The following is a 210,404-nucleotide window of genomic DNA, read 5'->3' as shown; positions in this document are numbered from 1 at the left end:
CATTAAAAATACCAATGTACACTTCATGGAGGTGGAGATTAGAGAAGCCAATCATGAAGATAGAGTGGATATTGGAAAAAGAGTAAATGGCCCAAAAGGTCACTAAATTATTAAAAATGGCATCCTTTGATCACTAAACTTTTTTTGTGGCCAAAAAGGTCACTAAACTCGCAAAAACTCTCCAGCGTAGTCATTTTACCGAATTTCAACGGTTTCTCATCCGGTGGCATGGGCAACGTGGAATGGAGGAATATAGTCAAAGGGCAAAAATGTCCAAAAGATTATTGAAACAGGTGAAGCCATAGATTGTCTCGTTCCCAAACCACTTTTGAACCTCTAGATTGACTTCGTCTTCTCCGGCGATAAAAATAGAGACTGTAATTTAAAATGAGAAAGGGGGAATGATTAAAGGCAGTGGCAATAATTATAGAGTATTATCGCTGACTTGAAGAGAAGGGGATGGGGATGGGGAATGGTGGTGGTGTGAATAATTGTTGTTCTGCACTCCCTCCTCCCCCTACCATTGAGTAGAAACTGGTACGCACACAAATTAGAGAGAGAGGTAAGGCCCTGAGATTCTTCTTTTACCTTTACCTTTTAGGCTTTATTCATTCTCTTTTCTCTGAGAAGAATGGGATAGCATAGCACTCCCTTCAACGACTGCCCTCGGCAGCCCACTGGTGATGGGTGAGAACACATGGTTGCGGAAATACAAAAAAAAAAAAAAGTATCATTCTTTTCTTTTCTTTTTCTGTAAAAGAAAAAAAACATTTTTCTGGGTAAATATATATGTAGTGGAGTCACTCTTCTTTCTTTTTTTTTTTTTTTGGCCGGGTGTAGTCATTAGAACTACCAAGACTCTTTCCAGCTCATCGAAGACTAAGCAAATAATGGGTATGGCTCAAAAGACCACGTTGAGAAAGCAGTGATGAAACTTGTGGGCTCAAAGGGGTCATCGTCGTCGGAGTTGGATGTGGGGTTGGGGTTAGTGGTGGGACGGATAGGGAGAGTGGGGAGGTCGGAAGTGACGAGACAGAGAGGAGAGTGAATCTCGGTCACAGTTAGTAAACTTCTGCACTGGGTCAAATTGGAAAGTGAAGTGTTCACAGCCAGTAAACTTCACTGGAGAAGACGAAGTGAATGTCGGTTGATTGGTCAACTTTGGGAACGAAACAGTCTGTGAGTTCACTTGCCCCAATAATCTTTTGGACATTTTTGCCCATATCAGAATATTTATTCAATTCAAGACCCTTGTAACCGGATGAGAAACCGCTGAAATTCGGTAAAATGACTCCGCTGAAAAATTTTTGCGAGTTTAGTGATATTTTCGGCCATAAAAAAAGTTTGATGACCAAAGGATACCATTTTTAATAGTTTAGTGACCTTTTGGGCCATTCACTCTTGGAAAAATGGATATTGCTATGGCTATGGGTATAGATGAAAGGAGAAATCAGAGGGATTAGAGCTTTCATCATTCTTCTGTCTAAATCTCATGATATATTTTTTAATATATTTAATATTTCTAATATATATTGATGTATTTTGACATATTAGTATTTAGTAATTATATATATTATTTGGATATGATTATATATAATAAAGTGTAGACATATTATATATATAATCATATATATGTAGGTACAAATTAACAGACCGGATCTATATTGGGTATGAGTCTAATAAAATTAAACTCGATTCACATTTAATTCGAGTCTAATATTTAGCCCAAAACTCAATCTATCCTAGGGGAGCCAATAGGGAGGGTTTGGGCCGGGGGAAATAGGGCGGGTTTGGGGTGTGAGGCCGTGTGTCAATTAACTCCCTCCGTCCCCCGCCCCATCCCCCACCCCTTGCCTCCCGTCCCTCCGCACCGTTTCTCCCGCGGGACTTATTATAAATGTTTATTTACAATAATACAATTATAAGTAATGTTAAATAAAATTAGAGAGCTGTCAATATGAAAATAAAGTATAACAAATCAAGATACATTTAGTGCGGAGGAAGGGAACCAATCGAAATAAAAAAGGGTTAAGAGCAAAACGGGTTGGGATTGAATAGCTTGATCTTTTGGGGGGGACGTTAGAAACAAATCAACAATAATCCAAGAAAATTCTTCAGTTGTTACGGCGACCGTTGACACTGACTAGCGTTGTACTTGTAAGTAATGGTGCAACTTTAGGAAATTTAGCATTGTATTATATATATATTTATATATATATTATTGTATGCCGGGGACGGGGCGGGTTTATGTTTCCCCACCCCAACCCCATTTTAAGGAAATGGGAAATATTTTGCCCCCGCCTCATTTCTGCCGCCGCGGACACCCATCCCTATTGTCATTCTTAATCTATCCCAATGAAAAATTAAATTCATAGAACTTTTTATTAGATCGAGTGGGACAAGTTCGAGTTGATATGATTCCATTGACAATCCTACTTACACGATGACTTATATCCATTGCTTTTATCCTTCTATTATTCTTTTCAAGATGGTCTGAAAAATACTAAGGTTTCATTTGATAAAATTGAATCTGAATTTTGAAATCTGAATACTAAAATAATTAATTTTTTGAATTTTAAATACTAAAAAAATATATATAACTATCTGAATTTTAATGTTAAACTTATTTATACTGTTTGATAAATATTTATAATTGAATGTTTAATGAGTTTAATTTTATAATTTTGCCCTTATATCTTTTTATTTAAAAAAGAAATAAAATCTATGATTTAATTACTTTAAAATTGTTAGGTATGAAAATAACAATATTTATTTTTAAATCAAATTAATATAAAAGATGAAATATATTATATGAGAAGTATAGAGAATATCTGAACATCATTAAAAATGAAGAAACGAGAAACTAAAAATCGTTAAATAGAAAATATCAGATTGTTTAATTAGATAAGAATTTTGAATATAATTAACAAAGAATGGTAGATTTGGTAGATAAGATAAGATAGTTGAAGTAATTCTATTAATTTTTATCAGAATTAAATATTCAGTTAGAATTCTTATGCGGAAAAAAATACATACAAGTTCAGCACAACTTAACAAGTTCAACAGATAGATTTTCATTTATTAAACATTCAAACACATCTAAATGTTTGAAAATGTTAAATTTCAGTACTTTTTATGTTATCAAACAGACACTAAAACAGAAACCGTATTTATATGTTTCTATCCTCTCGGGCCTTTAAAATTTAAAAAGTATGTCATATCTTCGACGGGTGTCTAGCATCATTTGCTTCTTCTAGCTCATACTGGTAAATTTTAAAAGTAATATTAAGTTTAATAAAAGGATAATAACTTTAAAAGTTATTAATTAAAAGAAAATTATGCTTTAGGACACTATAAATAAATGACAAATAGCAAGATCCGCTTCATGTTTGACGAGACTAACTTTGACTAGTCCAACATTTGTTTTATTTGTTTAACTCGTGGCATATATTCCAAACAATATGCATAGTAAGGAAAAATAAGTAGTTAAAAGAATGAGCAAATAGTATTGTTTTAACCAACAATAGTGTCTATGCTTGGATTGGTCTGTTTTTCATAAATAAGTTTTTTAAAATATAATACTATAATAATACGCAAATAAAAATAACTCAAAAAGCATTTCATTCATACAGTATATCAAAAAATAATTCACAAACAAAAAATAAAATAAAATAAAAAATAAATTTTACAATAATTTTCACTTATCACCCCCACGCCACCCACTACCGCTATCATCCCACCCTTCTCCTCTCTCCTTTTTCTTTTCCCTTTCCTCATTCTCCTCTTTTTTTCCCCTTCCCTCATTTTCCCTGCCACCCTCTATCTAGTCGAGACTAAATTGAGGCATTTGGTCTAGTCATGGTCTGATTGCGACAAGAGGCTTAGTATTTTTTGGTAGCAATTTTGCTGCGACCAAATTAAGGGGTGGAGGAGAAGAAGAAGAAAGGATGAAGATAGAGGAGGTGGTGGCGGTAGTTGTGGATAGTAGTATTAATTTGGAAAAATCGTCCAAAACGTCCATCACATTTTGTAAAATAACTTTTTTCGTCCCTCACTTTTAAAAGTGTAATTTTATGTCCCTTACATATTTACATCGGTCAAATTTAGTCCCTAACTAGGTTTCCGATCATTTTTTGCCGGAATCCATCACGTGCAAGACACATGATCATTTTTTAAAGGGTAAATTTGTCAAATTATATTTTACATAATCTGATTTATAGTCCTCTACATTTTATAAAACAAATTTTTTCGTCCCTCACATCTTATAAAATGATTTTTTCATCCCTCACATTTCATAAAATGAATTTATCCATCCCTCACATTTCAAAAAATGAATATTTCCATCCCTCACTAATTATGTATGTGAGGAAAACCCTAAAAAAAAATGTGTGTGAATACATTTGGTTTAAACACATGTATATATCTATTTGATTTTATTTAATAATACGAATAGCATAAATATATATATGTGTCTATTTGATTTCACTTAACAATACGAATATCATATATTATACGTGATCATTTGATTTCATCTGATATTAGTTAGTAAATAATCTTGCATTCATTGTCAAGTTGGCCAATAAAATTATTTTCGATCAAAATACAATAAGAATATGCAAATTAAGGTTCTATTGGTAAATATTAGTCATAATCATACAAAAATAGAAGATAGCCCACAAGTTGGGTCCAATTAAATACATGTGTTTATGCTTTATTATTAAGCAAAATCAAATAAACACATACATGTGTTTAAAAAAATGTATTCATACACATAATTAGTAAGAAATGAAAAATTCATTATTTGAAATGTGAGGGATGGGGAAATTCATTTTGTAAAATGTGAGGGATGAAAAAAATCATTTTATAAAATGTGAGGGACGAAAAAATTTATTTTATAAAATGTGGAGGACTATAGATCAGATTATGTAAAATATAATTTGACAAATTTACCCTTCAAAAATGATCACGTGCCTTGCACATGATGAATTCCGGCCAAAAAATGATCAGAAACCTAGTTAGGGACTAAATTTGTCCGAAATGAATATGTAAGGGATATAAAATTACACTTTTAAAAGTGAGGGACGAAAAAAGTTATTTTACAAAATGTGAGGGACGTTTTGAACGATTTTCCCTATTAATTTTTAAAAAATATTTTAATTTTAAAAGGTACTCCAAAGTATATTCCAAAAATCTCTCAAAAAATCTATGGTAAAAGTTTTTCATATACATTATTGTAATAAAATATTTCAAAAACACATAAAAAACAGTTAATCCAAACTAAGCCCGTTGTTTTCCCCTTTTTTAACTATCAAATGCATAATGGGAGATATTTAGTATGTACCTTTTTTTTGGTAGGAGGGGTTTTAAATTCAGAATATTCTATTTACAATAATTCCCATCTCACTATTCAACAAACCTTTTCGAGTGATATTTAACATGAATGTTATCATGTTAATAATTTTTTTATTACATAACAAGATATTGTATAATACGGTGGAAGGATTCAATCCACATTCCTCTATCTTTAATTCACATTCAGTACAAATCTAAATGTTAATGGTATGATTTAATAATGCAGAAAAAGAATATAGATTTAATGTAGAGAAGGGTGAATTTAGCTTATCTCATCAACCTATATAGTAAAAGCGTGATTGGGTTCGGTGGTTGCTGTGCTGACGTGGAGGTATTTTATTGGATGGAGTTTGGTCGTCAATCATGTGCGACTCGCGTGCCTTCGTTCGCTGGGAGGAGGAGTATAATTCTTTCTTGCTTTTGTCCGCTGGAGGAGAAGTAAGATTGGTCCTTTTGTCCGAGAGAAGTAAATGAGCACCAGCTGACTAAGTAGAACTGGTGCTTATGGCGGTTAGTCATGATTTGATTGATGATAAGTGTTGGGTGATGGGCTCAAGGTGGGTTTGCATGCTTTTACAATTGTGCCCTTTTTTAAAGAAAAAAATGCAGCGTCTTCTGTTTCTGAACTCCTTGCTTCACTTTGTCCTTTGTTGAGAAGAACTTTCGCCTCTGCAAACGAGAGCTGGCAAAAAAACGGCCTTTTTTACTCCTCTTTGATTGAGAGCCCTGAAAACTCTCTCTCTCCATTTGCCAGAGAGTAGGACGCTCTCTGCCTTCTCTTCCCGAGGACAGACCCATAGCTCTTTCCTTTGATTGAAGGGACTGGAGCCTCTTTTGTTCCTCCGATGTTTACAGAGGTTTCTAGGCTACTGGTGCCGTCTTTTCCCCGAAGCATCATCATGGTCCGCGGTAAGTGTGCCTCATGCTGCTTGTTCTTTTCTTTCCCCCCATCTGTTTGCTTGTATGTACTGTACTATTACCTCGTTTCTTTCCGTTTCCGTATTTCCTTTGCCGAAGCTGCTGTCTTGCTACATTCTTGTGTAAAACTTACTTCCCCAGCTTTTGTTAGATTTTGCCTCCTGGTGAGTTTGTTGTCTTCATTGTCATGTTTATTTGATTTTCTCCCCTAAATTTTATGCCCTGCCCTGCTGTTGCTGTTGCATTTTATGCTTGCTTTGCTTTGCCGCTCGTTTTGCTACTCCTGATGCTTTGCTTAACTTTGATTTCCTGCCGACGTTTTTTACATGCGCCTTTTCGTTTCCCTCCTGCCAATGGTGCTCACGCCCCCCTTTTTTTGTAGCTCCTGTTCTGCCCTGCTTAGCACCTTCAGGTTACCTTTCCCCACCTCCTGTTTTATGCTTTCTACCCATTTCTCATTAATTCTCTTACACCTTTTCCCTCTTTTGAACTCTGCTGCGTATTATAGTGTATTTACCCTTTCTCCTTGTATCTTCTTAATGTTTTTTCCACCCCTCGTTGTTTTGTCTGCTGCAGGAACAGGTTCTGCCCTCTTTCCTGCTGCTCTACTGTTCGCTGAACAAGCCTTGTTGTGTCTATCTAAGGTTAAGGTGACATTCCTTGTTCTCTCTCCTACAATTGTTCAGCTTTTTTGCCTTGCCTATTAGCTCCATGCCTTCTACTACGTCTAACTTTAAGCATTACAGATATTTTGTCAGTCATTTGCCTTCTTTACTTTTACCCGCTTGGTTTCATGTGACTTCCTAAGGACTTTGCTTTCCCTTTTGTTTGCTCTGCTTCCCCCCCACCCCCGATAAGAGACATTTGTCATGTGCCTTTATTATGTCATTTCTTTTAATTTAGCCTTTCTTGCTCCAGCTTTAGCCTCCTCTGTGCTTATTTCATTGCCTCTGTCGTTGTACATTACACTGATACTTTAGCCTTTCTTTCAATTTCGAACCAATGCTCAGTTCAGTGGTGCTGTATAAGTACTTTGCTTTAGCTTTAATTCCCTGTCTTTTTTCTCCTTTGATAGTTGGTATTTAATGCATACCTTTGTTATGGCATTTCTTTATGTTAGCCTTTTCCCTCCTGAAAATTGACACCTGCTATGCTTATTTTTTATGTGCATTAAAGGTGTATGTTAGCCTTTGTTTCACCTGCTAAAGTATGTAGTGCTCAAATGGATTGACTACTCAACTAAACGGTGTTGTATACAGACTTTTGGCCGATGAACTTCAAAACCATCCTGATGAACTTCAATTTTACTCGCCTCGATTTTTCCTATTCAATCTTTTTCTCAACAACATGATGAATGCAAACTTTTATTTACTCACTTGTTCTCTTGCAACATTGCTTACTTCAAAGCTTACTCATTTTTTTAGCAACTAACTCTAACGCAATACATAATTTATGATATTTTCGCTTGTAAATATGGGCATTTTTTCTGGGCATCATGAAATTAACACCGCGCATTGCGCGGTGAACCCCTCCTAGTAGCTAGTAATGTACAAACAATTTCATCCTTGATAAATTTTTTTGATTAATCTATCACTGCCCTTAAAAGTATCGTCAAAGTAAAGTAGTTCAACTATGGTTTGGTCCGAATGAATAAAAGTAAGTTAACGTTTGAAGTTGGTTCGTGTTTGCTAGTTCGATTAGTTGGATCATGAATTGAATGTGACACGGTCCAATTATGTACTCCATCGAATTTGGAAATTTAAAATAAAAGAAACAGAGTGTAAAAAATAAAAACCAAACCAAATAAATCGATTTTTACTAGCCTCTCTATCTCTCTCTCTAGTTCAATATTATCCAAATTATTTGAGATAAAAAATAATTTTACAATTTTGTCATTTTGACCTAGATAATTGAAGCATGATAGAAATAAAAAAACGAAGTCACTTATGGTCCTGGATTTCAAAATACTTGCTATAACTTAATGTGGGATTATATAAAATATTTAATGGTTCAATTTGTGCGAGATGATTACAAACATCCCAAGTACACTTACAGGACTCGGGTATTTTGGGCAGCAATCGACTCATTTGTTATGAATATTTTGAGCTACCCATTTCCGTGGGCGACTAGATGATATTTTTCTTAATAATATTCTCATGTACAACAATTTTAAAAAACTGTTGTTGTGAACATGATATTGGGAAATTGATTTGCATAAGAATTGGGAATATGTACAAACGATTTCCACAATTAATGATAAGATTTTTCAATTGCTCAATTGGTCGAAAATGTATCAAATGTTGTTCATCAAACACGAAAACTTACTTGTTTGGATTGTATTTTTCTAAATCTTTTTGAAGAAAAATTATTATAATAATTTGATGTATATGAGGCGCAAAAATAATTGAAAAATATATTCATGAAAAAACGCAATAATTTTTCAAAGAAAAATTACTGGCCAAACAAGGCCAAACACAAGACTTGTTCAAATTGCTACCTTACATTTTTTCCTTTCGCATTAGCAAATTGTGCGATCCTAAACCATAATAGGACAACAAAAGAAAAAGAGAAAGAAAAAGGAACAGTTGGCATTTCATCAGTGATATAAAAAACGGAAGAGGGGCAGGAGCGGTCATCAGATTTTGGATCGTTCCTAAATTGTTTATGGTCAGATTTTGATCAAAAAAATGTACGATTCAGATCACTAGTTGTATATTAATTTTTATAATAGGTGTGAAATTCACAAAATTTTATATTAAAATTATATATTATGTAAATAAAGTTATATCGTATGCAATCAAAATTACGCGAGATTAAAAATAATCAAAACCGCCGGGATTCCTGCCCCTTATCCATAGAAAACAAATCCGTTGGAGTGTTGTATATCTATATCCATGACAGTTCCTACCAGATAGTGACACGTAGCCGTTCAAACGATCAAAACTCCTGATGCAGAACTTGGAAACTCCCCTCCATAAACTAAACCACAATTGATAAAACTGGTTGGGGTCCGCTCTGCCAAATCAGAATCTCAGAGCATTCAAAGAGAGAGAAAGAGAGAGTCGTCCTCAGTCAAAACTTTCCGTTCAGAAAGCTCATTGAAAGTAGCAAAGCAAGGCTGTGGAGCCTGGAATTGCAATTGGCACTTTACCCTTTCCGCCTCTCTCAACCTTCTCACTTCGACGGAAATATATATATATTTTAAAATTTTATTATTTTGTATTTCTCTCTGTGGTTTCGTCTTCTCCGGTTCCAGTCCAGTTGGTGTCCATTGAAGTTGTTCAGATCACAAGCTTTCTCAATTCGCAAAATGTGATTAAACTCACAGCTACAGGTACGTCTCTTCTCGTTATTCTTAGTGTTACTCTTGAGACTTTCTCCAGTTGTCTTCTTTTTAACAAAGTAGTAGTTATTTCCATTTTTTCCCTTTAAAAAAAACAAATTTATCTGACGGGGAAAGGAAATTTGAGAAATATTAGGATCAACTGAGCTGCGCCTGGGTTCGACCTGAATTTCTGTACATTTTGTTACCGGAGACTTGTTTTAGGAAAGCGTATCTGACGTCATGTTTTAGTTCATGTGCTAGTAGTTTACTATATTTTCCCGAAGGCATCTTCTATTTTTTTTTTAAAATTAAAATAGTTTCTTCTTCTTTTTTAACCCGTCTTTGGAGTGATGTGAAACCAGTATAGAGAGCCTTGGAGGTTGTCTTTGTTCTGCTTAAGTTTAGCACAATTTGGGGCTAGTTAGTACTATTATCTGAAGAGAACCTTGGAGGTAGTCTTGCAAGATATCTAGGTAAGTCCAGTGCTTTTGGAACCTGACGTGACAACTGGAATTTTTGGATTTCAGCACATGTCATCTTGCTCCATTGGTTGGTACATCTGAGTTTTTTAGGAGCTGTTATGTTAACTTGGCACGAGTAATTGATTTGCTGAAGGTACGTACCCAGGTTAGGGATGAAGGTAATTTCAAGGATTTGTAGGATCATGAGAAGCTGAAATACTGGGTACTGGATAAAGTTATCTCCTTGTAATTTTTGGCTTCACTGCTCATCTTCTGAGGGCAAGGCGGTGGAGATGGGATCTGGGGGAATATTTTGGGGACCTTGCAGTTGGTTTTGCTTGCTTGTAAGCTAGCCCTGGGACATCTGTTATGCAATGATTTCAGTCTTGCTGTTGATAGCTGTCTTTACCATTCTAGCCTTTCTTGCCCGATTAGGACAGAACTGCGAATGTATGTGCATAATATCTGAGATGAGGAAACCGCACTGAAGGTAATGTGTACAGAGATGGAAATTTTTTGAGATTGTCGTCTTGCAAAAGGTCACCAAAGCTAAACTCACCAGTGAGATTTTAGCTTGGATTTAAGATTCTGGAAATCATGTCAGACTTTTGGATCCTCTATATCAGCTTGATAGCTGATGTATGATGGCAATGGTTTTGCTTGTTTGGTATTTCCTTCTTGGAAACAGTTATCTGGAGAATAAACGGTACTTGTTGAATGTATTCGTTGGAGCTTCATTTATGCTCCCTCCGTCCCACTTTGATAGTCCCGGTTTTTTTTTTTTCACACAGTTTAAGAAAAAGGAATTAACTTTATTAGAACAATAATTTAGGTAGCTATTTTCCTAAAATATCCTCACATTAATTAAAGTACAACTTTATGGGAACTTGAATTGATGGTAAAAAATGAATTAACTTTCATTAAATGGGGTAGGTTTATAGTAACAACAACTTACATTGAATAAAGGTATTTTAGAAAAATTAAAATACAACTACATTCTTCAATTGGGAAGTGGACTACAATTTAGGATAGACGAAAAAGGAAAAAAGGACTATCAAAGTGGGACGGAGGGAGTATTAAGTTTTGACACTTCTTTTACCTTGATATTTTAAATTTTATTCGGATGAGTGCTTCTATGACATGTTTCTTCTGAAAGAAAATGGTTGATTGACATATTAATTGTGGAATCATATTCGTTGGAGCTTCATTTATATTAAGTTTTACACCTCTTTTACCTTGATATTTTAAGTTTTATTCGGATGAGTGCTTCTATGACATGTTTCTTCTGAAAGAAAATGGTTGATTGACATATTAATTGTGGAATCATATTTTTTTTCAGAACGTTAATGTATAGTCAATGGAAAAACAAATTTCTGTGTAGTACTATTCTCTGCAATACATCCTTATCGTAGTTTCTATTATCAGTTCTTTGTCTAAATACATGTTTTTTTCCCCAGGTTTATGTATGCTTTTGCTGTATTATCTGGGCTGTGTCTATTAACCAAATAAAAAACATCTTATCTGGCTTAGTTCACCGTTATGGCTTCGGGTGGTGTGATGCCTTCAGCTGTTGGGAAACCAAAAATTGATGCAATGCTTGTTGACAAACTTCCTGAAGAAATCAATGAAATGAAGATCAAAGATGAAAAGGTTGAAAAGGTAAATTCAAGAAAGTATTCCAGGAATTAGTATAATGTCTTTTCCATTTATTGCTTTTCCTTGTATTGCATATATATGGTAATCCTTTATGTGCAGGAAATGGATGCGGCTGTGGTGGATGGAAATGGTACTGAAACAGGGCACATCATTGTAACTACTATTGGTGGTAAAAATGGTCAACCTAAGCAGGTAATAACTTTCAAAATCAGTTTCTCATGATTGAAAGGTCTCTGGTTCGTAATGGTCCAGCCACTCACATTTGCTATTGAGTAGAAGAAGGTGGAGCAGGGTTTCTTTATTTTATTTTTTTGTGGGTTGGGGACTGACCTCTGACCGTATGTTATATACCTTTGGATTAGATAACTTAAGTATCTATACAATAAATAATGTCTGAGCAATGGCAGTTGGTGTAACACTACTTTTGAACCTCCAATTTAACCCTTATAAAAATTAATTTTTACCCTAATCACCTAATCACATTTTGCCTATATAACTACTCATAACCACCCTAAATATTGTAAATACCAAATTACTATAATCATATAAACCAAAGTTTTTTCATGAAAATTTTATATAAAGTTTTTGTGTATAACAAACAAAATTTATACAAAAATGGTTCATTTTAATTGTTCCCTAATTGCACATACATTGGGTGTGCCCTTAACACTAGTATAGATTTATTGGTTGTTGACTAACCATATGGCTTGATCCTACACTACTTTAGTACCGCGCTTTCTGTAACTTTACTTGTGGAATGATCTTTATGTTCCTTAGGTTATTGTAGAATGTTTTACCTTATCTCACCCCATACTTTTTGCATTCAGTCCATCAGTTACATGGCAGAGCGCATTGTGGGACAGGGTTCATTTGGAATTGTGTTTCAGGTAATGTTCTATTCACATATTTAATCTTCCAAGTGCTTGTTAAATTTTGTTTAGTTGGCTTAGATCGATTTAACCAACAAGCAGAGAGAGATAATCCTGGTAATTTTGTTAAAATTACGGGTCACGGACCCAGTAATTTTTTCGGGTATGGTTTGAGAAATAATCCCGGTACCCAGATTCGGACCCGTATCCGTTTACTCTAACAAAAAAGCGGGTTGGATACGGAATATAGGATTCCTACCTGTATCGGATTCAGACCCGAGCAATAAATTAATAATTATAAAATATAAATATTTCTAAATACATTCTTTTACTAAATTAACAAAAGTACTCTTTTACCAGATTAACCAAATTCCCGTATCCCAGATGAAGCATCTAAGAAATTAGGATTTGGAAGAGCCAAACTTGTTGGAACTAGAAATGTATTCATCACAAGTTGCATATAAGTGCTTTTTGCTAAATATTTTGGGATCATGTTGGGCCTTTTTGCCAACATGGATAAAAGAAAACGAATGATACATGTTGGGCCTTTTCTTTCCGGGTAGACTTGGACCCGACCCGGGGATCCGTTGGACCTGGTTTCAGAATCTTAAGCACAAGACCCGTCGGGTATATGGATTGGATTCAGGTCTAACAAATTAAAATGGGTTTGGGTTCGGAATTTTCAATTCCGACCAGAACCCAACCCACTGCCTGGTTTTTTTTGGGGGGGGGGGAATTATTCAAACAAATGCATTAAAGGGAAGAAGTGGGCATTGATTAAGCTACCACATATTTTTGCTGAAGTCTTGTTTTTGTTAGAATAGCATATTAAAAAAAGGCTTTTATAGTATGCCCTTATTTTTCTGGTGTATTTTGGCTTTAAGTGGGGATTACCTTTTTTTTGGGTCTTAATCATAAACTTTCTTGCTTATGGAGGTAGGTGGCTGAACTGGTTTTTGACTTCTGCAATGAACCTTAACATGCAAAATATTGGCAGGCCAAATGTCTAGAAACTGGAGAAACAGTGGCGATCAAAAAGGTTTTGCAGGATAAGAGATACAAAAATCGGGAGTTGCAGACAATGCGCCTTCTTGATCATCCCAATGTTGTTTCACTCAAGCACTGCTTCTTTTCAACTACTGAAAAGGATGAGCTGTACCTTAATTTGGTTCTTGAGTATGTACCTGAGACTGTATATCGGGTAGCTAGGCACTATAGCAAGGCAAACCAGCGAATGCCCATGATTTATGTCAAGCTATACACTTACCAGGTTAGCCACATTGAATTTATCTTGTCTGTTTTCCTGTGGTTGTTCATGACAATAAAATGATAATGAAAGAATTTCATTGTTATTTTCTGCTGGTTTTCTTGTACGCTTTACCTGGATCCTCCTCCTGTTCAGTGCAATTCTGGTTAAGATTATTTCATTTGGTTAAGCTTGGACAATATTCATTCTTGAACTTGATGTGGTCCATCACTTGATCCTTTTTATAGTTTGTAGTCTCATTTTCAACTATTTTACTACAGATATGTAATACAACTACAACTTACTACAGAGATGTAATACAAGCATGTGTCTGGTCTGATGTACCTGTTGATAAAATGACTGCCCCTTTCACTTCTTTTGGCGAACTACATGTACCTTGTCTGAACGACATTAACCATGCTTGGTCAATCGTAGCTATTTTGTTGGAAATCCTTTTGTTCATATCCTAGTCCACTTTCCTGAAGTGAGGTCAACTTCTTTTATTTTGGTGCTTGAGATCCTTCCCCCGTCCCTAGGCCGATATGGTTTTGAGAAGCGACTATGAAATATGTAATACTGGCATAGTGCATGCTGAAAGTTGTGGTGGGGACCACTTTTTCTATGAAGTATTGCCAACCTAAGTCTTGGTTGTTTCTGATCGTATAGAGAAATTGACTTGACAGATATTCAGAGCTTTGGCATATATTCATGGTATTGGAGTTTGTCACAGGGATATCAAACCTCAAAATTTACTGGTATGTATTTGATTCTGGAGAATCTGTGCCGTTCTTTTTATGGGAATATTCACGTTCACTGTCTGTTCTGCAGGTCAATCCTCACACCCATCAGGTCAAACTCTGTGACTTTGGAAGTGCAAAAGTTCTGGTAACTATTGTATTTTATCTTTCCTCTTGGTGATTGAGTTTTTGAAACTGACACAGTAACATAGTTTTTGATTGATCCTTGTCAAGTTTATTTTGTTTCTCTTAACAAGAAAACATGGATGAGCCATTTCACAAAAATATTAAAAATCATTTATCATTGGTAACAGGTCAAAGGCGAGCCGAACATATCCTATATTTGCTCTCGATATTATCGTGCACCTGAACTGATATTTGGGGCTACCGAATATTCTACTGCAATTGACATATGGTCTGTGGGTTGCGTCCTTGCTGAGTTGCTGCTTGGACAGGTTCTAAAAGCATAGTTAAGCTTTACTGCTTAGTTGGAAATAGTGAACAATGCTGTGACAATATGATGCATTCTTAATTTCTTTGTTTGCCATACCAAACTCAATAGCCTCTTTTCCCTGGTGAGAGCGGAGTTGATCAGCTGGTGGAAATAATCAAGGTAAGTTGGAACCTGATGCAAGTATCCAACTGTCTCATTTACAACATAAGTGAGTTTAACTGGATATTTTTGGTGCCTAGGTACTAGGGACTCCAACTCGTGAGGAAATCAAGTGTATGAATCCAAATTACACAGAGTTCAAGTTCCCCCAAATCAAGGCTCACCCATGGCACAAAGTGAGGAACATTGGGCCCAGTTGTTTTCTTTGTTATGGTACTAAAGCTTTTATGATTCTGTCTTAGTTGTTGATTTGTTTCTGTTGCCTTTTGTTTCTTTTCTATTTTTGGGTAACTTAGATTTTTCATAAGCGGATGCCTCCTGAAGCCGTTGATCTGGTATCAAGACTTCTCCAGTATTCTCCCAACTTGAGGTGCACTGCCGTGAGTATATCCAAAACTAAATCCTTTCCTTTGAAGTTTGGCTTTGGGATGATTGTTGGAATATCTTTTCCCTGGGTGTATCAGTCTATGCATGAATGCTTGTATTTTCTTTGCTTCTCTAGTGGATTGTTTATTGCTGTCCTTTGACCTTGCTGCTAATTTGGGGACTCATTTGGGTAAAATTGCCAATCTTGTTATCATATTATATATTATAACCGTCATTGTGGATTACTCAACTGTGAGAAATGCTCATTCAGTACAGTGTAGGGCACAAACATACACCTAAACTACGTGAGAAAACCACTCCTGTTCTAATTTCCACCTGTTTATGCATTTCTTTTGTCTGAAGAGAATAAAAAACCAGCTTGGTACATATTAACTGACATACTTATTAGATCTTTTATAGTTGCACTGCCCCCTTTTATCTATTGTTGCTCTGGGAGTCCAGATGGGATAATTTTATGAAGCCATTCTAATTGATGACGTTGCTAAGATTGTCGTAACAAGGGAATTTTACTTTCGTGTAATTTTACAAATTTGAATTTCCACGGAAGTGTTGTCTTTGGAGACTGCGGGTTATGGGGGAGAGTTTCTAAATTTGTTGACGTACTTATTAGATCTTTTATAGTTGCACTGCCACCTTTTATCTATTGTTGCTCTGAGAGTCCAGATGCGATAATTTTATGAAGCCATTCTAATTGATGACGTTGCTAAGATTGTCGTAAGAAGGGAATTTTACTTTCGTGTAATTTTATGAAGCCATTCTAATTGATGACGTTTCTAAATTTGTTGATCTAGTTGTTTGTTGTAGACAAATCATTTACTAATGGTGGTAAAATATTTTCCATTAAATATTGATTTTCTTTGTCAGCTGGAGGCCTGCGTCCACCCATTTTTCAATGAACTTCGTGATCCTAGTACTCGTCTCCCTAATGGACGCCCATTACCTCCCCTTTTCAACTTCAGACCACAAGGTTTGTATTCCATTCCTCTCTTGTTAGCAGCCGAATGAGGGGTTGGGGTGGTATACCATCTCTGTCTTTTTTCGGTAATAGCTTTCTGACGGTGACCCTCCCTTTTTACCCTTTTTTTGGGGTTCTTTTTTTGAGTGCAGAGTTGAAAGGAGCATCTTTGGAACTTATTGCCAAATTGATTCCTGAACATGCTAGGAATCAGTGCCCTTTTATTGGGTCATAGGCTGTATCGAAGTTTCATGTAGCATGTGTATACTTGAATTAATATGTGATGTAGCATGCTTGTCCTTCATATGTTGACAGAAGAATCAGAATGTAACAGTGCTGTATGGATGTTGTTCTTCTTTCTGTTCTATTCTTGTCTACATGGATGATTAACGTCAGTAATATATGTAACCTTTTGTGCCTGTATGTAAGGCTCAGCGCATTGTTGCTAATTGCCATAATACAATTGAAGCTTGGTCCTGAAGTGAAACCATTACAGTTGTGTGAATGTTCCAGTTGAATTTACTTTTGTTCTGTTCACTTTCTGTTCTTTTGCTTTCGAAAGATTATGATGCCTGATTTAATTGGATATACAATTGCATTGCTGCCTCAGCTAGTTCAGGGTTCGTAAAGCACATTCTGCACTCCGGATGCATGTTCTAAGTTCTAGTGGGTTCACATCCATGGGCTAGAATGGTGACTGAGTGTGAAATCATGTGGTTCCCAACTAGGTTTTTGCTGATTTAATGGAACCGTACATGGGTGTGTGCGTTTGACGCTGAAGTCCTACCGAGCAAACCGATAGGCATTCCGGGCACGGAAAGATATGGAAGGGTACAGACTGCATATGGAAATCCCGAAATTGATCAGCTGCAATCGACTCGAGTTCTTAGCCAAAGTGGAATGGATGAAACATCTCAAGTGCAGATTATTTTAACTAAACAGAAATGACAACTGATTTTTCTATCATTATTATTATTATTACTATATTATTATTTGGGTGGGATGCCCCTACGTGACAATAGGATTAACCGAGACAAAAGTCAAACAGTGAACCAAGCTAAATTTTACGTGATTTGTGGGTAAAGGAGTGAAATTTAGGTGGCTTTACCTGATCGAATACTTGAAGCGAATCGAATAAGAAATGATAGTCCTGGTAATTACTCTCTCCATCATACTTTGATCGTCCTGATTTTCTTTTCACACAGTTTAAGAAAAAATAGTTAATTTTGTTGAAACCATCAATTTAAGTAGTTATTTTTCTAAAATACTCTCACATTAATTAAAGTACAACTTTTTGAGAACTTGAATTGATGGTAAAAAAAGAATTAACTTTCATTAAATGGGGTAGATTTATAGTAATAACAACTTATATTGAATAAAGGTATTTTAGAAAAATTAAAATATAACTATATTTTTCAATTGGGAAGTGGACTACAATTTGAGATATACGAAAAAGAAAAATAGGACTATCAAAGTGGGGCGGAGGGAGTATTACTAACTAGAAAGAAGGGAAGGATGTATAATCGTTCATTCATGCAAGAGGAAAGTGTTAAATCTCAGCCAGCGCCATTTATCTTTAGGGATAATTTCAGAAACCTCCCCTGAGGTTTCTGACACTTTCACTGACATCCCCTGAGGTTCTCAAAATTTCACTTACCTCCCTTGCTTTTGATTTTGTGGTAACAATCCAGTCCAAATCAGATTAAAATATTATTTTCATGTGTGAGAAGGTATTTTTATTCCATAGCTACCCTTTGCAGAAGTTGTATTAGTAGAAGATTCAAAGAAGAATAAATGATTTGGACTAATTAGTAAAGTTGAGGAGGGGTAAGTGCAATACAAAAAATTGCATGCACCAGATGTGCCATGCAACAGTTATTTGGCAGATTTTGCAACGGCTAGCTGCAAATTGCAACAGCCAGAAGGTTTGCTGTTTCAGTAGCAATAGCATATAAAGTAAAGCAACTTAACTACCTCTGAGGTTTCAAGCTATTAACATTCTTTGCTACTAATTTGGAGTGATAACAAGTGCATTTGCTGTGCTACAATTAGAGTTCTGAGTAAAAAGTTTTAGCTGCAACCATGGCCTCTTCAAGCCATAGGGGAGAATCATGGAATTTACCTACATCTTTCTCCATTAAAAACAGGTTTTGCCGCTGTAATCGCAAAGCAACCGTAATGATATCAGAGAGTGAAAGGAATCCAGACAAGTTGTATTTCTATTGAGAAATTTCCAACTTTGTGATGAATTTTAAAAAAATTCTACAAAAGGGGTGATTTTGGGTTTAATTTCCGTCAGGGGGGTCTTCGCATTTGTGAATTTCACAAATGCGAGCTTACAAGAGCTCGCATTCGTGGAATGCGAGCTCTGGTTATTGAGCTCGCATTCCACGAATGCGAGCTCTTCTCAATTTTTTTTTCCCTTTTTTAAGAGCTAGGGAATTATTTCTAGGAAGCAAATGCGAGCTCTTATCTTTTTTATTTTGGTATTTTTTGAGAGGTAGGGAATTATTTGCAGAAAGCTTCTAATTTTTGTTTTAAAAAATGTTGCAAATATTTAAAATTTTGCAAATAGCTCGCATTTGTTAAATTTGACCTGCAAAAATTGTATTTAACTTTTTTGTTAGATTTCGCATTTATAAGTATGACTTGTAGAAAATTAGATTCAAATTTAGATGTATTAGGGTTTTAAAAATATTATATAAGTGATAAAAATTTTATAAATTGTAAAAATAAAATCAAACTGCTTGGATAATTAAATGTTATATTTGCATAAGAAATAATACAATAATCATAATAATGATAATACAATAATATTGGTGTAATAAAACTGCCATTAATTTAAATATTTACTTATAATGCCCAAAGAGCCTAATTACCAATTTTTTCTTCTCGCGCTCAAATATAACATTAACCCGCATGCGAGCTAACCTTGAAATAGAAAAAACACAGAATCCCGCTTGCGGGTTTCAGGAGTATTCGGATATTCTCATATGCACCTATGCAAATCGAACCAACCGGATATCTTATCCGTATCCCATTTTTTTAAATAAAAATCTTATAAATTTGAAAAATAAAATCAAATTTAGATGTATTAGGGTTTTAAAAATATTATATAAATCAAGTTTCTATTATTGTTGTTAAGCTTAATTAATCATATCAGATGCCATTATGTAACTAAACGGTAGTAATTAACCCCAACTACTTGGGATATATCTGTAATTTTGGCCCTGATGACGTCAGAAAAGGGGCCCAATTTTTTATCAAGGGAGGTAAGTGAAATTTTGAGAACCTCAGGGGATGTCAGTGAAAGTGTCAGAAACCTCAGGGGAGGTTTCTGAAATTATCCCTTATCTTTACGCGGAATTGAGGGGCATGCGGATTCATCACTGAGGAAGCATCCAGCCTGGATCAAGCTTAAACCATTGCTGAAACTCGGGAGAGTCAAGCGCTAACTAGGGTTGGGAAAATAAAAGGATAATTTTAGAAATCTCCGTTGAGATTTCTAACAATTTCATCGAGTTCCCTCAAAATTTTAAAAATTATATCTACTTCTCTTATCCAACAAAATGACAATATTAACCTTACTATTTTAGTAAAACTTCTTTGTTGGGTGTGAATGCCTCCGCCACCTTGACTAAGAAAAAGTCTCGCTTAACATGAGTAGGACGATACCTCGACCCAATTGTTCTTCGTCGAGAACTCATCTCGGAATGACCTATTTGCGTGAGGTATTAAAAGTCTCGATTTATTACTATGATATGACTAATAATTGATATGATAGCTAACCCCCCTATAATTTAATCCTATTACTAACATCGTCGCCATGTCTTATTATACGAGATCAGACTACTAATAAACTTCATTATTCCATCATTTATATCCTTTAGTATAAATATCAGCACCTTCCTCACTTGAGAGGTATGCAATCCAACTTACTCAATATAACTTCCGACAATTTCTAATTTAAGCATTGGCGTAAAATTGGGGGATTTAGCCCTGACCACTTCTTATTTTGAACTCATCTTGCGTTTGGTCTCAGTTTGACACGTCAGTTCTCGCTTGTACATTAGGTATTGCATAAAGAGAAAATGGAATTTATAATTATTTTTTCTTTTCATTTTCATCTTTTTTTTTTTTTATGTTTTGCAAGTAAAATTATAAAACTATAAGCACAAACTCTAGTTGCTATCAATTCCAGATGGTTGAAGTAGTGATTTTTTTTTTGACAATTTTTAATGTGATCCAATTTTACTGTTGACCTTTTTTCTTTCTTTGTATCAAAAGCAACAATAATTTGAAAGGGCAATTGTTCAAAACTACTACTAAAATATGACAGTTTCAACAAATAAAAATTTCTCAAACTCTAAAAGAATTATGACAATACTTGCCCAATTTAGAAGAAATATGTATCACAAATAAAGCACCATGTACAGTAGCCTATCATAGCGATAAAATTATTGTAATAATTACTTATTAAACAATAAATATAGGTATTGAAAACTTGATGCATTTTCTTTAGTTTTTGCTGTATATTTTACAACTGTTTAAGAAAGTAATATAAACTTTATAAACTAAGCGTATTTTAGGGTGTTCATTTAAAATTTTGACCAAATCTAAGATTGGGTTATCACAAGTGTCAAATTAAGGGAGGTAAATATAATTTTTAAAACTTTAAAAAAGCTCATTAAAATTAGGGATAATTTCAGAAACCTCCTCTAAGATTTTTGATAAATTTATTGAGTTCTCCTGAGTTTTGAAAAATTACATTTACCTCCCTTGATTTGATAGTTTAGTAACAAAATCTTAAAATAATATTGACTTGATTAAATTTTAAGTGAATATCCAAAAATGCTCTTGTATAATGAGTTTTAATTTACTTTCCCTATACAATTATAAGATTATCTAGTATGATTATAAGGAAAATGTACCAAAAATTTCATGTCCATAACTACTATTTGATAAACAACTATAATAATAATAATAATTTTATCACTATGATATGATACTTTTGATAGTATTTTATTGTGAATTTAAACATATAAGATAGAAAAGAAAATATTGAACTAATTCATTTAGAATTTATGAATTTTTTGAGTAGTGGGATTATCATAATTTAGTAGTGGTTTTGGGTCATTTCTTTTTTATTTATTATTAATTTTAATTCCAAAAAATAAAAAACAAAGATCAACAAAAATATTGGATTACATATAAATTTAACTCATCAAATCATTAGTTCGACATTAGGTTACAATAGAAACTAGAGGTAATAGTGGTAATTCTACAGTTTTATTGGCAAAAAAATTAAAAAAAAATGAATAAGAAGGCAAAAGAATGAAAAAATAATTTTAAAAGTCATTTGAAATATAAGCATATTAAATAAGGGAATTTCATTAAAATATTTAAGGGTAGTATTATCATTTTAAATGATGGGGGAGGTATGTGTAATTTTTAAAATCTCAAGGATGCTAAATGAAATTATTATTAAAAACCTCAAGGAGGTTTATAAAAAATTGTAGTAGTGACGTCACCATTTAAGACCGGCTAGCTGACACGCCTTGGGGGCTTTGCCGCTTTAAATATCCATTGACATGCTGTTGAACTTTCCTCTTTCTAACCTACGCTTCTCCTTCTTCGGAAGCGTAGTTCTCTCTCTCGGCGCAAAGTCCATTTTACTGATAAATCTGTTTTCATATTAAGAGAGAGAGAGAGAGGGAGGGAGAGAAAAACAAGGTCGGTCGGAGAAAGTGGAGCATTTCTAGCCGCTTCTTTTGCATTGGTCTCCGAGGTCCCACTCCTTTTAACTCCCGAACCGACGTCGTCAGGTGATATTCTTGCAACCCTAATCTTTCATTTCTAGGGTAAACAGATCTGATAGAGGTCGTTCTTTATGTTACTGCAATCGTAGGCACAGGCAATCACATCTGTTCTAGGCACACGGATCAGGAGTTCTTCTCTTTGCATGTTGCTTCTGGGTATACAGATTGCAAAGGCATGAAACTTTTGTTTAAGTTAGGGTTTTCTAATTTCAAATTATGTCATCCTTTCTCTTCAATTGTTTCTTTTGATTCTCCCTATGATTTGGCTTGGTTGCATGTACATGCGGTAGAGTTCATGCAGGAGAGTTGTAAATGTGCGTTGATTGTATTGATTACGTGTAGACGCGGGTATAAGATGGCATTCTTGTGGTTTATTTTATTCGCCTATATCTGCTAATGCTTTGGATGATATGAAAATGGAGTTGCTTCGAGTTTTATCATCATTTGGCTTGTGATGAAAATTTCTTATTGTCGTTAACAAGTATTTCAATAGTTTCCCGTTTTATTTCTAAGGTTGTGGTGGCTCAATTGACTTTGGATTTAGCTGTAGTATGTAGAAGCTCGATTATCATTTTTTTAGCTGTTTGTGTTTTCTGTAAATTGTGTTTTTATTCTCATCCATGTGTTTCGTACTGGTTCAAAGTAAGTTATACTCATCTTCTACTGCCATGATGTTTAAGCATTTTGTAGGTTTTTTGCCTTTAGGGTCATTTAGTTCTCTAAACCTCATTGAAAACTCTTGCCAGCTGCACAGTTCGGAAGGAATCTGTTTTTAAGAACAAATCTTGGAGAATGGCGGCTACTGCTACTGTCTCTGCAGGCATACGGTATGCACCAGAGGACCCTACCCTCCCCAAACCTTGGAGAGGCCTAGTTGATGGTAAGACTGGATATCTGTACTTTTGGAATCCGGAGACCAATGTTACGCAATATGAGAGGCCTGTTTCCTCTTCGCATGTGGGATCTGCTCCGCTGCATAAACCACTTAGTTCATCTGTTCATGTTCAAAAATCTTCTCAAGGACAACGCCGTGAGAGTAGTCCCATAGATGATGATGATAGATACAGCAGAGGTGGTAATGGTGCTTCAATGAAGGTTTTCTCTGGAGTTGGAAGTTCTCAGGTTTTTTTTTTTTTTAATTTACTTAAAGCATAGATATTCATGATAATTCTTAGCCTGCTCTTGTGAAGTCACCCAATGACTTTCATTATTTTGCATTAGGATCTGCATAGTGGACCATATCATCCTCGTGATGTTGCAAATGTAACAGTGGGCACTGGTGGTGTGAAGGGATACTCATCATCAAGTGCAGGAACTGGCTTATCTGGAGAGGCCTATCGTCGTCGGCATGAAATAAGTGTAACAGTAAGCATTAAGTGCATAACATTTTGCTTATGTGTTTTTGTTCAATTAGTTATTTATAGTCCACCAAGATTTCAATGCAATTTACGAAGGGGAGGAATCGGGCTCAGCTGTGGGTCCCTGGCTTAATTCAATAAGTTGTGGGGCTGAATTGATTGTGCAGAGCCCTAGGTTCACTTGATGCATCTTTTAGCATCAATTCCTTTTTATCTTTATCTGACTTAGGTTGTTGTTAAGGTTCGCTCATAGTTGCCTGCGACAAATATTAATGAGCCACTGTGTAATTCAAATCCGTGATTCAATAATATTGCATCTACAAGTTAAACTTGAAGACCTTTACTTCCTTGTTAAGTGTGTACAATTACATTTGCATTTAATTACTCTATGCTAGCAAGTGTAATTTTAGGGCAATTATTCCTTAGCATGTGATTCTCTATTAAAAGTTTTGTTGCATAGTTGTCTTCTTTCCTATTGAAAGCTGAGGTATATGGTAAGTGTTACGTCTTTGTGACCGTTTTTCTCTGTCCAATATACCAGGGAGACAATGTGCCCCCACCTTTGACATTATTTGATTCCACTGGTTTTCCATCTGAGATTCTGAGAGAGGTACGTGTCTATTTTTCCTTTTCATGTGTCCTTGACCAGAACCCTATCTAAGATTTTTGCAATGTTAATAAATTATTCCTGTAAATAAGTCCTGTGATTGCTGGAGGTCCACGTTGAACTCCGGGGCTCACGTGCATCTTTTTTTGCATCTGTACTTTTTGTCGTAGGTGCGATATTTGCTCCAGGGAGGAGCTAAATGTCGTACATTGTGTTGCCCTCCTTTGGGGGCTCGCATAAATTCAGACTGCCTTTATTCGGTGGGCCAATTTTTGTGAAGGGCTTTCCGAATCATCTAAGTTCGTGGCGGACTGCTGTTGGTGATGATTCAGTCTGCCACTTGGTCTGAACAGAAGAAGAGGTGTCCTCCTTTTGTTGCTTGCGGCAGCAAGCATTAGCTGCCAATACTTTGGGGGATGATGCTTCTTCTTGGATGGGCCACTTGCATAAAGTCAAAAATGAACCAAACAGAAATCTTGAGGGCAGTCAGTACCTCTGCTTATAGGGGTGCGGATTTTTCTTTGCTTTTCCAGGTATACAATGCTGGGTTCTCTGCCCCTACTCCAATACAGGCACAATCATGGCCAATTGCTCTTCAAGGTCGCGATATTGTAGCAATTGCCAAGACAGGCTCTGGGAAAACGTTGGGTTATCTGATTCCTGGTTTTATTCATCTAAAGCGCAGACACAACAATCCTCAGTTGGGTCCTACTGTTTTGGTGCTGTCACCAACAAGGGAATTGGCGACTCAAATACAAGATGAAGCTATAAAATTTGGAAAATCATCAAGGATATCTTGCACGGTATGATGAAATTTTGATCACAGGGATTTTTTTTTGTTTTGCACAAATGCAAATCAAATTATGAATGTGAAGAAACTCAAAAAACAAGTAACATGTATAACATTTATTGCCAGTGTTATATGCTTGGTACTACAAATAATGAGCAAGTGATTAGGTGCTATGTTCACACCAGCCTGTGCAATTTTTCTCTCCTATGCCATTTCTTTTGTATGTTATTATTATTGCAGAGAATTAGTGCTGAAACTTGAATTTCTTCTGCTTTTAAGTGCTTGTATGGAGGTGCTCCGAAAGGACCTCAACTAAAGGAGATAGATAGGGGTGTGGATGTCGTTGTGGCTACTCCTGGCCGATTGAATGATATTCTGGAGATGAGAAGAGTTAGCCTGGATCAAGTCTCATATTTGGTACTAGATGAGGCTGACCGCATGTTGGACATGGGATTTGAGCCTCAGATAAGGAAAATTGTGAAGGAGGTGCCAACTCGAAGGCAGACCTTGATGTACACTGCCACTTGGCCTAAGGAGGTTCGGAAAATTGCTGCTGATCTCCTTGTTAATCCAGTTCAGGTGAACATTGGGAATGTTGATGAGCTCGTAGCTAACAAGTCTATCACCCAGGTAATTATCTTTAGTGATATATAATAACTAGTAACATCTTTTTCCCTGCCACAACTCCTAGCCCACAGGCTGGTTTATGACCCATGAATCTTGGGGCAGGAATCTATGGCGTTCGGATATGATGTGTTTTTGGAATATTCTATAAAAATGTTTTCCAATTATCCTTTTATCTCATGTACATCAAATCTCACAAATTGCTACAATATTAATTTTCTTTTTGCAAGTTCTTGGTTTATTGGCAAATTTTTGTTATTTTTATTCATAATTCATCTCATTTTTCAAATGCAGCATGTTGAACTCTTATCATCAATGGAGAAACACCGACGGTTGGAGCAGATATTGCGATCTCAAGAACCGGGATCAAAGATAATCATTTTTTGTTCAACTAAGAAGATGTGTGATCAACTTGCACGCAACCTAACCCGCCAGTTTGGAGCTGCTGCTATTCATGGGGACAAATCCCAGAGCGAGAGGGATTTTGTCTTGAGCCAGTTTCGGAATGGTAGATCTCCAATCCTTGTAGCCACTGATGTTGCTGCTCGTGGCCTAGATATTAAAGATATCAGGTTTGTAGCCACTGATGTTGCTGGATTTTTTTTTGGGGGTTACAATTGCATGAGTTTTTTATGTTGCATGAGTGAGTAGATGACTGTCAGCTCAAGTTTGGAGGGCCAGATTTTGATCTTGATATTAAATTGTAGCCATTTAGCTTTTTTATCTTTACAATTTTTGGTTGCTGTGATGTGTGAATACAAACTTTTTACATGATGATTGTGGCTGGTTTACCTCTCAGAGTGGTGATAAACTATGACTTCCCCACTGGAATTGAGGACTATGTTCATAGAATTGGAAGGACTGGAAGGGCAGGTGCCACTGGGGTGGCGTACACATTTTTTGGTGACCAGGATGCTAAGTATGCTTCTGATCTTGTCAAAGTTTTGGAAGGTGCCAACCAACGTGTTCCTGTCGAAATCCGTGATATGGCTTTACGCGGTGGTGGAATGGGAAGGTCTAGGCGTTGGGGATCTGGACCTGGTGGACGTGATGGTGGTCGAGGTGGCCGTTATGATTCTGATTACAGTAGCAGAGACGGACGAGGCAGTTGGGCAAACTCATCTGAAAGAGGAGGTGGACATGGTTATGACCGGGACTCCCGTGACAGGTCTCTGACTTTTTCATTTTGTTCTGTGTTGTTTAGTAAGGTCCAAGGTGAAATTCTCTGCCCATCTCTCTTGCTGCTGCCTTTGAGGTGGCATTTATTGCTGCCGTTGCTTTTTGACACTGCCTTTTTGGTCTTTTTCTCTTCATCCAGTGAGAGGTATGGTCGCAATTCCCGTGATGCTGAAGCCTCAGGAAGCTACCATTACGGAAGCTTTCATGAAAAAATGACTCAGAAGCATAGTCGAAGTAGAAGTCGTAGTCGGAGTAGAAGCCCCATCCGTGGATCTGGTTGGGGTGACAACCGAAGCAAGGGCCAAAGTCGTAGCCGCAGTGCTGACAGGTTTGATCAGGCTCCACCAGTACGTAGTTTTCATGAAGCTATGATGCAACGGGCCCGTTCACCTCCAAAATTTGGTGATCTTGATTTCCCGTCTTTCAATGGAAGTAAATCAAAAGAAGATTCAGACAATCATTGGGGGAGCTTGCAGTCTCCATCCCATGGTTCTGAGAGGGAGAACGTTGGAGGTTCATGTGAGCAGCAATGGGGGCATTCACCAGTTAAGCGGCAGGATAATCAATCAAATTTGCATATTGGGGAGGAAGAAGAGGAAGGAATGATTCAAGCTGAAGAAGCTTTGGCGCCTCACGATGAAGACGGGCTGTTTCCCAGGAACAAATAACTGTGTCTGATGTCCCTGATTATATGCATCTAGTATCAAACTTGCATGTCTCGGTTGTTAGATTATTTTGTAGCTCATGTTAGGGAGTTAGTGACTGAAGAATGAGGATGGCCTGTTGATTTGTCTTTTCACAAATCTTGGTGATTGGAACCATATGACGAGGGTCTAATTTTTTGTTAGCTAATCGTGCCCTGGGAAAAAGGGTGAACAGGGATATGTCCAAATTAGCGAGGAAAGATGCGCCGGAGAGCCTCGTTTGTTTTGATATCCTGTAAATGAATGGGCTGGCTTTTAACGCCAGCATATACATGCAAATTCATGTTTTATTTGATGTTGGGCTCGAAGTCTAATGCCCGTTTTACGTCTACCTTGGGGACATTTCAGGCTACTCCCGAGGATTTCCTATTACAGCAGAATGTGGAAGTCCCAGTGCTATTTCCAGCTGACGTATTGTCTTTTATTTTTCCAAGAAAATGAAAAACCAGAGAACCTCCCTTCTTCAGTTGGTGCGGTGCAGTGCAATACTGCGTCCAAATTCCACTTGCGTTACTTCATGTAATTTTCTTTTTTTTTTTTTAATACTTCATGCGACCTTAGGCGCTGCTTTTATTCGCTTTGCCCTTGAATATAGAAAGACTCCAGCAAGAGCAATACCAGTTCCTGAAACTCAGCAAGAGCGGCATTAGATCATCCGTCAGCAAATTTTTCTCAAGCAAAAACCAGACCATAGCAAGTTAGTCATCCCAAAAAAAAAAAGCCTCCAACACAAGCTCTCATCGAACAGGAAACGGAAAAAACACTACAAATATTATAAGCAGCAAAGAGAATTTACCAAGGGCGTTTATTGTTGAGGCAGATGTTTGGAAGAAGATCATCGAGGATACAATGACCACAACCCGCTTCACACAGTTGCCTACTGAATGAGTCACTGGTGACACCATTTGAAGTATCATGTAAGAAATCTGCACCAGTTGAAGTATCATGTAAGATCCTTACATGGGGATTCACACTGATTTAGACATGAAAGGTGATATTGGAGTGCACGAGAACAAATGTTTGTACTGATGATACGTCAAACGAACGAGATTTCATTAAATTTCCGGTGCTTCAGTCGTTATTTGATAAAAATAAAGTAAACCTCAAGACTATCAGCTTCAATTTGGAAGTTCGAATCTAGACTGCTTCGGATTTTAATGCCGTGCAACAATCTTTATTGCCAAATTTAAAGAATTTATTCAAGAACTTGGGATAGCTCCAATCGCGGTGACCAGACTGTTCAAGACCACTATAATCGTGTAGTATCTGCAATTCTGAAAGAGAAAAAAAGAGGATGCTGTAAAACAGGGAGGATCATACCTGTTGGTAACTGTGGAAGCAGAAACCAGCTAACAGAGATCTCACCAGAAATTCTCTAACATTCAAGCCCTGGCTCGCCTGAACACAAGGCATTCAAAACGACGTATGGAGAGCTATTGGAGAAAGATGGCAATGTAAAGCCCTAAAAACTCTTCCTTAAAGGTTACTATTACTTACAGCATATTGAAGGTGCGATGGACTAAGCTTGATCCCGTCAATCAAAACAGTTATGGGTACCAGAAGGATAAATGAAATGATAGTCATGACAGAGAAGAGATTGATATTGTCCAAAGCGTCCTGTTCAACAGGCCTGCTGGTTATTGGGTATAATACGAACCAAGAATCTTATGCGAAAGCATGGTAAACAGGGAGATTTCACTGTACCCACTGTTTAAGGATGAAAAATTACACTACTGTTGATCAAGAATATTAAACCAGAACTGCAGAAATGCAGACACGATGACAAATTCTCGCCACACTGGCAAGCATTGGACCATACCTCCTTAACCATGACCTTTTTGCTGTAGACGTTACGTGACTGGTTGGTCAGATTGGAGGCCATTGCGCTCCCAAAGCCTATCCTGGTTTAGATATTCAAAGTTATTAAACCAGAACATAATAATATGTGATGTGCACCCACCCCATTTTATGCTCTTCTATTATGACAAGGTCGTACCAATTAAAAGATGCCTCCGTGAATGATGCCAATGCCACTCCTCCAACTATAGGCACCAGGGAAGCAACTACCCAGACAGATGGCCGCTGTGAAATTTATGTCCAAGCTTAGAGTTAGGGTCTTCAGCCCAAAAAATGAAAATGGTAAGGAAATAGTGGCCATTTGATTCAAAAAGAAGTAAAGCACAACAAACAGGGCAAGATGAAGGATGCTTCTCTAGTCACATGACTGGAGTCTGGGATATGTTCAAAACATGGCACCTAGAACAAACGCAACCGACTATTTACAACACTGAAGTGAACCAAAAGGAGAAGAAACCGCAAGTCTCACTACTGGCTTCTTGGGCGTGCTAAATTACCAAAACAGCGACATCATAGTTACTAACAACCCGGTTGACAACATTAACCAATGAAGAGGTGAGAATTAAAGTTGGTACATACCTCGCCAAGAAAGAGGACAGAAAGAAGTACAGTGAAGAAAGGCTCCATGGCTTTGATGGTATGAGTGAAAGAAACCGCTACTTTTCCAAGACTGATGTTGGTCAGGAGGTTCCCCACAGTGTGCCCCACAGCCAGCAAGAATATTGCTTCAAACTGAAACATACAAAACAATGTGCGCATGTATAATCTTTACCAGTGACAAAAGATTGAAAGTTTCAAGTGTCATCAAGGTCAAATAAGGAACTAAAATCAAAAGAAAGAAAAGCAGAGCACACCTACCTGAGATCTGTTGATCGTCGGCCTTTTATGGAGATTCAGTGCCCACATAAAGAGTACAAGCATGGTTCCGCAACCAAATTGGAATGCTGAAACTGTTGTTGGGTGTGGAAATACCTTCAAAACCTGCAATGCACTTATAAAAGTCGTTTGTTTACAGAAAATGAAACACACATTCCACGAGTGAAGCTAATGACATGAGCATAACCATAGAAGAAAATTACTACTTCTGCTGTTACTACAATATGGGAAAAAGATATTAAAGATATCCAAAGCAAAGAAGAAAAGGGAACCTGCTTGTTGAAAATGTTGAAGTATATATTCAACGAGTACCAGACTACGAACATCACCCCGAGCTGCAAAGTCTTCAGCAGCTCATTCGGCTTGGCGGACTCGCCCGCATCATTATCAGGAACTGCTGTGGCTCTGAGCTTGACATGGCACGAGGTTTTATTTGCTGCAGAAAATGAGAAATGGGTTCCTATATTGGAGCCGCCTAATCCTAAAGCAGGGTTCAGTAGGAAAGTAGTCCTCTTCTGGAGTTTGCGGTCGCAGTGGAAAGATGTTGATTTTAGATTCAGAGACAGAGAGGAGTGGCAGTGGTATCTCGCAGCTGGGTTGGTTCTTCTGCTGTTGAAGATTTCATGCTTGAGTTTTGAAGGTCTTGTGGAAGTAGAGACAACCGAGAGTCGTAGCAGATGGCAGCTCGCCATCTCAGGGAATTTAGATCCCCGTGGCGTGGAGGCCGGAGGGGAAGTGCCAATTCAAGAACTGCCAAGCAATACCGCCAGTGTACTTGAATTCTGATTAACAATGCACGCTAGCCTTTCCGCGACGTACTCTTATGGTGGCTTAAAAAAATAAGTCATCGGCGGCTAAAAATTTTTCCGAGGCAGTGGGGGAAAAAAGGACGACCAAGCAAACCCGCTTCTGCCAGGACTGAAATGGCGGGACCAGAAGAAACAAATACTAATCGTTTATTGAAAGTGGAAAAATCAAATGTTACACACACATTTGGAATTTTGGATTTACGGTATTACGGTCACGTCACGTGCATTTGAACCGTAGGTGTATCATCTCCTCCCGTTTTCCCATTATTATGGGATAATTTCAGAAACGTCCCTCCAGGTTTCTATTCTAACGATTGCACTTCAATGCCCTTTAACATTGAAAACCTCTCCTTCAACGACATTTTTATAGATATTTCAGCCCTTATCAAGAAAAACTTCCTTAAAATTTGAGAAAAAAAATATTGACGCATAATTTTCCATCAAATTTGCCTTCATTCATTGTTCTCAGGAGAAAATATGTACTACCTTTTCATGAAATTGACAAAACCAAAAAAGGAAATAAGTTTTGCCCTCTAATGATTCTCTCAGGACATAAAAGAAAGTCAACTTTTAAACTGGTCATCACTGTATATAGTGGGATGGGAGGTCAAGGGTTCAAACCTTACCTCCCATCAATATGCCTCAATATGAGGAGTGTTCGAAATTCATGCGGGTGAGTGATGCATCCGTCTGGTCAGATGGCGAGTAGGTTAGATTAGGCTAAATGTGTTGCTAGTGAAAAAAAAAAAAAAACTCTTAAAGTGAGGAAGAGCAGTTGCACTTGGCTCTATTCTAACATTGTATATAAACTAGAGAAAATACGAAAAACATGCATTCCATTTTTCAAAAAGAAAGGATCCTTTTGTGAAGTGAGCTGTGACACTTGACAAGTATTACAGGTGCACATTGATCAGCGTAGCATGGCAGTTGAAGAACAAGTGTGTCTTTATCAAATTATCACATGAACTTAATTCACAGAGGAACATCATTGAGAATCAAAAACAGAATTTTTGGTCGCGGATGCAATGCAAAAAATCAGAATTTCAAAAAGTGAAAGAAATCCAAATAGAATAATCGTGAGAAAAGAATTGGAGAATAAAATAGTGGGCGGTGTACTTCAAAGCCAGCCAGTAGTAGTGTTTTGATGGTAAAATGAAATCGAATTCTTAGGCTTACTAGCCGTTACCGTTTCCACGGGTGGAGTATAATTTGCCACACACATCCACGTTCGAGTGACAGTCTGACAGGTGGACCTCGGTCTAAGGGCCCCGCGCGAGAAAAATCAAGCACCAGAGCCGTTTTAGGTCCACAATTTTCAGTTCGGCTTTACGTTCCATGGTCCAGTTTTCGTATTTTTCTGCGTAACGAACGAGACATAAGAATGACGGAATTCTTCGCTTTGGGGCCTGGTTTTGTCAAGGTGTCAATCCATCGGCCCAATACGCAAAGACAGAGAGAAATTATCTTCGAAGAAAATGGGGCTTCCACAGGATGAGATGAGGATTAATCCATTCAGATGCAGCTAATCAAATGTCCACGAGTAGGTATAATGGTACAACATATATACTTCTGGCATTATATGTTTTGTTATAGAAAAAAAAAAAAGAGTATCTCTTAAAGGAAACAAAAATAAGTCAATGGTCGATTTGCCTTTTTTTAAAAAAAAAAAAAATTTTGTTGGTTCTAAAATTTCAAAACAAACATAATAATTAGACGTCCGTCGCGTACCCTTTACGCATTATCTACCGTATTATACTAATTCAATTTAAAAAGCTCAGAAGGTATGGCACTAAAATTTTGGGTTGACAAAATCATGTGGTTATCGAATTAGGCGAGTCCCTGATACTAGTGGGAGTTTTCTCTTTCTTAATATTTAGGAGTGAGCCTTTTTTTTCCTGTCCCAAAAGTTTTTGTTTAATTTCTTGTTAGTATTTTTTTTCTCAGGGAAGGAGATAAACGTTATCCATTGGTAACTGACGAATCGGACCCGCTGTATCACGGCCAACGGGACCGATCAAAGAAAAAGGCGTAGGCCTTTTTGGCTTTTCGCTTTCGCCAATCCAATGGAGAGAGTGGAGAGTCGTCAATGATCACTAGGAGGAGGATCACCGCGCATCGCGCGGTGTGCGAATGCAATTATGCCCAGTAATGACCAATTTAATTGTAATTTATGAACAATATTAGCTAATTCAAACGGCAAGTAATATAACAAGTGTTACACAAGATTGAACAAATAAAAACACAAAAAAAGGAAACAGGTCTGTAAATGTCCAAGCTAAAATTAATAAGCAAGCAACGAGCAGGAAGATAAGAAATCCAACAGCTAGGAAATAAGCAGCAAACAAACGAAATGGACACATAAAATAAGTAACAAAAAATAGTTCAGCATGAAATGCAAGGCTGTCTATAATTTCCATCCTTCAGCAGTAATAGTACAGGAACAGGAGTTGAAAAGCTCCTTGTTAACCCAACAAAGTCATCCAAAAGTTTCGGGAAGTAGTAAATAAGCTCCCGCAATTCAAGTCAAAGAAGTGAGGCTCTAAGAAGATGCAACCAACCACATAGCAGAAAATACAAGTGATAGAGACGGAATATAGATAGCAAAATATAAAAGAAATAGGAAAGAGAGGAGAACCAGAAACACTAACCTGTCTGGCTGCAAAAAAAGCTTCGGGGCAGAATCAGAGAAAAGCAGGCGGTACCACGATAAAATCGAGCATACAAAAGCTAATAGCGAAAAGAAACAGAACAAGGAAAAATAAGCCCGTGCTAATAGACCGAGTGCAATGAAAAAAGTAAAGGCATTAAGCTGGTGCGCAAGAAAAGAAAGAAACCGTTGCTGGAAAAAGAAGGCAATAACTAAGTAAAATGACAAAGCAACAAGGGAAAAAAGGAAAGCAATTATTTTTTTGTAAAAAAAAGCTCAACAGATGCAGAGGGACTAAGTTAAACGTTCTTGGAGCAAGGCACTCACCAGCAAAACAGCAGAGATAGCAACTTTGCAAGCTGAAACAAAGTCAGGAAATTAGTAATGAAAAAGGCAAAAAGAAGCAAGAGCAAGAGAAGAAGGAAGTTGATAGCTAACCTCTATTCTGTCTAGAAAAAAAGCAGCCGAAAGGGATTAGAATGGAGGATGCAGCAGCTGTAGATCTACTGCCGATCATGATAGTAAGCCGCCGAGGTTCTGCTAGAACAAACCAGGTAATGGTAACAACCACTGTACAAAGGGAAAACACCGGATTATCCCTGAACAGAGCAAGGCTGAAAGGTGATGTTTGGCAGAAGGCAACAATGACGGTCACTTCATTTTTACAAATATGTCCATGAGCAGGAAATAAGGAAAAAAGAGAAACTGAGCAAACGGAAAGATAAAGGCTGGGTAGTTTAGTAAAATAGAGGTACCAACTTTCCCATCAAATACAACTCTCCACCAAATGGAAGTAATCAGAAGTGATGGCTGAGGATGTATTCGATTAAGATGCGCAGAAAGTAGATTGCAAAAATCGATGCCAGCAACGGAAAGTGCAACTCTTTAGACAAATATACGAAAAAAAAGATTTTGTTCAAGGAAAAAATACTAATAGAGAGGCAAATTTTATTTTGAACAGCTAAAATGCAGGCCAACTAATTAAGTAATCATTAACAATAACAAAAAAAAAAGTGACGAGGAAAAGGCAACAATTAACATAGAGAAATTGATAGGTAAATATGAATGTAAGTAGGCAAAAAGGCACTTTTTTGCTAACCCAATATATTGGGTCAGATCAGGCAATAAATAATTGTTAACAATCAACATTAAAAAATGATAATTATTATTTGTTTTGGCAAAAATATTTTTTTTCCTAATAACTAAAGGAACCGGTAATTAAACACGATCCATTAGATGAACAATAAAAAGCAAGACATTATTAAATAGCTATTAACAATTAATTGTAGCGTATTGGTAAATAGATACAGTTTGGTGGAAGAAAAAAATGGTCATTTTTTTTTTGTTAAGACGATCCACTGGAGCCAAAAAAGAAGAGCGGCCAAATAAACAACGAATCATCAAAGGGGAAAAAACGAAATTATTAATTAACCAACGAAGCATTAATGGCAAAAAAGCATTTATTTGATAAAAGAAAATAAAAAAAATAGATTCAATTTGTTTTTATTTTTGGAACAAAAATGGTTTTTTTTGGCTAACAACTGCAAGGGAGCACTAATTAAACACGATTTATTTGATGACCAAAAAAAGGCACTATTAAGCGCAAAGCGCCAGTAAATACATGCAGTTTGGTGAAGGAAAAAAAGGACACTTTTTGCTCATACAATCCGCCGGAGCATAAAAAAGAAGCTAAAAAACCAGCAAACCATTAATCGGGGAAAAAAATTGAAGTATTAATTAACTAACGAAACATTAACAACAAAAAGGGCATTTTTTTTTATAACATCCATAAAATAAAACAGTTGATAAATATATTTTTTTTGCTAAAAAATGTCCCTTTTTTTTTTGCCTAACAACTGCAAGAAATTGCTAATTAGACGCGATCCATTGGACAGCAAGGGAAAAACCATTATTAAGCAGCCAGCAACAATGAATTGCAAAGTATCAGTAAATATATGCAATTTGGCGGAAGACTAAAAAAGGCCAACGAAAAGCAATAAATAATTGCTAACAATCAACGGTAAAAAATGATAATTATTATTTGTTTTGCCCTAAAATATATAATTTTTTTGGTAATAACTGAAGGAGTCGGTAATTAAACACGACCCAACTCATCAAGCGCGATCTGTTGAATGACAAGAAACATGACATTAAATTAGTTATTAACAATTAATTGCAAAGAATTGGTAATTATATGTGATTTGACGGACAACAAAGAAAAAAAGGAATCCAAATTTTTTGTTAATGTGATTTGTTGGATAAAAAAGTAAGAAGCAAAATTTTAGCACAATCCTACATGCAATTAGAGGACTACCACCAATCGACGAATCAGAGGACGACAACTCATCAAATTGGAATCAATTGGAGGACTACCACCAATCAACCAATGGAAGAGCGCCACGTCAGCATTTGGGTTCAATTGGGACAATTGCATTCACACATTTACTATATATGTTAATGAGTCCTCCCCAGCCAATCTCCAATTGGGGTCCGCATCATTTTAATACTTATTATTGTTTTTTTCCATTGACAGAAGAAGCACACACATAATTAGATTAGAAACACTCAAAAAAGCATCGAAGATTGAGTTAGAAACTAATCTAAGAGAGACTCACAAATCAACACCATCCAACCAATTGGTGATAGGAGGTACGGTTGAAAACCTTAAATCTAAGTTAAAGAACTCACAATCTTTCGATGTGGGACGGAAATCCTACCCCTCCCCCCTCACAAGCACACCCTCACCAATAATATGGTTTTTTTTTTTCATTGACAGAAGAAACACACACACACACACAATTAGATTAAAACCACTCAGGAAAGCATCGAAAGATCGAGTCAGAGACTAATATAAGGGAACCCACGAACCAACACCATCTACCCAATTGATGACGGGAGGACCCACAAACTAATGCTTATTGTTGTTTGATTCATTAATTTTACCAGTACAACTACAAAATAAAGGGGCGAATCCAAGAATCCAAACGTTGATAATTGATTGGATAAGACTTGAGCAGAAAATGAAACAAGACCGATGCCTTGTATTGAACTCTTTCTTCTAGACAGCACAGCATCTTTAAGGCACACGTCGACCTAAAAATAGGCACCGATCATGCAGAAAAAACAAAAGAACAAAGAAACAAAAGAGCACTTAGCTTAGCGGTCGGTTAAGGGGGAAGTGGGGAACGATAGCCGAAGCGAAAGCACCTGCATTATCATCGCCTTTTCCTCTGTCGAGTCTTCTTTCTCAGGCCAAAGGTCTGGTTCAGGTAATGGTCTTTGCTCTTCTGATTTCTTCTTTACCGAGTATAAGTGCTTCTCTTTTTCTCTTTGCTGGTGGAGAGGTTTATTTATTTTTTTTATTGTTGATCCTGCTAGTTGATTGCTAGCCTTGTGTTTCTGATGCGTGCTAGGTGTTTGTCTGTAAGTCTGACAGAGTAATGCTGCCATTTGTATATTGGGGGTCTCGTATTGGACTTTGAAGATTGATTAGATTTAGATATTAAGAATTGATGTTTTGGAATGGATGCAATTGCAGTATGAGATGTTCAGCAAAACATAGGGGTTGTTTTGCAGATAACTGGGCATTGATTTTAGTGCCTTATTCTTTCTAATTGAGATAGAAAAAGTATTCTTTCGTTTTGCTAAGTGTGTTTTTTTTTTTTATTTTGCTTAGTAAAACTGTTTAGAAGTCCAATTGTTGAGTTTCGCATTTTTTTCAAGACATATATATTGTTAAAAGTAGATTTTCTTGTTGGATACTTGGATTTGGTTATACTTCATAGTTTGCATGTGGTTGTAAAGCAACCATTAACCAATAGAAAAATGACTCATTTTGTTTCTCTCCCAGAATGCGGTTGATGGTGACTGATGGTACTACAACCTTGAGTTATTGGTTAAATTGGAGGTTCTTACTCTGTGCAATATTGGTATTGACACCAATGGCAGTAGCATTCTATCTTATATGGAAATATGAACGTCCGACAAAAGATTCATGCTCCGACAGAGAAGCGTTGCATGATGAGAGATCCTGGATTTTGTGGAATGATGAAGCTTGGAGGCCATGTTTAAAGGAAATTCCCCCGAGTTTTTTGATGGTCTATCGGGTTATCGCATTCTGTTTGCTCTTAGTGGCCCTTAGTTTTGATGTTGCAGTTCACGGTGGTGAATTATTTTACTATTATACTCAGTAAGTCATCTTTGCTGATTGGCTGCATGATAAGCTAGCCTATGTGTGGTAGAATCAATTCTGTGGCTATTTAAACATTTTGCACTGTGGTTACCACTGAATTAATTTGATAAACATTTGAATTGCATAAGAAAAGATGAGACATAATTGTAAATCTTGAAGCAGTTTGTGAAATTTATTCTAGACTTCAGATTCTAAGTGAGGTCAAGCATTGCTGTACCGACTAGCAATTTTTTTCCTTACCTTACTACGAAGATTTCATCCCCTAGAGGAAAGAGGGCAGTTTACCAGTTTCGAACATTCTTTCTGGACTTGAGAACCTCAAAACTTAAAAGGTACAGAGTCTGGGTTCCTTGTGCCGCATGCTTGTGCTTTCTTGAATGCTAGTATGTTAGGTTACTAGAATACGCGATTGGCTTGCTTCTGACTTCTTTGCTTGCATGTTTAGTATGATATTTTTCCTACCAATTTATTTTGTGCTTTATTAAGGTAACATCAAGCACTTTTTCTCACTGACTGTGAGAAGTTTGGTTTCACTCCGTCCCTCATTTTATTCAGTGATGCTTAGCTTAACTTTAGCTCTCAGTCTAGGGAGTGGCTAAGCCGAAAAGGAGGAGGTGGACTTGCGACCATACTCTCAACTTTAGCTGAGAAGCACCCTCCATCCACTTCCCCTTTTCAGTCTGCCCAAAAGCCCACCCACCTGGTTTATGAGCCCCACTCCACTTTTACTTCCTTCTACTTTTACCTGCAATCACAGACAGTGGCAGAGTAGCTTACCTTGATCCTGGCTTGCATAATTTTGGCAAGTAAAATAAGGGTCAATACTGAAGGTCTAAAAATGTAAATGCACCCACCCTCACCCAAATACAGAGACGTTTTCTAAACATGTCACTAAAATTGTACAAATTAATGGGTCAACTACTATTTCAGCCTTGAGAATTTATCTTCTAAATGTGGCAGCTTGCATAATTTTGGCAAGTAAAATAAGGGTTAATACTGAAGCTCTCAAAATGTAAATGCACCCACCCTCACCCAAATACAAAGACGTTTTCTAAACATGTCAAATGGTTTTCTTCTGGAGATTTAGAGGACAAAACTTGTACAAATTAATGGGTCAACTACCATTTCAGCCTTGAGAATTTATCTTCTAAATGTGGTATGCTTTTATTTTTGACAGAAGTGGCTTTATTTCTCTCTGACTATGGGATTTATGATTTTTTTGGCTGCTATGCAGGTGGACTTTTACGTTAGTTACCATATATTTTGGGGTATGCATATGTTTCTCTTCTTTATGGACCTGATGGCAAATCTTACATGTGCCATCTGGTTGTACGGATATTCCAATTTGTTTGAACTTCTATTTTTTGCTTCTGCCAATACAAAATGCAATCTTTTCTGACGTTGGCTTCTCAAGTCTCTTTGCAGCTTGGATCTGTGCTGTCACTCTATGGATTTTGTAAGGATAACAGAATGAACAACAAGGTTAATGATCGTATCGTTGAAGACACAGAGAAGGGCTTATATATGCCACTTGCATGCGAGGGAACTTCAAATGGTAAAGTGGGTGGAAACTTGGATTACAAAGGGAAATCAAACACTCCATGCAGTGCTGCCCTCTGGTGTAACCTATTTCAGATTTTATTTCAGGTAAATCATCTTTAGGGGATTAAACATCCTGCTATAATAGGATGACCATGAAAACAGATGAAAAAATTTTACTCTTAGCACTAGAAAGACCTGGCCAGAGATTATGGGTTGCCTTGAACATTCTCTTGGACATCTAGACTTTTAATATATTCATTACTTCATCATATAATTGGCTTTGAATGGTCTTTTATTTTGACAAGTTGCTTTTTCGGCTGCATCTCTGTGTATATGGTATAGGTCTCTTGACGTTGTGGAGTTTTAGTTACAGAAATTACGCCTAGATGAAGAGAATGTTTTTCTTTTGTGACACTGTTAATGCCAATTTACTTGACCATTTCTTACTGTGGCAATTTTTGGTGTTAACATTATCAAACTTAATTATGTTGTGTTGGAAGTCCAACTTTTTCGTTTTCCAGTATTCAAGCTAGCTAATAACATTTTTCGATGCACAGATGACAGCAGGGGCGGTGATGCTTACTGATTCTGTTTACTGGGTCGTTATTTTCCCATTTCTTAGCATCAAAGATTATGAGATGAGTTTGGTAAGTACTCGAAGAATGACTTGTATGAACAATCTTGAAGTTGTATTATATTAGTGGAATCAATAATGATTGCGGTAATTTGTGAAGCTGATTACTGTGCCTGTAGTGTTTGTTAGTTTGTAAAACATGGCCATGCTTCGTAGCATTTGATTTTAAATTTGTAAATTACTTAGTTGCCTAAATGTTGTATTTACCTTCTATCAGACGCTTTTGTGGTGCTATTTGGTTTTAGATATGATATATCAGAAATTCTTCTGCACCCAGCATGGCTGTCTGAATTATATGTAGTGTGTTATCTCATTGATTGATTCTCAGATAGTGTGTATTACTTGGTGACAACTAGGGGAATGATGAAATACATTTTATAGTCTGTGGCAAAACTGATAGTTCAGTTCTACCGCTCACTGATTTGGTGATCTCTGACCTCAAGAAATTTTCTTCTTCACTTGATAGACAACCGTTTCAGTCTTCAGTGAAATGGATAAATATACACGTTTGAATAGTACAAATATTTTAGTTTTCCAATCTTTGGCACATGGTCTTGCTGCTGATATGGTGATTCTAAATGTTGGGATGCTAGTCATCTTCTAAAGTCGTTCTGCAGATATCTCTGTGTGTCCAACATTTCCAAGGCACGTTTCTGTTTCTCCAAAATCAGAAAATTCTACCTTTTTTTTTGGGTACAAAGTGTAGCTTGAAAGGACAATTTGGTCATTTCGATAGTGCATAAAAACTAATGGTTTGAAAAAGAAGATCCCAGATCTTCAGCATGCCATCAATTTACCCACAGTATGCAGCTATATGCTCCTTTTGTTATCCATTTATCTATTGTTTAATATGCTCTTGATACTGATTGGTTTTCATTTTCTGAAGATATTTCTTGCCTTCTTTATCAGTTGACAGTCCTTGCCCATTCACTTAATCTGATCTTGCTTCTTGGGGACACAGCTTTAAATTCCTTGGTAACTGCTGCTTATTCTCTTTTGCTTTTAGAATTTTCTGAAACAGCACTTTCATCTTTTTGTCCTTAATGAGCTTGAAACGCATTTTCAGCATTTTCCGTGGTTCCGGATTTCTTACTTCATATTGTGGACGGGTATTTATGTCATCTTCGAGTGGACCATTCATGCTTGTTTACCATTGTGGTAAGATTTCTCTTACTTTCTCTTATCCTTCTCTGGCAGCTGTTCTGTCTTGAGTCTTTTTATTGTCAATTGTCTGTCTTCAGGTGGCCATACCCATTTCTTGACCTCTCCGCACGATATGCTCCAATATGGTAGGTTGTTTCTGAAATTTTCTCTTTATGCAGCTACTTTTGGATATGGAATTTATCTTTTCTCAGAATGACTCAAGAATTTTGCTTATGCAGTTATGGCTGTTGCCTATTGTGCATAGAGCATCTATCCACTTTCAGCCCAAATATTCTATAATGGGATTTTCTGCATACCATTTCCATCATCTTTGTTTCACTAAACCAGCAACAGTTCTTTGATGTTAATCAAACAACTTCTTGTATATAGTTTTTCAAGATTGTTAAACAACTTGTTTGAGATAAGAGGCAGGGTAGCACACACTGAATCACCATTTAGTCTGCACTTTTCAACTTGTCTGCTATCAGAAATTGTTGATCAGTTAATTCCTGTGTTGTATCTTTTGATGCCTAACTGAGTTTTGAAGCTAAAAAACACTTTTGTCTGGACTTTTCTTCTTTATTTCTTATCCATTTTAGTTTTGTCTTCTGTATATTGGCAGGTATTTGTTGGCGGCAGTACTGCATGTCCCATGCTATAGTATTTTTGCATTGGTCGTTAAATTAAAAGAGTATGCCCTGTCTAGATGGTATTCGCAATCTTATTGGTGTCAGAGATGAGACCTTGATATTAGGATGTGTTGTTTTAAATCACATACCCACACCATCAGCATTTTGTCTGTTGAAGTTGCTTTAAGGGCATAGCAGAGGCGGCTTGCTCATTTGGAAGGTTTAATCTGAGAACTGAGGAATTGCGAGAGGGAAGACAGCTAAATAGGGATCATTGCTGATTTTAAGTCCATCTGATCTGGATGACATGGCAATAAAAGTGGTCATTGAAGAATTTCTTTTTATGTCTTCTTGTTGATTGTATGGGCTCAAGTCCCAGTTTTTATTTTAATACGTGTACATCATTTTTTGTCCAAAAACTTTGTATACGACCTGGTTTGCACAGATATTGCGGTAAATATATCAAATCTTCAACAAAATGAACCATGGGACTTGTTGCCAAAAGAAACAATGCTTGCGCCTGGCAGCAGGTTGGCAGAGTGCCTGGTTTTACACTTTTGTTCTCATCCTTTCCCTTTCCATCTAATTTGCGATTAATGTGAGCGTGTGGGAGAAAGATTGGCTGTTAGGCTGGGTAGGCACTATGGTTCAAAGACTTGGTCGAGTCGTCACCGTCTCAGGCTCTTACGAGATTAAGACGATACGATTTCGAGATACTTGATTCGTCGAAACGTCACCGTGAAGAGTTGAAACAGTCGAGTCATACCGAATCATTTCAAGTCATCTCGAGTTGATTCGAGTGATGTGAAATTGTCCGGTTTGCGATCACAATGATGACCGCGACTTTGAGCCATGGTAGGCACCCTCCCATGACCCGTTAAGGTCTTTATGAGGTAAACAAAAGCCAAGGACCCTCTCATCAATTTCATTCATCTCTTACATCAAATAGAATTTGTTGAGTCCCTAACTGTGAAAGGGAGTGAGGGACTGCCTACTACGACACCACCTAGAGTTTGTCCTAGCAGGCGGCCCCGGTGTGGGAGGGACATGGCACAAATTCAATCTCTAAGGCGAAATTGCATCAATTTGACTTGCCCAGAGACAACTGATGCTTGTCTTATTGTCTTATTTGATTTTGGTACTATTGTTTAGATAGACAGCGTCGGTTCTAATGTTACTTCCAATTTTTCTCACATTGATTTTCACTTTTTGAAGTTCTTATTGGTTTTTTAAGTAAGTAGATGTCATCTTTTGAAAATGCTTTATTTTTAAGTATGTGCTCAGTTGGAGGCCCTAAAAAAGGTCTAAAACTGACACTTCCGATCGACGGAAAAAAAGTTGTAATCATAATAGTAACAATGAACAAGATTCTAAATGTGGACTAAAAATACCATGAAAAGGAGAAACCAGTTGTTTCCCTCTGATATAATTTTGGACCAAGAGGCAAGAATTAACAAGGTAAAAGTCACCTAGGACACTGGACAGCTGGGTTTAGCAAACCCAGAAAATTGGAACACGCTACCAATATTGTTGCTGAGTTGTGGGGGCTAAGGGATGGAATGTCCTTAGCTTCCTCTCTAAACTTGCAATCCCCGTAAATAGTAACATTCCTTCGTCCAGGGGTGCATTACAAATATAAATAATAGTTGAAAGAAATCTATAAACGTTACGTTGTCCTTGTTTTCTTTCTTGTCTCTTGAACGGATGTTAGCAAAAACGATGAATCAACTTTACTGGAAACGTCTTTGGAGTAATTGCGGCCGGCGAGCTCCGAAGGATGCTAGCAGTGTCAATAATCATAACGAATTCCCGCCGTACGAACGTCCGTGCTCTCCCACCTTCCAGTGTTTGATCGTCGTTACAATTTTCACAATTCTTGTCGGCGGTGTCATCGGCGTACTGGTGCGCCTGTGGCCTCGTTCGCCAAAGTTCGAAATCATCTCAGCTTCTGTTTCTCCGTTCGACATGGTAGGCTCCAACTTGACGGCAACTTGGAATATAACTTTTGATGTCAAGAACCCTAATCAGGGGAGGCTTAGTTACGAAGACGTCGAGGTTTCCGTCTCCAGCGGAAACACAAACACGCTGTTAGTGTGGGCAAGCCAGAGCGGTTTTGATCAGCCAAAGAAGTCTCATGTGAAGTACGAAGCGATTATATCGACATGGCGTCTGCCGATTGCGGACGAGACCGTGAGTAATCCCTTGATCGAAGATCGGGTGCATGGAGTCGCGGCGTTCAGCTTCCAGGTGCATGCAAGGTATATTTACGTACCTGTGCCGCCGGTCTCAAGCACACGTCACATCACCGTCGACTGCAACAATGTCAAGATTGAAGTTGGTGCCAATAATTCCTTCAATGTCATTAGGGGACGCTTCAAAAGGTGCGAGATTGTTTGACGAATGCCAGCTACTGGATTTTGCCAGTAATTCATAGCCTAATTTATTTAAACTCATTAATTTACGGTGTAGAATAAGTTATCCACACACGTCCGTTATTGTTGAATTTTTGTTCAGTTATATAATTCTCACGACATTTGATATAAATTGTTATATAATTTTGGTCAAGCACGTCTAATATAATATGGTTTTTTTTTCTCTAAATTTGAATTTTCTAACCAATTTTCTCCAAATCTAACACTAATACGATGATATTGTTTCAAATAATCTGATAAATGATAACATGACTCGAGGAAGGAATGGTACAGAAAAAATAGTGAGAGCTTCCGAGTTCGATACTTTTTACTTATACTTAAAAAAGAGAAAAGAAAAGAAAAGGTGGCTCGAAATAAAAAGTTATATTACTACATAATTTTTGTTTTAAACGTCCTTTGTAATAAGATATCTAGAAGAACTATTAGAAGCCATCATCATCAAATCTTTGCAGTCAGGTCTTGTCTTTGCTTATTCTTGGTCCAGATTTCGGAACCTCTTCGCAAGAAAAGAAAGGCAGCGTATATAAAATCTCTTCACACTATATATTTTGTTAAAACTGAGAAAAAGGCTAGAAGAGTCAAATGTTAGTGGATGTAGACAGTTGCTTAATTGCACTATGAAAATTATGGCGTATATATAATTATTGTTGTAAAACTAATAAACTACTATAGCATGAATAGTAATATTAGAGGAAAAGTAGAGCAATGGAGAATGATATTCTTGTATTCCAACAAAATACAAAAGTCCTCACGAAGGGTTTTAATGTACCTCTATATACAGGCACTACAAGATTAAAGGTACATAAATCCTATTAAACATCCACTACTACAATAATATGAAAAAACTTATGAAACGGTTTCTCCACTACATGAATAGATTTATGAATTGTAATTTCTATACATAATGTAATCATAAATCATGAATTAACTCTCTTGGAAATACAAAGGGACATCTATACTTTTAATTGTTTCATAACAATTATATATATAAAAAAAATAGATGGATGGATGTAACTGTAATTTTCAGTGTCAAATTTTGTTATCTTAAGGTTCATATTTATTATGTTAATGCCTAGATTTATTTTGATGGTACTTAAATTGTATGGTGCAGCACAAGCCCCACCCACATTTTGTCTTGCTCACTGGGGTAAAATTAGAGGCGTAAAAAAATGGGTGATTTGGGCGGATTTGAATTCAAATTCAATTCGAAAAACGCAGCCAACTCTGCAATTCTTTGTAGAACACAACCGGTAATAATGGCCCTGAATTCCTGAATTCTGCAAGCTCATCTGCATCAGCCCACCAATGTCTTCTGCCAATTCCGAGCAATCACACTCGCCTGTCTCTGTGGTCTCTCCTACACAAACTGCACCCACGTTGATCTTCAAGAGATCCCAATGGCCTTTATCTAGTTCTAAGTCTTATCTACATAATTATGATAGCCTAAGATACAGTAATTGAAAAAGATGATGCTCAGTACGTTGTAGTTCAAACTGAAAAGGGCAAATTGTGCATTTATGGCGGCAACAACTTCATGCACCAGTAACTGCACCCCTGCGCACTTTATCTTTATGACGCAGAGCTACCAAATTCAGATTCATTGCTTCCTATTTTCCATTTCTGCCGAGTGCGAACAAACTGAAAGAAAGAACAAATTCTTATCAGAAAGCAATTCCATAATCCACGTCTCACAGTCACAGCCAAAAGTTAGTGGAGGCAAAGCATTGGTTCGTACAAACCCTCGATCGGGAACTGATGACGCCCAACTGACAATTGTGCTATTTTATGGACGTCATGATTGTCTTTAGATCTCCTTTTCTCTCCTGCAACAAGAAGCAATTGTCGGAAAAATCTGGGATTCGTAAGTTTTCCTTTCATCCACCGAAGGGTGCACGAATTTTGTTCCCGCGGAAATCAAACTCTGTGCGGTTCTCCCTTCACTTGCCATGCTGCTCTGGCTCCCCACTTGAACTACAACGGCCCATTTCATCCTCCAAGGAGGTATATCTACAACCGGCTTCTTTTTTTTTTTTTTTTGTAATTAATCACAACGTTACTAATTCACTACTAGTTGACTTTGATTCCACGAATTAGTGAAGGCAGACTTGGGGAAAGGAATTCTGATTTGCTTGTTTTTGCTGTAAATGTAGTTAATTGAGCGATTGTTGGCTCGCAAAGACCTGACTGAAGAGGAGGCTGAGGCTTCACTTAACTTGTTGCTGAATAATGGCAGTGATGCTTTGATCAGTGCTTTTCTTGTCCTCTTAAGAGCCAAAGGCGAAACCTTCGAAGAAGTAACATCACGTTTAGTTGACCTCGGGAATCTTACCAAATCCATATCTTGGCTCATACATACTTTTGTTCTGTCTGCCTGTTTAAGTACTAATTAGGAGAAGAATCCTTTGATCCAGTTTTGCTAATGGGTTTAAAATTATCTACATGTAGATTGCAGGATTTGCAAGAGCTATGATCAAATGCTGCAAAAAAGTGGAGAGTTTAGAGAATTCAGTGGACATAGTTGGAACAGGAGGTGATGGGGCTAACACGGTAAATATTTCAACCGGGGCCGCGATTCTTGCCGCTGCTTGTGGTGCTAAAGTTGCTAAGGTGAATAATTGTTAATATACCACGTACCATTGGTTGTCCAAGTGAGCATGGATGATAATTTGCATTGTGTATTACTGCTTCGTAAAGAAATTATGCGCTCCTTTCCAGCAAGGTAATCGATCAAGTTCTTCTGCTTGTGGAAGTGCTGATGTTTTGGAAGCCTTAGGTGTGGCCATTGACTTGGGACCTGAGGTTAGCACATCGTACTGGATTTGTTCCTTGGCTTTGAGCCATGCGAAAATAGTAAACTAAAAAATGTCGGTTTGTTGTCATTTGGCTAATAAAATAGAATTACTCGATTTGGTTATCTCTTTATGATTTGTTAGGTGATGATATGTCATGCTACTGCTCTAATTTCCAATTCGGACTTATATTGAGGATGTACAGTTTTAAGTTATTGAGTATCCCTATCCTGAAAGGATTACCCACGACTAAGCTAAAATTTCTTTCTTTCTAATACATCATTTTGACTAATTAATCAAGCTGGACCTTATGTTGTCAATCAAAACATCATCATTTGCTCCCCCAGTGATTGCGTTGAAACTCGATTGGACAGCATCTCTTGCATTCAACAAAATTCTACTTTATACATTGTTGTGGTCGTGAAACTTTAACTACAAGCCCCGCGATTCAACTTTTTTATGCCCTTAAATCTTAATTTAAGCTTTTTTTTCCAACGTGAATTTGATTGAGAAATTCTTGATAAGAAGTCTTATTCTACAGTTTCTTGATTGAGAAATTAAGTTTAGTTTTTTCCATATGAGATCTTTACATTCATGAATTTCATAATTCTATATCTGGGTTTCATGAAAAGTGACAGTTTTGCAGTCAAATACGAGTCTTATAACATTACTCACCAGTTATTTCAGACTAATACATTTCTTCTCTTATTCTATTGCCTGAATGTGCTTTGTTTGCTTAAACACCTCCAACGCACTGGTGACGGTTGTCTGCATTTTTCAATAATCCGAGATCCACATTCTGCTTAACTTTGGAAAAGAAAAATGACTTGTCTAGGAGCATATCAGTTAAATCGTGTTCTTGGAATTAGGGGGTGAAAAAATGCGTGGAAGAAGTTGGCATTGGTTTCATGATGTCTCCTAACTATCATCCAGCAATGAAGATTGTTGCACCTGTGAGGAAAAAGCTCAAAGTGAAGACTGTATTTAATACCCTCGGTCCATTGTTGAACCCAGCACAACTACCTTTTGCTGTGGTGGGAGTGTACAAGGAAGATATGGTAGGCTCAAAGTTTGTGTCCTGTAGTTTATGCTAGAAATAATTTACTTACTGGTTTCTTTTTATGCCTTAAGTGCGATATTCAAACTAGTAATAAGTGGTTGTACCAATTGACTGTTAAGTCTGAAAATATGGTCAGTAACTGCAGAAATCACAAACTGATTAGTTCACGCTTTCTTTAGAGGGTTTTTATCAAATACTGCATTCCTTAGTAACATTTTCATTGACCTTTTTGTCAAGCGTTTGATGCTTTCAGTCGGAAATTTCAGGAGTTGGCTGACTTGGTATACATTATATAAGTAAATCAGTTATACTATTGAGTGGCAAAGTTCATAAGACTTATAAGACCTCAATCCATTTGTAATTTCTGGAGCTGAGTTCTCGTAATTCTGAGATAATAAACAGGGCTCAAAATGTTGGAAAGTTTCCAGTCTCAGTTCTCTAAGACGCGCACCCAATTTTAGTAATATTCAGCAGATTAAACATAAGTCATACTTCTGTGAAAGCCCATTGATATTTGATCTATTCCTTTCTTTTTCTCTTTCCTTTTTGGGGTGGTCTCTTGACTTTACTGTCTATAGATTCTGTTGGAGGGAAGAATCCTACTCAAGTAAATCAGCTTTTCAGCGTCAATAATTACCCTCTTCCACTTCAATAGGTTAAAAAGATGGCCAATGCCCTGCAAAGATATGGCCTCAAAAGAGCACTAGTTGTTCACTCTGAAGGCTTGGATGAAATGAGTCCACTAGGTAAGTTTACCTCGTCACTTGAAATTGAATGCAGCAAAAACAGTTTCAGGTCACTGACGCCTTTGAATTTGTGTGCTTCATGTAATGCTTGTATGCTTTCTTTAGTTGTCGCAAGTCTTTCTCATCATGGATTTAGTTATATTGACAGGACCTGGACTGATGTATGATGTTACACATGAAAAGATCGAGAAGTTCTCTTTTGATCCATGTAAGAACCTTAAAGTCCCTCGCGTGTTTTAACTAAATGTAGGTTGCTTTATTCAAGGCTTTTACATTTAACATAGTTGATGCTTCAGTCAATCTAACTGATGCCAATGTTGTGGCTTGGCAATGCCAAACTGCTGCCTGGTTTCTTTTGAAATGGTGTTCTGTTGAAGAGTAGCTTATTACCTTGCTGGTCACAAACTAGCCATGATATTTGACCATAACTGACATGCATAGATGATCGATCTTAATTTCGAATTCGACTCTAGGCCTCGACTTGTATCTGTCCTAATAGAAATCCAAAGCCAAGCACGGAATTACCACATTGCCTCGTACATTTACGTATCTATATACACAGATGGGTTCTTAATAATGTACTATACCCAAAACTTAACAAACCAGCTAAATGCCAGTTCTTGATAATGCTTAAAACCAGAAGCAAGAACAATTTAAACCTCGTCAAAAGCAGGTGAATCCGTAACCGGGAATCCGGAAAGTTGCTTGTGAGTCCATGACCAGACAAGTGGAAGTATCTTTTTTGCAATAGATTCTGAATTCGGTATTCTTGAAAATCAGTAACCAATTCCTTGGGATAATCTATCATGCAGTGGAATTTGGTATACCACGCTGCACGGTGGAAAATCTACGAGGGGGAAGCCCCCAGTATAATGCTACTGTACTGAGGCGAGTGCTGTCTGGTGAAGCGGGCCCTGTTGCAGATGCATTCGTAAATCTCTCTTTCCCCTATCTGCATTTTTTACAATGTTTTGCTCCTCATTTTTGTGATGTCCCGGTGTTTGGAACAAAACCAATCACTTAATAACTTAGAGAGAGACATCTAGTCCTATCTTTTAACCAACTTCATCAGACAATGTTCAAGTCCATAACTTAGGTTCCCGGGTGGATAATTCAGGTCCTGAATGCAGCAGCGGCATTGTTGGTCAGTGGACACGTTAGTAACTTTGGCGATGGCGTAGCTTTAGCCCGCAAAAAACATCATTCAGGGGAAGCACTATGTACTCTCAACCGCTGGATTAACTTGTCAGCCGTGAGTTGTCTAATGATTTTTGCGTCTCAGATTCTAAACGCTCTTTTTTCCTCTAATTTCTGCTTCCATTTTTTTTTTTTTCCAATCTCAGTTGCTGTAGAATTTCAAAGAACCAAACAGTTTTGTTGCCTATTAGGCATGCTGAAAATCAAATTGTGCTTTTCATGTGCAATTGTCCACGACTCTCACGGTCATAGCAGTAAAATACTACCATTCCCGAGCTTGAACAAGAGAAGTGGGTATCTGATGGCTCCCCTGCGCAACAGGTGCCTGGTTGAGCTTATGCGATAGAGCTTATTAGAAAAAGGTCCAGAGCTATCTTTATAAAGATGCATCTGCTGACCATCATGTTACACCACCAAAACTTTTACAACTGGTATTCTTGTGAATTTGGTCAAGTACAAGCTAAATTGGTGTCCTTGGCGAATTTGATAATTTTGATTAACTGCGAGTGATGGAGACGAGTTCTGGCTTTGGAGAATTTGAGCCAGACTGAGACGTTCTTCAGCAAAAGATGGTCAGACTAGTTTATTTTGTTGACTTCCGCAATAATAATAATATAGTACAGGAATCCAGCGAAGCTTCTATTCATAATTTATTCTCAAACAGAAAAATGAAACGAAACACTAACAAACATTGCTTTATTTATGTATAATGGCTTCAGAAACATCCATAATTCATCCAACGTATGCTTGAAGGTCCTCTAAGCAGACACACTAGCAACAGCTCCGGCCTCAGTTAGCAAAGGAACAAGCTTGCCGTTCTGGTGCAGTGCAGTTGTTGCTGCAGATACAAAAACAAATGCAGAGAGGCAAATGAGATCCTAGCAAATTAATTGGAAATTACATCTCGGAAATAAGGTGACTAATGTACCATCACAACCACCAATGTGCTTGCCCCCAATAAAGACATTGGGCACAGTCTTTTGTCCAGTCAACTCAGCAAGAGCTGCCTGAATCTCACTTCCATCACCTTCACAAACGTCAAACGTACATTACAAATTATTAGTATAGACATTATCGAGGAAAGAGTTCGAGGACATAAAAAAGATTTTCAGAAGGCATCTGATCATATGTAGCAAATCACGGATGCGCATAAAATTGAACTGTGGATTCACCATAACCATTGCCCAGATCTGTGACTTCTCAATTCACCAAAACCAACAAGTTATGGATGTTTTCAATTACATGACTTGAAATTTTTTTTTTTTTTTTTTTAAAAAAAAGGAAGAAAAAAACTGGTATCATGTTCAACTTGAATTGGAATCGATTGGCAGTATGAACGCATTACCAACAAATGATCGCACTAGCAAAGAAGAATATCTCCAATTAACCATACATTTGTCACCTATTGACTTGGTAAAGAAACCCTACGACATCTTGAATTGTTGCAGCAACAATGAGTACGGCAGGAAGGGCTGAAAAACGGCTCCCTACTAACTAGAATTTAGGGCCACTAATCAGAAAAGTCAATGAAAATTGAATCCAATCAAATCAGCATCCGCCATCCATAAACCGTCCACAATCTAAGAATGGCCATTACATTAGAAGAAAAAATCTACAAATATTCCGTTGCATGATTGATAAACGACAGATGCAGGAATAAACTGAAATTGACATACGCATGCAGAAGTTTAACACTATATACATATATATGTGTGTGTGTGTGTGTGTGTGTGTGCAATTAATAAGTCTTCCGCCCAGAAAATGGATTAGGCGTCTTTGTCCCTTCTTTGGTATAAAACGACAGATCAATTCATGCAAATCCTGTTAATTTGTCCGCGAGATTTAAGAAAATTATTCGGTAAACAGAAAAAAAACGGCGTAACAAAAGGGGGGGGGGGGGAAATATAAGAAAAGGAGAGGGATGTAATGGAGAAAAAGGGAGAGGAGAACAGACTTTCGACATCCAGCTCGACGGCCTTGAAGTTGGCACCAACTTGACCCAGCAGCTTCTTCACGTTGACGCAGAACGGACAGTACGACTTGCTGCCCAATTTTCAATGTTATTAAACTCGGATCCCCCACCCACCATTCCAAATTAATTCCAAGGCCAAAAATATAACTCTAGCTAGAATTGCAAAACGAAAGATTATGTAAGCAAATAGAGGAGATAGGAGAGTGAGGGGAGGACCTGAAAACGACAACAGGATTGGCCGACACGATCTCCTTAGCCTTTGGGAGAGCCATATCTTCTTTCTTCTTCTTTCTCTTGATCGACAGAGCCCCGAGAAAACTAGCGAATGCAAAATCCACGCCAACTGACCTCTTCCTGCCCCCGGTTGAAAGTGTACCTATTTATATACACAAATAAATTTATAGGCGAGAGAGGCGTGTCTGAGACGCGTCAAAAAGTTGGGCTTTACTTTTTTTTTTTTTTGGTAGATGCCAGAATATCTGAGACCACGGAATTGTCTGACTCCTGTAGAGTTAAATAACAGCTGCATACATCCAATTGGAAAAATCTAACAATTGACACGTCCCGGTAAGAAATTCAATTCCCCGTTCAGTTAGTAATGCGTGGTCTGAAAACGAAGACTTCGGTCAACTCCAGGAGTAAAACAGCAACCGGCCAGAAAGGAACGGTTGTGCGTAAGTAAGATATGAAGGCGACAGAAATAGTAAGTATTATTTTGCTAGGAGTGGGATCCTTCGTCAACCATCAGCCTTAGGCTGATGACCACCAAGCCTTTAAGGCTTTGGTTCTTCAACAAAAATTCAGATGGGTGCGTGATACATCCGTTTGGTCCAGTGATGATTTTGTCCCCATCGATTTTCTTATGGGTCCAGTTAAATTTTTTCATAATTAGATTAGAATAGAATAGGATTAGAAGTAGGGTTAACGATTGAAAAAAAAAAAAAAAATCTTTCGTCAACATCGAACCGTAAAAAGATAAAGGGCATTAGCCATTATTATCTATGTTTTCAGAACCGGACCGGATAGCGACTCGGCCGAGGCCAGGGGTCAAGGGTTAATGGGTTCGACCGGGGGTCGATAGGGGGTCGAACCGAATGACGTCATAAATAAAAATTATTTAAAAATTAAAATATTATATATATAATATTTAATAATATGTTGATATTAATAAAGGTATATTCATATATATTTGATGTTTCAAATATATTTAATAAGAAAATACAAAGAAATTAGAACAATCAAGTAACAATTTATATTATTTAATAAATATTAATAAGTTTAGAATTAAAATTATGAATTAAATTGAAAAATAACATCAAATTTTAGGACAATATTTATAAAGTATCAAATATTTGAGGTATATCAATAAATTTTAATAATTTAGGGGGTCAAAACATAATATTAAAAAGTTTAAATTTTTTTTAAAAAAAACACTGTTGAACCGAAAAACCGATTTTTTCCGGTCAAACCCGATTTTTGACCGACTTTGACCGGGTTTTCCGGTTTTTTAGTATGACTCGGATCGGCTACATGACCGGTTCCCCAGTTTGACCGGTTCGACCGACCGGTCCGGTCCGAGTTTCAAAACAGAGATTATTATTAAGAAGCACTCCTCCACTGTCAAAAATTCCAAATGACCTTTTGAATATGTTCATTCATTTCATGCTCGCTCCCGGTGTGCTGTCTCAACCAACGACGTCTATCCAGAGCTACTACACATCTTTGAAATGAAGATGCTAGGCACAATTGCCGTAACCAATTAGTAAAAATACAATATATTATAATTGCATCAAAATCTCATTCATTCATCTCCACGATTATTAAGTAGCAGTCAGTAGCTATGACGGGGAAGCACTTTTAGGAACATCATGCAAATTTCGAATAGGATGAGCAGCGGACAAGAAAGTACGATTTCAATTTTTATTTTTTTTTGGTCATGAAATGTCGCAACCCCGTCTTCAACGGCACTTTTTTTCTGTTAGTGTTTGTCATGCTCCCTCGGTTCAATCCATAGCGAGCTCAATGCACCATGAAGTGACGCCTCCATAATGTCTATTGGGGCCAAAACAAGTAGCCCCGTCAGCCTGAACCAGAAAATTTTCCTAATTCCAACTCCATAGAATAGCTGCAGATCTCTCAGACAGATGCAGGTGCTTGGAGTTTCTTTTGAAGATGTGTTGCTACAGCACCGATGAACTCTCCAGTGTCCAAGTAAAACTCCCTTGATACCCTGCACATACACATTAACCTCCAGAAATTATGAACAATAAAACAACCCTTCTTCCACGGTGCTAACCGATTAATCCTAAAACAGAAGATCAACTTTATCATTCGCTTGTGCGGGGGAAGAAATTCAAGGCGAACTTCTATGCTCAATTAGGGTAGTACCATGACTTCGTGAACAAGTAATTCAAGGTAACCCAAAATGATCAACGATGCTTATCATGCATACCTTTAGATGTTAGGCCTCCAAATAATTCCTAACTATCACCCAAACCAAGCCCGCCCATCCATTCCCCACATACCCACGCACTCAAAATAAATAAATAAATAAAGGCCAAAAACACAAAACACCACTTACTTGGGTCCATGAATCAATATGGCAAGATCCTTTGTCATTTTCCCAGACTCAACAGTTCCAATACATGCAGCCTCTAGGTTGTGGACAAAATCCAACAGCTTCTTGTTCTCATCGAGTTTGGCCCTGATAACATATTCTGGCGTGCATCAGAATGTTAAGGACTGATAATTTACGGATCTAAATATTAGACAGCACTAAAATTTGTAACGAATATGGCAAACAAATAATGCATAGTAGCGCACAAAATGCATAGTATGTTATTTAACACAATAATTCCTGTTAAATGATGATTTGGACTGAAAAAGAAGTAAGAGATTACAGAAACATCAGACTCAGAGAGCAACAAACTAGTATGTTGGAAATACACCGTGTTCACATATGATTCACCAATGCTAGTACATGCATAAGACATCTCCATTAGTCAAAAATAACTTGCAAGTCCTCGAGTCAAAAGAAGGGATCCTTTAAACAGACCCGGTGCTGTCTTGAAAAGCAACAAAATGGGAGAAAGATCAAGAATCCTAAAGTTGGTGTGTACAAATCCGAGAACTCAAACAAAAGCTGCAACTTGATATAGTATTGCCAGTTGACAATTAACTAGCACATTAGATCAATCAAAGATCTAAAAGTAGGCATATCAGTCCCAATAAATACATAGCACCACCAAAAAAGGGCACCACAACTAACCGATGTTCCAGGCCTCTAGTCCAGGCAAAAATGGAAGCAATGCTATTTGTGCTGGTATCCTGACCCTTCTGGTACAGTCGAAAATGACGGGTTACGGTCCCATGAGCTGCTTCAGCTTCCAATGTCTTGCCATCAGAGGATAACTGCAAAGCACATGATTAGATAAGAACTAAGTTTTGAGACCAGCATTATAATTAGCTCCGAGGCATGAGCACCATTTAACTATATCATACCAATACAGACGTCATGAGGCCTAGAGAACCAAATCCTGCAGAAAGCAAATAGGATATCAAGGGAAGTCAAATGAAGTGTCTGATTTCTACTTTCTAAAGTTATAATCTATTATTCAACAGTTTCTGTAATTGTTACGGTTGAAGTTTAGTAATGACAATGAAAATTCCTTACCCAAAAAAAAAAAAAAAAAAAACCCTAAAGCAGCCACTTCCAAGTCTACTTCTACTTTATTCTTTTTGACCAAGTGGACAGTGGGGAGGGAAGGGAAACCAAAAGTTTCCAAATGGTACATAAAACATTGATTCCTTTGAGAAATGATCATGTCCTTTGCCTGAGTGAGCTATTAATCACAACTAATAAACAATCCAAAAAATCCATCACCAAACGGAAACAGAAAATGGCTCGAATGACAGTACTTAAAAAAAAAAAAGGCATATTTAGTCAGCGGGCCGTTACAAGTTTCTTTTTGGTTAAAAAGCACTGTATAAGCGCATCATCACAAACTTTCCAAATATATATGGGAAATAGTTGTATTGCATCCATCAAATGAAAAATTAATGACAGATAAATCACCTTGAGCAAGTAAATCACTCTGGACATCTCCATCATAGTTTTTGCATGCCCAAACATAGCCTCCATCACTCTTTATTGCATAAGCCACCATGTCATCTATCAAGCGATGCTCATACCTAGTTGAGTAATTAATTCAAAAGCCATGAGACGAACAAAAAGGAGGATATAATGAAGAACATGACAATATCAGCTAACCATATAGAATGTTCCTCAAACTTGTGCTTCCACTTCTCCTGATATACCTCCTCAAATATGTCCTTAAACCTGGAGAGGTTAATTTAGCATTAAAAACAGGGTTTGTTCTAGTACAAAAAATAAAGTGAAGGACCTCAAATGAGGTAAGTGAGTAGCAAAAGACCACCTGCCGTCATATTTCTTCAGAATTGTATTTTTGGTGCTTAGGTAAAGGGGCCATTTCTTTGAAAACGCCAATGACATTGAGGATTCAGCAAATGCTCGAATAGACTAGCAAATTTCACAGAACCGTTAGTTAGACAGGATACTATAACCCCTTTTCCAGGAGAACTAAAGAGACAAACCTGGTCAATGTTATACATGGCAAGTGCAACCCCAGGACCTTTGAATTCATAGACATCCAATTCCACTGGGGCTTCCCCACTTTCAGGCTCTGACAGAATTAACAGACTTTAGAAGGAGAACTATCCAAAAAACCACGAAGTCTTTCAATTTACAGCTTTTCTAACACGTTTTAAAAATAAAGCTGACTTACCAAAAACCATTTTCAGCCTTCCAGGTCCTGTAATGAGTGTATCAGTAGCACGATATTGATCGCCAAAGGCATGCCTACCAATGCAAATGGGTTTCTTCCAACCTGCAGATGATTCGTTTCAATCAGAATCAAGATGGAAGTAATTAATCTTTGCCACAGTTGCTGTGCCTTACACTTGTAAACTTGCAATATATATATATATATAATATATATATATATATATATAAAAACTTACCAGGAACAATTCTTGGAATGTTCTGGCAAATAATAGGCTCACGGAAAACAGTACCTGCCAAAAGTCTGATTAGCAACCAAGATTATTAAATTTATTCCAAAATGAATGACAAGAAAATATCAAGTTGATTAGATTCACTTTCATGAAAATGATGTTCTTGAAGCAGAGTAAAACATTAGAACTTCCCTGGCCAACGTGTATCACCAGTATATAATCCACAGAATACACAATACTTAAAGCGCAAAGAACCTAATTGTTACCATTCAATATATTCCTGATTGTGCCATTGGGGCTCTTCCACATAGATTTCAGCCCAAATTCCTTGACTCTGGTTTCATCTGTAGAAATACCAGCAAGTCAACCTGTGCTGCAGGGATTTTGCTGAAAGAGGATATTGCAAGGGAAAGAAACGTTCCTTGTAACTCAATTATCAAATAACCATGTTTAATGCTACATCTGTCGGTGAACAGAAATTGAAGGATAGATCCCAGGATCACCAGAAGAATCCATCATTTGCAAAAGCCAACATGTAACTTAGTACTACACTACAGTATCCCGTGTAAGACCATGCTCAAGGAATTCTACATTGTTTACTCAGCAATTCATGTGCAGCGCTACGGTTTTATGTATATTCTGTTATCAATTATTTAATTTTTGCTGTTGCGAAGCATAATATGGTCGTACCAAATAATTAAACCTGGAGAAGGCCATAAAGACTGTTTCTTTCAAGTAAGAAACGATAAACCGCATTATTTGACAGTGGTTCACTAGGCATGAAAGATCATGGAATCCAGTCAATACAAATTCGCATAGCAGGGAAGCTCTCTTAGTAGGATTAAACAATTCCACCAGCCATTTATCAGGAAAGCAGCCAGGGCATAAAGGGATAAGTATATTAGCATCACAATGCATCCCATGCATCAAGTCAGCACATCTTCAGATTTTTGTTACAGGTTGCTCTCAGAAGCAGGACATTCTTTTTCTTTAGTCCTTCTTACAGGTCAACAGATATGGTGCAAGATATAACCGAGATATATGAGGAGAGAGTGCCACTGACCTGGAGTAATAGTAGCACATTTTACGGCAACATTGTACCTGCAATTTACTTGGTAATGGAGTAAGTATGAACCATGGTAATGGAGTAAGTATGAACCATGGTAATGGAGTAAGTATGAACTCAAGAGTTCAAGAAAACGATTGCAACCCAGATACTAGGAGGTGGCTTAATATAGATATACAGAAAATAAGCAAATGTATCTGTTTGGGCTCAAAGTAGTAGATTGAAATGCTGCAAAACTTACTTAAGAGTAGCTTCGGCACTTTCTACAGTGACTCTATCATCAGTAGCATCACGATTGAGTATCCCTAAATCAAAATACTTAATATCCAATTCCAGGTAGGGAAATATTAACTGCAACATAGGAGTTCAACCCCGATGATTTTAGAAAAAGAAAGCCATGAAAAACGTCTCGAATTAAGACAAAAGAAAAGTGAATGTGCAGGCAGACCTTGTCTTTTATCATTTTCCAGATGACCCTAGCCATTTCATCACCTAAAAGCATTGAATCAAAGAGTGAATTAAAAAAAAAAAATTTTTATGAACGAAACAACTCTTTTAAATTGGGAAAATTTACCATCCATTTCGACAATTGGGTTTTGAACTTTGATTTTATCCATGGTGGCAGTTGGGGTGGAGGTAGAGGCGAAGCAGCGGAGGGAAACAGCAGGAAGGGTGGCGGGCAAAGAAAGACGGTTGTTGAGGAATAGTTGTTGATTAAAGAGCTTTGGATCGGTAGCACTAGTAAGGGGTAAGGTATGATGGGTTTTGCCGCATAGAGACGACGACGATGATGAAGAGATTGCGGCGGCAGCTGACATGGCTCTGTGATAAAAAAGTCTGGGTTTAATTGCAAGCATTACAGAGAGTTATGATGTGCGGTGGCGTCTAAGAGTTTTTAGCTTTCAGCGTTCGAGTTCTTGGCGGTGCTGCGGTGTCCTGCTTCCACTAATCTTCTGCAGCTTCTCAAGTAGGGAAGACGGCGGCAATTGAGAATCATCGGTTCCGTTCATTTTGTTGTTAGTAACATTTCCTACCCTCAAGGATGCATAATTCTCACCTTTCTCCCGTGGATATTCAATTAAGTCATCTTACCTCCCCCTGAGTTGTAAACTTTTTCACGTTATTAAATTACTCTGCTCTTTTCTTTTCTTTTTTTTTTTAAATACATTCACATTTTTTTGTGGAAAAAAAAAAAAAGAAGGCCTTAATATTTTTTAGGTGATTATTGGAGCTAATGTTTTTCTTGAAAGTGTGTAATTGCACGTTAAAGTGGATTTCAATCCTTAAATTTTCAAACTAAAAGTTATATTTAAGTATTAGACGATACTTACTTGCTTTTCCTTCTTTTTATAAATGACACTTTTTTCATCAATAAAGTTGTAATGTCAATCCATTTTTTTGCTCGTCCGCTTGGTATTTTTCAACCAATAAGTATTGTTTTTTGTATAAGTAAGAAAGATAAACACAATTAAATTGTAACGTCGATCAATTCTTTTACTCTTTTTGTCCACATGGTAATTTTCAAACCAATAAGTATTATTCTTTTTCTATATAAGTAAGAAAGATAAACATGTATTAAAAGATAGCATAAACAATTCACTACAATTATTCTTGAAATCGGTGAAAATGTTCATAAGGACAGTCACTATAACTTGAATAGGGACAAGTTTTTTTCTTTTTATAGCCATATTTGACTATTTTTAATTTTGATACACATTTAAAGGGATTGTAATTTGATACATAAAGACAAAAGTTTATACGTCTTGGTAATATTGTTAACCGTTTCTACCATTATAAAAAAGAAAATGAAGAAGTCAATAGAGAAAATATCTAATCTAGAGATAACAAATGCAAAAAATAATTATTGCTAGAGCCGAGGCTAATGTACTTCTAGTACATTAAACTAACTGCCCCTCTAGGGGATAAATTAGACATTGAGCAACAGAAAATGAAGAGTCACATAGTAGTACACCCGAACAAAATATAAATTAACAAAGTTAATTACCAGTATTCACAATAAACGGTTTATTCGATCATTAAACAAGGTTACCCTATTACATACATACATACATATATATATATATATATATATATATATATATATATATATATATATATATATATATATATATATATATATATATATATATTGTCAAAAACCCTATGAGGAGAAGGAATGAAAAGGGTTGAAGTCAGAAAAGGATGAGAGGACTTTATTGAAATTGCAGCAAATAGATAAAAAAGTGCGTGCTAGCGGTTTAATTAACTCGGTCCCCTCGATGACAACTCCTGTAATGTTATGTAAATTGGGCCGCAACGAATCTTCTGTCCCATATCATGTACCACTTTCTATCTCACTTTTTATTATACAACAGCTTCAAAAAAGCAATATCTAATAGAAAATTAAAAAATATAGCAGAAAATTCATAAAAAATCTCATTTTTTATACATTTTGATTTTTGAGTTTGTTAAATTTTGTGTATTACTCAATTAATAGTTATTGGATCTTAAGGAAACAAAAAAGAATAAAAACATGATACTTATGAAGAAGAAATAGCGATATAATAAAAAATGGGACAGAGAGTGACACGTGATATGAGACAGAAGATCCGTTGCGAAATTGGACTGATTCTTGGCAATGGGCAGTGGCCTTAGGCTTCATTTGGATATAGACAGAACAGGATAGAAAATAAAGTATATTGAAAGAAAGACTTGTCATTTCATTTCTCTCGGAGTTATATCAATAATGGAAAATAAATGAAATGAACGGATAAAAGCCCCTTTAATTGGCAAAAAATTTCCCACCCAAATTTGGGAAGAAAAGTACATAAACTTCATGGGCACCAAAAGATATTCTTAATATGATAATTTTGTCATTTAAAAACTGATACAAAAATTTATTATTTCTAATGTGCCCTAAAGCTGATTTGTGAAGGTATCGATATAGAGATATTTTCAGTCATATACTTTCAACTAGTAACAAAATATAAAGGAGTTCACTTGGCTTTTGTTATTCACCCACAGTCCAAGAATAAAACGTATATCTTTGGTTCAATCTTCTATAGAGAATTGTAGGAAATGTATTTATTATGTCCCTTATATCTAGACATGAAGGATTAGGCATCCGATGAGATATGAAAGAACTAAAAATACGTATTGCATGGGGAAACTGTATCTATGTCAGCTCTAGTTTCCCTTTTTTTTTTTTTTCTTTTTTTGTTTGATTTGGCTTATTTAGATAAAAATGCTAATCCCATAAAGGCATGCATACAGAGACACAAAAAAGTTTATCATTCTTGATTTATCATAAATTTGTCTTGCATCATTTGGAAACTCAACTTATTACTATTCGCATCGTGGGAATGTATATGCAATTATTTTAGAAATTTGTCTTGTCAAAATATTCTGTTTATTGAAACAAGAAAACAAATCTTTGGATTTTGATTTAAAAATTGAAAGGACAGATACGTAAAGTTGTATTTTCCATAAGATACTTTCTTTCCATATCTCTGCAACTCTCAAATATGAGAAATATGTTTCTTTTATTTTCTTTCATTGAACTGTGCATCTTTTCCCTTCTTTTCCTTTCTTTTCTTTTTCTTTTCTATTCCTTCATAAACTCCCAAACTAAGGGCCTGTTTGGAAGGTGAGTTTTTTTGGTGTTTGTATAAAACTTTACTGTAGATCACTGTAGAAGTTGTAGAAAAACTTTTATAAGATAAAAAGTTTTTTTCCTTTTTATTTTCTTTCTTTCTTTTTCTTTTTTCTTTTTTTTTCTCTTTTTCTTTTTTCTTTTCCTTCCTCCCTTCCTGTTTCTTCTCCTTCCCCCTTCCCTCCGCTGTTCCCTCTCCTGAGTTCTCTATGGCAGCAACTTTCCTTTTGCCTTTTTTTTTTTTTTCCTTTTTTTCTTTTCCATGGCAGCCACTTTCCTTCCCCACCATCCCTCTTCTCCCTTCTCCCTCTCCCTTCCTTCCCCTGCTGCCCCTCCCTTTCCCCTCTCCTCCCCTTCCCCGCCACTTTCCCTCTCCCCTTTCGCGACGCGTTATGGTCGCACCTCTCCCCATCCCTTTCCTTCCCCGGCCGCCCCTCCCCTTCCCCGCCACCCTCCCTCTCCCCTCTGGTCTGGCCCCTCTCCTTCCCCTCTCCGCCCCTTCCTCGCCACCCTCCCTTTCCCCGCTGGTCTGGCCCATTCTCTTCCCCTCTCCCCTCTCCCCTTCCCCCGCCGCCCCTTCCTTTCCCTTCCCTTCTCCTCCTTTGCGATCTGGTCGCGCGACCAGATCAGTCAGAGGGGGAGGGGGAGGCAGACGCTAAGAGGAGAGGGAGAGGGAGAAAAAAAAGGAAAAATTTTCAGAAAGGCACCATAGATTGGTCAAAGGGGGAGGGGAGAGGAGGAGAGGGGTTGAGGTAGAGAGAAAAAAAAAGTTGAAGGCCGGAACTAGCGGCCGGAATAATGATCGGCGCCGGAAGTGGTGGTGGAGTGGTGGCCGACGGCGGAGGATGTGGTGGGTTGGGTGGGGGAGGAAAAAGAAGAAAAAAAAAAGTTGAAAGGAAAGTTTTTTATGTATTTTTGAAGTGTGTAGGTTAAAAACTTTGATAAGTTTTTTGGGGTTCCTGTAGCAAAAGTTGTTAAAAAACTAGTATTATACAAACTTGGTAAAAACTTGAGGTGCAAACAGGCCCTAAACGTTACAAAATCGTTTGGATCGAACGGTCACAAATTGCGAATGGCACCTACGCGGTGCTAATCTCTCTGGAATCCATACTCCACGAAGTACCAGATCCAAGCTTCTTAAACCCTGGTGGGCGTCCTTCTTTCTCTAGCAAAATACTTTAAACCCTATCTAAACCAACACTGAACATTCCTTTCTAAACGCCCGGTAAGGCCTGGGCAGGGCGAAGATCCCCATCGTTGTCGGTGATGGCATCAGTAAGCAGCAAAGCCAACCCACTCATTTCGACCCTTCCTCACATTCTCACATGGCCCAGGTTCCGATTCCGCACCATGTGCAGCGGCCGTCTCGGCTTCGCTTCCTACTCCTCCTCATCCACATCAGCCTCTGTCTCACCTGTCACTTCTGAAACCCCAGTCGCCGGAACAAAGGTTCTTGAAACTTTCAAGGAAGAATTCGAAATCGGATCGCGCCCAATTACGCTGGAAACTGGAAAGATCGCTCGGTTTGCTAATGGGGCTGTTGTTTTGGCCATGGAAGAGACAAAGGTTCTCTCCACTGTTGCTTCGGCTAAAGGAGACGGCGTTCGCGATTTCTTGCCCCTCACTGTATGCTACTGATTCCTTACTTCGCCCACTATTGTCTACTTTATGCAAACTTTTCTTTTCTTAGCCTCGAAAATCCCTGCCGAAGTCTTTAATTGAGTAAGCTGTAAACCGTGCGTTTTTCATCAAGTTGATGCGTCGTTTAGTTAAAAAAAGATTTAACAGAAAGTGAACATTATAATAAGACGTAAATGTGAAATCAACTTGATTGCGATTACTCCAGCGTCATGGGTGATATTAGCGGGTGAAATCATTGTGATGGGGATTACTGTAGTGTCATTGGTGATGATAGTAGGTGAAATCAACATGATCGGAATTACTCTAGCTTCAGCTTTCATTGCTGATGTTAGTAGGCGTCATTGGTGTTGGCCTGTTTCGAGTGCTCAATTTGGTTGAAGAACGATAATTGATAAGCACCTTGCTGTGTTAGTATATACTATATATGGAGAATTCTCAGGAGGAGGTGGTGTTAGAAGTGTCTGATGTCGGTCTAAACTCTATGGTTAATTTTGTTTTGGGTTCTGCATGGACTTAATCATCCTTTATCACCTAGGTTATGGAGTGTTTTTTCATGTTTCTTCTTCTTTCATTTCCCCATGCTTGAATTTTTTCCTAGTTTCTACTATAAAATTTATCACTTCCTCAGCCTAAGGTGGTAAATAGATACCTTCATTGCCATTTGTTTTAAAAACTTTTCAGGCCTATTTTCTTAATGAACACTTTGGCTACTTGCAAGGTTGAATACCAAGAGAAACAGTTTGCCCAAGGCGTCATACCAAACACATACATGCGAAGAGAGGGCGCTCCAAAAGAGCGTGAACTTTTATGTGGTCGTCTTATTGATCGACCTATACGCCCCCTTTTTCCTCCTGGATTTTACCATGAGGTTCAGGTATAATGTTTAATGCGTCATATGTCCTATTTTCCCTCTGTTGAACTTGTATTCGAAACCTTGTGCTTTAGAATATCTTAACAAAATAATATGAACTTTTTTGCTTTTCCAAGGTAATGGCAAGTGTTCTTTCTACAGATGGGAAGCAAGATCCTGATGTAATGGCAGCTAATGCTACATCTGCTGCTCTTATGTTATCAGATATCCCTTGGGGTGGCCCGATTGGTGTGATACGTATAGGGAGAATTTGTGGTCAGTTCATAGTTAATCCAAGCATTAATGAGGTAATAACATACCTGTAATATTACTATCAGAATTTTCCTCTTTTGTACTGAATGTCATTTAGAGGTGTGCATGGATGTCTGGTGCATACAAATATGGCTTGGTTAAGTATGCTGTGATGTTTACTCCTATTTCAGGTCCCATATTGGACCTAAAAAGTAATCAAATCTTGTATTTTTGAACTCCTCAAGTTTTGAATACATGTCCAAACCTTCTTATTGTCTTGCAGCTTAGCATGAGTGATCTCAATTTGGTATATGCTTGCACAAGGGATAAAACACTGATGATAGATGTACAAGCGCGTGAAATTTCAGAAAGGGATTTAGAAGCTGCACTGAGACTGGCTCATCCTGAGGTGAGTCATTGGCTTTTCAAAACTTTTGTGTACTCCACTTCTATTTTACTAAGATGAATATCTTTCTGTGTTTAGGCAGCTAAGTATCTAGAGCCTCAAATCAGACTGGCAGCAAAAGCTGGTAAGCAGAAGAAGGAATACAAGTTGTCCATGGTATCAAAAGAGACTATAGAGAAAATCAGGAATCTAGCTGAAGCACCTATTGAGGCTGTGTTCACTGATCCTACATATGGCAAGGTGTGTAAAATGATAATAGGCTCCTCAGTTTTTGAATTTCAAATGAAGCTGTACAGTTATATTTCTTTGCTTCCACATCTCCTTATTTGTCGTATTTCCATTCCTTTACATTTAGTTTGAGCGTGGAGAAGCCTTAGATAGGATAACTCAAGATGTCAAAAAAACGCTTGAGGAAGAACGTGATGAAGAAGGCTTGAAATTTTTATCAAAGACGGTTGACACAGTAAGGAAAGAGGTATGCTTATCAAACAATGAAATTTTGTCTATCTTGCATTAGTTTCTTGAATTTCATGTATCCCAACTGCATTGTTAGTGCCGCTGCACTAGTTTTCTTAATTTTCTTGACTGCCATTTGTTTTTTTATTTCCCAGATGAGATTTTTCATGTTGTCATAGGACTTGTTAACCTACATGCTTTGCAAGTCTTTATGGTCTCTTCAATGTTGGTTGGCAGGTTGTCCGCAGAAGGATTATATCTGAAGGATCAAGGGTTGATGGCAGAGTTCTTGATGAAGTTAGGCCTGTGTATTGTGAAGCTGGTAACTTGCCTGTGCTGCATGGATCATCTTTGTTTTCACGTGGAGATACTCAGGTTTCAGGCAAATTAGTCTTTAAGTTAGTCTTTAAGTTTGTCGAGTGAAGGAGATTTTTGGATGTCATATGTCATGCATTTGCAGCTTTTTAATTGTACAGTTTCCAATGCAATAGATGTTTAATATGCAGGTACTTTGTACTGTGACTCTTGGAGCTCCTGGACAGGCTCAACGATTGGATTCCGTTGTTGGTCCTTCGACCAAGCGCTTCATGCTTCACTATAGTTTCCCCCCATTTTGCATTAATGAAGTTGGGAAACGAGTTGGGCTCAACAGACGTGAAGTAGGACATGGTAAGTTGATTGTTCTCTTCATTGCTACTAAACTATAAATAACTAAAGACAGTTTGATTTTTGCCTTTTCATGTTCACTTCTTGTTGGCATTAGAGGCGTAGTCCAAGTTGAGTCCAGTATTTGGCTTGTTGAGATCAAGCTCTTTAAATTAAAATTTGGCCAATTAGTGGATGAGCTCAAGCTTGACTTGCTTTGTTGGTATTCAAACTGGAGTTCTAGTCTAAACATGTTGTACTACTTGGCTGCATTAGTCAGCACACTCAGTGCAAGAAATATTAACTTATGGTGCTCCACTAGGTTGAGAATTTATGTACAAGAGTAGTTTGAGCATAACTCCTGCTTGTGGCTGAAAGGAAGCTTAAGGATTGTGTCAAGCCTGAGATACTCTTCAGAGGCTCTGCTCATTTGCATTCATACTCAGTGTTAAGCTTGTTACTTTGCATTGGTTGACTGTTTAATGTATAATCCTGTGTCTGCTTTCTCATAACATGTCATGACACATATATGCACACATAGATTGCCGACCACTAATTATAAATTGAGATGAAAGCTTAGCCTTTGGAAAATTCATATATATCAGAATCCTTGTGATGTGGATGAAGGCTCTTAGGTCGTTACATCTTACATTTGGGTCATGGATAATTATTTTCTTGGCTGTTTGAAGTAAATCAACAGCTTTGGAAGATCAATTTTATATTTACTTACTAGTTCAATTTTGCCATTGCACTTCTTTTATGTTCCTGGATGAAGGCTCTTAGGTCGTTACATCTTACATTTGGGTCATGGATAATTATTTTCTTGGCTGTTTGAAGTAAATCAACAACTTTGGAAGATCAATGTTGTATTTACTTACTAGTTCAATTTTGCCATTGCACTTCTTTTACGTTCCTTATGTGATAATGTTTACATTTGTAAGATTTTTAGGATGCTATGACTTGATAAAAGGCTTTGTCTTTTGTCACTTCTTTTCTGGTGGAAGTAGTTGCTTGAATCTATGCACTATGCTTCTTTGTGGTAATGAGTTGCTTCTGGTTCCTTTTTTAAGTTATATACTTCTGTTACTTTAGTATGAATTTCGCTTGAGTGGTGAGTTGATGTGATCATTTCATACAGGAACTCTTGCTGAGAAAGCTTTGCTGGCTGTTTTACCACCTGAAGATGACTTTCCATACACAGTTCGTATCAATTCTGAAGTCATGGCATCTGATGGTTCCACATCAATGGCAACTGTCTGTGGAGGTATACTGTTGATTCCCAACAATTGCTGCATATAATTTTCTGGCTTGCACTTAATCAACATGTATTTTGTTTTTGCTTTGCATTTTGTGCCTTAGTTGCTCTTGGCTGGTAAGCAAATACTGTTTCTCCTAGCATTGTAAGTGCACACACTTTTAGAAGTATTGTATTAGTTTGACCCAATATCAGACTGTTGCTGATGTTCTGAATTATGTTCAATTGGATTCATTTGAGTATACATGAAAATTTCTATTCTTCATGGCCCTCGGCTGCTAAATATATATATTTTCATTAGTTTATTCTGTTGTTCTAGGCAGCATGGCATTAATGGATGCAGGGATCGCGGTGAGAGAGCATGTTGCAGGTGTATCAGTTGGTCTTGTTAGCGAAGTTGACTCTGCAACTGGTGAAATCAAGGATTATCGTATATTAACTGATATTTTAGTATGATTCTTCTTTAGCTGTATCATAAGATTCTTCTTTAGCTGTATCATAACCTAGGGAAACTAATTTGCTGGCAAGTACAGTTGAATTGGTTAAATTGCAAATTTATCATATAATACATGATGCATATTGCTTGCCTTTACCTAACCTTACTTAGATGTTGATTTCGGCTCCAACTATAATATAGGATGTCCACAAGGGCTTTATTCTTCTAAGAAAATGTCAATCTTTTTCAGCTGGTAAAGAAAAAGAAACTATCAAGGGCTTAGTAAGTTCTCTGAGTGGTACAAACTGATTATTTAGTTAGTCTGTCTTAGGCCCATAGAGCATGGGTAGCAGGATTGCAGACAATTAGAAGATCCGAAGTTTAGCTTAAATCACATCTTCTGTGCTTGATAGTATATCTCTTAGAGCCTATCTGAAGTATACATCCTGATATTTACTAATTTTCTTCATACTTGTACTGGTTTGATATGCGGAAATCAGGGTGAAGTAAAATATGGATTATGAGATTGGATTGTGGAAAGTCATTCACTTATTTTCCGGGAAATGACTGCCCCCGATTGTCATATGAGTTTCATCAGCCAATACTTTTTGAGTTCCTTGGACATTTAAACACCAGATTTTAAACGGCTGGTGTCAAACTCAAGCATAAATGGTTGGTGTCAGAAAATTTTAACTTTTTCATCATAAAATTCTGAATCATGCTTGGTCAAAAGATGGACAGAAAGACACAGTTTTGTATACTCATTCACAAAGTAGTATTCTTTTCTATTTCTCCTTTAAGATGTAATGATATTAATCTTTTGTATTTGGTCATATGTTTTTAGCTTCCATTTCCTGAGCCTATCCTTCTATTGCTTTTATCTACTGTCTTTTAGGGGCTGGAAGATCATCTAGGTGACATGGACTTTAAAATTGCTGGCACTCGAAAGGGAGTTACAGCAATTCAATTGGATATAAAACCTGCTGGGATTCCATTGGATATTATATGTGAGTGCCTGGAACCGGCCCTTAGAGGCCGGCTTCAGATCCTTGACCACATGGAGCGAGAGATTGATGCACCACATGCTAAGGATGACCGGAATTCTCCTCGATTAGGTAACAAGCATTTTTGTGGTTTAAGTTTCATTTCTTCATGTCTTGTTGCTTTCCATCTCTTACCTGGTAATTTCAATTTTAATTTCTTCAACTAATCTATTTGTGTTATTTTCATTATATAGGAGTTAGGACTTGTATCCAGATAGGGTCTTGGAAATGACATTGCCCTTAAAGCTGTTACCTTCTTGTTAATCACATTTGGCTAATGCATATATAAATATTGTTTCAGCCACATTAAAGTACAGCAATGATGCTATTCGCCGCCTGATTGGACCTCTTGGTGCTTTGAAGAGAAAAATTGAAGAAGAGACGGGTTAGTTGTAGCTTGGCAATGTCGCCAATTTCACTTCATTACACTGTAGATTGTTTGTCTTAAAATAAACAATAGGGTTATGCCTTTAAAGCTAAGTTTTGCCTGAATTGGTTAGTTTCTTGAAAGTAGAGTTTTGGCATGTCAACTTGGAATTATACAGTTTAGGTTTCTACTTTTCTCTTGGTTCACACTTCTATTTGTTGCTCTTGCTGCACTATTTTCAATTTGAAACATGATAGGTTTATCTTGTTCTCTCCTACCGACATTTTCTCTGATGCTGCATTTTACATTCCCGTTCTAACTTGGGCATACCCTTGATGACCTGTTTCTATTCAAAAAGTGATGCCACATAGATATATGGAGTCTCTGTCTCTATTACATGCAGATACATCAAAAGGTTTTCTGCAAGTGACTGAATCTGGACTGAGTATGTTAATACAGAGTTAGTTTGCATGACATTAATTCTTTTGCCATCTAATCTCTGTGGTGAAGTAGGTGGAAAACCTAATTTCTTTGCACAACCTCTTTATTGAGTTTTTTTTGGGCCCGAATATTGAAGTAACAAAGGTTCATCACTTATTTTCTCCCTTAGTCCAGCACTCCAGCTGCTCAAGACAGGAATAGGATATTCTGAGCTTAATTGGCATTTTACATGTTTGATATACTTTTTCCATCCCTGATTTTTTTTTTGGTTGCCAATTAGAATATTTGGTACTTGTGTGATATTTTATTATGTAGACAGAGTATAATTCATGTACAATATCACTCTGTGTATCTTTTTCTACTATTGCTCTTCCTGCATTATTTCTCCTTTGTTATTGTTTTCCCTTCTCTTTTTTTCCTACTTTCATGTCTTCCATGCTATGACACTGTAGTAACCTTGTTTGCTGTTACGGAGTCATTACCTTTTGGAGTCCCAAACTCAAAACTTTGCGCAATTGTATTAACTTCTAATCTTGGAATGAGTACATCTACAGGCACATTTACAAAAAGAAATGAATTACTTATGTGCATGCTATTCTTGTTTTTGGAAGTATTGGAGTGTTTCTGACATTTTCAAATAATACAGGTGCAAGGATATCTGTAAGTGATGGAACACTTACTTTACTTGCTAAAAATCAAGCAGTAATGGAGAAAGTACAAGAGAAGGTACTTTCAACATTCTATCACCTAGTGTTTTCCTTTTGGTACTGGATTAAGGTGTTCCAGTCTCATGGCATTTTGTTGCAAAATTGATGTTTCTTGTTATAAATATTGACATAAGCTACAGGTGGAATTTACAAGTGGTCCAGTAATCTCCTCTCTCCCAGAAAATATATCAGGACTCTTGTTAGTTTGATTTCTTAGTTTCATGTATTAAGTATTCCTGTTAGGGATTCATTATGTTTGCTTTAGTTGTTTCAGATGTAGGTGATTTTAAACTTTTTGTAAGCTAATTTCTGCTTTTTAATTTTAATTTTAATTTTTTTCCTTCAATTAGGTTGATCTAGTAATTGGCCGTGAGATAGAAGTTGGTGGCATCTATAAAGGCACTATTACCTCAATAAAAGAATATGGCGCTTTTGTGGAATTTAATGGTGGTCAGCAAGGTCTGCTTCACATTTCTGAATTGTCAAATGAACCGGTAGGTTCCTCTCTCTCTCTCTCTCTCTCTCTCACTCACTCACATGCACACACCAAATGTCCAAACAAAGACAAAGAAGCATGAATATGTCACACAATCTTGAATGATGATTAAAACCCTGTTGTTCTCATTAAAATACGTGATTCTTTTTAGGAAAAGAAATTGGATTTTGTCTCCATTAACATTTGTTCCTTAGGTATAAAATTCTTCAAAGCTATCTCATGTGCCAAACATGTTCTAAAGTTCTTAGAAGCCATTTGCAGAATTCATCGAAGTTCTGGTTAACCTGTAATGTCAATGTTGCCCTTCTAAATTTCAAATTGTCATGTGCAACCTTCGCTGTATTACCACATTTGATATCGCATGTGTGTGCTTAATTGGTTTTTTAGGCAGTATTTGAGAGGTTTAAAAGCATATGTTGTACTGAACTCAGTTGATATCTTACATGGTTGCTTCTTGACCTTCTGATATCTTGCAATGATATAATTTTATATGTATTTTTTTATTTTTTTTACACTAGGTTACTCGAGTTTCAGATGTAGTATCAGTTGGCCAGCAACTTTCATTAATGTGCATAGGGCAGGATGTTCGTGGTAACATCAAGTTATCTCTTAAAGCTACTCTTCATAGAATTGGATCCAATGCAGATGATACAGTTGGAGAATTGAAGGTTTCAGCCCCAAAAGAGCCTAATGTTTTACCACCCGTTAATCAGCTGCACATTCAGCAGGAAAAGGAGGATTCTCCCTCAGAAGATCAGCCTTTTGAACACAATATGAATGTGGAAATATCGTCATCATCCTCACCTGCGATTCTAATCCGAAGCGCTGCTGAGTGTGAGGAAGAGGAAAAATATTCTGCTGTGGATTTGAGTTCCAGAAACGGTTCTTCTACTTCCAGAAGCTCTTTAAAATTGAAAACTGAAGCACCTGATCTGAACTTTAGAAGTGACGATGAAGATACGGATGAAAGACACTCTGCAGACCCAAGTCTGTTGCAGAACAATCCGAATGACATGGAAACCGACAATGTGGCTAACATAAGTGCGAGGCGGCTGAAGATTGGTATGGTGTTGACTGCTAAGGTTCATCAGATACGCGCACGTGGCTTAGTCCTTGACTTGGGTGGTGGAATCCGCGGAATGTATCGATTTGAGGTATCTGGAAGCTTAATTCATTCTTAGTTGAGCAGCAGTTTCTAGAATGTTTCCTGTTTAATTTTTAGTTTGAATTGCATATGGGTCGGGAACATGCATGTCTGGAAGTGTTTGTCTCTTTGTCTTGTCAGTCAGAAGGCATACACAGACAACAATGATTGAGACACTTGTCTGGCAATTAAAGGGGACCTTGTATTGTGCTGTAGCCCTTAATTAGTAGCTCAGTCACTCTCCACTTCCCAATTGCTGCATAGAATTGTGCAAATCTAGTGCTTTTTTAGCAACTACTTCTGTAATAATTTTAAATGTTTGGAAGATTGCTTGTGCAAAGATCATGTCAAGGAAGCATAACATTTTTGGTTTAACAGCTCTAAGAAAGCATTACATGTTTGATCTTTCCTTCTTCCCTCTGATTGCAGTTTTTCTTTCATTTTAATATGAAACTTTGCCGTTCTTCCTGGTATAATTTCTGGTAAACTCTTTACAAATCTTTCTCGAAAAGTCCAAGTTTGTCAAATCTTGTTGGTAATTGAATCATGTCACTGTCCTAAAAAAAAATGAAATCCTGGCATATCATGTAAAGGGTAGCTTACCACTTGAGGCGCTCATGTTCAAATATAATTTTAGGACGTGCTTTTCCAATGCCAGTGTTAGTTTAAAAAGCATAAAATGTTCTCTGCGTGGCGTTTTCCATCATTCTTTAAATTTAGCATTTCATGCTATTGCTTGTATCTAAATAAGTACTATAAGAAAGCAAAATGCCTTTAAATATTTACAAATTGGACTTCCCATCTCTTGCATTTGGGTATTTCATTGTGTAATTTGCTGTGCAGACTGGTGTCAAGAGGTACTTTGGGGTTGGTGAAGAGCTACGGGTGAAATGTTCAAGTTTTTCTGGTAAGGGGATTCCGGTCATGTCTTTGTTCGAAGAGTAGTGCACGGCAGATATCCTCATCCTGTGAGTTACTTGTCTTGACGGCAGATAGATTGGATGTAATACCATACACTCGTTTATACAACAAGACATAGCCACATGATTGCAATGTGATCAAGGAGTGAAGCATGTCTTATTTCGTGTCTCCCTTGTGGTAATGAGTACTGCTTTACTAGGTATTGGAATCTTCTGCACCTGCTGCACTTCAGCTGTACATTCAAAATAGGCGGATTCACTGACATCAACTAGATGGATAGGTATGCCCTTTTTTGCATGCAGTAGTAAGTTTTGGAGGGCATGTTTGTTTCCCTCTCTTGCCTGTCTGTTTACTGCCATTTGATTTCCGTTGAAGAGGAAATTAATGCTTTACGTTTTGAGGGGCAGGGATTTCGTTTGTGCTGGAACTGGATAGAGCATCATTGATGGCTAATTTGTTGCTTCGAAAGAACTTAGTTCCCGAATTGACCATGGTTGTAAATATGAAAAAGCAATTGAGTGAATCCAGTTGTTGTATTCACTTGATCATCCTCCTTTAAGCGAGCCTATTTCTCGTCTTCCTTGTGAGATCTCAACGCAAACAGTTGCAAAAAAATATAGTCAGCAGTTTTGGTTGTCGTACACGGGTTAGTCAATACGAGAGATAATATCACTTTCTGGAGATCTCTACTGGTGTTAGTGCTTGACCAGCTCAACCAGACTTAGTTGGCCACCATTTCAAGATAATGTTGGGTTTCCCTGTTACGAGTTTTTAAAAGTAGAATTTTTTCCAGGGAGGGCAAAAAAAAAAAGAGAGAGTAGAATATATGTGTATGTAACATCAATTGATGAATGGAATGGAGTCTTGGTTTCTAACGTGATAATCTTGGTTCGTGCTTCACCAGCCCTTGAATTCTGAAAACTTCCTTATGAAGCGCTACATAAGAGAGATCACATTTGTTCTCGAGAGGAAACGGTTGGTCATTAGGTCGAATTTTAAGTTAGTTGGTCTATAAAAAATGAACTAGATTAGGATGTTTGTTTGTAAAGGAGAGATAATGATATAAGATATAGGATAGAAAGTAAGATAAAAAAAAAATAGGGGAATACCGGATCGGCTGTCTTTTTTATTTAGACAATTCATTTGTTTTACACAAACTGGCAAACCATAAATATTCGCAGAGGATCCGCTTCTTGTACCATAATGCAGCCGCACGAAAATGCAATCTGCGGCCCTCATCTTTTTCCTCTCTGTTCTGAACTGGGGTGTCTTCCCCACTGTCCTTCCTGTCTCTGGGAATGTTCCAACAAGGATAGGGACATGCTGCTAGATAGCCATTCTGTCAATACCAGTTCCTTCTCGGACGACGAATAATTCTCAATGATAAGATACTTTTGCTTCCCTCCTCCAGTTGTTAAAGAAAATTCCGATGACGACGGCACACTCCCATATTCCTAAAGCATGATGGTATGTTGATCACGCGCGGTTCATCAACTCCTCCAGGACACGCCAAAGAGGGGACTCTTCTTCTTCTTCTTCCTATTACAATTTCAAAAGGTTTCTCCCATCCTCCTCTTTTTTTCGTAATTTTTTTTGTCAATTTCTGAAAGAACTCAGACTTTTAGCATATAAATCGAAATCTCCGAACAACCTTCAAAATCAGCAACTTCACTGAAGGTGTTCAGGGAACTTATAAACTAACCCTCCAAACTCCCCCCCCCCCCCCCCCCATGGTCTATGTCTTTTTTCGTAATTAATATGGAAGAATGTAGACTTCGACTTGGACAGTGGAGAGCGGACCCGGATGAAAACTTGACATATCATTTTACAAACTTTTGCGCCGATATTTTTGAATTCGCGAGACTGTCTAAAACTCCAAACAGTACCGAATGGGATCTCCTCCTCGCCAAACAGCCAAAAAAGTACTACTACTGTTTTCAAGATGCCAATTTCCTTTTTCTCCTTCGAAATCCCATTGGCATTTTCCAGCTTTGAAGTTTGAACGATGTATTATGTCAATTGACACGTCAATTTCAGAGAGTCAAAACTCAAAAGTGCTTCGGAACACACGGATTGGTGGCACGAGAGAGAGAGGAGGAAGCATTTTACAAAAAATTAGATAAATATGCTATCGCTGGCAGACTATTCGATGTTCGAATCGAAATTCATTTAGTGAAAATTGATTTGGATTTGATTCGTCAATTAGTCAAAATAAACTTGAACGAGAGTTTACATTCGATAAAATTTTTCAGCACTATTCGAGCACGATTCAATTAGTATAAAATTAGGTTTATATGTAAAAATTTTAAGTTACTTGAGTTCGATTCAAGTTGGGCTCAATCAAAAGTTCATTCAAATTTGGTTACAAGCCAAGATTAAATAAATTTCCAGATTGGTTAAAATAATCTGCCAGATTTAGACACGAGTGAGACGGTATAGCATGCGTTCTATACCTGTATTTTGCACAAGACGGTCCCACCAATGTTTAACTATTTGACTCTTCGTAAATTCACCGGCTTGAATACGGTACCACTAGCACCAGTGTCCGTAGTATAAAAGGTCGTGGACGCAGATTAACCGGTTTTAACCCTTGGCCGGAACAATTTTCCGTCAAAATCTGGAATATTACTACTACTTAACAAATCTTTAATCGCAAATTAGTTTTTCCAGGCAGACAATAATATATGCACACGAACTTTCTCACTTTTTTTGCATTTATTTATTTTCACGTACTATACAGATTTACTATTCATTTTCTAAATTCCAGAGGTCGATTAAAAATGTACGTGACCGCATGAAGGGTGGTACGCATCAATCATCTACGGTTTTCTGATAGTAAACGGAAAGCAGATGAGTCGTTTTATCGGTCTATGAAAATGCATAAACAAGACCGAATATGGCCACACGGATAGGTTGCGGACCATTGAAAGATGGGGGAGGAAGCTGGCCGAAGATTATTTGTTTGACCCTTAATTATTAGTATACTGCTACCATCATGTTTGAAACTTTGAAGAGGAGGAAAAACAAGTACTCTACTCGAGCGCAGCGCAGTCCAAGAAAAGACAGAGCATTAGCCGCGTTGCAATTGTTTCTCCACTGAAGTCCAGAAAATCTCTAGAATTGAAAAAGATTCCCGAAGAACAGAAATGTTTACCGCGTACTACTTGCCAATCCAAAATTTAAGGGAAGAAAAAAAAAAAAGCTTGAAAAGACCTTCATATTCATGAATGGGGTCAACCTGCAAGGCCAAAAAGCTTCCAGTACCAATAATCTTCTTATTAGCCAACTCCGGCGCCAACTAATGCTGTCCGGGTGTGGATTGTTGGATCCTTAATCTAACATTATATGTGAGGGTTTGTTTGGATTGTGAATTATTAGAGATATTTTTACTGTAGTATTTTTTGTGATGTGATGTATGTGAGATAAAAAGGTAATTGGAAAGATAAAAAGTTGTGTTGGAAATTGTAATGATGATGTAAGCAAATATATTTTAACAAATAAATCGCAATCTTGCAAGCTATCAATTAAAATGATCAAATATAGTTTAGGTTTAATGTATCTAATAAGGTGTGGGCCTTTAATGTGTAGAGACTTATGGGCTCCTATTTCTATGATGGATTGAAATAGGGTTAAAAAAGGTAACAGGAATGTTACTTATAAATAGGGTTATGGTCCTTAGGTCGCAAATATTATTCTAGTTGTCGTATTTTCTAGTATCACAAAATAGCTCTTCCTTAATATCCCATCGTCATGAAAGATATCAGAGAGAAACTAAAGGATTCTCTCAAAGGATTGGTAAATACGTGTTGACCTGGAAGGTCATCCCAATATCTTTGGAGATTCATATATCAATTTGTCGATATGAATCCAGGTACGCTTCCGCTATTTTATCGTTAATTTATTTTTTAATAATCGTCATATAAATCTTGAATGTAACAAATGATAGTTTTCACCGATGATTAAATTTAGATAATCACCCTAACACGGACGCCCTTAATTAATTATAAATAATGTTTAAACTGATACTAATAATTACCAGTATTTGGGTAGTGTACTGGTAAAACGTTGGACTTGTAGCAGGAGCGGTAGTAGTAGACTAGGAGTAGTAGGTATCACATATGAATAGCGAGAAAATGACGGCACTACCCAGCTCGGTGGTGGTGGTATGAAAAAGTCAGCGTTCTCGAAAGCAATAATACTAATAGGGAGAGTTCATTGGCCTCCCCGTCAACGTCAAATTCGGATTGTCTCGGCACACAAAACTACAAACATGAGAAGCTTCAGCTGAGTTTAAACAGGAGTAGTAGTAGTAGGTATAGTAGCAGCAGTATTTAGTCCATTAGGCAAAATGTGCGTGCGTCGCGTTTGGGATGAGAATATTTCAATTCCAGAAAGGACAGCTAATGCTGGGATCTCCGGGACACGCAATACACGATGTGGTGTTCTAAATAATCTTCCAGAGGAGGAGGAGCAGGCACATATATGATAACCTTGAAATTGAACGATTTTTCAGAAAAACTCTCTCGACGCATTTCTTAATCATGTTACTACCTTTTCTACGTTACAGTAGTATTATAGTAAGTAACTTTTTTTTTTTTTTTTTGACAGAAACTCCAAAAAAAAACTTGCTAGAATAATCGATCAGAAATCCTAGAGATCTCATATTTGGGCAGACCCGATCCTAAAACATTCAATGATGGGTCAAATTGTACCGCATCATCAATTCATCATCATCTCAACAAGTACAGGACACCGCAAGAAAAGAAGATGGATCGTTGGGTCTTTAAACATCGAACGAATCTGCCCGAGTTTTTACCTTTGAAAAATTGCCCAAACTTATCCAACAAGTAGTCGTGGAGTGCGACAGGCATTTCATCCTGATTTCTCCTTCCTGACATCAACACGTGACGTGATTGCGTTGCAAAAATAGGAACGAGATACTCTGCTGCTAAGGTACGACACGTACTTGTAGCTTAATTAATTTGTACAGTTGCCCTATTTAAATCCGATTCTTTTTCCTTTTCCTAGCTCTGTTGAATTATTAAGGAACAATCAATAGCGCTTTTTTTTTTTTTTTTTTTTTTTAAACTCATAATTTTGTCAATAATCTTAGGTTCAATTGAATGGCTTCCCATCTCTTTAAAACGATGCGTTTTGAAACTAAAAAGCTGATGGAGGTAGCAGATGTTTTGGTAAAACGACATTAACGCACTAGAATTGATATTTCACACAAATAAGGAGAAAAAAAAAACACGAAATTAACAACTGTTATGATCATGAATCAGAGGCTTGTACTTGGATCCAAAACTAGCTTCAAAACTCACTATTCCATGTATTTGGAATTAAAAGCCCTTTATATCCACTTGAGATCCTCGGTGACATGTTTTCTATGCCAACCCAATGCCACCAATGATATTGCGCCAAATGTCATGTTATTATTTACACTTGTGTTAAACCAAACTAAATTAAATTATTAGAAAATTAAAGTGTAAATAATAACATGACACTTGGCACAATACTATTGGTGGCATTGGGTTGGCATAGAAAACATGTCACTGAGGATCCCAAGTGCTTTACATCTTTCCATGTATTTGGAGTAAAAACTAAATACCAATTACTAGTTTGGATCCGGAATGTTTGGATGAGAATGTTTTTCAAAAACTAGTTTTTTTGCTTAAAAGTCACTGTTTTTCAATAACAATTCCTGTCTGGATGGGAATATTTTTCAAATACAATAAAAATTTTTTAAAAATTAATTTTTAAAAATTAGTTTAAAAATTTTAAAAAAAAAACTCAAAACATATTCTAAAAATTTTTCTACTCTTAAATATCCCAACATATTTTCTGAAAATATCTTAAAATATAATCTAAAAATTCTCCTATAATAAAATTTTTCAAAAACACTTCAAATACAGATAATTCAAATAGAGTCCTGTGGGTTTTGCTGGCCTTTGGAGGAGGGGGGGGGGGGGGGAGAGGGGAAGCGTGGTCCCCTTTCTTAATAATAGACGGCAATTAATTATCACACAGGATTGCGAAATGACTGCTAAAGGCCTCATTCTCATTTGTTTAAGGTGGGAACATTAATTAGAGGAGGCTGCGCCAAATTATTAATCTGACAACTATTAAAATCCAATCCAACCCAACCCAACCCAACCCCGCCTCTAAGTAATAATTATCCCAACCCAACCGCTGTTACCGCACAACGATTCCATCCTACTAACCGTGTGGAGATAAAGTGCCTCTCTTCCTTCCATCCTTCCCAATCGAGGAAAGGAAGGGAAGAAGGAACCATCTCACTTTGTTCTTCATTCGTCTTCTCGTTCCACTTTCGGGCCTACGCTATTAGTAGTAGTATTACCGTCTCCAATTCACACGTCGCTCGCCCCTGTGCTCTTCCTTCCTTCCTTCCTTCCTTCTTCTTTCCCTCCTTTGCATTTATAGCAAGTAGTACGTACCAGCATCTCTCTCTCAGAGCCATAACTGTCCAAAGTTCAATCAAATTACATGCAGTTCTCAAGCCTGTATCCTGTCCATTTGACAACATGCCTCCTCATCTTCATTCTCAACTTGTTCTCATTCACATTTTCCGATCCTCGAATCGGTGAATCCGGCCTCTTCTGCGGCCTGAACAGACCGCCTCCGAACACCAGCTACATCCCACTTTTCGTCAAAGAAATGGAAAAAATTTCAGCCCTCGTCACCGACAACAACTGGGGCCATTATGCAATGAACCAAACTCGCATATCCATCTATGCCTTGGCCCAATGCTACCAAGATCTTTCTCACACTGATTGCCTCCTCTGCTACGCTGCGAGCAGAACCAGGCTCCCTCGTTGCCTCCCCGCTGTATCAGCTCGTATATATCTCGACGGATGCTTCCTGCGCTATGATGATTATAATTTCTTCAACGAGAGCACTGATCCCATTAGAGATACCTTCAACTGTAGCAGCTCAGCCGGGGTGGCCACTGCTGAAGAAGCGGCGAGTTTTGGGAAGAGAGTTAGGGAATTGGTTGATAATGTTAGCACAGCAGCTGCGATGGGTGGCGGGTATGCAGTGAGGGATCTGAATGGAGTGTACGGTCTGGCGCAGTGTTGGAAGACTTTGAGCAAACAAGGTTGTAAAGAATGTTTGGCCAAGGCAAGCAGAAATGTGAAAGGATGTTTGCCTAGCAGGGAAGGCAGGGGATTGAATGCTGGGTGTTACTTGAGGTACTCCACCCAGAAATTCTACACCGATCGGCCTCAGAATGGCGGCAGCAGTTCCGGTAAGTGTATGAATGTTTTATTAATCGCACATAACATGAGAGCACTACCATCCATTCAAGACTGGGTGAGGAAGAAAGAATTGAACTTGAATTTGATGAGTTTCATTTGTAATTTCAATTCGCTGCTTAAGTTTTCATTTTGATTCAGTGCTGATATATATGTTCCATTTCTGTTTCATGAAACGCTTATCCCTTTTCCCCTCCAACATTTTCGAGTCTAACAAGTTATTAGGTTTATTTTTATTTTCTGTGGTTTCATAAGCTATTCATCTTTATTTTTGTTTACAAGTTAGTCAAAGCTGTTCAATATTATTATTATATCATATTTATATATTTCCAGCATACTTTTATCATCTTCTGGACGTTGAAGTTTCCTCCCTCGTCAATATCTTGGTTGATTGATTGATTGATATGTGTCGTCGTGACAGTCGTTTTTTCTTTAACTTGTCAAACAATTTATTTATGTTAGTGGTAGTCGTTTTTTTTTTTTTTTTTAATTCTTTGATTTGGAGCCGGTGGCCGCCTACCATTTTTATATTTATCCATTTATTTACTTGTTTATTTTGAACTTTCTTCGTTGTAACCATCGCGTCGTTTTCAGGAGCCTCAAAAACTGGAAAAACAGTGGCCATAGCTTCGTCTGTCACGGCCTTCTGTATGATCTCTGCTTTTGCAGCTTACGCATTATACGCAAGATTCAAGAAAACCAAGCAAGGTACTACTCTATAAAAGATTGATTGATGACCAAAAGCAGTGTGGTAACTTCTTGTGAATTGCATCGTAGTGTAGCTCAGTAATAACAAAACGTTATTGGTGCAGAGCGGAGAAATCTAGGCCGAATCTCCAGCACATATAACAAGTCCAATTTGAACTTCAAATATGAGACTTTGGAGAGAGCCACAAATTATTTTGATCCCAAGACTAAAATAGGCCAAGGAGGAGCCGGTTCCGTGCATAGAGGAACTCTCCCTGATGGAAAAGTTATTGCTGTCAAGAGACTATTCTTCAATACCAGGCAATGGGTGGATGAATTTTTCAATGAGGTGAACTTGATTAGTGGGATTCAACACAAGAACCTCGTGAAGCTGTTGGGTTGCAGCATTGAAGGCCCTGAGAGCCTGTTGGTTTACGAGTTTGTCCCAAACATGAGCCTTGATCAGTACCTCTTTGGTAATAATATATAATGATTGATGACATTAAATTGTTGCTGCCACGCTATAAGTCTACAAGAGCTTAAAGGGGGCTGACTTTTCACATTCCTTTTTTTTTTTGTGGCAGATAATAAGGAAGTTAAGGTGGTTCTAAGTTGGAAGGAGCGGTTTCAAATTATAGCGGGAATAGCAGATGGGATTGCATTTCTTCATGGAGGGGCAGAGATCAGAATAGTCCACAGAGACATCAAGGGCAGCAACGTGCTTCTTGATGAGAATCTTACTCCAAAAATTGCCGACTTCGGATTGGCTAGGCATTTTGCTGACGATAAAACTCACCTTAGTACAGGAATTGCAGGGACATTGTAAGACAAAAATATTATTGAAATTGAAAAAAAAAAAAAATTCTGGAGAGTAATGCTTGATGTTCGGCTTTGCAGAGGATATATGGCTCCTGAATACCTAGTCAAGGGACAGCTGACAGAGAAGGCGGATGTGTATAGTTTCGGGGTCTTGGTTCTGGAGATTGTCTGCGGTAGGAAGAATAACGCCTTTGTGGAAGAGTCTGTATCTCTTTTGCAGACGGTAAGTAAGATCATTTTATTATTTTTGTAACCGCAGCCAAAGGCTTCAAATTTGGAGATGATAATGCAACAGGAATTTTGTCTTCTGACCACAAATTTGTTCGTTCGGATCAGGTCTGGCAGTTTTACAAATCGGATAAACTTGCGGAAAAAGTGGACCCTTCTCTCGAGGGTGAGTTTCCAGCGATTGAGGCATCGAACGTGCTTAAGATCGGGCTTCTATGCACCCAAGCTTCTGCATCTTCAAGGCCATCAATGGATGAAGTCGTTGAGATGCTTACAGATTCTAATGGTCAAGTTCCCGAACCGAATCAACCGCCGTTTATAAACTCCAGCGTGCTGGCTCCCAGTTCTACGGGGTCTTACAGCAGCACGAGCAGCTTGCTTCGAAATGCATTCAACAAATTCGAGGCATCTTACACGTCTACGGAGTCATCCAGCTTGCAGGGTTCCAGAAGTCACGAGCTGCGGGATTAGCGGTCCCCTTGGATTTCATTGCTTGCTCCTGTAAAAATTCTGGTGCTTGTGTGGCCTCTGTAAAAAAGCGTTAACTTAATCCCCGGTGTGAAAATTTTGAAGTATCCTATTCCTAGGACACAAAACACAACCAACGGTAGGAATTTTGTAACATCTTTTCTAATTCTTCTTCTTTTGGAGAGACAAAGGTATATTAATTATTTGGTAGGGGTCATATGTATCTGTAAAAAAGCTAAGAAGATTTCCAGAAACCGTGGAGCCGTTACTGGTATGAAAGCAGAGGGCTGGCGGACAACATTCAACAAAAGGCAGCAGCAGGCAGTTATGATTATGACAGTGATCCAGCAGCGATTGCGCTAATGGCTCCTTTTCACCATCAGCCAGCAGCCACCCAAAGAGGGAGTGGGGACTGCTGCTGGCCGCTACTTCTAAACACCTTTCCTCCTGTTTTTCTCGTAAAAGCAAAAATTGTTCTCAAATCAACACCGACAGGGATTAGCTGAATTTGGCGGTTGCTTCGGACACCCCCCCCCCCATGGGGCATGCCCTAGATATCATATCATATTATATTTTCTGTCAATTGGACGGCGCCGATTTCCGGCCGGAAGAAACTTTTTAGAGAATCAGAGATTTCAGGTGATGTTAAATATCTATTATAACTCAACTCCAACCAACCTGCTGCTTGTATGCGTGAATCATGAATGAGGTTGGGACCGTCTGTGCCCCCCTTCGTGTTAACTCGTGGATATGTCATAGGACCCCCCTTTCCTTTCGTGTTGGATGAATGGCAAGGCCACAACACAAGCACAAACACAAAATCAAAAGCAGTAGACACCCCAACCACGTGGAATTCAATGGCGGATCGCTCCTGTTGCTTTCAATCAGCTCACCAGCAACTCTCTTACTTATTGTCTCTGCACTTTCTTCTTAATCAGCACACTCACTCGAGTACGTACAAACCCAGACCTTTGAGGTACTGATGCATACGGAGAAAAACTGAAGACAACTCATCAAACTCCCGGGAGATCTTTTACTTTCTGTAATTTCTTCAACTTATTATTACAGCACAAGTGTCCTCAACTCGTAATGATAACTTAGTGCATGTTTGATAACATAAAAAAGTGCTGAAACTGAATTCATTCAGACATTCAGATGTTGTGGGTGTTTGATAAATAAAAATTCACTTGCTGAACTTATTAAGTGGTGCTGAATTTATATGTATTTTTTTCAGTACAAGAATCGTAGCTGAATGCTTAATTTGATAAGAGTCAAGAGATTTACTTCAACTATTTTATCTTATCTACCAAATATATCCCTGTTTGTTAATTACATTCAAAATCCTTATTTAATTAAACAACCTAATATTCCCCATTCAAAATCCTTATCTAATTAAACAAAACAACCTGATATTCTCTATTCAAAATTCTTTTTAACAATAACATTTTTTTGCAGTAATTTTCATCCACAAACATTTATATTTTGATTTTTTTTGTGCAGATATATATTATTTATGTGATGCAACTTATCCACACACACGTGGCTTTATGACACCATATCAAAATATTAGATATTGGTTGTCTGATTTTCGAAATGCTTCTCGTCCAAGATCAAAAGAAGAACGCTTTAACCAAGTACATGCAAGATTGAGAAATGTAATTGAACGTGCTTTTGGAGTATTAAAAGCTCGTTTTTCCATTCTCAAAACGATGAAACCATACCCTTTTCCCACACAAAAAAATATTTATGCATTGCTCTTCACAATCACTGTCATTTTCGTACCTAACAATTTTAAGTTAATTAAACCATAGGTTCTATTTTCTTTTTGGATTAAAAGATAGAAGGGCAAAATTGTACAATTTAGCTTATTAAGCATTAAGTTATGAATATTTATCAAACAGTATAAATAGATTCAGCATTAAGATTCAGGCATTCATATATTTCTTTTCAGTGCTTAAAATTCAGCAAATTAATTATTTCAATATTCAGAATTCAGAATTCAAATTCAGTGTTATCAAACGGAGCCTTAGTCCATTCACACCCTAAAGATTAGACTAGACAACACACGCATTTCACCCACACGCGCCATCGTCTTAAAATTAGGTACCAATGCAAGAAAAAGAAAATAATACCCCCTTTAGCGGGCTAGAAAATGTAAACAAAAATTATTTGAAATATTATTATTTAGAATAACAATTGTAGCATTTTTATAACGTAATATACATCAAATAAAGATGATTGAAAAAATAAACAAATGATTGATAAGCATATTGTATATTGTAAGTATAAGTAATTTAGGTCAGGAACGGCTATTAACCAGACAAAATGAAATATAAGTAAATAACTCCTAATTAAAGACGTACTTCCACTGTTTTCTTCCAACACCCTAAAATTAGGTAGTCTAATAGTTTATAAAAATTTTAGGGATAATTGCAGAAACCTCCCCTGAGTTTCTGACATTTGCACTGACCTCTCTTATGGTTTGAAAAATTACACTAACCTCCCCTGAGATTACTAATCCTTTACAAATTCAGTCCAATGGATTAAAATATTATTTTAGGAAGTGAAATTAGAATTTTTTTATCAAATTTGTCATTTGTACTATATGTCCAATGAATGACAAAGTACTATAAATCAATTAACAATTAATAAACTTTAAGGAGTATAATTTATGGGCAAACACGCATTACTCATTTAAAGTATATTAACGTAAACAGCAACATCCTTCAGATCTCGCTCGAAGGGACTAACCGCCCAACCCGTGGCACCCAGGGGTGCAACCCCTCATGCTGGTCGAGCGTGGTACAGTGCTTTACGCTGCCATTGTGGTTAAGGAAATAAAGTTGCGCCTTCGCTAATAGTTATAGCTTTTAGTGCAATGGTAAGCGCTTGATCCTGACAAAGTACCGGATTTTTACGGATATTTTACTTTCAAATATTTAATTTATGATAAATATATCAACATTTGTAAGTAAAATTCAAAAATTATTATAGTAACATTCTTGCAAAAAGGAAATTGATATGTTATTTATTTAATATAAATTAAATATATTTTTAAAAAAATAAATGGCCCATAAAGTATTAATTTTTTATGGTTTTCATCCATTACACGAGTAAAGTATTCGCTCTTTATGTGCATTTTATTCTGAATCATTTAATTTATATTAAATACATAAATATTTGTAACTAAAATTGAAAAAATGTTATATTAATATTTTTACGGAAGAGAGATTGGTAGGTTTTGTATTTAACAAAAATTAAATATTTAAAAGTAAATACAAATATGTATTTGAGCGTAAATATTTGTATTAAATTAAATATTTGAAAATAAAATACCCTTAATGAACCGGTACTTTAAATAGTTACCGCCTCTTTATAGACAAACACGCATTACTTATTTAAAATACTGGCTTTTTACAAATATTTTACTTTCAAACATTTAATTTATAATAAATATATCAATGTTTTTAAGTAAAATTCAAAAAATGTTACAGTAATATTATTGTAAAAAGGAAATCGGTAGGTTATTTATTTAATATAAATTAAATAATTTTTTTTAAAAAAATGGCCCATAAAATATTAATTCTTTATGACTTTCATCTATTACATGAGTAAAGTATTGGCTCTTTATGGGTATTTTATTTGGAATCATTTAATTTATGTTAAATACATAAATGTTTGTAACTAAAATTAAAAAAATGTTATATTAATATTTTTACGGAAGAGAGTAAATATGTATTTGAGCGTAAATATTTGTATTAAATTAAATATTTGAAAGTAAAATACCCATAAAGAGCCGGTACTTTAAATAGGTAATGCGTATTTGTCTATAAATTATACTCTTTAAAATTTATTAATTGTTAATTAATTTGTAATATTTTGTCATTCATTGAACATGTTGTACAAAGGACAAATTTGGCAAAAAATTCTAATTTCACTTCCTAAAACAATATTTTAATCATTTGGATTAAATTTGTAAAGGATTAGTAACTTCAGGGGAGGTTAGTGTAATTTTTCAAACCACAGGGGAGGTCAGTGCAAATATCAGAAACCTCAGGCGAGGTTTCTGCAATTATCCCAAAATTCTATGATTAAAATGATAGCGGAAACAAAAGTAAGATGCAAACGACATTTTCCTAAGTGGAAGAAAATAGTGCCTACTCTACTCTACCGTACAGTCTACTCTTCCACCACAACAACACTGATTTCGTCTTTCTCAAGCATGTCATAGAACTCTTTAGTCCGCCTCTGGTTGTTCCGGTGGTGCATTTTCCAAAGGCCTCCTGCCATGACCCCAAAAGACATCCCCAATACAATCGCCTTGAAAACACTTGGGCCTTTGTTTGCTACATGTCCAATCCTCTGAGCAGCCATTTTTGGGCCTGACAATTTCCACAAGTTGTTTGCTGGACTTCTTATTTTTATTTCATTTTCATTTTCATTAAACAAACAGGAACAACAGTTGATGTTGAGAACCTTCAATCATAAAATTCCCAATGAGCGCATGGATTTGAAACCAGATCATTCTTATTACTGGTATTTCGCTAAACAAATTTCGGATGAACACAGAAGCGCTAGTGAAGAGCTGTCAACTATTGCGAGAACTCTCCTTCGCCAATATCCGGCGCAAAATACCCCATGGACACGACACGCTGAAGAAGAAGTACATCTCGAGATGAAGATTTTTTTTTTCTTTTCTAAAAAAGCCTAAATGAAGTCGATCTTCTGAAGTGAAGATCGGTTTCAGGATTCTTGGGAAAAAGTAATAGCAGTATCAACTTCTATCTAGGTCGCAATTTAAAAGAAAAATTCTTAAAAAAGATCATTCAGGAAGCAAGTGGAAAGTTAATCTTTAAATCAATCATACCTATAAGTTCTTTAATACAGAACTTGAAATGGAAATTAAGGACAATATGAAAAGTCAGAGTCCAAAACACAAACAAACCTCTGTTCTCTGCTTCGTAATGGAAATCGACTAGGCCCAACCGCGAAGGCGAGACGGTAGCTATAACAAGGAGGAGACGGAGACGGAGACGGGGACGCGTACACTTGAAATAGCAACGCTGCTGGCGTTCCAGTGGAGTGACTCTAGAAGTAGCCACCGAAACAATCCAAGTGCCCGAAGGAGAGTCGCTGTAGATTCGTCGTTGCAACTCAGTGACTCGTCTTTCTACTGCATCGTGTGATAAAATTTATGGACCCCGTCATTTGGACACGTCGGATGTTGAACCCTATTTTGACTTTTTCCGTAGAGATTTCCTGATCTACCGCAACATGTACTAAAAGAAAATCAATTGACTATCCTTTCCAGTCTCTTGAGGTCGACTGAATTAACAATCTTTCCTTATTTGGGGTAATCTACGTTTTGATGTTCATAATGTGTGTTGGTCTGTGATTTACAGCCAAAGGTCGCTGTTTTGCCGCCATGTAATGTTGGCCCTCTGAATAATAATAATCAAGTTTGTTTAAAATTATGTTTTTAATTTAATTCAATAAATAAATAACAAAAATCATCTTACCTCAATATTATGTGTATAATGTAATATATTACTTCTTTTTAGTATGTTAGTATAAGAGTCAGAACTTTCAAATCTTTAAAATTGATCACCACAAATTTTGCAATTATTAAAAAGTTTGATATGGTTGAAATGCGCAAAACACTCTTGACGATACGTGCCTCCAAAGTATTTTTAGAATCGATATAGAAAATCTTGTGCACCGCCATTCAAAATACAGCAGTCGACCCCCAAAAGTTATTATTTCCCTTTGATCTGCACAATCATATTTCCCAATACCTTACTTTGCCTGAAGGAAATAGAGTAATAGGAGAAGAAATGAATATAGAAAAAATGGTGTTTAAAAGAAGTTTTGCATCAAGAGAAGAGTACAAATTTTTTCAAAGAATTTCAAAGTATTGTAAGTTAAGCACGATTCCTTTAGAAATATATGCTACATGTCTAAATACAATATATAATGGTTTTTAAATACAAATTGTAGTAACTTTGTAATTAAAATAAAGTCATAGGATTTGTAACCTACACAAGATAATTCATATTTAAATTATTTGTAAGTAACACAAATAACGACTCATTGTTTCTTCCACGTAACTCATTTGACCAAATGATTCCCACTCAAATTATTTATAATTTCTATTTTTAGTTGTGTAATTACTCTATTCAAAAATAGTATAACTCCCAATATTACAATTTGTAATTTCCATAACCCCCAAATTGAATTACATTATAACTCCTTGAGAGTTTTGGTCAAACAAATTTCATATTTTATTAAAATACTCCAACATGTAGAATTTGTCAATTTTACATTTCATGTTAACTGATACTGGTAGACATATATAATCCTTTTGCTCATTTTTATTGGTTTGACCCAAGATGGATTTACCGTTGGATGTGAAGAATTCGAGATGATACTTCTTGGCTACAACGACAAGTATTCCAGCAGAGACTCATCCCACCCTGGAATTGTTTGGGTCGAATAAACTCCCCTGACCCGAAGTACTCCTGGTACTTTCGATAACGCAAACGTAGCACAAAATACTAGTTCTCGGCAGCACTCCTCTTTTTCTTAGATTGAATATTCACTTATTCACAGAAATAAGGCGAGCTATAGTGCCAGCTGAACGACAGTCTTCAAGCGCTGTAAAGTTCTACATAAGGGCAAATGAAGAGGGCTCTCACACACTGTCCCTTACAATTGATCACTTCGATTCCGATTGCTGCATCAGAACCCTTCAGCCAAAATTAGAGAACCCAATAAATGGAACCATTCTTCATTGAGTGTCTGAAAAAATCTTGTGCAGTGCAAGAACTTAAAGAAACGAAAACACACTTTCAAATCCTAGGAAGGAATTTTCTTTCTTGACCTCCCCCGATTTCACAAATAAAGAACACTGTCTGTGAAGTAAAGCTTGAGAAGATGGTAGAGGCTGGTAGCTCTCTGTGCAAGCTACAGGTTTCACTAGTCTTCTTACCAACGGAATCCCAGGAGCAAGCTCTTCATTTGATCTTGCCTCTTTGCTAATATTTAGTGTAGCTTTGGAATCAATAGCTATTTTGTCACCAATGTCTCTCGAGTTGCCAGAAAACAGAAAGTCTTCCTGCTCTGTAACTCCTTTAGCGGTTGGTATTCTTCTCAGGGCATCTGGATGTGAAATAATCACAGGATCTTGCAGGGCTTCATAAAGACTACGGACTTCAGTTCCCTCATTTCCAGAATTAAAATGATTAGACCTATTCTTGAATTCAGTAGCCTTCAAATTTCCAAGCAGTGGGAAGGTTTTAGCTTTTTTTCGTATATGGTCAAAAATTGATCCTTCATCAAGTGTTTCAGGTTCAAAATCTTCACGTACAGGACGACAGTTACCTTGATTGCACATTATTATAGGTCAAATTATCTACAGCATGCAAAACAGCTACAGAAGAAGCAGAGTATCTCAAACATAGACTAACCTGTGTTGCTCACAAGAAAATTGCCTGGAGATGCATCTTTGTCAACGAATGGTTCCAGGTCACCTGATGCAGCGGTTGGAATAACCAGAATCTCGTGAGAATCTTTACTTGTACCCTTTTCTTCCAGGATCTCAAAGGAATTATCAAGTTCAAGTTGCTTCTCACGAGTTCGCTTTCTGATGAGTGTTAACGTCTCAAGTGAGGGGGAACATGCATTGTTGGAGATTTCCAAAGCAGGAAAAGTCTTAGCCTTCTCTCGTATGTGGTCAAATACTGTTTTTTCAGTGATAATCTTGCATTCATCATCCTCGGTGTCGACACGAGATGCACCTTGAGTAAACAGGGTAAGAGAAGATCTTTGGAAGTCCGTTAAATGACTGTAACGGAACCTTTGACATTCACATCTTACCTTCGTCTGAGTCTTCATCTAGAAGTCTGAAAGTGGGCCTAGGTAATCCAACAGTTATTTGTCAGAAAGACATGAAAGACAAAATAACAGTAAATTGCATGACTCTGTTTTGGAGGAGAATTACAAACCAACCATTATCCATGAATCTATGATGATACGAATAAATTGCCGCTACTTAATGAATTTAAAGCTAGAGCTCACATATTATCTGCCGGTTCTTTGGATTCATTGGAATTAGGCACTCCAGCTAGTGCTTGAGATGGACAATCATTGCCATCTTTTATGATGCACACATCTTTATGCTGAGGGGTGTAAGCATACTTGGATGCATGCTTGTGAGCAGCATTGAAGTCATTCTCCTTTCTTATTATGATGCTTTGATGAATATCAATACCAACTGCAAATGGATATCATCAAGAGAAGAATGAGATGAAACTTAATAATTTTGGTAAAATTAAGGCCTTCAGTGTCACTGATTTTAAGAGCATCTTACGGAATTCTTCAAACATGAGATCGGCATTTACAGTCAGTTTTCCTTGATGCTGGCTTGGTAGTAGAATTATCGCACTATATGGGCTATTAAACACCAAAAAAAAAAAAAAATCAGCTCTAAAATGTCACAGCAACACTAATACCTGCTAGATAATTATAAGCAAAATTGCTTGTAATTAACATCCTGCTATAGGAATGGCACGTCAGTAGTGCTTCACACTTTTTCCATGGCAAAAAGGAAAACTACACACTATAGGTTTTGAGTTCTCATACCTCAAAAATTCATCCACTCTGCAGCAAGAAGTAAGAGTTTTAGTGCATCAAGTTATCGAGTTTCTAATAAAAAATGTTACATCTAGTAGAAGGAACAGAGTGAAGTTGATAAGGGACAACATTTTCCAAACCACTGCTAGTCAATAACCTAAGCAGTTAAAGAAAAAAGAAATTGAGTAGAGAAATCTGATCACAGTTATCAAGACATCTAAACCATATCTCAAAAGTATGTTAGAGAGTAAAGTGATTCACAGCTTTGGACACTAATGTAGCTACCAGCTGTAATACATGTTTCCAAATGCCCTTCAAGAAATTTGATTACAGCACCATACGAATAAGAATTACCTTATCTTTTCATGGAACAGGATAACGTTGTCATCTTCAATGCTAACTATCTGTTAAGATATTTCCAATCTTCCATTACTAGGGAGCATAGGATGGAAAATCTTATATTCAGCAAGAAAGCGAAATAGAAGAATCCTATTCATGAAAATGTACCATGTCAGCATAATATCGTTTAGTTAGTTGTGCAGATTCTGATAGCCTCGTTAGTGTTACCACTAGCTGGGACTTCCCTTGCTTTTGGCACGTGGTCTCCTCAAATTTCATCTCAACCTTTGGTGGCAGAGATAGCAACGACTCCTTAATGTGGTTACCAAAAGGGAATTTTCTACCGGTGACCATCTCTATCTTCCTTGGATCGGCACCAGAAAAGGTTTCAAAAGAATTTACGCCCATTGAGTGAAGTGCCTGCAGTGAATACTAAGTTTAGAATAAAGAGAAAACTAAACTGCCCTATAGAGTTCAGACTTTAGACAGCATGTAAGATGTTAGCAAAGGAGACTGGCAACAAACCTTAGCAGTCACCAACCCAATGCCTGGTAATTGTTTCAGCAAGTATGGACTATCATCCCAGAGTTTCTGATGTAAAGATTTTGCCAGAAGTGATGAATTTAGTGCACCCTTATAATTCTTTTTATGGATAAAGTAGTCTTTCATGCACTTTGCAATTCTACACCCATTTGCGCATATAGAGTTCATGTCCTATAGCAATAAACATGGTATTATCACTCAAAATGTTTTGAGCAATTGGAAGTAGCCTATATCTGCTGAATCACGAAATTAATCCAACCTGGCTCATTGATAAATCATGTACTAAAGGATCCCCAGTCAGGCAGTCATTTGCCAGAATGAATATCTTTTCTTCTCTGGTTTGAACCCGCTTCTTCACTTTTCCTTTATCATCATGGATATGAAAGCGGAGCCGACCATCTTTGTCAATGTTTATGTCATTTAATAGTCTCTTCTCATTGCGCCTGAGTTGTATCCCTTCATTTTCCAGACAAATGAAATGCATCACGTAATTTAAATTACTCATGTGAATAGTAATCATGATGGACACATACAGGCAAATTCTTCTGCACGGCAAATTATGTGAAGTGCATCTTCTATACTGCAGTTTGCAGGTGCCAGCATAATATGCTTCATTGTATCAAATTTCAGATAATATTTTGTCATCAACTTTCCAGGCTCTGAGCACAAGAAGGCAAGAGTCAAAAATCTTTTTTGAAAGAAAATGAAAGTTAGTTCATTGCAAACAAACTCATATTACCTAGTGGCTTTAATAGGAAACCGTCTTCGTCAGTCCAGATCATTTGATAGCGTGATAACTCATTAATCTTTTGAACACAAATTTCTGGCACAACATGATCCAAGCAGGCAATAAATGTAACTGGAAAGATCCCAAACTTTTAATTGAGTTAACAATCAGGTCACCTTGCATATGCTTCTCAATGCGGTTAGCAGGGAGCCCTTTCTTCACTGAATAAATCTCAGGGTTCTGCTATTACATAAAAAATTTTAGAAACATGCTTTAAGGGAAAAGCAGTCCTACAATTGAACTTACCTTTTTCATTCTCACATACAAATATGAGCATTTCATCCATTCAATTGCCTTTGTTATATCTGAGATGGTCAGTTGAACTATCTCGGCAGTTAGGTGCTCTGTCATGCATGGAAGCATTCTAGACAGAAAGAGAAACCATGTTACCAAGTCAAATAGTATTCTACATTTTTTCATGCACACGGCTATCCTGGGGCACTAAATAAGTGATTTCAAAAAGAGACATACTGTGATTCCACCATTTCACATCCATTCAACAGATTTTCATACAAATGTACCTAAAAAACGTAAAGCAATATGGTAGAGAACATGAGACCACAAAAGATGTAGTATTGCAATGATGAAACAGAGAGAGATGAAGGGGCAAAATTTACCGTTTCTTTCCTGGTCATGATTATAACTGTCCCAGTGTCATCAAATGGAGGACGGCCTGCCCTTCCACACATCTGCAGAATTGGTAATCTGAGTCTCAAACAGTACAAAAATTACTCTACTTTGCTTCTACAAGAAGTAAGGTTTTGTATGGGGACCAGTGGACCTGGAGAGCCTTCCCCTCTCCCCATGAAATGATCATGAAAAAGAAAGAGAAAAAAGGAAAGGCAAAAAGGCACAGAAAAAATAGGACAGGAGAATCTTAAAAATCCCAATAATCTTCTCATGCTTATACAACTGTAACAGCCATTAAAAACATCGCACAAACTAGCAACACACCTGCAGTATCATGGATCGGTCATATTCCATATATTTCCCCTTTTCCTTGTTACTGCAGGAAGTAAACTAACAGATTAAGAGAGGGGGGGGGGGAGGGACTCGAAGTTTGGATTTGGATTTAGAAAGTAAACTGAAAGGCATACAAGTGCTGGGTTGACTTAATTACTACAGTGTGAGCTGGTAGGTTGACTCCGAGGGCAAGCGTATTTGTTGTGCAGAGAATTTGCAGATCGCCATTCAAGAAAAGACCTTCTATAAGGTTCCGATCCTTCATGGAAAGTCCGCCATTGTGATAACCAACTTTTGAAAAGAAGAAACCAAAATAATAAGGAATAGAACCGATTCCTATCATGGAAAATGAGCATTGCACACTTCTTAAATAAAAAAATCCCTTCCCCCAAATACATTCTTCCACTAAGAGCAAACAACTTATGACAATGCAATTTCAAGGGCCGGATTACTTTCCTGGGGATGGAAGTTCTAGAAGAAAATAAGCCTCATACCACCATAGAGGATGTAAGATTGCATTTGTTTGTCACTGCATGATAGTGAAGCATCCCTTAGCCTTTCCTCTTGTTCTCTGCTTTTGGTGAAAGGGTTTGAATGACCATAGGTCATTGCTATTTGTGCCAGTCGTTGAGCTGCTTCTTGTGCTCCTTTTCTAGTTGAGCAAAAGACAAGTGCAGATTTCCCTCTAGAATATTGCATTAGTATATCTGCAAAGCAATTCTGGTCAGGTCCAGATGTCAATGGAAGAATGAAAAATAAAGATCAAACAGGATACTCTGTTGAACACCATCAGCACCTTACCGAATATGTAGTTCTGAAGCCGCTGGATAACCAAAAAGTGGAGTAAATCAGCAAATCAGAATTTCAGATTATAATAATGAAAGGAGAAATCTTGTTTTGTTACTAAGTTTCTGACAGTTATTAGCGCAATGGAGTAAACAGACCATAAAATGTACATACCTTCTCAAACAAGAAGTCGTTTTTTGCTGGGGTGTATCCTGAAAGCAACAATTTGCACTGTTAAAATTATGCAAGGTAAAAGGAACAAGGTATGACAACACATATGCAGTATCATTCTTTCTGTAATTATTCAATTTCAGATGCACAAAGTGATGCGTAGCGTACATCATCTGTTTATGTTATCCATCTGCTAATTAAATGAAACATAAAGTCATTCATATGATAATAGTGCAAGACAACAGTTTGCACCGTTAAACTCATTTGAGGAAAAAGGAACAGTCTACCCCAAATGCAATATGATTCCACACAATCTCTGATTGTTCAATCTCAAATGCACAAAATGACATGTGATGTCCTTCATAAGTTAATATAAGTGCATGCATGCTTTAGACGGTGATTAGCTGCACACCCAAGACTTTGGTAGTCAACTTTACAGGCCTCATTTCTTCCCCAAACCTGTAGCAAAATGGGCAGCCACATAAGTCACCCAATGGGTGCTGCCAAAGACGAGAAACAACAGATTCATCATGCACCAAAGTGGTAGAGGTACCTTTTAATTCCTTGATTGGGAACCATTAACCATTCAGCTGGATGAACAAATTACCGATCAGTCACTCCAATAACTAGAGTTCATTGGGAAAATGTATCATGCACAATCTTTTGAGAACCCAAAAAAAAAATAGAATGAGGAATTTACCAAGATCATCAATATTTGGAATGGTAGCAGATATAGCAAGAAAGCGGACATGGGCTAGGGGACTTGATTTCATTTCAGTTTTGCGAGCAAGCATTTTGATCCGACTAACTATTGCTTCCAAAGCTGCTCCACGAGGATCATTCAACAGATGAACTTCGTCTATAAGCACAAGGGCTATATCACCAAAAAAGCCCAAGCCCCCATCTTTTATGCGATAACGAGTTACAGCATCAAACTTCTACAGAAACGATAGATCATTCTAAGCCATAAACATGATATAGTTCAAATCATCAAAATAAAAGAATTAATTGACTTTGTTTGGTCTTGACCTCAGGGGTGGTAAGAATAATGTCTGCATCCTGTATGTTCCTCATGTTGTAATGTTCATTGTCACCAGTCAGTTCCAGGCAATTAATACCCCATGACCCAAACTTTTGGTTCCACTCATGAAGTTTCTCTTGTACTAAAGCCTTCGATGGAGCTACATAGACCTGTCACAAGGAAAAGAATTTCCAAGTATTGGGCCATAATATCACAGAATCCTCAACTTTGAAGAAGTCTGCTTATCAAAGAGGTAGCTACTAGCAGAAGTCTTAAATTCATGCAATTAAGGAAGACATGGCTCCTCATCCACCCCATCATCCCACCCCCCAGGCTCAATGCAGAGTCTGGACAAGACTGAAAATAGGTATTATTAATTACTGGCAACACATTGTTTGAGTTACTTAATTAATGAAGAGAGACATAGCTTTTGATGCACCAAAGACAACCTTTCACCAAGGATACATAAAGTCAGTAATTCCCAAAGAAAAAAGAAGAGCAGATCGTTAAATAACTGAATTTCAAGCTGGAAGACATGAAACAAGCAGAGCTACAGACCAGATGAAATCATGAAACTCATATGAGCATGGACCTACTATTGACTTGAAAATTTTATGACAGAAGAATAAAAATTGAATTAGGTACAAAATAATGTCAAGCTAGTTTCTAAATAGTATGCATCAGAACACAAGTACAACACTCCAAATTAGCCAAATTTTAGAGTAAACATACGGTTTTCATTGTCCCGTTTAAATGAATGAGTTTTTCCTCCGCAGAGATGAACCTCGAAAAAACCCTCAGGATGCACAACTCAAAGAGCACCGTTTTTCCACTTCCAGTAGGAGCTGAAATAACCATGTTTATGTCCGAAAGGTAACAAGCGGAGAAGCATTCACTCTGCAATGAGTTAAAGTATCTGCAGATCCCATGAAAGTACAGTCATCTTGCACAAATAGTAACTGATTTTCAGAATCACCTCCAAACAACCAATGTTTAACGTTGTGCATGAGAACCAACCGTTCTTTTGGACAATCTACCTTTTGCAAATTTCCTATTACCATAATTGCTGTCAATATCATCTTGTTATTTTGCAATTGTATGTCTGTCATCCTTTTCTTTTCCTCGTTAATATAGAAATTCATATGTATTTCAATCATACCAAAAGAGGATTGAGATCTGCACAGAGCTAATCTAAAACTAAGATAAATTTTCCAGTTCTAGCAGTTTTAGGAAATGCTCAGTCAAATGGGGAATAAAAGGAAACTTCTTCGCTCCCCCAAGCACTCAAGGACCCATAGCCTCTTTTTAGGTGTGATGATCAGCAATATTGAGTACTAACTGACGCCTAAATTAAATACGGTACAGCTTAAGAACAAAAATCCACGTATCAAAGCACTGACTCTCAAACCGCAGCATTCCTGGGATAATCAAATTCACATATAATAAAAGCAAAACAACAAAATAGTACCTGAAACCATAGATTGAATGAAAAGGAGCAGGTAAATCCAACACTGATTTCAGCGTGTAGTTATCCATAATGAGTTCGTCTCCTGTAGTTCCAATTTTAGGAAGACTGCATTTCCTAAATCAGCCAAACAACCGCAGGCGACAAAATATATTGAGTTAACAAAAAAATTAACAAAGATAATTTTCACTGTAAATCAAGTATGACATGTAATAACTTCAAAAATAGAAGAATAATCCGTTATACACTGTGTTTAGATTCCTCAAATAGTTTAACTGGTGGCTTTACGACAACCTCAATCCTCAGCCTAGATCTTATAAATGAAAAGTAGTTTGCAAGTATATCAAAGAAATATGAACCTTTACCGCAATATACTACTAATATCTAGTAAGCTCAACTCAATCTAAGAGCTAATTGAAACAAAAAAAAAAATCTAAGAGCTAATTTTCCAAATAAGAGTGAATGTTGAACAACTTATACACTATTTCCACTGAAATACCAAAAAGATATACTTCTAATAGCAAAACCGCAGATGATCGCGTAACTTGATCCACAATATCTCAACATAACATAAGACTCTCTACTGAGTTACGCAAATTGATTCACGAAATGAGACTTTATCTCGAAAACATGAGCACTTTTTGCATTTGGAAAGAAAAAGAATAGTAGTTATATTAAACGAAAATTTTCCGTTGAAGCTTCGACGATTTCTAAATTGGAGACATAAATAAACAAAACGCAAAAAAAAAAAGGACAGTAATCATCTAAATTGCAGCTTTTGATGACGTAATGATCCGATGCCTACTTTGTCACCGTCGACGGCGGCAGAAGCTGGGAAGTTTCAGAACGAGGTCCGACGGAGGACGAAGGACGCTGCAGCTCTGATAGCTACTGAACACTATACTGTTCCCGGTTCACGCCTTTTCGCTGTCTTAAAGTTTCAGTTTGAAATGTTCTAAATTCTACGGAAATACCCTTTACCTCTATGATAATTCATACTTACCGCCACCCTGAAGTGTTTTTAAAGTTACAACACTATTCATTTATTAAGCCTGTTATCCATTTTTTCTGATTTTTATAAAAATAAAATTTTTTTTTTTGAAAATTCAAGATTAAAATATAAAAAAGGAATTCTCTAGCTTTTGATTTTTACCTTTTTCTTAAATTTTTAAAAAAAGTCGAAAGTTAAAAGAAAAAAGGAGTTAAAAATATCACATAATTTATTTTCTAAAATTAAAATAAAAAAACAGTTCCAAAAACCCAATTAAATACGTTTTTAACTAGTAGAAGACCAACCTTAGATGAGTAATAAAACAATAATATGCCTTGTACGGTTTAAATCCTTCAAGTATTTAAAAAACAAATGACAAAAGAGGGTGATGCCATTATTATTAGAAAGTCTGGTCTTCTTTAATTTTTTTTTTTAAATTAGCATGTCATAAAATGTGCAAATGAGCAAAAAAAAAAAAATTTATGTCTTGTCGTGCATAAAATATGCTTTTTAGACATAGTAAAATCTAATACTCACCCAAAATACCAAAAGCATGACCAGGTACGTCAATAGTACAACTTCGAATGGTTTGTGAACTCTATATTACTTTTAAACGTAGGATGATTATACAATTTTTATCTACAATTCTTTTTGATAGAAAGACAATTCTTTTTGTTTGGACAACAAGAATTTGAAATAAAAATTTCGGATTTCGTTTTGCTTGCATCATACACATAATTCCCAATCACCTTTTTATCTCATATACATCACATCACAAAAAGTGTTACAGTAACTGGATCAAATAAATCATCCAAATAAATTCTTATCCAAACAAGATATCCCAACTAACTACTCATAGTCATTCGATAGTCAAGATTCAAGAGCAGCAAAATATTAATTATGATTACATAAACAACTCAATGCTATCAAGTGCCAACTTTGATAACAAATGAAAGGTCCAGTGACGCAGTTGGGATCCTCTGTGCCACTGCTCGATATCAAATTCAGTGTCAATCCCATTTATCACGTGATGGTAGAAGAAATTTAAATAAATAACACATGATAAATTAAATAAACAGGACACTCGGCATAAATAGTCCAAAACATGATGTTTAAATTCAGTTGCTGACTTATTTCTGTTGCCACGTTAAACCAAAATTATCGATAGGCACATTTGTAACGGATTACATACATGGCAAATATCGCGTAGAAACATGCATGTAGGCAATCACTTAAGGCCGCAGATTGCGTACATCGAATACATAATATATCCCCACCATGGAGGAACGGATTGGTCCTTACATCGAAATGGTGGACTACAATGCCTTCGCTAATTAGAGTGAGAGCATAAATTTTGAAGACAGAGTTTAGGAAAAAAAAAAAAATCTTGGCCTTAATATGACAGCATGAAAGTCTAGATATCTCAATTCAGTTGACAAGGATAATAACTAAAGTAGTCAACTCGAACCTCTCCCTAACTGTATCTATTTTGAATCAAATGTTCTTAGCGTTATATTTAATTGATCTAGGTATTTTCCTCCGTAACAATTTGTGGTGTATCCACAAAGTTGCAGAAATGTCAATTGGGACTTGCATCATTATCAACTTTCAGAAGGGGAGAACCATGCCATTCTTTTTGTTTTTTTTGGGGCCAATAGTTAACTCCTACTCCAATATTTAGGAGAGGACTAACTAGAGGGAGAGATTACAACCTCTGAACTAAAGAGGTACACTATTTGAATTTTACTGCAGATATGAAAGGCAACGATGATGGTATTCTGTAACGGAGGTGCAGCGGGCCATTGGCTAGGTGGGCAACTATCTTACATGATACTGAAAATATCAGATTAGATGTTGAAGTAGCATCTGCCCCTGCCCTCTTTCTGATTCTGGAATCAGCTAAAGCAATAGCAAATCCCACTGTAGATTTTGGAGCTGGTAAAAGGCCTTTGAATCATGCCAACCTCTGTGATATCATTTTATCAACCCAAATTTGGGCAGATTCATTGCCCATTCTTTTCCAACATGTCCATCCCAAGGTAATTAAATGACCTTTTGCCTCAAAAGTTTTCTCCTCATCATCAAATTTTCATTTTTTACTCTCTTTTTTCTTGGTATAATCCCTCCACTATCCAAGAAACTTTAAATTCTCTCTGCTTTCCATTTTTCTTCTTTGTTTGGCACGATGTTTAACGCTTCTAGCGGCCGTGTGTTGAATTATTGTGCATGAAAGCCACCGAACCCCGCATAAAGGCAAAGCTGCCGCTGCCAGATGTTGTCAACGAAGGATGGACGCTAAACTGGGAGAACATGATAGGAATTACTACACGTTGCTTGGGGTTTCAATTGATCCAACTTCTCAACAAATCAAAGAAGCTTATAGGAAACTCCAAAAGAAATATCATCCTGATATTGCAGGTCAAAAGGTGATCATTTTCTGGCCACACGACTTCATATCCATACAAAGCTCCTTCGTCTTACTCTGCAGTTCTTCGCAACCGGCCCCTTCATGCCTTCATCCTACATTAATCTCACTTCTTGTACTAGTTCTAGCGTCTAATTCAATCACATGTAGTACTCGCACAGTTTTACCAGCACACCTGAAATATTATTACCTATATTTTGTTTCAGGGTCATGATCGTGCCCTGTTGATGAATGAGGCCTATAAGGTTCTCATGAGTAGGGATATGAGGAGACAGTCTAATGCTTCTATTGGGTGGTTTCAGAATTCATTCGGAAAAGACGCATCTGGTGTCGATTATAGTGTGTGGAATGGTCCCTTGAGACCCCAAGCACTGTTTGTTGATCAGAATGCCTGTATAGGTATAATCATCATTTTTTTTCAGTACTTGATCATGGATGGACTACCCTTCAGAGATCAGACTGAGAAGAATCACGATAACCATCTGTAGCTAGGCATTCTTCACAGTTTACTCTTCTTGCCTATCCCGTCCGATGAACTCAACTCTTGAATTGCTGTAGGTTGCAGAGAATGCGTCTACCATGCTAGAAACACGTTCACTATGGATGAATCTCTGGGATGTGCACGTGTTAAAGTTCAATATGGAGATGATGAAACAGAAATTCAGGTGAGCCAGACGAGCACAGCATTAGTTAGATAAAACTACTAAACACATAACTAATCATGTTCCAGATCTAGTAAGGCCAGATAGTTCATATGAGAGCAATTCATGGGTATCTTTCGAACAGGTCTCAGTTGACTTGTGTCCTGTGAACTGTATCTACTGGGTAGATGCAGAAGAATTGCAAGTGCTTGAGTACCTAATTCAACCTCATCCTAAGAAAGGATATGGTATATATGGCCAAGGATGGGAGAGACCTACCAACGTTTTCATGGCTGCAGAAGCCTTCAAGAAGCAGCTAAAGCAGCAGGCAGCAAACCGCCAAATATAAGGTGATGTTGCCCTTATTCATTAACCTAGTTCATGTGTAAAGGTGCTCTAAGTTCTTCACACTAACTAGAATTTCTGCTATTCCAAAAGCTTGCCAGGTAAGCTGATCGACCAGCTTAATGATAAAGACCCAAAATTTATTAAGAATTAGGACCTGGGCAAAGAGTAATACTCCTATTAGTTAGTAAAGCAGAAGACTCAGCTTTTCACAGGTATCAATGCTATCGAGGAATTGAACAATTATGACGTAGCTACACTTACAAGTACAAGACAAAATTCACTTGTTCAGATGAAAGTTGAGGTACTTTTATCACTTGATAAGATAGACTTGCACAATGTTGTACAGAAAAATAATCCAACAAATACAATTTTTCTACTTTGCTCTGCTAATTGCAGGATAAGATTTATACCCAAAAATCTTCAGAATGTGTAGAAGAAATGATCTAACCAGTTAAGCAGAAAATAATACTAACATACAAGCTACAAAAGGTGAAAGAAGAGCCAAAACCATCTTCAACTCTTCTCTACAGCATAGCTCAAAATTGCAACTTTTCAAGGCCAGGGGCTATAGCTTTGGTGCCAAGTTCAACTGATAGTCTCTATATGAGTCATCCTCAGAACCAATTCTTTGATTCGTGTCCTCCCCTTTTGGTAGATGCCCCTTACCCAATACTCTATCATAAATATTTGAGATAAAATCTATTAGCCAAAACGCAGAATCCAATATCCACTTACATCATTCGTAGAGATGGCATTTTCCTGTTCCGGCACAAACTGAGCATTCATCAGCATATCCAGCAACATGGCTTAAGCAATATTTGATTCTGTCATTTAAAATATCCTGCAATACCATCTCTTCTTATTAGCGTGTAGTCCTGCCAGCCTTTTGCTCAAAATTGAAAAGTAAATCTTCATTATATTTCTGTTCCCTAGCTACTATTTGAAGTGATTTTTACCGCCCGTCCCAAGCTTGAGTGTGCCAAAACTTAAATGACTTTAAGATGCCAAAAGACGAAAAAACAAAAAGCAAAACAAGATGTTTTATTTGACAGAGATTCGCATTGTAGTAAGCACAAAAGCAAAAAGGGCAAATTTCCGTACCACGAGTAGTTCATGCAGGCCTAGAGGTGCTGTAACAACATATGATACCCCCGGATGTTCCTTCGCAGCTTCAGCAGTTAAAGAAGGGATATCCTGAAAAAAATGGAAGACTCAAAATCCATTTCGCCAAACCTGCAACATGTTTTACAGATGACCGACCAGCTGTTGATTGAGATCAATATTGTATCCAAACCTGTCAACCTATCAGAAGGATGCTGAGATGACAAACCGATTTACCTGGTTCCAGTGTCGTCCAGGGAAAAGGAAAAATGGGCTCACAACAATTCGGCGTGCTCCTTTCTGAACACACGAACTAAATGCATTCTTGATGGATGGTTCTGCCAATTCCTACTAGAAGCCAACGCAATTTGCAGGATAAGAAATTGCTTGCAGAAAGCATAACGAAGGCCAATCACCAAGTGGAAATCAATCTCAGAAGCATGAAATTGCATGAAGGAGATCACACAAACAATACCAAGTTACTTTATACTCACCAATATTAACTTTTTACTCTTCTATGGAAGGTATATCCATTCTATTGGTGAAGTTAGTTTATATGAGCTTATCACATGCAGCACCAGTGTGTGTGTGTGTGCTTGTGTTTGTCTATGCTTGAGTACAGATGCAAATTCGAAGGTACAGAAAGAGAACAAGGAATAATACCATGTGGGCAGGCTCCACAATGGGGTACTTGGTTTTCTCTTTGAACATTGTAACAAACTCACCTGAGAAGGGGTCAGTTCAAAACAATTGTAAAAAAAAAAAAAAACTGATAAGGGTTGAAAAAAGAGAACCTTAGCCAGTGTAACCGCACAAAATCCACCGAAATAGTTACCATAGCATACCGCCATCAGCCAGCTCATGATCTAAATTAACATCTTATAAACAAAAATGAACACTACCCCTAAAAAAATTTTTTGGCTTGCTTACTTAGCATAAGATTTGACTCCTTCCGACGCGAACCATGGTCTACAATGATCACACCATCGCCATCACCTACTCCGGGCAACCCCTGGCTGAAGCCACCACGGGCAGTGGCCAAACACGGTTGTGTTCCAACGTATCTTCTATGCCATGGTTTTTGAGGTACTTTTACAAATCCAGAGGCCGCCCGTCCGTGGTTTCTTCCATTTAATCTTATTTCAGGGCTATAATTTTATTGTATCAAGACAAAAACGAACCCCGGTTACTGGCTTATGCACTCGAATCATTAACAGAACAATTTCGGTATTAAAAAACAATAAATGAAATGAAACAACATATCATTTGTATAGTATTACCGGTTAGAGAGGATACCTTCTCCTGAAACTGAACTGACTGAGTAAAGAGGAAGACTCCATAGATAGAGAGAGAGAGAGAGTTCTTAGCTCCTCGCTCCTCCACACTCCACAGCGTCATTTTACTAAACCCCGTCACTCTTGTCAAATGTGGCGCATCGGGCATTGGGCCTAGCCGGTTGATCCTGGACAGCTCCGCCGTTTATGAAATCCTGTCTTTTGGACACCTCTCACAGCTCTTGTGGCCCAAAAGTTTAACAGACAACTAGACATCTGCCTCCCTGGCCGCAGAAGCGAACTATCATTTGGGCTTTTGGGTTTTGACATCTCAAACCGGGGACGGGACTGGACCATCCTCCAGTTTACGGTTGGCGTAGCGCGTCATTAACTTTAAAAAAGTCAACAAAGACGGCACTGGAAGGACCCAGCTGGTGGCAACAATAACATCACGAAGAAAAAAGATCAGACCTGTTTGCAGGGTGCACCTTACTTAATCCATTATTGGATGATGAATAACCATTAGGGGCACGTATATAAATAAATAAATTCATGAATGAGCTGGTGTCGCTCAGTTACGTATACATAATAATTAAGAATGAAGACCAAATCTTTTCTTATTCTTATCAAAATAGTAAAAAGCAATGTATATACTATCATCGTTTAATTTATGACATATATATATAAATTAAATTTTAAATTTAAATTTTATATGATTGTTATTTATCTAACGTTAATTGTGTACACAGTGTCAGTATATGAAAAAATAATTCTAAAAAAAAAACACATGCTTCGTTGTTTTTTTTGTTTTTTAGTATACCCTAGTGCAATGCAATTGAGTGAATGAGTTTGGGTGGAGTCGTGGACGTTTAAAAAAGTTACATAAAAGAGGAGTTGCAAACTTTGAAAGCTAGCCTACCAGATCACATTTGTTGATGCAACTCTTCACCAGTTCACTTGCAATCCACCCATGATCATCAATCAATAATGCCAACTCTATTCAACTAATCCTTAAAAGCTTACATGGTGGGCCTTTGAATAGTTGTACCATCGAAATCCACTATTAGCGATCGTTCTTCTAGAGGGCTGAGATTTGCACTGTGTTCTGACAGGGATTGAATCACCATCGGATCTATGCACCCATACGAATTTTAGAAAAATCACAGTAAATGACAACTGAAAAATAAAAATTGAATTCTTGACCTCCCACCACACAAAATATATGTGGTGGCCAAATTCTCCGGAGGAGGTTGGTTTGCACTGTGTTCTTGCATTGATGGTTGTTAGTTATTGGAGGGAGGCGCATCTGAAAATGCAGTGGATGGATGTGTAGTATCGAACGTAATGATGCTGTCCTGTCGTTTAATTTACTGTAACTCTTAGACGTCCATACCACACACACTTTAGATCCCTTCTTGTCGACTTTGCAATTGATGCCTTCATTTGATAACACGCCACTGACAACCTTAAGCAACAGGAATAAACACGTAGCAAGTGTGTGTGTGTTCTTTTTCTTTTTTTTGCTATCGATTACCTGTTTCGACTTCTTATGGAAGCATCTTGGTCCAACCGAATCTTAAAAATAAAAACTTTTGCTAGAATTTTTCTTTCATTTTTTTTTTGATTGACAAGAAAACCCGCAACAATTAATCGAGAATTCACACCGAATAAATCCCGTCGCGAAAGTTTCTCTTCTTCTTCTTCTTCTTTTTAATATCCTTTTTCCTTTATGAATAAATGCAGAAGTGATAGAAACTTGCAAGAAGATGTATGCCTAGTTTGGTTTATGCCTTCATATATTTCTCTTTTTGGAAAATATTTATTCATTTGGTCCCCGTGACCTCCCAATTATATTTGAGCAACTTTAAATCATGATCAGTGATACATCTCTGATTGATTCACAATTATTATATTGTTACCCAGTCAGTCACTATGATGGTTATTCATTCAAATTTTTATGTTCGGTTACAAAAATATTGGAGAGATGAGTGAAATTTCAATGTGCCTCATTGGAAAGTGGAGTATTTCATTTTGGTCATTTCCAGAGATGGCAAAATGATCATTAAACTACTCTCTCCGTCCCACTTTAATAGTCCTGTATTCCTTTTTCATCTGTTCCAAATTGTAGTTCACTTTTCAATTGAAGAATGTAGTTGTATTTTAATTTTTCTAAAATACCCTTATTCAATGTAAGTAGTTGTTACTATAAACCTATCCCATTTAATGAGAGTTGATTCTATTCTTATTATCAATTCAAGTTTTCATAAAGTTGTATCATATTTAATGTGAGGGTATTTCAGGAAAATAGCAATTCAAATTTACTTTTCCAACAAAATTAACTACTTTTTCTTAAACTGTGTAAAAAAAGAAACATAATCATCAAAGTGGAACGGAGGGAGCAGGAAAGTAAGGTATCAACAATTATGGATGTTCATCGACTTTGAGTGAAAAACCGGGCCGCCTAATGAAGGAATTAGTACCGTAAGTACTGGCAGTAAGTTAGTACTAACTGACAAAGAGGCCCAGGACTAATAACTAATTAGGAATTGAATGAGAGTACAACGAAACAGAGCAAGTTACTAAATACCTTACCCGAAATCGACGTCACCACACCAACTGCCCCTGCTGCGAAGTGGCCACTACATAAAATGTTAGCGAATAAAAATAGTGTAGATTTTTAAATCATTTGCACTTGCACCAGTAAAATGAAATGCAGGACCCCCCCCCCCCCCCGCCCCACAAACAATCCCTAACAAAAAAAAAAAAAAGAATTTGCAGTTGGGCCCCCTGCGACAAAAAGGCGGGGTCTTCCTCTGGCTCTGGTCCCCGGCAACTCAAGCAACGAACAAGTGCTGCTTAGCTTTCTGCTGCCACTAGCACTCAAGTACTAGAAACTAATCGGCGCGAGGAAAAGTCGTCCTCAATCCTCTGCCCACTACTCCACTCTCACTTCCAGGGAAAACTATCCATCTCTTCTCTGTCGCTGTTTCATTTCTTTCGAAAGCGATTGTTACTCCTCTTAACTGCCGTTTCCGCTACCAGTCTCACTCTCACGAGCTTCTTGCTTGTCCTTAGTTGATCTCCTTGAAATTCTGCAAGAGTCCGTGAGGTGTTTCAGGCATCAGATTTGCCTATTTTTACTATATGCGGATCTATGTTTATGTTGCTGATGAGCAGATTTTGATATTTAGCTGTGAACTGAATCGCCTTGAAGCTAAAGCGGAAGACTTTTAAAGCAGATGGGAGTAGCTGCCGAGATATTTGAAAGTAAAAGGATTATTTCGGTGCGCAAGATTTATTTCAAATCATCTCTCTCTTCTGGGATTTCTGAAGGAAATGCGAGAATCTGCCCAGCTGTCTCAGGTTTTGAATGATTTGAAGGAGGTTTGACTCAAGGTGAATTAGATGAAGCGAAGGTCTAACTCCCAGAAATTTCCGTTGCATCATAGATGGAAGAGAAAGTTAATTATTTTGCTTCTGGTTGGATTGTGTTTGGGGACTGTGGCATTAATGGAGACTCAGTATTCTCGAATCAAGAAGTTGGCTATATCGTCACCGCCTTTTGTACAAAAGCCCAAAATTGCGTTTCTATTTATAGCAAGAAATCGCCTTCCTTTGGACATTGTGTGGGATGCCTTCTTTCAGGTACTAATCTCCCAATCCTTAGAATTCTCTCTCTCTCTCTCTCTCTCTCTCTCTCTCTCTCTCTCGTAGAGCTCTTTTTTTTTTTTGGGAGGGGGGTTTGGGGATTGTTTTTCCTTGATTTGTCTTCATAAAAAATTTATATTTTCGAACACATTGATTTTAGTGGCTGCATAACACATTGGACTGGTTGCACTATGTTTTCCTTTTTTGAATAAATACACTATTAAATTCTTGATTGCTATATTTGTTGACTGGGGGACAGTTAGGGATTTGTATAGAAATGTCTTTTAGGAAATTGTGCTATCCTCTACATAATTTGCAATCTGGCAAAGTCATTCTAAGTTGTTGGTATAAACTGTATACAGCATATGATTTGGACTGAAAATTATGTTATTAACAAATACCAGAATTCCAGTTTCTAGAGGTGGTCCAATAGTATGGCTCCAGTTGTAAACCAAAAGTCCTTTAAGACTAATCTTTTTTCTTCCATCCAATTTAAGCTAAGCTTTCCTCAAAAATATAGAAACTCTTGTGGATAAGCTTAAATTGTATGACGCCGTGTATGAATGATTTACCATCAAGCCTTGTGGTTTTGGCATCATAGGAAATAATCTCAAAAGGAAGTTAGCCATAATTCAAATTACTCTGGATATTATCATTACAACTGTTAACTTTAAGTACATCCAAGCAATTCGTAAAACCATTGACTGGAGAAGGTGAATTGTGAGCATACGTGTCCAATTTCATATGGATAATACATGAGATTGATAAATTAAAGTGACCATCTTTTATAACCTTTGGCAGCTTACAAATGTCTTGTTGTATTGAATATGGTGAGAATAGCTACTTCTTCCAGTCAAGTGTTACAATGTGAAATCCATCCATGAATGGTTTCTTTTAAACCTTTATTTGCATATTGTAAGTTGTTATGTTGGCTTTCAGGGTGATAAGGAGAATAAATTTTCAATCTATGTGCACTCAAGGCCTGGTTTCCTGTTGAACAAGGCAACAACAAGATCAGCATACTTCTTGGGTCGCCAAGTGAACAATAGCATACAGGTTTTGTGCCCTGTAAACATGAAGTCTTTAAAACTGCACTGCTATCGCTTAAAACATTCGGCTGTTTCTTTCTTGGAAACTCTTGTGATTCAAGGAATAAAAGCTTGCAGGAACTAAACTGATGGACTGCCATTTTATGTAATGGCTCAATCAACTTAAAAACTCAATCATATAAATGGCTAGTCTTACCTCATTGGCACCAGCTTTGGTAATAACACATCCAGAGTTCTTTTTCTGGTTTAATTTTGATATTGTGCCTTTTATTTAAAAAGCTAGAAAATTATTTCTCTCTCTCTTTGTTTCCCACTCATCTCTTCCCAATTTAAGACTTGGAATCAACTTGTCCATCTTGTGTCTGCATTGGCTAATAGTTTTGGCTTCTGTAGCCATGCTATACCTTATTCTGCTTAAGAAAGTTCAGTTTCTGGTTGTCTGAGATCATATTCTTGCAATTGTTAACAAAGGTTTGACTAAATTTGAGTTTGTTAGTTCTTGTTTTAGAGCCTAGAGATCATCCCAGTAGGATTTTAGTCAGCTTTTCCATTACTTGATTACATAGTTCTTGTTTACCTTTGTGGTCCTGCTACAAATGACAGTATAATCCAGGGATATATGTGCCTGAAATTCAGAATCAGGAATTTGGACACAATTTTGTGCTTTCACTTACTGTAAGTGCCAAATGATACAGAATGAGCATCCTTTTGCTTGCCAGGTAGAATGGGGAGAGGCAAGTATGATTCAGGCAGAACGTGTTTTGCTTCAGAATGCATTAGAGGACCTACATAATGAGCGCTTTGTTTTTCTCTCAGACAGGTTATGATTTGTCATATTAGTGCTGCTTTTCCCTTGTCATGGTTTTAATTAATTCTTTAGATATTGGTACTACTCGATGGTTTCAACTAAGAATTTCTTGGATCTTCTCAAAGTATTGACACTTGATCTTTATTCCAGTTGCATTCCTTTATACAACTTCAGCTACACATATGATTACATAATGTCTACCTCTACTAGCTTTGTGGATAGGTGAGGGACTGGTGCCATCTGTGCTTTTATATTTGTAATTCTTAATTTCCTTGTTAGTCAATTGTTATAGTTAAGTTTAGGATGAATTGATAGCGCTCTTCCAATGATTGTTGGGAGCAGTTTTGCTGATACAAAAGAGGGGCGGTACAATCCTAAAATGCATCCTGTAATTCCTGTTGAAAACTGGAGAAAAGGATCTCAGGTAACAATTCAAATCACTAGTATTGTTTCTTTGAATTTGAGAGAAGATCCATTGAGGAAAATGTAAATGACTAAAAAGGGGAAGGACAGAAAAAGAAAGCAAAAAGAAACTATTCTATGAAACATTGGTACTTAAACCAGACTTTCAGCTTTGCTCTTTCTATTATCTCCTTGCAGTGGGTTGTTCTGACAAGAAAGCATGCAGAAGTCGTCGTGAAAGATGACGTTGTTTTCCCTGTGTTCCAGTGGCATTGCAAGGCAAGTCTTTCCACTTGTCTTTTGTGCGATTATTTTGCTATCAGGAAAGAGTATATTCCATGTTGAACCATACAATACTTAATTGTGCTGTGAGACACATATTAACTGGTTGTAGATAAGAATGTTATAGAAAAGCTCCATTAGGTCTTGTGTCTGTTGGGTTATCAGTTAAAATGGTTTTCAGGACTTCAGTTATTCTGAATGACTTGTAGCTGGCCCACAATGGTGCCTTTTGAAACTGTTCTTGTGGTTGGTCCACATCATGCATATAGAAGTTTGCCTCAAGTTTTCAGTTTTAAATTTTTAATTAAAACACTTATGGCAACTGATTGTTGAAAGAGTCAGCATTTGAAGAATAAGGATTTGTTGTTACAAAGAACTAGTGATTATGTTCATGATCCTGACTCCACAGCTTCTTGTCCATTATCGTGTGGTTTTATGCGTGCTCAAATCCTTTCGTATGGAACTCAGTGAAATTCATACACAATCAAAAACCAGTAGCAAGAATTTCCTGTCACTTATGTAAATTGTCTTTTACAATTGTGCAGAGGAAGTCATTGCCCGAGTTTTGGCGAGATCATCCCCTTGTGAGTGCTCCATCTTTTCTGTCAGTTCTTATTGGTCTCTTTCTCACGAATATGTGCACATTTTATTTTCATGGTTAACTGACATGCTATATTGTGCTTCCTCCCTTTCAAAATGGAAACTCTACCATTCTATTTGGGTTGCATCTATAGTATGTCCACTTTCGTTACATTGGAAAGTTCATACTATAAAATATTACTTCTTTTTACTAACTTCAGGTGACAAAGGAAATATTTCCGTGCTCTTTCTACAGATATCAATAAACGTAGATAGTTGCTCAACATTTTTTGTACCTTCCCTAACTATGTATCTTCCTTACTAGTCTTCTACAATATAACTAAGGCATCCATTTTAAAATGGAGGGATATTTTCTTGTACATTTGGAGTATATGAAATGAATTGGAAATATAAACAAGTACTTGTCCGCTTGCCTTTGTTGGAGAAAAGAAAAGCAATTACTTGTATATTATTTTTAAATGGTCATTCACTCCCTTTCTAAGTACTGTTATCATCTGCAGCCTGCAGAAGGATGGAAGGAGCATAACTGTATACCTGATGAGCATTATGTTCAGACTTTGCTTGCTGTAAGTGTATTTTTCAGTTAATAAAAGATTAATTGAATCTTTGTCATTGTATCCTTTTGATAGCACCTGATCCATCCTAAGGTGAAAAGATTGCACTTTCAGTAACAGGAGTACTCTTAACACAAGAAATCTATAGAATTTTATTCGCTGCAAGTGGTTCAGCATAACTAAATTGTTTTCTAAAGTTTACTGTCACTAATTTGATTCAAATTTTAAAATACTTGATGTCATGTTATGCAGACGTTCAATCTCTCAATCCTTGATTGGTTCATATTTAAGAAAATTTTTTATTGTTTGTTTAATTATGGTATTATTTCAATATCAAGGGCTCAAAAGAATGGTTCTGGATAAATTGAGTAGTAATGGTGCGGAATTTTTTATTTTTTTAAATTTCCAGCAAGGGAGGGGTAGGGGGGTTTGAACTCAGGACCTCAATTCATGGGGCCTCAACCTTAACTAATTAACCAAGGGCTCTTCAGCAATGGTGTGTAAGTTTTTAAACCTTAGATAAAAAATTTGTTTTCAGATTTTGAACCCAGCCTTTCTGATCAGAGGTCTCTGGCCTTGGATTGATGCTCTGGCAAGGGGATTGAAGAAATTAAAATGTAAAAGAAATTCTTTGTCAGAATCATTAGGAGTTGCATTTGCTAAAAGATGCTCTTGAGTCAGAAGATTTGGGTTGACCCAAATCACGTCAGATGCACGGGGGTCATATGTCCTCTAAATCTCATGTAACTTTGTAGTTCTTGATCTCTAATTCAGCAAGAAGGCCTGGAAGGAGAAATTACAAGAAGGTCAGTCACTCATACCGCATGGGATCTTTCATCTTCGAGAGACCGTGAACGGCGAGGTTGGCATCCTGTGACTTACAAGTTAGCTGATGCTACTCCCACGCTAATCCAATCAATTAAGGTAAAGCATACTTAATTTGGTAGAGTTCTCCTATTTAACAACACTTCATGATAGCACTTGCTGTCACTGTCCGGTGCCTAAAAATTTGTTTATTTACCCGAAAGAACAGGATTATCAAACCCAATCAAAAACATACCTCGTCGTCAAGAAAGGCATTCCATTGATTTGTCATGGAGATAGTAACTGGAGAAGAGAGTGCATTATATACTTTCACCCCAGCTGTACATGTCTTCTGATGTTATGGAAGTCTAGATATTAACTTGATCGTTAGATATTTAGGTTGAACAAAAACAGTAAAATGCTAACTAGGAAAATGATAGGGAGACATATTGCAATATCATATGAGCAAAATCCTTGCAACTTTTGCAGGATATTGATAATATCTATTATGAGACGGAGTACCGTAGAGAGTGGTGCACTAGCAAAGGGAAACCTGCTCCATGCTTCCTTTTTGCAAGGAAGTTTACCCGGCCTGCTGCTCTACGGCTGCTTAACATGGTAAGCTGCATATAGTTTAATTTCTTTCAAGCCGTATGTTTTTGAAGAATGTAAAAATAATGTGCAACATCTTGATGTCGGATAAATGTTTGGATTCTCAACTTCAAGCTGTGAATATGTAGGTCACTGGAGATCTGAGTACTTAATGATATACTTTCTTCTTTTCTCCAGACTGCACTCGGAGTCCAGGGTGAAGCCTCGAGTAACTCCAAGAAGAAAATATCATCGATCAGTTTTGAGTTTAATTCCAAGAAGAAAAAGTAGGCTTAGAATGATGAATAATTTGTTACTCGTGATAAGAATAAAATAAAAATTGTGAGAGCTGTAAATTAAGAGATGGAAGCAGAAAAAATTGAATGTGCAATGTGCTGATGTATGGTAGTGCAATGTGCTGATGTATGGTAGTACCATGCAGCAATTTCCACGCTTTCCGTAATGATATTCAACAATCTGTTTATCGCCCTTCCGTTGCCGTGCCCTTTCCAAATTCCATCCCGGCGGTCTGTTACTCCGTTAGTTAGTGGTGGAACAATGCAGAAGGACGACGGAGGGTAAATGTGCCCCATACATATATCATACAGAACAAATCACCGGAACAAATAATGGGCCCCGTGTGCCTTGCTGGTGAGCACATCAACTGTTGTTGTACTTGTATGTATTCCGTTGGAAAGTTCTTCATGCTAAGGCCGAGTCCATCAGGCTACATTGTATTGCCGTCGTTAGTTGTTGCAATCAGTTCATGGGAAAATTCCTGACAAAACCTGAATCAGTAGGCTCCTGGTATGGTTCTCACACAACTTGCTCTGATGGTTTACATCGAGTGCAGGCGATGCTATCTGTCAGTTTTTCCTCATATTTATATATTACATTGGTCGGTGTTTTTCCTGCAACGAATGTGGAATAAATGCAACAATCTTTTCGTCACGCATTGGTCATGAGTTAGATAGATAGGTCCTCAAACATTTTATCCGATGGTTGTTTGGTAGAATTGTTATAACCAGATTTTTGTTTGATGATATTGAGCTCTCAGATCCCAAAAGTTAGATAGGTCCTCAACAATGTTGTATTTTTAAAAATAAATAAATAAATCTTATATACATTGATATTGTATACACTATCGTGATTGAATGCATGACATATGGATAAAATTTAAATTCAAAAAAATTGTTATACATTCAATAAAAATTGTATATATACTGTGGGTGTATATAAGATTAATTAAAAAAAAAACTTTGGAAGGTGAAAAAAAGTAAAAGTCCAATAACACCCTACATTTATGTCACCGACAAAAGACCTTATCCGGTAGAGTAGTCGTTGACACTTGGCTTCCCTGATACCGGACACCGACAAAATTCACGACCGTTGAGGATCGGTTATCATTTTAACGCAGGTTGAGGGAGGCGAGTGGAGTGGGATTGGCCAGAATTCTTCAATCCTCATCCAACGATTAGAGATAGAAACACGTAAAAGTGGAGATAAGACGAGAGGCAGACCAGTGGCAAACGTCATTAATTTAAACCACCGCAGGATTCGCCCCCGTCAATGCAGAGATTCAATCCACCGTTTCTAGATCCGCGCCGTTCCCACAACCCCAAGACAGCAGGTTTTAACTGCCAGAAAAAGGTCAAAGTCTGTTTAATTTAACTCCCCCCACTTCCCAGCGTAATTTGGACCCCCCACTTCCCAGCGTAATTCGTCCAAATTACGCGGATTGCGGTCAGGAAGACACCGACGAAAAAGCGATCTAATTTTATCCTAATCACATCACCAACAATCACTACACGCGTACCTTATGCCCCCTATTCACTCATCCCAGTCACTGCGGTTTCTAATTTTGATTTGACTCCCAATCCAAAAAAAAAGCGATAAAGTGTGAGCTGCTCATTGGTACGTGTGTGAGTAAGAAAGGAACGACGACCAGGTGGTAGTTTTGTACCTGTAGCTAACGGTCACAGTTTCCTCGGCAGTTATGAGCAGTTGGATTCTTAACATTCATCGTCAACGTTTTGGACGGACTTTTGGTTAGAGAGAGAGAGAGAGAGAGAGAGTCATATGGACGCTCATTCCTCACCCAGACCGGATTTCCTTCCTGCTATTGATTACTTGTCCTCGCAGAATTCCAGGTGGCCACTGAATGCTCCCAGTTTCCAGAGCCAAGGGGTCGGTGCGGCAGGGCCACCTACACGTGGCAAACGCTCCATGGCCACCGCCCCACGTTTTCCCATTGGAAGCACGGATACCGCAAGGCGGTGGCCAAAATAAAATTCTCAAAATGGCCCATACTACACACATACACCCAGTTTATTTAATTTTAGGGCTATTCGTAACTTGAAATGGCCCACACGCTTTTGGTAAGGGTATTCAACCGACCCCATGACCTTTTTCCTTTTTACCTTTCTTTTAAGATCCTTTTGTTATTCCCAACCCAGCCCTCAACTTTTGTTCTTTAAAATTTTTCTTTCTTACGCTTTTCACAGTACATTAACCTTTGTTTTTTTTGGGTTTTTCGTTACATGCGAAAACGTAACGTCATTAATCTTCCAATCCTTGCGCTCAATTGGTGCTGGTGCGCTTCTTTGCCCTTTCTCTGCAATGATGCCAGATGTCCAAATCCTAGAGATCTTATTAGTCTTTTGGTGGGTCCCATCTCATGCTTAATCAAGGAGAATTAAAGAGTCCATTTGAATTAGTATCTTTTAGAGTTTTTGAAATATATATATATATATATATATATATATATATATACTGCAGCAATCTAATATATGTGTTAAAAAAATAATTTGAAATGTTTTACCTGCTTTCTAATTGACCCTTTTTTTCTTCTTTACCCTGCTTCGTTTCATATTTCTCCAGCACTATACAACTCTCTTTTGTACTGTTTTCCCTTGAATAATGCATCAAATTACAATCAAAATAGTAAGACAGAAATAATGAATTCCTATTTCTTTTTCTTTTTTTTTACAAACAAAAGCATCTGGCCCCACTTCAAGTCCCAACCCTTATTCGAGTTGTTGGGTTATTCCCCATTTTTATGACAAGGCTCAAGCACGGGATCTCGGGTGTACTAACCCTTAGTGAGACCAACTCGATTGCCTTGGAAGAGCATGAATTCCTATTTCTAGTGTCAAGGTTTTCTTTTCTACATTTGTCCTCATGAGCGATTATCGTGAACTCGAAAGATCGAATTTGTTTGGGTTACGATTATAAACGAATTGATTTTGAATTTCGATGAGGTTGAGTTTAAATTTGATCAAAAATTAATATTTGATTAAATTATCATATTCAATTGGAATATGTAGATACTTGATTTGTTAAGACTCAATAATGTTCGAAGAATTTTTTATATTAGCATTTTACATGAAATCACATATTAGTATTGTGTTATATAGATTTTATACATAAATAGTGGTAAAATGATATTATAAATTAAAAATTCAAATAGAATTTTGATCTTTTGAATCGAACTCGAACCTACGGGTGTGCAAATCGAAAATTCCGATTTATCAACCGAATTCAAATTGAATTCAGAAATTCGAATTCGATAATTCGGAATGAAAATTGAAATTTCGATTTCGAATTGGTCAAATTCAGTAACGAGATTTTTCAAATCGAAAATTTCGATTTTGAACTCACAATTCGAAATCAAAATTCGGAATTCCTATTTCAATTTCAAATATGTTTTTCATATATATATAATATAATATAACATTTATATTATAATAATAATTTTTATATTCATGAATTCGGTGATATCGGAATTCCTATTTTGATTTCAATTTCGTTTTCATGCATATATATAATATTTTTTATATATGTAATATAATATTTATATAATAATAATAATAATTTTTATATTCATGAATTCGGTGAAATCGGAATTTACCGAATTTCGAATTGAATACGGAATGAATTCGAAATCGGAATTGATGAATTCGAAATCGAAATCAGTCGAAAATTCTGATACCAAAATTTCGAAAAATTCCGATTTCAAAATTCTGAATTATCGATTTCGATTTCGATTCACACCCCTACTCGAACCTGTCGAATACTATTAGATTGGATTGAATTCAATCTTAAATTTTAAACTTGTATAGGATTTGAACTCGAGTCCAAAAGTTCACATTCGTTTGACGGTATAAAAGTTAGCTAGATTCGATTAATTTACAGCCATAGCTTCAGTTTCTTTATTTCTTTTTGCATCTTCTTCTTTTTTTTTATGTTTTTCTGATTCCTTTGTCTTTGAGCCGTGGAAATAAATAAATAAATAGTGGAGTTTGAATATGCGGCGGAACAGAATATATGCTTTTCGAAACGTTTGTAGCATTTGATGCAAAAAGACAAGCCTTAGCCCCTCTTGATTGATTAGATTCTCACATGATAAAATAATGGATGCAAGTATAAATAGCTTTATTTAAAGTAACCGTTTTGGTATCAGGAAAGCAGATTTTCTCATAGAAGCCCTAGATAATAGTGACGGAGCCAGGATTTTTTTTTTTCTAAAAGAGATCAAAATTTTTTCTAATAAAATTGTCTTAATATGTTATGTTTAAAATAAATTTCATCTATTTAAATATATAACATCTAAAAATATCAAACATTAACTTCAATTATAAAAATATGAAAAAAATAAATAAATTTTTTTAAAAAAAATTAATTTAAAGGTGGCTAATTCATATGGGGCCTAGCCCCCTTGCTCCGTCATTGCATTGCTTGAAGATATATAGAGAGGGAGAATGTTCTCATCAAACATATAAAGAGAGAATATTCTCAAACTTTGAGCTTCTTGATTCTTCGCTCCACTGATTCCCTTTCACTTTATCAATAATACTTCCTCCATCCCGTAATATTCCTGTTGACTTTTTTCTTCTTTGTATAATTAAACAAATTCGCATGTCGAGATATTAATACGAACAATATATATATATTTTTATGTATACATACATACATATATATGTTCGAATTTTAAGAAAATTTAAAAGAATGTAAAGATGATCTCCAAAGATTATATGGTTTGACTTGAAAGGTCGATTGCAAAAACTCATGTTGTTCATGTCAGTGAGGGATTCCCGTCATCCATAACCAAGACACGAATGAGGGACAAAAATCGGTGTATCAATTGATTTAATGAGTGATCAAACCTTTCTTTTTTCCCCCCGGATATTTTTCCCTTTTTCGTGTTGTTTTTAGATGGTATAAAGGTTAACATTAAGGTAGAGGATGCGCATTTAAGTACAAAAGTTTGATGATAAGATCATACAGCTGATTTCCAGAAAAATCAGATTCTAAAGTTAAGCTATACTATCATTTACTAGTGGAGAAATCAAAGACCCAATGATATCTAATTCCGTATGCATATTGACACTCCCTTTCGTCCTATAATATTTTATTTGTCTTGGTCAAGTTTTATCTATTTTCTAATGATGCTTGACAATTTAAAGTTTTTTTTTTTTCACGCCTCATTTGCACCTCTTTTTCTGTTAAGTGGACACACATGGATGATGCAATAATCTATCTAAATCCACCGACATAATTTGAGAGTTTAGATGTTTATCCATTTAAAGCCATTAAATTCGTTGGAGTCATCCAAATCCATTTAACGGCACAGTTATATGTATATGCTGGTTTGTACTAATACTTTGCCGCTTCTACATGTTACTTCGTTTTGGTCGTGACTTCTTGCACCAGGGGTGGGCAAAATTATCCGCTAACCTAAAAACTCGACATATTCGATTCGATCTGAGTCGAAAATTAGGATACTCAATATGTATTATTTGATTGGGTTAAAAGAAGGTTGGGTATCTGCTAAAATGCAAGGTGAGTTAGGGTCATATAATTAAAAATCCGTTGGTACCTGACACGTCCCACACACACACACACACACACACATATATATATATATATATATGTTTTTTTAATTTATTTTTATTTTTATACACATATTATAAAATAATATTTTTAGAACTAAATAAATAATTTCATTGAACAAATTGCATTACAAATATTAGAGACTATAGTTTATTTACAATATTTATTTATAGAGGTCATAATCTTATATTTCATACAAAAGAGTTTAATTAATGAGGAACATATATTTAAAAAAATGTGCAACTTATTTCAATTTTTTTAAATTTTGAATTCTTTTAATTCCTTTTCTTGTATTCTCTTCTCATGCTTTTTTTTTGGTGGGAGGTTTTTTTGAGAAAAAATCTTTAATAAATCTTAGATGAATGTGTAAAATACAAAATTAAATTAGTATAAAATAAAAAAATTAAATGCTAAGTGGAGGAGAGCGGGAATCCGTTGACTCGATCTTATCTCAGCGAGTACCCTATAATCGAGTACTTGTTAAATATATGGGACAAGTAAGAATAGAAAATAGCTGACCTTCAAAGTGTGGATCAGGTCAACCAAACGATGAATGGGATAAGTATCCAATCCGCGCACACCCCTATCTCGTAGTCGGACTATGCATACATTTTTTTTTTTTTAATCCTTGAGTTCTGATGTTGTTCTGCTACTTTATCTGACTAGTAATTCCCTCAGAAAAAAAAATATTACCCGTAATCATCTGCAATCAGAGAAAACCTTAAAACTCAATCATCAAAATCTTTTACGGTAATTGCACTACCAAAATTGTGAAGATGGAGGTTGAATTTGTCATCTGCCACCCAAAGAGTTGTCATGTGCTTAATTGGTCTACTTACCACTTGTCATCTACTCTGAACGTTACCTGTAACTAATAACTGGGGATTAACGGCTCCGTGGGATTTGGGAAAAAGAAATGTTCTCGACGACGAAAAGGACACTAGGATAATTATAATTAATGCGCTTTCCTACAGTACCCTTGCCCCCCCTAAAATCAAATCTTCGAAGTTGAAACCAAACCGACCACCTCATCTTCTTCGTTTGAAGTTTCCCACTCTTAGTTATGACCCTTCAACTCTTTTAAATTTTACCACTATCGCGGCCTATAAATTTGCCATAGCCAGCCAGAACTGGATAAAGCAACTTACACTAATCTTACAGCATCTCAACGATAGAAAAAAGAGCAAGCTTTAGTTCAAGGTATACCACACAAAAATATTCGAGTAAAGATCCTTCATTCCATTTCTAAAGAGCTACTGACATCACTTGACATCTCTATATAACTCTCGGACGGTTCAACTACCCAATCTCATCCCTGCTTTCCGTTCTTTCTTTGAAGAGCTTTCTGCTCCCAATAATTTCTTAGGTTGTAGTATTTCCTTGCTTGCTTGTCAAGTTTATTGATCAATTAATGGCTCCCAGTCTCGGCAAAGGTGGCTCAAACATTTCCGTCCTGGTGGATGGCTGCAACCTGTCATTAATCAGTCTAGACGAATCAAAATTCTTGGTGAATAACCATGTCATTTTATCCGAAGTTCCGGCCAATATCGTTGCCACACCCTCCCCATACACCACCGGTGACAAGCCGGTCACAACATCTTCCGGCTGCTTCGTAGGTTTCGACAGCCTGGAGGCAAAGAGCCGTCACGTGGTGCCGGTTGGGAAGCTCAAAGACATCAGGTTCATGAGCATTTTCAGGTTCAAGGTCTGGTGGACCACCCACTGGATTGGAACCCAAGGTGCAGACCTCGAAAACGAAACTCAAATAGTCATTCTCGATAAGTCCGACTCCGGTCGCCCCTACGTCTTACTCCTTCCGCTCATCGAAGGCCCTTTCAGGGCTTCTCTTCAGCCCGGCGAAGATGACTACATAGATCTCTGCGTCGAAAGCGGGTCGACAAAAGTCAACGGCTCGTTGTTCCGGAGCGTGCTTTACATGCACGTGGGAGACGATCCATTCACGCTGGTCAAAGAGGCTATGAAGGTGGTCAGGTTCCACCTGGGGACCTTCAAGCTCTTGGAGGAAAAGACTCCACCGGGCATTGTGGATAAGTTCGGGTGGTGCACTTGGGATGCCTTCTACCTCACGGTGCAGCCGCAAGGCGTGTGGGAAGGTGTGAAGGACCTCGCGGAAGGAGGGTGCCCGCCTGGGCTGGTGCTGATCGACGATGGTTGGCAGTCCATCTCCCACGACGACGATCCAATCACCACAGAAGGAATGAACAGAACATCCGCCGGTGAACAAATGCCTTGCAGGCTCATCAAGTTCCAAGAGAACTACAAATTCAGGGACTACGAGAGCCCCGGCAAGTCGGGATCCGGCGCCGGCCCAAATAAAGGCATGGGTGCTTTCATTCGGGACCTCAAGGACAACTTCAAAAGTGTGGACTATGTTTACGTGTGGCATGCGCTTTGTGGATACTGGGGCGGGCTTAGACCCGACATCCCGGAGCTGCCCGAATCAAGAGTGATTGCACCGAAATTGTCCCCCGGACTGCAGAAGACCATGGAAGATCTCGCGGTGGATAAGATCGTGAACAATGGAGTTGGGTTGGTACCGCCGGAGCTTGCTGACCAATTGTACGAAGGCCTTCACTCTCACCTGGAGTCCATTGGAATTGATGGAGTCAAGGTGGACGTGATTCATGTAAGTTTTCCGAGTAACTTCCAAACCTACGACCGCCACGTGTCTTTACTAGCGTTTACTTCTTCTTCTCGAGTAGATTCAGATTAGGACAAATCAAAAATCCCTTCTTCTTCTTCTTCTTTTTTTTTTTTGGATTTGCTACTGCTATGTTTGCTTTGTCGGCACGTTAATGCCTTTCTGTATCTCTTAATTATTTATAGGCGTTCAAAGTCCAGTCAAATTATATGTTATATATATATATATTACCTTCAATTGTTCACGTTCGTCCACTTGCATGTTTCGTGTAACACTGAAATGGTTGTTGTTTAATTATGGGGGGCAGCTGCTGGAAATGGTTTGCGAGGATTATGGGGGCAGAGTGGAGCTCGCAAAAGCCTACTTCAAAGCCCTTACGTCTTCCGTCAGAAATCACTTGAAAGGGAATGGCGTGATTGCCAGCATGGAGCACTGCAACGACTTCATGTTCCTCGGAACTCAGGCCATCTCCCTTGGCCGCGTCGGTACGTTACTCTCTCCGTTTTCATTTATTTACTTTTTACTCACATAGCAGCTGATTTTGCGACTTTATGGCAAAACCGTGTGGGACTGGCTCTTATCTGTTACTGACGTAAGCCTTCTAGGGAGTCAAATGTTTTCATTGATTATGAAAATTAATTAAAGATTAAGGTACTAATTAAAAGCTAATCCATTCGAGCCAGTTCTAATCTAAAACATACGCGTGTGCGTGTATAAACTGCCTGCTTCCTTGAGCCACCTACTCAATAATACAGAGTGATTGGATTCGACTTGTATGGGCTTTTAACACGTTACGTGATAACAACAGGAGATGACTTTTGGTGTACCGATCCTTCCGGTGATCCCAACGGCACATTCTGGTTACAGGGGTGTCACATGGTTCACTGCGCTTACAATAGCTTGTGGATGGGCAATTTCATTCACCCTGACTGGGACATGTTCCAGTCGACTCATCCCTGTGCTGAATTTCACGCTGCCTCTCGAGCCATCTCCGGTGGACCGATCTACGTGAGTGACTCTGTAGGGAAGCACAACTTCGAGCTCCTCAAGAGCCTCGTCTTGCCTGACGGTACAATTCTGCGTTGCCAGTACTATGCGCTTCCTACCCGTGATTGCCTCTTTGAAGACCCTCTTCACAATGGAAAAACCATGCTTAAGATATGGAACCTCAACAAGGTGAGCGGTTAATTTACTCTCCCTTGATTTCTCAATCATCTCCTAGCTCGTGACACAACTGGATATTAACCTCGTCAAATACTTGTGTGTCTTCTTGCATCAGTATACCGGAGTTGTGGGGGCATTTAACTGCCAAGGTGGAGGATGGTGCAGAGAAGCGAGACGCAATAAATGTGCCTCTCAGTATTCTCATTCCGTGACTTCCACTTTCAGTCCCAAAGATGTGGAGTGGAAGCAGGGGACTTCGCCAATCTCAGTTGATGGAGTTCAAGTGTTTGCCCTGTACTCTTTCCGGGAGAAGAGGCTGCTGCTCTCGAAGCCATCCGACGACTTCGAAATATCGCTGGAGCCATTTCATTTTGACCTCGTAACTGTCTCTCCCGTCAAGGTCTTTAGCGGCAAAGGTGTCCGGTTTGCTCCGATTGGTCTGGTGAACATGCTCAACTCTGGTGGTGCCATTCAGACAATGGTGTTCAATGATGATGCCGACGCCGTACAAATCGGAGTAAAGGGAACCGGAGAAATGAGGGTCTTCTCGTCCCAGAAGCCCACCGTTTGCCGTGTCAATGGGAATGAGGTGGCATTTGAATATGAAGGGCACATGATCATAGTTCAAGTCCCATGGCCTAATTCTTCTGGGCTTTCTGTAATTCAGTACCAGTTCTGATAACTATTATTGGGTTTGGATCCTGAGTCCAAAATTGTATCCAACTCTTGCACACAAAAATGTAAACTGAGACGGAACAAAGTGCTATCAAGTGCTATCAAGTGCATTACCAATACTCTCTGTCTGTCTCGCTCACTTCTGTGCATATTCAGCACACTAAACTTTCTTTTAAATATTTTGTTAGGCGGTGTTTAACTGGGCCCAATAACTAATGAGAGGTAGTTTGTTGGCATGTTCTGATGCAAAACCAAAATTAATAGATTTCACGCTTCCGCCTGAGCATCGCCATACCATTGTTGGTTTGATTTGAGCTGTATCGTTTTCTCTGTATTGGACGGGATCTGCCCCGCACTGGGAAAAGTTAAAGAACTGATGACCGCTGGATGCTTAAGAGGCCAATGGGCCACGGGAAAGTTTCCCAGGGAAAGTACGAGCTTTATCCAACTTGTGCAGCTAATTGCCCAATTTGAAAACAAGCATTTTGCGGTCGGAATAGGGTCATCACTCATCAATTCATAATGTTCGTATCCATGGAAAGTTGCTCTCCGTTTTGGGCCAGTCATTCTCCTAATCATCTCAGAATTATGGAGGCAAACAAGAGGCGATGTTGATTATAGAAATTGCATCTATTTTCCTATTAAAGCTAGTCAATTCTCCAGCAATAACTATTGGAGTCGGATCGAGTGGTCAGTTAGTGACTCTTTGGGATTTTTTCCACCGCCAAGGAATCAAATCCTAAGCCTGGCAACTCTGAGTGTAAAGAACCACCGGTTATTTTGGCCGTGGCCACTATCAACGACAAATCTTGGTGGGTGAGAGATCAAGAGATTAAATTATACCTCCTATCATATTGCAGTAATATATGATTTTTTCAAATTTATACGGGTAAGTAGTGCACCCGTCTAGTCTGATGGTAGTTCAGTCCTTATTGGCTAATTATAAGTCTAGAGATGCATTTTATCCAGAGGTCGTTATTCTTATATTTGAGGATAAGGCACGTTTTATCTTCAGAAAACAAAAATTTCGGTAGCAATTGACCGGAACATTAGCATTTTTTTTACATGGCCACTTTTAGAGAGATCTAATAATATATGGGTTGTTATTTCCATGAAATCTTGCAAAAAATTTGCTTGGAGGAGACATTAGAATTATTGTTTAATAGAGCAAACAATGCTCCATAATTGCTAAATTATCTACTGCCAAATTACCTTCCCTTGCATAGTAAGATGAACATACTTGCCAATCTCATGCAATCATCTCTCTACAGTCACTCCAGACATAATAGTTTCTTCTGCAGTACCTTAACTAATAGGAAAAATGACATGTTTCATCCCTCACATTTCGTAAAAATATTCTTTTCGTCTCTCACATTTAAAACGAAGGAAATTGGTCATCCATATTTAAAAACCCAAACTTTTACATCCTAGAAATAAACTCTCAGTTGTGAATCAAATCATCTAACAATCTGGTTACAAAATTTGGGGGTAAAATTGGTAGATCACTCGTAAAAATATATTTCCAACAAATAAATTAAAACAATTAAAAAATATTAAGTAAAACCCATTTGCTTGTAGACAAGCGACTTAAGATTGCTTTTGAAGAAGTAAATGGGTTTTAATTAAGATTTTTTAATTATTTTAATTTATTTGTTGGAAATATGCTTTTGCAAGTGATCTATCAATTCTATCCTCAGAATTTGTAACCGGATTGTTAGATAGTTTGATTCACAACTGAGAGTTTATTTCTAAAATGTAAAAGTTTGGATTTTTAAATGTGAAAGACTAATTTGTTTCATTTCAAATATGAGAGACTAAAAGAATATTTTTACGAATTGTGAAAGATGAAACATGTCATTTTCTCTAACTAATAAGCTGCATCGCAGTAGCTGATGTGCAATGTGCCTTCCCTTAGGGGCTTTATTTCAACAGAAAGAGTGTTTTTGATGCAAGAGTTGTGTGCAAGTGGGACCCATCAACTCCAAGACATCTACTACTAATCAAGGGTCTTCCAAAAATTTTTCAAAAAAGTTTAATTAAGGAAGAAGACATCATAGCCTCATCTGGGTTTTTTTTTTTAATTATTAAATTATAAATTTCATTTTTTTTGCACGGTAAAAACATTTATGGTATATTATTTTAAAGTTTGAAACTAAATATCAATAATCGCATAAATAACCCGGGGAGGGCCAAAACGAAATTAATCCAAGTAAATTGTCAACTTAAGCTCCGAAAAACGACATCGTTTTTTGGCCATTCCAAGGTGCAGCGGCGACGGGAAGTACGGGTCTTGTTTAGATAAATTTCCCACGAAGGAAAAGGAAAAGAATAAAAATAAAATTCCCACGAAGGACGCCTCATAATTTCACATCGTCAAATTATCAAAAACCCTTCACGCCAAATCCCAGAGGCAAGAATAACCCAGAACCATCCCAGAATTTCCCACCGTTTTTTTTCCATTCCACTCTCTCTCTCTCTCTACAAATATATCTATATTTATGCTAATAATTTAAGAAGTACTGCATATAATCTATTATATTATTGGTGTTACGAGAATAATATATATTTAAGTGTCAACTACGATTGAGTGAATACTCGATGAATACATCCCAGTTTATGGACAAACAGATCATGGATCTATCCAATTCGCAGAGCCTCAATTCTCATAATGACTTCATCGATCTGATTAACCCTCGCGAGGATCACCGCATCGGGAATTCCGACAAGAAAGAGGAGATCCTTCCCAGCTATGATTTCCAGCCGCTTCGCCCCATCGGGACCGAAATCGATTCCGGCAATCTTGATGCGCCGCCTAGGGCTTGGAATTCAGCCGACAACAAGACTCATACGGGTGGAATCAGGGTAACGTCTTTTTTTTTTTTTTGGTTTTATTTCCCAGTCTATACTTTATCTTTGTATTTTATGTTTAGGAAGACTAAACCAATTTTGGACTTTATATATTTTGGGTAATTTAAGGTTGGTCGATGTTGGTTATGTTTTTGGCCTATCCACGTTCTCCCTTTTTTGGGCTGTTTTAGTACTTAAAAGGCGTACTCTTGGCAGAACTGAAGTAGTACTACTGATTAAGCAATACAAATGTTGATGGGTTTACGGCTTCGCTTGAAGTTTAATGTGAAAAGCTTATTCCTCAATCTTGATTTAGGAAGCAAAAAATCAAATGTTTTTGGCGGCGATCAAATTGTTATTGTTTGTTTAATGTCTACAATTAACATATATGGTGATGCTGTGCGGTGTATGGTTATCAAAAGGTTGCAACTGGAAAGGCCCTCAGTGGGTATGAAATTGTACAAAGTATATACCATTAAGATTTAATAATAGTTCCGAGAAACATCGAAGATTAGATCAGAATCAGGCCTGAGGGAGAGAGAGTGGACATTGATTGATAACGGGGTTGGTTTTTTGATATTAATATATCACTGAAAGGACATTTTAAATCCAAATTATATAAGACTAACTTATTTGTGCATGAAGTATACCTGTGGTATAAGAACGCCTAGAGGACAAGTTAGGAGGAAGAAGAAAGGAAGTATCTTTTTACCTCCAAAAACAGAAAGGTTTTGTGTTGATTGGAGAGGGACTTGATATTAGCTAGTGGATAGGTTCCTCTACATTTTTTTTTAATTTTGTTTTTGATGGAACTTGATTTTCTTTACAGACTTACAGTTCTTTTGACTCCTTCGAACCTGGAAGAGTCATTTTGGAGAAGGATCAAAATGTTGTTGACCCCAAGTTGGTGTCTGAGATTGATCGTACCATGAAGAAGTATGCCGATAATCTGATGCATGGATTGGACAGTGTTAGTGCACGATTAACACAGTTGGAGTCCAGGACCCGTCACCTTGAAAATTCTTTGGATGAATTGAAGGTCTCTGTCGGAACTAATCATGGGAGCTCTGATGGGAGAATGAGACAGTTGGAAAATATTCTTAGAGAGGTATCTCCATTTCTCTCTTTACCCGTCTGTTTCAGAGCATTTTCAGTTCACTGACAATTTGTTTTTCCGTTTGATTAATTAAACTGTTCCAGATTTACTGCATAGATTTTAGGAGGTTGTTGATGGGATGGTAATATTTTACTTGCCACTCATTTTTGAGAAGTTTATGCATGCGAGGGTTTTGTTTTTAATAGAAATGCACCTTTCCAGGGTTGTAATGTTTATATTGTGCATTATTTTCTGGTGCATGGCCACGTTGATCTTATCTCCTTACCTTCTCCAGCCATTGCAAGTTATTAAGGTCAAAAGGTTGGCTAAAATAATTATTTGAGATCTACTGCTATTGGCTACTTAAGCCTAGAGCCTTTTTTTTTTAAAAATCCAAACTTGTACAGATTGTCTGAGTTAACCCACAGCTGTATTATTGAAAATTTTTATTCCCTTGCAAAAGTGCAACAGAGCGTTAGTGGTAAACAGTTAGAGCGAGATAGTTGCTTTTTAAGCTCAATCTTAAGTGTTGAGCTAGACAAATATATTGGTCCAAATAATCAGCATCTCTGCACTAGAGACTGATTTCATCTATGCCATTTAAGGTCTCTTTAGCACAGACACTTCACAATTATGCTTGTAGATGCAGTACCTGCACTGTTTTTTCCCTTCATGAGATTGTTCCTGAGTTTTCCTTTTGTCTTCCCATAATGGCTTGGAAAATGAACAAAGCTTGTCTGGATTGGTACGTCTTATTGTTTTTCTCATCTTGCAATCAGGCTCCTAGGTTGTTTCTTGACTTGAAATGAATACCTAATTTTGTCAGATTTAAGTTGTCATGCGTAATGTTTATGCTTCTCCTCCTCCTCCTTTTATCTCTCTCTCTCTCTGTTTTTTGTTGTTTGTGTTGACTGCATCAAAAAATGGGTACAGGTGCAAAATGGTATACAGTTTATAAGGGATAAGCAAGAAATTTTGGATGCTCAGCTGCATCTTGCAAAGCTGGAAGTTTCAAAGGCTGAGCAGCATGTGGATACACAGGGCACCAGTCATTTGGATTCTTCACAACCTGCATTATCTGTTAGTCAACAATCTCACCAGCACCTTCCTCCTGTTGCTCAAACACCATCAGTTGTCCCTCCTAATGCTCCTCCACCGGCCTTGCAACAAAATCTACCACCTCAAGTCCAGCTGCCAAGCCAGTTCTCTCATAATCAACTTCCTTCTGTTCCTCAGCAGGAGCCTTATTTTCCACCACCACCGCCACCACCACCAGCTGGTCAAACATCAGAGAACTTGGGCCAGCAATATCAATTGCCTCCACCACAGCAGCTGCAGGCTTCTTCGCCACCTCAGCTGCAGCAACAGTACCAAGCCCTCCCTCAACTTCAGTATTCTCAGCCTCCTGCACCTCCTCAACCACACAACTCTCTCCAAGCTGCTAATCCCCCCCAACACCAACCTGCATTAGCCCATCATCCTGAAGAACCACCTTATGTACCATCTCAAAGTTATTCTCCAGCTAACCGCCAAACTCCTTCCCTTCCAGCTAGCGCAGCTCCTCCCCACCAGCAGTTCTATGGAGCTCCCCCGCACATGTATGAGCCGCCATCTAGCCGGCCTGGTCCAGGATTTTCTGGGACATACGGCCCAGCCTCTGGTTCTGGGGAACAATATTTGTATGGCGGTTCGTCATCCCAGTATGGCAGTGGCTCACCTGCGAAATCTCAGCAGCTTTCCTCTCCTGTCATTGGCCATGGTGGTGGAAGTGGTTATCCACAGCTTCCTACCGCACGGATTTTACCTCAAGCAATACCTACTGCCTCTGGGGTCAGTGGTGGCTCTGGTTCTTCAGGTTCTGGAAACAGGGTTCCCGTTGATGATGTGGTTGACAAGGTGACAAATATGGGATTTCCGAGAGATCAGGTGCGAGCAACAGTCCGGAAATTGACAGAGAATGGGCAATCCGTTGATCTTAATGTGGTTTTAGATAAATTAATGAATGATGGGGAAGTCCAGCCTCCACGAGGCTGGTTTGGTCGGTAACTCGTCTTTTTCTGATGTGTGTTCATGTACAGAAGGTTGTTGGGGCAGCCATTTGCTGAAAGAAATATCTGTTTGGATCTCGGGGGGCACTTTTGGTTACTGTTTCATAATTTTTGGGTACTAATGATGGCTGTGCATCTCTTGACTGTTATTCTTGCCTCTTTGCTTGTGGCGCATGAATCGGCGGCGTCATGTCCTGTCCTTTCTTTGCCCCGTGGCGTTATTGGCGTTGGTGATTATCAAGTCAATATGATTTGTCAAGGCGTTTAGGCAGCAAAAAGAACTTTCTCACCTTTTCGTTTTTTTTTTTTTTTTTTTGGTTTACATTTATGATGTTGTTTTCAGAAATAACTTCGAAGAAGATTTCCATAATGTCTATAAAGATTATATCATGAAATACAGGTGAAAGAAATTAACCACATGTTTGCAGTTTTAATTGTTTGAATAATGCTGCACTTTTATGAACGTTTTGCTTTGCGCGCAAGGACTGACCCTATTATTTAAAAAAAAAAAAAAAAGGTGACTGATAAAAACATTGTCAAAAAATATCTTGATTATGTTATCAATAACAAATATGCTACTATTGTTGTCTGCTGTAATTGTAAGGGCCTTGTCTTAAATTTGCTTAAGTATGACCCTTTTGTCGGTTTTCTTTGTATTCCTGGGATGTTAAAAAGAGATCGAAAACTTAAAAATGAAAATTTTACGTTGTTTTTATCCCCAGCGCAAAATAGAAATAGACTCCTGCTATATAATAAAATTTTAGGGTTATTGTTTGTAAATTATAAAAAACATTTTTTGTTCTTGATAAAATTACGATTTTATTCTTTTGCGCACATATTAGTACTTGTACATGCACATGCATCATATATGCACATTTGAACGTATATATGTACACATGTATGGATTTTAAACGTGGAGATTTTGGATGTGCACTTACAATTGCCAACATGCACATTTCTAACCCTAAAAGTGAATTTTTTTTTAAAAAAAAAAAAAACAGAAAAGCGCACATTTGTATTCAATGCAGTGCATATAATTACGAAGGTAATTTAATCTTAATGGTAAGTTTATTATTCATTTTAAGTTATGAACAGCAGCCCATACCTCATTTACAAATATTCCAATACTTGCTCTGCTCATAAATTTTCAGCCTTCCTACTTTTTCCTTTTCAAAATTTCCCAAAAACTTTCTTTGTGGGCTCGAAAACAGAGAGCGTGTTCAGTGTTCTTATGTTAAAAAAAAGACATATGGGCTTGCTATAGACTACCTCCGCGGCCCCGCAACTCCAATCCCAGCCCAAGTTAAAGCAGGTAAGGCCTAGAATAGAGGTCTTGGTTGAGTATTTTTTTTTTTTTTTAAATATATAAATCCAAGTACGGTCACCATCATGCTTTTTGGGTTCCGCTGGCCTTCCCAGACTACTTTTTGGGCCAATCCATAATTACACTAAAACTACTGCAACTATTCAAACGCTTGCGGGACTGCCACCGGCATTAATCAGCCCTTTTGGTTGGCTGCGACAAAATTTCCGAATGATGAATATGTCTGGATTTTAGCAACACATGAGGGTTGTTTTCTTCAATTTACGATAAAATTATTTTATTGGCTACCCAAATCCGTCCGTGTTTCTTCTGTAAAACCCTCCTTTTTTTTCTCCTCTTTTCTTCTTCACAGGGTGCGTGAGAGAGGAGAGAGAGAGAGAGAGAGAGAGAGAGAGAGAGAGAGAGACAAAACGACATTTGGACGGAGGGGAGCTTATACAATATAGAGATTGCAAATACAGACAAAATACTGACTTGGCGTAAGCTGCAAAATTACGGTCCGATTACTATTGGAGGAAGAAGCTACAGCCTGCTTTCTTTATCATTTCACCGAAAAAGGGAACAGAAAAAGTAAAAATGTTCGAAACCCTAATTCACAATTCAACAGGTTTCGCTCGTTTACCTTCTAGTTTTTCGTTTTTTCAATTCGTTATTGCTATTGGATTTTGTTTTAAGTTGTGTGATCAAATTGCCTTAATTGAATTAGGGTTTGGGCTTTGTAATAGCTTTTATTGTTAGTGCTACTATTTTTCTTTTTCCTTTCCCTTTTATGTTGGTTCCCATTGTATGCGACACTATCTGGACTGGCTTAAGTAACGAACTCTTTTTTAAGTGTTCATGGCATTGCTTATTTTATTCCTTTTATTTTTTTTAAAGTAATTTTGCTCCATATCTTCCTTCTTTTGGGCTGATGAGCTACAGTGGGTATGCCTGGGATAAGAGCGCCCCTTCTTAGATTATTGTTCTGTAACTGCTGTTCGATATCATCTGTACACTTTACTGGCTGTGGAACTAGGGTCTGGCCTTTAGGTATGAGTATCTTGGGTGAACTGCATGACTGGTGCACTTGGCTCCTACATGTGTACATGCTGGCCCTTTGGTTAGTTGTGGAATTTATAGATAATTGATTTTTTGTTACTTTCTCTTTTTATGAGCTGCTGAGGTTTTACTGCATTTTGGGAAATATTTACTTTCGGTTGGTTTGATGGAAAGCTGGATGTTTGTTTGCATAGTTATGTAGTGTCTTTAAATGGCCAATTCTCGTGTACTCTTTAGCATTTAAGATTTTTTTGGTAATTGAATGTGCATCTCGTCATATGTGTAGATAAATCTTGTTGCCTAATGTTGACTCCTTGGACGCTCATTTATTGAAATTGACCACATAGGATTTTGATGAAGTGTGACTCATTGGTTTGACATTTCACAAGATTATAAGAGAGACGAGTTAAGTAAAACACGTGTTATTAGTCTTTTTTGGAGTCAAATTGATCAATTTCAATGCAAGATTTTCAGTTCCAGCCACGTCTGTGCGTTGTCTCCCGTTTGAGATGTTTACCGAAGATTAGGTAATGGTCTTCAAGCATAAGCCCATCAAGTCTTTATACACTTGCAAGCACCTTCTGTCTCTTTCTCTCTCATACCCGCCAGATAGAGGCACACCAATTTCAGTTCTCCCACACATTTAAATTTTTCTCATGCTCATTAATGGTCATCACTTGAACTGTTTCTTTTTGTATGAATGGTGTTATTTCAGTGTTATCTTTTAAATTTATATGGACGATGGTGGTGGACTGGATGAGATTTAATTACACATTGAAAAAGGAGAGCTTTTCCTGCCAAATTTTATGGGGAGGTTAAGAATTGCCAAAAATTTTGACTAAGGTAATGCTAAAATTGTAGTTCCCGATGAACACAAGTTTTTTTTTTTATTACCACCATTCTAATTGATTATGCTTCTGTATTAAGGTGATGTGTTTCTTGTCACCAAAACTAGAATTCATGACCTAATGCAAATTTGACATTAATGTTGTTGCTTACAGTTCTTCATTTATTTTGGAGCTATGGAACTTCTTGGGAACATGAATTCTCTGTTTCTAAAGTGACCTCTGAACTGCTTGTAGTTTTATGACATATTTAAGGCTATTTTACTCAAACAATAAAAGAAGAGAGAGAGAGAGAGCTGGAATAGATTGCAAAAAATTGGATACCTTTGTAAATAAGACTCCACATCATGAAGGCTGTTGGACAGAATATGGATGGGGTAGACATTAGATTATGTTGTGGTGATTGAATTGGTGGTAATGAGTTGGGGATAGATTAAGGGAAAGGTGGTTGGTCAATCTATTATGAATCATTTCACAAAATGGCAAAGGAATGGAGCAACGTGTCTAGATGATTAATTGGTGCATTTAGGTATGGATGGTACCAGAAAGCCACCTTGATTTTTAATAATTGGAGAAAGTGCTCCTTAAGCACTAATGTACAGAGCAAGGCTTTTCATGGAGTAGCTGCTTGCTTGAAATGACTTTACCTTAGAAGTTCATTAATGTCCATTTGCAAAGCTCATTTACGAGGTGGACTGTCATTCCAGATGAGTTATACCAAATGGGCTAAAAGGTTGACAAAAACGAAGTGTGGCACACAGCAATACACAAGTAGACAGGTTTTTTCATATCGGATTTGTTTTATTAATATTTCTGTTTTTAGTTTTTTATTTTGGATTTTTAGTGTTGGCTATCCCGGCAATGCTGGTGCTGGTGCTGGTTCTGGTTTTTGGACTTATGAGTAATTTGCACTTGGAAAGTAATTGTTTTTTAGAACTAAGACTGTTGAGTACCTTTGTTGTTACACAGGTATTCTTTTGAATAGTAGTAGTTGGTGGAGTAGTAGGGACAAGTTGCTTCTCAGGTGTTAGTGGCACTTTGGCCACATTGAGGGACTCTGATATAAATGTCAAATGCTGAGGGATAATCTAGTTTACTCCATTCAAAGGCAACATGGATTTTTGACAAATCAAGTCTAGTCTCTTTTGTTGTCCTTGAATATCGATTTTAGTATTAGTATTGTGGTTTACATTTAAAAGTAATTACTGTGCTTTGATTTCATGCAAAGGGAATTGTTTCTTCATTTAAGATGCCTAAAGCAACATATTATGCATGTTAATTCTATCACTTAGCTTATGAATGTTGGTATTTCTGCATTTTGACATTCCTATCTGCTTAATCAATGCTGCTCTTTATTTCAGGCGCTAGCCCTCTTTGCTGATTCTGTAAATAAAGTGGTTCTCATTATTCAGCTGCCTGGTGCATTATACTTTTTGATGCTATAAAATTATTTGGTCTTGGTCTTCTTCTTCATAAGAGGTTTTGAATGGAGCTAAAAGTCACTTCTCCTAAAATAGGCCTTTCTCCTGCTAGCGATCCCGAGGAGAAAGAAATTAGTGAAGACGATGATGATGATCGTAATCATAAGCATCGTAGACGAGAAGCACGTTCTCAATCATTGGAGGGTGATGCTTCTGAACAAGTTTTGACAAGACCCTACAGAAAAAGGAAGCCATTTGAAAATGGGCATCCTTGTAGGGAAAGTGGTTCTCAGTCTAGTGAAACCTGGAAGACCTACAACTTCGGCAATCAGGAGAGAGATTCCTCTGGTAGGTTTGAGAAAAGACGTCCAAATTTGGCATCATTTTCCAGAGCTCCAACAGAGTTAAGCCAAAGAATTAGGTTAAACCAGTCCCTGTCAGCTGATCCTGGGCCCACTAGGGGTAGAGGTAGAGAATCTGGTGCTTGGGGGCAGCGTGATTCGAGGTTTAGTTCTGCAGATATTGCTTCTCAACTTGTTCAACAGGGATCCATTCCTCCTAGTCTATTTGCAGGTAGGGGGTTACCGAATGTTTCCAATGTGCAGAGTGCAACTTGGAATGCATTTGGGTTGGTTCCAGCTATGCCTAATGGTGGTCTTGATACTCTTCATTCCATCGGTTTGCAAGGGGCATTGAAACCATCAATTAACCCTACGGTGAACTTGGGCATATCTCGGCCACGTTGTAGAGATTTTGAGGAGCGTGGTTTTTGCTTAAGAGGAGATATGTGTCCGATGGAGCATGGTGTCAACCGTATAGTTGTTGAGGATGTTCAGGTACATGATTTGTGATCAAAGAAATTTTGTTGGTAGTATTATCTTGTCTTTTATTGCCCAGTTATATCGAATTTAATATTGCATTTTACATGTCTCAATCTATATTGTCTCCACACATTTCTACATTCCATGTGGCTTGAATTCTTCAGTTTCTGCATGTATATCTGTCTTAAGTTGCGAACAGGTGGCTGTGGAATGGTAAATTTGGCATAGTTCTGTTGTCAACTCTTTTGCAGCCAAGTCCTAGTGTACTTCTAACAAAATAATTTAACTCGTTTCTATTCAGGGAAATACCTGTCAGGACTTCTGGATAAATAAAACTAGCTTAGTGTTCTTTGATCAACTGCATGTCGCATGGGTTAATCCTTGCCTCCATAGGCACTGAAAACAGTCATGAACTTTACTTGTTGAATACATAGAGATGCTGGATAATGCAGTAGTTCAATAAAGCATTGCATAGTTTGGGGAGCTGTGGATATAGCTAGTAATATTTTCTTCTTGTTAGAAGAAAATGACAGTTACCATTAGTGGATGAAAGAGTAGCCAAAATAATGTATTTTATTTTCTTCTCATATTATTGCTCCTTTTAACTATTCATGAATTTCTTTTTGAGGAAGTAAAAGATGCTCTTATTTTTTTTCTATTTGATTTAGATTTCTGAAGTAGTAAATCTGATTCCACCATACAATACACTGCTATGAACAATTCTTGGGCAAGTTATTGCATGTGCATTTAACTAGACTTCTCTTTTCTTGCATTGCAGAGCCTTTCACAGTTTAATCTTCCTGTTTCATTGCCTAGTGCACATCTATTGGGAACACCTGCTGGACAAGGACCTCTACCTGCAAATTCTTCTTCTGGCGCATTCATGAATAGCAAATGTCTACAGAGCAAAAATAGCAAGCCTGGAATAGGGGATGATGGATTAGGTTTGAATGGTGCTTTTGTTGGTGGTTCTATGGCAGGAGGATCTGATCTGTATGATCCTGACCAACCTTTATGGGCAAGTGATTGTCCTGATACATCACCTGAACTTCTAGCCCTAAATCCATCCAATCTGGATAAGGTTGAGCCTCTGGTGGATGCAGATTGTTCAGATCGTCTTTCAGTTGGACAGTTTGATGGTTCTGATAATGAGCGTCCGGCAAGAAATGCTGGGGCTGTTACAGGCTGTCAAAGTTCCTCTGTTTGGGGAAGGATTGGCAGTTCAAGAAATAGGGGGGATGTGAGGGAGAAGATTGGTTCTACTTTGAATTCCCCTAGTCATCTAGAAAATGAAGCAAAAAAGGACATGGAGTCCATTAACGGTGCTGAGGCCATTGCCCTACATGGAAGACGGACGAAGGCAGATGAAGTTGGCATGCAAGTTTTAGGCTTGTCTTCAAAGCCACATGGTGATTCTGGACGTAGTATTAGAAAACCATCTCAAAAGGCACTTCGTACTCTGTTTGTCAGTGGTGTTCCTCAGAAAGAAAACAAAAGGGAAGCGCTTCTTTTACATTTTCAAAAATTTGGTGAGGTTATTGACATTTATATCCCATCGAACAGTGAACGAGCTTTTGTTCAATTTTCTAAGAGGGAAGAAGCAGAAGCTGCTCTGAAGGCTCCTGATGCTGTAATGGGCAATCGCTTTATCAAGCTGTGGTGGGCTAACCGGGACAGCATACCTGATGATGGAACAGGTGGTGTTGGTAATATACATGCTAATCCCCGTGGTGTGACCTTTACTGGGGGTCCTACCTATCCATCTGTTACCACCAAAGGAAAAGATAATATCCAAATATCAGGGTCTAAAAGTAGTATTGCCAATTCTGCCATTTCTCCTTTGCCTGGTTCTGATCATCCAAAGCCTGTGGCTACCAATGGCCCCAAAGCTGTACCTCCTTTGCAAAAGAAGCTGGAGAGTTTAGAGCTTTTGAAGGAACAAGTGCGAAAGAAGCAGGAAATGCTTGACCAAAAAAGGAATGAGTTCAAGCGCCAGTTAAATAAACTGGAGAAACAAGTACTGGTTACTTCTTTCTATTAGAAATTTCATGAGTTGTCAAGAGCATATTTTCTTTTCTGGAAATTTTGTATTTTCCTGTTGTCTGGATTTTTTATCTTAGATCTCCTACCTGGTGTCTAGCATCACATCTTAGTTGCAAGTCAAAAAGTATCTGGCAGTGAGTCTCAAGATACATACTAAAACACACTTTAAGAAAAGATTGGAAAGTGAATTAGGACATATTGTTTATGTATAATGTGATGATATCTTGGTTACAAGTAGGGAATATGTATGGTATATTTCCATAAAATTGTATGTATAGTAACTGACCTACTGCTTTTCATTTGGATTTCTTTTCTCAAGGGTTCAGTTTTTGCAGGCCACTGGTCTTAAAGAGGAGGTAGCATTAGATCAGCCTTCTAAGGGGCAAAAAGGAGGCATGGTGGTTGATGTTGCTAAAATTGAAATGTTGAGGCCCAGTGATTCTGGTACTGCTATTTCATCACCACAAGCAGATACGACAATGGATAGTGGCAGAGCTGGTGAGAGTGCTGTGGCCCGCAGTCCAAAAATTAATTCTACTATTGCATTGCCAGAATCCTCAATTTTGAAACCCTCAATTCGCCCATTGGCACCTTTAGGAGCACCAATGGTCATCAACAGATTCAAACTGGATAACCGCCCCACTGCATTCAAAATTCTTCCACCTCTGCCAGCTGGTCTTGCTAATGTAATCTCTCTTTTGGTTTTCCTGACATATTCATGTCCTTGCTTACAGATAATTTTATTTCCTTGCAATGAGCTGCCATATGTTGCACAGTTTTTTCACACTAAACAGTTCCCCAAGAGTCATGCTGCTGGCTCTGAGGACTGTTTTTTCTTCCTTAATTTGATTTTGTAAGAATCAGCTTGAGCAGGTCGTACCTTGTACTGAGTTTTATGCTTCTAAGTCTATTAGATTCTCATACTGAGCATGACATTGTTTTTAGTACTTGCGCCAATATATGATTCACTGTAAAAGATTATGGAATTATTCTTTTTCAGAGTTTTTCTTCTTTTTCCAATTAAAATTGGATGTATGCTTTAATCAGCACCAATCAAAATCGGGGTTGTAGTTTGGGACTTTGTATGTTTTCATGCGGTTGGAATTATCTGCATAAATATTTTGTTGTCCCTGATGTCTTGTCAGATTGTGAGTGCTGATAACTTGTTTATTTCTACTAGGTTTCCAATCTGAAGGAACATTTCTCTGTTTTTGGAGATCTCTCTGTTGTCGAACTGGAAGATACCAAGCCTCAAGATGGTGATAACGAGTCAGAGGCATCCAAAGTTTCAGGTCGTATATCTTTTACGACTCGCCGCTCTGCCGAAAAGGCATTTTTACATGGTAAATGCTGGCAAGGCCAAAATTTGCAGTTTGGGTGGCTGTCTTGTAGTAGCACAAGCAGGGACAATAGTGGGAAGGAACACCCTTGTGCTTCCTCGAAATGGTCTTCTGATGCTACTGTTCAATCTGCTGGGGAAGTGGAAATCCAGGCCGCAAATACCTTGGGAAACGCTGAATCTCAAAATCTGAAACTAAAAGCAAGTGATGCAGAGCATGTGGACCGGGATGAAGATTTGGAATCTACTTCAACAATGGTGTCTGGTGGGAAAAATTCGCCTTGACAGTTTTTGATCGTGGCCTAATTGTCGGAGTTGTACAGAGAGGTATTTTTTTACGAGTAAAATGATTCAAGTGTCCTAGCAATTTCTGGTCTCAATTTTGTTTTAATCTCTTATATATTTTGGAAATGTAAAGGGGGAATATCCTGATGATCAGCTCTAAGCTGTTCAGGTACGCTTGTTAGTTGTAACAAATTGTTTAATTTTTGAATTTTAAAGATTTTAGAATTGAGAAACTTAGCTCAAAAAGTTTCATCTATAACAAAGGTACATTGGCTTCTTTACCTCTTTTCTGTTGCTCTACTGGTACAAAGCGCGCCGAATTACATGGTAACAGAAATTATTATTATTTTTTTATAAGATTAGATTAATTAGTGAAATGAGCATTGAAAATTGTGTTAGCATGCATGCATACGAAATGAGATAAAGGTGGTTAGAGGAAGAAGAAATGAAGACGAATGAGCCGTCGTCAGTCAGTAGTTGGAGCTGTAATAAACATTGACATACATACTACTATTTCTTGCAGTACTTAAATGGAAGTGGAATCTTTCATTCACAGTAATTAAATGGAAGAAAGCATTTTAAATCTTTCATTCACACTTGAAGCGGATGGCTGCTCGGTGGTGATCATCCGAGCAACGACCCAATTCAACTAGTTAGTTAGTTGCCAGTTGTGGCTGACGTCGTGTTACGTCGGAAATGATCACCCGCCGCCGATTAATTGAATTCCGAGGATCCAACTCATCAAAATGGATTCAAGGTTCATTTCAAATTTTTGTAATTGTAAAATGAATGGCCCATGACCGAATCGATATGATCCGATCTGGACCATTAACTGCCCCGAATCCCATTAGTACACTGAGAACTTAGCTACCGGCCATCAGATTCTAGGTAAAGGAAACGATTTGCAGGAGTTAATCGCTTCCGGAACGAAATCAGACGTCATCTCGTGAAAGAAACAGTTCCCGGGCGGGCTAATGCAACCAAGTTCCTCGTACACTTTGACCGGACCAAAAGCCCGCCAGTATTTATCACATACAATTCTATGAACTGGATGGGTCTGCATCGCAGCGTTGGTAGCCGCTGAAAACAATTGACCCACATTACGTCTCGATGAACAATAATGTGTCCGGGACCACCATATTAGCAAGCTTAAGTCGCTTGTCTACAGGCAGGTGGTTATTTAGAAGAACACAGGCATGATGCGTCACTTTCAACAGAAGCGCTGCCATCTCATCCTCAGTCCTGTCAATAGACCTTTGAGAAGGTGTATAATTATCCTTTGATCTGCACAATGCCCAAGCATAAAGTCGTTCTGTCAACGTCCACAATGACAGCACTACGGCTTCTGCTACACCACCAAAACTGCAATCTAAAAGGACACTTGCAAGCGTGACAGGTAGATCACTCAGTACGGTGTCCGCATCCACAACCAGAACAGGCATATACTTGCAATAGTTACCGCACAAAAGGCCAAGAAATCGCAGCGCCTGCAAAAGAAGGAAAAGAACATGCAGTGCAGTCAAAGCTTTTAATGGTAGTAGGCATTCTGGGATTTGGACATTTTTGTGATAATCAAACGTAACTCCACTTATTTAGTCATCCCACTTTGCTTTTTATATGATAAAATGAAGCAACTCTTGTTCTTTATCTCTATGGTTAAGACCATAATTAGCCACCTGAAACTTAAAACCCAACAGGTCACTACATACCGTGGAAGGATAACTCGTCACACAACTAATTTGCAGCGTATCGAGAAGCCACTGTCTTTTGATGCTTTCCTCTGCATGTTGCAGGGTTGCAGCAACTTCCACCAGAACATTCCAAATAACTGCAAAAAACATTGAAGTCAGAAATCAATTTGCTTTTCAAGTATTGATTCTTTACTATTATTTCCCAGGGGTTTGGAGCTGGCTGCATAATGTATAGATGCTATAAGGAACACTCCAGGATCAGGTAACCATCAGAACAAACCAGTGAAGTACTTTTTTTTCCTTTTTTTTTTTTGGTCCCCCTATACTTAATGTTTGCCGTGCTGTACCACAATTTAATGGTCTTCCTATACTTTATGCTCTACTAACATAAATTTTACAGTCTGACCTTGTGATCTAGTATTCAGCATACAAGCTTTCAATCTCCCAAGCTCATTTAAGGGGATGGAACCAATTCGCGCCAGCCTCGCTTTAGCTTGAATCTTTTTCACAACTTCAAAGAATTGGCCATTGTCCTCCATGAAGGTCCCCTCAGGTGCCTACATGTAGCACAAGATGGCTATAGTTTACAATGCTAGCTCAAGCAAAAAGTAATTTCTACCTCGTAAACACAATAACTCAAACCTATATCAACACATTAAGCCCCACATGTGAACAAACAGTCGGCATAATACTATATCTCCAACAGATCATTCATTTATGTGATTCTAGAATAAGATATAAAAAATGGGCAGACTAATACAATTTGACAAAAAGCCTGACAACAAAAACTCCCTTTCCCCAACCCCCCAGCCCATCCAACCACCCAAAAAAAAGGAGAAAGAGAGAGAGAACCTCATGGCAAAGGAAATAAAAAAAAAAGAAGAAGAAGAAGAAGACTTGAACCAATACCTTCAGAAGATCTAATAGCCATCCCTGGTTAGCCTTTCTTAGACACCTAACTGCTTCAGACCACTCCTTCAAAATTCCAGAACATGATTCGCCAATGGCCACGGCAGGTAAAAGAGCAAAGAGCATCTTCATGCAGTTCTCAAGGTTCGACATATGATGTTGGGCATCAAGAAACTCTTCATCCAAACATAAGTAGAGACCCTTCCAACAGGAAGCCCTTAACAAGCTTTTCTCTTCCGTGCTGTACTGTTCAGAAGAGACTAACCAAGAGAAGTAGTTGGTTACATCATCAAATAGCTTCTCAACCCTTGAAAGTGAGAATATCTTGATCAGGTCTGCCAGATGCAAAAGCAAACATGACTGCAAATTCAGGTCAAGTGTCCTAAACCTGGAAAGGTCAAAGAGCTCATCAAGAAATACAAGGAGTGAATGAAACTGGTTTGCGTGCGATAAAGAGAATAATAAACATTCCTGTCGTAGAACTCCTTTCTTAACGGAAGACTCGGGGGTGCACAATTTAGCAACTTGGTCCTCATATCTCATGCACCTTCTAATGATTGCTCCCCAATCCAACTTTGGCAATCTAGAGGCATATGAAAGGCACCGCAATGCAGTTATTACTGAAACAACATTTGAAGTGGCACCCATCTGCATCTGAAAGCAGCAGAAACATCAGAAGTAGAAAACAAGACACCTGCTCAAAGTTAGTGGTGAAGTTGGTCATTTCAAGTAAAGTTGCTCCTTCAATGTTTGAATAGCAGTATCTCTCTGTAGCACCGCAGTTTCGACATAATCCTAAAGTCCAAGCAAAGACTGAAGGACATGACATGGCAACCCAGAGTCTAAGAAGTCTTCTCCTGAACTAAGCTATATGCCTGTCTCGTGTATCTTATCCTAGACCGATAGGCACAAGGTTTTGTTGAGCTGTGTCCTGTTTACTTAGAAACTACCTTTGAGAGAGTCAAAAAATGCAAGGACAGAAATGCTAAAGAGGAAAACAACAAGGACTAATCTTAAAGATCTTATTGTACAAATATAGTTACTCTGGCATTACCCTCATCAGTCTAGAAAAAAAGAGGAGGTATGGTACGAGGATGCAATTATTATCGAAAGAAGAAACTAAGGCCAGGCAGAAAGCAGCATAGCAAATAGAATCATTTGGAAAAGCATTTCTAGGCGTTTCATCTGGCTATTAAGATTCAACTTTGTTTCATGATCAGATATCATCACTATACATATTGTTTGCAAACCACCTACAGGATAACCACCAGAACAGATCTTTCTTATGACATATTGCCGGATCAGGTACTTCATCTCTCTCTCATCACAGAGTCTTCCTATATGCTGATAGATGAGTTGAACAAAGAGACACAGGAAAGCATCTAACAAATGCCCTGGGTAGTCAACCATATCAGGTCTTATCTCCCACACTTATCTTCCTTTCCTTCCTTCACTTGCACTATCAAACATTCAGAATTAGCTTCAAGTTTGCTTTCGCTTTGACATCGTCCTCCCCTTCCTAGACTGTGTTATTGTCTGCTCTGCTGTCCTATTTATAAAGGCAGGATTGGTATGGCAGTTAGGCATAAGGTGTGTTTGTGCACAAGAGGCCATCATGATAGGTTATCAGAAATTCTTGGTGTTATGTGCCAAGGCATAAAGTAAGGGCAGTTTACTCCCCCAGCTTGCAGAATGAAGAGTGTAAGATCCTGGCTTGACTTAATTTGTGTCATACATGAACTAAATTTAAACCAAACATGTAAAAGACATAATCACACCAGCACATGCTAAATGGTAACATTTAGTTCTGTACTTAGCCAGATATGCTATTCAGGTAAAGAGCAAGCAATTTAGTATTCAGGTCCAATACACTGCAGGCTTTTACTTTGAAGTTGCAGATCAAAAATCTGTGAGATAATAAAATTTGACTGGCTGAATATTAACAAATATCTCATCTTGTACATGTATTTCAAGAAAAAATCTCAATTCGGAAATATAGGGAAAATAAGAAATTAAGCAAGGCATGAAATGACATACTTCGGGGTCCAGATGCATTAACCACAAAGAGACTTTGATGACTAGACTGTCCTTCGGAAGCCTTTGAGAGACTGAGCCTACTGCATCCTCTTCAAAAGTATTCTCCTTTTGAGGTGGTCTGAACCATGAACAATGCCAAAGAAATGAGATTCCCCAAGCCGCAAATTGTTGCAACTGATTGTTATCAGAACTTTGTGCGATATGAAAGATCTCCCTTACTAATGATGTCAATTCAGGCTCAAAGAATGGGTTTGAAAGTAACGGACCCCTGATACGAGAAGATTCCAGCTGATAACCAAACATGACAAAAGAAAGGCGGTCAGTTGAGTAATATGTTTCTTGCTTCTTCCTCTAAACTGCTAGGAGACACTGAGATACGCATGTCAGACTATAGAGTAAACAATACGTGCTCCACACATGCTAATCCAACCATAAAGTTAGCCTCCTCCTTTTTCATACTTAATCAGTTAATCTTCCATCACTAATATGCACCTCAATAACAACATTAATTCCCAAGTCTCTTATCTCCCATCTACTTGCTTCTGACCACGTACATTTACCATGTCTATATTTAGCTAGTAGCAAGAAGCCAAAAAGAATTTGTTTACCATAATTTGAGAAAACTGAAAAAACTACGTATATTTTGGCTACAAGAATCTATATACAAGAGTTTATAATCACCTTCTGATCAAATGAGATGCCTGCTTGCAAATAAGGGGCATATTGAGCCAGTAATCCAATATCTGCCCCTAATGCAGAGACTATTCCAAGTATCGCTCCCAGATGGACATATGGTGGGTGAGGACTAGAATAACTTTTCCTGAGCAATGATAGTATTTCTTTAATATTATCAACCTTTAAGGAGTGCACCCCTCCATTCATGATGGTGGACAAAAGGTTTCCAGCTCCAACACAAGATACCATCAACAAGCTCTGGTTGAAGGTGCCAGAATTTTCAACAGATAATAGCTCAGAGATCAACTCAACAAAATGACTCACCAGCTGCTCTATCTCGCTATCATCAATCAGTTCTACTCGTTGGCAGAAAGCCACTACAATAGGAAGAGCAAGACAAGAACCAACAGATAATACCATCTCACGTCTTTCAAAGATCATATCTTTCTGTAATGAAGGATTTAAGTCTGGAATACAAGAAAAAATCCATTCCTTTATGTTTATAACAGCATCATTAGCTCCAGATCTATATAATGCACTAACAGAACTTCCCAAACCCAAGATAAGTCCAGCAACGCCCCATATGTCTTCCTCCAAATCATCATCATTCTCATGCACCAACTCAACTGAGATATCTGGATCACATTCATCCATTACAAATGGAACACATGCAGCTAGCTGTTGTAGTATATCAGCAGAAGATTGTGCGAACTGACATAGACTCCTGGCTAACACCCCAATGATATTCCTTAATAATTCTACTTCCTGTCTCTTGTGTTCCTTCTCCAACTGAGGATTACATTCAGAATCAACCCTCGTAAGAAGATCTTGACAAGAAAAACCCAATCCAACTCCACAAGCTCCTTTTACAAGGGTGTTTTTGCTAATTGATAAAACCTGAAAAAGATCATATCATGTTAATGTATTACAGCAGCTTCCAACAAAATTTACCCTGCTAAAAGAGGTCAAGAATTTGCATTTGGCTTTTGTGTCTTACAGAAAATGACTTGGTCACAATCTCATAAAGTAAAGAACTCTCAAAACTATCAATTCCAATTACCTTTTGTTTTTCAAGTCGTATTAGTTTCCAAATCTTCATCCGGACTTCTGGACATGCTAAACGACTAACTTAAGCCATTCAAGTATACAGATCTTTTATTTTTAGGAAAAAATTTACATTCCCAAGTATAGATGGAATCCTACCTCAAAAGTTCAAATTATCTCACCATTTTCCCCAAGCAGATATCTTATTTTACTTTCCCACCTTAGTACTTTGTACTTTGGAGGATCTGGGGTAAATATGATCCGTTCCCCTTTTCCGGAAGAACTATTTATTCCCAATGGGTTAGTGAAAAGGAAAAAAGCATCACATATATCCTTCGGACAAATGGGCTAATCCCAGTAAATTCTCTAGTTAATTAGTCATCAACCCGTTATTTAATAATACATATAAAGTTATCAAGCCTAACCGCAGAGGCTCAAAAAAGACTTAGACATGCCCGACTGGACACTGCAATTGCTGTCTGAAACACAAAGTGTAGCAATGATATGGATGAAGACAAGACTTTATTCCCATCAGGCAGTATCAGCTTCGTATTATGCAGGTGCATAATCATACCTCAAGAAGGGCCTTGATGTTTTCATACTTTTGTTTGCAGTCAGTCACATGAAGACAACTTGATACCAATCCAAGAGAAATTGCAGCAGACCACTGTCGACACTCGTGTTCATATTGAAACAACCAATCCAACAGAAACTTCGAAGCAGAAGACTTAACAGTGTGTACAGACTGGGGAAGTGCCTGAAAAAAACATGTGAGAAAAAGAAAAAATTGAAAAAGCACGTACCTTGAGATCACAATCAAGCCACAAAAGAGATTAAAAGCAATCTAAGATGTCAAAACTTTAGAAATCACTAGAACAAGAAGAGAGGAAGTTGCCTCTCAATTTTTGAACCATCAAATGAAGCCCTTGAATTTGGAAAATTCCTATTAATCCATCAAAGTCTCACACCACCACAAAAACAGCTAGTTCCAAAGCTAACAAATACATCGATACTATACAACAAGATCAAGTGACTACCAAGACCCATACCAAGAATCAGGATAACTCCAGTATGCAAATTTACAAAGAAAATGAAACAAGACACCTTCCTAATATGTAATCAGTGGATATTTTCCATCCATGCTTATGACAGGTATAAAGAAGCATGAACAGTCAACATGTCCAAGACAATGTCTGCATATCCTCTGTACCCCCATTGGTTCCATTTCCAGCAGCCCTAACACTAATATATTTACTTTATGTTGGACTTCAAAGGATTCAGTGAGTTTATAGATGGCATAATATTACAAAATGGAAGATCAATTGGTTTACAAAAAAACAGCATAAAACATCCATAACCTTGACAAAACTCTGCAGCACAAAGAAATATTGTTTTCCAGAAGTCCATTCCATTAAACTTGGTAAGCTATCCATTCTAATTACTTGATTAAGTACAGAAAGTAAAAAGAGACCTCCTTCTATCCTTCAATTACTAGTGTCTCTCAATATGTTTACAAAGTATGGCTGCCCAATTGCAATCAGCACAAAGAAGTGCAAACAATACCAACAAATGCATTAATCCTGCAAATAACACTGAAACATTCAAGTCATTATTTCAGAGAGAGAGAGAGAGATTATGTACCGAACAAAGAGCACCAATAGCAAGAGCAAAATTTTCTGCAGAGCTAGGGATGCATTCATCTGAGATCCGCCTCACAATCTGCATGAGAATTAAACGTAGGAAGTACTAAATGCTTGATTTCAAAATTGAGCAAATGGAGTCTTCTAAAAGTTGCATAGCCATGACAAATTCTTAGCCAACCTTCAGAATGTTATTTGCAGCTTTAGAAGTTCTATCCAACACAGTTGAATGAGCCTTAGCATCAAGTAACATCAACTGAACTTTCATCCACCTTTGCATGAAGGATTTCCATGATTGCAATGTGATAAGGGCAACCAAAATATTTCTTGAGAGCTGAAGAGAGGAAGCTATTTCTAGCAGTGCATTCTCAAATTTAGCATTTACTTCTTCCAAATCCTGTAAATCAATACACATGTAAAATTGTCGGTACATGTGTTGTAAAAGAGTTCAAATTTTAAGAATGGCTGACATTGTCTTACTTTTAACATTCCCCTGTTTATCATATCCAGAGGAGCAAAAGAAAGGCAAAACAAAGCTGCACCAGGTAATTCCCTTACCCTGCTCTTGCTTCCTGCAGATGAAATATACGATGTCAAGATGCACATCCCTCAACCATATCAAGAAAGCATATATCTTCAACATTATCTTGCCAAAATTTACAAGAAATTACACAATATAAAAGTTCCCAGCCATATTCTGTTTTTCATATATTCCTGTGCTTCCAAAATGCTGGGCATCATTAGCTATATCAGTGTGGTTGTCAAAATTAGGAAGTGGTCAAGAAACTCAATGACAAAAGATTTACATTGGAAGCCAATAAAAAGAGCAACAAAAGCAGGCTGAAATAGAAGCCACCATTTCCACTAGTCCAGTAGTAAAGTAAAAAAAAAAAAAAAAAATAGAGGAGGATTGCATACCAGTAGGAAAGACAACCTGCGGAAAAACATCTAGCAACTTCTCAACGTTACTTTTGGAGACTCTTTGCTCATTTACATATCTTCTCCGATTCCTGGAAAAACAGAAGTCACAAATTTAATTGTTTTTAGCGCTTCACAAACTTTTACAGAGAACGTGCAATGATGATAGTGGACATGTTTCTTTACATGTACTCGTGATTGATAATTCTAGATTCAAATCCTTCTACAGCTCTTAATACTTCAGGATCAGTCTCCGAAAAAAGAAACTCCAGGTTCACATCCCTAAAATCTGGAATGCTTCTAAAAATATGCACCACCTGAGGGAAAATGCCATATTCAGACAATGTCCAAGCTTGTACGAACTACATTTGTACTTTTGGTAGAACACTTTTTTGAAATATCAGTTTAATAAAAAAAGACGACTAAGATGTATCCAGACAGTCATAGAATCAACCTCATAATGTGCTAGTGCTATAAATGCAGTTGCTCGAGCTGTTGCCCACAAAGAACCCTGACCATGATTTCTGGAGGTTCCAACTACCCACAAAATTTTTAAAATCTCTGAAGCAGGTTCAGGGTATGCTTCAGCATCCATTGCTCCCCATCTCAAAAGAAGGCATAGACTGGCAAGAAGAAAAGAATGCAAAAATTTGTAAGCCATGTAAAGCAATCAAGCATTTTCAAAACAGCAATGTTTTTCTATCCAAAGATTTTGCACCAGATCCATTTGGAAATGAGATGGAGGCCAGAGAAATTCTGTTTCATTCTGACTTTTTTTTCCCTTTCTTTGTTTATTCTCTCCACCTACCCCACCACCGACCTCTTATTCTCTTGCTTTCCCTCTGCCATTCCTGCTCACGGCTGTAGCTTTCCTTTCTAACACACCCCTGTAACCCACATCCTCTTTGCCAGCACATCGCCACAACTACCACCACCACCACACCCCCAGTCATGATAAGCAGCATAGCAATTTGTCTCCAAGAAAAAAAAGAAAAATAAGAAAGACACGTCACATAATACTCCAGGGAAGTAAAACACTTCAAGAGGAGAGAGAGAGAGAGAGAGAGAGAGAGAGAGGGCTACTACAGCCCATCTCTCACATCTCAAATCCACCCTCCTGCCACTAGCCCAGCAACCATTTTCAGTCTCCAATCACAATCAAACCAACCTCACACAGCATTTTAACTTGCTTTTAGTTTCATCACTCAACAAAAATTAAAACAAAGAAAAAAATTCCGTGAACCATAATATTTTGTTTAAGATATATTGAACAATCTAATTGTATTTTATCCCCAAACTTGATAAAAGAGAAAAAACACAGATGGAAGGGTGAAGGGTTGAAAAAGAGTTGTTGCTCAAATGGAGAAAAGAAACAAAGTAAATTGAGGAAAGAGGAGAGGGAGGTGGGAGGTGGGAGGGATCAAACAGAAAAAACTCCTGGAGGGAGTTGACCAGGGGACGTTAAGAGACTCTGAAGGAGAGTGAGAATGAAGGGGATGGAACAAAACTTGGTAGTTATCCCATGAGGTCATGCCACATGTGTCTGGAAGGCATTCAGGAAGAAAAATCATCTTGCTTTACAAAATACCCACTTGATTCAAGAATATAATGAACAAGACAAGTACGCAATAACAATTGAATAGAGCATAAGGAAAAGAAAATTTCTACAAATGTAGACCATAAATAATATTGAAAGGAGTACATTTCTAAGCACAAGCAGTATTTCACACGTAATTCTCTACCTTTGGACATCTGTGCTTTGCAAAACTCAAAGACAAATCTTTTACCCAATGTCATAGCTACATGTAGGAAAACATTCGAACAGCAAGTTATTACAGGATAAGGGACACTTGTGGGGCTTCTGCTCACCTATAAGCAACGACAGCATTTGATGTGTACCTCAAGACATGCTTTGCAATCACATCCCAAGCAGTATAAAAATCTAGACCAAGTATATGCACAAAGTCAGCAACCGTCAATGTTCTTAAAGGTGCATACCAACATTACAGGGCAATAGTTCTTCCACTTGACCTTAATAATCACATATTTAAAATTGCTGACACCAACCCTCTACTTGTATCTCAACTCGCAAGGAGTAAAGGAATTGCTCATTGCTGGGCCTTTCAGAAGAAATCAAGGTTGAGAAGAAACATCTGACACAACTACCTCAAATAGAAGCGAAATGCCTATGATAATATTTAAGCAAATCCAATAAAATCACATAATTCCATGAGGGGAAGAACAGATGATCACCAAAGCAAAATGGTTTAGATTGGGAAGTTCTCAGTCCCAAATCCTGATAGAAAAAATTTGACAAATAGTTACATGGGACAGATATCTTTATTCAAGAGCAATATCCAAATCGAGACATTGTTTGGAGCAACAACAAGAATCAAACAGAACATAACATTTAAGAAGGGATTTTCAATAAACATCTGACTCAAAGCATCAGCTCAGCAGATAGCCAAAATTATATTCGCGTAACTCATTCTATGTCTCACAAATCATCGTTATGGCGAAAGAATAAATGATGAAGAAATCTTATTCACACTTCTAAGTAGTCAAGGCAATAGATAGGATATAACTGGTAGAGCTACTCATATTTTCCACTCACAAAAGAATCACAAGAGCATAATATTACCAATGACATCCGCTTCACAAAGATGTGCAAGACTCTGGAATCCAAGAGACTGAACAAGAGGATCTTCATTTTCAATGCAAGCCTGTTGATCAAAACACAGACATTAAAGAGATTGGAGAAACATGCTTGACAAAGGACAGCAAAGAGGGCCAGCATACTGTACCTCCACAGACAAAATGAGGTCCACACCCCTATCAGGATCTTTTCTGCAAACATCTCGCACAGAAGCAGCCATACTAATACAGACGTCTTTCTTTGTTGCCATTTCAACAAATTTTTGTGGTCCTAGCACTCCCTATGCCAAAAAGACAGAAAACAAGAAGACATATTAAATATGTCCAAATGGAGGTAAAACCCAGACACTAAACCCAAAATGCACCACAAATGGAATAGGGATCTGAAAATTAAAGTTCCCAGGAGTTTGCAAGTATCATTTCCATTGTTTCTCTTTTTGTTTCTTAGCAATAGATAACAACATTTCACCACAAGTGCAGTGGTCAAGAATCAAAACATGTGAACTGGAATCTAAAACATCCCATAAACCAGAAACATAATCAAAATACAGAGCATAGCCATCTATACAGACCAGTCAATACTTGGAATTGCACCTTACTAAAAGATTGGCTCCATCTATATATAACTTCTCCCATTATGCCCGTACCTCCTAGCTCACAAGATACGCTACATCTGAATGGTGTCCATCTTTCTCAGTGTAATCCTATGTCCAGTTTGGAGCAAAAATTCAGGCTTATTAATAGTAATTGTCGTGATGCAACTTTTACTAAATGCATCATAATCTATCTTCACCAAAGAGAAACAGAGAGAAGAATAAAAAATGTCAGAAGAGCAGGATGACAATGGTTTTACCAAGAATGAAAGACAAGCTGCAACTTCAAAGACTTCTAATTTAGAAGCTTATAGTTAAGACTCCTTGCGAGTATGTGGGTGAGATTTAAACCTTACGAGCAGCTGAGTTATGATATTTTCCTCAACTTACACAGCTTTTTAGTATATTCTTCACTGCAATGGTGGAATCAAAATTAATTTTTTCTAAACAAATGAGGAAGCCAAATCATAGGTATAATGATCACGATTTATGCGCAAAAGCTTGACAATAATTGTTATAAACAAGACATAGATGGTGGACAGTGCTTTGCATTTCTTCAAAAATTAAGTAAATACTTCAAATTTAGAAACAATGATGCCAGGTGACAGATAGGACAACTGAAATAATTACCTGTAGATTCCCAAAGACACGGTCATTAATCTCCCAGGTCTTACATATCAACCGAGTAGCAGTAGCATATAAAACTCTACAAAATAAGCAGATCTTATGAATAATAAAAATGCTAAGAAAACAAGCAGATCTGATTAATACCCACATATCAGAAGAATAATGCACCAAATAACAGGTACAGAGGGTAAAGAGTACATAAAATAAGTCCAACTAACAAATACTTTCACATTATGTAACTGAAACATCAGGTGGCTTTCTCTGTAAGTTCCAAAGTAAGAGTATAAAGAATGGCAATCAACACTGCAATTCCCCAGATATAATGTCCAGCACGGATAGTGCATGATTGAGAAACACAAAAGAACACATATGAGCATACGGTTTTGCATCCTTATGAAGCATTGGTGTTACAGTCTGAACTATCAGCGGTAGCATTGCGGAATGTGAAGCAAGTGAAGGAAGCTTGGCAAGTAGTTTCAGCTGCAGTTTTAATTTAGAAGATTTTATTAGATTACCAGAAAATTAAAAACACAATAAAAAAAAAACATGAACCCTTACAGAACATAATAAACCACTCATCTCACAGGGAAGTATGAGGAAGCATCAGAAGGCATGATTATGTGCTGTGAAAGTCAATCGAAACTCACCAACATGCTGTGGAAATCAATATCCTTATCTTTGGTAGAAAATGCATGAATGCAAAACAGAATGACTAGCATCAGTGACACTCCAAGCTCAGGATTCATATTGCCAGTAACAGCCAAGAGATCAATTGAACAGTTCCCCAATTTCTGATGCATAAGAAGTACACTAGCAATAGCACCAAGGAAGAAGGAAGTATCTGTCAGCACAAAAAATTTTAGCAGGTTTAGACGTGAAATCATGTGCAAGATGAAAAACTTGTATGAATGAAAAACAAGGAGCTACCTGAAATAAATATCTGCTGAAACATAGAAAGAGGTTGAATGGACTTCTTTTTTTCCGCGATTTGCAAAGAATAGTCCCACAGCAAAGAGGTGCAAGATTTGGGTGTATCATTTCCCTCGTCAATATAGGATTCAGTAGAAGAAACTTTGAGATAAAAAGCACAAGATAATGAAGATGGATCCTGAAAGGACAGGTGCAATTAGCGACAAGTTACATCGTTTAAAAGGTACGCAACTAGATTGCATACACAAATGCCTAATGTTCCACCATAGCTTAGCATAAACTTCACCAACAACTACTACTGGAAGAATGCAGGCAAAACAATGACTTGATGACAGAATTCAGGTAAACAAATTGAAACAGCTAAAACTCAGATTTTAACAAACAGAGCATGATCTCATGCAGGAACCATGTTGAGTCAAACACAATATAATTCTAATCAAATGATAAAGTAGCCAAAGGAACAGAAGCAAAGCAGATATTGCACTAGAAATAAGAAAATAGTTCTCTCGACTCTCCCTTGCCCACTTTTCTATGCATTCATTTGAAAGGGTTTGGTTATACAAAAAATAAACTAATGAGGTCAAAGAGATGAAATAATGATGAGCTTCACAGAAATACCATAGAAACAAACCTGAAACCATAAATGATGGAGAAACCTATAAATAATGCATCCAGGTGTGCTAATAGAGGGAAATTTCCTCTCAGTTGCCCTGCCACTCCTTGTTGAAACCAACAAATCTATGAAGATATTCTCCAAAGAAGAAATTACAGCAACTGCTACTTTCTTAACAACTATACTTGGTGATGACATGATGTTAATGACTGGAAAAATGAACAAAAGCTCCTCGTTTAGGTTGCTTGCAGCTCTAGTGACATTGTACACTGCAAATTAAATAGATCATGTACTTCATTATCTGAGTAAAGCTGAGAAACAAAAAAATGCAGAAACGCAATTAGAAAGTAGTTGAAGAGAATATGCTCAGGCAATAACAAAATCAGCACAAAGGAATATAGATAACTATCACAAGCTCGAGTCTTGTTAAATTTTTCTATATTTTATTTGTATGTAGCCACATAATTTCTTAATTGTAGGTTTCCAGAACAAAACTCCAAAACAGTAACAACATGGCCGTAAACTATTAAGGCACAGACACGTAGATGTAAGAGGGGGAAGTAATTAATAGATTTCTCAGATGGACTTGCATACAAATGAAATATATTCATTGAATGCAACCACAAAGGAAAAGCTGTAGGGAAGAACCCTAGTGCACCTAAATGGAAAAAGTTCAATAATAACGAGGTAGACTACCAAAAGATTTACTAATATCAATTGCCAAGATGAAAAAATGAAATATATATACACACACACTCATATACATACATACATACATATATATAACTAGATTACAGATTGTCAGATTCTCTTAATTTTTCTAGACCTCTAAGGGAAGACAAAAAAGAGAAAATAAATACTTCAATGCAAAGACTACTAAATTCTAAGACAATTACATTCATTCAAGCTAGAACATAAGAACGTGTGTATCCATAGGAGATTTATAGCTAAAGAAAACTAATTCTTAAGATGATCGTGAGAAAGATATGATGAGACCTACTAAGATAATCAAGGCATAATTAACAAGCATACCATTTTCCAGTTTCCACTCTAAGAGAAAGAGCAGCAGCTTCAGTATAGCAATATGTTCTTGCTCCAGCTCAGACTGAATGAGAGGTATAATTAAGGATAATATTACTGATGAAAAATCAGGCAAATAACTCAAGCCTAAGTCTTTCTGGACAGCCAACAAATGCCTTGACATTTCCGAGATGTTCTCAACTCCATGTAAGTGCATGCGAAGATCTTTATGCAGTGAAAAGATGGCCTCAACCAGTTCCAGACCACATAATTGAACTTCGTGTACCAGCTAAAATCAATCAAATCAGTCAGAACCAAAATGACTAATCAAATAGAAGCCACCCACAGGGCGCTTGTGCCGAGTGATAAAATACAACTAGATGCAATAAGAATCTGTTTAATAAGACAGTTAGAATATTAATAGAGGTACCAATCTCATTCCCACCAGCTGCCTCAGAACAACCACATAGGCATCCACGGTGCATTCAAGAAGCTGGAGAAGGACAGCAAGGTCCTGCAGATTAAACGAGAGAAATTAGCTGAGAATGAAGTTAGATAAAAATACTTCGTTCATTGTGTCAAGAAAAAAAATTAGTCAATACAGAAACTTGAAACAAATTCATTTACTTGTGCATCTCGACGTGGAAAAAATCTGAGACATCCCATCAACAGCTTAATAACCGGAATGGCCTCGGGAGGGAAGGAACAACTGAGAGATGTGATGGACGACACTAAGCTCGTTGCAAAACAACGGAAAGAAGCCACAACCGGTACTTGAATAAATGAGTAATTTAACAAAGGCCTCAAGAAATCACAAACTTTAGTAATCCCCAAATGCTTATTTTTCACCATGAAATTACCAACTTGTTGCACGAGCTCACATTGAACTTCAACTCGACAAGAAAGAATCTGCAACCAGAAGCTAAAACATAAAAAATCAAATTATCTGATAAAATAAAAAACTCAGTTACTGCAAAGTCATTGTTACCTTGACGAACGGATGGGTTTCGGGTGATTGAAACCGAAATGAAGAAGGATTTTTCTGAAACCCACAACTAACGAGAAATCCTAGGGCTTTAACGAAGAGATTAACGAAACGAGGACCGGATGCTTCAAGGCCGGACTGAAGCTCCAACAATCCGCGGGAGAGGTCCATTTTAGAGTCTTTCACGAGGCGGCATACTTCCCGGACCGATTGGTCAACTACGCCGGCGAAGGTGGAGTGGAGGCAGTAAGTAATGGCTTCTCTTCCCGGGTCGGAATCCGGGTCTAGGTGAGGAGGAGCGTTTCGGAGCTTCTCAAAGATTGAGATTACTGCAAATTTTTGTAAGCAAGGTTGGGGGACACGTGTTCTCTCCAGTAGAGGATTATAGGCGTCCATTATTGCTATGGACTACTGCCGAGAGGAAGTAAAGAAACAAAGAACATCCAGAGTGAGAGTGGAGAGCGGAGTGGGAGGACGCCTAGACTGGGGCTTACCGACGAGGAAGGTGAAGAAAACTGGAGGTTAGAAGCAAGGGATGCGGAGGTATAACGCTCGACCCGACATCGTTGTCGGTCTCCTCGTACGCAGAAAGCCACGTTTACGTGATCTCGTAAGAAGCAGCACCGCTTTTCTGAATGTTATTATATTGCCAAAAATACCCTTTATTTGGAAGGAATTCCACTATCCAGTGATGTTATTATTTTACATTTATTTTTAGGCCTCTTACTACTATTATTATTTTTACGTTGATGTAAAAATTGTATGTTTTGATAGAGTATTATTTGAAATAATTACTATAGTACTTTTTGTGATGTAATATATGTAAAATAAAAAAAATTTGATTGAAAATGTGTTTATGATACAAGTGAAATATTATTTTGCATAATTTAGCAATCCAAATGCTAATGGATAAGGCACGCTCTATTTGTACACATATTTTAAGAAAAAATGAAAATAAAGAATACGTATTAACAAATCAATTACAACAAAGGAATTAATTACAGAATAGTGAAATTTTCTATTTCTTTGTTGAAGTTGGTAGGAGGACTTAGGATAAATATCTATACAATATATAAAAAAACAGATTCACTGCACAGTTTAAATATATAGTATCACTTTTTGAAATTCCTCACATGCGTTTAATAACAATGGGAAAATTGTCTTGATTTACTCCATCCATAATCAACAGGTAATTGTTTGAATGATTGTTATAACTCTATGTTTGACGTTAATATCGATTTCCTTTTTAATATTATTTTTTAATTACTTTACATTCAAGATTAACGATCAAACTTAATGATATTTGTTAATTCAAGTGAAAAAACGTGTCTAGCTCTTAAATTTATTATCACTTCATCATCGTAAACTATGTTCTTATTATTAGTTCTCTTAGAGTTAATTTTTAAACAACTTATTCCGCAATTAAACCAACTTAGCAAGTTAAAAATTAATTTTTAGACAATTTATTCCACTATTAAACCAACTTAACATTGTTTAGAAGAAAGTGCATTCCTCTTTGTACAATAAAAATAATAAAAAAATTTAGAGAGGTTATTCTCATTTTAGTATCAAGGAAAATTAAAAAAATATTAATTTCTTTTTTCTTTGTAATCTTATTAATATTGAAAAAAATTAGAAAGACGAGGGAAAGAGAGAGACAGAAAGGGAAAGCTTGATTATTTTTTTAAAAAATACAAATAAGAAAATTCAATATTTTTATTATTTTAAAATTATTTTATTTTTATGTTTACCACTCAATTACAATCCTAAATGAACCAAACTTAAACCAATATAGAAAATATTTCTTTGAGCAATCTTGAACTTGTTGAAACCCTCAATTGTGAAATCCAATTTATAAGATTTTGTATTTATGTAGAATTTGTCTAATAAGAGCAATTTAGTCCTTTTATTATTATGTGAGAGTATGGTTGTATAATATTCAATATGCATTTGTGTCACTTGCAAGGCAAATTAATTCAAATATTGTAATGTCAGCATTAAGTGCAAATTGGTCCATTTATGTTATATTATCGAGAATAAGGTTACATAATTATGAGAGTGTAAATTTATATTATTTATAATGATAAATTAGTTTAAAATTCATATTATGTTATATTTCATCATCTTATTTCTTAGTTATTTCGAGATAACTAATACCATCTCTCGAGATGATACATGATAATTAATGCAATATTACGTTATCCCACAAACCAAACGGACTTAAATTTAACTATATATATATATATATATAAACCCTACTTTAACGGAAAAAATGCGTATATTAGTACTTCAAACTGCGCGACTTCAATATGCAGCTATTCCTTTCCCCCTTCCCCCCAACCCCTCGTCTCTCCGTCTGTCGTCGGAATCAGGATGACGTCACTCCCAGAACTCAACGACGACACTGTTCGCAGTATGGCAGTTGCAGCCGTATTCTCGGATTTTGTAAGCATAATCCTCTCTCCCTTTTTGTGTGTATGTTTGATTCGGTACAGTACATAGTAGTGCTTCAGGATATAACGTTTTCAATTCCCATGCCGCTTCTAATTATTGGATATGCTTGATTAGAAGACAGTCCATAAATAAATCTCTTGCGCTTATGAAGCTGAGAAGTTGCTGGATGATTTGACTTTGAGATGTTTACCACGTGCATACTTTTTTTAGGGTGGAAAAATAAGTTCACTTGATTTTCATCGGACAAGTGATTTATTGGTTACAGCGAGCGAGGATGATTCGGTCAGACTGTATGACATTGCCAATGGCAAGTAAGTCTCTCTTTAAAAAACAAGCCGTGCAACTTTTCCTGGTTTTTCAAAATTTGGAGTATTAACATAGAATATTCACTCTGAATTACGCAAAACCAAGATTTTACCTGAATGATTAGTTATCTTTACTGCTACTATAGTTCATTTACTTCTTGCCTTACAGGTATGAAAAAGTTTTTTATGCAGTCCTTAGCAGACAGGAAGGAGTTCCTACTCTGATGGTTTTGTGTTGAACTTTTAGGTTGTTGAAGACCACCTACCATAAGAAACACGGTGCTGAGAGGATATGCTTCACCCATCACTCAAGCTCTGTTATATGTTCATCAAGATACAACTTGGATTCCAGAGGTAATTTTATTTTGTTCTGCTTCCAGAGATGTATCAGACGTAGTTGTATGGAACATATCTTTGACTAACTTGTTACCAGAATCTCTGCGCTACCTATCCATGTATGACAATCGCTGCCTTCGGTACTTTAAGGGACATGAGAAAAGGTATGGCTATGCAGCTTCCCACTGTAAACATGATAGTGTAACATCCCATTTATGCATGCGACATTTGATTTGAAAATATGTTTGTTAACATGACCACGGTATAGATGTATACTACATTTTATCCCTAGGAAAAAGGAATAGGTAGTACTTTTCCCTAGTATTTACTTTACCATTCTTAATGTACCCATAGTGGAAATAATGATTGTACCCCTTGGTCCTGTTCTATTTGTCATGCTAAATCTGCATATGGATTGAGAAGACGTTTGAACTCAAACTTTGTTGGTGCTTTTGAATTTTTAAATGTTGAAATGGTTTTGTATAGCATTTAATTTGATACATAAATGGATCATTTGGAGTTGCAGTAGAGCTTTTAGTCAAAGTACTTATTAAGTGCTTAATCATTTTGTTTGGGTGCATACTTGAATAAGTACTTTTGCACTTCATAATGTGCAATTTCAAATTTCCAAAACATATTTATCTCTTCATTTAATTCAAAATTTATAATAAAATTGTTAAAATTAATTACTACTTTTTGGAAAAAAAGTTGCCGTACAAGCACCAAATTTGAGTTTGTGCTAAAAGTGCTTTATTATCCAAAAGCTTTACTTCAAAATTCAAGGAATAGTGCTCGCCAATCACATTAAAGGTGCTTTTATCCTCCAAAAGCACTTTTTTTTTTGCAAAATTACTACAACCCTAAAAGGGCCCTACTTTAATGCTTATTTTTAGAGTTTGTATCATATGTAATATAGAGATGTTGGTCTTTTTTTTAAAAAAAAAATTCCTTTCCAGACCAGGAGGAATGATTTGGTACTCAAAAATCAAAATCATGACTAATAGGATGGGACAGAGCTAGTAACTTTTGAAAGCAGATATAATGAAACAATTATAGTCTAACCTCAATGATTGGTGATCTAGCTTACGTTTGGCGAGGTAATTGTTAGATAGATTGTAAATATGCATTCTATGTTAACTTGTTACTTTTCTTTGCAAGTACTTTGTGTATCATCGAATTATTGTTTGCTACTTTGGATGTGTATGCTGTATGGCAAAATATGTTGAAAGTCTAAAATCTTCATTACTTTTAAAGTTCTTTTATGTTCTTCAACTTTTTCAGTGAAGTTTATAATTTACGTTCACTTACTTCCTTTTTTGACTTCTTCTGGATTCAACTCCAGTAACTATAGTGTTAATTTTTGTGTCAATCTTTTGCTTGGACTTGGCAACAGGGTTGTGTCACTGTGCATGTCTCCTATTAATGACAGCTTTATGTCTGGTTCTCTTGATCACACTGTCCGTATATGGGATCTCCGAGTAAATGCATGCCAGGTTAGTCTGGGTAAATTTTTATCCCTATTTTCCTTGTGATTATGAGCGCTTCTCAACCTTTAAGTTCATTTTCTGTTCTTTGTATCCTTAAATTTCTCTAATTAAGACAAAAAAAATTTCTTTGAGCCTTATCTGAAAATAAGCATTGGAATTGAGCATTTTCTATTAAAACTGAAATGCATAAACAAGCTACATGAATAGAATATATTCCTCTAAATGTGTAGGCCCTGGCCCTGGCGAGTGCCTGAGCCATTTTAAAATTACCATCATGTTTTCTTTGCTGCTTCCAGATAAAAACATGACTGGGATAAGAGCTCACTCTTGTAGCTTTCAGGGAATATTACGTCTACGTGGTAGGCCAACTGTTGCATATGATCAACAAGGTCTTGTCTTTGCAGTATCAATGGAAGGGGGTGCAATCAAATTGTTTGATTCTAGATCATACGACAAGGTTGTGTGTTCAAAATGTTGTCTTCCTTAGTTATATAAAGGAAAAACAAGCATTCACTTTCTTTTGTACGCATGATCTTGTGAAATCAATTATCCTGTGAAAAATGCAGGGACCATTTGATACTTTCCTTGTTGGTGGAGATACAGCTGAAGTCTGTGATATTAAGTTCAGTAATGATGGTAAATCAATGCTGTTGGCTACTAAAAGTAACAACATATATGTTCTTGACGCATATGGAGGCGAGAAGGTCAGATTTCTTGCTTTTCTTTCTCTATTTTTTAATAGTATTGTATGCATCACTTTTGGATTTTCTTGCTTTCCTTGTTTCCTGGGGTACTGGTATGAGGTTTTCACCTTTTCTTTGTCCTCAACTGAAACATCACGCTTTTTCCTACTTCAGCGTTGTGGGTTTAGTCTGGATCCTTCCCCCAATACAGCTATAGAGGCTACATTTACACCAGATGGCCAATATTTGGTTTCAGGTACAGATATTTGGTCGTATTCTGTTTGCTTAAGGAAATATAATACTTTTCAATTCTTCATGTTGTTTCCTTCTATGATGCTCCTTCTGCTCTATTATTTTTCATCTGATACAAGATTTCAAATGTTAAGCTTAATCTTAATTTGGTTGTGATTGATTTAGCGTCTTCCTGAGTGGTTCGTGCAATTGACAAGTTCTTCCTTAACACATCTTCTTAACAAAAGAGAAGGAATATAACTACTTCAGTGATGTTAGACGTTTCATCTGAGCCAGTCTAGTGGTTGTAACTGGGATGATAGACTGGTTTTCTGTTTATCAGGATGTTGTGCCTGAACAATTAGAAATACTGTTTTTCTCTTCAAATAAGTGAATACACTTCAAACAGGAGTATCACACTCGTCAATGGGAAGTGGTTTGCAACTTTGTGAACTGTACATCTTCAGTGAAGTGTCTTCAGTTCATCTGAAGTGGTTAAAGATGCCAAACATTGCTGTTTATGTTCTATAATCTTGTAATGGGAACAACTTTTTTAACTATTCCAACATTATGCTGGGGTTTAGTAGTAGCTATGTGGCCATGTGACAATTTAGCTGGCTGTTGCCAGTTAAATTAATTCTAACGCATCCTTGCGCAAAGATTCTGAAACTGTTTTATGTATCATTTTTGTGCATCATTTATTGCTACCTTTTGTAGTTGGTTTGATAAGAGTTCTTAGTCATACCTCGCATGATTAATAGCTTATTGATTTTTTTTTTTTTTTTTGGTGGTGATCCACTATTTAACACTAGTGATATCCCTAGTTTTTTTTTTTCTTTGGTGATCCACTACTTTTTTTTTTTAAACACTAGAACTGATATCACTACTCTGTTAAAGGTTCTGGAGATGGAACTCTCCATGCTTGGAGCATAAGAACAAGAAATAAGGTATGGTGATTCCTCTCTTCCTCGTATATACTCGAGCAGACACCCCCAAATCTGCTGAGCTTTGATTCATGTATCTTGTTAGAGTTACAGTAAATGAGCAAGAATGACATTCTCATCCCTTGTCATGAAAGCATATCCGCTGAACAAATTTTGACACGTACATCTTGTTTTTTCACGAGTTAGGGTGTGTTTGGTAAAACTGAAGTCTGAAAACTGAGTTAAATTGAAATCACTTATTAAATCTGAAATAAGTGAATAGCTTATTAAATCTGAAATCACTTATTAAATCCATTTTTAAATTTGAAATATGAAATTTAAGTTATTAAATTGTTAAATATTAAATCTATTACATTTAAATGTATATCACATTCAATGATAACTGAATAGCTTATCACTTATTTTTGGAAGCTAATTTTGCATAGGAAATTCAATGTCACTTAATTAATTCAGATATTCAATTTTTTGTTATCAAATGAGTTTGATCATGTTAAGATCTGAATTCATTAAGTCTAAATGGGATTATTAAATAGAGCCTTAGTCGGGTTGATTTCTTTGTGGCCGGTTAAGGCTGCTTGACTTCCAATATCTCCCGGGATATATGTCTATGTTTTACAAAATTGAAGCTCCAGATCGAGTCTATTGTAAATGAGCAACAACGATTGTAAAGCACACAAGCAAATTCTGATCTCGTGTAAATTTATGATGAAGTCAGAGTTTCATTTGTGGTAACAGAAAGCTATGAGATGCATTTAACTATTTTGGCCTATAAATTGGGAAATATAAGAACTATCAGGAGAGAAAGCCGGCTTCTTGGCTATGTGGTAAGCTAGGGAGTTGATAAAATACTTGTAGTGGAAAAGAAACGAGTTTGCTAACGGAAAATGATATTAACACTCTTCAAAAAAAAATTTCAGGCACTCCTTAAACTTGGTCTAATGTAAAAGAAAGGAAGGGAAATGGTATTAACACTCTTTAAAAAATTTCACACACTTCTTAAACTTGATCTAATGTAAAAGGATGGGAAATGATATTAACACTTTTCAAAAAAAATCTCAGGCGCTCCTTAAACTTGTTCTAATGCTAAAAAGGGAAAGGGAAAGGGAAGGGGTGTATGAAATTTTTCATTTTTGATCTAATGCAAAGAAAGGAAGGAGTGTTTGAGGTTTCTCATTTTTGATCTAATGCAAAGAAAGGGAAGGAGTGTTTGAGATTTTTTGAGAAGTGCTAATATCATTTTCCTTTCTAACTTGTGCTACAATTGAATTGCACTTCTTATGCTGCAATTAATCCTAAGTGCAGGTTGCCTGCTGGGATAATGACATAGGCGTTGCCTCATGCTTGAAGTGGGCTCCTCGTAGGGTCATGTTTGCTGCTGCATCTTCGGTTCTTACCTTTTGGATTCCTAATCCCGCAAAGCCAACTACTGAGCCTGGAAATACGCATGCCGAAGCAGGAAAACCGGAGCAAACTACATAACGAACCTGTATTTTTAGTCATTTAAATTTTTTAAATATTCTTTTGTTTCATGCTTTTCTTCTTGAAAAGGGAGAATAGACGGCTGGGTGATCTTATGTACTTTACTAGGGGGAAAAGCCCGTGTTACATGAGGAAGTTTAGTGCCTGTAATTAAATATGGTTAATAATTATTATTTAGTATTTTGTAGTATAAGAATCGAAGTATGACAATTTTATTATATAATAATATTAAATAGAAAAATCATAAGTTACATGCTGAGTTAAAAAATATAATATACAATGAAACATAATTAGAGGAAAGATATATAACAACTAACATGCTAATTTAGAGGAAAAATTATCTCAAAAAAAGTACTAAAGCATCTTAATCCACTCAATTCAAGAAAATAATTAAAATTATTGAAGTACGTAATTTAGATTTGTAGCTAAATATTTTAAATAGATAATTTAATTTATTGGTAAATCAAATGAAGTAAAAAATTTGCCTAAATGAAATTTAAAACAACAAAAGAAGTAGATGCAATCTGTAAATGGAAAAATTTATGATGATAAATTTATTTTAAACCACAAATAACAATTAATAAATGTGATCTCCTCTCTATCAAGCATGACTGACATGAACAATTGAATTAAAAATATTAAAAAATTATCGCACATACAACCTGTAGGATTACAAATTTCTTACAAATTTCTATTGAGATTTCTTACAACAAAAAAGTAGATTTGTTAAAGAAAACATACCTATTGCAAAAGGGTGTTGCAAAATGGGGAAGTAGCTAATGTAGTAACATCCGAATTCAATAAGTTGCATGGTTTTGGTTTAACAAAGCTATAAATAAATGAAATGAATTTGAACATATGGGCTTACTATGATAACAGTCTCTACTAATTAGTATTAATTGTGTTTTAATATCTATATATCATAAGTTTGCAAATAACGATGAGAAAAGTTTACGTAACTCCACTAAAACACATGCTGAATTAGCCATTAATGTCAATCAGATATAATTCAGTTGTGCCGAATGGTCAATCGGATATCCAACAATGTCACCTATCAAACTTGCCCATAGTTTTAAATGTTTGAAAGAACATCTTAGGTGGCGTTTGGTTCACACATCGGAATTAGATTCGGATTCGGAATCGGATATCTTGAGTTTGAAATGAGGTCATTCATTTCAATACATTTGTTTGGTTCAAGTACCTGGAATGTGTATCATTACTATAGTTGATGTTTGGTTCGTCGACTCTTTCGGAATGGAATATAATAAATATATTATAAACCACATCGTAAATGATAGTTATTAGCTCTTTGTAAATGGGATATAAAAAATTTTCACTAATTAAATATATTAGTATAAATGTATTAGTAAATTTAGTCTAACTGATTAATAATTTCTATTAGTAAACATGTATAATTATTAGTATAATTGATAATATTAATTATATTACATAAATTAATATACATTATATAATACATATAACTAATAATATTATCATTATAAGTTTGTAACTAATAAAATTAAATATTATATATAATTAAATATAAATATACAAATGTTATAATATAAATATATAATTATAATTATATAATATATAAAAATATTAATTAGACAAATATTTTATATAAATATAATATATATTACATATCAAATATAGTTATTATTATATTTAAAATAATTATTATAATTACAATTATATAACTTATTAATATTACATACATGTATATATTACAATTATATGCACATATAATATACATTTATAAATATACATATATATTATAAATATATTATTATATAATATTAATAAATTTATAATATATATTACACAAGTATAATTATATTTAACTAAATAATTATAATTATATAATATAATAATATAATAATATGATTATTATAAGTTTGTAACTAATTAAATTAAATATTATATATATAATTAATTATAATTATACAAATTTTATAATATAAATATATAATTATAATTATATAATATATAAATATTAATTGTACTAATATTTTATATAAATATAATGCATATTAATTAGATATAGTTATTATTATATTTAAAAAATAAATATAAATATAATTATATATTTTATTAAAATTATATACATGTATTTATTATAATTATGTGCACATATAATATACATTTATGAATATACATATATATTATAAATATATCATTATATAATATTAATAAATTTATAATATATTATATAAATATAATTATATTTAACTAAATAATTATAATATATATTTATATAATATACTAATATTATAATAAATATATAATTATAATAAAATTTATAATTATAATATATTATATATATGTATATATTATAATATAAATATAAATATAAATATATAATATATATAAATATTAATTATACTAAATATTATGTAATTATAAGATTCTGGAATCACACATGGGTTTTGGACAAAACCCACCATTTTACTAAGGAATGGAGGGATGCCAAATTTTTAGAAATCATTCGAAAATTTCAATTCCCATACCAGTGAACTAGACACCAATTATGGAGTTTATTCCATTTTTTCATTCCGATACCCTTTTACCAAACGCCCCCTAAGTAATTGCAACAAAACCAAACTAGTCATAATGACCTATATTCAATACTTCAATTACACTTCAAACACTCTCATATTTTCAAAATAATCCCACCCTTGCGTTTGAATTCACATTCTCAAAATAGACCTGTATATTGTGCGTTTGAATTCACATTCTCTAGCGTTTGAATTCACATTCTCAAATAGACATGTATTCAATACTCCGATTGCACTTCAAACACTCTCATATTTCCAAAATAATCCCACCCACATTCTCAAAATAGACCTGTATGAGACATATATTCAATACTTCTATTGCACTTCAAACACTCTCATATTTTCAAAATAATCCCACCCTTGCGTTTGAATTCACATTTTCGAAATAGCCTCACTGAAATTCAAAGATGGACATTCTCAAAATAGCCCCACCTTGCAGTGGAAATTCGAAGACCATTTTTACTTCAAAGACCATCTTTGCCTGTACCCTAAACTCATTCTTATACCCATTGAAATTCAAAGACCATTTTTGCCCTAAGTTCATTCTTATTTGGTACAAGGATGTCCGGGTGCTGTTAGGATAGGATCAAACGTTGTGGGGCTTTCACCGCATCCTGAGAACTTGAGAAGAAGCTTAAAAGCGTATCCTTGCTCTATATAGTGGCACTTCACTTTTATATTGGCTCTTCAGTTTCACAATCAACGGAGAATATGGTACATAACTATCTTGAAAAGAGCTAAAGAATGATAACCCCCTCTAATCGAGGGGACGGATTCATGTGCCGAGCAGTTCCTGCTGGTGTTATTAAACAAATTGTCTTGAGAATTCTTTTGAACCAAAATGATTTAACAAATTTCTGTCTTGAGAAGTCTTCTGGGCGGCAATATTTGATGATAACTCCTCGCAATACCATCCACTGTTATACTAAGGAAAAAAGATACCAAAACAATGCCATAAAATTGAAGATATGGATCCTACCAATACAAGGAAAACCCTCAACAAACAAAGAGATTATGACGACGCAAATGGATATCTGAAATGGATGCCGGCAATAATACAACCAAATACGAATTGACACGGTACAATTAATAACATCACAGTACAATTACAAACATCTACATTATTTCCAGGAACCAACTTGCATGCTGCATACTGGCTCATTGCTTTATTGGAATTTCTCCACGTATTTTCCAGCTTCCCTTCCACCTTGATCTCTTCCAGTAGGTTCCTGGGCTTTTGTCTGGATCCTCTCCCCTACTTCCTTAGTCTTCTGGCCCAGTTGCCCTGCCGCCTCCTGCATGCGCCTCCTGGCATCGTCCATCTGCTCCGTAGCCTTCTGCCTGAAGCAATTCAAAACCCAAGAAAGAGATGAGAGCCCCATGAGACCGAAGGCTCCAGACGAGAGGAAGCCAGTGACGGCCAGGCCGAAGAGGACAACAGCAGGCACCAGAACCGGGCTGCAGATCACAAAGAGTGGGGTGGTGAGGGCAAGGCCGATCAAGGTCCCAACTAATGTGAGACCAGCGAGACCAAAGAGGGTGCCACCAACAGGGAGGAGAGTGACAACTGCCAGGACTTGAATTGCCGACGGGCCCGTCTGAGGAAAGAGGGTCTTGACACCGCCTTCCCCATATCCCAGGTGCTGATGGTGTACTTGAAGCTGTTGTGGCGGTGAACGGTCTCGATCAGCCATCGATTGCTCTGAATGACAAGATTGTTGAGCCTTTTTTTTTTTTGTTTTTTTGGTTTTTTTTAATGATGATAAGAGGCGATGATGGATTACAGACTATAGAGTGGAGAAGCGGCTCGAGTAAGCAGCTGCTTTTAAAGAGAAGGGGGAGTGACTTTAGGGCGCAGGAGGGATGAGTGGGGGAGTGCAACGTGTTGGGCTGCATGCATGACATTTAGTGAAAGGCTTTGCATGAGAAACAAGTTGCGGGGTTGGGTGTTTGGCACGAGGTTTTGAACGTTCTTGCCACCTATCCTTCCTTCATCTCTGTCGGTTTCCTTCTACTCTGCGGCAAAACTTCTCTGACTTCTCTTCTTATTCTCTCTCTCTCTCTCTCTCTTTGTTGTATCAGTACTTTTTAACGAATGAATGCTAGCAGAGCATATTGGCTGGATTAATAATCAATTGGCCCATGATCACTCTGGTTTCTTATTTGCTATCTAGCTGTTATCAAGAACTTAAAAGACCGACCAAACAAAAAAATAAAAAAAATTGCTAGCTAGATATATTCTGTGATTTTTGCAGCTGGATCACTCGCGCAACGGGAGAGATTTAGATTGAATGGTAAGGTGAAAGAGATTATAAATAGGTGGTTTTAAATTTAAAATTTCTTAATAAAGAACAAACTTAATAATAGAAATTATACAAATTTCTAAGGGTTTGTTTGGTTCACAGACTGGATGAGATGGTATGACTCATCCTCCATTTATTAATTTTGAGTTGAGTCATTTTCGAATTAATAATCCGAATTATTTAGTGTTTGATTGGTTCTAGATTGGATAGGATATACTAGGAAATAATCTTATCATATGTTTGGTTGGAAATTGGAAGAAATATGATGATTACTATTTTAATGAACAAAATACTCCTTAATTTGTATGATCGTTTGAATAAAAGAATTTAATAATTTATAACTTTTATTAAAATAAAGTAATTTGAAACTTTAGAATTATAAAGTAAATTAAGGGTTTTGATATATACAAATTTGCATTCACTCAAACTCAGCTCATTTGGCCCTTAAAAATAGGTTTTAATCTAGTTTCTGAATCTAAAATTGAAATTCAATTAAATAATGGGCCGAGTTTTCGCTAAATTAGGTTAAATTGAATAAAATTCAACCCATTTAAGAGTTTTAAATAAGCCAAACTCAAGTCAATATAGAAGGTTTTTTTTTTTTGGGATCTAGTTTAGGCTTATTGAAGCATTCATTTGCAAAAAGCTCAATTGATAAGATTATGTATTTATATAGAATTTGGTTGAGAAAATAAGGTTAATAAGGGCAATATAGTCCTTTTCATTATATGTAAGTTGGAGCAAATTGGTCACAAAAATTTAAATTAACTAACAGAGATAAATTTGTCAAAAAATTTTAAGATAGGGACAAATTAGTCCGTCTATTATCATACTTTCCCCAAAACTTTCTAAACTTCATACGTACGGACATTTCTGCACTTCACAAGGCATTGCAATTTGCGCATTGAGATTGCAATTATCAGGCCATCTTCCTGGGCTCATTCAACAGCAGCAATTTTCCTGGCCCGTCACAGACGTAACTGTACAAACTTGCTGAGACTAGCAAAGAGCGGTACTTGGCCTTGTGAAATTTAGAAGCCAAGAAATGGATGAAAGCCCAGTCAACCCATAAGCACCCGATACAGGGAATCCTGCCACCGCGAGGGTGGCTGGGACAAAAATGGGGCAGATGATTACAATGAGCGGGGGTGTTGACAGCAGGGCCTGTAAGCTTGCCGAGAATAGCAATCCTTGGGCTTAATCTATTTTCTTAAACCGAAAAAATCCAATTCACAAGAGGGCTTAACAACATGGTCCAAACCAAAACCAAATAGACAACAAACAGGACCGAAGCCTATCTCCCTTTTGGATCAGTAATTATTGGATCCAAACTGGCCTGCCCAACCAGTTTGGTGTCGTCTGGATCAGTAAAATCTGATATTGAAGGCTAAAATGACAGTACCAAAAATTCCTTTTTTTTTTTTTCCTTTTTTGGTTCACTTTATTTTTTTTTAATAAAAAAATCTGGTGTGAGCGAGATGAGCTTTTTTGACCAAAAGGAAAGAAAAAGGCCCGCAGGACCTTAAAGTAAAAAAATCCCCCACGACACGACACGACAGGGACAACGAATCCATTTTGCAGCTGGTCTCCTAACTACATGTGTTGCCGCATAGATTGCCTAATCTTTTGATTTTGCGTCACCAACAATCCCATGCATGGTAAAGCATCATTCAAGGGAAAAAAATTTCAGCTGGTCTCTGCTCAAGTTGTAGAAACATGCCTGCCTGATTAGTAATTCACCGCATACAGAAGAAAGTGGAACTACTGCTGCTACTACTACTGTTAAAACCCATTAACGAAAGGGGACAAAAAAGATAACGGGAGTCAGTAGTAGTAACGAAATGGGAATCCTCGTACACGGTAGGCTGTGGAAAGTGTTCGTTGGTGAGGAATTCGGCAGCTAGCCTACAACACTCCATTCCACTCCACGGACGTCTATAACTAGTAGTAGCAGCGGTAATAGTAGGAGGAGTAGGAAGGAGGGGGGGAGTTACGCTTGGGGGCAGTCAGATCAATCAATCAATCAATGGATGGATGTGTGGAAAATTGAAGTTTTGGGATTGGAAGGATGGATGGATGGAGTAGAGGAGCAGTGGCAGTAGCAGGCCAGCATAGCTAGATGCCATATGATTAAGGTAGGCCGGGGACCAAAAAATGGTCACCTGAACTCCACAGGGATGTTTGGGCGGTTAAGAGGGCCAATGCCACGCCACTCAAGACTAGCAGTAAGTAAGCTTGACCCCCTAGCTCCAAGTACACGAGAGCGATGGATGTGACGGATTATCGAATTGGCAGACTTGAAGTTGAAGGGGGCCGAAATGCACAATCCCAGTGAGAGATGCCATGTCCCTTTTTCTCCAGAAAACAGCTTCCCCAGCCCCACCCCACCTTTTGCTGCTGTACGCTTTTTATGTATCCGTGGGCGTGCGCGTGCATTGCTTTGCATGAGAAAGTGAGACAAGCAGCATATTTTGATGTCCATCTCTAACCTACTCAATCAATAATAATAAAAAAAAAAAATTTTCTTTTTTGTTACTTCGCTTACTTACCGTTTCGGTGCAATCCCACGCTGAAAAATAGCTAATTGGATACAGTTTAGCAATCTAATTAAAATATTTGGATGGACCTCCTTTGCACATTCATTCATTTGTAGTGGATGTGATATATTTGAGTGTCACGTCACGTTATTCGATGATGACGTAAAAAGTGAGAGAAATTCTTTAAAAAAAATAAATAAAGAGAAAAGAAAATAATGATAGGTGAAATAAGATGATGTAAGAATAGCCGTATAATTATAATTAAGTAAGATCATGGGTTGGGTCTGGGTGATTTTAAACTTTTTCTCATTTATTTATTTGTGGAGGGTATTGCGGGCTTGACTTAGCCTCTCGTTTTAATATTAGTCTAAATAAAATATAATAAACAAATATTATTTCGTCATTAACTATAAAACAATGAGTATTGTTTAAAGAGGGGCGTATTTTTTTTGTTTTTCCATCTAATAGGATTAATAAGTTATGAATTATGAGTTGGGTTTATTTAGGGTATTTCCCGTAATTAACCTTCACGAGATCCAATGTCTTGTACTAAGTAGTCATAATATTCACTCTTCTACTGCGGCAGAATATTATGCATGGTTTTGCAGAAGCGGACGGTTGTGAGAAATCAAATCATGACTATCATTATCAGTCACTGCAAATCTAGCCCAGCCACGGCAATCTAGAGCCCCCGGGAAACCCCTCCCTCAAAAAAAGAAAAAAGGAAAAAAAAAACACAACAATATCAACATCAGGCATCAGCAGCGTCGTATATAGAAGTTCTGTAGGCTCACATTTTCTCACATGGTAGAACAATCTTTTTCCAGATCCTACATGGTAGGTTCCTGTACATTTCACTGTGCAAGACACTGACAATTATAGATGAACATGGTGGTGGACATGTCAGAAGTTCACAGCAGCTTAATTCGGGGAGACAAACATTTGGAAAATCTTCAATTTTACAGTTTTACTACTTCTCTTAATATTCTGATTCTCTTGTACTCTAATTAAGTTCCACTTGTTCCGGTAGTGGTTCTGTTCCCACCGACCCCTCATAGGTCGAATTGGATCTCCGCTAAATAGAGTAGAAGTAGAAATAGGGTTGGCGATTGACAAAAAAAAAAAAAAAAAAAATTAAGTTCCACTTGACCTTGGGCCTCGACTCGAGGAACAGATCCCATTTCCAGCTGCGAGCAAGAGGCTCGAGATCGCATTCTATCATTTATGATTTATTTCCACATCAATTTTCTCCCACTTGATAAGAGGCTTCGGAGAGAGGCATCTCAATTTCCTGGAAAACTATGCACATGCAATAAGGTATACATCTGGTCATGAGGCAATATGTACCGTGTAATATCCAATTAAGCAAGACAGATCTTATTTTATTACTATGCTTGGTTGTATCATATCCGTATCCATGTCTCTCTATTTATTTATATATATATAAAGCGTGAGCACCATTTAGTATTAAAAATTCATGTCATTTAATATACTTGACTTTGTTTGGATTGCATTTTTCTGGATTTTTTATAGAAAAATTACTGTAACAATGTGATATTTGGGAGGTAAAAAGGTGATTGTAAAATGTGTCCATGAAAAACGTGACGATTTTTCTTTGAAAAACTACAATCTAAGGGTGTGTTTAATATATATACCGTTCCATCTTTGACATTTTTACACAATCATAGTTAGTATAACTTCCGCCAAACCACCACCACTTAGCCCATGACACTCGTGATAATCGCACAAAATTTGTTCCTCTAATTAATTTGGCATTCTTTGTCTTTTTAAAATTTATTTATTCATTGTTTTCTTCTGCAATCTGCACACAGGCACCTCACCCAAATAGCAGGTAACAACTAATATACGGCCGGGAGGATCTTAAAGCTGTTTCCTTAGCCAATTGGGCGGCTAGAAATGTGAAAGGTGAATAGGAATTAGGATGAAATGTTCCCCTCAATTACCCAAAGAAAAAAGGATGAGATGTTTCGATTAGGTAGAAGCAGCAGTCACCGGTCCGCAAGTAGACAATGCAGAAGATATTTCGGCTCAAAAGAACTAAACATTAATGATGTATAAAGTACACCATCTATTAATTACCTCATTTGTGACATTAGATCTTCAATAGGATATATAGAAGCCTGAACAACAGGCCTAATGCAACGGCCGGTAGAGAGCGGACGATGCATATACTAACTGCTAATTTTAATTCGCATCCCAGTTGGCATGCAGGATATCTAGGTCTTTATTCTGGTGTTCCCGCCTCTGAAATGCGTGCCTGCTTGTAGCCACTTCATACACTATGGCTAATGATGCTAATTAAGCCGAACCCTCAAAGAGTAAGAGTAAGAAAAAATGCAATTTATTGTTCGATTAGACATTATCAATAGTTAGCATAAAAAACTTTGTGTCTCTTTTCAACTGTTATCTTTTAGTGGGTTTGTGGTCTCGGAGATGCATAAACTCAACCTCATTTCATTTGTCTAAGTTAAGCTTCGTACTGGTGTTATCCAAGTGGGTAATGAGCAGTATCATCAATTACTAGAGTACTAGCGATTTAGCATATGCACCAGAACAGTGGCTCATATCCCTCTTTGACATGTAGGAAAAGGTTAGAATAACCACAACTGGAGTACTTCTCTAAGTGAGACTAGCAAGTGGTGTAGTATGTTTGACGTTGCCCTACAAGCTTTGACACGATTTAGCTACAATACAAATCCAAGCATCCAAAAAATGGGAGTATATGCCTTACAAAAGCGTACCATCTTCTGGATGTAGATGACATTATCTATACACATAGATATATTGTACATCAAAGAACAATTCCCATCTTACAAAAAAAAAAAAGGAACGATTCCCATATGGGCGGATTCTGTCGAAGCAAGGACACAAACATTTGATTACTAGCAGCTCATTTACAAAGCTTCAAATATTTTCCATAACTCACTCTCCAAATTACATACTAAGTTTCCCAAATATATCTTACTTTTCCTATCGCTTTGAGAAGTTGCAACAAGCTAGAATTAGTTGCATCTTCTCATACATATGTTACAGGATGTGGAATATGATAATGCTTCCTTTCCTGGCTCCTTACTGCATCCATAGACCTAATTAGCATATAGGTTATCTAGCCAGTAATTGCGCACAAATAGCTCATGTGTTACTGTCTCCAGGCTTATCAGGATGATCACCTGAGAAGCTATTGTCCCATGATGACATATAATAAGGAGATGGATATTCATACTGACCGAAGGAACTATCTGCATTATTCATCCGTCTCCCCATCTGATTCGAGCCACTGTTGCCTGGGTATCCTTGTGGCATTTCATTGCTTGCATATCGCATTAGATCAGCATTCGTGGCATCTAACTCCTTCTGAAGACGAAGAACTTGCCTTTGGAGAACCGAGATTGCTCCAACACAACCATAAACCGGATCTTTCAACCGTGCCTCAGCTTCATAGGCAAGAGAATTTACCGCGTCTTCTCTCTGATGAGGTTGGATTTCATTGAGCAGCTTACTTACATTACTCGCTCCAAATATCTTGTGCACATTGGCAAACTTCTGCGGCTCCTCTGGAGGGAAATATGGAGCAAATATGCAACCTGGCAGGCATTTTCTCCTCAAGAACTTGCAGGCAGCACAAGGAGAATTGGAGTAACTGGAAGAAGCCATCCTTGCTGCCAATACTTGCACATGAATCCATCAGATTTTTGTCTTGTTATTGTTGGTTTTTCCTATTGTTGCTATTTGTTTGATCAAATATGCTCTAGGGGTTGGATAAAAAAGATGAAGCAAGTTTCTGAGATTGAATAAGTTAATGGGATTATTTTCTTTTTCTCTTTTTCCTAACCATTATATAATCCGTTTTGTCACAAAATCCATCCGAAACCATGCAATATGATCGGGATTTTCTTTTACTGGTACAGCAGTGACAGTACGATGCCCTGATGAAAAATGGGTAATCATTCATGGTTGCAGAATTGCAAATTTGGAAAACCAAAGGGAAAAAATTGTTTAAAGGACTGAAAGCAATGTCTGAGACTGACATGGTCAGATCACACTTTTAAGAAAAGAGAGGATAAAATGTAGCAGTATGTGTTAGTAGTAAGTTCGGATTATGTGGCCTGCAGAAGTCTTCTTCCTTATCTTTTCGTTCTGTTGACTTTTGAGGCATCTAATGTTCGTTTCTGGCACCGTTTGTCCCATTTTACTTTCTCCATGTTATAGTTCCCAATGTATATTAGATGCGTGCAGATAAACAATTCCAACCACCTATCCATACATCTTTGATTCTTGAATTTGGTCAAAATGTTCATCAAAACCTAAGAAGAGAACCGTTTTCCAGCAAAAGTTCAAGTCAGTCCTTCGCTTTGTACTTTGGGGAAACCCTATCTTTTTCCTGTTGAGTTCCAGTCCGGTAATTCTCATGATACTGAACTCTCGAGTGAACGAGCAATGTACCAGGGGATCCTCAATTTCGATGTTAAATAAGCACACTCAAAAACATTAAGACTCGCCCAGCGACTATATATATATATATGTACATATAAAAATGAATGTGTTCTTTTTTTTGGGTAAATTAGAAAGCGTGTGTACGTAGATGAATGAGTTCCTCATCTACCATGTCGAAGTTGTCTAAAATCTTTCTGATGATGCATAAAATTGTGAATCACGGGTTTTCGATTTTCATATCTAGAATTGTACTTACTATAGACTTTTCAAAGAATGGGGTTCAACATACCTCCTGTCCCTTATCCAAGCAGCACAATATATAGAAGAAAAAGACGGAAGATCCTCCAACTTCAAGCTCTGTCCCCTGATTCGTTTAAGAAGAATGATGCAGCCATCGAAATATATCCGACAAATTCTGCAAATTTTCTTGATGCGTGGATGGGAAAGTTCAAAGGAGGAAACCCTAAAAGCAAGAGAAGAGAAGGGGAGACAAGATGGTAGCCCTGGCTGCAAGTATATAGGCAGTGAAGGGAAAAGTAGTAGTTATATGATGATGATTAGTACAAGTAGTAGTAGTAGTAGCAGCAGCTGCAGTAGACTGCTAGGAGCATAATCAATAGTAGAAAGAGCGATTATTGGAGGCAACAATGAGCATTTAGTGAAAGGAGATGAAGACGGGAATGGAACGCCAAAGACATAATGGATTATAAATAGAAGGGCCACAGAACACGATAATTAAATAATTGATACTGTGAACCTGACTTGATTTCATCATTGTCAAACAACCGAAAGCTACCCAATCTCTTTCTCTCCTACTGCATGCTGCCCATACTAATTGATAATAATCACTGTAAGAATCCCAATAAACAAAGGAAATGTACTTACTATGAGAGAACCCATCAATTAATCCGATCCGATCCGATCCGATCCTCATTCTTTTCCTAGTCATTGCTTTATATATATATATATATATATATATATATATATATATATATAGTACTATAATATAATAAGATATATATATATGGTAAGTGGTAACACAACACACCAAATTAATAACATGTTCCTTTCCCTGTTTAGTCTTTGAAAATGGCAACCTCATCACACTTTCGCCATATATGGATGGATTGCGGTTCAGGGTCTAAACTGCAAGTTTTACACGTTCCATTTGGGAAATGATTTTTATTGGGGAGTACAAAGAAGTAACGAATGATGTCGTCAAAACCAAAACTTGTAGCTCTCTATTCCTACCTCGTACTAACGTTTTTATATATTGCGCTAACTCAATATATAGCTTTAGTTTCTTACGAGTCAAGACTTCAAACCACTAAAAGTTATTTATCACTTAAATATGATTTAACCAGAACAAAACAATATGCATTGTTTTTTTTTCCAAACATCTATACAATGCACAAAATCAGATGAGGAATTAATTAATGGCAGTTTGTCTAAACAATTTCGGTTTCACCCTTATTAAAAAATTACATCTAATAATCACATTTTGTCTGTCGTTATAATTACTCATAGCCACCCTAATCTAACTATCAAATTACTATAACGCTATAAACCAAAGTTCTTTAATCAAAAAATTATATCAATTCATTTTAATTATTTCTAAACTGCTCACTGAACACTTGTGATTGATCGTAAGACCGAATCAATGTCATAGATGAAACATACTTTAATATGCATATAACCAATCATGATTAGTGGACTACACATGTATTTCTAATTAGATTCTGTTTGGCCTGTTATTGTATGGAGAGTGCTCACTTGGTGTAAGCTCTATATATGTTTAACATCAATGAATAATCTGTAACTTTGCCCTAGGGAAAAGAAAATCATTCGAGCTAGAACTAAGGCCGTTTATCTTTCAACCATCCTTCCTAGTCAGTTTTACTACATAATTAAAAATAAGGTTCTCACTCTCACTATCATTTTAATCATATAATTTTTTTTATTTATTAGACCCTGTAACAAAACAAATGAACATTTGCCTTAATGAAAATGCAGGGCTAATTTTCGGTTCTGTTCTGCATGTATAGGTCTACAGGGAGCCTAATTTGAATCGTTCAACAGTTATGAAGATCGTTGTTGAATTGAACAAGCTGTAGAGAAAGGGAAGACCCCACAAAAGATATGCCTCAAGTCTCAAGCTTTCAAATCTTGGAAAAGATGGAGGAAAGAAGTCGCTCCCGCAGCAGGAATGATGCATGCACACTCGTGGATAGCTGCTGCCCGTTGTACATGGCTTCTTTTTTTTTTTTTGTGTGCTTATTTTGTCATTCATTTGTCTCCGCGATAAACAAGTCCCGTTGAATGTGGATACTGCTTAAGTGGGTAAAATATGTGCAAAATATTTCGAATCGGAAGAGAAATTGAAGAAATAAATGGCAGCGGAAATTGATTGAGTTTCTAATTTTCTTTAACTATGCACTTGCGAGATTCATTCCAAGAGCAGTAATTAAACTCCTCCAGAGATCGATGGAGCATAAGAATCATAAAGCACGATCTCGCTTGATTTCTGGAGTCGGAGTGGAAGACATGGCCGGTGACTTTTGGATTTGCAAGGTAGTTTAGTTCGTCCACTGTTTTTTTTTTTTTTGCACTTGCGCGTCCGTCAGTCCGTGTATTGTTTCGACAGCTTTCACTTGGGTAGAAACTGGTGGTATATTTCAGAAAGGACCGTGCCCAGCAGTTGTACATATTCCTCCGAACCCTCAATCTGGCAGCCAAAATTATTGGTATCAAACAATCCAACGGAAGATCCCCTGAAACCTTTTCACTGTTTGCTTAAATTATTGAACCCCTTTATCAACACATGCACAGAACCCATCTTTGTACTCATGTATTGTCACAGTGCTCATAAAAGATCTCCATTTACGGACGAATAATCAGTAAAAACAGTTCAAATATCTATTGTCTTCACTATTGGTATTTACATGTTTCTCGCCGACATGTCGGCAACTTGCATGTAATGAGTAGTTGTCATTCCAACAAAATTCAATCCCTCCAGTCTTGAACCTTATGGTGTAATAAACGATTGTGAAAGATTTCACCATGAAAGCACCATCAAGTGATTATACCTTTTATATCACTCTTTCAATGATTCCAAGCCTAAGGATCTTATGTTGGAGTCTAGTATGCTGTTAATAAATTAGTTATATATATATATATATAGTTATTTACATTGACAGTATATACACTATCACTGTTTGATTCATGACATGTGTGCAAAAGTTAGATTTCAAATTTAAATTTCACATAGTTATCATGAATCAAACGGTGATAGTGTATACACTTTTAGTGTATATGAAAGATTAACATATATATATATATATATATATATTAGTATTGGATGAATGATAACTATGCAAAATTTGAATTTGAAATCTAACTTTTGCACGTGTATCATGAATCCAGTGGTGATAGTGTATGCACTAACAGTGTATATAAGACTTACCCTCTATAACTTTTTTTAATACACTATCAATGTGAAGATTATTTTTTTACACAAGTAAAATTAGATTATACCATATAATATGAATTTAAATTTGAAATTTAAATCATACACATGTGACATGCATCCCTAATTCTTAGTGTAAAAGAATCACTGTTAGTGCATAAAAATATTAATCCTTGATAAATTAGTACTTACCAAGTTTTGTACCCGTGAATTCATAATCTTATCAAGAACCATAAAAATCCTAATCGCCATACTAATGAATTGTTTGGAAAGTGTAAAACCTAGATGATGTAGAATACTAATTTGCAGGCATACATGAATCATTTGGGAACTTCACCATGTGAAAATCTTAGCAGCAGTCACTTTCTTACCAAGTGTATCTGGCAAAATGGTGGTTCTTTGGACCCTGAAGTCTGCCGCATCCCTATTCCCTACTCACTTAAACTAGTAGTATAATGGAAAGGAGGGAATCTGACGATTATGGAGATCAGGCATCAGTTTTCATGATTGTAACATTACTGAACGAAAAATATTTTTCGAGGAGGGGTGCTTACATGATCTACCTTTTGCAATCTAGCGAGTTTAAAATTAATTATTAGAGCGTGCTTTGTAAATCGTATAAACTCAATCATGAAGCCATTTGTTTACAAGGAGATCGACTAACCCACCAAGTTTTGTACTGTTGGGTTTTCAACTTCGGAGCTCATGTGGTTTTTGACCCCCCAAAAAATAGCTTGGCGTCATTAAACAAAGAACAAAATAAGCTGCTATTCCCTACCTAGATTTCAGTTCTCCAGATGCAGACTTACATGCTTTCCAAACAATAGCCGATTATTGATCTTTTTGCGTATGATGGGACTATCATTCTTTTATTTTCTTTTCCCTTTTTGCTTTGTTTATTCTGTTATTTGCAAACACCCATGGGAAAAAGTTGGAGAATGTGGAGGGATATTGCAAATCAAGTATGCTGCTAATGATTAGAGGAGCGATTATTGGTCCTTGTTTGCATATTTTATCAGCTCCAACCTAAATGAATCCACTGTTTTCACGATCTGGTGTATTTTCTATTGTTACAGATAACTTTAAAATATGCATGGAGTTAGAGATAACGAATGCAAGACCAAGCGCTGCAGCTGCCTTCAGAATCTGACAACTTCGCAATCTACAAGCCTACTGATGGTTCCTGAATGCCAAGATTGGTCCCCATCGTCAAGGGTCATCCCCAATTTAAGCAGGAGGGTTTAGACCTGAACAACATATAATCTCCAGAAAATGAAAAAAAATTCAGTGTTGTATTCTTGAACGAAATTTAAATCTGTCTATCTATTCAACAAAACCATTGTAATTCTTTTCTCTTTCTCATATTTCTTCAAGGGATAAGACCATCAATTCGCGGTTCAAAACCAGATTTTGATGGCACTGATGCTTAAGATTGGATTCCGTAGGCTTCTTGTCGAATTTGAACAGACTATCAGAAGGCTTCACCTAAAATAAAACCCTTATATCCATGTAAGATTCGCTTACAAATTATTCCAAGTGATTGCTTTACAAAATCGAAACATCAGCAAAAACTCTGATGGATCAGATTCAGCTCAGGCAAGAAGCCTTGCTTACTTCAAACACCACATTGAAATACAGCCACAGGAATCAGTAAATATCACTAACCTAGATATGCAATGACAAAGGTCGATTCTAAGAAAGCTGAAAAATGCAATTACATTCTCACGTAAGTACTTCAACCATCAATCTTCTTGTCGCATAATCACTGGCCATCACTATGAACAAGTAAATAATCTTGATCAACATTAAAAAGATATATCAAGCTACCAAAAAATAGTCTCTAATTGTTCTTCTCTTCAACGACGAAGGAGGATTCAGAACGGAAGAGGGGCTTCTACTTGCAGCTTCTGGAGTCTTATCCAAGTTTTCCTTTAATCTGAAATTTGATGAATATCTACTCCTTTGGGATTCAGGAGTGGTAGTTTCTGAGGCAATGGTTGGTTTAGGAGAATGAATATTGGAGACTGCACCTTGGGGGCAGATTTCAGAGTTATTTTTCAAACTAGTTAAATCTTCATCGATAAACAGCCTTTTCCGTTCTATACTTGGAACTGCCATTACTCTTCTTCGAATGGATGAAGGAGATCTTGAGTTTGAGTAGCAACAGCCTTGGATGTTCCAAAAGCGAACCTGAAACCAATTTGCCGAAGAAACTTGAGATGCTTTTCCAGCAACAAAGAGCAATGATGCATCATAAGCAGTTTATAATTGGTTCTAATGGAGACTCAAATTTTCATAAGTTTTTTTGCTGACCAATTTATTGCATACTTACTGTAAAATCATCTGCAGATGTTGCTACCTTCCCCATCTCTGAAGGGCACCTGGAGAAATTATGAGAAATTTATTTCCTTTTCCAAAAGGGATCTCTGTTGAAGCTCAGAATACATTCATAAAACATACCAATCCACTGCAGTAACTTCTCCATCATGGCTTTTCAGTAACATTGGATCTAGGTGAGGCTTGTTTACCTGCTTCAAATAGCTACTTCAATGAAATCATAGACAGAAAATCTACAGGGTCCTGGTTAAAGAGAGAATACTAACCTGCCAAACGTATGCATTTCCATCACTAGAACCAGAAAGCATATGAGAGGCATCTGGACTGATTGATGACTGCAACACATTCAGAAAATTATGTGCATGCCCAACATCGGTTCATATCCTAAAGTATTGAGCATTTGAGTACTGCAAAATCTGCTTACCTTAACAAAAAAGGAGTCAATTTGACATCCAGAGAAAGTTTTCACAGGGCCATTGTCAAGCTGAAGTATACTGTAAAGGTATATCCTGAAAGAGCAATACTTCAGAATCTGAACTAACTGAAAGGCTTCATTTGGGAGCTGTAAATAATTTCCAGGATTTTCTTTGATCAAAATAGTCAATAAGGCGTGAAATTTTTGCTCCAAAACAAGTATAATAGTCAAAGAACAGAAGTATACCTACTGTCCATGCATGAGGCTGAAATATACACTCCGTTTAGATCTTGAGACAAGCTAGATACTCCATGCAATCGCCTCTCCTGAGTTAAAAAAAGAAGTGTCAGTCAGCATCAACAATATATTTCTGACCATCCCTGCTGCATGTAAAGACTTGCCTTTTCGTCAGAAGTATCTGGATGAGAGCTGGTTTGGATAACCGACCTTTTGAGATTCCTCGTATCCCAAAACTTCAAAACACTGAAAGTTTACATAACTACCCAGTAAAATTTCAAAGCCTAAAGTAGAGTTCTATAATGATATCAACTTTTGGGAGAAATGATAAAGTTTCACACACCTGTCAACTGCTCCAGCTGTAGCAATGGAAACTTCATCTCTCAAGTAGAGAACGGATGTAATGCTCATCGAGGCAGCCTGAAAAAAAAAATTGAAGGATTAAGGGAAAAATTACCAGCATTTTGGATGAACAAATTTGAACTGAGAACAAACCTTTCTCCGCCTAAGCCGCCTCCGACAGGGAGATACATGAGCCTCATGGACAGTGGCAACTGACCTATAAATAAAACAGAGAGGGAGGTCCACTAGTAAGCTTTGAGCCTTTTTCCCTTTTGGGTAATTACGTTATATTTTCTCCTTTTCAATGGATATTATTCTACAAGAATAGCAAACTCCATATAGTTCCAAATGTGTTCAGCCTACAAATGACATGAATTCCCAGTTTTCCTACTAAGCTGAAAAAGAGTGTTTAGATTGTGAAGGAACAACTATAACCTCCTCAAGCATGAAGGGATGCAGATCTTACGATATGCTTAGTCTGTGGCTGCTATTCTCAGAACACCTCAAGTCCCACAAAGCAAAGGACCCGTCTCGTGAACCCGATACAAGTATGTCTGTTCGATAGCAACACCAAAATATGCTAATTAGAAATTTCGATCATCTTTTCTGGAGGAAAACGAACATTTCCAACATGAGTATGAGTCATGATTGTACCATGATTAGTAGGATGAGAAGAAATGGTCTTCACACTTCCTGTGTGTCCCATCAATGCTCCAACACATTTCCTTTTTTGTGCATCCCACACCTTTATCTGTTAAAACCATAATTTACCGTATAATCAATAAATGAGCAGAACTGCATCCATCATCTTGGGTTTAAGATGTACAAGTTCTTCCAGCTCAATTTACATTTGTCAGGCGGTTCATATTTCGTGCGTTTTCTTACATATTCATGTAGACGAGATTATATGAATGTGTGTATATCTTGTTAATGCATGGTATAACATTTGAATCTTCGTACTTCATGCTATTATCAGCATTAGCCAGAATGTGAATTGAAAAAACTATATAAGAAAAGCTTCTCTGAAATATGCATTCCATGTAAACAACCAAGAGCAGAAACTACATCTGAAGTTTGTTGACTCACACTTTGATCACCTGAAGCAGTCAATATTCTGTTATCGTCCTGAAAAGAAAGCAATCATGGTTATTACCGCTTGAATAAATGAAAGAGGCAAATGACAAACAGGCCATGCTTGCCTGCCACGTTTTAACCTATAGAATATTTCTCAGCGATGTTCTAAATTTATAATGCCAGTTATTGATTACTACTGCCCCGTCCGCCCCCTCTTTATTTGACTTATCACAGAAACCACTTTAGGCAACTGCAAGTTTGCAACCGTAAAGCACACTAAACTTGATTATGTCAAAGCTATCAAGACTGAACTTGTGATGGAAGTAAAATCGCAATGCCAATTTGCAAAACATAAGATGCATATTTTTTAAGTTAAAAAATCCCAAATTGGCAGCAATTCCCATGTAAAAAAACATGACCCGTAGACAAACTTTTATGGGAGATTATAATCTATTGAACTCATAAAAATCTGCTGATTCGACTTCAATTGGAAGAAAGTCAAGAGAAAAAAAAAATACCTTGATCCAACAAATATCAAAAATGGCATTATCATGGGCAACCCACTCCAAAATTCTACATTTTTCTGCAGAGGTAAGTCGTAATCAATACTTGACAAGTTTTTAAAGTTTAATTCAATTACACAAACAACATCTAGGCAAAAAAATTTATCCGACCTGTATTCTGTTGATAAGTTGAAGAAGATGGAAATTTTAAGCGAGTATTATACAAGCTGATGTACCCTGCCTCATCCGTAACAGCTAGAATATGAGCGTTTTCATTACTCTGCATTCTTAAAATTGAGGACATATTAAAATTTCTTTAAAATATTTAGATAAAAAGAACAAAGAAATTCAAAAGCTTACTACACACATATATCGTGTAGTGATTACTTCGAGCGATGGATTATTAACCTTGCAAAAAGAGAGAGCCATTGGAGGTGAAGTCTTGCCATTGTGCTCGACAGATACGGCTCCAAGTTGGCTTGATTCCGGCCTTTCATCCACTATATAGGGTCTTTTCTTCACTGGGGAAAAATAAATAACATTAAAATTAAAACTACAGAGAACTTCAATTAGAGGGAGGAAAAAGGCAAAACAAAAAAACAAAAAAACTCTGCCGCGGTTAAGCGAACCTCGGAATCCGTTGAGCTCTCTGGAATTGATATCTCGGAAGAACGATTGAGCTATGAAGTTCTGCATTTTCGTGTTAGTATAAAACGATCTCCGTCAGATATGAAGAGAGAGAGAGAGAGGAGCTGAAAGGGGGTTTGGAGGACCGAATATGATTAGATATGGGGTTTCCCGTGCAGTTTGACTTGGCGCGAGGATGGTGGTTGGAAGAGGCGGGAAACTTTTAAAATTTTGGCATTTCAACGTGACTGAATTGGCGGTAGACGGGGGCGTCGCACAAGAACTCATTTACCCGTTGATCCCTCTGGCCCATTTGCTCATGAGCCTGCCCACTAAAAGACTCGGCAAATGTGAAAGCCACATCAACTCAATAATGGCCTCACTGGTCTTTTTTTATATCACGCACCAGCGTGTTCAAAAGATAATTTAAAGATAATGAGAATTTTATTTAAGATTAATAATTAACCTTATATACACTGTCAATATATATAAATTTATTCATAAGTTAAAGTATTAAATTGAAGTGTAGTGAATCTAATGAAGTATCTTTTGGCATCATCCTTCCAAGTTTTGGCTATAAATGAATTTAAAGGTATATTTGTATAAGTTCAATAATTTTTTTGGCAAAAAAGAAAAAAAGAGTTTGGTGATCAAATGATGCAGTCTTAAATAAGTGATTGGTCTTTTTTATCATTTACTCTTCTTCCAATGCCATACCTTTTGGGGGATTAGAGATATTTGCATCTTATGTGTATGTCTTTGGACGACAATAGAATGAAATGGTGACAATGAATTGGTTGTAACTTGGGACAAGACAGATTCAAATATTTGTTCCTTTTCTTTTTGTTTTTAATATCTTATTATTTTCCTTTTTTTTGGTTTCTTCATAGTAGATATTTTTTATTCATCATTCTACGAAAGTAGTTGGATTTGTTTGTTTTGTTTTTATTTATCAGCATTTATTTTCTCATTCTTTTTATTCTTATTTTATTTATCTCCCTCCCATGATTTTTTTGGTTAAAAATTATTTTTATTTTGCTTTTGATTTTGATTTATAAAATCTTTACCGGGGCTTTTCGGTCATTTAACAACATCCATTAACGGTGAACAGTTAATAACAAGGGCACAAATATAATTTGGTCAAACTATGCGATATGTTTTGTAATATGAACAAACCTCAAGGGAGGTAAGTGTAATTAATCTCATAAGGCACCAAGTCGGTTTTTACCCGATTAGGGTTTTTGTATCCGCACCGCCGAACAAACAAAGGCAAAACCGAAGTTCCTGGCGTCTCCTCCATTCGAAGTGCTCTCCCTAGTCGGTGTTACTCTGCCGCCATGCCGAAGCATTACAGACCTCCGGTTAGTTCAATTCCACCCGGCTCATTGTCTTTCTCTCATTGTTGTTTTAGTGAAGTTCATTTGACTGCCAAGTTCTGTGACATGTTCCGTCCGTTTTCAGGGGAAGAAAAAGGAGGGGAACGCTGCAAAATATGTTACAAGGTCACAAGCCGTCAAATATCTCCAAGTCAGCTTATCAGTTTTCAGGTGCCTTCCCCCTCCATCTGATTAACGATTTACTATTTAGCTCAAATTGCATCTGATTGTATTGGTTTAGCTAGTTTGAGAATTGCTTTTGACAAGGGATTTTGCCCTTTAAAAGTTCCCGTGAAGCAAACAAGATAAAGATTCTTTGATTGTTTCCACAGTGTTAGGGCCAACCAACTTGTATATACATTTTCTGAAAATTTCCATCGTGAAAATGCATCTAATAGACGAGGGAAGTTATAAGAAAAAGCTTTGCACGTGTATAGCTTGTAGCAACATAAGCAGTAGAAAAGGGGTTCCATGAGCATTAGCTACTTCAGCTTGTTTTGCATGGTAAAAAAGGATTACTGATTTTAGTACTTAAGGTTCATCCTTACAGGAAATTATGCATCCTCAAAGGTGTCTTTCCCCGAGACCCCAAGAAGAAGGTCAAGGGATCCCACCACACCTATTATCACATGAAAGATATTCTGTTCTTGAAACATGAGCCCCTACTTGAGAAGTTAAGAGAGATGCGGGCGTATGAGAAGAAGGTCAAGAAAGCCCAGTCAAAGAAAAACCGAGATCTTGCTGAGCGTCTATTGAGCCGCAAGCCTTCATACACACTAGATAGGCTTATCGGAGAGAGGTTGGTTGATGGCATAAATTTTGAGGTTGCAACCTTTTGTGCTTGCTTAGTTGAGGTACTTGAAAAAGGGCATCTATAACTGCTTGGGTACAGGTACCCAAAATTCATTGATGCACTACGTGATCTGGATGATTGTCTCAGTATGGTTCACCTCTTTGCTGCATTGCCTGCTATTCAGAGGGTCGAAAGGGAAAACATTCAAGTTGACCGTATTCATAATTGTCGAAGGTTATTACTTTGATTGTTGTAGATAATATTTGTGAGACTAAGTTTACAGCTTTTGAACATTTCTTGATATTACTTCATATCTCTTGTACTTATCGGATATTCTAATTCGGTATGGATTAGGTTGAGTCATGAATGGCAGGCTTATATTTCTCGCACTCATAAACTTCGGAAAACTTTCATATCTGTAAAGGGAATATATTACCAGGTATATCTTCTTCTGGTCTTCTTTCCTTCTAGTCTGAATTCCTGGTATATGGTCCTTTTCTGGTAGACATTGATAGAGCAATGATCTCTGCAGGCAGAGGTTGAGGGCCAAAAGGTCACTTGGTTAACTCCTCATGCATTGCAGCAAGTATTGCCAGATGACGTCGACTTCAAAGTGATGCTGACTTTCCTGGAATTCTATGAGGTTAGTGGATGTTGGGTTTCATGATTGATTTTTCTTTTACATACATTCAGTGTCCAGTCTCTGTGGAATTTTGCAGGGTGAAGAGTGGTAATTGTTTTCTTCTTTTTTCATGAAGATTAGAAGATAAAATTAGCTTAGGTATTTTCTGCAGGATTTGCAGACTCACTTGCTTAACCTTATATAGGGCCAAAATATAATTTTTTTTCAAAACAGGTGATGTGTGTCAATTATGAAGCATGACTTTTTATGGGTGAAGTTGGAGACATGGCCAGAGTCTCAAATTTTAAGCTTTCCTAGAGACAGTTGTCATTAGATAACACTGCTGAAGAATCATTACTTACTCTGTCACCGAATTGTATTCTCTCATGCCTTATTCATTTTATTATGGCAAAGTACTAGCATGGCACTGCCCCACTTTAGCCTGAGTGCACCTCCTTGAACTGTATAGGCACATCATATTGTGCAAAATCTTCATATCAAATTAATCAATTTCACACGCCTTATCCATTTTTATTGACTTATCTCCCTCTTATTGTAGACTCAGTGAAGATTTATTTTCCACTCATCTGTTTCTGTTTTCCTCTTAATTTCTTTCAATACTTATTTTTATTTGTTTTTTGTTGCAGACTCTCCTTGCTTTTGTTAATTTCAAACTTTATCATTCAATAAATGTCAAATATCCACCAATTCTGGATTCTCGCTTGGAAGCATTGGCAGCCGGTATTCCATTTACCCTTACTCAGTTTCTCATAAATATTTCCTTAGAAGTCAATTGGGAGAATATTTTACTTTTGTAGAATGGGTTGGCTAGAGCTGGTTTACTCTGCATGTTAATACATGAAAACTTGATACTGTATTTTCTTTGTTTCTAAATTTGTGCAGATCTATATGCTTTGTCAAGATACTTTGATGCCAATTCTAAAGCTTCTAAATTGGACTCCGAAGATATCGGTTTGTCTGGGTCCCAACAAGTTGAGGAAAAACACGAAGAGACAAAACTTGAAGAGTCTGAACTCAGACTTGCCCAACTCCAACACCAACTTCCTTCAAATGAGCCTGGGGCATTGATGCATCTTATTGGAGATGCAGAAGGCAATGAAGAAGAAGATACCAATACGAGGGAATGTAGAAGCCTTTTCAAGAATATGAAATTTTTCTTGAGCCGTGAGGTGGGAATAGTTTTGCATTGGTTATTGTGATTTTATTATCTTGTATCTTTTGTGTTTGATGAGTTGGACTGATCATTTTACTGAATATTTCCCTCGTTGATTGGGATATTGGGAAGTGGAAGGGGTTTGATGTGGAATGAAGCTATTAATGAGGTGCAGAGTCAGTCCCCAAGGGAACATACCTGCTGTAAAACATAATTCAAGGAAATAAGCTGAAGGATTGTTCATCTGGAGGTTTATAGTTGAACTTAAATGGATGTTACCTTCGTAATCCTTGGATTGAATATTTATTGCATATGAATATTTGACATCTCTTGACTTCCTGCTCTCCTATAAACTAAAAGCTTCTGAGGCATGGGAATGTTGGCATCACTATTTGTCTTAAATATGGCATGTTGTCTTCTTACATATAACATGGTAGCAGACACTGAGCACAGAACTTCTTATGCTGGTGAAAACTGTATTCTGTTTGGTTTTACACTGGCTTTCTTGAGCTGTTAGTGGGACTACTTTTTCTTGCTCACTTTCAATGAAGTGAATTTTTCATGTTTCAGAGTCTTTCATGTTTTGCCTGCTCCTTGTCATATTCTGATGTACTTATCTTAGGCATTTTCATAGTGACATCCTATTAGTATGCTTTATCACATTCACATTGTTCGTGTGATAAAAATTCATGTTGCCTTGCTGCAACTTGCAATAGCTTTTCCTCCTGAATCGTAGTCAACAGCTGTTATTATTGCAATTCAGGTGTTAAAAATAGCATTTGTAAATGTTTGTTGAGCTTTAGGGGTTCAGATGTCCTTTTAGATAGTTCTGTGATTGTGTTTCTTGTTTTGTTGTTGACAAATATGTTAAGCAGTGGTTTTCTTGGATGACTGGCTCTCTATGGTATGTCTTGTTGGTGAGTATTTGTGCACTTTAGAGTTGGGGTTGAGATATGCATCCTCTGGTGTAGTCTATTGACCTCTACTTTTTCTTATTTAACAAATTAGATGTATAATTCTGCTATCACTCTGTGCGTATGTGTAAGCATGGGTTTGTGCTTGTTTCCATGATTTTTTGTTGCTTTATATCCAGGTTCCTAGAGAATCTTTGCTATTTATAATCCCAGCTTTTGGAGGTCTGGTTTCTTGGGAGGGAGAAGGAGCTCCATTCAACGAATCTGATCAGAGCATTACTCATCAGGTCTGACACAGCAGATGTAATATAAAATGCATATGTCTTCAAATTCATTTGTCGTGTGAAATGTAATCTGATTTGGTAGATGTGATTTTGGCACCAAAACCCAAAGAACACTACTAGACATGTATTGTTGTGATATGCTAAACAACTGTAGCCACAGATTGTAGCAAACAACTGTATCCCAACACTAACCCAAAGAACACTACCTTGTGTTGTGCTGGATTGTGAGGTTTGGGATATTAGGTACCTCTGTAATCTGATCCTGATTATTTGAACTATGCATGATCACGTATGTGTTTCCACTTGTTGTAGGGGTGTTAAACCTCTAATTTGTGTTGATGAAGCTTTAACTTCTAGTCTGAAAGTATATATGATCCTAAAATTTTGCATGTGCAGATTGTTGACAGGCCAACTCAGAAACACACATTCCTTTCTCGAGCATATTTGCAGCCTCAATGGGTTTATGATTGTGTAAATGCGCGAATAGTATTGCCTACTGATGATTACTTAGTTGGAAGGTAATGTTTTATGTTTTGTGTTTGCATGAGTACGTATATCTTCCATAATCATTGACAATAAATTCAGTAGTTATTTGTTGATTCACTTTGGGGTCCATAGACCATTATCCTATGTTTAGTTCCTTAGAATAATTCTAAGTCCAAAGAAAGGGTAGGAGAATATGTAATTGACTATCACTTTTTTTGGGTTGTATCATCCTTTGGCAGGATGGTGTCCTCCTCACTGTATGTTTTCAATGTTTATGTACTAGACATTTTTATCATTTGGATGTCCTAAGAAGTTTGTCTTAGCAGGATTCCTCCACCACATTTGTCACCTTTTGTTGACAATGAGGCAGAAGGATATGTTCCTGAGTATGCAGAGACCATCAAACGGCTGCAGGCTGCTGCAAGAAAAGAAGTCCTTCCAATGCCTGGTGTGGGAACGGAAGACTTGGCTGATCCACAGACTTTATTGGTTGAAGGTATCATTGATCGTGCTGAAGCAATTGAAGCTGCTGAGAAAAAGAAAAAGGTATTTTCAAAGTAGATCTAAGCTGATTAAATGTGATACTAATTGTGTAAACTATAGTATAATTTTCTCACATAACTGTCTTTTTTTTTTTTAATTTCAGAACTAAAATATGTCCTAGCTTAGAGTATTGGTATAACTTAAGGATCACGTGCTTTTCTCGTCTGACAGATTAAATCTCATAACTGGTGGTTGTCATTGCACGTATTTATAGAAATCTAGGATACAAACTAGTTCATCATCTGATATATTGGGTTAACATGGAATGATTTTTTAAATTCTGCCGGACAAGAATTATTTTTACAAGTATCTTACTTGTTAACGGGAATTATACCTTTACTACAGTTAGGTACCTGGTATTGTTAATTGTCCGAGTGTTTTTACCTTCACTATGATTATTTACTTCGCCTATTAGATGGTGAGTATGATGGCGTTGGTCTGTGATTTAGTGGATACTTGCATTCAGAAACCTATAAATAACTGAATGGACCCTATTGGTGAAGTACTAATATTTACCAGGGAAGTCATATGTCTTCCCTTTGTGTAGAGGTTGAACTCCTTTACTATATTTCATGCCACCACAATTCCTCAAATCTGACCTTTAAGCATTCTGTCTAGATCAAATTTATGTGTCTGGAAATAGTCCTGAGTGATCAAATTTGCATAAGCGCAGATGTCTATTCTTCAGAAGCAATATCATGATGAACTGAAGTTGGAGCTTCAAGGAACTCAGTATCCTTCCATTGTGGATACAGTCAAGCAGAATGATGCTGTGGAAGAATCTCTCTCTAATTTGCTCCAGATTACTGAGGATGCTGATAACATGTCCAAGGTTGTGATGCCTCGTAGGAAGAGAAAGCTTTATGAAGCTATGCAGGTAAGTTCTGTGTATGTTATTGAGATGCATGCTTAGCCACCCCTTTCACCGAACACCAGAAAAGTTAATCTGCTTTTGTTTGGTGGTGAATTAACATGTGTTAAAAGCGATTTAAAATTTTGGAAAAAGCGTTCCCAGTTTGATCATTTATTGACCAATATGATTTGTGGCTCATGGCTACCGTTCTTTCTCGTACAGATTGGCAAACAGCGGAAACGTGCTCATGTTCACCTTCTCAAGGAAAGAAAGGAAAAAATTGACGCAGCGAAAAAGTCGTAATGGGATACTGGGTATTGTGGTAACCTGAAATGGTTACACGTTCATCTTTTGTAAAATTTTGGTCTCCATTCTCCTGCTTGTAGAACTTGGTCAAGCATTACCCATTGTACGAAGACGAGACCATGAAAAAGGGGAAAAAAGAGGAGAGGGGGGGGGGGAGAGGCAGAGGATTAGAAAGAAAAATCACTTTGTATATTGTCTTGAAGATTGCCGACTTGATTGGCTAAAGTTTTGCGGCAATTGGTGTTATTCATCTTTATCGTTCTTTTGGACTTGCAAAATTGGCTCAATATTGAGGAAGATGTATTTGAGGAAATTTTGTTAAATGTATTTGAGGAAGATGTGCTCGAAGTGGTTCTGTCATGGCGGTAAGGTTACCTGGAAAAGATTCACCTGTTATTGTCCTTTTCAGCGCGCGGTCAACTACTGAGACGTTCACGGAGCAGTTTGAAAACCGGACCGGATCAGAAATTGCGAAATTTGTCATGCCTCTGGTCTGGTTTAATAATTAATCGAAATAATCAATTGAATTGGTCAAATTCGTTTAAGAATCTATTGAATCAGTAAAAATTAGGAGGTTTAATCAGTTTCTATTAGTTTTTCTTTTCTATTATTCAAATTTTTATAATAAAGTAAATCTAAAAAATGATTAAACCTTTTAATTGGAGTCAAACCGATTAAATGACAAATGAGAAGCTTTTTTGCTTCACTTTTCAGTTTTCAGTCTAGGTTTAAAAACACGCATTCTTTTGTGCACGGCACGGGTTCTACTTGCCGTTGTCTGGGTTGAACCAAGCAGAGCACGGTTAATGGTCCCGATCAAAACTAACACTTTCCGAATATTTACAACTAGGAGGCAAAAGATTTGGCTTAACTGTTAACCAATCGTATCTTCGTATTTCATGTACATACAACTTTTCTATCTACTATGGCTAGGACAAAAGAAGCAGGGACATTTTTGAAAATTGAACAATTTTAACGGCCAAACATTTTTTTGACCGGACAAAATGATCAAAAATAAACATTAGGCTATAAAGTGAATTTAAGACCAAACATTAAGGGGTTTATTGCCATTTACCCAATCGTAAAATAGATTAATCTTTACATATTACATATACTCATATGTCCCATAAAGATAAACTGATTTCTACTCTGATTAGGCCGGATAGTCAATGTAATCATTTGTTGCTGAGTACTTTCTTTAAATGCCTTTTCATTAATACTTGTTTTAGTGTTGTATTTAATATTTCTAGTTGAATGATTAACTAATAGAATGTCATATTTACTAATTAAGATGCAAACTAAATATGGATATGCTAGCAAATTCATGCACCGACTATTTTTTCAAAAACGGAAATGGACCCATAATTTGAGACAAGTACAATAAGAAAAGAGAGCTTATTTTTATGGAAATGAAGTGGGTGCAAATATAGTGTGATAAGATTAATATAGGATTAATGTTTCCTATATATTCACTGTATAGCGTTTGATAAATGACAATCATAGAAAATTTAAATTATTTTTACACACATGTCATGAATCAGATGATGATAGTGTATATACACAGTCAATGTATATAGGATTTACTCGTTAATATACGAGCGAAGTTGGATGTTTGAGTAGTTGAAAAAGTCTATCTCTCTCTCTCTGAGTCCGAAGTTAAAATTTAAATTACCATTAAGCAGCATGAATCCATACCTAGCGGGAATAAACTCATTTAATTTGTGTTTAGATTGAAATGTTTTGATATAAAATAATTTGTTTCACAAATTCTAATTATCATTTTATCTTTCCAATCATATTTTTATTTCACATACATTATATTACAAAAAGTGTAACAGTAATTATCTCAAATAAATCATCCAAATAAACTCCTATCCAAAATTAACCCTTGGAAATGTAGCATAAAGCTTTATGATGCAAGTAAAATAAATTGCATGGGCAATCCAAACATCCTTGACCTCCTCCTCCGCCTCCTTCATTCTTCTCAGGACCGACGAGTTTCACCAAAATCTTACAATTGACACCACCGCCGCCGTCATCACCACTGTGGCCACACATACGCCTTATCCGTAGCAACAAATTTTTCCATTGCAAGTCTTCTTTTCTTGCCTCAATTTTATGACGGAATGTGGTTATTACGATAAAACCATAGACTGTTTGAAAATGTTCTTTAGTATCTTAATGCCATGAAGAGTGGACCTGTGCAAGTTTAAATAATGAACGGGGAGCTCGCAATCTGGTTAGTTGTCTGACCCTCCACTCTCGTGTAGTTGTTGTTTCAATTTTCAGCGGTTACAACGATCGTAAGGTACCGTTGTCATTTGCAACTATACTGATCATGTCCATACATATTCATTCTTTCAACTTCAATTTGATAAAGTATCCATTCACAGATTTTTCCGTGAATGGCCGTTCTTCATGATATTTGCTTCATGAGCATTTTTTTAAACCTTAATGAGCTACCTGCCGTATTTTATTTTAAGATTTGGCTATTATCCTATCTGTGTTAACTTGTTATCTTGCTGCCATGCCTTCGATTGTTTTTATAAATTCTTTTCCAATTTCCGTTTGCTTATCTTTCGGTGGAGGGCATTTAGCTTTAATAAATTGCGCAGAAGTGATAAATTGTACGCACAAAGTCCTTTCCTGTTACCATTTAGCTAGCCTTTGTGCATTTCTCTTCTTGGTGGATGAGAGTTGATATTTGAATCCCATGATGCAAGTCTGACCATTTTGATGTCTAATATTACTTTTCGCTTTTCAGGTGTTGCGGCAGTCTCCTAAGTCAGAGCACCCTGATAGAGGTCAGCCTGCTCCTCATGCACGTTAAAGATTTGGAAAATGCATGAAAATGCTTCATAATGAGATATTAAAAATTTTTTGATTGGTTAGGACGGTCACAATTGACGAAACGGTCGATCCAAATTCCTTTTCCTAACGGGAAATTTCATTCTGGTAGAACTTAGCCTGGTTTTCTTCATACTTTCAGATGGTCATTTGGTGTCAGTTATCTAGTACATGGTAAGTCATTTGTATATGTCTGCAGCAGTTGGTGAGAAAAATTTCCCCCCAAGTCATAATTTGAAAGTTCGATAATGATGATTTTAGCACTTCCACTCAATCCCTTGGTCCTTATTTTAAAGCTTGGTATTGATTTGAACTTGTCTACTTTATTTTTAGCCTTAATAAAAATGCAGTTCTTTTCATGACTGAAAATCATTGGGGCGCTTCATGTGCTATTTGGTGATTCAGGAGCCATCACATATATTTCATGTATATGGGAGTCAGGATGGGCTTGAAAGAGAAGTATATTCAGACGAAGAGCAGTACCATTTTAGCTTTGGATGGAAGAAGGCGGTGCTTGGACATTCAGATAATGACAAGCTGCATTTGCAATATGAAGTTTATGACTTCCTTTATTTGGATCAGATGTTTAAAAGATTGTTTCTTGCTATTTTCCGTGGCTTCCGACGAATCTAATTTACTAACTCAGATCATGTTTGTAATCTTTCCATAATCTGTGGCATTCACACCATTTTTTCCATTAACATCAAGAATTATGATTATTGGCTATTCTTTAATGCTTTTGCTTAAATTGCTCTTCAGAAATTGGAATATAGTGATTAGCAATCTGGATAAGCATGCAGCATGTTGTCTGGTAATTTTCTCTTTATTATTTTCATGCCATCGCAACATATTGTCAAATTCTGAAGCCAGTGAAAACAGAAACTTGACACACACACAAAGCTGAGTATTACTACATCTGTTTGGCATTTACACCTGAATATATGATCCCTATCACTTAGCGCTGTTTAAGTACTGATTTGAAATGCTCCCTATCATGATAGATTTAAACTGATAGCATGTCCTTGGTTTGATGAATTTCAAGTTATCTGCAATAGAAGATTCCAAACTGAACTATGCGGTGCCAAATGGCGATCTTCTTGCTTTACTTTGGTGATGATGGCTTTGGATGAGAAGACTTCCCTGTGATTGCTTTCTTGACCTTAGCTATTGAGTGCTTGACTTTTGATCCAACGCCTGACAAGATACTATGAGATTTCTTTGGAGAAGCTTTGACATGGATATCTCTTGAGGCTTCTACTATGACTGGATGGTCATAGCCTAGCTCTTCTCTTTGCTGTTTATCTTCTTCCCCTTCTTCATCTTTAGCTTCATCAGTGTTCGGTTCCTTAGGTTCAGAAGTTCCTGTTATTCCATTCTTCATCCCTTCTCTTCGAATTGTCTGCTTGCTTTCTGAAATAATGTCTCCAGACACTTGTGAGTTCTCATTCTTTGATACCTCGAGAAGATTAGGAAGTGAAGTCGTAGTTTTTTCCTCTAATATGAGCCCCCCTGTTGCTTTTTCAGTTTCCTTATCTTCGTTGCATGTTACTGGTTCCTGGTCTTCTTTTCCAGCACAGATGCTTTCTGTTTCCTGGACTGGGAGATTCTTGTTGTCAATTAAGCTATCATTTGGATCTCCTCCTCCTTCTTGCTTATCAGAATCACAACAAGGGCCCCCCTCATGTTTTTGCATGTTCAGAAGGAGACTGGTATCCATCTCAGTCACAGGATCAAAAGGCCCCTCCTTTCTAGTTACCTCCAATCTTGATTGGTTGATGGTTTTTTGTTGGCCTTGAGCTTCTCTATCATCTTGTTCTGGCACCAGCTCAGACTCTGAGTTCTCTTCTGATATGGCTGATCTGAATTTCTGTGTTTCGTCATTGCAGTCATTATTAAGTCGTTCCTTTTCTCCATATTCTTCTTTGACTGCCTCTGCTGCAGCCTGGGAAGCATCTCCAGGTTTGAGTTCTTCTGTTTCAGGCTGTAAAGTTTCACCTCTCTGGCCTTTTTGCATTAGTGAGATGTCTTTGTCTTCAGTTAAAAGCTGTCTTTCAATGCCAGTTTCAGGATCTTCTTTTGCCATAATCACCAAATCTGACATTATAATGGAACTTTTATATGGCATGTTGATGTCCTCAGAGTTATTTGTGGCTTGTGTAAGATCAGCCAATCCACCTTTTTGTGCTATTTTATCAACCTGACCTTTGTCTTCCTTACATTCAGCCTTTGTTAAGATTTCTTCTCTGGGTCTCTCCATGACCTTCACTTCTGGAATTAGATCTGATTTTATATAGCTTGACATATCTTCGCATTCATCACTCGCCTTTCTTTCTCTTCCACTTTCTGCTTCTACCTTCGATGCAACAAGATTGAAATCATTGGCACGTTGCAGCTCCTTTATGTTGCCTTGGAATTCTCTTGCCGACTCCTGCCCAGTAAATGGAAAATCAGAGTTTTTGCTCTGATTGTGAAACTTTTTATCTTCATTTTCACTTTTTGTGATATTTTCATCTCCGTCTAGCTTCGTCACACTTATCCATGTTGGGAGACTTTCCTGTCCCTGTGAAAAAAACATCAGTTCTATTCTTGTTCATTTAAAAAATTTCAAGTTATTACTGTTATGCATTTCTTCATACCTCAACCTTTTCTTCCTTTTCCTTATCTTTGATACCACTCCCTTTTGGTATGCTGCTGACCTCTTTTCTGGATTCCTTTTGTGTAATTGAACAATACTGCTCTTCTTTATCCAATTTATTGCTCTCTTCATCTCTAGAAGTTCCAGAGAGAAGTAGACTGACAGCTTTATCAATTCTGCCCTCTTGCTTTTCCAGAACCAAGCCTCCTGTGGCATTAGTCATTTCATACAATGATTCACTTGGTGAATAGTGAGTCACTGTATCATCCTTGTGGCTTTCCAAAGTATTTATGTCTTCTTTGGCAACATCTTCACTCTTTGGATAATCCCCAATCTTTTCATGGACTGGCTTTAGCGGCTCAGCTCCAGACACAATGTATTCACCTAATTTCTTTGATGATGCTGTTGCAGTCACTTCTGAATCATATTTGAATATTTTTTCTTGGTAATTAGAACCCTTTACACCCTCGTCGTACTTTGGAGACCATACTCCAGGAATTTCAACCTATACAAGTATGGGACATAAATTATAATCTCATGTTATGGGTAGCTTAGTTATTACAAATATGGTCCTCATGCATAATAAAGTTGTAGTTAAGAAACCCAAAAGATTTTTTTTGGTCAAACTAGAGAAAAGAGAAGAATGAAACAGTGTATATGACATTATGCAACAAACATGTTTGGTATGGCAGGATAGTGATGACCTGATGAAGACTGCAAGCTAAAACATGCTGAAGCCTGTAAGACCTAGAAGAGTTTATTCTGTTCGATTCCTCTGTTTTTGACCTTCTTTTTATGTTGTGCTATTTCTTTTACTTCTTTCTTTATGCAAGAGATGGACTATTTCATTGATATAATTTGGGTTTGTTGTGGAATTATATTTTTTGGAGTCCAGTCTTTGTGGGCCGCACCTCTGTAAATGTTGGAAGAATCATCAAGAACTAATTTTTTAAAATTTTACAGTCATGGATGATAGAACAGTCATTTCTTCTGCACTATTACAAGTAAGCCATATGATATAAAGGTTACTTAACTCATGTAGGCTTTCTGATTTCTGAAAAATAAAGGTGCTGGTTGGTATCCTAGGGTTTTATCCAGGCAAAATATATATGATGCCCTTAAGAAGAGGTCTATGCTTACATTTCTTTTTTATGAGCTACCTTAATGCACTCAGGGAAGCAAGGAAAAACTTGTTTGTGCTTATGCCATGCAGGGAAGAGAAAGATGGAAGAAACATCATTGGGATTGGATTTCTTAGCTTTTCATTCATTGCAAGCATGCTTTAAGATCATCATGCTAAAGATAGAACTGTATTGCTATGTGACCTTTTCATTTGAAGTAGCCACTTCAGTTTCTGTGTTTCTTCTGGGCAACTTGTCTGCTTTTTCCTGCAATTCTGATTTGGTTGTCGTATCCATTGTACACCTTTGCTGCTTTTCTTCTTCTGCAGGGCAATATTGCACTGTTTCCACCATAATTGGATCTTGGTGAGGTTCTTCAACGACTTTATCTGCACTTGGCTTCTGCTTCTTGAATCTCTGAGTGGCGTCAGATGTCGCAGTTTTGTCAAACTGATATATAATTGATAAAATATAAGATTATACAGTTGAGTTGCTATAGAAAGGGACTAAATCATGGTTATGTTAGTTGTTTAACCTTTGTAGTTTCCCTTGCATTATTTGTGCTGACAGATATTTCATCTACCGTTCCTCTGATATCTTCTTCTGTATTTAGCTCATCAGCACTTGTATCATTCACATTAGTTTCTTCCACATTTTCTCCAAGGGTATAATGTTTTATTTCCTTTGCTGTTAAAACCTCGCAATACCCACCAACAACATTTTCTTCACTTAGGATCTGTTTCTTGGAACTCTGAGCAGCATCAATTATCTCAGGTTCTTCAAACTAGCAAGATTTATGAACTATCAGCATTACAAAGTTGAGTTATTACAAAAAGGAAAGACAAGATGCAGTTATTTATGTTGTCTGACCTGTGTAGTTTCCGTTGCACTGTTTGTGGGTTCTGATATTTCATCAACCTTTTCTTTGGGACATACTCTCGTCTTTAATTCATCAATGGCTGATGTATCCTTGACACTACTTTCCTCCTTTCCTTCTTCTGTTGGACTGTAACTTAGTATTTCCTCTGCAGTTGAAACTTGGGGAGGCCCTTCAACACCCTCATCTTCACTTGCCATCTGGTCGTTGCAATTCTGTGTGACATGCATATTTTCATTATCTTCAAGCTTGTGTAAACGTTTATGAAGCATCAGGCATTTTATGAATCTGAGGTTGCTACAGAAGGAAGGAAAGATGAAGTTGTTATTTTTATTGTCTGACCTTTGTATTTTGACTTGCATCATTTATGACATCAGATACATTGACAATCAATCCTGGCTCAACTTCTGACTGTAGATCATCGCTAGATTTTGTATACTTGACGTTGGTTTCCTCCTTTCTTTCTTCTTCAGGGCTGTAATTAACCTTGTCCTCTGCAGTTGAAACTTGAGGAGGCTCTTTAACGACCTTGTCTGCTGGCATCCCTATTTTGAAACTATGGTTGGCATGAACTGCTTCAGGTTCTTCAAACTGGTACCCATTAATGAAACATTAGCATGATAAAATTGATTATATATATGTGTGTGTGTGTAAATTTATATGTATGTTTTGTGTGACCTTGATACTCCTGCTTGCACAATATGTGGTCTCAGAAATAGTCTCTGCCTGTGCTCCTGGATCTTCCTCTGGCTTTAACTCATCTAGAGTTCTTGTATCCTGGACATTCCACTCTTGTTGTGCAAGGTTGTAATTATCGATTCCCTCTACAGTTGAAATTTGGTCAGACCCTTCAACATCCCTGTCTTCATACGTCATCTGTTTGTGGGAACTCTTAGTGGCATCTATCGTCTCAGGTTCTTGAAACTGTTGTACACCAGTTGAATGATAAGCATTATGAAGTTGAGTTATCATAAAAAGGAAGCTAAAATTATAGGTACTTTTGTTCTTTGACCTTGGTACTTTCACTTGCATTCATTGGGGTCTCTGATGTTTCATTTGACTTTATTTCTGGAGCTCCTTCTGGATTTAACTCAGCTTGCTTTGACACATCCATGACTCTGCCTTCCTCTTTTCCTTCTTCTGTGGAGCTAAAATTGACTAGTTCCACTGCAGTTGAAACTTGGCAAGTTCCATCAACAACTTGGTCTTTAGTTGGAATCTGTTTCTTGAAATCTTCAGTTTCGTCAAGCTAAAATAGATTTTTGCAATATCAGCACTAAGAAATTGAGTTGCTAAAAAACCAAAAAACAATTTACGTACATTTTCATGGACATTTGTACTTTGACTTGCAACTTTTGTGGTACTAGATATTTCATCTACCTTTATTCCTGTTGCTAACTTGTCTGCAGTTGTATCTGTAACATTCGTGTCCTCATTTCTTTCCTCTGTGCAGCCATAGTTTCCTACATGCTCTGCAATCGAGACTTGGAAAGACAGCTCTTTGACAACCTTGTCTTCACTTGGCATCTTTTTGTTGATATCCGGAGCTGCTTCTGTTCTCTCAGGTACCTCAAACTGGTATAAAGTTTATCAAATATCAGCAGTAGGAATGTTATTACAAAAAAGGACTAAAGTGGGTATTTTAAATTATAGACCTGTGTACTTTCACTTTCACTTTCACTTTTTGTGGTCAGAGATATTTCTTCTACCCCTATTTCGGGATTCACTCTGGCCTTTTGCTCATCTTTCGTTGCTGTTTCATTGGTATTCCTTTCTGCGTTTCCTTCTTCCGCATGGCTATAATATACTGTTTCCTCTGCAATTGAAACTTGGGGAGGACCTTCAACAACCTTGTCTTCAATTGGCACTTCCTGAGTGACATTAATTGGCTCAGATCCTTTGAACTGGCATTATTTATGGGATATCAGCATTACAGTGTTGATCTAAACCAGAAATGGAATATCAAATTTTAGTTATTATTTTTGTCTGACCTTTGCGTTTTCACTTGCATTTTGTATGGTCTCAGGTACTTCACTGACTGTTAAGTGTGAATTTACTTCGCCCTTTAATTCATCTCTGATTGTTGTATTTTTGACATTCCTTTCCTCCCTTTTTTCTTCTGGTTGGCGGCAACTAACTACTGCTTCTGTAGTTGAAACTCTGGCAGGCGCTTCAACAACCTTGTCTTCCTTTGGCATCTGTTCCTGGAAACTGCTAGTTGCATCAACAGTCTCTGCTTCTTTGAACTGGTATGAATTTTATCAAATGTTAGCATTACAAAGTAATTTGTTACCAAAGGGAATGATGAAATTGGTAGTTATTATTTTTGACCTTTGTGCTTTCGCTTGCATAATGTGTCTCAGATACTTCATCTGCCTTGACTCCTGATTCTACCTTCAGCTTTAATTCATCTATGATAGCTTTATCCTTGACATTCTTTTCCTCTCCCTCATCTGCATGGTGATAATTTACTATTTCATCCATAGTTGATACATGGTGAAGCCCTTCAACGTCCTTGTCTTTACTTGTTATCTGTTCTTCGATACTCTGAGCGGCATCAATTGGCTCAGGTTCTTGAAACTGGTATAAATTTTTTATTGTCAGCTGTATGATATTGAGCTATCACCAAAAGGAATACTTAAATTATTGGTACTTTTAACTTTTTTGACCTTAATACTTCCACTTGCATTCATCATGGTCCGAGATGCATCATCTGGCTTTATTCCTGGAGCTACTTCTGGCTGTAATTCATCCTGGATTGCTGCATCTGTCACATTCCTTTCCTCCTTTCCTACTCCTGGGATATCATTTACTTGTTCCTTTGCAGTTGATACTTGGAAAGGTTGTTCAGCAACTTTGTCTTTACTTGTGATCTCCTTCTCTAAACTTTGGTTTGTATCATTCACATGGTATCCTTCAAGCTGTAATAGAGTTATGCGACATCAGCATTGTGGAACTGAGTTGTTACCAAAACAGAACACTAATTTCTTAATATTTTTCCTTTGGCCTTTGTATTTTGACTAGCATTTAATGTGGTCTTAGAGTTTTCATCTACCTTTATTCTGGTTGGTGACTCATCACCAGTCGCATTGTCAACACTCTTGTCCTTTATTTCTTGGCTAAAACTTCCAACAACCTTGGCAATTGAAACTTGGATAGACCTTTCACCAATCTTGTCTTCTCTTGGCATCTGTGTGTTCACTCCCTTAGTTGCTTCTATGTTCTCAGGTAGTTCAAACTGGTATAAATTTTATGAAACTGTAATATTAGGAAGTTGATGTTACATAAATAAGGATGAACTTTAGTTAGTCTGTTCTTATACCTCTGTAGTTTTACTTGTACTATTTGTGCTCTCAGATATTTCATCTTCCTCCATTTTGTGATCTGCTTCCGGATTCAAGTAATCTCTGTTTGTTGTTTCCTTGACATTTGTTTCTGTCTTTCCTTCTTCATCAGGGCTATAACTTACTAATTCCTCTGGAGTGGGAACTTGGGGTGGCCTTTCAACAATCTCATCTTCACTTGGCATCTCTTTCTTGAAACTTGGGCTGACATCAACAATTTCAGGTCCTTTGAACTGGTAAGAAATTTATGAAGCATCAGCATTGTGATGTTGAGCTGGTACAAAAGTGAAAAATGAAATAACGAATTTTGTTGTTTGACCTTTGTAATTTGACTTGCATTGTCTATTGTTGGAGATATTTCTCCTGGATCTAGTTCAGGCTTTAACTTATCACTGATGGTTGTAACATTGAGATTCCTTTCCTCCTTTTCTTCCTCTCCAGGGCTATCGGTAATTGTTTGTTCTGCAGTTGAAACTTTGGGTGGCCCTTCAACAACCTTGCCTTCCTTTGTCTGCTCTTCCTGGAAACTATCAGTTGCATCAACAGTCTTGGCTTCTGTAAGCTGTTGTGAAATGTTATTAATTATTAGCATTGTGAAGTCATCTATTACAATAAGAAAAAGATGAAATTGGTAGTTCTGATTCTTATTTTACCTTTGTACTTTCACTTGCATAATGCGTTTCAGATATTTCATCTGCCATCATTCTTGATTCTGTCTTTGGCTTTGCTTCAAGGTTTTCATCTGCCGGTGTTCTATCCTTGACATGCTTTACCTCTCCTCCATCTGCAAGGTGATCATTTACTAATTTGTCTGCTGGTAATGTGCCCGGAGACCTTTCAACAACCTTATCTTCTTCTTTTATTTGTTTGCTAACACTCTGAGTGGTATCAATTGGCTCAGGTTCTTGAAGCTGGTATATATATATATATGTTGAAATGTTAGCTTGCTGCATGATGAAGTTCGAAAAAGAGACCTGAAATTTGTAGGTATCATGTGCTTTGACCTTTTTGCTTTCGCTTTCATTCATGTCTTCGGATAGTCCATATAGCTTGACTCCTGGAGCTACTTCTGGCTTTAACTCATCTTGAGTTGCTGCATCATTGACATTCCTTTCCTTTCCTCCTCCTGCTGGCTTATAGTTTGCTGATACCTCTCCAGCTGAAACTTGGGAAAGTTCTTCGTTGACTTTGTCTTTTCTTGGGATGTCTTTCTCCAAATTTTCAGCCATGTCAGTCTCATTTGTGTCTTCAAGCTGGAATGTGTATGCAACATCAGGATTATGAAAGTTGAGTCATCATAAAAAAATGGAAGATGAAACTTTAGAGTTTTTCTCTTTATCCTTATAATTTTGTGATGTTGGATATTTATCTGCCTTTATTATTGTTGACAACTTGTCTCCAGTTGTATTGTTGACATTGTCCTCCTTTCTTTCTTCTGCAGGCCTATAATTTTCAACATTCTCTACAACTGAAACTTGATGAGTTCCCTCAATAATGTCGTCTTCACTTTCCATGTTTGTGTTGGGTCCATGAATTGCTTCTATATTTTCAGATACTTTCAACTGGTATGCATGCTATGAAACATTGTTATTATAAAGCTGAGTTGTAACAGAACAGAAGGAATTGTTATTTTGTAGTTGGACCATTGGAGTTATGCTTGCAGTTTTTGTGGTCTTAAATGTTTCATATACCTCTACCTTGGAATCCCGTTCCGGCTTTAACTCATATCTGGTTGTTGTTTCCTTGACATAACTTTCTGCCTTAACTTCTTCTGTGTTGCGGTAGCTTACTGTTTCTTCTTTAGTTGAAGACGGGTGCAGCCCTTCCACAATTTCATGGTAGCTTACTGTTTCTTCTTTAGTTGAAGACAGATGTAGCCCTTCCACAATTTCGTCTTCATGTGGAATGTCTTTCTTGAGATTCTGAGTGAATTCAATACAGCAAGGTTGTTTGAACTGTATAGATTTGATGAAATATGATCATTATGAAGTGGAATTGTTACAAAAATGAATGACAAAATTCTAGTTATCTTTGTTGCCTGACCTTTGTACTTTCACTTGCATTTTCTGTGGTCTCAGATTCTTTAGTGTCATTTTCTTCTTGAACTCCATGTGGATTTGAATCATGGCTGAGTGTTGCATCATTTACATTTTCCTCCTTAACTTCCTCTTTGCAGAAGTAATTCACTGCTTCTTCTGTTGTTGAAACTTTGGGAGGCCCATGAACAACCTTCTCTTCCCTTGTCGTTAGTTGGTTTAAACTCTGAGTTGCATCCACAGTTTCAGGATCTTCAAACTGCTTTCAATTTTATAAAACATCAGGATTACCAAGTTGGTTTGTGGCAAAATAAAAGGATAAAATGGGTAGGTTTGTTGACCTTTATACTTTCACTTGCATTATCTATGGTATCAAATATTTCATTTGCCCTGACTCCTGCATTTACCTTGGGCTGTAATTCATCTGCAGTTGATGTGTCCTTGACACTCTTTTTCTTATCTTCTGCAAGGTGGTAATTTAATATTTCATCTGGAGTTGATACTTGGTCATGCTGTTCAACAACCTTTTCTTTACTTGGTATCTTTTTGTTGACAGTCTCAGTGGCATCAATGGGCTCAGGTTCTTGAAACTGGTATGAGTTGTTTGGAACATTAGCACAAGCACATTTACTTATCAGAAAATGGAAAATTGAATTTGTTTTTGTTCTTTGATCTATGTAGTTGTGCTTACATTCCTGATGGACTGTGATAATCCATCCGACTTTATTCCTGGAGCTAATTCTGGATTTAATTCTTCTTGCATTGCTGTATCATTGACATCTCTTTCCTCCTCTGGTTTTTCTGCAGGGCTATAATTTATTTTCTCTTCTGCAGTTGAAACTGGGTAAGGTCCTTCAAGGCCTTTGTCTTCAGGCGGACTTTGTTTTTTGGGGCTCTGAGCATCAAATATCTCAGTTCCTTCAAACTGAGGTAAATTATATTGGACTTAAGAATCAAGAAGTTGAGTTGTACAGAAAGGAAAGAAATATGTTTCATGTTCATAAACCTTTTTGCTTTGACTTGCATTGCTTGTGGTTGCTGATACTTTATCTACCTTCACTTCTTGATCTACTTCTGGTTTTAAGTCAGCTCCAGTTGTATCAATGCCATTCCTTTTCTCCTTTCTTTCTTCTGCATTGCAATAATTAACTTCAATTGACACTTGCATAGGCCCCTCGACAACCTGTTCTTCACTTGACATTGGTGTGTTTGTTCTCTGAGATGCATCTGTTACCTCAGGTTCTTCAAACTGGTATAAATAGAAACATATTAGAAATTTGAGTTTTAATGAAAGGAAAGAGGAAATTCTATTTACTTTTCTAGTTTGACTTCTGTACTTTCACTCGAATTTTTTGTGACATTAGGTATCTCATCTACCTTTTGTCCTATATGTCTCTCAGGCTTTGACTCATCTGCTGTTCCCCCCTCCCCTCCACTGACCACGACCTTCTTGATCGCAACCAAAAACCACGAGTAGAGCCGTGACCTTTCTAGTCGCAACCAAGAAGGTCGCGGCTAGAGTCACAACTTTTGTGTCGCGAGTGGGAGAGAGGTTTAGGGGGTGGGGGAAAGAAGGGGAGAGAGAGGGAGGAGGAGGGGGAGGAAGAGAGGGACTAATGGACAGTGAAGAGAGTGAGGAGGAAGAGGGGGGGTGGTGGTGAGTGATGTAAAATTTTGTAAAAAAAAATACCTCAAAAAAGTTATAAATTATAAAAATATTTCAAAATACATCTAAAAAAATGCCCCCAAAAATACCTCTAAACCCAAAAACATTTACATTAAAATTTTTCATATATATAATTACAATAAAATTTTTAAAAAATCTCCAAAAATAGTTAATCCAAACGAATTTAATAGAAAGATAAACTATGATTTAAAACGAATGAAAAAGGAAAACAAAAACTATCAGTCTTGTCACTTATGTGACATTTGTTTACTCAGCATCCGCACTCACATGCAAAGGAGTTCAGGCTTCAGTGATTAATGACTGCCAAAGGACACCTTTCATCGTTTTCATAACTCTCGCAATCCTCAACCACAACATAATGATGACCCCACCCCGTTGTTCAGGCCACCATAAGGTATCTCGTACGAGGTTGGGTCGTATACTCTATGGTAATGCCTACCAGCGTCTGGGTTCTTGCGCCCTTTCTGGGCTTGTCGGAGCTTTAATCTTCCCACCCCGTAATTGCTCGTGGAGTAGGTCTTACACAAATCCGTACCCTTCTTTTTAAGGATTAAAGGCAGAAAACTCCCATGAACTTCACTCTTGAATAAAGATCAAATTCACCGTACTAGTTTTCAGATTGTTCATGTTAAAAAACGCGCGCACTAAATTTCAGGATTACACTCAAAATCATTTCGAGTCCATAACAATCTTAACCATTTGAACCTCCACACCAAGCGCTTCAAACTTTGTCAGATGAGGGGGTAAAAGGATAGCAATTCTTCAGGTCACCTTTATCCACTTCCCATCCATAATCCATTGAGTGATCAGGGAATTTAAATCAAACACTACTGAACATCGACAAAAGAAACCACGAGCCTACCTACCGTGCAAGTTGATGCACGAACGTCAAAAGCTGGCAGCCGTAACAGTTAGTCATAGATTATTCGGAAAATGACAAGCAACATATGAGGCCAAGGTACGGCTGTTCAGCTGCCAACGACTGCACAAGCGCTTTCAATCACCTGCTTGCCTGACGATTCCATCAGAAACGATGATGCTCGGCCCCCCTCACCACGTACCAACCATTAACTTCGCCGACCCTCGTTCTCATCAAAATGATTCGACTCCTACACATCATCTTCTTCAGCAGCAGTTCAACATTATTAGCTCCTCTTGTACAAACCGACGTAAGAATTCTTGGGATATATCCACGAGGCTTTCTACAAAAATCAGATAACAAGAAGCGAACTAAATAACCGTACGATGATCCGCAAGGACCACAAAAAAGATGGCAAAAGTCCCCATAGGGTATAATCAGAAGTCTCAGCCACCACAGGCCTCTAGCCGTGCTTGAGCCACCTTGTGTCCATTTTAGAAATTTTTCTAAAAATTTTGCATTCATTTTGCTGTGCGAAATGACTGTCACTGCTAATTGGCAATCAAAACCAGCTGTTGCTGCAATCCTTTCACCCAAATGTCCAGCAGCATTACAAACTAACTACAGTACAGTGATAAGAGTGGGATACCCATATAGAAAGAGTTCAAATTTAAGTAACAATAGGTATTATAAAACATTGGTCTTCATCGAGTCATCATCATTCATACAACCATCAAATTCAGAACACTTGAATCAAGAGTCACGAAAGGTTAATGCAACCTAATTACCTATGTACTCCCAATCTCATCAAAGTGCGTACAGCATCCATGGCTTAAGCATGCTTGACACCACAAACATACCTAAAGAGGCAAGAAAATACAAAATCAAACAAGGAATGAATCAAGCTCATATAAATTCAAATGAAACGCATGATGGGGAAGCTATATTTTCCAGAAAATCAAGTTTGAAAATTCACTGACATGTAGCCTTATTTACAGAAAGCCACAACAAGGCCAAAAGCAGGCTTAGTAAACACCCCCCATCATAGCAGAGATATCATCAAATGTCCAAAGATCCTCCATTGCATTCCCGCCACCCTGGGTTGCATCCCCATTTAGGAAGGTGTCAACAGATGCTTCCCAGTTTCCATCAAATAAAGGCATCTGATCGAACTTCATCTGGGACTCAAAAGCTGACAACTCTTCAGACAGCTTGTTATCATTGTCAGCAGCAGGCACCGGATCCAAAGAACTCTTCAGTTTCTTTGAAGGGTTTGTGTCCTCCGAAAATTGAGATTCTTCCACTTCTATTGCAGATGAGAGAATGGATGATATTTCTGGAGTTTTTGGGCACTGTTCTCCCCACCCAAAGTCGGAACAATCGAAGGAATTACTTCCTTGATCAGAATTAAAATAAAGGCTAGCACAATCAGATTGGGGAAATGACTTGAATTCCATCTCTCCAATGGTAGGATAAACATCAGCATAGCCAAACTGCTTTGTTGGTGGTTTTTCTTCAACAAGATTCAGAGAATTGTAGTAGTCATTTTCCATGCTGCTTGTGAAAGTCATGCTTTCACTTACAGTGGGCTGAACTGGACCAGGAGTTTCCTTGACTTGTAGTTTCTGAGGATTCACAGCTACAGGGCGTCTTGAGGCAGAGCCTTGAGTTTCATCAGGAAAATTGACCTTGGCTTTTTTGCCTCTGATCCTTCGAGCCTCAGTATCGTAGGCTCTAGCAGCTTCTTCAGCAGTGTTAAAAGTTCCAAGCCAGACACGGACCCCTTTCCTTGGATCACGGATCTCAGCAGCCCATTTGCCCCATGGCCGCTGTCGGATACCTCTATATTGGTTCTTCCTCTTTCTCTTTGAGTATTTTTCAGATTCATCACTGGAATCAGATGATTTTCCATACTTGGTGCCTTCATGATGAAAATGAATATTTCATAAACAAGGTGCAACTATAGATAAACCAATATTCTGGTATTCAAATTTTAAAGTACAATAATTACCAAAAAAGGAGAAACATAACCGTTACTTAATTGAAAACATGTAATTAAACAGAAACGACCAGGTACAGAGGGGGAAAATATTCTTTTTAGATAAATCATTCGTATGATAACCAGAATGTAATTCTGCCTTATGGAATTAAATTTGACCTCTGCCTAATCCTCCAAGCACTAAGTACCATTTTTAGCCACAAAAGATACGTATAGGCATCCAGGGCCGATTTAACATAAAACTTTTGATGTGGTACATATACAGACGAACAATCTTGTATTGCGCACACAATTGAATTTCCCATTGATGTTAAGTAAAAATTAAAACAACAAGCCCTTCTATAAAACATAGAAAAACTATAAACTCAAAAAATATGATTGGCAAATTATTTGTTTCCTCCAAAAAACTCCGTAATTTTTTTAACCTTTCATTTCATACGTTCCAAAAATTTATGTTATAAAGAAATTCTTTTCATCTCTCTTCTTGTCTTTTTTGGGGTTTTCCCCTTTTCTTCCCTTTGGTTGGGGTGGTGGGGGAGAGTTTAGATCAGAGACAATACACGACAGAGTTCAGCAACACTATTCTTAAAAATTGCTAATAAATTTTCCGAAGAAAGTTCATTTGATCCATCATTTTCTATGAAAAGCCGCAAAAGAAATTACAGATTATTAATTAATATAAATATTAACCACAAAACTCCAAAAATATACGATCCAACACGGTAGCTCAATCAATCAAAATTACCCGGGGAAAAAATGAAAAGAACTGCAATTCATTCGTGGAACAAAATTTGACCCAAAGAAACTGTCCTTTTTTTTTTTTTTTTTAACTTGAATCGCTGAAAGAGGGAAAAAAAAGGACAGAGACAAAACTATCACAACCCAAATATTATAAAAACGGTAAATATAATTAAACTCTGAGCTCCTAAAATTTAAAGCCCAAAAAAAGAAAAAATTGTAAATCAGGAGCTGCCAGACCAGAAATATCCGAAAATGAAAGGAAAAATTACCACGGGAGGGGATGGCAGAATGCTTGGAGGCAGAGAAACCGAAAGGCTTGACGTCTTCCAGCTCCTCCACTTCGTCATCGGAGTGGTCGTTAAACTCCTGAAAATCAGTCTCAAATTCGTCATCCAGGTCAACGACCTCAGATCTCAGCGGCTTGGAGTATAAATCGCTAGTGTTCTTCTTATTATTCTTCTTCTTATTAATGTCCTTCTTGGTACCAGGGAAATCGGCGCCGGTTCCCCAGAGCAAGTCGGCCGTTAGCCGGCGAGACGATCCGCTCGGAGGTATAAAATCGGAAATGATAGCACCGCCACACATGGCTTCTTGTCTCTGGTTGGAATGATTTGTATGGTTTTTTGGAGAAAAAGCTTTTCAGATGATAAAAAATTTAGGACGGAAAATGTTAGGAGGGTTTTAAAATTTATAGGAGCAGAGTAGGAAGAAGCGTCTAGTGTTAGTCTCTCTTTTTAATAATAATATAATGGTACTACCAGTCTACCGCAAGTGGTTGTACAGTGGTAAAAGTAAGGAAAAGGTGATGAATTCGGCAGGGGTGGACTAGGAGTGCTTTTACTCCCTTACCCCTTCCTTGGGTTGTTATTTGCAGTTAAAGAAATTTGTGAGACAGAATATCCTCGTGGTTGCGCGTGGATGAAAGCCATGAGCGAGTTTTTTTTTCCCCCCGCCAACAAAGGGGTATTTTAGAAATTTTAAGAATAAATTTACCATATTGGGTCTATATTGTTAGACATGGCTACGGATTTCGAGTTAAAACTCGACGGTTCTAATTTTTTTAAAAGATCAAATATGAATACTTCTTTACGGGGATGGTTCCGATTACGAATTTTGAACCTCCAGTTCCAATTTTATTGTGGTTACAGTTTTACTTTCTTTTGATTACGTTTCTAATTCTTTTAGTTACACGTAAACATTTATTGTTATAAAATTAATTCTAAGAAAATATGATAACAATTATTAAATATATATGTATATATATATATATATATATATGCGCGAGAGCACATAAGAAGTTTATTGTTTTATCATGCGTAAAAAAGAAGAAAAAATGATGCATCTTTTATGAAAAAAATTATCTCATTCTTGATTATATTAGATTAATCTTGGATTTAAATTAGTCACGAGATATAGATTTACTTAAAAAAAAAAAGGGACAATGGATTGTTGGGTTATGATTGAACTTATTGGCATTAGATGCTGACTTTTGTTTGGATTGCTTCATATTTCCCCAATTTTATTTGCTTACATCATCTTTACAATTTCCAATACACCTTTTTATCTTCCCAATATCTTTTTATCTCACATACATCACATCACAAAAAGTGCTACAGTAAAAATATCCCAAATAATCCCAAATAACTTACAATCCAAA

At 37.1% G+C, this 210,404-nt stretch overlaps 26 protein-coding genes across 47 annotated transcripts; 14 read left to right on the top strand and 12 right to left on the bottom strand.

The window, feature by feature from the left end:
- The first annotated feature begins 9,229 nt into the window (after nucleotides 1-9,229).
- Nucleotides 9,230-16,942, top strand: LOC113699044 (shaggy-related protein kinase epsilon). Of its 2 annotated transcripts, none has more exons than XM_027219090.2 (13): nucleotides 9,230-9,604; nucleotides 11,587-11,715; nucleotides 11,812-11,904; nucleotides 12,540-12,599; nucleotides 13,579-13,851; nucleotides 14,511-14,582; nucleotides 14,656-14,712; nucleotides 14,879-15,019; nucleotides 15,127-15,177; nucleotides 15,258-15,353; nucleotides 15,474-15,557; nucleotides 16,429-16,531; nucleotides 16,672-16,942. In XM_027219090.2, exons 2-13 carry the CDS (start codon nucleotides 11,596-11,598, stop codon nucleotides 16,752-16,754), a joined length of 1,233 nt encoding a protein of 410 aa, XP_027074891.1. In that variant the 5' UTR covers nucleotides 9,230-9,604; nucleotides 11,587-11,595; the 3' UTR covers nucleotides 16,755-16,942. The 2 variants fall into 2 exon arrangements, with proteins under 2 accessions (XP_027074891.1, XP_027074890.1); XM_027219089.2 differs by having other exon boundaries at nucleotides 9,231-9,604; nucleotides 11,514-11,715.
- Nucleotides 16,943-22,117: 5,175 nt separating this feature from the next.
- LOC113699257 (ATP-dependent RNA helicase-like protein DB10) lies at nucleotides 22,118-27,931 on the top strand. Its single transcript, XM_027219488.2, has 9 exons — nucleotides 22,118-22,344; nucleotides 23,085-23,460; nucleotides 23,560-23,703; nucleotides 24,238-24,306; nucleotides 24,837-25,106; nucleotides 25,373-25,723; nucleotides 26,012-26,289; nucleotides 26,517-26,885; nucleotides 27,036-27,931. The coding sequence occupies exons 2-9, from the start codon at nucleotides 23,131-23,133 to the stop codon at nucleotides 27,562-27,564; spliced, it is 2,340 nt and encodes a 779-aa protein (XP_027075289.1). The 5' UTR covers nucleotides 22,118-22,344; nucleotides 23,085-23,130; the 3' UTR covers nucleotides 27,565-27,931.
- LOC113699258 (phosphoenolpyruvate/phosphate translocator 2, chloroplastic) lies at nucleotides 27,789-34,653 on the bottom strand. The gene is made up of 12 exons (XM_027219491.2): nucleotides 34,228-34,653; nucleotides 34,117-34,148; nucleotides 33,791-33,869; nucleotides 30,606-32,499; nucleotides 30,316-30,438; nucleotides 30,037-30,189; nucleotides 29,597-29,682; nucleotides 29,420-29,501; nucleotides 29,098-29,217; nucleotides 28,921-28,998; nucleotides 28,397-28,526; nucleotides 27,789-28,224 (listed from the first exon to the last, which is right to left on the bottom strand). The coding sequence occupies exons 4-12, from the start codon at nucleotides 31,023-31,025 to the stop codon at nucleotides 28,148-28,150; spliced, it is 1,269 nt and encodes a 422-aa protein (XP_027075292.1). The 5' UTR covers nucleotides 31,026-32,499; nucleotides 33,791-33,869; nucleotides 34,117-34,148; nucleotides 34,228-34,653; the 3' UTR covers nucleotides 27,789-28,147.
- Nucleotides 34,654-36,894: 2,241 nt separating this feature from the next.
- On the top strand, nucleotides 36,895-42,495 carry LOC113700179 (uncharacterized). Of its 2 annotated transcripts, XM_027220690.2 has the most exons (9): nucleotides 36,918-37,058; nucleotides 37,640-37,978; nucleotides 39,216-39,249; nucleotides 39,407-39,628; nucleotides 40,081-40,170; nucleotides 41,067-41,132; nucleotides 41,224-41,315; nucleotides 41,399-41,446; nucleotides 41,923-42,408. In XM_027220690.2, the coding sequence occupies exons 2-9, from the start codon at nucleotides 37,641-37,643 to the stop codon at nucleotides 42,038-42,040; spliced, it is 1,008 nt and encodes a 335-aa protein (XP_027076491.1). In that variant the 5' UTR covers nucleotides 36,918-37,058; nucleotide 37,640; the 3' UTR covers nucleotides 42,041-42,408. The 2 variants fall into 2 exon arrangements, with proteins under 2 accessions (XP_027076492.1, XP_027076491.1); XM_027220691.2 differs by lacking the exon at nucleotides 41,399-41,446 and having other exon boundaries at nucleotides 36,895-37,058; nucleotides 41,923-42,495.
- A 1,153-nt stretch (nucleotides 42,496-43,648) lies between these two features.
- Nucleotides 43,649-44,326, top strand: LOC113698821 (uncharacterized). Its single transcript, XM_027218768.2, has one exon. It carries the CDS (start codon nucleotides 43,649-43,651, stop codon nucleotides 44,324-44,326), a length of 678 nt encoding a protein of 225 aa, XP_027074569.2.
- A 1,256-nt stretch (nucleotides 44,327-45,582) lies between these two features.
- Nucleotides 45,583-50,635, top strand: LOC113698721 (anthranilate phosphoribosyltransferase, chloroplastic-like). Its single transcript, XM_072056904.1, has 10 exons — nucleotides 45,583-46,362; nucleotides 46,512-46,655; nucleotides 46,807-46,968; nucleotides 47,056-47,160; nucleotides 48,020-48,208; nucleotides 48,866-48,956; nucleotides 49,105-49,164; nucleotides 49,769-49,887; nucleotides 50,074-50,208; nucleotides 50,300-50,635. The coding sequence occupies exons 1-10, from the start codon at nucleotides 46,147-46,149 to the stop codon at nucleotides 50,306-50,308; spliced, it is 1,230 nt and encodes a 409-aa protein (XP_071913005.1). The 5' UTR covers nucleotides 45,583-46,146; the 3' UTR covers nucleotides 50,309-50,635.
- A 133-nt stretch (nucleotides 50,636-50,768) lies between these two features.
- On the bottom strand, nucleotides 50,769-52,510 carry LOC113698722 (glutaredoxin-like). The gene is made up of 4 exons (XM_027218635.2): nucleotides 52,342-52,510; nucleotides 52,108-52,196; nucleotides 51,082-51,180; nucleotides 50,769-50,991 (listed from the first exon to the last, which is right to left on the bottom strand). Exons 1-4 carry the CDS (start codon nucleotides 52,395-52,397, stop codon nucleotides 50,912-50,914), a joined length of 324 nt encoding a protein of 107 aa, XP_027074436.1. The 5' UTR covers nucleotides 52,398-52,510; the 3' UTR covers nucleotides 50,769-50,911.
- A 1,374-nt stretch (nucleotides 52,511-53,884) lies between these two features.
- Nucleotides 53,885-59,297, bottom strand: LOC113699185 (isocitrate dehydrogenase [NADP]-like). Of its 2 annotated transcripts, none has more exons than XR_003450378.2 (15): nucleotides 58,800-59,296; nucleotides 58,674-58,717; nucleotides 58,467-58,576; nucleotides 58,223-58,260; nucleotides 57,426-57,503; nucleotides 57,166-57,219; nucleotides 56,931-57,032; nucleotides 56,740-56,828; nucleotides 56,562-56,665; nucleotides 56,396-56,464; nucleotides 56,201-56,316; nucleotides 55,627-55,661; nucleotides 55,394-55,536; nucleotides 54,707-54,842; nucleotides 53,885-54,355 (listed from the first exon to the last, which is right to left on the bottom strand). XR_003450378.2 is itself a non-coding variant. In XM_027219337.2 (15 exons), exons 1-15 carry the CDS (start codon nucleotides 59,080-59,082, stop codon nucleotides 54,262-54,264), a joined length of 1,482 nt encoding a protein of 493 aa, XP_027075138.1. In that variant the 5' UTR covers nucleotides 59,083-59,297; the 3' UTR covers nucleotides 53,885-54,261. The 2 variants fall into 2 exon arrangements, 1 of the variants encoding a protein (XP_027075138.1); XM_027219337.2 differs by having other exon boundaries at nucleotides 54,707-54,829; nucleotides 58,800-59,297.
- Nucleotides 59,298-62,070: 2,773 nt separating this feature from the next.
- Nucleotides 62,071-73,460, top strand: LOC113699199 (polyribonucleotide nucleotidyltransferase 2, mitochondrial). 4 transcript variants are annotated; one of them, XR_011817605.1, is made up of 17 exons: nucleotides 62,071-63,503; nucleotides 64,237-64,392; nucleotides 64,506-64,676; nucleotides 64,904-65,029; nucleotides 65,105-65,266; nucleotides 65,382-65,501; nucleotides 65,720-65,857; nucleotides 65,989-66,151; nucleotides 67,266-67,391; nucleotides 67,702-67,832; nucleotides 68,714-68,933; nucleotides 69,163-69,246; nucleotides 70,316-70,395; nucleotides 70,727-70,870; nucleotides 71,391-72,026; nucleotides 72,860-73,217; nucleotides 73,345-73,460. XR_011817605.1 is itself a non-coding variant. In XM_027219381.2 (16 exons), the coding sequence occupies exons 1-16, from the start codon at nucleotides 63,144-63,146 to the stop codon at nucleotides 72,959-72,961; spliced, it is 2,919 nt and encodes a 972-aa protein (XP_027075182.2). In that variant the 5' UTR covers nucleotides 62,071-63,143; the 3' UTR covers nucleotides 72,962-73,460. The 4 variants fall into 4 exon arrangements, 3 of the variants coding, with proteins under 3 accessions (XP_027075182.2, XP_071913003.1, XP_027075183.1); XM_027219381.2 differs by having other exon boundaries at nucleotides 72,860-73,460; XM_072056902.1 differs by having other exon boundaries at nucleotides 63,257-63,503; nucleotides 64,200-64,392; nucleotides 72,860-73,460.
- A 5,741-nt stretch (nucleotides 73,461-79,201) lies between these two features.
- LOC113698212 (cysteine-rich receptor-like protein kinase 42) lies at nucleotides 79,202-83,083 on the top strand. Its single transcript, XM_027217936.2, has 6 exons — nucleotides 79,202-80,207; nucleotides 80,809-80,922; nucleotides 81,027-81,377; nucleotides 81,486-81,723; nucleotides 81,799-81,943; nucleotides 82,057-83,083. The coding sequence occupies exons 1-6, from the start codon at nucleotides 79,445-79,447 to the stop codon at nucleotides 82,417-82,419; spliced, it is 1,974 nt and encodes a 657-aa protein (XP_027073737.1). The 5' UTR covers nucleotides 79,202-79,444; the 3' UTR covers nucleotides 82,420-83,083.
- Nucleotides 83,084-86,448: 3,365 nt separating this feature from the next.
- On the bottom strand, nucleotides 86,449-87,679 carry LOC113698211 (cytochrome c oxidase subunit 5C). Of its 3 annotated transcripts, none has more exons than XM_027217935.2 (2): nucleotides 87,362-87,679; nucleotides 86,449-86,798 (listed from the first exon to the last, which is right to left on the bottom strand). In XM_027217935.2, exon 2 carries the CDS (start codon nucleotides 86,788-86,790, stop codon nucleotides 86,596-86,598), a length of 195 nt encoding a protein of 64 aa, XP_027073736.1. In that variant the 5' UTR covers nucleotides 86,791-86,798; nucleotides 87,362-87,679; the 3' UTR covers nucleotides 86,449-86,595. The 3 variants fall into 3 exon arrangements, with proteins under 3 accessions (XP_027073736.1, XP_071912728.1, XP_071912729.1); XM_072056627.1 differs by having other exon boundaries at nucleotides 86,449-87,068; nucleotides 87,362-87,650; XM_072056628.1 differs by having other exon boundaries at nucleotides 86,449-86,892; nucleotides 87,362-87,649.
- A 1,292-nt stretch (nucleotides 87,680-88,971) lies between these two features.
- LOC113698210 (DExH-box ATP-dependent RNA helicase DExH17-like) lies at nucleotides 88,972-98,079 on the bottom strand. 5 transcript variants are annotated; one of them, XM_027217930.2, is made up of 28 exons: nucleotides 97,928-98,079; nucleotides 97,126-97,239; nucleotides 96,390-96,573; nucleotides 95,666-95,827; nucleotides 95,337-95,574; nucleotides 95,190-95,226; nucleotides 95,049-95,095; nucleotides 94,640-94,677; nucleotides 94,481-94,502; nucleotides 94,174-94,386; nucleotides 93,814-93,970; nucleotides 93,671-93,722; nucleotides 93,334-93,405; nucleotides 93,188-93,237; nucleotides 92,963-93,080; nucleotides 92,833-92,896; nucleotides 92,669-92,752; nucleotides 92,463-92,588; nucleotides 92,189-92,385; nucleotides 91,912-92,100; nucleotides 91,555-91,806; nucleotides 91,402-91,451; nucleotides 91,057-91,074; nucleotides 90,785-90,867; nucleotides 90,493-90,688; nucleotides 90,292-90,329; nucleotides 89,883-90,212; nucleotides 88,972-89,796 (listed from the first exon to the last, which is right to left on the bottom strand). In XM_027217930.2, exons 2-28 carry the CDS (start codon nucleotides 97,191-97,193, stop codon nucleotides 89,243-89,245), a joined length of 3,639 nt encoding a protein of 1,212 aa, XP_027073731.1. In that variant the 5' UTR covers nucleotides 97,194-97,239; nucleotides 97,928-98,079; the 3' UTR covers nucleotides 88,972-89,242. The 5 variants fall into 5 exon arrangements, with proteins under 5 accessions (XP_027073731.1, XP_027073734.1, XP_027073732.1 ...); XM_027217933.2 differs by having other exon boundaries at nucleotides 91,912-91,977; XM_027217931.2 differs by having other exon boundaries at nucleotides 97,126-97,230; nucleotides 97,928-98,058.
- A 1,669-nt stretch (nucleotides 98,080-99,748) lies between these two features.
- On the top strand, nucleotides 99,749-101,917 carry LOC113697929 (chaperone protein dnaJ C76, chloroplastic-like). Of its 2 annotated transcripts, none has more exons than XM_027217553.2 (6): nucleotides 99,749-100,152; nucleotides 100,347-100,539; nucleotides 100,745-100,937; nucleotides 101,097-101,203; nucleotides 101,325-101,529; nucleotides 101,626-101,917. In XM_027217553.2, exons 1-5 carry the CDS (start codon nucleotides 100,070-100,072, stop codon nucleotides 101,526-101,528), a joined length of 780 nt encoding a protein of 259 aa, XP_027073354.1. In that variant the 5' UTR covers nucleotides 99,749-100,069; the 3' UTR covers nucleotide 101,529; nucleotides 101,626-101,917. The 2 variants fall into 2 exon arrangements, with proteins under 2 accessions (XP_027073354.1, XP_027073353.1); XM_027217552.2 differs by having other exon boundaries at nucleotides 99,750-100,152; nucleotides 101,618-101,917.
- LOC113697930 (sirohydrochlorin ferrochelatase, chloroplastic-like) lies at nucleotides 101,809-104,081 on the bottom strand. The gene is made up of 6 exons (XM_027217554.2): nucleotides 103,925-104,081; nucleotides 103,559-103,776; nucleotides 103,292-103,353; nucleotides 102,866-102,976; nucleotides 102,629-102,721; nucleotides 101,809-102,368 (listed from the first exon to the last, which is right to left on the bottom strand). Exons 1-6 carry the CDS (start codon nucleotides 103,966-103,968, stop codon nucleotides 102,264-102,266), a joined length of 633 nt encoding a protein of 210 aa, XP_027073355.1. The 5' UTR covers nucleotides 103,969-104,081; the 3' UTR covers nucleotides 101,809-102,263.
- A 2,605-nt stretch (nucleotides 104,082-106,686) lies between these two features.
- Nucleotides 106,687-113,129, top strand: LOC113698937 (glycosyltransferase BC10). Its single transcript, XM_027218916.2, has 11 exons — nucleotides 106,687-107,547; nucleotides 108,490-108,606; nucleotides 109,319-109,419; nucleotides 109,558-109,629; nucleotides 109,750-109,831; nucleotides 110,008-110,088; nucleotides 110,637-110,675; nucleotides 111,192-111,257; nucleotides 112,020-112,169; nucleotides 112,539-112,667; nucleotides 112,839-113,129. The coding sequence occupies exons 1-11, from the start codon at nucleotides 107,308-107,310 to the stop codon at nucleotides 112,929-112,931; spliced, it is 1,170 nt and encodes a 389-aa protein (XP_027074717.1). The 5' UTR covers nucleotides 106,687-107,307; the 3' UTR covers nucleotides 112,932-113,129.
- A 6,528-nt stretch (nucleotides 113,130-119,657) lies between these two features.
- LOC113698568 (galactinol--sucrose galactosyltransferase) lies at nucleotides 119,658-123,152 on the top strand. The gene is made up of 4 exons (XM_027218437.2): nucleotides 119,658-121,179; nucleotides 121,502-121,679; nucleotides 122,003-122,370; nucleotides 122,474-123,152. Exons 1-4 carry the CDS (start codon nucleotides 119,944-119,946, stop codon nucleotides 123,035-123,037), a joined length of 2,346 nt encoding a protein of 781 aa, XP_027074238.1. The 5' UTR covers nucleotides 119,658-119,943; the 3' UTR covers nucleotides 123,038-123,152.
- Nucleotides 123,153-125,483: 2,331 nt separating this feature from the next.
- On the top strand, nucleotides 125,484-129,173 carry LOC113698569 (uncharacterized). Its single transcript, XM_027218438.2, has 3 exons — nucleotides 125,484-125,895; nucleotides 126,710-126,988; nucleotides 127,910-129,173. The coding sequence occupies exons 1-3, from the start codon at nucleotides 125,632-125,634 to the stop codon at nucleotides 129,020-129,022; spliced, it is 1,656 nt and encodes a 551-aa protein (XP_027074239.1). The 5' UTR covers nucleotides 125,484-125,631; the 3' UTR covers nucleotides 129,023-129,173.
- Nucleotides 129,174-130,486: 1,313 nt separating this feature from the next.
- Nucleotides 130,487-138,421, top strand: LOC113699240 (zinc finger CCCH domain-containing protein 41). Of its 2 annotated transcripts, none has more exons than XM_027219452.2 (5): nucleotides 130,487-130,955; nucleotides 133,593-134,488; nucleotides 135,252-136,490; nucleotides 136,852-137,202; nucleotides 137,697-138,421. In XM_027219452.2, the coding sequence occupies exons 2-5, from the start codon at nucleotides 133,718-133,720 to the stop codon at nucleotides 138,138-138,140; spliced, it is 2,805 nt and encodes a 934-aa protein (XP_027075253.1). In that variant the 5' UTR covers nucleotides 130,487-130,955; nucleotides 133,593-133,717; the 3' UTR covers nucleotides 138,141-138,421. The 2 variants fall into 2 exon arrangements, with proteins under 2 accessions (XP_027075253.1, XP_071913001.1); XM_072056900.1 differs by lacking the exon at nucleotides 130,487-130,955 and adding an exon at nucleotides 131,020-132,229.
- Nucleotides 138,422-138,878: 457 nt separating this feature from the next.
- On the bottom strand, nucleotides 138,879-155,069 carry LOC113698820 (protein RST1-like). 6 transcript variants are annotated; one of them, XM_072056898.1, is made up of 26 exons: nucleotides 154,481-154,523; nucleotides 154,312-154,401; nucleotides 154,120-154,201; nucleotides 153,923-154,006; nucleotides 153,505-153,781; nucleotides 152,491-152,741; nucleotides 151,857-152,037; nucleotides 151,577-151,770; nucleotides 151,309-151,409; nucleotides 150,933-151,008; nucleotides 149,859-149,990; nucleotides 149,696-149,777; nucleotides 148,924-148,996; nucleotides 147,509-147,677; nucleotides 147,241-147,371; nucleotides 147,055-147,146; nucleotides 146,617-146,708; nucleotides 146,318-146,533; nucleotides 146,138-146,215; nucleotides 145,071-145,253; nucleotides 143,459-144,349; nucleotides 142,778-143,065; nucleotides 140,741-141,394; nucleotides 140,238-140,388; nucleotides 139,850-139,968; nucleotides 138,879-139,627 (listed from the first exon to the last, which is right to left on the bottom strand). In XM_072056898.1, the coding sequence occupies exons 3-26, from the start codon at nucleotides 154,156-154,158 to the stop codon at nucleotides 139,241-139,243; spliced, it is 4,941 nt and encodes a 1,646-aa protein (XP_071912999.1). In that variant the 5' UTR covers nucleotides 154,159-154,201; nucleotides 154,312-154,401; nucleotides 154,481-154,523; the 3' UTR covers nucleotides 138,879-139,240. The 6 variants fall into 6 exon arrangements, with proteins under 6 accessions (XP_071912999.1, XP_071912995.1, XP_071912996.1 ...); XM_072056894.1 differs by having other exon boundaries at nucleotides 154,120-154,401; nucleotides 154,481-155,069; XM_072056895.1 differs by having other exon boundaries at nucleotides 145,071-145,241; nucleotides 154,120-154,401; nucleotides 154,481-155,069.
- Nucleotides 155,070-156,756: 1,687 nt separating this feature from the next.
- LOC113698160 (protein ANTHESIS POMOTING FACTOR 1) lies at nucleotides 156,757-162,647 on the top strand. Its single transcript, XM_027217866.2, has 10 exons — nucleotides 156,757-156,922; nucleotides 157,142-157,242; nucleotides 157,484-157,590; nucleotides 157,670-157,736; nucleotides 158,966-159,065; nucleotides 159,400-159,516; nucleotides 159,626-159,763; nucleotides 159,917-159,998; nucleotides 160,871-160,920; nucleotides 162,220-162,647. Exons 1-10 carry the CDS (start codon nucleotides 156,851-156,853, stop codon nucleotides 162,394-162,396), a joined length of 1,011 nt encoding a protein of 336 aa, XP_027073667.1. The 5' UTR covers nucleotides 156,757-156,850; the 3' UTR covers nucleotides 162,397-162,647.
- Nucleotides 162,648-165,893: 3,246 nt separating this feature from the next.
- Nucleotides 165,894-166,768, bottom strand: LOC113698664 (oleosin H1-like). Its single transcript, XM_027218553.2, has one exon. The coding sequence runs from the start codon at nucleotides 166,646-166,648 to the stop codon at nucleotides 166,121-166,123; it is 528 nt and encodes a 175-aa protein (XP_027074354.1). The 5' UTR covers nucleotides 166,649-166,768; the 3' UTR covers nucleotides 165,894-166,120.
- A 5,896-nt stretch (nucleotides 166,769-172,664) lies between these two features.
- LOC113698362 (LOB domain-containing protein 25-like) lies at nucleotides 172,665-175,148 on the bottom strand. 2 transcript variants are annotated; one of them, XM_072057744.1, is made up of 2 exons: nucleotides 174,539-175,148; nucleotides 172,665-173,483 (listed from the first exon to the last, which is right to left on the bottom strand). In XM_072057744.1, exon 2 carries the CDS (start codon nucleotides 173,467-173,469, stop codon nucleotides 172,948-172,950), a length of 522 nt encoding a protein of 173 aa, XP_071913845.1. In that variant the 5' UTR covers nucleotides 173,470-173,483; nucleotides 174,539-175,148; the 3' UTR covers nucleotides 172,665-172,947. The 2 variants fall into 2 exon arrangements, with proteins under 2 accessions (XP_071913845.1, XP_027073953.1); XM_027218152.2 differs by having other exon boundaries at nucleotides 172,665-173,474; nucleotides 174,539-175,144.
- Nucleotides 175,149-179,195: 4,047 nt separating this feature from the next.
- On the bottom strand, nucleotides 179,196-183,489 carry LOC113698623 (uncharacterized). The gene is made up of 16 exons (XM_027218502.2): nucleotides 183,253-183,489; nucleotides 183,032-183,144; nucleotides 182,795-182,903; nucleotides 182,639-182,703; nucleotides 182,133-182,171; nucleotides 181,701-181,797; nucleotides 181,513-181,600; nucleotides 181,200-181,263; nucleotides 181,048-181,124; nucleotides 180,869-180,950; nucleotides 180,714-180,793; nucleotides 180,477-180,561; nucleotides 180,319-180,387; nucleotides 180,176-180,243; nucleotides 180,048-180,096; nucleotides 179,196-179,905 (listed from the first exon to the last, which is right to left on the bottom strand). The coding sequence occupies exons 1-16, from the start codon at nucleotides 183,317-183,319 to the stop codon at nucleotides 179,534-179,536; spliced, it is 1,524 nt and encodes a 507-aa protein (XP_027074303.2). The 5' UTR covers nucleotides 183,320-183,489; the 3' UTR covers nucleotides 179,196-179,533.
- Nucleotides 183,490-184,468: 979 nt separating this feature from the next.
- Nucleotides 184,469-190,949, top strand: LOC113697776 (pescadillo homolog). The gene is made up of 13 exons (XM_072056893.1): nucleotides 184,469-184,611; nucleotides 184,712-184,797; nucleotides 185,177-185,425; nucleotides 185,519-185,653; nucleotides 185,774-185,858; nucleotides 185,952-186,062; nucleotides 186,689-186,782; nucleotides 186,945-187,231; nucleotides 188,309-188,416; nucleotides 188,810-188,931; nucleotides 189,226-189,445; nucleotides 190,116-190,319; nucleotides 190,518-190,949. Exons 1-13 carry the CDS (start codon nucleotides 184,588-184,590, stop codon nucleotides 190,596-190,598), a joined length of 1,806 nt encoding a protein of 601 aa, XP_071912994.1. The 5' UTR covers nucleotides 184,469-184,587; the 3' UTR covers nucleotides 190,599-190,949.
- A 3,303-nt stretch (nucleotides 190,950-194,252) lies between these two features.
- On the bottom strand, nucleotides 194,253-204,875 carry LOC140004520 (uncharacterized). The gene is made up of 24 exons (XM_072056892.1): nucleotides 204,839-204,875; nucleotides 204,468-204,710; nucleotides 204,153-204,386; nucleotides 203,869-204,051; nucleotides 203,469-203,720; nucleotides 203,117-203,380; nucleotides 202,430-202,678; nucleotides 202,079-202,336; nucleotides 201,745-201,987; nucleotides 201,404-201,658; nucleotides 201,137-201,319; nucleotides 200,751-201,002; nucleotides 200,413-200,661; nucleotides 200,073-200,327; nucleotides 199,737-199,985; nucleotides 199,462-199,656; nucleotides 199,094-199,330; nucleotides 198,760-199,005; nucleotides 198,424-198,672; nucleotides 198,075-198,296; nucleotides 197,740-197,988; nucleotides 197,409-197,654; nucleotides 196,085-196,588; nucleotides 194,253-196,008 (listed from the first exon to the last, which is right to left on the bottom strand). The coding sequence occupies exons 2-24, from the start codon at nucleotides 204,660-204,662 to the stop codon at nucleotides 194,551-194,553; spliced, it is 6,927 nt and encodes a 2,308-aa protein (XP_071912993.1). The 5' UTR covers nucleotides 204,663-204,710; nucleotides 204,839-204,875; the 3' UTR covers nucleotides 194,253-194,550.
- Nucleotides 204,876-205,713: 838 nt separating this feature from the next.
- LOC113742883 (ethylene-responsive transcription factor RAP2-12-like) lies at nucleotides 205,714-209,440 on the bottom strand. 2 transcript variants are annotated; one of them, XR_011817604.1, is made up of 4 exons: nucleotides 209,017-209,440; nucleotides 206,988-207,928; nucleotides 206,796-206,867; nucleotides 205,714-206,350 (listed from the first exon to the last, which is right to left on the bottom strand). XR_011817604.1 is itself a non-coding variant. In XM_027270896.2 (3 exons), the coding sequence occupies exons 1-2, from the start codon at nucleotides 209,330-209,332 to the stop codon at nucleotides 207,033-207,035; spliced, it is 1,212 nt and encodes a 403-aa protein (XP_027126697.1). In that variant the 5' UTR covers nucleotides 209,333-209,440; the 3' UTR covers nucleotides 206,677-206,867; nucleotides 206,988-207,032. The 2 variants fall into 2 exon arrangements, 1 of the variants encoding a protein (XP_027126697.1); XM_027270896.2 differs by lacking the exon at nucleotides 205,714-206,350 and having other exon boundaries at nucleotides 206,677-206,867.
- Between the last annotated feature and the right edge of the window lie 964 nt (nucleotides 209,441-210,404).

This window comes from Coffea arabica, chromosome 7c (assembly GCF_036785885.1).
Source record: "Coffea arabica cultivar ET-39 chromosome 7c, Coffea Arabica ET-39 HiFi, whole genome shotgun sequence".
NCBI lineage: Eukaryota > Viridiplantae > Streptophyta > Magnoliopsida > Gentianales > Rubiaceae > Coffea > Coffea arabica.
The sequence above is the reverse complement of the archived record's forward strand: the minus strand, read 5'-3'. Positions and strand labels throughout refer to the sequence as shown.

What these genes read in the sequence shown, in the direction of transcription:
- LOC113699044 (XM_027219090.2), top strand. Translation starts at nt 11,596, where the DNA reads ATGGCTTCGGGTGGTGTGATGCCTTCAGCTGTTGGGAAACCAAAAATT. An exon ending in CATTTGGAATTGTGTTTCAG is followed by an intron (nt 12,600 to 13,578) that starts GTAATGTTCTAT and finishes AAATATTGGCAG; the next exon opens with GCCAAATGTCTAGAAACTGG. An exon ending in CTGAGTTGCTGCTTGGACAG is followed by an intron (nt 15,020 to 15,126) that starts GTTCTAAAAGCA and finishes CAAACTCAATAG; the next exon opens with CCTCTTTTCCCTGGTGAGAG.
- LOC113699257 (XM_027219488.2), top strand. Translation starts at nt 23,131, where the DNA reads ATGGCGGCTACTGCTACTGTCTCTGCAGGCATACGGTATGCACCAGAG. An exon ending in GGCATGAAATAAGTGTAACA is followed by an intron (nt 23,704 to 24,237) that starts GTAAGCATTAAG and finishes CCAATATACCAG; the next exon opens with GGAGACAATGTGCCCCCACC. An exon ending in GACCGGGACTCCCGTGACAG is followed by an intron (nt 26,886 to 27,035) that starts GTCTCTGACTTT and finishes CTCTTCATCCAG; the next exon opens with TGAGAGGTATGGTCGCAATT.
- LOC113699258 (XM_027219491.2), bottom strand. Translation starts at nt 31,025, where the DNA reads ATGGCGAGCTGCCATCTGCTACGACTCTCGGTTGTCTCTACTTCCACA. An exon ending in TCAACATTTTCAACAAGCAG is followed by an intron (nt 30,439 to 30,605) that starts GTTCCCTTTTCT and finishes AGTGCATTGCAG; the next exon opens with GTTTTGAAGGTATTTCCACA. An exon ending in CGACGATCAACAGATCTCAG is followed by an intron (nt 30,190 to 30,315) that starts GTAGGTGTGCTC and finishes TGTATGTTTCAG; the next exon opens with TTTGAAGCAATATTCTTGCT.
- LOC113700179 (XM_027220690.2), top strand. Translation starts at nt 37,641, where the DNA reads ATGCGGTTGATGGTGACTGATGGTACTACAACCTTGAGTTATTGGTTA. An exon ending in TAGTTACCATATATTTTGGG is followed by an intron (nt 39,250 to 39,406) that starts GTATGCATATGT and finishes GTCTCTTTGCAG; the next exon opens with CTTGGATCTGTGCTGTCACT. An exon ending in CATGCTTGTTTACCATTGTG is followed by an intron (nt 41,316 to 41,398) that starts GTAAGATTTCTC and finishes GTCTGTCTTCAG; the next exon opens with GTGGCCATACCCATTTCTTG.
- LOC113698821 (XM_027218768.2), top strand. Translation starts at nt 43,649, where the DNA reads ATGAATCAACTTTACTGGAAACGTCTTTGGAGTAATTGCGGCCGGCGA.
- LOC113698721 (XM_072056904.1), top strand. Translation starts at nt 46,147, where the DNA reads ATGGACGTCATGATTGTCTTTAGATCTCCTTTTCTCTCCTGCAACAAG. An exon ending in AAGGCGAAACCTTCGAAGAA is followed by an intron (nt 46,656 to 46,806) that starts GTAACATCACGT and finishes ATCTACATGTAG; the next exon opens with ATTGCAGGATTTGCAAGAGC. An exon ending in GAGTGTACAAGGAAGATATG is followed by an intron (nt 48,209 to 48,865) that starts GTAGGCTCAAAG and finishes CCACTTCAATAG; the next exon opens with GTTAAAAAGATGGCCAATGC.
- LOC113698722 (XM_027218635.2), bottom strand. Translation starts at nt 52,397, where the DNA reads ATGGCTCTCCCAAAGGCTAAGGAGATCGTGTCGGCCAATCCTGTTGTC. An exon ending in AATCCTGTTGTCGTTTTCAG is followed by an intron (nt 52,197 to 52,341) that starts GTCCTCCCCTCA and finishes AAAATTGGGCAG; the next exon opens with CAAGTCGTACTGTCCGTTCT. An exon ending in CGTCGAGCTGGATGTCGAAA is followed by an intron (nt 51,181 to 52,107) that starts GTCTGTTCTCCT and finishes ACGTTTGTGAAG; the next exon opens with GTGATGGAAGTGAGATTCAG.
- LOC113699185 (XM_027219337.2), bottom strand. Translation starts at nt 59,082, where the DNA reads ATGCTTGCAATTAAACCCAGACTTTTTTATCACAGAGCCATGTCAGCT. An exon ending in ATGTGCTACTATTACTCCAG is followed by an intron (nt 57,504 to 58,222) that starts GTCAGTGGCACT and finishes GTATTTCTACAG; the next exon opens with ATGAAACCAGAGTCAAGGAA. An exon ending in AATCAGGAATATATTGAATG is followed by an intron (nt 57,220 to 57,425) that starts GTAACAATTAGG and finishes GACTTTTGGCAG; the next exon opens with GTACTGTTTTCCGTGAGCCT.
- LOC113699199 (XM_027219381.2), top strand. Translation starts at nt 63,144, where the DNA reads ATGGCATCAGTAAGCAGCAAAGCCAACCCACTCATTTCGACCCTTCCT. An exon ending in CCGGAATTCTCCTCGATTAG is followed by an intron (nt 68,934 to 69,162) that starts GTAACAAGCATT and finishes ATATTGTTTCAG; the next exon opens with CCACATTAAAGTACAGCAAT. An exon ending in TGGAGAAAGTACAAGAGAAG is followed by an intron (nt 70,396 to 70,726) that starts GTACTTTCAACA and finishes TCCTTCAATTAG; the next exon opens with GTTGATCTAGTAATTGGCCG.
- LOC113698212 (XM_027217936.2), top strand. Translation starts at nt 79,445, where the DNA reads ATGCAGTTCTCAAGCCTGTATCCTGTCCATTTGACAACATGCCTCCTC. An exon ending in GAATGGCGGCAGCAGTTCCG is followed by an intron (nt 80,208 to 80,808) that starts GTAAGTGTATGA and finishes CGTCGTTTTCAG; the next exon opens with GAGCCTCAAAAACTGGAAAA. An exon ending in CCTTGATCAGTACCTCTTTG is followed by an intron (nt 81,378 to 81,485) that starts GTAATAATATAT and finishes TTTTTGTGGCAG; the next exon opens with ATAATAAGGAAGTTAAGGTG.
- LOC113698211 (XM_027217935.2), bottom strand. Translation starts at nt 86,790, where the DNA reads ATGGCTGCTCAGAGGATTGGACATGTAGCAAACAAAGGCCCAAGTGTT.
- LOC113698210 (XM_027217930.2), bottom strand. Translation starts at nt 97,193, where the DNA reads ATGGATAACTACACGCTGAAATCAGTGTTGGATTTACCTGCTCCTTTT. An exon ending in GCTTCAGAACTACATATTCG is followed by an intron (nt 94,387 to 94,480) that starts GTAAGGTGCTGA and finishes ATTGCTTTGCAG; the next exon opens with ATATACTAATGCAATATTCT. An exon ending in TGTGAAATGGTGGAATCACA is followed by an intron (nt 93,081 to 93,187) that starts GTATGTCTCTTT and finishes CTTTCTGTCTAG; the next exon opens with AATGCTTCCATGCATGACAG.
- LOC113697929 (XM_027217553.2), top strand. Translation starts at nt 100,070, where the DNA reads ATGCCAACCTCTGTGATATCATTTTATCAACCCAAATTTGGGCAGATT. An exon ending in TCCAACATGTCCATCCCAAG is followed by an intron (nt 100,153 to 100,346) that starts GTAATTAAATGA and finishes TGTGCATGAAAG; the next exon opens with CCACCGAACCCCGCATAAAG. An exon ending in CTGATATTGCAGGTCAAAAG is followed by an intron (nt 100,540 to 100,744) that starts GTGATCATTTTC and finishes ATTTTGTTTCAG; the next exon opens with GGTCATGATCGTGCCCTGTT.
- LOC113697930 (XM_027217554.2), bottom strand. Translation starts at nt 103,968, where the DNA reads ATGGAGTCTTCCTCTTTACTCAGTCAGTTCAGTTTCAGGAGAAG. An exon ending in CAGTTCAGTTTCAGGAGAAG is followed by an intron (nt 103,777 to 103,924) that starts GTATCCTCTCTA and finishes ATAAAATTATAG; the next exon opens with CCCTGAAATAAGATTAAATG. An exon ending in GGAGTCAAATCTTATGCTAA is followed by an intron (nt 103,354 to 103,558) that starts GTAAGCAAGCCA and finishes ACCCCTTCTCAG; the next exon opens with GTGAGTTTGTTACAATGTTC.
- LOC113698937 (XM_027218916.2), top strand. Translation starts at nt 107,308, where the DNA reads ATGAAGCGAAGGTCTAACTCCCAGAAATTTCCGTTGCATCATAGATGG. An exon ending in TGTTCCAGTGGCATTGCAAG is followed by an intron (nt 110,089 to 110,636) that starts GCAAGTCTTTCC and finishes ACAATTGTGCAG; the next exon opens with AGGAAGTCATTGCCCGAGTT. An exon ending in CTCTACGGCTGCTTAACATG is followed by an intron (nt 112,668 to 112,838) that starts GTAAGCTGCATA and finishes TCTTTTCTCCAG; the next exon opens with ACTGCACTCGGAGTCCAGGG.
- LOC113698568 (XM_027218437.2), top strand. Translation starts at nt 119,944, where the DNA reads ATGGCTCCCAGTCTCGGCAAAGGTGGCTCAAACATTTCCGTCCTGGTG. An exon ending in TCAAGGTGGACGTGATTCAT is followed by an intron (nt 121,180 to 121,501) that starts GTAAGTTTTCCG and finishes TATGGGGGGCAG; the next exon opens with CTGCTGGAAATGGTTTGCGA. An exon ending in AGATATGGAACCTCAACAAG is followed by an intron (nt 122,371 to 122,473) that starts GTGAGCGGTTAA and finishes TTCTTGCATCAG; the next exon opens with TATACCGGAGTTGTGGGGGC.
- LOC113698569 (XM_027218438.2), top strand. Translation starts at nt 125,632, where the DNA reads ATGAATACATCCCAGTTTATGGACAAACAGATCATGGATCTATCCAAT. An exon ending in CTCATACGGGTGGAATCAGG is followed by an intron (nt 125,896 to 126,709) that starts GTAACGTCTTTT and finishes TTTTCTTTACAG; the next exon opens with ACTTACAGTTCTTTTGACTC. An exon ending in TGGAAAATATTCTTAGAGAG is followed by an intron (nt 126,989 to 127,909) that starts GTATCTCCATTT and finishes AAATGGGTACAG; the next exon opens with GTGCAAAATGGTATACAGTT.
- LOC113699240 (XM_027219452.2), top strand. Translation starts at nt 133,718, where the DNA reads ATGGAGCTAAAAGTCACTTCTCCTAAAATAGGCCTTTCTCCTGCTAGC. An exon ending in TAGTTGTTGAGGATGTTCAG is followed by an intron (nt 134,489 to 135,251) that starts GTACATGATTTG and finishes CTTGCATTGCAG; the next exon opens with AGCCTTTCACAGTTTAATCT. An exon ending in TAAATAAACTGGAGAAACAA is followed by an intron (nt 136,491 to 136,851) that starts GTACTGGTTACT and finishes CAGTTTTTGCAG; the next exon opens with GCCACTGGTCTTAAAGAGGA.
- LOC113698820 (XM_072056894.1), bottom strand. Translation starts at nt 154,873, where the DNA reads ATGGACGCCTATAATCCTCTACTGGAGAGAACACGTGTCCCCCAACCT. An exon ending in TCCATCATTTATGGTTTCAG is followed by an intron (nt 152,038 to 152,490) that starts GTTTGTTTCTAT and finishes CTGTCCTTTCAG; the next exon opens with GATCCATCTTCATTATCTTG. An exon ending in ACATCAAGGCCCTTCTTGAG is followed by an intron (nt 144,350 to 145,070) that starts GTATGATTATGC and finishes GATCTTTTTCAG; the next exon opens with GTTTTATCAATTAGCAAAAA.
- LOC113698160 (XM_027217866.2), top strand. Translation starts at nt 156,851, where the DNA reads ATGACGTCACTCCCAGAACTCAACGACGACACTGTTCGCAGTATGGCA. An exon ending in ATTCTAGATCATACGACAAG is followed by an intron (nt 159,517 to 159,625) that starts GTTGTGTGTTCA and finishes TGAAAAATGCAG; the next exon opens with GGACCATTTGATACTTTCCT. An exon ending in TGGCCAATATTTGGTTTCAG is followed by an intron (nt 159,999 to 160,870) that starts GTACAGATATTT and finishes ACTCTGTTAAAG; the next exon opens with GTTCTGGAGATGGAACTCTC.
- LOC113698664 (XM_027218553.2), bottom strand. Translation starts at nt 166,648, where the DNA reads ATGGCTGATCGAGACCGTTCACCGCCACAACAGCTTCAAGTACACCAT.
- LOC113698362 (XM_072057744.1), bottom strand. Translation starts at nt 173,469, where the DNA reads ATGGCTTCTTCCAGTTACTCCAATTCTCCTTGTGCTGCCTGCAAGTTC.
- LOC113698623 (XM_027218502.2), bottom strand. Translation starts at nt 183,319, where the DNA reads ATGCAGAACTTCATAGCTCAATCGTTCTTCCGAGATATCAATTCCAGA. An exon ending in AACTTATCAACAGAATACAG is followed by an intron (nt 182,704 to 182,794) that starts GTCGGATAAATT and finishes TTACCTCTGCAG; the next exon opens with AAAAATGTAGAATTTTGGAG. An exon ending in TTGATATTTGTTGGATCAAG is followed by an intron (nt 182,172 to 182,638) that starts GTATTTTTTTTT and finishes CTTTCTTTTCAG; the next exon opens with GACGATAACAGAATATTGAC.
- LOC113697776 (XM_072056893.1), top strand. Translation starts at nt 184,588, where the DNA reads ATGCCGAAGCATTACAGACCTCCG. An exon ending in TAAAGGGAATATATTACCAG is followed by an intron (nt 185,859 to 185,951) that starts GTATATCTTCTT and finishes TGATCTCTGCAG; the next exon opens with GCAGAGGTTGAGGGCCAAAA. An exon ending in CTGCTGAGAAAAAGAAAAAG is followed by an intron (nt 189,446 to 190,115) that starts GTATTTTCAAAG and finishes GCATAAGCGCAG; the next exon opens with ATGTCTATTCTTCAGAAGCA.
- LOC140004520 (XM_072056892.1), bottom strand. Translation starts at nt 204,662, where the DNA reads ATGTCAAGTGAAGAACAGGTTGTCGAGGGGCCTATGCAAGTGTCAATT. An exon ending in ATGCAAGTGAAAGTACAAAG is followed by an intron (nt 201,988 to 202,078) that starts GTAAAATAAGAA and finishes ATTTCACAACAG; the next exon opens with CTTACAGAAGCCAAGACTGT. An exon ending in ATGCAAGCGAAAGCACAAAG is followed by an intron (nt 200,328 to 200,412) that starts GTCAAAAATAAT and finishes AATTCATACCAG; the next exon opens with TTCAAAGAAGCAGAGACTGT.
- LOC113742883 (XM_027270896.2), bottom strand. Translation starts at nt 209,332, where the DNA reads ATGTGTGGCGGTGCTATCATTTCCGATTTTATACCTCCGAGCGGATCG. An exon ending in TTCTGCCATCCCCTCCCGTG is followed by an intron (nt 207,929 to 209,016) that starts GTAATTTTTCCT and finishes TTCATCATGAAG; the next exon opens with GCACCAAGTATGGAAAATCA.